General features: G+C 41.7%; 4 protein-coding genes and 2 long non-coding RNA genes across 23 annotated transcripts; 3 read left to right on the top strand and 3 right to left on the bottom strand.

Moving 5' to 3' along the window:
• The first annotated feature begins 994 nt into the window (after positions 1-994).
• GNPTAB (N-acetylglucosamine-1-phosphate transferase subunits alpha and beta) lies at positions 995-44,634 on the top strand. 2 transcript variants are annotated; one of them, XM_079992158.1, is made up of 21 exons: positions 995-1,287; positions 3,419-3,504; positions 12,341-12,460; positions 13,774-13,815; positions 15,173-15,378; positions 16,846-16,910; positions 17,508-17,642; positions 24,404-24,565; positions 25,285-25,464; positions 25,691-25,861; positions 28,321-28,444; positions 29,226-29,429; positions 30,430-31,559; positions 32,994-33,193; positions 34,301-34,520; positions 36,432-36,545; positions 38,822-38,907; positions 40,071-40,169; positions 40,708-40,875; positions 41,604-41,694; positions 42,592-44,634. In XM_079992158.1, exons 1-21 carry the CDS (start codon positions 1,171-1,173, stop codon positions 42,667-42,669), a joined length of 3,798 nt encoding a protein of 1,265 aa, XP_079848284.1. In that variant the 5' UTR covers positions 995-1,170; the 3' UTR covers positions 42,670-44,634. The 2 variants fall into 2 exon arrangements, with proteins under 2 accessions (XP_079848284.1, XP_079848285.1); XM_079992159.1 differs by lacking the exon at positions 995-1,287 and adding an exon at positions 1,522-1,637.
• A 1,566-nt stretch (positions 44,635-46,200) lies between these two features.
• SYCP3 (synaptonemal complex protein 3) lies at positions 46,201-59,178 on the top strand (the record flags this gene model as incomplete). Of its 3 annotated transcripts, none has more annotated exons than XM_079993056.1 (9): positions 46,201-46,355; positions 49,900-50,043; positions 51,676-51,754; positions 53,012-53,046; positions 54,714-54,831; positions 55,665-55,764; positions 56,730-56,828; positions 58,305-58,409; positions 58,563-59,178. In XM_079993056.1, 8 exons carry the CDS (start codon positions 49,911-49,913, stop codon positions 58,614-58,616), a joined length of 723 nt encoding a protein of 240 aa, XP_079849182.1. In that variant the 3' UTR covers positions 58,617-59,178. The 3 variants fall into 3 exon arrangements, with proteins under 3 accessions (XP_079849182.1, XP_079849181.1, XP_079849183.1); XM_079993055.1 differs by lacking the exon at positions 46,201-46,355 and adding an exon at positions 46,794-46,938; XM_079993057.1 differs by lacking the exon at positions 46,201-46,355 and adding an exon at positions 47,128-47,231.
• On the bottom strand, positions 58,411-78,196 carry CHPT1 (choline phosphotransferase 1). 2 transcript variants are annotated; one of them, XM_079992918.1, is made up of 10 exons: positions 77,424-78,196; positions 70,639-70,786; positions 69,244-69,385; positions 68,627-68,711; positions 66,027-66,158; positions 64,633-64,791; positions 63,657-63,782; positions 62,169-62,279; positions 61,795-61,873; positions 58,411-58,642 (listed from the first exon to the last, which is right to left on the bottom strand). In XM_079992918.1, exons 1-9 carry the CDS (start codon positions 77,667-77,669, stop codon positions 61,832-61,834), a joined length of 1,191 nt encoding a protein of 396 aa, XP_079849044.1. In that variant the 5' UTR covers positions 77,670-78,196; the 3' UTR covers positions 58,411-58,642; positions 61,795-61,831. The 2 variants fall into 2 exon arrangements, with proteins under 2 accessions (XP_079849044.1, XP_079849043.1); XM_079992917.1 differs by lacking the exon at positions 61,795-61,873 and having other exon boundaries at positions 77,424-78,194.
• A 362-nt stretch (positions 78,197-78,558) lies between these two features.
• LOC307225374 lies at positions 78,559-81,443 on the top strand. Its single transcript, XR_013842947.1, has 2 exons — positions 78,559-78,875; positions 80,131-81,443. It is a non-coding gene; the product is annotated as an uncharacterized lncRNA (long non-coding RNA).
• On the bottom strand, positions 81,047-180,914 carry MYBPC1 (myosin binding protein C1). 11 transcript variants are annotated; one of them, XM_079992225.1, is made up of 34 exons: positions 180,757-180,914; positions 161,653-161,685; positions 159,216-159,257; positions 151,973-152,008; positions 151,566-151,589; positions 150,582-150,617; positions 149,168-149,272; positions 147,501-147,649; positions 142,711-142,828; positions 138,923-138,971; positions 135,633-135,689; positions 129,396-129,565; positions 128,172-128,304; positions 126,580-126,704; positions 125,111-125,216; positions 122,740-122,906; positions 122,410-122,572; positions 121,320-121,426; positions 119,438-119,571; positions 117,070-117,229; positions 115,862-115,966; positions 113,691-113,879; positions 113,249-113,383; positions 108,849-108,965; positions 104,522-104,689; positions 103,169-103,257; positions 97,120-97,315; positions 94,366-94,505; positions 91,882-92,041; positions 90,191-90,327; positions 88,823-89,009; positions 86,070-86,128; positions 84,804-84,843; positions 81,047-81,770 (listed from the first exon to the last, which is right to left on the bottom strand). In XM_079992225.1, the coding sequence occupies exons 1-33, from the start codon at positions 180,779-180,781 to the stop codon at positions 84,823-84,825; spliced, it is 3,642 nt and encodes a 1,213-aa protein (XP_079848351.1). In that variant the 5' UTR covers positions 180,782-180,914; the 3' UTR covers positions 81,047-81,770; positions 84,804-84,822. The 11 variants fall into 11 exon arrangements, with proteins under 11 accessions (XP_079848351.1, XP_079848356.1, XP_079848349.1 ...); XM_079992230.1 differs by lacking the exon at positions 86,070-86,128; XM_079992223.1 differs by lacking the exon at positions 108,849-108,965.
• A 1,823-nt stretch (positions 180,915-182,737) lies between these two features.
• On the bottom strand, positions 182,738-203,454 carry LOC307225325. Of its 4 annotated transcripts, none has more exons than XR_013842884.1 (4): positions 202,233-203,454; positions 199,652-199,731; positions 187,056-187,169; positions 182,738-182,926 (listed from the first exon to the last, which is right to left on the bottom strand). It is a non-coding gene; the product is annotated as an uncharacterized lncRNA (long non-coding RNA). The 4 variants fall into 4 exon arrangements; XR_013842885.1 differs by lacking the exon at positions 202,233-203,454 and adding an exon at positions 202,042-202,220; XR_013842886.1 differs by lacking the exon at positions 202,233-203,454 and adding an exon at positions 201,566-202,017.
• Between the last annotated feature and the right edge of the window lie 2,920 nt (positions 203,455-206,374).

The raw sequence follows: 206,374 nt of genomic DNA, 5'->3' as shown, positions 1-206,374 counted from the left end.
GGGGCAAGGCAAGTAATTTGCGCCCCCTAACCCGTGGATTTGCGCCCTCTAACCCGTGGATTTGCGCCCCCTAACCCTAACACCCAGATGTTGCGCCTGGTGCGGCCGGCCCCCCTGCACCTCCCACGCTACGCCACTGCCTGTTGCTGCCTCAGAAATGTGAACCATCATTCTAGACCTGACTGTGAAAAGCTCATAAGAACATAAGCAGAGCTTGCTGGAGCAAATAGCCCACAAGTCTAGCATCCTGTTCTCACAGTGGCCAACCAGATGCCTATAGGAAACCCCCAAACAGTACCTGACTAGTCTCGCTACTGTGGCTTCCAGCAAGTGGTATTCTGAGGGGATGGAGAACACAGCCACCGTGTTTAGAAGTACAGTAGTAGCAATAATAATAATACTACTTTTATTATTTATACCACGCCCATCTCGCTGGGTTGCCCCAGCCAGCCCTTTCCTACATCTATCTGTGTAATCTTTGACACCTATCCAAGTTGGTGACAATTGCCTAACCCTGTGGGAGCAGTTTCCCGTTCGACCACGCGCCGTGTCAATTTGTCCCCCCGCCCCTTTTTGCCTGTACTGACTCGCCCCACTTTCCAGCTTCCTTCGGTGCCCCAAGAACCCTAGCAGCGCTACGAGGCAGAAACAGGGGACACGGGTGTGTGGAGAGAACGGGCAGGGGGACAGACTCGTGTCTGCCCTCCCCTCCCTTTTAACCTTTCCTTGTTTTCAAAACGCTTGCATTTGGCTGGGCAGGCCTGCACGCGGCGTTTGCGGTTTAGACTGATTTGTTTAATTCAAAGACTGCGAGGAAGAAGGCCTTTCTTTAGCCAGCGGTCACGAGACCGTGCAAAAAGGGCCGACGAGCACATGACTTTTTCCCCGGGCAGAAAAGGGCACTCTCCACGCTGCTGCTCGGAGCAACGCGCAGCAAGAGTAGGAGACGGCGGCGCCCGCACGCTGCAGCAGCTGCAGGCCCGAAGGTGGCGCCGTGGCTCCGTAGATGGCGCCGTCGAGCCCGATCCCGGAAGCGGCGGCCTTTGGGATGCACCCGGCAGCGGGGTTGGGCGACGGCTGCTGCTGCTGCTGCTCGGATTGGCCGCCGGCCGCAGGAGAGGAAGGTGGGCACCGGCGGCGGGCTTGTAGGGTGATGGTGGCCGTCGGGTCATGCTGCTGAAGCTCCTGCAGAGACAGACCTATACCTGCCTCTCCCACAGGTATGGGCCTTGCCTTTGCCTCGGAGGCATCGTCCTCATGATCGTCTCTGCCCTGCAGTTCGGAGAGGTGAGTGGAGACCTGCGGGGCCCGCTCCGGAGCAGCCGCCAGCCGGGAGCCGGGGGGTTGTTTTGTTTGCAGCCCTCCCAAGTATCCCCTCCCTCAGCCGCACTTCCAGGATCCTTCTCCCGACTGCACTTCCCTTAAAATCCTGCTAAGGGTTCCCTCCCTCCTTCCCACCTTGCATGTGACAGACAGTCCCGGTTTTCCTCTTCCCGTCTCCGCTCCAGTCCCCCCGCCCCCCGCCATCTTTCCTTTCCCCTGCATTTAAGCAGCTGCGTTACAGGCACAATTATTTTCTCCTTCATTGCATCTCCTGTGTCGGGAAGATCGCAGCCTGTTGGATTTCGGCCTGGTAGGTATGTTACTCCTAAAGACTCGTAGATTTTAGCAGAAACTTTATTTACAGCACGTGCTGCACCCTTCTCATCTTCCTGAAGCTCCCACCCGTTGTTCTATACGCACATCGTTTCCCTTGCCACTCTTTAATTGCCATTTTTTCTCATTTATATTGCGCCCACCCCCCTACATTCCTCCTGCCTTTCTCTGGATTTCTCCTTGCATTTGTTATACTTCCTTTCTTTATTCATAGCCCACATTATCTACTGCACAGTTTCCTATAGTCTCCCAGCGTTCTTCTTCCGCCATATTCTATTCCTCCAGAGGTTTTGGGCTACAACTTCCATCACCCCTCCCAGCAGGCATAGTTGTGCTGACTGGAGCAGATGGGAATTGTAGTTCGAAACATCTGGAGGGCACCAGGTTGGCCAAGGCACTAGTAGGGATCATTCCCAGTACTTTATGATGTTACCCAGGCAGCTTTGCTGTGTGGGCGGTTGGGAGTGGAGCAAAGAGGTGGAGAACGCCAAGGAGAACCATGAAGGGTGACTGCAGCTGGAGGAAGAACAAGCAAAATGTATAATAATAATAATAATAATTTATTATTTATACCCTGCCCATCTGGCTGAGTTTCCCCAGCCACTCTGGGCGGCTTCCAATCGAGTGTTAAAAACAATCCAGCATTAAATATGTGTGTGTACTTGTCCCTTTTCTTGGTGAGTGGTGGCAACTAAAACTTGCTGTCAGCAGAGACTGTGGTTAATAGATAGGCCCGAGATAGTGCTAGCCACTCCACCAAAATATACATGTGATACTTGCAGAGGAACTACTCCGTATCTTGACAGTTTCTGATGCCTGTGTTCATGCAGATCTTGTGATCTGATGTGTCCCTGCTCTGTTCTTTGTCAGTTTTATCTCATTGTCTATTTCCAGTGTTGGGCCTCAGTGGGGAACAATGTGCTTAATAACATAGGTTCTTAGCTTAAACAAGCTAAGAACACAGCAACAAACTTTTGTTTCCTAGTTCTCAACATAAAGTCTTAATGTTGAAATAGTTTGTGGGATTGAGGCATCTGATTTATCTTGCTGACAGGGGAGGGGAGGGAAAGTGAGATAAAATGTGAACATCGAGTCCTTGAGTCTGACAAGTTGTGCAGATTTTGTAAATTTCTGGATGTAAAAAAAGAATTTAGTCATCTAAAAACAATTTCAACATAGCTTGGATGGTCTGGAACGGCTCTTGAGGTTTGCATGTCTATGTGAGTAAAATGGAGAATTTCAGGAAAAACCAGATTAAGCTTTGCTCTTCTTACAGTGTAATCCTAAACGTGTCTACTGAGATGGAAGTCCTGTTGAATTCAGTGGGGCTTACTCCCAGTGAGTGGGGTTAGGATTGTAGCCTTGGAAGAAATCTTTTCAGTAGGAGGGAACTCAAACATTGTATTATTCCTTGCTAAAGTGTAAGTGGTCCTGCTCTTCTTTCTACATTGGTCTCTCCAGATGACCTATTTATTGCACATTCATTCTGATTTGTTTGCATCCCGTTAGCAATTCTTTCTTCTCACACTTTAAAATGCATTTTCTTGTCACTTTCCAAACAGCAGTGAGGTGGAAGGATGTTTTAATCTTCTTTAAATGTGCAAACCTAAAGTTCTGGTATATGATCGAGTCACTGCTGTAAAATAATGACAGCCTGGGAGTGCCCTGTACTACCACCTGAAGATCAGTGCCACTGATTTTAAATGTCAACCTAATGCATCACCATTTTAGGGTATGATATAAGATACTCCTTCTTTTGTAGGTTGTTCTAGAGTGGAGTCGGGACCAGTATCATGTTTTGTTTGACTCTTATAGAGACAACGTTGCTGGGAAATCATTTCAGAACAGGTAAGTCTTGGATCCAGAATGGCAGTCCCCGCCCCCCTTCCTTGTATTTGTGAAAGCATTGGTGAACAGTAGCACAGTTTAACCTTTGCACAACCTGTTCTTTCCCCACCTTCAAGCTGTCATTGCTGAAACAGTTTTCGATGGTGGGGGAAAGCGCCCACAACTTTGCCTGCATGTTGCTTTGTTTCAGTCCTTCCTACAGTCTATATATGAATCAGATTTCTGATGATGTGGAGAATGCAGAAGAAAAAGTATGGTTGCAGAAAATGGCAATAAAACTTTTCCAAATGCTTGGCTGCCACTTTGATCCTCTGTTCATCTTTTCCATTGAACCTGTATATAGGTGTGCAGTCTTTGTATCTATTGCCCCTTCTGCACTGTACATTTAAGACTGTATTATGCCATCTTGAACAGTTATGGCTTTCCCTAAAGAATCTTGGGAACAGTAGTTTGTGAAAGGTATTGAAAGTTGTTAGGACACCGTGTATTCCTCCCACAGAACTACAATTTCCAAAGTTCCGGGTGAAGAAGAGAGATTGATTGTTAAATCCATCTGAGAAATGTATCTTGTCCGTTTTGGCTTGCTCCTCAACTCAAACTCCTTGGTGTGATGCAGCTTCACTTAAACACACCTTTCCTCAAATCTTCTGTGAGCCTCAGGCAGATGGAAGCAGTGCAAGAGACTCACGCTGCTCCTTCCTAATGCTTCAGGGGAGTCCCTGCACCCCAAAGTCCTCCTCATGTGGCGGAGGATTCTTGTGTTCCACTGAAGCTTTGGAGCAGGTGGAAACTTTTGCTTGTTTTTAAGCTCAGCACATTGTGTGAGACTTCCCTCTGAGTTCTCCACAGTTTTTGGAGGTGACGTGGGGTGCAGAGGATCTATGAGTCATCCTATTCAGAGAATAGTATGTTGTCCCTAAGAGCCAATGATAAACGAGGGGCCGCTTTTAAAAGAGGGAGTGTCTGTAGTTGCAGCTGGTCTGATTGCAAGGCCCTCATCTCAGCAGTTAAAGGTTCAGGCCACCTGATAGCAAAGTATTTGATAAAATGGATACACCATTACCTCTGGGTAGTCAGTTGTGCATATGCTACATCTGATTTTCAATATCATATTGTATTATTGGGGGGGGGCTCAGCCCTCCTATTTGCTTCTCTCAACCCCCCCCCCCCCCCCCGATAACCCCCTAGACCAGGGTGGCTGCAAAAGTACTTCAGCATAGAACCTGCAGGCTGCATGCTACTGTGTCCTGCAGAGAGAGAACCCTTCTAATGCCTTACCAAAGCCGGATAACTGAGGTGCCAGACTTTGGGAAGGAGGTGTGAAGCTCTGGAAGGGGCCTAGAATCCTCCCTCTTCCTTTTCAAAGCTGAGAAAGCACTATAACTAGGCTTTCGGAAGGAGGCTGGATGACTGTAGGATCGTGTCAGGAGAGCCTTCACACCTCCTTCCCAAAGCTGAGCGCTGAGATGGGGGAGGGCGTCAAATGTAGCTGAGGGCCACCCAAGAAGGCATTGAGGACCACATGCAGCCCTCGGGCCATGCATGGCCCTGCTCTAGACCTTCCTCAACACACTCTGCAACTACAAAGCTCCCTGAGAGCCGGTGTGATGTAGTGGTTAAGAGCAGTAAACTCGTAATCTGGTGAACCGGGTTCATGTCTCCGCTCCTCCACATGCAGCTGCTGGGTGACCTTGGGCTAGTCACACTTCTCTGAAGTCTCTCAGCCCCACTCACCTCACAGAGTGTTTGTTGTGGGGGAGGAAGGGAAAGGAGAATGTTAGCCGCTTTGAGACTCCTTTGGGTAGCGATAAAGTGGGATATCAAATCCAAACTCCTCTTCTTCTTCTTCTTCTTCTTCTTCTTCTTCTTCTTCTTCTTCTTCTTCTTCTTCCCTTTTCACATTCCTAAACTCTTTTCTGAAACAATTTCTCTTTTCTGCAGCTCCACTTTCCACCCACCTTTTCTCTTTCACCCATATGGCCATACCTCTCCTACTGTATTTTTGCAACTCCACCCCCCTTATTGTTTAATTACTTTGTTAGAAACCTATTGGAATAGAAGAATGTAAATGGGAACAGTAAAATGTGTTATAGCTCACTAATTTGGTTTTGACTGTGGTGGAGAAGTCATAGTCATGCCTTTTGAATCATAAAGATTACTCACTTGTTTCTGTCTTCTGACTTCAATTCCAAACAACCATTAATACATCTCTCCCTCCCCCCCCCAAACCACAGGACGTAACTGTGAATTTTTTAATTAGCTTTTAAAATGTATAATATTGTGATCCTCAAGCTTCTTTTTCTTTCTGAAGTAATTAGTCAAAATAAATTTGGGGGCGGTTGCATCGGCTTTTACCTAAACTTTTACCTAAAGTTCAGTAAAGCAGGAAAATTGTCTAGAGTAGTCTTTGAGGTCATGTTGCTACGAAACATTTGTGGCAATTCTTCTCCACAGAAAATATAATCACTATTAGACATTTTAAGTCCTCAGATATACATTGCACTCACTGGTATAGTATACCTCCTGTCTACCAAGTAAAGTATTTATTTTCATTGTTGAAGAACAATGAATGGGTTTTTTTCCCTTTGCAAACCGCAGCCGAATGAGGATGTGGCTGATGTTATCAGTCTTAATATTTCAGTTGGCTGCAGTGACCTATCTCTTCCTGGTTGCATGACCTGTAAGATAACAGTATCTTTATATATCTGAAAATACAGTGCAGAACGTAACATCACCTTGGGTATTAGCATCTTCATTATGTTTTTAATATTGGGAATATTTGTCATGGCTGAGAGATGGAGGAAGAGCTGAGAACTGGGAGCACAACCTGTACCTTTCTTTCTCCTCTTCCAGTACTTTAGACAAGTGGCAGCTGCAGAGACTGGTTTCCTGGTTTGTTTTTTAGAACATCATAAGAGTCCTGCTAGACCAGACCAAAGATCTGTCTAGTGCAGCCTCCTGTTCACACAGTGACCAACTAGATCAGGTGTCAGCAACTTTTTTCAGCCGGTCCACCATCCCTCAGACCATGTGGTGGGCCGGACTATATTTTGAAAAAAATAATGAATAAATTCCTTTGCCCCACAAATAACCCAGGGGTGCGTTTTAAATAAAAGCACACATTCTACTCATGTAAAAACACCAGGCAGGCCCCACAAATAACCCAGAGATGCATTTTAAATAAAAGCACACATTCTACTCATGTAAAAACACGCTGATTCCTTGACCGTCCGTGAGACAGATTGAGAAGGCGATTGGGCCAGATCCGGCCTCTGGGCCTTAGGTTGCCTACCCCTGAACTAGATGCTTGTGGGAAGCTCATAAGCAGGGACTGAACACATCAGTCCTCTCCCTGCTTGTGGCTGCAGCTGGCGTTCAGAGGCTGCCTTTGACATTGGAAGCTAGTTGCATTTGATTAAAAGCTCTGCTTAAAAGTCTCCCAAGGAAGGAAAGTCCCACCACCTCTTGTTGGAAGTCTTTTCCATTGCTGAACAGCTCTTACTGTCAGCAAGTTCTTGTGATAGTGATTTTTATGTCTGAACTGAGCAATTAAATTTGCTCAGTGTGGGATTAAGTGGAATTTACATGTGGCTAGGTTTGCAGCCTTGGTTATCTTGCCTGGCCCCTTGGGAGATGCATTGATGGAGAATGTAGATGCCTTTTGAAACACAGAGGCTTTCAGCAGCATAAATTTCAAAACACTGACAATTTGGGAGCATTCACAGCTCATTATGCTTGGGTGAAAGCAGTGCTGGCCCAAGTGAAAAGGGGAAACTTGGAGAAGGGCTCACAGGCCTCCTTTAATCTGAGATTGTCCTGGTCCGTTCTGTAGCCAAGAGAGGATGGAATAAGGTTTTCTGTGCAAATACATCAGGCTGACAAAGCAGCACAGTAAACATAAAATAGGGAAAGGCTGTATTTAAATAAAATAGACACTGGCATTGATAACTCAGAATCTGCTATGGAACAGATCTTTTATTATAAACCATAATCTCCACCCAAGGGTTGTTCGCAGTTTATGTTTGGATTATCATATCACAGGTATACAGGTTTTTCTCATGCTTCCTTTGACTGTGTACTCCTGTTTCCTGGAGGGAACAGGTGCTCGCATCCAAACTGAGCAGAATTTAACTTTCCAATTGTCAGTTATCAAACCGAGGTTAAATCCTGCTGGGAACAGCACTGAATTGAACCCTCCTACCCCTCAGCTTGACATCACAAGTGATGTCCACAGATTGACAGGTGGATGTGGGTTCAGGGTAGTGGACCTCATGGGCTAAATGACTGATGGGGCAAGATTAGAAACCGCTGGGGGCCATCCCTGGTTTAGAGCAACTGTGTCTCCCAGCCCTACCTAGAGATGCTGGGGTTTATACCTGGGACCTTTCTGAAGGCAAAGCAGGTTCTGTCCCACTAAGCTATGGCTCTTCCCTGAAGAGCTATGTGCTCTTCTCCTAACCTTCTGGAAGAGGAAATAATGGAGCCCTTCAAGAGCTGTCTTTTGTTCCATATCTGTCAGCACCGCCTTCTGATCAGAAACAGTATTTAAATCTGCTGCCACCATCCAGACTGAAAGGAATTTCCATTTGTTTCTGTCTCATGCCTTCCTTTGTGTTCTAAGTGTCTCCCAGTCTCTTTGAATGAGCCAGATGATTAAAAATAAATTGTTTTTGGATAATTGGTGGTCTAGGATGGCTTGCCAGCATTTCAAGGATTGGGCAGACACAATAAATGTTTTAATTTTCCTTAACTAAAATTAAACTCTCTAGGGATGCCCGATTTAATTTGAGACACTTGTCCATCTGGATCAGCTCTCAAAAAAAACTGTTGTTATTTGGCCAATGCAAACCTTCCATTTATACAGCTGTGTGGGTCATGTTCCAGCTACTGAACAAAATCTGTTATTTATCATTAAGAGGCACGGCTAATTTGGGGTGTAGCAGGGTATTAAGAATATCCCAGTAGACTATATTTTTGTAAGATAAAATAAGGTGTTGCAGAACCATTGCACACATGTTACAGGACTTTAATAATGGTGCAATAGCAAGCTTGTAAGGAAAAGATTCACCTGTAAGCCAATTCATGCAGGGTTCTGAGTGCATATATTCTCCATCTAGCTAGCAGGTCTTGAAAGGAATCCACATGCAATGATAGGAGCTGGAGAATTTTCCTTTTCTAAGACTGCAGAAGTAGATGCAAACAAATGGATATAAAGCCAATCAAACTAGGCAGTTTTGAAGCTAGAATTAACTTTACAACTTTAGGCATTGTAATTAACTTTTTTTTTAAAGGCAGCTACCCCTATGAAGTATACTTATTAAATATCTACTAAACTCTAACAAACTATATATTGGTAAACAGGAAAACAAAGTACATGTAATCCAATGCGGTAAACTGGATCTCAGATAATTTAGGACAGGCTTCCTCAACCTCGGCCCTCCAGATGTTTTGAGACTACAGTTCCCATCATCCCTGACCACTGGTCCTGCTAGTTAGGGATGATGGGAGTTGTAGGCCAAAAACTTCTGGAGGGCTGAGGTTGAGGAAGTCTGATTTAGGACAATGGGAATTTGGGGGGGGGGTCCCACAGAATGCCCCTCATTGCCCTCATAGCCCCCTTTCCTTGCTTTGTAGATTATTTAGTATGAACAGAGCTGTACCTGCATACATTCAGGGGCCAGTGAATACCATTTGTGTGCTCTTTTTGCTCCAAACAAATGATGGACAGATTGTAAGGGGGTCCAGGGGCAGCAGCATGCTGTGGTTTGTACAAAACATGTAGATGAAAGGAATCACTTTCTTGCACTGCAAAGTAGTTAAACGATGGAACTTGCTGCAATGGTAGTGATCACCACCAACTTGGGTGACTTTAGAAGGGGATTTGACAAATTCATGGAAGATAAGGCTGTCAGCGGCCACTCGTCACGATGGCCATATAGGTTTGGTCTGGTGTTCCTGGGAATATTTGGGATCACAAGCGGAAGTGATCTGTTGTGCTCGTGGGCTTCCTTGATTGGCTGTTGTGGGAACAGAATGCTGGGCTTGATAGACCTTTGTTTTGAACCGGTAGGGCTACTCCTAACATCCTTTGCATATCTGTGGGTGGAGGAATGAGGCCTCCCTAAGTCCCTTCCTGGACATTTGCTGATCATAGGCACCAGGAGGCACTGCATGTGAACTGGTACTATGTGTGTTAGAACAGGGTGTGCAGGGGGTCTGGCTGTGGCAAAGTCAGGAAAAACAGACAGTCAGCATGTATCTTTGGCCAATTTAATACAAACAATGACATAGCTGGAATAAATCATGAATGACTGGTTGTGACACATGGTTTTCCTCCGCATAAGTATTTTTAGAACGGTTTCAACAGAAGCCATAGGTGGAAAATGTTACATTAAGTTTGAAAATCCATACTGGTTTTGAACTTGGGCAGGATGTGTCAGCAGAAAATGTGATTTGTCCCTCCTACTTTTCATAAGAGTTTTCCAGAGTTATAAATTAGGATCTGAACTCCTGAATCAAGGGTGAGTTTTGGAATTAAGGCTGTGGTTGTCAAACCCTGGGGAAGACCATGGAACACCTAGAAGAGGGAAACAAATCTTTTGGGTTCCTGAGTCAGCTGGGACCCTTTCTCTCCGCACCAGCCATAGATTAAATGCCTTGCAGCAGAGGAGCCTAACAGATTCATCCTGAATTTGTTGAGGTGACCTGCTTCCCCACTTGCCACATTATAATCCCATTCTTGTTTATGAAAGCACCATTGCTTCGTTCTAATGGCGTGCCTGTATGGTTTCTTGATGGATCAGAGATGGCTTGCTCTATTACTTTTCTTAATGTGGGAGATGAGTGGCCTCTTCCATGGATCTTTGTACACAGCGATGGGTTGTATGCACATACGACCCTGTGCAAGGAGCTCTGCACAATCGGCTATGAAAGGGGTTTTTTTTGGGGGGGGGGTAGTATGGTAGATGTAAGTTTTATTTATGTATTAAGACATTTATATATCTCCTGGTCTAAAAGCACTATACATTTAAGAATGGGGATCCAAACTCAAAAATAAGTGTTTGAGAAATACTGCATGAAGGGTCATTGGAAGGAAAGAACATAAAAAGTTACAAGTTTTAAGAATCTTACTTTTGTTGTTGTTTAGTCGTGTCCGACTCTTCGTGACCCCATGGACAAGAGCACGCCAGGCACTCCTGTCTTCCACTGCCTCCCACAGTTTGGTCAAACTCATGTTAGTAGCTTGGAGAACACTGTCCAACCATCTCGTCCTCTGTTGTCCCCTTCTCCTTGTGCCCTCCATCTTTCCCAGCATCAGGGTCTTTTCCAGAGAGTCTTCTCTTCTCATGAGGTGGCCACAGTAGTGGAGCTTCAACTTCAGGATCTGTCCTTCCAGTGAGCACTCAGGGCTGATTTCCTTAAGAATGGATAGGTTTGATCTTCTTGCAGTCCGTGGGACTCTCAAGATTCTCCTCCAGCAGCATAATTCAAAAGCATCAATTCTCTGGCGATCAGCCTTCTTTGGGGTCCAGCTCTCACTTACCGTATTTTTTGCACCACTCACTTTTTTCCTCCTAGAAAGTAAAGGGAAATGTCTGTGCGTGTTATGGAGGGAATGCCTATGGGTGGTGGTGGTGGGGGGGGGATCTGCTGCAGTCGTGAGCAGAGGATCCATGGTTCCCCTTCCTTCCCTCCTCCGTGGCTCGCTTTGAAACAGCAAAGTGGGAGAAGAGCCACTGAGTGGGGAGGAGAGAGGGACAGAGAGCCTGCTTCTTTAAAGGAGCAAAGTGGGAGAGGAGAGGAGCCGCTTACACTCCTGTCCGGTTGGCTCCTTTAAAGCAAGCAGGCTCTCTGTCCCTCTCTCCTCCCCACTCAGCTCGCTACATAGCAGCAAAGTTTTTCAGCTCACTAAGCCGGGGATGAGCGGGAGGGAGGGAGAAAAGCAGAGCCTGCTTGTTTTAAAGGAGCAAAGCGGGAGAGGAGAGGAGCCTTCTCCTCTTATACCCCTCTCCTGCATTATTAGCAGCATCCTTCTCCACATACCCCACACGTGCTCCTTGTCCCTTGAGTGCTTTTCCATACCTCCCCACTTAAAACGTGGTTACAAAGCACGGATCCACATGGATCCTCAGGATTTTTGCACTGGGTCACCCCAAATTCACCATCAGATCACATAGCATGTCCATGGCTACATCTTGCACCAAAAAAATCACACACCCACTGTTGCCTGGGGCCGCAGTGGTGCAAAAACATGGTTACAAAGCATGGATCCACATGGATCCTCAGGATTTTTGCATTGGGCTACTCCAAACTCACTGTCAGATCACATGTCTGTGGCCACAGCATGAACCACAAAAATCATACATCCACTGTTTTTTTTCTTGTTTTCCTCCTCTAAAAACTATGTGCGTGTTATGGTCAGGTGCGTGTTATAGAGCGAAAAATACGGTACATACATCACTACTGGGAAAACCATAGCTTTAACTATACAGACCTTTGTCAGCAAGGTGATGTCTCTGCTTTATAAAATGCTGTCTAGGTTTGTCATCTCTAGATGCAGGCAAAAAGGCAGCAAGATTATGACCAGAGTAGGTTATTTTTATGTGTGGTGATGCAGAAGCACATTGATTAAAAATGAGAAACTGATGAAGAAACAAAGCTTAATTGAATGTTTTGATTATGCCAGACATAATGGAACAAGTTTATCATTTGAAACTCATGAGTTTCAACTGACTGGTTGCAGGCGACCGTAATCTGTGTTGCTGTGAATTGCTTTTCAATTTAAGCCTGGACAGGTTGAGCTGGTTTCTCTCTCTTAATGGGATTTCTCTTATAGGCTTTGCTTGCCAATGCCTATTGATGTGGTGTACACCTGGGTGAATGGCACAGATGTTGAGCTGATCAGGGAACTGCAGCAAGTGAGGAAACAGATGGAGCAAGAACAGAGATTGATGAGGTAAGAACATTTCTCTGCATGCACAGTGAGCTGAGCTGCCCTGGCTGGAGGTAAGAAAACTAAAACAATTGAGTTGTGTCCAGTTTTAGTCCTACTCAGAGTAGGTCCATTGAAACTAATAAACACGACTAACTTGGTTGGCATCCATCTGCCTTGGGAGACCATAGAGGAGCACGCCTTTGGGGGTGAAATCAAATTCTTGGAAGGTTACAGCATGTGCTGCAGCTGTAGAGACTTGCTAACTTAGGCCCATTAATTTTAATGGGTTTACTGTGAGTAGGACTTGGTTGGATACCGCCCAAGGTTTTGCCAGAAGGAAGTGAACCTCCCTAAGATGTCATAGGCTTTTGCAGGTGAATAAATTCATAAGATTGGCTTTTGCCATTGGTCTGTCCTTGTTCTTACCTGTTTCTATTCTTGCCCATCCAGTGTCAATTGGAAGGAAACATCTAGATACTTCATGTTAGAGAATTTTGCATGTTACCTGTTTTGTGCTTCTGGTGTAACATTTGAAAAAGGACTTGCATGTGGGAGATTAGCAAGTTGATTCATACCTGCAGCTTGTACATCTCCCACATATATGACTCTTTTTTGAGAGAGTATTGTATCATGGGCATGGCATTTTGCTTTCTCGGGTGCTAATAATTCTTGTCTCCTCACTTGCAAGCAGGTAACACGAAAACAATGTTTTGTAGTTTCACCTGGCCCTGATCACTTGGCTTGAGTGCGACTGTGAAAGTCGTCTTGTTCTCACCAAAGAGGAGGCTCCCTGATTCTTGCCTTAGTTCAGAGTGCTCCAAACAGTGAACTATATAGAGGCTATAGCTACATTTGGATTCATAGAATGACCAAGGATGCTATGAACATCTGGAAGGCAATGTTATGGTGTCATGTGAATGCTGCTGGGAAACTCTTCAATGCGTTTGTGGATCTTTGCAAGGATCACAAAGTTTGTAATCAATTTGCTTCATGGATTGTCCAGTTCGATTGAGAATCTCAGCAACAATAGCCAACGTAAACCTTTATGCCCTGCCACAGTCCAATTAATCCTTGAGGTTAGCTGCTTGCAGGCCTTATGCTCTCTGTGGGAAGCTGCCATACTGAAGTGTGTTTCAGCAGCCTTCATTTGTGGGGATGTGATTAAATTGGCCATTCATATTCTGCTACTTCTGGGTTTTGTGTGAAAAAACTCACGTTATTGAGATTCTGTTACTGTCTACAGGGCGATGAGAGTAACTAGAGCCTGTGTGCATTTTGTGTGTATATGTTAATTCAGGGGGAATTTAATAGTTATGCATTTACTTGTATTTTAGGGAAATTCTTGGAAAGAATACAACTGAACCAACTAAGAAAAGGTAAGAAATAATGTAGGTGTTTCATGTTTTTTTGTTTAAAAGGTTTTCAACTATCAATATATTAATTACTGTTACAGATAGGTAGCCGTGTTGGTCTGCCATAGTCAAAACAAAATAAAAAAATTCCTTCCAGTAGCACCTTAAAGACCAACTAGGTTAGTACTTGGTATGAGGTATCTGAAGAAGTGTGCATGCACACGAAAGCTCATACCAAGTACTAACCTAGTTGGTCTTTAAGGTGCTACTGGAAGGAATTTTTTTATTTTGTATTAATTACTGTGTGAACCTTAACTGACACTGTAATTTCAAGTGAGTGAAGTAACATTTAAAATAGCCATGATCAAGGGGTAGGACAAAACTGGTACACTTTTCCTCATGTCCTAAAGTAAATAATTCATTTTTAAATTATTATTATTGTTGTTGTTTTGTTTTATTTCTTGTACCCTGCCCATCTGACTAGGTACGCCCATCTGGGTGGCTTTCAACAAAATATAAAGGAATACAACAAAACTTCAAGCATTAAAAGTTTCCCGAAACAGCGCTGTCTTTAAATGTCTACAGAAAGTCATATAATGGTTTATCTCTTTGACATCTGACAGGAGAGTGTTCCACAGGGTGGGCACAACTACCAAGAAGGCCTTCTGCCTCATTCCCTGTCTGCTCACTCAAAAATCAGGCTTTTGTAGTTATTCCCAATGATCCACACACGCCTAAAGCAATATGGGTGATGTCCACCGTACAGACACAACCTCAAAATGTGAAGATGTGTTTCATTGCTACTTAATTTATTTCTGGCTTCTGTATTTTATCAGGCTGGGCACCCTAGAAAGGCCGTATGCAATACAGCAGCGGTCCTCCCACCCCGGACAACTTGAAAATGGCTGAGGTTCTTGGCAGACCACTTAATAACTTTTTTTGCCTGTTGTGGTAATTTCAGTGCCCTGTGCTGGGTGCTGTATGGTGGAAATAAAATTGTCATACCAATAAAATACATAAGAAATTAAAGAAGCAATAAAAGACAGTTTAAAAAATCAATATGAATATTTAATATGCGGGACCTGCTATCTCCTATCTACAGCCACCAATCTGCAGAAACGTCATGGACAGCCTGAATGAAGCTCATGGACCGCAGGGAACCCCTGTAGTATACTGTGACACATGACAAATATTTAAAGAAATGATTACTTTAAGTATAGATTTGACCTGGGATATATTTCTGCAAAATATGAATAAACAGAGAGCAGGCAACGCCATTGGGGTGTGTGTGTGCTTCTTTATCGAAAGCTAGTCAAAGCTGAATAGCCATGTGCAGCTTTGAACCTGAGAGTATGCCTGACTTTTGCTGCCTTGATCCTAGCGAGAAGCAACTGGAGTGTTTACTGACACACTGCATAAAAGTGCCAATGCTCGTCTTGGATCCAGCTTTGCAAAGCAACATCACTCTTAAGGACCTGCCCTCTGTCTATCCCCTGCTGAGATCTGCCAACAATATATTCCTGGTTGCGAAGCCAAAGGACCCTTCCACCAACGTTACTGTAGTTGTTTTTGACAGTTCTAAAGAAGGTAAGGATCTATTTTAAGTCTTCTCCCACTAATTGGCAACATATGGTTTTAGTTTCCCGTAGGATTACTGCTGTTTCAGGGGACTCTTCTCTAGGGGATTTCCTTCTCCTCCTCCTCCTGTTGTTGCAATGATTAAAGGATGTCAGTAGATAAACTTAGTAGGCAGAGGAGAATGTGTCCTAAAAATAAGCCCCCCCCCTTAAATGTTCCTGAAACTTGATCTAAGTATATGTAGAGAAATATGTACACGTAGTGATTTGGTGTCCCCCAGTTTATACGCAAAAATATTGTTGTGGTTTGTGCCTCCTTAATAAAAATAACGTGACATTACCACTTACTTTATTTGGAAAATAATTTGTTAGTATCTTAATTTTTCAACAACAGCAGCAGAGAAGTTTTGCCTTGGGCAAAATGTGGACCATGTTGTAATTGTTCTCTCAGTGCTCTGCATTTTGCTTTCATGATGAGGTGAGGCGTTGCATAGCCTGTTGTTCAGATTCCCTTTCTAGTCCCTTGAGACATGCTGCTCACAGAGACACGGGTGCATCTTCTTTGTCTGTACACAAGGAGACAGTACTGTTGTTGTATTTATTTTTATTTTGTTTATGAAGCGCTTCCCGTAAAACACCCTAGAGCAATTTTAACATTAAAAGCAATTCCGTGTCCAGCAGAGGCATTGGGATAAAACAAATCTCTACTTAAAAGGCTTGTTGGAAATGAAAGGTCTTCAATAGGCACCCAAAAGATAATATGCGAGAGTGAGTTCCAAAGCATAGGTGCTGCCACGTTAAAGGCCAAATTCCTAGGTCCTATGGAACAGATTGCCTGGTATCTGTAGGAGGTCATTGTCTGCAGAGCACAGTAATCAGATGACTATATAAGGGTTGAGACAGTCTTTTAGGTTTCCTCATCCCAAGTAGCATAGGACTTTGTACCAGCACCTTGAACTTAGCCCAGTAGCTAATCAACGCAAAATAGCCCAGTGAGGACTTTCTTTGAGGAGAGAGTGTTGGAAAATGGAGGGAGGGACATTAAATGGAGCTGCTGGAATCCTTCATACTGCAACATTTTGTTAAAGGTCCCACCCTCCAGATAAAACGCATTTCCTTACTTCTTATTCTGTTGGCAATAGCTGCTGGAGGGAAAACCCCTCATCATGGGACTGTGGCATTGTGATTTGTTTCTTCCATTGGCTAACAAATATTGCATTTGGCTTTGAAATTAAATAACCAACTCTGATGGTTCGGGGGCAAGTTATCCCCATTCTGCAGTGGTGTTTAAAAAATACTTATTTCATAAAATTTATATAATTTATATACCACTGGTTTATAAGAGAAAATTTCAAAGTGTCCCATAGCAAGTATATGTGAGATCTTAAAAGAGTTTTTATTTACAAATTATGCAGTGTATTGCTGCAAAAATTCTGTAAAAGTTTTGACCTGTGATTTGAATTATTGAACATTCCAGCCGAAGATGTCCATTCTCAGATGTTAAAGGAAAGCAGCAAGCAAGCAGTGTGGAGAGGCTATTTGGTATGTTCCTTTAAAATGATGTTGGTATATATACTAGAAAGAGAGGTGGCTGGCACTGTGGTCTAAACCACAGAGCCTAGGGCTTGCCGATCAGAAGGTCGGTGGTTCGAATCCCCGCGACGGGGTGAGCTCCTGTTGTTTGGTCTCAGCTGCTGCCCACCTTGCAGTACGAAAGCACGTCAATTGCAATTAGATAAATAGGTACTGCTCCGGCGGGAAGGTAAACGGTGTTTCCGTGCGCTCCTCTGGTTCGCCAGAAGCAGCTTAGTCATGCTGGCCACATGACCTGGAAGCTGTGTGCGGACAAACGCCGGCTCCCTTGGCCTATAGAGCGAGATGAACGCGCAACCCCAGAGTCGTCTGTGACTGGACCTAATGGTCAGGGGTACCTTTACCTTTATATATACTAGAAAGTTTGGATCCTTGCTTGGATGCAAGGTCCTGTTTCTAAAAATTCTTTGTTTTGCTGTAATATTTCCATAACTGCTGTAATTCGCATGCTAAAAGCGTGAGTTCTCCCCTGGGGGGCACAATGGGGAAAAAGTATTAGTCCTTTAAAAAGAGAATTAAGTAAATAATAAATTCCCTTACTTGCAGACTACAGACAAAGAAGTTCCTGGTTTAGTAATAATGCAAGACTTAGTTTTCCTCAAAGGATTTCCACTTACATTCAAAGAGACAAATCAACTAAGAGCAAAACTGCCTGAAAACCTTGCTTCCAAGATAAAGCAGGTAAGTGTCAACAAGGATAAGAGCAAAATCTAGCAGATGATTGTGAATAATGGAGTAAACCTTCTGCTAAAAATCATTTTCTCCTTGCACACAAATCAAAATGATTTTCTCCTATGCTGTTACAGTATTCATTTACCATTGTAGTTAGTCTTATAGGTTATACAAAAGATGCCAAATCCTGATTTGAAAACTTCGGCTGCAAACTAAAAATTCTGTTGGAGATGGCCTGCTTGAGGCAGGAAATCCAGGAGGCGGGTCTAGTTCAGGGGTTGGCAAGGTTTACTTCGCCCGGGCCTGTTCACTCCAGCAGAGATCCCTCTGTGGGCTGGATCTTGCGCACGCCTGCTATTTCCTGCATCTGCGCAGACGCAATTTCCAGTGCCACAGAAGCGAGTTCCTGCGCTGCGCTGTGCCGGTTTAGCGCAGCGTGCAGGGACTCGCCGAGCAGGTAGCTTATGGGCCGGTTAAACGACCCCCGTAGGCTGTTTGTGGCCCATGGGCCTTAGGTTGCCGACCCCTGGTCTAGTTCTGCATATGCCCCAAAAATTGAAAGCACCATCCCCACTCCAAATCCTGGGAGCTGTAGCTTACCTCTCACAGAACTGCATTTCCCAGCACCCATAACACACTTCAGTTCCCATGATCCTTTGGGTGGTCGTTTTAAGCGTATGGTGTGTACACAGCCCCAGGGTCCTACAAGACCTTCCCAAACTCCACAATTTTATGAGCTCTGGCACCCTGAATTAAAAGCCACTGGAAATGTAAATTATGTACCTGCATATGCCCAATTTTGCATTAGCCCAATAAATATCCTTGACGTGCTTTGCAGAACAGTTTGCTGCATTATTCTAAACTGAATTTGCAAAAAATTCTGCCTAACAGTTTGGTCAACACACAGCTGGTTGGACCGAATTCAAAGTTGTATGCATGCCCTATGTGCTCTATGTATAGAACCATATGCTTGCACATCGTATATAACTTATAGGATCTGTGCAGCTACTCCCATCATTTTTTGTGAGTTAATGACTTAAAGAGCTTGGGCAATCCCAGTGGGTTTTTGGTCCTCCCCATCCTCCTCACTCTTTGAACAGCAGAGCCATCTTACAAGCATCTTTTGGTTTCAAAAGTGGTATGCAGCCTGGATAGGCTGATGTTTGAGAAACTCAGCCCCAAAGTGCCCTTAGGCACCCAGACGTTAGTGTGTGTTTCTTTGGATCCCAGCCATTATCCTTGCTCAGATGTCTTTGTTAAATCCTTACTACAAGGAAGCTGTTCTATTAAATTGTTCCCTAGTACCATAGTTAACTTGCCAATCAGAAGGTCGGCGGTTCGAATCCCCGCGACGGGGTGAGCTCCCATTGCTCAGTCCCTGCTCCTGCCAACCTAGCAGTTTGAAAGCACGTCAAAGTGCAAGTAGAGAAATAGGTAAACGGCGTTTCCGTGCGCTGCTCTGGTTCACCAGAAGTGGCTTAGTCATGCTGGCCACATGACCCGGAAGCTGTACGCCAGCTCCCTTGGCCAGTAAAGCGAGATGAGCGCCGCAATCCCAGAGTCGGCCACGACTGGACCTAATGGTCAGGGGTCCCTTTACCTTTTTACCATAGTTAAACCCCACGTAATGTTGTGTTTCTGCTCTCAAAACTGGATACAATCTGATTATTTTAGTGCCTATTTAGCTGTTATATTGTTGCAACCTCTGATCCTTGCCTCAAGCTGGTCTTCTGCCTGATTTAAAGAAGTCTTTAACGGTATGGATTGATGGAATGAATGTCTTGCAATCAATTTAAATTTTGCATTGAGAAGAACAATGAAATTCTGTAAGAAAAGAAATCCAATCCAGTTCCAATCCAAGGCACTGGCAGTTAGAAGAAAAAGTTGGTACCATTGAAACAAATAATTTGTTTCATTTAATGCCATAGTCCGAAATTGCAACACCGCGTAGAAATCGGCAATTGGCCACTAGGTGTCACCCTCCTCTTTTCAAATCTTCGTGAATGTTTGGCCCAAGGTTTTGCAAAGGTGACCTAAAAATAAATATACCAAGCTTATGCCCTTCTTGAACCAGAGAGTTCAGTGCCATTAAACCTGTATTTCAGTGCCAATGTAGCTATTTACCTAGCACAGACCAGAATGAAGGAGTGATTCATTTCTACTTTTTTTGTTACAAAGTCTGAAACCCAGCGTTTGTCCAAACATTCTCACTGTAGCTGTTACTCAAAACTTTCATATCTGTCTTGCAATTTTTGCATGCTACAAATTTGGGGTGCTGTGTGTGGGAAGGACTTTCCATGATACTCATTCTTTTAAACATCACAGTTCCTTCAATATTTGATTCTGGTGGCTGAATTTTGGCTGCAAGGTGCTCACAGACTAAATATATGACAATAGATTGATGCCAAGCAATACACTTTGTTCCACGACTATATTTAAACTTGATTCTAGTAACTTCTGATACCTCTTCCTGAAAGTGCTAGAGCTGAAGCCTGTGGCAATAATGTTATTTATAGACAACTTTAGGGATTAATCATGCTTATAATATTGTAGTATGTTGTACAGGCTGCGTTAGAAACTGGAGGCTATATTCTGGATTTTAACTGCAGTCTATATCAGGGGCGGGAAAACCTTTTCATCCCAAGGGCCACATTCTCTTCTGGCAAATCTTTCAAAGTTGTGCAGGGCCAAAAGTGACATCTAATTGATTGATTCCACTTGGTTGAATAAACTTCTTAATATTAGAAGAAAAGAAGAAGAAGAAGAAATACTTTTTCTCCACCTGCACCATTCATAATTCGATAATCAGTTTTTCACCACTTGGTAGCTCTCCTTGTTAAACTGTAGTCATTTACTTAATTTGGGATCCATTTGAGGAATATGCTTTTATCAGTATGGGTGTTTTGTTTGTTGGTACTTGGAACCACTGAGAAAACCCAGGAAAAGATCGAGCTTTGTTTTATTCAGGGTAACTTTATGCATGCTTCCATAGCGTTGAGGATGAAGAGACAGGGAAATCCTGTGTCCTTAATACAGCCTTCCTGTGTGCAGTGGAAACTTCTGCGAAACATTGCATAAATATATTTTTGATGATGCACAGTGGAGGGGACAGCATGACATTGTTGTTCTCCTAAATAAATGCGAGGCTGCTTGATGGCAGCTTTGCAATCCGTAGCATTTCCACAGCATTATTTTTGGAGAGTGCTTGCTGGTATCCATAACTCTACCTCCGTCTCAACAACTAGCGAGGCCACCCTTTCATCAGTTTGTCCAGATGATGCTCTGGAAGGGCTGAGATTTATCGGATTTTCCCCATGACAGACCTCATGAGTCAGATTTAGAGCTATCGGGTGGCGCATGAATTCAAACCATCAACGGCCTTAAAATGTCACAAGCGTGACAGCTGGGCCTATGTTTGCTGTGAGAATGGGATGGGTAAAGGGGACAAATGTCTGAAAGGAAAGAGGAAAGGTCAGTTTAAAAAAGAAAAAGAAATGATTTTGGGGTTGGGGTTCATTTATGTAAACGTAATATAAATGCAGTTGAATAGCATTTGTAAAAAAAATAAATCTTGCAATATACTGCTATAAAGCATTAAATGTGGGGTGTGGAACTTTTTCCCAGCCCGAGGGCCTCTATCTACTTTCCTCATGCCATGTGTGATTTTATAAACTTCCGTCAACTCATCTCTTGCCTTTTATCTAAGCTGAAAAGTTCCAAATGCTGCAACCTTTCCAAATAGAGAATTGTTTTCCTCATAAGGAGCTGCTGTTATATGAGAAAGTCAGATGGACAGGGGAAGGGGGAGATTGCATTTAAGCTGGGCAAAAATTAATTTATTGCATGGATATATTTCAAATATTAAAAATGCACTTGGGTTGGTTGCCCCCCCGCCGCCCCCCCGGCCACTGCTGCCCAATGGAATTTCACAGCCTCTGATAGTGATGTATTTTGGTGCACACACAAAATGGGTGCATATGATCAACTAAGCAAAGTATATAAATGAATATTCTTCTATGCAATTACCCTTTAAATCCCAGAGGCTGCATGTATCTTTTGTTTTCTAACATTGGTTCAATTCTGGTCGTATGAGCTGCTATTAACACAACTTTTGCAAATATATAGTGAGCAGTTGCTCACCTTCCTCCTCTCAGTGCTGCTGTGGTTCTTGATTCTCTCCTTGGCTCACATTATAGGTATGCCTTTGGCCATGGCTCTGCTTCTGCGTATTGCAGCTTTAAAGGGCTACTACTTATAGCCCATTAAGACTGACAGATAAGGTGAGGGAATTTGAACCCCATTTACATCCACCTCAGTGCAGTCCAGTAGGTCAATGGAATCCAGCTGCTCTGTGGTAGGTAGAGTGTAAGTGTTTCTTTCACATGGTGCCCAGGTTAGCCACCTAGGAGTTTGCCTGGGGTTAACTTTACTTTCCTGAAGTGAGGAGCAAGTTGCATTGCTGCCTTTAACACGCCTACACATGGCTAAACTTTCAGATCTCACCTTGCGACCAGTGTAACCTTTTTTTACTTTTTTTCTGTTCACCACTTGCCTCAGTAAATACATCTGAAGATTGCTTTCTTTGAATAAGAAAAGCAGCCATTGCCCTTTGTGAGCCACATTTGCTGTTTGACGTTGTGCCTAGTGCACCAACCTTTTGCCTCCCCCTGATCTAGCCCATTATGAAAGCTGATATCTAGACTTAACTGGTGGCAAGTGTTAAAAATAGCAAGCAGATCAAACAGTTCCCCAGTAATAAATGACCTTAGCGGTGGATTGGAAATCTTGGCTGAGGATTCGGAGAAGAACCACAAATGGATTAGTTCTGGAGCCTTTTTGAATCTCAGATTTCTAGTTCCTTTAAGCCATTTCAGAAATGTGTATTGGCGAAGACATAGATAAATAAACAACTGATGGACAGCTTCATTTCAGGATATGGTATAGTATCTTAAAAATGAAATTCGTTGCAAATGGTATTTTCAGTTTAAGGAGACTGGATGTTACAGGATCTTGAAGTTGGTTTATTTTTATTTATTTATTTTTTAAAAAAACAATAAGTCCTAGATTCACTGTCCAAGGATTGTAGTGCAAATAATTTCTAGGACTCTAGCTACATTCAGATACAATTACTGGGGTTCAGTTGCAAAACAAGACCTGTGCTTATGCACTTTTTCCTACCCCTCACTTTCTTCTCTTCTTGTGCTTGGCTTACTTGACCATTTCCTGCTTTGATCAAACCATAGTTTATCATTTTATCTGGACCAGCAAACAGTGGTTTGAGCAAGCCTTCCAAACCACAAACCAGCATCAAACTGTGACTTGCAATCCTGATTTGGAGTCTTAACTTCAACTGTCATGATTTGGATGTAATAGCAAACTACAGTTTAAGCAAATCAGGAATTTATGAAGCCACGTGCGCCAGGGATTACTATAGCACAGGAGTTGTTATCATTGCTTGGATGATAGAAGTTACGTCTGAATACAGTTTCTCTTTCTAGCCAAAACTTAAAGGATGAGTGTTGAAATTAACTTTTGTTGGTTTTCATCTGTTTTATCTACCTAACTTTTAGTGTGTTATGGGGGAACAGGTACTGTCTTTTCCTGAGAAAGGTAGAAGCTGCCATATGCTGAAGAGAGCTAGCGTGGAAAAATAGATCAAGTGTTAGACTGAGAAGACCTGGGTTAAATCATGAAACTTCTGGATTTACAAGAGGCTCTCTCTTAGCCTAACCTTCCTTACGGGATAAATTTGAAGATTATAATGGGATAGCTTGCATATACTACCCAGGGCTTCTTGAAGAAAAGGCAGTTTACAGATGTGGTGATAATAATCTGGGTCCATAATAATGTGGAACCATCTGGATGATGCACACATGATTCCACAACAAAAAGGCTTATTTGTTTATGGCCTCATAACATAAGGTTATCGGAGCCATTTACAGTATATCAGTATGAAAACAGTAATGGGACTGCACTGGTTATTTAAAAGGCTTAGGTGACCTAGTGCTGGAAAGAAGACAAGGATGGCGCCAGGTGACCTTCTCTGTGAAGGCCGTTCCATAACTAGGGTGCCTCCACCAAAAAGGCCCTCTCCCTGGTGGTGACCCACTTCGCTTTATTCGGTGGGGGCACTTGGATTGGGGCCTCCAAAGAACATCTTAAGATTCAGGTAGGTATGTATGGAAGACGATGGCTTTAAATTTAAATCAGCAATTTAAACCAGCACTTTAAATTGGGCCCAGAAACAGACTGGAAGCCATCGTGATCCGCCTCAGGTTCCTCCATTGCACCGCCACCCTAGCCTTCTGTTCCTTATGTTGACATTATGTGTCAACCGAGCATGCTCAGTCCACAGGGTTCCCCCTGCCCTGTAAAGATTTTTGCACTTCCACAAACCTTGAGGTCCCACTGAGCGTGGGAATACCTCCCTGTTGTGCATGGATATTACAAGTTTATCTATATAAGTATCGGCACAGGGAGAACTCAGATCGCTCTACTGTATAATGTTCAATTGTTAGTCTTTCTCTGAGAAATGTTCCCTTTTGATTCCCAGGTGCAGTTCCCTTATGAGTGATACCTTTTAAGAATGATACCTTTTTATGTTTCATTTGGGTTACAGTTTTGTATTGAATTTTCTGCTCTCCCACCTACCTCTTCTAACCTACGGCAAGAATATTGTGCTGTCAGTGAGTCATGCAAAAAAAAAACACCCCAACACATTTCATTTGTGGGTACGTGTCAGGATTGGAATATTGGTTTCTCCTTTGTAGTTGCAGCTTTATTCAGAAGCTGGCGTAGCTCTCTTGCAACTGAATAACCCTAAGGATTTCCAAGAGCTGATCAACCAAGCTAAGAAGAACATGACTATAGAAGGGAAAGAACTGACACTTAATCCTGCTTATTTATTATGGGATCTCAGTGCCATCAGCCAGGTAGGAGTCGTTCTCTGGTGTATGCTATTATGGCAAAGCTTCATGAGATTTAGGTAACGGATGACAATGAAAATACGTTATAGTGTGACATAGAGAATTGGCAGCAATTTGAAAACTGTATTCCACACAGCAGGAGTAGTCAATGTGATGCCCTCCTGTCATCCCACACTAGTTAGGGCTGGCCTTCTTTTGCAGGCTTCTGGCCTATGCTAGCTGAGGGAAGTGACATGGAATTGTTGTTGAATAGAGTTACACAGACCTTAATGATGGCAGTAGCAGCAATGAAAGACAGCTAACAAGATGTGACACTTTAAATCCTTTACTGCAGATATCTTAAAACTTACTGTAGATGTGAGAGCCTGGAATGGAAAATGGTGGAGGACACCCCCACAAACACACCCCCACACAACCTTTTAATTTCCTCAACCCTTCATGTATTTAGCTGTGAAAGGGGCACATGTAGTTATCTCTGATGAGTTTTGCCCCAAGCCTGCCAGCTCTTTTCCTGGCTTGACAGAAATTATTTTCCAGTTTTATACTTCAAAAACCATTAGCTGACAAGCCTGCACACATGTCCCCTCTACCCTGAAATTATCTCTATTTAGGCAAAGTACCACGTGAATTCGTCTTTGGTGTTTTAAAATGAATAATGGCAGCTTTTAGACGCAAATGTCGCTCTCATTCTGTCGGTATAGTTGTGTGTCACTGTCTTTTAATAGTCTAAACAGGATGAAGATGTTTCAGCCAGCCGTTTTGAAGACAATGAAGAGCTGCGGTATTCACTGCGGTCAATAGAGAGGCATGCTCCCTGGGTACGACACATCTTCATAGCCACCAACGGGCAGATTCCTTCCTGGCTTAATTTGGATAACCCCCGGATATCCATAGTAACTCATCAGGTAAAAAGTGTCTGACTCTGTTATCTGGGAACTCTTGCCCTAAATTGCATCAATAAGGAGTGTGTGATATACAGGCATATTTGTGTGAAGTTTTCTTCGCTGCAATTGCACCGTACACGTGAAACGCTGACTTAAAATGTTGCATCCAAATGACATTTGGAAAGCGTTTTGAAACCTCTCATAAGATTCTCCCCCCCCCCAATAATATTTTCTTTTATTATTCTAGGAGATATTTCAGAATTTGAGTCACCTACCCACTTTTAGTTCTCCTGCCATTGAAAGCCACATTCATCGCATTTCAGGTCTGTCCCAGAAGTTCATTTATTTAAATGATGATGTGATGTTTGGAAAGGATGTGTGGCCTGATGATTTCTTTAGTCACTCCAAGGGTCAAAAGGTAAGCCATCACAAAATAATTTTATTTATTCAGTTTGAGAGATCAGACACCTTTCTGTTGGAAACACGCCCGGGAAGGCCGCCAACTCCCCAAGTCTCTGGGGCGTCTCTCTGATGGTCCTCCCTGGCTGTAAATCTCCCTCAGTCCGGAGAGACCGGTGATAAGCGACCCCTCTCTCCTGAGAAGAGCACACTCTGGCATATCATTGCAGAAGAAAGACTCAATCAGTAGCTCTAAAACTACTTTATTTACAGTCTATATACAAAGACTTCATCAGCACGTCTGTACTCTTTGAGCACCAGTACAGAAAGAGCAGCACATTCAGAAGTGAAACCAACTTCCAACAGTACCGATACTTCCTTTCTCACGCTCTCTCAGACACTCACATGATATACACAAAACATAGTGCTACTACTGGAGCAGCACGGATGCATAGAAATCCTAACACTTTCGTCATTTGGGAGATGCCTAGTTTGATTTTGCTTTCACCAAGTTTGACAATAACAGAGGTGACTAATATGAGAACAAAACTTATAAATGGCAAGGTTGATAAGCCAGAATTTGCACAAGCCATGTGCACTTGCAAGCAGCCCTTTCACTGCTTTTTCTGTGTGAGCAGCAATACAAAGCAGGAAGCCAATTAACCATAGCTTCCCATTACATTTATGAAGGGTTTGCAAGTCTGGCTTGTTTAGAAACCATTAACTATATTACCTAGTTTGTGTGTATTGGCAGGTGTGCTTCATTTTGACTTCCCGGTGTGTTTCGTATGATGGAGCTCATGCATGTTGTGGTTTATTAAGCCAAGTTTTGATGGTGCAAATGCAATCAGTTTGGTTTTCCAGTGAACTGACCTCTAAAAACCAGAATATTTAAAGCAACATTTTGGATTGTGGAGATGGGGGTAAAAGGTGCATTTTGCAATGAGTAATCTCTACTGAATATATTAAATCGCAAAGCTCTTGGTGCAAAGAATTATGTAAGAATTATTTACTATTATTTACTATTCGTTACTTGGATTCTGTTTCCCTAGTCGAAAATATCCATTTATTTGCAACTAGGGTGCCAAGTATTTCTGTATCGCTGCTGGCGAGTATTTTGAAGGGTGACCCTGTGAATAATACATGGTTTATGCACCCTTTATAAGTGATGCAGTATGCATGTGCTTTGTAGTTGGGTGCTGGAGCCAGAATTCAGAATGCATTGTGAGAAGTTTCCCTCAGGATCAGTTTGATGCTTCTTGGCCACATCCTGGAAAGCATCTGCTTCCTCTTGTGCTTCAAGACTTGGGCGGTGATAGCCATTTGTGGGAGCTCGCTCACACAACAACCATTCCACCAGCACAGGGATGCGGAAACTAGGCCAAATTTGACCCAGCAGGTTTGCCCTGTGAGTCTGTTGCTCTCAAAACTTCACACACCTGCCCCACACCTGACAGCTGAACTTTTGTTATTGGAGCAAGGTACAACCGCTCATCAGCTGGTGACAATGGGAGTGCATTTTGCTCCAGGAACATGAAGTTGTTTGCATTGAAAGCAAAGGGGGAAAGCTCCATTCTAGCAGCCGTTTCAGTGCAAGCTTTGACAGGTGCAAGCTTTGACAGCCTGCCTGTCAATCATCTGACATCACAATGACACCAGGTGATCGACTGCCCCAGCTACCTTTGAAAGTTGGCCCAAAGATCTGCCCCCCATGAGCCAGAAAGCTTCCTCATCCCTCGCACTACCAAGACTCTTGTTCTTAGTGTAGTGCAACAAATGAGTGTCTTGCCTTGGGAAAGACGCTGTGCCACTCCTGCTATAATTATACTTCATGACAGTTGTACATTACTGTTTTCACTAACGCTAGCACAACAACATCAACTCTCTAATTTCTGGTGCTAATGTTACATTGGATCTCACTCTTAATAAGTATCCGTCTCCTTGTCTGAGTGCTATTGAAAAGGACGTGTCGCCATGCAAAAATAGCGACACATCAAATAATGTGATTTAATGTCCCTTTCCCTTTTGTATGCCTTCACAGATTTATGTCACTCGAGCAGTATGGCTAAAAAGAAAGAAAAGCTGGAGAGTTTATATCTCTAAAGAAGGGATATTGTATAGATTGAAAACATTCTGAAAATAGAAAGAAGAGGATGGAGAATCAATATTATTATTTTTTTGTAAAAATATAGCAGGTTGACATCCTTGGAAAGGCAGATAGTCAGATAAAAGTAAAGCAGGTTAGTTTAGCTTTAAACTAGCTGTATTCATTCATCTAATTACTGGTACTGTTGGGCAACAATTAAGGCTGAATGTCAGATAACTTCAAATCAAGTAAAGGTCAGTGTTTCGGTCCCCAAGAAATTTCCTGTTCACCTTTAGAGTACAAACATAGGAATTGCAAATCAGTTTGCTGTGTAGAAGTGAATTTAAATACTAGGAGCTGTGAGAATAAAGTGGTTTTGTCTCCATTATCAGGTTTACTTGACTTGGCCTGTTCCAAACTGTGCTGAAGGATGCCCTGGTTCATGGATCAAAGATGGCTACTGTGATAAAGCCTGTAACAATTCAGCTTGTGATTGGGATGGTGGTGACTGCATTGGTAAGGAAGGCATAAGTACTGAAACCTGGCTTTTTGCATTTCAGAAGTCCGGAGACACTGTTATATTATTTTGCAAATGTGAAGAGATGATCTCTTCGGAGCGTATTCTTGCAGACTCTTGGGTAGCTCTAGATGTAAGCTCACATTTGAAAAAGCCCAGTTGCTTTCACAGTGCACTCTTGTCTCAGCACTAAATCGCAATAGTGAGCAGCATTGACTCTGGGTGTCTTCTGTGTAAAGGAAAAGGGGGCACTGGATATAATCACACTTTTCCTGGAGAGAGTAATCCATGCAGGAAAAAAAGAGTATGCCACCATGTGAAAAACGTTCTTCTTTTTTTTTGCAAGTCAGGTAGCTGATGCTTTTCTAGTTGGGATGTAGCATTCCTAACCTTAGGGCAGATTGTTGTCTTTTGACAACAGAGATTCAGTGGTGGTTAGCGAAATAATTTTGCTCCAGATTTTGTCTTTTTTATCTGTACTGGGTTTTTTAAGGATAATTTGTTGGCTAGGCTTGAGCTTCCCTGTTTTCCAGACAGTGGACATAAGAGATGCATACCTCCCCGCCCTCATGCTTGCAAAATTGATAACCTTAGGGATGTATTGGTTTCCTGTATAAAGTATCCTTTCATTTCAAGCATACAGAATTGGATCATGAGTTAAGAACCATGCTGGGGTCTGTTTTCAGAAATGCTTAACCAACTCTTAACTTGTACATTGAGGCTTTTTTAAACTCAGCAGTGAGCAGTTTTCTACACTGTGTTTCCCTTTTTCTTTTATAGGTAGTAGTATCGGTAACCGTTATGGTGCAGGTGGTGGAGCTGGTGTCGGTGTTGGGAATGTTGCTCCCTGGCAGTTTGGGGCAGGAATAAGTGGAGTTTCTTACTGCAACCAAGGCTGTGCAAACTCATGGCTGGCTGATAAATTCTGCGACCAGGCATGCAACGTCCTTTCTTGTGGATTTGATGCTGGTGACTGTGGACAAGGTATGTTAAAACAAATGGAGTCCCTGCAGCCTTTTGGCTCTTCCATACTGTTTAATGTATGTCTGGTGCGGTCATTCGGTCTACATTGATGGAAGGGAGTTGCTAGATTTAACTGTACTTTGACTACATTTGAGAGGGAGGGGGGAAAGAGAGAGAGAGTCCATCCAATGTCCATCCAGTGATGAACTCATAATATCACGTCCAAATTAGTCCAGTGTAAGAGAGAAAGAAGGGGGAAAGAGATGCCCAATATTAATATGTATGGACTAGCTCCTCTGAATCTTTCCTTCCTACTTAAATGTTTAGCTCTGCCTTGGCTGTAAAGAGTTATTGAAGGCAGACCTAATGCTTGAAAGACACACTTAGACTTTATTTTTTAAAATATATTTATTTGTTCATTTATGCCGTTTATCTATTTGCACAGACTAAGTGGAGCTGTACCTTTATGAATATTTTGAATTAAGGTTTAATTCTTTCTATTCCTTCAATACATCTCAAACCATTATTTATTTTAAGATGTTACACTATATTTTGGTTTTGTTTCATTTTCTTATGTGTATCATTATTTAGTATATATTATTTGTAGTTTGGTTAGTTTGTTGTAGTCTTCTATAATTTTCAGTGTTACATTGGCTTGACACCAAATGAGTTACAGTACTGTGTACATTAGCATTATGGTAATTCCAATTCTGGTGTTTTACAACTCTTTATTTTGGAAAAGCGATGTTTGTTGTTCTTAATGTTAAAAAATCAATAACAATTATTCTAATAATAATAATAAATAACTGCAAGCATTGCAGGGTCACCTTGGAGGAAGGGCAGCATGAAAATGCAGATGATACAAATAATTCTCTGGAGATTATGTGATGTTTTATGTAGTTTTAAATTGTATTTTTATTGTGTGTTTGATATGTGACTTGTAAACCACTTTAGGGAGAAATTTTCTTTAAAAGCAATATGCAAATAAGCCATATAAGTAAACACATTTATGTTTTTCCAGATCACTTTGACGAGCTGTACAAAGTGACTCTTCAAAAGAACCAGACTCATTACGTCATTCCAAAAGGCGAATATTTGCCCTTTTTCAGTTTTGCTGGAATAGCTAAGAAAGGGCTTGATGGCGCCTATAGTGATAACCCAATAATCCGCCATGCTTCCATCGCCAACAAATGGAAGACCATCCACCTGATAATGCACAGTGGAATGAATGCAACTGTGATCCACTTCAATCTTACATTTCAAGGTAAAGAGGATGAAGAGTTCAAGATGCAGATCACCCTGGAAGTTGATACAAGAGAAGAGCCAAAAGTAAACACAACGTCTACCCAGAAACCTGAAGGTGATGCAAAAGCTGCAACTTTGGTGCCAGAAGCTGAAATGATATTTGAGGATATCCCTGAAGAAGAACGTTTCCCAAGAATCAGAAGCCACCCAAATGGCACAACAGAGAATCTGGACGGGGACATAGTAATTCAACTGCTTAACATTTCTGCCCTTCCGGAAGATGTGAGGCTGGCCCTACAGAACCTAGATTTGCAGCTAGCTATTGGTGACATCACACAGAAAGGGTACAATCTGTCTAAGGCGGCTCTCCTGAAATCCTTAGGGATGGTACCAGCAACAACGAGGGCTGCATTAAACAATTCCCAGAAGATAAGGGGAAAGGAAGTAGTTGACGGCTTGGAAAATGGGAAGAATCACACGATTTGGCAGAAACCTGACCAAGATGCCAGGGATGGCAGAAGAGATGTAGAAAGAAGAATGCATGATACTTTCCCACTGGAGTTCAAACCAGCAAATACTACTCCAATGGCTATGAAGGTGAACAGCCATTTCCCACTAAGACACGGCTCTGCAGTAAAATCTAAATCTGTACCTTTAACCCAGAATACGGGTGAGCGGCTTGAATCTCCAGAGAAAATCCTAAATGTCCTTGTACAGAAAGAAGCTCAGAAGACAAAAGAAATGAGGGAAGGAAAAACTGCAGGGAGAAAAAAGGAAGAGGCGGATGCCGTGGAGGACGTAGCCGAAAGTCAAGGCTTACCACGAAGGAAATTGCAGCATTACACTGGAAATTACCGAGGCTTTTTGCCGTGGGAGAAACAGAAATACTTCCAAGACCTTCTTGATGTGAGTATATCAGATGGGTAGGATAGTGTCAAGCAAGGAGGATTAAAATAAAATAAAAATGTTTATTTAAAATGCTAGCATAGCACAGTGGCTCAGAAAATGAGCTGATTATGCAGAAGTCAACTGAAACATGCTTTGCCATAAACTCATTTTGTGATCTTTTGGACAAGTTATGCTTTCTGAGCCTCAACTCCCTACCAACCCCTCCCACTGCAGATATAGTGAATGAAGTCGTCAATATTCCTATTGATTTCATATGCTATTTTGTGTTTGTGACTTACTTTCTTCTATATTGAAGAAGCTTGTATCTTGCTTTCTGTCAACCAGTTGGAGACAAGGAAACTGGCAATGTGAGCATCTTAACCACATCAACAGTGTACAAATTCTTTCTCTCTCTCTCTCTCTCTCTCTCTCTCTCTCTCTCTCTCACACACACACACACACACACACACACACACATTAGACAACCAGTACTGTACTGCTGTAAGAAAACCTTATAAGGGAACAGCATTAAATACTCATCAAACTTAAAGCTGAAAGCCTTCTTTAAAAATAATGGTTTAGTCAGATGCCTGAAGGAATAATGTCTTGAAGTGTGAGGGCTCTCACTTTGAAAGTTGTTTGCATTCTATCTAGGTATAATGTTAGGCCTTCAGTATCTTTGAAGAACTAATTATTATTTGATCAATGAATGCTTTTAAAACCACTTTTACACAGCTGGTACTATTACTACTACTACTACTACTACTACTACTACTACTATTTATTATACCCTGCCTAAAAAACCAAACAGTTATAGAATTAAAACTGTATATAAATATAAAAGCACTGTTAAAAACATACAGGTAGTTACAATAAAAACAGCATGCCAGTGGGCCCTTTGATTAAAAAGCAGTCAGTTCCCAAAACCCTGTTGGAACAAGAAGGCCTTCCCCTGCCAGCAGGAAGACAACAAAGGGGTGGCTAGTCCGACTTCTCTAGGGAGGGAGCTGGGAGCAGCCAGCAAGAAGGCCCTCTCTCATATCCCCACCAAGCATGTTTGTGAGGTTGGCAGGACCTAGAGAAGGGCCTCCCCCGAAAATCTCTGAACACAGGCAGGTGTATATGGGGAGATACGGTCTTTCAGTAAGCTTAGACCTAAACCATATAGGGAATTAAAGGCCATAACCAGCGCTTTGAATTGTGCCGAGAAACGGACTGGTAGCTGGTGGAGCTCTCCTTGCAAGGGAAACATATGCTCCCTATAACCAGCCCCGGTCAACAGTATGATGCCTCTTTACCCAGGTATTTGATGGCTGTAAGACCTACCTCTGGCCACCCTGATTTTTTTTAGTTTTGAGAGTAGGAGATTGCTTTTAGATGTTTTAATTGTATTGTTTTCATATTGGCATGTTTGCGACTAATGTACGCACGATTTGCATTCTTGTTTTCCAGGAAGAAGAAGCGTTAAGGAGGGAAATGGCTTATTTCACAGATAGTAAACTGGTTGGAAGGCAGCTGAAAGACACATTTGCTGATTCTCTCAGATACGTAAACAAGCTTTTAAACAGCAAATTCGGATTCACGTCTCGCAAAGTCCCTGCTCATATGCCTCACATGATTGACAGAAAAGTCATGCAAGAATTGCAGGATCTGTAAGTCTGACATAGAGGAAAATAGTAACCCTTGCATTTGAAATATAGATATCCCAAGTTGGATCTGCCAAAATAGGTTTTCTTATTAAGTGAAATAAGGGAGAAATATGAGCTACTTCTTCTCACAAGCAGTAAGTGAAGAGGCTAACCTGTTTCTGGGCTGCAGCACTTGAGATTGTAGGTGAGGGCCCCCACAGTGAAACACTCCTCCATACTAGCAACACACAAACACACACAATCACTGGACACACACACACACACACAATCACTAGGCCCAGACTTCTTCCTGTTTTCTATATAGAAAATATTGAAGTCGGGGGAGGTTATATTGTGAAGATTTCCATCCTATGAGCTCCGCATCCTCTGTCTCCAGTGGTGCAGCCCTGAAATAGGTTCACTTCAACTGCCATTGTTTTGAGAGATTTTTTGTCCTTTTTATTTTTTTTGCCTTATCATTGCATGCAGGGGTTGCACACACAGAGAGAGAGAGAGACAGACAGACCCTTTCTTGCCTTTGTTGGCTTATCTTTCGTGTTGAAAGGATCAGGTTTCTCACCTGGGGATGCTTCTGAAGCCATCTTTGTCACTAGAAGCCTCTTTGCAGCTCCAACTTACTTGCCAACTATGGTCTTCCCTAGACAGGGGTAGGATGGCTACAGCTACGATAACTTCCAGATTGGACTTATGATGTGTTTTACATGCAGCTGCCCTTGAAAACAGTCCAGAGGTTGCAACTGGCGGGAAATGCAGCGACCAGGGTGTTAGTGAGTGCTGCTGGTTGTCCACTTGCAACCCCTCTTCTGAAACATTTCTATAGGTTGGCAGTTGTCTTCCAGGTCCAATTGAAGCTGCTTATGATAACATTTAAAGCTCTAAATGACATTGGCCTATCTGAAAGAGTGTCTCCTCCCATACTAACTGGATAACGCCCAGATCCCCAGATCTGCTGGGGAATGCCTCTTGGTAGTCCTAGTCCCTAATGAATGTTTTTAGGAGGCTTATGGGGTGAGGAACCTTGGGAGGGCTTTCTGTGGCTGACTTATATGGACAGGTTATTCAGATTTTCTGTATAGCCAATTCAGTTGATTTTTCGATGTTTCTGGACAGGTTTCCTGCGGAATTTGACAAGACCTCCTTCCACAAAGTACGGCACTCTGAAGATATGCAGTTTGCCTTTTCATATTTCTACTATCTCATGAGTGCAGTTCAGCCACTGAACATTTCCCAGGTTTTTGATGAAGTTGATACGGATCGGTCTGGGATTTTATCTGACCGGGAGATTCGTACATTGGCCACAAGAATTCATGAACTCCCTCTAAGCTTGCAGGTAATATTTTTTTTAAATACCCCAATGAAATTCTGTACAGAGGAGGGAAAGTTATTGAAAAGTAGACGTTACAGATGTTGTTTGTTCAGTGGCATCTTAACACTTCTGTGTTTGTATTTGGTTAAATACTGCTTATTCAGATTTTGTCAAAAAGCAATTGATTAAATTAAGGAAATGCATTAGAATATAAAGGGAAAGTGTAGTGTTCTTATTACTGGAACATGATTATAGGGACATTTTGATGCATTGGTGAAGATACGGAATCTCACCAAACTTGGAAGCAAACTTCCTGTCTTCCTCCTGTTCTGATGAATTACACTTACATTTTTTAGAAAATACAGGTCGGAGCAGCAACAAATTGTTGCATTGTGGAATACAGTGGTGCCTCGCAAGACAGCGTCTTGCTGTTTTTTCGTCTTGCGAAGCACGGCTATTAGCGGCTTAGCGGCTATTAATGGCTTAGCGGCTTAGCAGCTATTAACGGCTTAGCGGCTTTAAGAAAAAAGAAACAAACTCGCAAGAACTCGCAAGACTTGCGAAGCAAGCCCATAGGGAAATTCGTCTTGCAGAACGACTCAAAAAACGGAAAAGTCTTTCGTCTTGCACGTTTTTCGTCTTGCGAGGTACCACTGTATTTCCAGTCGGCGTACCAACCAGCTGCGGCCTTTTCCAGGATCCTAAAAATTGTGAATTTGTGTGCCACTTTTCTATCGTATACCAAGGTCAAAGCTGCTTATAACATCCAAAATACTTAGAATTGCAGAGTTGGCAGGGACCTGAGGGTCATCTAGCCCAACCCCCTGCAATACAGGAATCTCAGCTAAAGCATCCATGACAGATGGCCATCCAACATATACTTAAAAACCTCTAAGGAAGGAGAATCCACCACCTTCCGAGGGAGACAGTTCCACTGTTGGAACAGCTCTAAACCATCAAAAAGTCCTTCCTGATGTTTAAGTTGGGACCTCCTTTCTTGTAACTTTGAGTCCTAGCCTCAAAGAAAACAATCTGGCTCCATCTTCATTATAATCTCTTCTCTCTGCCCTCCCTCTGGTGAAATAAGAACATAAGAGCCCTGCTGGATCAGCCCAAAGGCCTATCTAGTTCAGTTCTGCACAGAGGTGCTTATGGTAAGCCCACAAACAGGGCTTACCTGCTCTCACCTGCTCTTTAGCAGCTGGTATTCACTGGCGTAAGGGACGCGCGTGACGCTGTGGGTTAAACCACAGAGCCTAGGACTTGCCAATCAGAAGGTCGGCGGTTCGAATCCCCGCAATGGGGTGAGCTCCCGTTGCTCGGTCCCTGCTCCTACCAACCTAGCAGTTCAAAAGCACGTCAAAGAGCAAGTAGATAAATAGGTACTGCTCCGGCGGGAAGCTAAACGGCGTTTCCGTGCGCTGCTCTGGTTCGCCAGAAGCGGCTTAGTCATGCTGGCCACATGACCCGGAAGCTGTACGCCAGCTCCCTCGGCCAGTAAAGCGAGATGAGTGCCACAACCCCAGAGTCGGCCACGATTGGACCTAATGGTCAGGGGTCCCTTTACCTTTATTCACTGGCGTGGTGCCTCTAATCCTCAAGGTGGTATATCGTCATCATGACAAGTAGCTATAGATAGCTGTATCCTCCGTGAACTTGTCTAATCCTCTTTAAAAACCACCTAGCTGTCGGGGAGAAAGTTTGTACCCTAGCCTTCTCCCGGATATCTCATTCCTGTACGAGTGACTTTTAAAATCATTGTTTGAGGGAATGTATGAACTCCCACCTGCAGTCTGAAGAAGAGCCCAGGCTCACTGATGTAGTGAAATAGACTTTCATAAGCAAAAGTCATGGTTGTGTGTAAGTGTGCAGTAAAGCTCATCCATGCGGAGAAAGAAAATGCATACCCTTCTTTTCTTTTTTCCCCCTTGCTAGGATTTGACAGGTCTGGAGCAAATGCTAATAAATTGTTCTAAATCCCTTCCATTCAATATCACTCGGATTCACAACATACCACCAACTCAGGAGGCATATTATGACCCCAATCTGGTAAGGAACTGTTGCAAACATACTTTCATCTCCCTCTCCAGTTGGTGCAGGCTGGCATTTCAAAAAACAGCTTTCAAAATATGTGGTATAATTTCAGATGGTCAAAAAACCACTGTTTAAATCCCTGAATTCAGTAATCTGAGATGTCTTGCTCCCCGTTAATTTCTTTTGTGAGCAAATCTTCCTGCTTCAGACATACGCACAACTTGAGCTTGTCCATTGATTTTGTGATTTAAGAGCAAACCTCCCTCCCTCCGCAATAGAGTGCCAAGAGCTGCCGCTGAATGCCCCCTAAATTTGAAAAACTCCTAGTCCTATAACACAGAACAGCTGTAATTCAAGGATAAAAGAAACACTAAACCACCTGGAGAAATTATTTGGGAGCCAGGTACCTAAAGAAGCACCTCTCCCAGTATCACTCATCACAGGTCCTACGATCAGAAGGGAAGGCCTTGTCGGTGGTGCTGCCTCTAGTTGCTTCCCAGATAGCCTTGATCCATGACAGGGCCTTCTCAGTGGTGGTTCCCCATTTATAGAATGCCCTCCCTCGTGATGTGCGTCCACCTCCCTCATCATTGACTTTCAGGAGAAATTTAAAAAGACTCCTGTTTACCCAAAAATTTGATGGCTAATGGAAACTGGCCATGGCAACTGTGAAATTAATTATTATCTTTTTACATGTTTAGTTGTTCTAAATGCTTACGGTTTTGAATTATTGGAATCATAGAATATTGGAGTTGGAAGGGACCCTGAGGATCATCTAGCCCAACCCCCTGCAATGCAGGAATCTCAGCTAAAGCATCCATGACAGATGGCCATCCAACCTCTGTTTAACAACCTCCAAGGAAGGAGAGTCCACAACCTCTCGTGGGAGTCTGTTCCATTGCTGAACAGCTCTTACTGTCAGAAAGTTTTTCCAAATGTTTAGTTGGAATCTCCTTTCTTGCAACTTGAAGCCATTGGTTCGAGTCCTACCCTCCAGAGCAGGAGAAAACGAAGCATGCTCCCTCCTCCATGTGACAGCTCTTAAGATATTTGAAGATGGCTATCATATCTCCTCTCAGTAATGCCCCCCCTCCATTTAGCATTGCATCCTTTAGGAGGCTAACAGTACAGTCCTATGCATGTCTACTCAAAAATAAGCCCCATATTGTTCAGGCAGTAGCAGATGGTATTGTGGTGGGACTGTAGTGCTCACCTGACCTCTGGTTGTCCAACAGGAAGGGTAAGGCAGCAGTGAGGTTGGTGCAATGCAAATATGCCAGCAGGATTGGCTCCACCAATGCATTTGCACCATGCCAACCTTGCTGCTGCCACCTCCTTCTCTTAGTCACTATATGCAGCAGTGACCCAGCCAGAAAGACGTCAGGTGAGCCTTGCAGTCCAGCACACCATCTGCTACAGCCCCTGGGTGAGTCTGCATAGGACTGCAGCCTAATTTGCTCAGAATTTTCCATCATGATTATTGTTTTTGTTGCTGTTCCTGCATAGCAGTTTACAAAACACAGGAGGGCAGGTCCCTGCCCCAAGGAGTTCACAGTATAAAATTTGACATGAGAGATGCAACAGAGGAGGGGATGGGAATGGAGGGACAAACTAAGCATGAAGTTTATTTTAACTAGATAACAGCTTGGTTATGATAAAGAACCTTTATTATTAAATAAGCTCAATTCTGTTACATTTTTTCTGTATCCCCCCTTCTTACTGTGTCTTAATGCCCTTGATAAACGCTTCTCACAATCTGCCATTTTATCTCCTTAAATAAATATCTACTAAATATAGCATCATAATTAATATCTTTTGTTTCTAACATCATGACTGAAGTTATTTTTGAAATGTTTCAGTTGTTGGATTTCCAAGAACAAGGCTAAACCTTTAAAAGGCTTCCCTTGAGAATAGGAGAGTTGTTTCTCAGAATTGCTTGTGACTGGATTAGGAATCATAAGACTAATATATACCAGCTGTTCAGATCTCACTTGGAGTAGTTTCCTGGTTGACATTGATTGGCTTGCACCATAGCATTTTTCTGCCTCCCTGCAGAATACTGGATTAAATGCCTTGTTACTTATGAAAGACAAAAAGTTATTTGTTTTCCATATCATCAGTTTTAATCCTAAGAAGTTTTGCTGCTCAGCAGCAAAAAAATTACAATTTTTTAAAATAAGGAAAACAAACAACTAGCTGGGAGTTTGCTACATCATGATTCCATGTAAAATACAGAAAAACAATATGCATAAATAACAAACCAATTAATTGATTGTTTGCCCCGTTTTCAGCCCCCAGTGACAAAAAATCTGCTAACCAACTGCAAGCTTGTGACTGACAGAATTCATAAAACATATAAGGACAAAAACAAATACAGGTATCCAGTATTATTTTACTTCAGTTGTGACACACATATAGAAACACCTAAGGGTGGAGAACCCGTGACCCTCCAGATATTGTTGGACTCCAACTCCCATAAGTGTCAGCCAGCAATGGCCAATAGGGATGATGGGAATTGTAGTCCAACCTTGTCTGCAGAGCCAGAGGTTCCTGACCTATAGAATGAATTGTATGTGTTTATTTAAAGGCTCCTTGGTAAGTGCAGCATAACATGATAGAAGTAAAAGTGCTTTCTGTTTAAAATGTGATTAATTATAAATGATTATTTATCCATGGTTGATCTTGAAAGTCATGCTGAATTATCCTCAAGGAAGCCACTGTACACACCTGGTGGCATCTCTTACCTGTTGGGTTGAGTCATGCAGTAAGCCCAAGAGAAGAGGGAATTGCATGCTTAATAGAGCTAACAGGAAATGGGAGGGAGGTTGCACCTGTAATAGGAAAAAGTGCTCAAGGCAAGGCCAATAAAGTGCAATTAAATTTTAATAGGTAGTTTCTCAACATGTATTGGCTGACTTCAGCGGCTAGGCAGACACAAATTACATCATTTTCTAATATGCTTTATGCTGTGTCTTCAGGTATGATTGTGATCCCTTTGGGGCACTTTTAGGCTTGTGTCCCTGCACAAGGGGAACAATCCTTCCAAGCAGTGTTGCACTGCCGATACAAGGATGTATCCCCATTGTGCTCTCCTGTTTTGTCTTCTCCTTCCGCACATGTGCAGTGCTCCAAGGCATTCTGGGGGATTTGTAAGTCTGTGCCTCTGCCTCCTTGGTCTGGGGCTGGGTGGGGACACAGACCTCCCCATCTTGTAATGCCCTCCATGCCAGCATGGATCCCAGATGGACACTAGGGGTGGTGTTTAGAAAGGACTACTCACATTAGAAAGCATCATCCCCAAACCATAAATGAGAATTAATAGTGTTGGTTTTTTTAAATGCGGAACATATGTTTTTACAGGAGTGCTATAGTCATCAGGCTCTGTTTTATTGTATGAGTAAATATAGAAAAATGATAAAAACCAATATGGGCATGGGGCTACCCATTTATACAATAAAAATTCCTTTTAACACAAGTGACACCATTTTTGTAAATCCTTCGTTCGCACTTAACTGCTATGTTTTCCTATATAACGCTAAGGTTTGAAATCATGGGAGAGGAGGAAGTTGCCTTCAAAATGATCCGCACCAATGTTTCTCATGTAGTCGGACAGCTTGACGACATACGAAAAAATCCCAGGTATGCAGTTCTCATTCAGATTTGAGGTAAAATGTTTACTAATTGTGGTTTGCTTGAACAAAGCAAACAACAGTCAGTGGTTTGGGCATAATGCTAAAGCTAGAGACTATGGTTTGTTTCTCCCAGCAAGAGTGGGAAGAAGCAAAGTAGGCATGATCGACTCTGTTTTGGTAAACTATTAACTACTTTTAATGTGATGCCTAGGAATCCCTAGAAACCTAATACAATGAAACAATTTTTCTTATAATATTAGGCCCTCAAACACCTTGAATTGATCTTGCAACTATGAACTATATAGAAGGATTGCTTTTGCAGGAATCATATATTTCTACACAAAACTGCTGCTATTTTATGATCCATTATTATGTACAATAAATACTCTGAAACTTTCTTATTTTGTTTGCAAGAGAGACCCAGGCTACTGAAGGTTTTTAGAAAACAAATTGAGATATGGGAGTGTGTCGTTTGCAGATAACAGCTTACTACTTGTCCCAACCAATAAGGACGTTGGTTTTCTTGATTTTTTTCCCCCTCTCAGAAAATTTGTTTGCCTCAACGACAACATTGATCACAATCATAAGGATGCTCAGACAGTAAAGGCAGTGCTTAGGGATTTCTATGAATCAATGTTTCCCATACCATCCCAATTTGAGCTGCCCAGAGAGTATCGGAATCGTTTTCTTCACACCCAGGAGCTTCAGGAATGGTAAGTGTTTCAGAACCCTTGAAATGAGCATACTGGGGGTGCAATCTTCAGGATATTGTTCGGCCGGTTCAAAATGTGGCCACCGGATTCCTGATCGGTGTTTGGCAATCTGCTTTAACAACACCTACATTATATCAGTGTGTTTCTGGCTCCCAGTGAGTTTCTGGTCTCAATTTAAAGTGCTGGTCTAAACCTTAAAAGCCTTAAATGGTTTAGGCCTGAGCTATCTGATGGACCTCCTGCACTTATATTATCCTGTCCACACACTGATATCTCAGTTGGAGGCTACTTCCTAGGTCTATGAAATAGAGAACCATAAAAGAAAGAGAAAGAGAGGTGGCCTTTTCTGTGGTGGCTCCACACTTTTGGAACTCTCTCACAGTAGAATTGTGACAAGCAGCTACATTTCAGGCTTTCCATCAGGCCTTAGACTCTCTTGTTTTCATTTACCTTCCCTGAGCAATATTTTGTTCTGGTCACCAGAGAAAGCTGGATTTTTATTATGCTACTGGAGTTCTGAATTTGTTTTTAACTTTTTGAGCCTGATTGATTCTTGGTTTTGGTAATAATTGATTTTTTTTGTTCTTGTAGTTTTTGTTGCTTCTAAAATGCTTTGAATTGGCTTTTCCTGGAAAAGTGGCATATAAATATTTTAAAATAAATGATGTGTTTCTAGGAATATATAGATATTTAATACTATTTTGTTCTTTTAAAAATGCTGTGTTTAGGAGGGCCTACAGAGACAAGCTGAAGTTCTGGACGCATTGTGTGTTGGTGACATTGATTGTGTTCACTGTCACCTCGTTTTTTGCTGAGCAGGTAAAAGATACAATTTTATGCAAATATTAAACTTTCTTAGGATATCACTCTTGCTAAACCATATCACGAAAAGTCCCAGTAAAGGGTTTTGTAAAATATATTAACCCAGGGTTATTGTTTTAGCCTGTTTGCACCAGCTGCTGGACGTCACATAAAATGAGTTCAGCAAAGGTTGTGGAGAAGCAATGGTGGAAAAGGTAGCAGTGGAGAGAGCAGAGAGTTGACTGGATGGCTTAAAACGCTCCCTGCAACACTGATTCAGTGAGAGACACTGAGACTACACTCATAAGAACAAAAGCATTCAGTAGATGTTAGTCCTGTTGGCATTCCTTACTTCTGTATAGCTGGAGTCAGTTTCTGTTGCTTCAGTTCAATTAAGATCAGATCTTCTTTGCATGGGTGGGCATTTAAGGAACAGTGCGCATAAACAGGTGTGGGAGTTAATCTGGCTAAAAAGCTGGGTCCAGGAATAAACACATCACATTCTCAATAATACCAAATATCTATTCTGGAGGGAGGGTGTATGAGGAGGACTGAATCCAGTCTTCTGTTCCTCAAATCTTCCCCTTCTCCAGATAAGTGCTGTTGCCAGCAAATTGGTGTGAGATGCACATAAACTCCTGGATCAAGTGAGGAAATGTATACAGGAGCCACTCTTGAACATGCATGTTACTGAGGCATTTATGTGTAAACATATGCTCCCCAGTTTGCCCCCACAAGATGCATTATGTTATGAAGTCTGTTCTGATCTCCAGAGGTGAAATAGTCTGCCATGGAAATAGCGGGTCAGGCAGAGGCTTCCTGGGAAGGAGGGGAATGGACAAGAACAATGTGATTGTTTGATTTTGCCAAGTATTAATTTGCGCGCACACACAAAAGTGTTCTTTAATTTTTCAGTTAATAGCCTTCAAACGAAAGTTCTTTCCAAGGAGAAGGATTCAAAAAGAAGTTTGCCCTGAAAGAATGAAGGTCTAGAAGACTTCTGTTGTAAATCAGTCTACCTCAACATGTGATGAGCATGTACAATGTTTCGTCTCTCAGAAGTGTCTTGATAGTTGTGTGCCGGGCATGAACAGAAGTGTCACCATCCATTACAGCTTTTGTGGCTCTGTGTATGACACCTATGCTACTGAACAGCGAGAGAATTGTGCCCCTAGGAGGATCGGTGAGGTTCTGGATCCAGAAGACCCAAAGCCACCAGTGCCCAACCCTATTTTGTGACATTAGCACTTGCTACTGCCAGTGCGGGGAAGCTGCTGGTAGTAGCTTTCCATATAGTTGTCTGAAGCTGGGACCAGTGCAGGCTTGGCAGACAGGCAAATATTCACCATCCTAACCATTGCCCAGCTATCAGCATAAGAGGGGATGTTTTAGGAATGTGCTCTTACAGTGTGAGGAAGGGTTGTGTTGCCAGCTCTCAGACGGTTGCAATTCACAAACATAATTTCCAGAGTGCATTATCCTTTTTTATAAAAAGGGTTACTGAAAGAAACATAGCTGCATTTGTTGCAGTAGCCTTTGCCAACTAAATAATAATGTTGGATATAGAATCTTCTGTTAGATGTGTCCCTGAGCTTGCATCCCAAGGCATTTGATGTGCCATTGACCGTTCAGTCAGTTAACCTTTCCCTCTATGTTTTGAACCGTAAAGCACAGCTGTAAACTTGCCTCTTGAGTACATGGAGGGCGGGATATGAACTGACTCCCACAACACTCCATTGTAACTGCCACATACACAATTTCTCAGGCCTTGTTATGTTATATATTCCCCATGGTAGCCAGTCCATTGACTATAGGGCTTACCGTGTTTGTTGTTCCTCAGGCTCCTGACCTATAGGCTACTTTGAAAGAGCAGGATGAGAGCTCCACATGGAAAGCATAAGAGAAAATGAGCTTCTGGGGGTTTCTAGGAAAGTCCAGGTATCCCTGTTAACACAAATCCCTGACTGGAATAGCAGCAGCTTGATGTGAGGGTAGTCCTAACGCAGATCTTTTGAGCAGCTGTGCATCCACCTCTTCATGTGCAAAGGAACAGGATAGTAGCCTCCGCGTCTGTCCCCACCCCTCTTCATTCTGTAAAGTATCTCTAGTTTAAATATAAGGCGGATTCATCTATAGAATGAAGGATTAGAATGGTGAAGTCCTATTTGCTAGATTGTTCTGCTGCTAGACTATGAAAAAATGGTATTTTAATACATTTGATTCTTTTCTTTGTATAATGCCTTTATTGATCAAAATGTAAACTGCAGCTCAATCTACTCCATTCAGTTTCTAGAAACACTAGTAAGAATTGTACGCCTAATTAAAAAAATTAGGGCTATAAACAAAAGGGGCTTGGCTGCATTATGTGTACAAGCAGTGTATATTTAGCAGCAAAAGTGCCTCTCCATATAAGTTTTCAATACTTTGTATTGTTTTAACGGTATAACTAAGAGCATGACACTCAGCCATTTTTTCATATCAAGCATTCATTTTCAAAAATTCGGACATCCAGTAGTCTGGTGATCTGCCCTATTATGTCAAAACAAATCTCAGTCCAGGAGAAGAAAAGGGATTTTTGTCCCAAACAGATTATTTTAAAAGAAATGTCTTTAATCATGATATTAACAACTTTTCAGGACTATAATCACCTTAGTAATTATTTTATCATGAAGATGGGGAATTTTCAATGTACATGTGCTGTAAAATATGTGCTTTCTTTTAACAGATGTTTTTGATTTAAAAATGTTATATTGTGTGTGTGTCAAGAAAAATGATCAAGTATTTAATGCTCTGAAAAGTGGTTAAGTATTTTTAAATCAAAAAGGCACCTTATTCTTTATCAAGTGCATACACCTAATTTTTAAAGAAATAAATCTAGTTCAACTTCTTTAAAATGCTACTTGTTTTGCCTGTCTTAAAAAGCAAAGCTTCATTTCACAATAAACTTTAAAGCAGCAATTGCATTATGGCTCTACTCACAACACTGAACTATGTTGTTTTGTGTCCACTGGAGTTCTACTGTGGACAATATTGTCCACCCGCACCCTGGTTTGTGTCTACTATAGTGTGTAGTGACTTCCAAATTAGGAAGATCATGATTAATGCTAACTAGTTTGTGTCCAAATCGAAATCAAACTTGACTTTGGTAAATACAGTTACTCTGTCAAGCAGCTCATTGGTCCAATATTTAGGGTTGGCAAGTAAGAAATTCTAGACTGGGTTCAAGTTCAACTGTACATAGAGAGCTAAACTAAATGTTACACACAGATGCACACCTGACTGTTTTAAAAGAAGAAGAAAAAGTTTGAGGACAGCATCAGTGGGGGACCAGGAATGGGAAAGTAGCAAGGCTAGAGGAGAGTACAGGTATGGAAAGTACAATTTTATTCTATAAACTGGAGCAATCTTCCAATGGATTTATGGTGGTCTTGTCCCATTTTCTGTCCATTTTCTCCCACTTTTCACCTTGTGTTGGCTCAGGCAGTTGTACTCGTAGTGTGAAGTCCCTTTCACAACTCTCCTGAGTATATGCAATGACCATTTGGAAGGAGCACAGGATTCTACCCACAGATCCTGACTTGCGCATTCAGCAAAATATGTGAAAGAGTATTTATGCTCAGGAACAGGATTAGCAGGTGCAATCCAGTCCACATGTTTGGTAAAGAATTGGAGAATTGGAGATGTGAGAAAAGGATCATCGTTTACACAATGAGAGTTAAGTAATAGGATGGATTGTACCATTGTGCAGATGGGGGTTTAAGAAGCAGACTGCTGGAAGCTTTCTCCTGATTGAATAGTATTTTTACTTTCAGTGAGGGTTGTTGTTTTTTCTTAATCATAAAAAAAATGGCAGTCTGTAGTGCTACAAGGCGGCTCCTTTTGTTGTTGGCACCCAACTTTCTCGAAAGACAATGTGCATCTCCGGGGGCGAAGTCAAACTGCTGCATTGGCAGCACCAAAGGTGCAGGTGTGTTGGTCCCCACCCTGCACTCATCTCGGGGGCCCTCCAGGCTGATCCAGTATTATGCACATGTTTTTGGCACAATAAAAGTGCATTGCTGGGTTTCTTCTGCTTTAGTCCCCTCCCCCCTTGCTACTTCCCCAATGCTACCACCTCATTGATATCTGAATGGACTAACGCACAACAAAAGTAGAAAAAAAAATTAAGTCAGAACATTTGGGTCCCTTCAAATGTCTTTTTTCATGTCACATTCATGTTGATTGGTGCTCAGGATACTTTTGACAGTCACATTTTGCCTTCTCAATACTGTTAGCACCTGCAACTATTGTGGGGTGATTACACTGCTTCATTTCCAATCAGTATCTCTGGTAGCTTCCTGTTTAAAACCCATATTTTTTAATATATGGGCATAGCCAGAATTTATTGGGGGGAGGAGGCTTTATGTTAGGAGGGCAGAACCGAGTTTTCTGTGATGCAGTTGGTCAGTTAAGTATTTTTCTTTATTTTCTTGATGGGGGGGCAAGCTGCTACGCCCATGTTTTTTATACCACAAATGTTTCTAGTGGACTGACCATGGGATTGGAAAAAGGGAAAGAGAATCGAGACTCTCCTAAAAATAAAATTGCGAGTTTCACTCTGAGAAAATTTAAGTGAGAAATGCGCAGGCCAGGACTGCCCCTCCCATTAGGCTGAGTGAGGCGGCTGCTACCTGAGGCAGGTAATTGTGTGGGTCATGATATGGCAGGAAATCGTTATTTAATTGTTACCAATGGGGAGAAGTGAGAGACGGACTTGCGGTATTTTGTTTAGAGGGGAAAAAATCGAGTGCAACCTTTAAAAAATATTTATTTATTTATTTATTTATTTATTTTGCCTCAGACGGTGTGCAGCACTACCATAGGCTCTTCTTTTTTTTTAAAAAAAAAAAAAAAGTCGGATACAGCTTCCTGAGGCGGCAGGTGCAGCCGATCCGCTGGAAGAGAAAGAATGGACTGCACCACTTCAGACTGCACGGGGGGGGGCAGGATCTTTTGGCAGTTCCCCCCTTCATATAAAACTTCCCTGCAAATAGAAAACCGGCCTGGGGGGTTTAGAACGTTTCTGCTTCTGTGCTGGTTTATTATTATTATTATTACTATTACTAGGGAAATGTGGCATGTTTTGTTTGAAAGCGTGTACTGTGATACTCCCCCAACCCCTTTCCCGCCGCCTGAAGTTTAATCCGCTTGGGGGGGTTTTGTTTGCGTTTGCGCGTGCAGACGCGAGGCAGGGAGCGAAGGCGGCGGGTGCCTTTTCTTTAGGTCTGACGCAGGTTCCACAGGACGCGATGTTTATTAACTGCATAGAACTTTCTTTGGGCCCGTCCCGTTCCTGTCGTGTTTCTCGCCGCCGCCTCACCTTTCTCCCTCTCTCCCTCTTTCAGGGAGTGAGGAGAAAGAAAGCGGGGGGGGGGGAGCGGCGGTTTGGGAAAGTAGGAAATGCTGCTGGGTGGTTGTAAGAGAGAAATTGGCGGAAGGGGGAACAGCTTGAGGTTGGGCTAAAGGGGACCCGGGTGGGGAAGGACAACGGCAGAACCAAAAGGAGGGAACCTGAGGTAATTTAGGCGGGAAACGGGGCGGCCTTGAGGGAAGGCGATCAAGTCACGTGGCTGGTTGGGGGTGAGGAGAGGCCGCGGTTCGAAATACCGCCCCCAACCACGAAACTGACGGGGGGGGCCTGTGATTTTGAGCCACTCCCCCCCTCCACCTCATAGGACTCTCCCCAGGGATGTTCACCTGGCACCTTCATTGTACACCTTTAGGCGCCAGGCAAAAAACGTTCCTTTTTAACCAAGCTTTTGGTTGATCTTAATGACATCCTATGCCCTTTTAAAATGGTTTTTGTTTTTTGTGGGTGGGGGTGGTACTGGGTTGCAGTTTTTATTTTTATTAGGTATTTTGTGGTTTTATATATTGATTTTATTCTGTGAACCACCCTGAGACCCCTGGGTATAGGATAGTATATAAATTAATAATAATAAGAGGACTGGTTGGTTGGTTTTTCTTTATTGAAAGATTTCAGTGGATAACAAAGGTGTATGTAAAACGTCTCTGCTTTCAGTTCATGGAGACTTATCTGCAGGTCAGTTACATTTGGTGTTTTCAGTTCATAGAGTCAGTTACATTTTGTGTGAGACATGGCTATCATAGGCATTGTGAGTTTGAGGGGTAGATTTCCTTCTTTTGTACAGTGGGGTTTTTTTGTGTCGGCGTCACGTGGACAGATTCTCCACCTATCCATTTATTAGTTTGTTGGTGGTGAGAGAGATTGGGGAGCCTAGGGCATGGTTTTATTCATTCATTTGGTTGGTTGGTTGGTTGGTTGGTTGGTTTATATACTGCCCTATACCCGGAGGTCTCAGGGCGGTTCACAGAACAAAATCAAAATATAAAACCACAGAATATATAATCAAAATAAAAGCAATAACCCTGAAGGTTGGTTGCCTTCGGTTGATTGCAGTGAGGTTGGTTGGGGGGGAGGTTTGCAGGGCTGTTGTGACTGGGGGGGGAGAGAATGGGAGGAGAACCCAATGTGCCATGCATGCACTTTGCCTTGGGCTTGAAAGGAAGGTAGAGCAGAAAAGTTTGGTAAGTGAAGAAAAGCGGAAAGAGGTTGTTGGTTGTGCTCTTGTGGCTGAGTGAAGCAGCCTTTGAGGCTGCAATTCTAAAACACCCGGGTGTGTAAGCTTCATTGTACAAAGCGGATTGTACTATTGGGAGCTAGAACAAGGTGCTCCAAAATGGGAGGGGAGGAAAGGGGGATGAACAGTATGCTGTCAAACAACAGTAGTATTTTTAGATTATTGAATCCCTAATTTGTTTATCTTTGATTGGGGTTTTCTTTCTCCAGTAGCCCAACCACACCTTGAACTTGGTACAAGTAATAATTGGTTAGAAACCATGTACAAAATCTTAGAACTTAACAAATACATAATAGATCTAACAGTGTGTACCAGCAGTCACACCTCAAATGATGTTGAAACATGGAGAAAGGCTCCCTATAGAGCTTGGGGGGGGGGGGGGCTGACATTTTCAGGCTGAAGGGCCACATTTGCCCTTGGCCAACCCCCTGGGAGATGCATGTCAGCAATATGTGTGGCCGTCTTGCACTTTCACATGCTCACACATACAGGGAGACAATGAACAAGCTGTCTCCCCTCCCCAGCTGGTCTGTGCAGGTCAACTGAGAGGGAGGGGGTCACATCTGCATTCATCAAATGATCAGGGAGAAGATGATTTACGTCCCCATCGAGGCGTTCAGTTCCATCCACCCCAGCACTGTCTGCTTTAGTTTCCTTTCTCCTGCCTCTGCCAAAACTAGTGGGAGCTTGGGGTTGGGGTTCAGAATAACTTGTTTGGGGGGACTGGATCAGACCCATGCTGTAAAGATTGAAATATGCAGTCATCTTCATGTAAGAGATGACCACTTAGATATCCTGATTCTACAACATATCATGTGATTTAAATGTAAAAACAAGTTATTTGAATTGGGCCTGGAAACAAATTGGGAGCCAAAGAACTTCATGTAGCACAGCTGGTCTAGCAGAATTATTTAAACTTTAATAGCTCATTCAAAAATTGTTCTTGGAGACATTTTACAATAATTATTCACTGTAGCTTACGTAGTCAAATGAGGTTTAACTTCAAAATGTGTGAAAGCTTTGTAAAAATATTCTGCAGACATGTATTTAATTCTGACTGAATTCGCAATAGCAGATACAAGATAAAATAGTACCGTAGATTCCAGCGTATTAGGTGACTGGACGTATTAGACGACCCCCCCCAAATTGGCAGCTGCAATTTGGGGGTTTGTCTTATAAGCCCAGTCGCCTGATACGCTGGGCAGCTCCGCGCCGGGAGAAAGCTGCCTGGCGCGGAGCCCACTGCTGCTTCTGAAGCAGGGCGGGCTCTGCTCCGGGTGGCTTTCTCCTGGCGCAGAGCCGAGCCGGCCGCCATCTGCTTCTGAAGCAGCTGGGGGGTGGGCTCCACACCAGGAGAAAGCCGCCCAGAGCAGAGCCCGCCGCTGCAGCGAAGGGCAGGCTCCGCTCCGCGCCACCCATACCCGGCGTATAAGATGACCCCCGATTTTTTAACCTCTTTTCTGGGGTTAAAAAGTCGTCTTATACGCCGGAATCTGGTATTTTAGTATCTTATTTTCCCTATCTTAAATTCATACTGTGTGTTATGTGGTGAATTAAACAAAAAAAATATATTTTATGGCAGTTACTCTGATTATGGCACCATCAGGAAGAAAATCTGCAGCAAAAACTGCTAAATTGGCACAGGAAGATCCAATTGTTCATGCCTACGACTTTGAAGAACATACAAAAAAACATCTGAGTGGCTCTGAAGAGGATGTTAGAGAAGGTGTAGTAATCAGTACAAAATGATAAACACATTTTGTTTTGTTGCACTCCTAATACAAATAGGATAAGTCATCCTTTTTCTCACACCCCAAATTCTATCAAATAGGACTGCTGGATAACCTGACTTTTGGCATTTGCCTAAGGCTGTCTTCGCAACAGCAAATTTCTTTGTGAAATGGAAGAAGTTTACTCATTAGATGACCATGCAATTGGCAGAGAAGGATTCAAACCTGCTGCTTCATTCAGCAGGTGAAGTTATTTCTTGAAAGTGGATTCCACTTGAGGGATTGGGAGGAGATAGTCTGGCATTCTCAGCAGTCATAGAGAATGGAACATAATGTAGCTTCTCAGCTCTTCGTTGGAGCCAGGTATTCAGAGCATATTACACTTTTGTACCAGTTGCTCTGATTTCCAGTGCAATCCTAGGGCCAATTTAAAGTGCTGGTGTTGAGCTTTAAAAGCTCTGAATGGCTTAGGCAGGGTTGCCTAAAACTAGGATGGGGAAAAGGTAGATCAGGATCTACTGGCAGATCTCGATAATTGATAAGAATTTCAGATTCCCAATTATTAAATGGTTAGCATACTGAATTAGGACCTCAGAGACAAGGATTCAGCCACCAACCTCACTTGGGAGGCCTTGGGCAAGTCACCGTCTTTCAGCCTAACAGAGTTGTTGTAAAGGTAAAATGGTAATTGGGAAAATGATTTGAGGTCACTGGAGAAAAGCTAGGTATAAATGTAATAATAAAATAAACAACAACAAACTGAGAAACGCCCCCCTCCAATATACTGTTGAAATGAAGAAAGTGTGTGTAGGCAGGGGTTAACAAGGAGGGTATTCTTTGTGGGGAAGGACCATGAATTTGGTTAATTTCTGGTACTCAAATTCCTGGATGCAGAAGAACGTAAGAGTAGCCTGCCAGATCAGGTCAATGGCCCATTTAGTCCAGCACTGTATTCTCTCGGTGGCCAACTTAGATGCCTGTGGGTAACCTGCAAGCAGGACTTGAGCTCAAGAGCACTCTCCGTTCCTGTGATTTCCAGCAACTGGTATTCAGAAACATTGCTGTCTCCTTTTTCAATATATGTCTTTGCACCAAGTTCTGGTTGGTGGATCTTGGAATACTAGTTTTTAAAAGCCTGAGATCTGCTTGGATCCATAGCAACTTGCTTGTACCTTAAGGATCCGCCTTTGAAGCTCTACTTAGGTGCCTATTTAGAATGGAAATAAGACTGGTAAGCTGACAGACAAGGGTATTCTTGCTCATGGCCCCCCAGATGTGGAAGGTGATTTCATGGGACATTACACAGAGCCCATCCCTTCCAGGTTTTAAACAGGCTATTTTTACTGTGGCCTTTATCAGTTAATTTGAGCTGAGTGCAAAACTAATATTTTCACCTAATTTTGATAATTTTATATTATGCTGGGGTAGTGATGGTCCTCTTGATTTTTAGTTCTCACATATTGTTTTGAGATTTTTGTGGTGTTTTATATGGTTTTATATGATATTTTATGTAACTTGTAAATTGCTTTTTGAAGAATTTTCATTTAAAAGTGGTATATGGGATTTAAAACATTTTAATGTGATACAAGTAATTGGTAAACTGCACCTTCTATTTCCCTTCCATAAAGGTGAAACTCCAATAATTGATAAACATGGGAAAAAAAGACCTTCACTGACTTCTCGTCCTGTAGTTGAAGATGAAGTTGGGTAAATAGTTTAATATATTTTTTTTGCCATGTAATGTTAAATTATTTTTTACAGTTAAAAAGTATCAGTTATGTTTCCAGTGCCTCTTTGTTACGATTATTGTAGCCAGAAATATATATTACTTTTACGTTGTTAAGTCTGGCTACAATCTAGATCTGTTTTTAAAAAACACAACACCTTTACATAGGAACGTAACTAAAAATTTGTTGGCTGTAGATCAGAGCTGGATAACCTGTGGCCCTTTAGATGTTGTTGGACCAGGTCCCACCAGCCTCAGCCAGCATGGCAAATAGTCAGGGATAATGGGAATTGTACGCCTACAACATCTGAAGTGGTTAGATACTGGTGTGGATCCAAAGCTTCTCTTCTTCCAAAAGTATGGTAAGTAGCTTACTCTGATATAAGGTGCTTACCCTTTTGAAGGAAACCTCTTCCATTGGAGTAAGAGAACCTTTGAATCTAGCCCACTTTAATTAATTAAGGATAATTCAGTTGCTCTCTTCTCAAAAATTATTACAGAATAGAGAGGCAAGGGAGTTCTGAAGTTAACAGAGACTACTAGGGAGCAAGTCCCAATGAACGTTGTGGAATTTCTGAGTAGACATGGAAAGGATTGCACTGTTCTTCATACATTAAGTTACATCCAAACCACCATCAAATCCCCAATAGATCAACTCATAATGCAATAGAAGCCCATGTAAACCATGTTATAAATGTAAACCAATTTTACAGCATAATTCTAAACATACTTACTCAGAAATTGGGTGCACTGAATTCTATGAGAATTATTCCACAATAAATGTGTTTAGGATTGCAGTCTTAAATATGTTTCAACTGCCATGGCTTCCAAGAATCCTAGGAACGTTAGCATCTCTGACAGAATTTTCAGCAGACTCATTAAGCTTATAATTACAAATGACAGCTTTCAACATAAGATGTTTTAAACTACTGAGTCATAAACAGAAGGTTATGCCCTTTGTTGATTATATATTTCTTGATGGGCAAAATCTTGGCAATATAATTTAATTTAGTGTCTCCATCCTGTTGTGGTTTACATTCCCCCCCATAGATTCCCCAAAGATTACACCCCTTCACAGTGCTGATTTTCCCCCCTCCCTTTGTCACAAGGCTTTTAGTAGTGTTAATTATTGTTGGTCTCTGTTGCAGCTTGCTACCACTTACAAATAATATCTGAAAAATATAAACTAGTTCTTTTAATGCAAAAAAGTCATTTTAAAAATATGAATATTTTTATAGGGGAGAAGTACAGAATATGCTGGAAAGATTCGGAGGTATGTTTTAGAAAATACTTACATACTGTCAGTTAATAAAATAGTTATATGGGAGAAGGGTCCTGCCCTTTTGTTTAAAAATACAGGATTGTTTCCAAGTAAGTTCTGCTCAGAGTAGACCAGTGAAATAAATGGATATGGCTAGCTTTAATTTTAATAGCTCTAACCTGGAAACAACTTAGTTGGATATAAACCAGTTTTTAAAATAATTTTTCTCTTTTTAGTCATATGAACAAATTAACAATTTACATTCCAAACATTATTTCCTGTAGTATGATGGCAGGAGTGCAGTTTTGTCATCTGTAGTACTTAAATAGATTGATCAATTGATTACATCAGAGTTGCAATAACTTTGCCAAAGCAGATGTGCCAGTGCAAACTTCAAGATTAGGGTGCAGGTTATCCATGCCTGCTCAGAAAAAAAATACTTAGAAATTTCTATGTCTTTGCTCTGGATTTCACTCTCATGTGAAGCAAATTCTACTAAAATAGACTGGCGAGGGCAAAATGTGATGGAACATGGCCTTCATTAATCAGACATTACTGGCAAGATTCCATCTTGTCTGTGTCCATATCAGTCGCCTCCATAGCAAGAACTTAGCTCTTCTCCACTTTCTGTAATGAAGGGTGGTAGTTAACAAAGGATGATGCAAAAAGACTTCTTAGTTTGTCCCAATGACAAGGACTGCAATGCTGCTTTGATCTAATCAACTGACTTTAAAAGTATCCCAATTAACTGAGGAGCAGTTTTTAAAAATAAAAATATATATTTTAATACAAGTGCTTATAAAAGCTACTGTATGGCAAGAAACAGCTTAAAACATAATCTCCCTTTGGCATGCTTATTTCTTCTGAAATGATGCTAGCTACAACACATGCACATAATCTAAAAACAAATGTGTTTCTTCCTTCAGCTGTGTTTTTACCCATATGCAGATTTGATTAATCTAGTGATTAAAGTGCATATAACTGATCAACTAATCTTTCTCTCATGAGGTTTCAGTCCTTTTAAGGATACACAGCATGGCTACAGCTTATGCAATTTGAGCATGGGCCACAAGCTTTCTCAAAGCCATCTTGAACTTCATGAAGTTTTGGAATATGTCTGCAAATCATGGAGCATGAGTAATACTATGAAGAAAGGCAACTGCTTAACCAATGCTGTATTTTGCTCCTTTGATATTCTACTGTCTCTTATTAAAGTTCTCTCTAAAGTTTTAGCCTCAAAAGGTACCATGTTTTACAAAAGCACCTGCCTAGATTGTTTGGTTATGGGCTTGCTTGAAAAGGGCTTCATGTAAGAAGAATCCAAATCTTTGGGCAGACTGGATTGTGTCAGCCAGCTTCCGCTTAGTTTCTGTGTTTATTGTGGGGTGTTAAAAGTGACCTTATTGTTGATGGCAAAATACTTTACTGATAGCTCAACACACTATAAAAGCTGCCATATAAACACTGTAATTTTAATACAGCTTATACTAGATTCAAAATCAGTTTGAGAAGAGGTCCCTGAATTCATGCATTAATTACTGTAGCCACTACTGTAGCCTAACGCTGCAACAGCCCTCCAGGTGTAGTGTGTGAGACATTCTAGCCTTTCTTTGCAAATCTTATAAATCTTTACATATCTTTTAAGACACAATGCCTAATGATTCTTTGTCTTTCTGCAGCGGACATTAACAAAGCTCTTCTGGCTAAAAGGAAAAGATTAGAAATTTACACGAAAGCTTCTCTCAAAACAAGCAACCAGAAAATAGAACACGTTTGGAAAACACAACAAGAGCAAAGGTGGGGGTTATAATTAACACTAACATACATTGCACATTTGTGGCAGAGATTCAACCTGTGGCCCTCAGTCTGATTCCATGTAGGTAGGGAGAGCCAACAGGCAGAAAAGCCAAAATGGATGAAAGCAATCATATATGCAAATGATCAGACCAGACCTGGGAAGAGCAATCTATCTTTCCCTCTCTTAGCAGCATGTTAAACAGGAGAAGAGAGAAATGGGGGTGTCAGAGAGGGTGGCCCTGCTCACTATTGGCTGTGTTCCTGCCCGTGAGCAGCATGTGGCCCCCCAACAAGTTGTACCCCTCCCCTGGAAATGTGACACTAGATCAAAAAAGGATTTCCATCCTGGACTTAGTGTCTGAGTTTTGATTGTCTGTCTGGATATGATTTCCTGGTAATTTACTATAGTAAAGGAGTTGGTTCCTAATCAGAATATTTCATTTTAGAAAGCAAATTCTTTAAAATAACATTTAAGTTACATTCTTAAAGGTAAAGGGACCCCTGACCTCTTACATTATTTATTTGGAAGTTCACCTCACTGAACATAATTGGGCTTACTTGAAGTAAACATGCATATGATTGCATTGTAAACCTACTTTAGAACAATACTCTTCAATGTTCTGTGGTGTTTTTTTCCAAATTAGAAGATGGCCACCTTTCACCTTAGCTTTGTTCTCTCAAATCTACCAGCTCTTCCTTTTTTAAAGTTGTGTGACTAACTGAATGTTTTAGGTCTCCATCTTTCACCGATGCCTTTACAGTTTATAAATCAATGGTATTTCATGTTAACATTCAAAAATGCATTATTTCAGCTTGCAAAATATATATTTTAGGCAGAAGGTCCAACACGAATATTCTCAGCAGTTCCTGCATGTATTTCAACAGTGGGATGCTGATATAAAGAAATCTGAGGAACAGGAAGAAAAATTAACGGTTTGTTTTTCTTAACTTTTTGAATAATAAATGTAAGTGCCTGAGGCTGATATTTCATTCTCCTTATACTGCAGTGTGGAATGTTACCATTCACAAACAGACAGGTAATGTTCAGGGTTGTGTGAAGCCCTAGCTTTAGGAAAACAATATGCTCACGTAGGGTGAAGGAGATCTAAGTAAATTAGCAGAGTCCAAGTGCTGATCAGTAATAACATCTCAGATATTAGGTCAAAAGATAATGTTACGCCATAGTTAGTAGAGCCAATGTTTCTGCACTGTGATCAATTTGTTCCTTAAATAAATATACACTGGATAAGCTTGCAGTGGTAAGCAACAACAGTAGGTTCAGTGGAAGATAAGCATTCAGTTACTACTATAAGTTGCCCATTGTTTATGGCGGCATATAAATGTAAATAAATAGCAAGTGAAAGCAAGAAAACCTTGCCATTGGAAACAATTTGACATGTAAAAACTATACACCATTTTCTTAGAATTTCTTTCTTTCTTTGTTCATTCACTGACTTGCATGCCTCTGAAAACCCTATATGAATTTACAGCAAAGGCTTAGAAATTAATTTAAGAATATATATATACACACATACACTTACGGTAATAACTGATGGCTGGTGCCTACTGGGAGTAGCTGAGTGGAAATAAAGGAAACCAACAGTAGGTGGACCTAGAGCAAACTAATTCTAGTTTTGTCCCTAACCTTTTCCTTTCTAAATCCTACACAGGCCAGGGTGCAGCAGCAGCAGTCACTGGCAGTGTTACCCATGGACTGGATGTAGGCAAGGCAGATGGGGCAAACTGAAGTTGGTGAGGCAGTGCCCCATTTGTCCTAGCATACCAGCTTCCACTGCATTTGGCTATGCTTACAGTTTACAATTAGTAACAATGTGATAGAGCTTTATTATATGCATATTTATTCCTACATTTATTATAGCCTCTTTTTCCTTCCTTAGAACCTGTTTCGGCAACAACAAAAAACTTTCCAACAAGCAAGAATAGTTCAGAGTCAAAGACTGAAAACAATTAAGCAGCTGTATGAGCAATTTTTGAAGGTATATTTAAAAACACACCATTTGATCAAGTTTGTTATTAAAAGTGCATTGTTATTTTAGTTTACAGTATATTAAAACAAAGGTTGTGTGGGAAGGCAGCTTCCACCACTGGTTTTCTCTTCCCCTCCTTCTACCTACATCTCCCGAAACCTCTTTCCAGAGGGTCTAGATGCCCTTCTGCACAGTGGGGTCTGTCTCATACAGGCCTGTGATGGGCCAGGAGGACTTGCCTGGAATTTCACCAGCTTTCTTAGAGGGTTTTTGGAGGGTACAGAAGGAAGGCAAGAAAAAGAAAACCTGTTGCATGAGCTGCTTTCTGCTCATAGAACTGCTGGATACAGACAGACATCCTGTGCTGTCCCTGCTGCTAATATGGCAAGATCTGCAGTGGCATACTATCTATACATTTATGCTTAAAAATAATTGCAACTACTACTTAAACTTTAACTTCATGTTGCATCCATTCTGCTCTGTTTCCACTTGAGTATTTGACACCTAATATGCTTTGCATGAAGAGTAGCATGAGCATCAACTGAATATTGCCCCAGCAGTACTTTTGATCTCCTCTGTGGTGAGACAGCATGGCTACATAGTTGGACAAAACACGCATATACAGTGGTACCTCGGGTTAAGAACTTAATTCGTTCCAGAGGTCCGTTCTTAACCTGAGGCGTGCTTTGGCTAATGAGGGCCTGCTGTGCCGCTGGCACGCGATTTCCTTCCTTATCCTGGGACAAAGTTCTTAACCTGGAGCAACCACTTCCTGGTTAGCAGAGTTTGTAACCCAAAGCGTCTGTAACCCGAGGTACTACTGTAATGCTAACCTTGTCAAGCATTTACATTTACATTTGTAGCTGTTATATGGGTTAGCAATATCACTGCTTTGTAGACTCCTTTGTCATCTTGCTGGCAATTCCTGTAGGGCGGTTGAACAATATATTGTTTGGATAAGCAGCGCAAAGAATAGAACACTATTCCAGATGAAGTCTTACCAGTTAGCATAATTACTTCTCAAAATTTTGATGTGTTTAGGCTACTACCTTTGCCATTGCTAGCCACTCTGGTAATTCATGGCCATTCCTTGACTTCTAAAATGTAACTAAATTTCTGGGTGTAAACCAGTACAGTGGTGCCTCGCAAGACGAAAAGAATCCGTTCCGCGATTCTCTTCGTCTAGTGGTTTTTTTGTCTTGCGAAGCAAGCCCATTGACGGCTTAGCGGATTAGCGCTATTAGCGGTTTAGCGGCTTATCAGCTTAGTGGATAAGCGGATAAGCGGCCTAGCGGCTTAGAAAAAGGGGGGGGAGGGGGAAAAAGTCGGAAAAACTCGCAAGACATTTCATCTTGCGAAGCAAGCCCATAGGGAAATTCGTTTTGCGAAGCGCCTCCAAAACGGAAAACCCTTTCGTCTAGCGGGTTTTTCGTCTTGCGAGGCACCACTGTAACAGATTTTCATGAAACTGCTATCTGATTTTAGAGTATGGAAGACATGGAGAAGACTCATGAAAGTCTTTTAGTAGGTGCACAAAATGAGCTTCGGAAAGAAATGGCTATGTTGCAAAAGAAGATCATGATGGACACTGTAAGTGTTAATACTGATTTATGGAAAATTTCAGTGACATTTTAAAACAACATTTAAATAGAAAAATTAAACATTTACCATTTATATTCAGCAAGTCAGAACACTATGATACAAAATGTTACATTTGATCAGCATTTTTTTCTCTCTTAACAGCAACAGCAAGAGATGGCAACTGTTCGCAAATCTCTTCAGTCCATGTTATTCTGATGGCTCAGTGGAGAAACAACTTGTACCTAAGTAACATGATACAATTATATACATTAGCCATATGGGGAGGAAGAGCCAGTATTTTAAACGCCATATTAAAAATTGCTATATTTGAATACCTTACATTCAGCTCTGATATCAAAGAAACCGACAGCTCATTGCTGCTTAGCAACAGGATATGCTAATTTTATTTTTTTCCTGTGTCTCTCAAAGTATTCCTAATGGTTTTTAATTTGCATCAATCTTTTTTCACCTCTTAAATTCAGAATCTAGATCCCAGGGTTAAGGTACCTTTTTGAAAGTTCAAGATACTTAATGTTATTTAACTGTCTGACTGTTATTATCAGAGTGTTTGGTACAAAAACAAATTGCATGTACTATGGGATTCAAGGCCTTATTAAAAATTGTGTACTTGCAGCAGAACTATATAAAATGTTTCAGGTTGCTACCAAAAAAAGTTTCATTCTTATATACCAACCAGAGTAGTATGTCTTAATCTGAAAGTTGAAGGAGATGCATAAGAACTTCCTTATGATTATAAAATAAAATATACATGTTGCTAGTTTGGGATTTCCTTTATTATAAGGCACTCTTAGTAATTTTCCAGTTTCATGGTCTCACCGTAAATAAAATGTTCTACTTTTTTGAGGGAAGATAGTCTACTATTATCTAATAGTCTAATATTATCAGTAAATTCTGAATAACTAAACAAAGATAGAGGCTTACACTCTACACTTCAGGAAACCTAATTAAAAGCAAAATTTAAAAGTATATCAAGCAAGTACCTATCTCCAAAAACTCTAAATGAAAAGTTTCTTTCCCCTCCCAAACAGCAAAAACTTCTGTCATTGAGCTTTGTTTTTTTTTAGAAAAATAAAAGCATAATCATATTTTCATACTGTAAAAACACACTGGTAATTCAAGCATTACAAATGAAACAAAATTTTCATTACAGCAACTTAGAATCACAGTTTTAACTGTTTGAAATGTAGCAATAATTTATTTGGTCTTAAACTCTGACATCACTTTAAAGGAATCCAGAACAATTACTACATGCTAATAATGGCAGCAAACCATTCACCTAGTTTTTGGATAAATGCATGGTTTTATTTAAATGCCAAGGTTTGCCAGCATTAATTATCCTAATGCCACTTTAGATTCTTTAGTGCCCATTAGTCAGCATTTAATTTTGAATTTGGTGCCATGCTGAAGATCCCTCAGTTTTTTAAGCAGACTATCAAATTCTGAAGTCTTGTCATTTGTGGGTATTTACTGTTTAGATCTTTTCAGCTAGAAAATAACATGATTAGTTGTTTTGCTGTTAAAGAGATCGTCATCACTTGTTTAAAACTGACCCAGGAGGGTAACAGTTTTCTTTCTAGCTAACTGTTCAGTACTTTCCTTTTTAATGGGGAAGACGGGACAACTTTCTTACAGTGAGCTTCTAAGGCACACGTGGGCAACCTGTGGCCCATATGCAGCCATTACAAATGCCCAAACTGCTTCTGAATTTTGCTGGGGGGAGGAAGCACGTGTAAATCACATTCTTTGCAGATGATGCACTGAGAGGAACAGAGCTGCAATGGGGAAGAAGGCACATGGGGAGAGGTAGCCCAATGCACTTTCCTTCCCAGCTTACTGGTAGACCTCTTTCTGGATAAAGTTGCCAGGATTCCCCCACCCCCCATTGCTGTTAAACACATAGCCAAGAATCACTTGGGATTGCTTGGATAAAGGAACTGTGTTGTATGAACTAGCTCTAAACGCCAAGAAAAAGACAACCCTGAATTTCTTGGAAATAGTCAACCCAGCTTCTCTGATGGTAGTACCTACAACTGGTTTTATTGTTACAGAGCATCAAAGCTAAGTTGGGGTTCAGATTGTTTTACGTTCTTCTGAAATACATATATTTATAATTGAATTCAAACTCAAATCTATTGCCAGTAGAAAGAGATCAGCTCAGTCATTAGATCTATCCACTCCTGTCACTTAGGTGTTTAAAACTTTCTGAGGCGGCTTTGCATTAAGTGAAAATATATGAAACTACACATTTGTCCATAGCTGAGGTTGGCATATTTCTTTCCTCTTAGCTACACAAAAAGACTTGACTGGGCGTTATGGTTCTATTTTTCTGGTCTCACTAAAGCATATGACATCTAGAAGAAAGTGATGGAAGACACACAGTAATCCCCCAGAGACCATCGCTGTACAAACTGCTTCCTAAACAAAACAGTTTCTAGACAGGATGATTTAATCCCATATAAAAACAGTACAGCTATATAATACTAGACATCACTGATAAATTTTACTAAATGAAAATGCAAATTTCTTTGTTGCCTGAAATGTCGAAGACCTTATTCTACTACATTTTTAAATGACTTCACATTCTGGTGTATTAAAGAGGTTTTTGTACCTATGAGAGGAATTTATTTTGGGTTGGGGAGAGAAATAACACTGCCAATGGGCACGAGGTGTTAAAAAGCCCTTTCCTCATTCCTGCTCAAACTGCATTTTGTAAAGAAAGAGGAAATGTATGCTGTATGTGTTTTGGTCTTAGCAGACTGTTTTATCCAGCTTAACATCCCTTGCTCACTCATTTCTTTAAAAATACAAGGTGGAATTCAACATAGCGCTCAGTGGGGTATGTGCATGGGGAACGAGGTCCCATCACACAACAGGATTTACAGTGCAATGAGGGCAGTGAGGATGTCCTGGTATGCAAGCAGACCTCATTCTGCGCTCAGTAACAATGTTGAATCCTGCCCACAGGCCAAATTCTTAATAGCAATTCACAAATATTTATACTGTAAGCAAAAGAAGTAAGTGTAAATATGATTCTCCCTGCTCATGCAAAGAATTTAAACGCTTAAGAATTTAAACACTACTGCAAGATAAATTATGCCATAGTTTTAACCTTGACAGTTAATTTATGGTTAAATTCCTTATTTTTTTTTCCTTTAACCAATATCAGATACTCTTAAACATAGTTAATATGAAAGACACACGCCTAAGACTTTGATACAAGATGACAACTCAGTAGTTTTAGCCCTTAAATATATAAAAACAATATTCAACTAAGACTCTAGTTTTCTCCAAAAGCAGTGAAATGTAGAATGGATAACTTTTGCAGTATTTTATACAGTTACTGTCCCTATATAATGAACCAACATCACACTACCTTCTAAGAAATCCATATTTGGCTGTTTCTTATGAGTTCAGTTAGCTGCCAAGTACATTAGGTTTTCAAGCATTTCTGTCTGCAAAGAGCAAAACAAATTTCTAAATAATTTGCTACTTTGTAGCAAAAACTTCCTTAGACCCTCTACTCCTATGATTTCAAAGTAACAATTACAGTAATTCCCAACAGAGCCTGTAGGAACTTGGTATTATATAATTAATGTCATTTAGCCACTCATGCACTTAAGTTCTCTTTGAAAATTTCCACAACTGCATTGCTGTAAAGGGTATTTTCCACCATTCAACACTTTCCCCACCCCCAACCAACTCCTCCTCTTCGCTTTCAGCTATAAGTCACTCATTATGGTTTTGAACCTGTTCAGGAGCTTGATGAGTTGAGATTTTGAAGACGTGTATGTGAAGGTGAGCTGCAATCTGTTTGCATAACCCAGTGGAGTATCTCAGTAAATCAATCAAGGATGTGAACTAAAGAGGGAGAAAAAAGTTCAGAGCTTAAGATCAAAACGTGTTGCACAAATGAATTATTCTGTGCTTAAATTCTCTCTCGCTCTTCAAGGCACACAGATAAAGTTATAACAGAAGCATACACCTTAATTCTACAATTGTTAAAACGTTCTAGTTAGATCTGTAGTTCAGAGATTACATGCATGCACAACGAAAGACAGAAATTTAAATTAAATTTAAATTAACTGCTGAAGATGAAGCCACTCATCCCAGTGCATTCACAGACTTATCAACATCAACATCATCCCTACTATAATACACACCCAGGATTCTTGGCCTGAATACAGTGGGCCAAAGGAGAGTGGACAAAAGGAGAAGAAAATAGGTCAGAAAAGTCATTGGTGCCTCTCTTCCTAATTTAATACTGAATTAAGAAATAAAGGGGATATCTGGTTTGTAGTCCGGTAATCATATCTAATCAATAAAACATGTATTTTTGTTTCTTCCCTATGATGCAGCTTTCTTTAGCAGCCTGAATTTAAGACTCAATTTCATTCAAACCCACAAATGTAAAAGGAGTAGATTTGTGCATGCAATAAATTGGTAACCAGCTCTTTAGGTTTTAAAAATTTTATGACTTTTTTTTGTTTTGTTTTTTTTGCAATTCTTACAAACATGCTGTAAGATAAGTGTCAGGGAACTGCCATCAGGGCCGGAGGGAGAGAGCGGGCTCCGGAGGGGTCCCAGAGAGCGTCCTAGGATGGGGAGAGGCAGCCCATCTTCTGGGGAAGAGAATCAGCGTAGCACCAATGGAGAAGGGGGGCAGATGGGGGAATCGGCGAGGCGGTCCCATGAACTCCTTGCCAGGGACCAGCGGGGAGAGTAAGGGTCCTCCGCTGCCTACACCCTCCTTGCGCAGAAGGCTTCCACGCAGGGAGAGTAGGAGGAGACTAGGCGTCAAAGAGCTTCTTTGCTGGAAGAAGTTCAAGAAACGCCCACTGACGGATTCTGCCAGCGATTGAGACAGCCACGGGTGAGTGGCTGTCCTGACAGAAAAGGTTCACTCAGGCAACCCAGCCAGGTGTGGCACCGGTTTACGCACGAGCAACCCCTAGAACCATTACAATAAGCAATTGGAATCTCATTGCAAAGAGGGAGCTGAGACAAAAGACTTTTCTAAGGTCACCTAGTGACAAAAGCAAGATTTGAATGAGGGACTTCCCAATTGAAACGTGGTCTCAACTTCTACTTTACTACCAGAACATGGTCCAACACAAATAAAAGCAGGTATACCTCTCAGCCTTCATCTGTTTGGAATACAAGGAGAGTCTGACTCAAACACCTAGAAAGGAGAAAATACTTTCCATAATTTAGTTAAGCATATGGAAAACTGCTTACCAGTGCTATCCACAGAATGATATATTCATCAATAAAACTGTTGAAGTACTGGTCTAGAAACAAGAGGCCAGGCCCAATAAATGCAGTATCTTGTAGGAAGATTTCACTTTTGGTCATGTGTGCAATCTATGAACAAAGATTAGATTTAATTACTAAACTAAGATGTTTAGATCCTATTTTAACACAATACAATTTGTTCATCTCTTAAGTCAGTACCTGAACCCATCTGAATATTCAAGGATTCAAAGAAATTTATAAGCAACATAATGATTAAGGAGATGTTTTGTTTCCAGACATGTGGTTTCTTCTTAATTACAAACATTTAAGAGAACTATAAAGGCTTAGACATAAGGAATGCTCAGGGCGGAATATTAGCTGCAATGGGTAACTGGTAATCTTGATTGGTGTCTGTCATTAATTGAAACATACTTGTATGAATGGAATGGACCTTTTCCTTCCACGTGTCCTCAAATATGCTCCAGAGGATTGGGGGTACCCGCCACAGTGGATTTAGAGGCCACGGGATGAGAGAGCAAGGGGACATCCTGCTGCACAAGCAAATTTTCATCTATGTGATGTTGGCTATCATCCAATACGTTTTGCAAAAGAACTTGCAGCACAATTCTGTCCATGTTTATTTTGAAGTTAATCTGTCCAATGAGTCTCCTTATTAGTACAGGACAGCAGCCTTAAAGTCAGAGCTGAAGCTCCATGTCAGCAATTGCCTATATTGAAAATGGCATCAGCAAAGAAATACTGTGTAATGATTACCTGATCTTGCAACAAATGTTGAATCATATTAAAATTAAGATACCATTTTGTCATTTCTGTGCTCTTTAGACTTAATAAGCTGTGCGGTGCTCAGTTTCATTTTTTATTAATAGATATTAGCTTAGCAGTAGAACATTCACAGTGCTTCACATGCATTAATACATCATCATAATAAATGCACAAAACATTGTTAGAAACTCCTTACCACCAACTTTTGTGTGATTTTGGCACTCACAAATCCAAATGTTAAGACATAGAGGCAAGGATGCTTTTCAAATAGTTGCGTTGTAGATTTTTTATAGATCATTATTGCCAAAGTAATAATCAACCCTATATGAAGGCCTGGTGACAGAACACTTGTTCCCTGAAAGGCACAAATAATTAAATTATATCAATTTTATAACTTGTATCCCACTCTCACATGCCAAACACACCATGAATTCAAGTCGGCTCACACCGACAGAACAAAAATCCAGTGTAAAAAGCCCAAACATACATCTGAAACCAACATACAACAATGAAACATTCATGGAGCCAATCACACTAAAATAACAAAATCTAAGGAAAATTAACTAAAGCTGCCTGAACAGCCATGTTTTTGCCAAACAGCTAGGAATAAAGTGTGAGAGACTGATGAACCTCCTTCAGCAGGGCATTCCACAGAGTAGATGCCCTGGAGGAAAACTTCAGATGATGAAAGCAGCAGGTGGGAAGGGGATATATAAGGAGGTGGTCCTGAATGTACTTATGTCTCAAGCAATTTAGGGCTACTACTAGGTAAGCGGGTGGCGCTGTGGTTTAAACCACTGTGCCACTTGGACTTGCCGATTGGAAGGTTGGCGATTCGAGGCCCCGCAATGGGGTGAGCTCCCGTTGTTCGGTTCCAGCTCCTGCCAACCTAGCAGTATGAAAGCATGCAGTGCAAGCTGGTAAATAGGTACCACTCTGGTGGGAAGGTAAACAGTGTTTCCATGCGCCAGAAGCGGCTTAGTCATGCTGGCTACATCACCAGGAAAAACTGTCTGGTCCCTCGGCCTGTCAGGGATACCTTTACCTTTACCTTTACTACATCTACTTAGAATCTCACCTGCCCTTTACATCCCAGAGCAGGTTACAACAGTAAATATACAACGTTGTTGTTGTTTAGTCGTTTAGTCGTGTCCGACTCTTTGTGACCCCATGGACCATAGCACACCAGGCACTCCTGTCTTCCACTGCTTCTCGCAGTTTGGTTAAACTCATACAACATTAACATAAGTTAAAAATAATCTGCAATCAAAAGTATAGGGTGAGTCCTAAAGACATTCTCTCAGGAGTCAAAAGGCTTAGGTTTGTTCCAGAAACAAACAAGTAGCCAGTTCAAACTGAACAAGAGGGGAATGGTATGTTCTGAATGCCTAACCCCAGTAAACAACCTGTTTAAATTCCCAAATAGTAATATTTATATTATTACAATGGATGTTTAATCCTAAATATAGAATAAAACTTGCTAAATTTAGCACACAGCAAACCTGTTTATATAAAACATCACAGTAAAGTAAAGCAACTTCATGCATCAAACATTTGGGTTTTTTTGTTTGTTTGTTAAAGAACACTTACTGCTATTGTAGAGCCATTCTTCCCCACGCCTCCTCCAAATATTACTCTGAAATAATTGTAACTGGAAAATATTGCTCCACCCACTATTCCAGCAACAGGAATCATCTTCAGTCTTAGATCCAGCACAGGAAGCTTGCAGGGGAAATGTAGAAGATTTTAAGATAGATTAATGTCTTTCTGCCATTATTGAAACATTTTAGCAATTTTTTGAACTATCCATTTTCTTCATTTTTTAAAAAGAAATCAAATGAAGAGCATAGTCATGCTAGTAAAATAAAATGTAGAGCACAGTTTAATTTTGCTAGGAACCCAAAGGTTACATAATTGTTTTAAATTCAGACAGGCATGTTGCTACTAACATCTATAAACAACATGTATCGGCTTTCTAGCTTTTATATTTCTGAAAAATGGATAGTTCTTCCCAGTTCACTGATCAAAACAGCAGTAGCACCACAGGAAATGCAAACACCATCTGCCTGTTTTGTTATATCTTGCTATGAAATTGCATTACCAATACTCTTCAGCTAATAGACCTTTAGAATAAGTATTTACCTTTCTTATTCAATTGTAGTTTCAAGGAAACTTCCAAGATGCAGCAAAGGGTTAAAAAGAAGAGTAAAAAAAATGAATTTCCTGTAACCCACCAGGTTACACTAAGGATGTGTTATTGAGACTTCTCAATCAATTCAACAGTTTATGTAAAACAAAATAATGAATGGACTTTCACAATGTAGAGTTGTTTTTTAAAAGAATTCCACATTTTGACTGCTTACAGTCATTTGAGAAGAGAGCATGCATTTCAAAATAAAAATAAATTTTAGTAGATATATTATAGCGACATGCCAGAATATTGATTCACTTCCAAGAGTGGACTCAAGACAGCTGGGAGCTCTGCTGTAGCTGTTTAAAAGCTTGCAGTGTGGTGCCCAGTGCCGATTTTCAACAATCTCTTACCATGCAATTCACACCTAGCTTTACTATTCATCCAATTTCTTGGATTTCCAAGCAGCTAAAGAATTGTGGCCACATTAAGCTTAACTACATGGATCAAGGCAACAGAAAACCAACCCCAATGTTCGTCGTTACAGGGGTTATGTTTCTTCAGATGCTACTGCATGCATTCGGATTGTCTCAAGCTGGTTGTCTGCAATTCTGTGTTCTACAATACAGGCATAAACAATGCATTCTTGAAAGCAGAGGCAGTATAAATTTGCTCTGACGTTTTGCTAAAGTACAAAACATGCATTCTGCTGCCTTATGACAAATTCAGCAGAACCTTGCCATTCTTGATGGCAGTGGCAGTTGCGGCCTGGTGTCGCCATGGCCAAACTGGGGGACAGACAAAAGCCTCCCATGTGGCCGGACAGTGTCATCAACCCCAGTAAGCTACAGGAAGTGACAGGACTCCCCTACCTCTTTGTAATTTGTATTGTTTTTAACACTGATTGGGAGCCGCCCAGAGTGGCTGGGGAGACTCAGCCAGATGGGCGGGGTATAAATAATAAATTATTATTATTATTATTATTATAATTTAAATTGGCCAGTTGGAGGCCATACTATGGGGTGGGGAATTGGAGATGGAACTGCATAAGCCTGTTTCTACTCGGGTCTGTCTCCAAATCATGAAAGCTGACTGCACCACTTTCCAGCAGTGCAGTCAGCACTGAACATCCCACCCTCCCACCCTGGATAAATTTGGCCCTGCCTGAAGGTGGTGTGTGTGTGTGTGTGTGTGTGTGTGTCAGCTTGCTGAGGAGTCTCTTGGTCGCCATATTTGGCCCCTGGGAGGAATTTCCCTGCAGGCCAATTGGACCAGTCTAGGGGTTTCAATTACCTCCCAGCAATTGTCACAGATTGCTGGCAAAAAAAAGGTTGGATCCTTAGTCTAATCTCCTCCAGATAGGAGGAGGGTGCCCTGGTAAAGGGGTCCCAAAGGGAAGTCCATATGCCCAGATGGGGGCTAATGGGTCACAGAACTCCCTGACTGGCAGCCTGGAGGGGTTGCCTATATCTGATATCGGCTGATCCAGGATACATACCCAATGCCTAAGCCAAAGTCTTACATCTGTAATCAACAAAGCTGTGGCCATTTAGATCCCCAAAGGCTGTTATTTATTGCTTCCTACGCCTCTACCCCAACGACCTCAGGCTTACTGCAACTCAGCCCACAATTACAAAAGTGTTAAGTGACAGAATTTTGCCAGTTGGGTCAACTTTTATAGAAGGGAATACAGCACTGAGAATAATATGAAATTCAACTCTCTGTGCAGAGCATTTATGTATTTAAATGATCTGAGTGATTTAACACAAATATCACATATGGCAGATGGGGTCTTTTTCCTCTGTAGTTCTAAACTCATGCATAGGACAGCACATCACGACAGTAAGATAACCGAGCACTGGAACTACATTGGGAAAAGGCATCCTAGGTAAACATATAACCAAGCCAGGGCTTTTTTTTTTTTTAAGCAAAATAAAATCAATGTTTAACAAAATGTGGCATGGGAGAAATACAAAGGATTAGAGGAAGCTGCTAAACAGGAACCACACAGGACTGTGTAATTTACAAACTTTCAAGCCTGATAGTTATATACAGTTACCTTAGTGTCCCACACTGTTGTTCCACCAAATGCAGATATCAAAAAGAGTATAATTACTGCTATCTGTACTTCAGTTACATCGACTCTGTAATAAAAGAGAAATAAAGTTGATCCACACCAATGACTACTTGATAGGGAATAGCTTACTAAATACTAAGATTCATCAAAGTGGTTGCGTGCCCAAGACAAAGGTTAACAACTTCAGGTGATTCAATTATTTGCTGGATATAAAAGTCAAATTTCTGGGAGTTTTTATCAGAAAGTTTTGGTAATTAAATTTCAATATACAAAGTATATGCTTTGCTAGTCAATACAACAGAAAGTAACTAAGCAGCATTTTTTTCACCAAACTCTGAATTTCTCTGTCATGCAATAGGTTTAGTCTTTTCAGAATTTTAAATGTACAAGGAAACCCCTTATGGAAAAGCTAATTAATATACTAAATCTCAAGCTGGTGGATTCCCCTACCCTGCAAAAAGAAATACGCAACGATAAGAGCTGCGGGGGGCGGGAAATCCTGTTGGATCTAGGTTAAATTCTACCACCCCAATTGAAACATCGGGGCAAATGTATTTCAAATGTCAGTCACAGAGCAGATTATCCAAATAGCCACTTACTTGCCAAACTTTAGCATGCCACAAACATAGGTTTGCCAGTGAGCACAATAAAACAGGAACATTCCAATAAAGCAACAGAAGAACAGCCAGTCTGGGTTTGTTCCTAGCCGAACTGCTAAGCAGGCTCCAATACCAATGAAAACTGAAAAGTCCAATTAGCTTCCGTTAGTTATCACAGTTATTTGAAGAATGGCATCTAAATAGTTTTGAGCATTTGCATGTAACACAGTTTGTGGTGGTGCAGTAAAATGGGTGGAGATGCAAGCTATACTTGTGGTGAAATAGGCATAGGCCCAGAGACATTTGCAAGGTTCTTGCTTCATAGATTGCCCATCAGGTAGAGGAAGTCAGGGGGTGGCATCCTTAACCCGTGGCACTCCATGTACTGTTTGACTCCAGCTCCCACCATCCCTGCCAGCATGGCCAATAGTAAGGGATGATGGAAACTCCCATCCAACATCTGGAAGACCACAGGTTAGCTACTGTGGTCTAGGTCAACATCACATTCCTGACACAAAATCTCTTGTATGGAGCCATAACATGCAAATCGTTTGTTGTTTTTTTAAATTCCCTATTCTTATGGTCTGTGCTGTATTTCTTGAGACATGGTTGTAAGAAAAATGCCAAACGGGACACTTGGAAGAAACAACACTATTAGCTCTTAAAATCATAGAATTGGAAGAGTTGGAAAGGACTGCTGAGGGTCATCTAGTCCAACCCCCTGCAGTGCAGGAATCCTGTCCACAGCCGTCCCTGGATGGGTTCAAATCACCAACCTTCTGGTTAACTGCAGGACACACTGACCCATTGCACCACCTATCTATTCAAGAATATATTGTTTTACTGGATGTGGAGCTTCTTTGAAGCTAAGTTGTACAGAAGTAAAGGTAAAGGGACCCCTGACCATTAGGTCCAGTCGTGACCGATTCTGGGGTTGCGGCGCTCATCTCACTATACTGGCCAAGGGAGCCAGCGTACAGCTTCCGGGTCATGTGGCCAGCATGACTAAGGCACTTCTGGCGAACCAGAGCAGTGCACGGAAATGCTGTTTACCTTCCTGCCGGAGCGGTACCTATTTATCTACTTGCACTTTGACACGCTTTCGAACTGCTAGGTTGGCAGGAGCAGGGACATAGCAACGGGAGCTCACCATGTCGCGGAGATTCGAACCGCTGACCTTCCGATTGGCAAGCCCTAGGCTCTGTGGTTTAGACCACAGCGCCACCCGCACACCAAAAGCATCATTATTTAAACCCAAGAAATACACAAACATTCTTGAAATCATTCTGATATGCAGCAATATATGCAAACTATCTATTATTGTCATATTCTGCCTGTCAGTCCTGTGAGTCTTAACACAAATAAAGTTTTTTAAAAAGAATAATAATGAATTACCTGTAGAAATAGAGTCACAGCCATGGTCAAAGAGTTCTCCCAAAGGAGAGCTGCTGTTGGTTCTTCTGGCTTGCTTCCCATCAATAGCATCCAGGGACTGGTAAGCAAATAGTCCTAATGCACATGAGAGGAATACCCAGGGAGGAGCCTGAAACGAACACACAGGAGGATTCCATGCTATTAGGCAACTGCTGCAACATATGGAGTATATTAACAGTTGTGTAAGAGTCTATTACTTTCCTTATCTGTTTGTCACACATTGTACAGTTCCATTTAAAAAGTCCACACAATATAATTTCTTCGAAGGTTACCCAACCCACCCACACTTTCCTACCCTACTGGACTTTGCACAACACATGGGTCAAGCAGACCTGGAAGGCTGCCTTTGAAATGTCATTTATTGCACAATTGAACCATCCAGCAGAGTACATAATGTGTACTTGGCTTGCTGAACCCTATTGACTTACCCGTCTTGATTAAGAAACATTTGTCTGTTTTATAAACTTTAATCCAGAGCGTACATTTAGAAATCACCCTTTGTTTTTCACTCAGAGCTCTATCCCACGGTGGCCTTGGCTTAGCAGAAGTGCAAATTGGGGCTCCTGGTTTTAATTGATCCCCATTATCTACTAAACCCCATTCTTTTCCAAAGGGTCCCCCAACTCTCAGTAACAGCATGTGACAGAGCTTGCCACAAAGGCAAACCCACTACTGAATACCACCCTCACAATTTATTTATTTATTTACATAAAATGAAACAAAAAACCTCCTCAGTCTGAGTCATTTCCAAAAGAACATTCTTATACTCTAACCCGGTGCCCTGCAGATGTTTTGGGACTACATCTCCCATCATCCCCGACTACTGCCCATCATGGCTGAGGCTGATGGGAACTGAAGGAGGAAACCAGACTGGGGAAGGCTGCTCTGCTATTCAAGGTTCAAGTATAGAACTGGATACAAAACTGCAAGTCTCAGAAAAGACAGGTGTGAATACGCATGCGAAACTTTACAAAGATGTACTGGCATCTTCGACATAGGGGATGCTGAAATTACATCCTGTTTTTGTAAAAAAAATGGGATGGGGCTATTTCTATCCTCTCCTTATCGATTAAAGCATAACACTTACCCAGATGTGGGGTGGGGGATGGGAAGCCTGTACTACAACAATAGGCAATGTGCCCTGATGAATGGCAGACAGAACTAGAGACAGAGTGGGAAGCCTTTAATACTTAGATCACATCTCTGCTGTAATTAAAGAGGTGTGACCCCAAAGGTCACAACCAGCGACTGATTCATTACATGCTGATCTTAGGCATATTCTTAGTAAGTAATGAAACCACCCATTATAATTAAGTATAATTACTCCCAGAAGAGTTGGCAATTACGAACAATGGGGGCAAAATTTAAAGGGGCTAGATTTTCTAGAAAGTAAGTTTCATTATGCATTTAGGGAGAACACCGTTTCTCACATTTCACCCCCTCCCCTTTCTAAGCTATCAGTTACCCTGCATGCCCTTCCAGCAGCAAAAAAGGCTTTCTATATATAACCATCCTATTGCAATCCACTAATGTCTCTCTCTCAACTTTCATCCTAAAGTAACTGGACCTACAGGGGAAATGGGCTTGCAAATGCTTCAAAGCAAGCCCAGTGGGAATGTAAGCCGTCATGTTTGGAAACATTTTAGAAACACAAGAAGTTGCCATATACCGAGTCAGGCCATCAGTCCACCTAGTTCAATACTGACAACACTGGCCGGCAGCAGCTCTCCAAGGAGCCTTTCCCACCCCCATCCAGAAAATGAACCTGGGACTTTCTCCACATAATGCACCTGTGATACCACTGAAACAATACCTGGAGTATTCAAAGTCCAGCTACCAACAAGATGTGCACACTCAAACCCAGGAGTTTGTGTGCTCTTTTTCCTGCCTTGCATATGAGAAACACCAGTAAAATAATATTAAGGACAGAAGCAGAACAAATAGGGCAGGTTGCGGATAAAAACTACAGTGGTACCTCAGGTTAAGTACTTAATTCATTCTGGAGGTCCGTTCTTAACCTGAAACTGTTCTTAACCTGAAGCTCCACTTTAGCTAATGGGGCCTCCTGCGGCCACCACGCCGCCGGAGCACGATTTCTGTTCTCATCCTGAAGCAAAGTTCTTAACCCGAGGTACTATTTCTGGGTTAGCAGAGTCTGTAACCTGAAGCGTATATAACCTGAAGTGTATGTAACCCGAAGTACCACTGTACCAAGCTGCCTGTCTCCAGTTCAGGACCACTGGTTTAAACAAGCTCACAGCTAAAGACAAATAACTGTTACAGCTTCTCTTAGCCTAAGATTCTTAGTCCTCTGATCAGGCTACACCTCCAACAGCACACACCTTTTGCAAACATGGAAGCTGCTGCATGGGCACACCCACATGCTACTAACAAGTGCTACCTCTTCTGAGATGGAGGCCTCGTTCTGCCATCTGGCAGCTAGCACAAGTGGAAGGGCATATTAGCAGAATGTTCTCAAGTACCGATTCTGTTGCAATAATTTCCACTGTTACAGTCTCAGCATGGATGCCTATTGGCCTCCAAGATTCCCATTTTCTTGTTAGTTCTAACAAATCAAAGAAGCTGATGTCTAGAAACACATACAGAAACAAGTTTGGAGGTATGCAATGCATGGGGAACGTGTGGGATAGAAGGAAAGAATGGACTTTCTGCAAGCTCCAGAAATTTGGGGGAGGGAGTGGGTAAGATTGATATGATAGTGCTGAAACTAGGAAAAGAGCAAAATGCAAGCAACAGGGGAAAGAGGCCAGGGTTGCCCTGCTTTGCTATGCTTACAAATTACAGAACTAGCCAAAGCAGCACAAACAAGGCACAAACAAGTTCAGCCTTAGCTAACCCCAACGGTAAAGACTCCAGACTCACAACGGCAAATTTCACTCCCCGATACTGCTTGCAAGTTGCAAAACATGATTAATGCAGGAGACAGCGAAAGTGATGCAAAATTAAAAGTACACAGTGTAACTGTTAGGAGAATTCCCAGCACAGCATTTGCTAGCTTGGCAATTCCCCAATGTTTAGGGCTACAGTTGGCTGGCACTGAAGAGAACTGCAATCCAAAAATCTGGAATGCAGCAGGTTGGCGAACATTGCACTAGCAGCATGAACTTAAAACCTTAAAGGCACAATCCATATAAAAGTGCACACTTTTAATTAAGCACATGCCCAGTTCTCTCATATTGAAACCAACAGAACATGCAGCAGGCCTCAAGTTCTTAGGACATGGTCCCAACTAAAAGCTGTAACCCTACCCAGAATTTAGTAAGTCCCAATAAGTCTCTGAAGTATGGTTTACTTCACAGTAGACATAATTATGCTCCCATCCCACACTACGTGTAGGATTACTGCCTTAATATGCTTTAACTTCAGCTGTTTTGAGGGAGGAATCTCAGAATTTGAAGGAACCCCGAGGGTCATCTAATACAATCCCCTACAATTCAGGAATCTCAACACACGGCTCCCCATGTGATTTGAAACCATACAGGACCCTGCTTAGCTTTGCAAAGGTGCTAGCAGTTTTATTGGTGCACCAGGGAATGTATTCACATTTTGGTGGGAAGGTAGTATTTTTATCAACAGCTCAACATTTTATTGGCTTTTTCAACACTCTAGTCCTGTATCTGGATGGTGTTGTGTACATAAATTTCCTGACAGTGTAGTGACTTAAGGGAGAGGAAGGAAAAACAAGCTGCCAATTTCTGTAACACTTTTGTCAAACGCTTCTGTTTGGTGACCTCTTCTAAACTCAGGTCTGTGTATAATTCTGAGCATAGTTAAAGCTTGGTGTAAACAACAACAGAAGCTGCATAAATAGCAGGTTCTTTTAAAAACATTGGTTGAATCTTTATCTGTCTCTTCCCCAGTTCCCATTTGTTGAGGAAGTAAAATGTTTAGGCGATTATATCCATTTGTCACCCACTGAATGTGACTGTTCCAAGCTAATTCTGGCCTCAAGGGGTGTTTCTGCATGTTTTTAATCCTGTGTAGACCAGACCAGACCAAGCAGAATATCATGATGCAAATGTTTACTGACAGGCTGTCTAGTCCTCAGAGCACTTCAGCCAACTGAGCACTAGCGAATCCTCCTAAAGGCAGAAACTGAACTTCCCTTCTCTATTCACAAATAATAATATTCCCAATTCATATTTCTCCCACTCTTCTCACAGAACCATATCCAGCTAGTCCAACCCCCCTAGCTTGGTACAGGAAATATCTCCAGTAAGGAGGAGCCCCCCAGGGAACAGGGACAATTGTTGAACTGCTTTTAATGTAAAGAAGGTTCTCCTATCTACATTTGACTTCAACTAGAAATGGAAGGCACAACCATTTTATCTTTTTACACAGAAGCAATGCCAACTGATTATCAAGGTTGTAGCCTTCTCTTCCAGGAGGTGGCTGTGGTTGTTTATGCTGCAACAGACCCAAAAGTCTTATGGTGCCTTGAAGACTAGCAACCACGCTGAAAGGTTATACCACAATAAATCTGCTAGTCTTTATTGGTGCCATAAGACCCTTCTCATTTCAGCCACAATATTGTTCGTACTATATGCACAAAGTCTTTGATTGCGCCATTAGCAGTGCAATTCCTTACCCACCATCAGCTGAGTGTTGGGATTAGAGTTTCTCAGCAAGGAAAACAAGTTTGCTGCTGTTTGCAGCTTTTTATTTCTTTTTTGCACAACAGGGGGAATCAGCTTCCAGGAAGAAGCTGGGGGGGGGGGCGTGTCCCAGAAAGGAGTTCCAGAAAGTTGGGGGATGGGGAGCAAGAGAACAGGAGAAACTAACTGTTGGAAAAAGCACTGTGACAGCATATCCAGAAAGATTACTTTTAAATCAATAGATCAGGAAATACAAATTAAAAACTCACAAAATAGTACAGACATGAGGTGATCATTTGGCACTTGTGATGTTACAGGAACTCGCTGGCAAATATCAGTAGGAAGGGGCATCAGAAGTGTAGTTTCAGTAAACATTCTCCTCCACCCCATCAGTGATGTTAACAGAGAACCAGAGACACATCGTGGGAACTTTTGCAAATTGAGAGTCTACTTTCATCAGTGTGGTGCACTCTTCAGCAGGTACTCAAGATACTTGCACAGTGACATTCCACACAGTATGATAGGCATGAAGAGTCCCCGTGACGCCCAGGAAACAGGCACATTAGCTTTTGGCACAAGAGCTCACTCTCTACAACTCAAGTACACAAATCACATTATCTGGGCAATTGCAGGGGGGTGATGGAGGAGTGAATCTAGAGTTGAGCTGGATTTTATAGCATTTATAGCATTTTTTTTTTCTCCACCCACCTCCCTAGAAAAAGTTGGCTTCTGTACAGAACTTCCTCCGAATACCTTCCTTTATTTTGGGTGGCTACTGACATTTCCATTCCCCACCCTCAAACACCCCAGAGCGATGCTTGGTCTAGGGCACTGTGGAAGATGCAAAATTCCAGCACTGTTGGTGCTGCTGCCACCTGCAGAGACTGCAGCACCAAACAAGTGGTGCCATTAGGGAAAAGGAAAAAGCCATTCTCCTGATACTGCTAATTCTAGGCTCACCCCCAATTAACAGTTGGGATAATGACTCCTGCCACCTGAATAAATTTCGTGAAATAGTTCTTGTGCTCACAGATAGATAGGAGAATTTACAGAAGTCATTTACACATGGCTCCAGGTGTAAGGTCTCCAGAACAAGGACTGCCTTGAGGAAAGAGGTATGGCAACCACCTAACAAGCAAGCATCTGCATTGATCTCATACCTACAACTCATCACACACATAAGCTGTAAACTTTCCCCAACAAGTTTTGGACTATAACTCCAACCTGCCAAGGTCCAGAACTTCAGAAGAGCACCAAGTTGGTGAAGCCTACACTAAACCTAAATTCATTCGTCTTCAATTAGGATCCTGCTCCACATCTATCTCTGGGTGGTCTTTTTGTTAAAAAAGGCATCCCACAATCCTGTAAGCCCATCTCAGCTGTAGGCCTCTCTGACAGGGCTCCCTTACTAACTAACTAACTTACTTGGGGGAAAGCCCTCAATGTCTGGCCACAGCCAACAAGTTCTTGTCCTTTCTTTCAGAAAACTGAAAGCCCTTCTTGAAAGAGGAGCACCCTGCTGCTGAGCTCATCCCACTTTGGCCTCCTGTAAACAGATTCTGCAGGCTTGTGCATCACCAGCCCTGTCTGGCCAGATCTTGGCCGTCGTCTGTGTGCCCTAGCATCAAAGCCTCTCTCGAACCACTTCGAATTCCACTTTATTTTGCCTTGCAAGATAAGGAGGGGAAGGCGAACGTCGTGGCCCCTTGCAGACAGGCAGAAGTAGTTGTGCGCCATACACATCCATGGACGACACCTAGTCCTGAAATGGGCTTCACGGAAGAGCCCAACACACAACCAGGCGCCAGTCCTATCGACGCGGCAGGCTGCTTCCTCCTCCTCCGCCCGCCGCGCCGCGTTTCCTCACAACTCAACGTCCCGAAGACTGCTCGTTTTGTTTTCCATTGGCAGCCGCGGTTCCAGGCTGCTTCGTCTCTCGCCGAGTCCAGCCCCTCCCGGCTCCCCAGCCAGGCCAGGCCCGCCCCATCCCTCGACGGCCAGCCCGCCCCTCTCCTCGCTCTTCGTCTCCCCCCCGGTGGGGGGGGGAGGGACGCTGCCTCCCCGGCCACCGCTGAGGGGGCAGCCGAGGAGGCGAGTACCTGGCGCGGGCGCGCGGCGAGCTGCTCCTACCTCTTGGTGGGCGCTGGGGCAGTAGGCGATGAGCGCGAGCGTGGGGAGCAAGTTGAGGACGAGGCCGCCCAGGGTGATGGCGTTGGGAGCCAGCCAGGCCGGCGTGCGCTCCACCAGCCAGGCCCAATAGCGCTGCAGCGGCGGCTCCAGCAGCGAGCGCCCGGACGCGTTGTAGCGGTGCTGCTCCAGGCGCCGCAGCTGCGCCGCGCTCAGAGGCTCCGGCAGCAGCAGCAGCAGCAGCGCCATGGCGGCTCCCCAGCCGACGCCGCCCTGCTCTGGGACTCCCAGCGGCGACGGGGCAGGAGGAGCAGCCGGGCCGCCTCCCCTCGCCGGGGCGGGAACCGAAAGCGAGAGAGAGGGAAGGACTGTTTTCGCCCCTGCTCTGGCTGGAGGCGGGCAGGAAGTCGCAGGCAGCGAAGCTGAGGCCGCCTCGCGCAGCCCTTTCGCAAGCCAAGAAGGAAACACCTGCCTTGAGCCCGGCTATTTATTTAAGCCGCTGGCTTGTGAGGCGGCCGCGACCCGAGAGCTACCTTTCCGCACGTGACGCCGCCGCTCCAGGGCTCGCGCTTCCCCCGCGCGCCTCTCCCGCCAGCAAAGGAAGCGGAGGCGAACTTGGCAGGGGAAGCCTGTTGCAGAAAAACACCTCCGCCCACCCCAAGGCGTCTTGTGCTACCTTGTGGCGCCAATCTGTGCGTGGTGGTTGCCTCTTTAATCAACCAAAGGTTGCTGAGGCAGAAGCCCATGGAGTTCAGTGGGGCTTGCTCGGAGGGAAACCGGTATAGAAGTGCAGCCTTTGTCCTAGTTGGACTTATTCCCAGATAAGAGGGAATAACTGGCGGAGAGTATTAATTCCTGACTGTTGATGGGAGATGGAGACCCACAACATATGGAGGGGCCACACATGTTTTCTCACAGCACACTACCCACCCTGGGAGTAAGATCCATTGGGCACCCCTAACCTTAAGTCCAGTCGTGGACGACTCTGAGGTTGCGGCACTCATCTCACTTTACTGGCTGAGGGAGCCGGCGTACAGCTTCTGGGTCACGTGGCCAGCATGACTAAGCCACTTCTGGCGAACCAGAGCAGTGCATACCCGGAGCGGTACCTATTTATCTACTTGCGCTGTGTGCTTTCAAACTGCTAGGTGGGCAGGAGCTGGGACTGAGCAACAGGAGCTCACCCTGTCGTGGGGATTTGAACTGCCGACCTTCTGATCGGCAAGTCCTAGGCTCTGTGGTTTAACCCACAGCGCCACCCGCATCCTACAATAGGGTTTACTTCTGGCTAAAGCCATGTATAGGTTTGTGTCATTGGGCACCAGGCCTATTCCTTTTGGAGGAATTTTCATGGAGTGCAGTGGAAGTTGATGTAAATTGCATTGCAGGACATTTGTTTAATATGCCGTCCTTAATCCAAGTTGACAGTGGTTTACAGTATAAAAACATGAATATGTATAACATAACAAACAAACAACAATACTTCATTCAGTTTAAAAGGCTGTAGATTGTTTAACCATCCAGAGGCCTGGTTATAGAAGAACATTTTCACGTGGCACCTAAAGATACGTAATGAAGGTGCCAGGCGAGCCTTCCTGGGGAGAGCATTCCCTAAGTGGGGAGCCTCCACGGAAAAGGCCTGTTCTTGTGTTGTCACCCTCTGGCCAAGAAAGGCCCCAGGTGATGATCATGGGGTCCGGGTCAGTTCATATGGGGAGAGGTGGTCCTTGGAAGTATTATGGTCCTGAGCCATTTAAGGCTTTATAGTGCCAATTAAATGCTCGAACTGTCTTGCTCCACTGAGCAACCTGAACACTGAGTTCTGCACCACAAGTTTCCAAACCATCTTCAGAAGCAGCCCTGTGTATAATGTTTTTGCAGTAATCTAACTTAGAGCTTACCAGAGTATTTGATTTGGTAGAACTGGTAGAAGCTTTTATGATATAATACTTCTTGAAGTGTTGTCAGTTGATAGGATATATCCTGACCCTTCTGCTATTTCATGGCTGTATGCAAAAAAATTTAGTGTGTTATTTTCAGTTGATTATTTCAAGGCCTGTTAGGTGTCTTGGAAGTCATTTAAAACTTTAAAGGTAGAATGAATTTTTTTTTAAAAAAAAAAACACCATTTATTCTATTTCCTTATCTTAAATTATTCTGTTTCTCCCTTTAAATTTGCAAACAATAAATAAAAAATAAATTAAAGGTACAATTAAAACATTAATTTATTTACTAGTTTTTAATCCTGTCATTTGTCCACTGAACTCAGGGTTCTTCTTTTCCCATTGTGCCCTTTCCCATTGCATCACAATAACCCTGTGAGGTGGGTTGTACTGAGCAATACTGTTTTGCTCAGGACCACCTCAGTAAGTTTCATGACCATGGGCTTGGTCTCCAAATTCCACATTTTGTGTTGCCTTGTTCGGAATAAGCACATCACAGAGGCTCAGTGGTATCTTTGCATGCAGAAGCTCCCAGGGTTAAATCCCCAGCATAGCCAGGCAGGGCTGGTAAAGAACCTTGTCTGAATCCCTACAGAGCTGCTAGATATACCAGTGATCTGACTTAGTATAAGGCAGCTTCCTATGTTCCTGTCCCACCTCTTGTTAGACATTACCCTTGCATACTAAATGAACTTTTGCAAAATTAAAAAAAACCATTTTCAAAATTAAAGTTAATTGCTTGTTGTTCCCCAGCAACTGGTATTCAGTGGCATAATGCATCTTAAAATTGAACTTGCATATAGCCATAGCTATTAGTCACAGAGAGACCTATTTTCCAGATTGTGAAATGGCCTAATCCCCATTATAACCTTCTAAGCTATCGATCATCACAACATCTTGAAGAATGCATGTGGATTAAGTTATAAATTCATGGAGTCTATACGTGACTTGCATTGGAATGAGCTAACTGTACTGAAAGAAAATTTGCACAACATATTTTAAAGGTTTACTTGGGCGCATTGATGCAGGGAATATTTTCTGTGAACCATGTTCTCTGTGCACACAAATGCATTTCAGGTGGTGATTCTGAGTCATGCAACATTTGCCATAGAAATCCATATCTGAGGACACTGGGGAGCATTATCTGGAGACAAAGCTGACTGTGAACTAGCATTTGGGCATGCCAGGCTTTCCCAAATTCAGACCTAATTGATGGAACTGAGGTCTACTGAAGACACGTATGACAAGTTCATGATCCATTACAGGAGTCTCTGTAAAATTTCAGTTAACAAGCCAAGATTTAATGCATGGCTTTGGTTTCGCTGTGATGAAGGGCTGTGGTGCTTTGGGGCAGTGCACTGTTTTGTGAAGGCCAAATATAAAGTTATAATACAATACAAAATAAAAACCTTCTGCTGCATTCCCTAAACACACTTGTTAGTCCCAAGGTTTGTACTATTCATAGTGCAAGCAACTATTTTATTTCACAACTAACTGTTGGTGCCTGTGCTGTAATTTGCACACAGTGTTATTGTGCAACCACGTGCAAAACCTCTGAATGCAAGTTGATTCTTGGCATCCCCATTTATAATCTGGTATCTGTCAATGCAGTTCGAGTAACAAAAGGCAGAACAGTAAAGGTAGACCAGTTTGTAGCAAACACAAACATCACAGATACTGAGCTAGCTCTTAAACACTTCAGCTTTATTGTACATTACATGAAACTTTTAGTAGCCAAGAGATTCACAAAGGAGTGAGCTGAACAGAAACCCTTCTAACTGAAGATACATTCCGCTGAAATAACTGTTAAATGCTGCAAATCACATGTGCCAAACAGTCCATTTTTAGCAGCCTAGTAAAGTGTTAGATCCATTATTTATCAAAAGAGGTATGTGTTTCAAGGCCTGACTGCACTGCCACTGGGTCTAGCAGTACCTGCTTCTCACCAAAAAATAAAAATAAATAAAATAAATAAAAATCTATCTAGCCATATAAAGTACAAACTCAAATATTAGCTCCCATGCGTATTGGCATAGCTTTTTTTCCATTTCTTTGCTTTTCAGCATTAAAGAGAGAGAGAGAGAATAAAACAAACACAATGATGTGGATCATTGAAACATGTGGGTAAGCTTCAACTTCAACATTTCAACTTGAAAAAAAACAATCCATGCATGAATTTTCTTTCCAACAGCAGCAAGAGGGAAGGGGCAATGCAGTGGGCCATGCTGTGGGAGTGCCATGGTAGGAGTTAAACTGCTGCAGTGCTGGCTGCCAGTTTCCAGTGCAGTGGCGGAGAAACACTGTGGCCAGGCTCTTTACTTTTCCTCAGGGTTGCATGCTTTCATATAGGAGTCAATGATATGTGGGGGCACCCCTTGCAATAGTAGTCTGAAGAATGAGACCCCACCTACGGACAAGGAGGAAGACAATAGTTAAAGCAATCAAGTGAACAGGTGTTTGCAAAAACTGAATTCCAGCTGTAAGTGTCCTGATATCACACAGGCATTGTAGGATACAGGTGGGTGGGTGGAGTGCAATAAGCTGAATCTGCTTCCAAGTAAACAAATTTAGGATTTGCAGCCTTGATGTATCTCTGACTGCAGCATTATTTTTTTCTTCATGTAGGGTGAAATGGATCCCTTGGGAAGAGGGCCATCAAGGACTCACTGGTTCCATGATCCAGATCAATCGAGACTTAGAACCAAATCAGAACCAGGGCAGACATCGCGTTTGCCATGGGAATGCTGCCAACAATGGGCTTGCTAATGACAAGCCATTGTTGGCCCCGCTGTAAAGTCTGCAAGTACTCGTCAGGTGAGCTGGTGCCATCGTGCTACAAGTCTCCACACCCTCTCTCAAGAGAACGTGATGGCGAGTCACATGTATCGGTAATGGTGGCAAGAAGACTCAATGTGATGCAACTGATCCATGTGGCAAGTCCTTGTACCAGACCAGAGCACACATGATTCCCAGAGGGATGCAAAAGCAGATTCCCAGTGGCAATTCCTTCTCCTCTCAGTTCTTGTTGTAACCCACCTTGGGGTCCTTGAAGTGTGGAGCGTATTTATTTATTTATTTATTTATTAAATAAAATAAATAACCTATTGGTAGCATTATGGTTAGACATTAAATGTGTGGCGTCTTCCGTGTCTCTTCCTTGCATCTTCCAGCAGTTGTGACATGACATCATTGCATTGCGTCACCTGCCTTTTGTCATCTATTGAAGTGCTGAATGCTGTCATGTCTTATCAATTACTTCCTTTCAATTATGCCACACCATGAAACATGAATCAGCCAAGTATAAGGTAACATTTTGTTCAGCCCTGAGAGCTGAGCAAATGGGTGCTTATGGTGAGATAGGTGATTGTTGCACAGCTCTCAACCCAACACCTATTTACTGCAGTCTGACTCAAACCACTTCATTGGTTTTGCAGTGGCATGGGGAAAATGGGGGCAGTACCAAGTTGTGTGGAGGTGAAATAAGTTACAAAATGTAAAGCAGTTTCCCCAATCCACAGCACACTTGCTTATAAGTGACATTAAAGTCAGCAGATCTTATTTTTCAGAAAACAGTATTTGGTACTGGTGTGCTAATATCAATTATTACACCTAGTAACAGTAATAGCATTTCCTTTGATGCTTTTTCAAGGTTTTAGGAATGTTCCAACTGAACACTTAAATCATTCTTTGGGGGTTTTTTGGTGGTGCTAAATCTGTGACCACAAAGAAATTAGGAAGCTGAATGCAGATCACTTCTGTGCTCACAGTTACAAATTAGAGAATAATATCTTTGCCCATCCTTAGTGCTAGTCAAAATGAGAACATTGCCTTCTTAGAAAGGGCTACTGTAGCTAAGGAGCCTTTGTGCAGAAGATTCTTCCAATGATTTGTCATTAGACCAAGAGAAAATAGGACCTGTTTGTGGGGTAGCACAGTTGAAGCTTCCACATGGTTCCTCAACATGTTACTGCGGCAATGTCTGCATGCAGGAAAACATGTGGGAAGGGATAATGATGTGATTAATTCCTGTGTTAGCCCCAACTAACTGGAGTGATGCTATCCACCCATTTTATAGGCTCTGGTGTGAGATGGAGCAACAGGAACCAGGAAACCCACCACTCCAGTAAAAACAGGTCAACAACCCATTGGTGCATTACAACGCAATAAGCCACATGTCCTTTCCATTGAGTTAATTAGCAATGTTGTGGCCAATCTTCTTTTGGGTACCTTTTTGATTACCCACGGGGTCTTCTGGGTAATCTGAGGGTAAGGTATGCTGTGGATTCATGAAGTAAAAGAGTTTTGTGTGTACAGCCCCTTCATTACCCTAGTTGAAGTACAAACTCTCAATAGTAGTTCCCTTAGCGCAGTGATGGCCAAACTTGGCCCTCCAGCTGTTTTGGGACTACAACTCCCATCATCCCTAGCTAACAGGACCAGTGGTCAGGGATGATGGGAATTGTAGTCCCAAAACAGCTGGAGGGCCAAGTTTGGCCATCACTGCTTAGTGTCCTGAGGCTCATTAAGGAGAGGGGGAAAACCCGAGAACCCCTGCTATAAGTGTCCTAGAATTGCCACCAGTTCTGGCAGTATGCGAGGAGTAAGCATAGCCTCTAATAACCAAAACTTACCTTCTGATGCATTTCCGATTCATGCCATAAACCTAAAACACCAGGACTTTCCGAAGATGAACTTACCAATTGCTTCCAGTAAGTTTCAGCTCTACAGAGTCATGTTTTACCACTGACCCTTAGGGAGGAAGCTTTTTCCACATTCAACCAAATGAAATTGCAAGTTGCATTTCTGTGCAATCTCCCATATCCAGCTGAAACTGCATTATTTGGATTGTCTTGACTCAAAATAATTAAGGCATGCCACTGAAGGATTTTGGGGTTGTTGTTTTTTTAAAAAAATAGGCTATGCTTTCCTAATCTTCAGTGAATAGAGAAGACAAGACACACATTTTTTTAAAAAAAAACTGGCATGCTTTTAAAGCATTCTTTAAAGTCACTGTAGTGTAATTTTTTCAAGTAAAATTAGGTTTGGTATAAATAGCGTCATTTCTTTAGGCCGCTGAACCTTGAGGCCACTTACTAGCTTTAAGTGCTAGAGTGCTCGGATAAATGGCTTGCTTTTTATGTAAAGTAAGCTGTTAACATGGCTCAGGCTTTGTTGCGTCCTGCTGAAGTTTTTATATCTGCATATGCTGTTAGTAAGTGGTTGCGTCACTGCAGGGAGTTGCTATCACAAGCATTTATTGGACAGATCCAGCGAAAGTTGTTAAGAGCACAGTGATATAAAAGTCAGTCTATTACAATATTGATTCTACAACCCCATTTTCATTAAATGACATAATGAAAATTATGCCATACGGTGGAAGGCTTTGTATGACGTAACAACAGACATAAGCTTCATATGCAGGGACCATATGAAAGCTTACCTTAGATGACACTATACATTCAAAAATCCTTACTGTGTAACTAAGGGAGAGAGAGAGAGAGAAGTTGTAAGCACTTAACTTGCTAAACACAAAAGTACAAAACTTGTTGAGTGAAATTATGTTCGCAACTATGATAAGATGACGTTTTAATCCTTAGTCATGTAAAAGACGTAAGAGAAAGAGAGGAAAGCAAATGGAGTGTCAAAATAGGCAGGGATCTAGCACTACTTCAACATTAACTATTAATATGTGAAGGTTTATTAATTGTGCAAAAACATAAATGATTGGCAGCTAATATAGAAGACACAATGGAGCCAATCAGATTGTGACACTAAAACTAAACAAGGTCAAATAAAACTAAACTAGATCACAGACATATATATATCCAGGATGTTTATCAGTACAGGAAAAAACCACACATGTAGTATTGAACTATTGATATATATATGTATGTATGTATAAGCATAGGTTGAAACTCTTAACAGGCAAAATTATCAAGTTTTGTGTACATAAAAAGTTGCACAATTTATGATGCAATCTTATACACACTTACCTGGGAGTAAGTCCCAGTGAACAAAGTAGGATTTACTCCCGAGTAAACATGCACAGGATTGCACTGCATATCCTAGTTACCTTTGTAAGTAATGCATATATCTCTTAAGAAACAGTGTTTATTCTACATGTGTTTGGGGAATGGTAAGAAGGGAAATATCCAAACTAGGTAGAATGGTTAGTATACAGGTTGCTATTTGCTATATAAGATTAACAGAACAATCCTATGCATATTTTCTCAGAAGCAAGTTCCACTGTGCTCAGTGGACTTAATTTCCAGGTAAGTGTGCATAGGATTGCAGCCTTAGTTTTGGAACTAATTATGTACAGTCATTTCATAATGTTTTTCTGCTCATTAAAAAAATTATAGGATTATAGGTAGCTCTTCCAGGCTATCTGAATGTTAAAATTAACTGCATAAACACACTTCTTTGATGTATGCTAGCTGCTGATACATAAGCAAAAAAAGTTACTTTAAGACATGAGTACAGATGAAACAGAAGTTCTCCCCTAAGGTCTTCATAATCTGGATGTTAGTACCTAGAGTCTTGATGAATTTGGCCTTTTTTTGCTCATGCCATATCCAGTATGCCATGAACAACTATATAATCTAAGAGCAAAGATGAAATGCACACTTTTCATGCAAACACATTTTATATAGGAAGAAAGGAATGGAATGGAAGGTAATGCCCAGGGGAATATGATTTCAGAAACCTGTTTCTGCCCCGCCGAGAAGATTGGTTCTCCTGGGGTAATTACGCCATGATATATCACTGCAGAATTAGAATATTTGTACCAATATTTATTCTCATTTGAAATTATTTTGCATAAATGTTTAACAGTGTCAAGCTTGTTTTATTTTCAGTTGGTAAACACCAGTTGTAATTTTTCAGTAGTTTTTAATTGACAAAGGAAACAAAAACCTGGACACATATCATGATTAAAAAAAAAAAACAATTAAAGACTTGTCTGCACTAGTCTTTTTTCATAGAATTTAACCTCATCAGACAGGCATCATTAAGACCTAGCTCCCAGCAGCTTGCTCCCTTCTGCGCTTCAGATGGGGGCAGTGGGAACATCAGTGCCAATTCAGGGGAGACCACTGAGCAGAGGAAGCATTAAGCAGGAATGCTTCTTATGCTACGCCTATGGTAGCTGTATGGTAGTTTGCAAATAATCTTGAATTGCAGCTGGTGCAGATAAGCTTCAACAATAAACAACGTGCCCTTTCGGAATCATAAAAAATATATCCTGAGCAGCAGAAGAGGTGGTGACTTAGTAGTTCTTTCAGAATTGGGGGCAAGTAATTTTTTAAAAACACACCAAAATGGTAATGAGTAGTTGTCCTTTTTAAGGATGATGGATGATGATGGATTTTAGTTTTGTTGCAGCTCATTATTTTCAGACCCACTGAAGTCAATTACGTGGGTCTGAAAATCAATTACAATTATTGGCTTCAGTGGATATGAATTGAACTTTTTAGTTCTGAGTACCAAACTAGATATGACATAGGAAATCCAAAAGGAATGCTGTCCTTGGACACGTTCATAGTAACCTGGGAGCTGATTCAGACTGGGACTGTGGCATTGGGGAAGGAAGGGTTCCCTAATGCCATTCACCCAAACTAAAACTGATCCTTTCCAAATCTGCTGCATGCTGCGTGGAGCAAATGGGAGTTCAAATGAAGCTGCCCATCAGCAGAGTAAAAATGCTTCTCCAAAAAGTTTGAAGCAAAGTGGAAACAAATACAAAACTGGAATCTTCTTACAATACCGTAGAAGTCCAGCAAATAAATTAAAAGTTCTGCTTCAGTGCCTGCAATACTTGGTTACATTCTTGCAATTGCTAATCTCTATACACACAACTAAAAAGAGCAGCTAGAGCCTAATGCTAGAACCAAACCCTTCTTAACAGGGACCAGCACTATTCATTTCAACTGGTGAGTGCAGCAGATCCAATTATCCACTCAACTGAAATGCAAATTAATGGCTATGCATATATCCAACCCCCACTGAAATGAATGGGGCAGCTTGTATGGGGAGAAGACTACCTTGTACAAAAGCATTTGATTCCAGCATCAGTGTACTGCTTGAAACACCTAAATGTTCTTAGGATAAGTAACTAAATGGATGTAAACATTGTTGACCTTGTGACTTGGTTATGAGGAAAGTATGAGCTACAAGCTCAACCAGTTTAGCAGGAAGGAAGTCTGCTGAACTGTTCTAAGGATGGATTATCAATCAGCTGGTTAAGTGAGAGGGGTGTTTGACTTGAGTTAATAAAACAGTATCAGGTACCAAATTTTGTGGGTAGGGTGTAGGGAAAGGGAAATAAACACAAGTCTGGGATGGGATATTCGCAATAAAAGGGATTTCTTTTCCAGCTGTGAAGCAAAATGAAATGCATGCTTTCAGTGTGAAGATGTTTAGCTTTTCCATCTCTGGAAGTTAAAACAGAATTTTATGGCTTGGGATGTAGTAAAAAAACTGTTATACATGGAAGGACTCATGGATGGAAAAGCTGTGAATATGAACATTTTAGAGCCATTTTTACCACAATGTATGAGTCACTGGTGGCATAGAAATCGTTGTGGCTTAAAAAAAAACAAAACAGTGGCATTTTTATCCTGGATTGTGAGTAATGTAATTACAGATTGAGTTTCTGCAGCAGTGTGGGATTTATAACTGGAAAGCTTATGCTTTATAATGAAAGATTAGTCCAACCTGACCTTTTAGGCTTGAAAATAAACGAAATGGCTTTTCTATAGCTAATTGTTTCTCATGTGGTGAACAGTGAGCTCTGCCTGGGATGATGCCATTGCTTCTATGTGGACAACAGAGTAAAAAGGAGTCAAGAAATAGGACTATCCCAATGCTCAATTCTATATAAGCACGGACATTCTGTGGGACCTCTGTCCTGTTTTGAGTTGGGCAAGATAACTAATAAATTACACAAACAGTTAATCAAAGTCCAGAACAAACAGAAATGCAATATACCAATAAAACATTAAATAAATTGAAAGAGAAACATATGGAGATCCAATCACATATCATCCTTGTATACTCCCTATAACGTTCTTGAGATGTATTATTGACATTCAAAAATATTTCACCAACATCTTGGTATTGTTTTCTTTGTGTGTGTGTGCTTTAAGTGGTTTTACAACTTCTTTTCTACTTCAATTGTTGTTGTTTACTTATTTAATGTAGGCCACCCAGAGACCTTTCAGTTATGGGGTGGACTACAAATGACACAAGTAATTAAATAAATGGTCAATAAATCAACTGCTCTCTCATAATAGTCTACCACCATTTCACTCATTAATTTTACTCACCCAAACTTAAAAACAACAAATAGGAAAATGTAGCTCTCTGCTATGATCACAAACATTAAGAAACTAGGCCTTATGACCTGATCTATATTCTCTCCCCTCAGAAACAATTTTGGGCTCATTGAGACAACCTTACCTTTAACTTCCAATTTGCATTCAACTTCTGCCTCACCCAGACTGTTGACAGCCTTGCAAGTGTATGTGCCACCATCAAAGGGGCTGGGCTTGCGGATCTCCAAGGTGCAAACTCCCTGGTTACCAAACATTCTGTACCGGGGGTCATTCATGATAACTATTTTGTTCTTCATCCATGTTATCTTGGGCTGTAGTTAAAAAAACCCAGCAACACAGAGTAGTTCACAACAAAGCAAAAGTTAAATTTTCTTTTGTGGTTTTATATCAGTTACCGTAGGTTAGGTTTTATATTAGTTAGTTGCATTTGTGGAGTGGGACACCTGTTTGGATTGTTTTTACTGTTATTTCCTAAATTCTATAGTTAGGTGTGAGATTCTGAGGAAAGTCCAATGCAGGTTCCTTTACCTCTCAAAACCAACATCCCCAATAGACTTATTATCCAGATTATTATCCAATTTAAAGAAAACAGTGTCCATTAAGGTGATAATGTCTATAGAAAAAGAAAAAGGTGTATTTGAAGTTCCCAATATTTTGCTCACCGTGCTCTCCCTATTTCCCCAAATAAAAAGTAACAGAGAAATGAGACATCTGCTTAATTTCTGAGTCTCAAGCTGCCAGGAAAGCTCAAGTATGTAGTTAGGAAAGAATTAAGTAGTATGAGAGGGCCTTCTCGGTGGCTGCTCCCAAATTGTGGAAGTCCCTTCCAGGGGATGCTAGGCTGCTCCCCTCTTTGCTTTGATTTCACTGGCAGGCAAAGGCTTTTTTGTGCAGAAAGGTCCTTGGCCATTAACTGGCTGTTGTGGCAGGGTCTGCTGAGATTGGGTGTTGGGCTTGTGTATTGGTGCTTTTGAATGATTTTAAGTGTTTTTTTAGTACTGTTTTAATTGGGTTACTTATTGTTTTTCAATATTTATATTTATTGTGCATTTATAGCTGTACCTATTTTGATCTATGCTGAGAGAAGCCTTGGGTCATTCACTGGGAAAAAGGTGGGGTATAAATAAGATTAATGAACGAATAAGTACCGCAGTAGCTACACAGTAGAGATGAAAAAGCAAAGTAGGTTGTTTTTGGTCCTGGGATTACTTACCCATTTTGCTAAACAGCAGGAGTGTGGAAGAGGTGGGATCTTAGGAATCCAGTCTTTACTACAGCCTTTGCCAACCTGTTGCCCTCCAGATGTTTTGGACTACAATTCCCATCAGACCCAGCCAGGTGGGCACTAAGTTGGTGAAGCCTACTTTATTATATAATCTTTCCATTGCCTGCTAAGTTCTGACGTGCTTTGTGAACAGATTAAAGCACTGTCCCATCTGGAAATGTCTGTGTTGATGTACAGACTTTTATGTCATTCAGCATGATAGCTTACCTTGGGATTTCCTCTGACGCTGCAGTTCAAAGTTGCATTGTAACCAGACACAGCATATGTATTAACTAAAGGCTGGGTAAACATTGGTGGTTCATTGAAATTGAAGTCCTCATAAACTGGGTTTTTGTAGACTTTCCCTGTAAAACAAAAGTTCAGGAACTGCTAGAAAAATAGTATTTTGTATTGTTTTAGCCATACTGTGTGGCTGATATTTTTCCTTTTAACAGGTATGTAGAATTATAAGAGCAGGCCTAGCATGTGACACACATCAACACTAAATCAAAAGAGAATTAACACAGGCTGCTTTAGAGGAATACTGGATTGTGGAGAATCATTGCCATGAAATACTGTTTACATCTTAACAACCCTGTTCAGAACCTTCACTCTGCTTACCACAACCAACTATGATATTCTATCCTTTATATTATTAGAATCCCTCTTTTTTCATTTCTACACTGCCTCCATGTTTTCCTTCTTCCCTGTCCACAGGTGCTGAAGTTGAACTAAAGAGCAAGTATTTGGAAGAGGTGGCACCTTAGCAGCTCATTAATTACTACAGCTTTCACCATCCTGGTGCCACAACCTGAGGTTGAGCTCCAAGACTGAGTGAAAAGTATGGATTGCTAGATCAGACCAATGGTGTATCTAATCTAGCATTGTGTTCCACAGTGGCCAACCAGATAGATGCTTATGGAAAGCCCACAAGCTAATCAGGAGGCCTGGAGTGTACTCTTATTATTTCCGTTGTTTGCTACGCCTGATAGTGTAGCCATTCAGAATCCTCATTTTGCTCAAAGCAGAATACCTTTCATGTGCCAGTTCTGCAATAAAGCAAGAGCTGGCCAAATCTCCCTTGTAAAGCAGACACGGGTTAAGTCTTCCTTATGTTCTCAAAATAGGATAGTAAGTAGTTTATGGGCTTTGGGAACAATATGGCTTTGGCATAATATGCAGTGACAGGACACATTCGACTTTTCTGACCATCTTCCTCCTTCCTCAAAACTAGGTTGGTGTGTGGGTGTGTCTGTGTGTCTGTATGTACACACGTACACACACACACACACACACACACACACAAATGCACTTTAGAAGTATTCTGAATATTGCATTGTTTAGACAGGCCTTTGCAATATGTTTTTCTCTTTTTAAATAACTAGGACTTATTGATGTTCTATTGATGTTTATATGGATGCTTCTGCTGATTTTATTATAACTTTGTATGCTGTATACCACCTTGATATACCTTTAGGAAAGTGAGGTTTTTAAATACTTAAATAAACAAACAAATACATACATCTGCCTGAATGGAATGTGATTGCTGTGAGCCAATTATGTGAACTAGCTCTCAGCACAAACTCGACAGCATTCCTGCAATGAACTGAATGAGTAAATCCACACTATGAGCACTTGGTTGTGCACTGTGCAGAACGGCAAAATCAAACCACTACACATTCAGGCCAGCTGAAATTTTGTTTCAGCATTATATTGAAGGTAAAAACAAAATTCCTATTGATTCTGGTGAGTAAGTTCTACATCTTATGTGAATTTATCATCCAAGTAACTTGAACAAACAAGTGGCTTTTCCTCTCTCAAAGACAAATAGATTATGCCTCAACTCCAAGAAATGAGTGCTCTGTGCTCTGTGTTGTATTCTATTTCAGTGTCATAGTTTTAGAGTTAATCTAGCTAACCATCCTTGGCAATCACAGCGCTCTCCATTGTCCTTGTTGCATCCTCACTGAGGCCACACATATTTTCAGCAAAGATCCGGAAGAAATACTCATTCCCAATGATAAGTTCAGTAATGGTAGCGCTGGTCCGGTGGTAGTGTTCAATGACGGTGAACCATTCCTGCAAGATACAAGGCCAGATTAAATTGCTATGAACAACTCAATCCCGTGATTATCAATTCATAAGTAAGGCCCACTGAGTTCAGTGAGACTTACTTCCAGGGAAGCATGCATAGGACTTGCTTCCATTATTAAGCAAACTGACATTTCATAAATGGGTCCCCTGGGAAGACAACCAAGAGATCAAATGTTAAGGGAAGTAAGAAAGTTCACCAAAAAGCCCAAGCTCAAAATAGGTGAAACAGAAATAAAGATATCCATTTAGTTTTATAAGTAGCAGCTGCTTATGTAACAAAACCAGCAACCATATGCCATACATCATTTCATAGGTTTTCCAAAGTACCCAATTATGGCAAATGATAAGCTTTTTGAATAGATGTACTATTTTGATGAAGCTGTACTTCATGAAATGTGAAGTAAGAAATCCTTTACTTACTTACTTACTTACTTACTTACTTACTTACTTATACTTTGCAGTAAAATATGAATAGAAAGTGAATTCTAGTAATTGGCACATTCCCTTTAGTAGTCCAGATGATCATTCTAGGAAAAGCAATATGCTGAAATCTGAGTTTTCTGAACTTAGGGGGTGGGGAACAGGGCAAAGTTCACTTTGCCTGTTGATCGCTAAAGTGCACCACAGATAAGAAAGCCAGAGATTGGAGTGGGGGGCAGGGTGGAATGCAAAACCCTTCCCATTGCAAGGAGTTGTGTCCACATTACCTAGTTTGCTTGCTTTTTCTTATTTACACTTATAGATTTCCCTTTAAACCCTATGATCCCAGAGCAGTGAACACACATGATGAAACCATGGAAAAATTCATTTAAACATAGTCCAAACATTGCATTGCATTAAATCAACAAAACAGTTCAGCAGTAAACCTCAGAATCAGCATGGCCACTCGCAGACCTCTTCCAAATCATTATTTATTGTATTTGTTAGTAGGTCCCCCCCGCCCCCACTGAGAACTGACCCCAAAGATCTTAAAAGTATTACAAACATTAAAACTAAGTATACAAACCAAAATAAAATGAAAAGCTTAGAAGCACAGCCTATGTGTTATATATCTATATACAGTGGTACCTCTGGTTAAGAACTTAATTCGTTCTGGAGGTCTGTTCTTAACCTGGAACTGAGGTACCACCTTAGCTAATGGGGCCTCCCACTGCCACCGCACAATTTCTGTTCTCATCCTGAAGCAAAGTTCTTAACCCGAGGTAGTATTTCTGGGTTAGCAGAATCTGTAACCTGTAACCTAAAGCATCTGTAACCCGAGGTACCACTGTATAGACATATTCACATGTGCAGACCTAATTCAATCTGCAGTCTGAGGCTCCTTCGTCTTGCCTGTCTTTGCTCCACCCTCTTCATACCTCTTTGGGTTCTGGGAAACTAGGGGGGAGGAGCTTCTGCCTCTGATTCTAAACTGCTCCCTGCCACAGCCTTTCTTGCTCACGAAACCCTGTTATCTCTTCAGCTTCTGACAACTCCTCCTCCCAGTTTGCTCCCTATGACCACTCATCGTCATCCCACCACCAATGCCCGGGCTCTGAGCCTTCTTACTTTGGGGGTTCCCTTGGAAGTTTCCCAGCTGGTACCTCCCACCATTGCTTTGCATGCAGCCAGTCCATGACATCCAGGGAGGTCACCATTAAAAAGGCACACTCTTGTGTTGCCACTCATAGGGGGCACACAGAGAAGGTTGTCACATGATAACTGCAGGGTCTGGGTTGGTTTATGCCAGGGTGAATATATTATATAGTTGGCTTAGAATAGTTATCCACCTTAAAGCAGCAATGTTGTTAATGGAAGATTAAATCCATTCAAGAATACTTTATTGAGTACAGTGTGCAAAGCACACTTCAAAAGACTCTTGTTCAGCTTGGCAGAGAAGTAACAGCAATGCAAACAGTATAATGTTCACAAGAGTCACAGCAACTGGGACCAGGGCAGGAGAGGACTGGGCTTTGTTTCATTTATTTATTTAGTAAAAAAATGTATTAACTGCTTTATTTTTCAAGTCAACTGAAGAGATGGGGGGAAACCATCTAAACATTACCAACAAGTCCAGCACTGCTGATTTTGAAGTTAAGCAGAGAAAAATATCCAATGGTTTTATGAAGCAAGGGGTTTTCCTGGCCACAAATATCACAGATGCTGATCAAATTTGATGTAAAGTCCTTTGTAGCAGCAGCAGCTGAAAAGGCAGCTTGTATCTTGTATTACAAAAGCACACAACATCCACAAGAATTAGCAACCTTTCCAAACAACCTTGCACATAAAAGTCTCATCCTAAGATTTGCTGGGTCAAAAAGTCTACTTACCATGCTTTTTTTGTCAGCTTTTTGAATTGTGTACCCAGTTATGTTTGCATTGCCATCATCCTTGGGCGGCTGCCATTCCAAAGCAACATTCTCTCCCCAGACATCTGCAATTTTTACAATTTGTGGTGGGCCTGGACGATCTGTGGCAATAAAGTAGCACCATCAATATTTCACACTTTTCCACAGCAACAATATGCTCAATTTGCCTAAGTGTTAAACAAACCATGAGTTAATCACAAACTGATGAGCAGTGGCTAAATCTTCAGTTTGGTTTCACGCTGCTGTTTGCTGCTGGAAACAAGAGTTGCTTGGCCAACACAGAATTTAACCTTGCACTAGCACCCATTAGATGATGTCATGAATTATGTTGTCTGATGGTTGGGTACACATGGTTTGGGAGAAATGGCTTCGTGGGCCGATTTGGACCTCCGGCCAGATTGTCCCCAACTCTAATTTAAAAGATGTATTTCCTGTCTCCTCATCAAATGACCCTCCAAGTGGCTTACATATTATAACAATACAGAACCAAATAATTAACTTGTCTCCCTTGGTAGTGGGGTGACCAACAGAGAGCTGGGGGGACATTACATTCCTGTTGTCTTAAGGGGCCTACTGTGAGCTCAGACACCATAGGCTAATTCCCCTGCAGGAAGCCTGCTTCCAGGCAGAACTGGGTTGTAGTTGTGGGGATTATTGTGTGATCAGATAAAATGCAGCTTCTGACTTGCCTCTCAGTAGCGGAGAAGCCAAGAGAGATGCTGGGGTGGGTGACATTAACACTTATTTCCAGCTCTCTGGTGTTCCTGCTGCTGTCTTAGCAGGGCTTACAGTGAGCCCAGGGAAAATAGATCCTCTCTCCAGAAAGCATGTTTGAACTCAGTGGGCCTTAACTTCTGTGCAAATTTCCATAGGACCGGCTGTTATTCACTTGCAGAAACTGAGTTTCTAGTTTTACTGAATCAAATGGAACTACAGACTGATTCATATAACTGCTGGGCTGGTCCCTCACTCCAGCGATAACATCTGTATTCTAATGATCACATGCGTCAGGTGGATGATGCCAGCACTGAGGGAAGAGGTAGCACAATATCTACCCAAATTGTGTGGTTTGGGGTTTCAAGAGGTTACTTCTGCAGCATAGGTTCTGATCACCTGGAAATATCAACCACACTAATTTGATAATAATATATGTCCCATTACTCCCCCAGTTGCATACGTAGGTGATGAGTATAGGGAGAAATTGAGAAACTAGAGGGATGTATCATGCTTGGGGAGACCTGAGGCTTGTATAGGTACAAAATGTATTTAAAAACAACTCAAGGGCAAATAATAATAATAATAATAATAATAATAATAATAATAATAGCTCAGTGAAGAGTGAGCATGACCAGTAGCCACTGAACGTTAAGTATCAAAGGTGTGTAAGTAATAATGAAGCATTCTGGAGAATACTGTATCATGATTAGCTTGCTAAAACCCTGAACACTCTGATTAGAAGATGAGGATAAACTGTATCATTTTCTTGCAGGTTTTACTTGTATCAACTTAAATGTCAGTATTGCATTTAAAAACTTCAAATATAAGAGTTAAGATACTTCAGCAAAGAATGAATAGCTGACATTCTCTAAATATTTTTTGAAAAAGAGCAGATTTCAGAAACATCAGCATGTGTTTCCTCAAAGCATCTAACTTTCTCAAAGGCATATTTGTGAGAAACTATTTTTCATTGTGATAATAAGGAAAACCTTCCAGACTCACACAGAAACTAGGTCAGGTGCAATCACAGCAGGAAGATTAACAGTTACATTGCTCCCTTGAGCCAGTAGATTATCCTAGTTGGCTTCTACTGTATTGACTTAAAAACAATAACAACAACTAATACAATCCCTAAATTTAATTTCTAGCTTTGCTCATAAAAAGTCTGCCACGTTTCTTTCTGTGTTCCCTCTAACAAAGGAATCTGTGTGTTTCGCTTAAAGCTGGAGAGAGATCTGGGTAACTCTTGTATTTTATATTTGGATAGAACCTAATCCAACTGAGTTTGCAATTCATTCCCTCTTAAGACTGTGGCCAAATTCAGACGTGGTTACAACATCAAACCAGCTTTTTTCCTGTCCCATTTACCCCTGCCTTCTTAGACTTCTATCCTGAAGAACAATGCTAGAGAACTCGAAAGCATGATCATTCCTGTGACATTTTGGTTTGCTCTAACGAAAGGATTAATCTATTAAGGATTTGGAGCTTTAATGGAACAACACAGTTCCCTTTGCTTTTTATGGATAAATATAAAATGTAATCATTCGGCAAGGTTAAATAGCTGGAATGTATGTCCAGTTTGATTTCCTGCACTTTCCCCTTCCATTTATCCAATATACACTCTTGATCTGAAGTAGAGGATTAAAACAATATCAGAAAGAAGTGTGTCATATTCTGAAATTTATAGAACCATAGAATTGTAGAGTTGGAAAGGACCACAAGGGTCATCGAGTCCAACCCCCTGCAATTTTAATGCACATAGTAATAAAGGATTCAACTTTATTTTTAAAACTTATGATGTATCTATCTCAATATGTTGTCTTTTGTAGAAGGCAGTTCCAGACACTACAGAGGAACATACAAGAGATCATAGAACAGTGGGTACTAACTCCTAGCTTCTTGCAGTCGTTTTAGGAATGCCCCAAACATGCCAAAGGATTGCTAGTATATCCCAATTAACAGCCTATATTCTTATCGCTTCCAAATTTTTACACGTACCAACTATTTGAATCTCTATTGTGGCTCTATCCACCAAATTGTCTACTTTGACTTTCATGTCATATTTCCCAGAGTGGATCCTTTCTGCCTTTCGGATGAAGATGATTGTGTCATTTTCACTGTTGCGGATGTTAATTTGGTTCTTATCTACATGAGCTCCATTTTTCTTCCAAGAGACCTTAGGTCTTGGTCTTCCCTGTGGGGGGGAAACAAACAAACATGTCCACGGACCAAATTTTATATGACTGTAGTATTATTTTACGGTGATCTTTAAATAAGGTTAAACAGAGAACTGCATGTTTAAGTCAAGGAGCTGCTTACTGAACGATAACTGCAGGTTCATTCTGAACACATTGAGATATATTGCAGTTCTTTTGTCAATTTATTTTCAAGGCAGGGGCTGAGGCTTCAAAATAACTCCCTGTGACTTAAATGACAGTAAGAGAAAGCTGCATTTCTGATATTTTGTTTATTTGTATGATATCTTACCTGCCCTGTAGTGTAAGGTCCCAGGGTGGGTTACACCAATATAATATGCAACAGATTAAACTGCTACAATTAAAGACAAGCAAATGGTTCAGAATGAAGCAGAACAATATATGGTTTTTGTTGTTTTTTAAAATGTGGGCCCCACAAAGCAAAATACCTGAACTGTCAAATGCCAGGGTAAATAAGTGCATCTTCAGTAAATGGTGAAAGCTGTACAATGAATATGCTAGATTCACCTCTGTGGGGAGGGAGGTCTACAATTTAGGGGCTACCACAGAGAACTCTCAGGCCACCAATCTCCACATTTCTGGGAGTGACAGGGACTAGCAAGAGAGCCCCTTTTGCAGATCTTAACACCTGAGAAGGTTGAAAGGGTTGGAGATATTTGGGGCCTATGTCTTTAGGGCTTTAAACATTAATGAAAATCCTGTAACAGGCCTGGAAAAGAATTGACAATGCACATACATGTACTATTATGATAAGTACAGTATTACTATAGCTTTGGGCGTTCAGCATATACTCTTTAACCTTTTTGACATTACCAGCTAGTACATCTGAACAGATGCCATAATTTCCTCTTCTGGTCCTACATGTATTCAATGAGAGGCTGAAATACCTGTTTCTTCTAATGACTTCTTGGTAGTCCTGAGTAGTTCTGGGACTACTGGAAACTAATATGAACTTTTTTAAAAAGTAAACAACCTCCAGTGATAGGACCTGCATATTATTGAACACAGGCAGAAAATCCAGTAGCACATGCTGCTGTTTTGACAATACAGGCAGCCCCCCATTTATACGCGTTTGTCAGACTTACTGTCTTACTCTGATATGTATGTGACTATGTATAGAATCATAGAATCATAGAATCATAGTTAGAAGAGACCACAAGGGCCATCGAGTCCAACCCCCTGCCAAGCAGGAAACACCATCAGAGCACTCCTGACATATGGTTGTCAAGCCTCTACTTAAAGACCTCCAAAGAAGGAGATTCCACCACACTCCTTGGCAGCAAATTCCACTGTCGAACAGCTCTTACTGTCAGGAAGTTCTTCCTAATGTTTAGGTGGAATCTTCTTTATTGTAGTTTGGATCCATTGTTCCATGTCCGCTTCTCTGGAGCAGCAGAAAACAACCTTTCTCCCTCCTCTATGTGACATCCTTTTATATATTTGAACATGGCTATCATATCACCCCTTAACCTCCTCTTCTCCAGGCTAAACATGCCCAGCTCCCTTAGCCGTTCCTCATAAGGCATCGTTTCCAGGCCTTTGACCATTTTGGTTGCCCTCCTCTGGACACGTTTCAGTTTGTCCGTGTCCTTCTTGAACTGTGGCGCCCAGAACTGGACACAGTACTCCAGGTGAGGTCTGACCAGAGCAGAATACAGTGGCACTATTACTTCCCTTGATCTAGATGCTATACTCCTATTGATGCAGCCCAGAATTGCATTGGCTTTTTTAGCTGCTGCGTCACACTGTTGGCTCATGTCAAGTTTGTGGTCAACCAAGACTCCTAGATCCTTTTCACATGTACTGCTCTCAAGCCAGGTGTCACCCATCTTGTATTTGTGCCTCTCATTTTTTTTGCCCAAGTGCAATACTTTACATTTCTCCCTGTTAAAATTCATCTTGTTTGTTTTGGCCCAGTATTCTAATCTGTCAAGGTCGTTTTGAAGTGTGATCCTGTCCTCTGGGGTGTTAGCCACCCCTCCCAGTTTGGTGTCATCTGCAAATTGGATCAGGATGCCCTTGAGTCCATCATCCAAGTCGTTGATAAAGATGTTGAATAAGATCGGGCCCAAGACAGAACCCTGTGGCACCCCACTAGTCACTCTTCTCCAGGATGAAGAGGAACCACTGATGAGCACCCTTTGGGTTCGGTCAGTCAGCCAGTTACAAATCCACTGAGTGGTAGCATAGTCAAGACCACATTTTACCAGCTTCTTTACAAGAATATCATGAGGCACCTTGTCAAATGCCTTGCTGAAATCAAGGTAGGCTACATCCACTGCGTTCCCTTCATCTACCAGGCTTGTAATTCTGTCAAAAAACAAGATCAGGTTAGTCTGACATGACTTATTTTTCAGAAATCCATGCTGACTATTGGTGATCACAGCATTCCTTTCTAGGTGCTCACAGACTGTTTGCTTAATGATCTGCTCCAGAATCTTCCCTGGTATTGATGTCACACTGACTGGTCGGTAATTATTTGGGTCCTCTCTTTTCCCCTTTTTGAAAATAGGGACAACATTTGCCCTCCTTCAGTCTGCCGGGACTTCGCCTGTTCTCCAGGAATTCTCAAAGATGACTGCCAGTGGTTCTGAGTTCACATCTGCCAGTTCTTTTAATACTCTTGGATGCAGTTCATCTGGCCCTGGAGACTTGAATACATCTAAACTAGCCAAGAATTCTTGTACTATCTCCTTAGTTATTCTGGGCTGTGTTTCCTCTGCTGAATCATTTGCTCCAAATTCTTCAGGTCGGGCATTGTTTTCTTTATTGGAGAAGACTGAGGCAAAGAAGGCATTGAGGAGTTCAGCCCTTTCTGTGTCCCCTGTTTGCATTTCACCATCTTCTCCTCTGAGTGACCCCACTGTTTCTTTGTTCTTCCTTTTGCTACGAACATACCCATAAAAGCCTTTTTTGTTGCTTTTAACCTCTCTAGCAAGCCTGAGTTCATTCTGTGCTTTAGCTTTTCTGACTTGGTGTCTACACGTGCTGGCTATTTGTTTGAATTCCTCTTTGGTGGTTTCCCCCCTTTTCCATTTTTTGTACACATCCTTTTTTAATCTTAACTCAGTTAAAAGTTCTTTAGATAGCCACCCTGGCTTCTTTAGGCACCTTCCATGTTTCCGTCTCATTGGTATTGCCTGAAGTTGTGCTTTTACTATCTCCCTCTTAACAAACTCCCAGCCATCATGAACTCCCTTTCCTTTTAGTATTACTGTCCATGGGATCTCACTCAGCACTTCCCTAAGTTTTATGAAGTCGGCTTTCTTAAAGTCAAGAAATTGAGTCCTAGTATGCTTGGCTGCTCCTTTCCACTGTATAGTAAACTTCAGAAGAGCATGATCACTCGCGCCTAATGATCCTTCCACTTCTACCCCACTAACCAGGTCATCAACATTGGTTAGGACCAGATCTAAAATGGCTATTCCTCTTGTTGCTTCTCCCACTTTCTGGACAATGAAGTTGTCTGCAAGGCTGAGTCTGACATCCAGCAAATATCCGGGTAATTGAAGTCCCCATTACTACTATCTCCCTTCCTTTTGCATGCTTGGCCATCTGTTTCAGGAAGGCATCATCTATGTCCTCCGTTTGGCTTGGGGATCTATAGTAAACTCCCACAATGAGGTCACTGTTATTCTTCTCTCCCTTAATTTTGACCCAAATGCTCTCACTTTGGCTTTGAGGTTCTAAATCTTGGATCTCTTCACAGGTATACACATCCCTGGCATATAACGCCACTCCTCCTCCTTTCTTGTCTGGTCTGTTTCTCTGAAATAGATTGTATCCCTCCATTATTACATTCTAATCATGGGACTTATCCCACCAGGTTTCAGTGATGCCTATTATGTCATATTTAGTTTGCTGTACCAAGAGCTCAAACTCATCTTGTTTATTTCCCATGCTTTGCGCATTAATGTACAGACATTGAAGTCCATTAATCATTCCCCCGTGTCTCTTATTTAAGGATTTTTTCCTCCCACCACTAGGTCTGCGTGCTGTTTGCTCCATTTGGTCTATGACATTTGGATGATCATCTTCATCAATTGATAGACTCCTACCTTCAGGAGCACTGTCTCCCTCCCCCACATTAGTCAGTTTAAAGCCCTCCTGATGAGGTTTCTGAGATTTTTGGCAAAAACATTCCTCCCAACCGTTGTGAGGTGCAGCCCATCGCTTGCCTGAAGTCCATCTTCAAGAAACTGCAGTCCGTGATCTAAGAATCCAAACTGTTCCTGTTTACACCATTTGCAAAGCCAGCTGTTCACTTCCACTATTTTTCCCTCTTTCCCTGGGCCGCGTTGTTCAACTGGGAGGACAGATGAGATGACAATTTGTGCATTTAATTGCTTCAATTTCTTGCCCAGAGCCTCGTAGTCTCTTTTGATCTTCTGGAGGCTATTGCTTGCAGTGTCATTGGTTCCCACATGAACCAAGAGGAAGGGGTATTTGTCAGTGGGTTTTATGATTCCTTGCAGTCGTTCAGTTACATCTTGGATCTTAGCCCCGGGGAGACAGCACACTTCCCGAGACATCTTGTCAGGCCCACAGATCACTGCTTCTGTTCCCCTCAGTAGGGAATCCCCTATCACCACTACACGCCTCCTCTTAGGTCTGGTCGGGGTTCTTCTGTGAGCTGTCCATTCCAAGGTCGCCTGCATATTCCCTGAGGACTGACTTTGCTGCTCGTCTTCATATACCAGATCAACTGTAATGAGGGAGAGATCCTCAAATGGAGTCTGCTCTTCGTCTTCCATGCTAAGGGAGAGGACCTCAAAGCGATTGTGTATTTCTAAACAATCAGAGCGAACCCTGGGCCTCCTACTTCTTTGAGTCACGTTTCTCCATATATCTGGATCCTGTGTTGGTGAACTAGCCTCCTTCTCAGGGGAGTCCCCTGTCTCCTCCTTGGTGGAGACGGTGTGCTCTATTGCTTCCAAGAAGAGCTCCAGCTCTCTAATTCTTTGGAGCGTAGCTACACGTTCCTCCAGTTGCTGGACTTTGTCTTCTAAGAGGGCAATCAACATGCAATTGCTGCAGGTAAAGCTGCCTGCAACCTTCGGCAAGATGGCAAACATTGCGCAGGAACCGCAGGTGACTGCAGCTGTTCCCTCACCCTCCATCTTGAGAACGTGTCGTTGGGGGTGACTACAGCGGTCCTCCATCATAAAAAACGTGAAGACAGGACAAATAACTCCCCCAAAAAAAACCTAGGTCTCCCCCAACAAACGTTTGTGACTAGCTCCCCTAAATCTAAAAGATGGATCAAACTGCATGCGCCACTAGGCGCGCGCTGCTGCCCTGCAAGCTCTGATAAGCTCCTCCCACAGCTAATCACCTACCTCAACAGAAACCCTGCCCCCTCTGACCTTTGCACAGGGAGAGCAGCTAATCAGCCACAAGAAACACATACACAAGAAAACCCTTTTTGCTCCTTCTTCAGCTGCTGCCCTGCAAGCTCTGATAAGCTCCTCCCACAGCCAATCACCTACCTCAACAGAAACCCTGCCCCCTCTGACCTTTGCACAGGGAGAGCAGCTAATCAGCCACAAGAAACACACACACAAGAAAACCCTTTTTGCTCCTTCTTCAGCTGCTGCCCTGCATACATGCATCACGTCAAACCCAGAAATGTCATAAAGACATCACTGAAACGTCACTAAAAGGGCAGAATAGGGGCAGAGTGGGGTGTTTGAAGGCTGTTTCAATGGGTTTTAATTATACGTGATATCACTGATGTGTGTAGTGCCTTGGAATGCAACCCCTGCGTAAATGGGGGGCTGCCTGTGTCATGCAGACATTCACATAAAAAATTATATTTATTTGTTTCTTACCTGGAAGGGAATAACAAGATTCACAGCTTCTCCAACCCTTCGGACGTATGTTTGCTTTAAGTGTCTTGGCAGACGAATCTTCGGGGGTTCTTAATTTGAAAAAGAAGGAAGGGAAGTGCACTTGTTTAAAAACGTCTTTGATTAACTGGATCTGATCCTGGCTTCATATGCCAGTTAATACTGTAAACTGAGATTAAACTGAGATGAGCTGAAGTGCTGGATATGGAGCCTGCAAAACCAGAGCCAGTACTCTTGCTTTGTTAAAGGAAGTTGATTACTTTGGGCTATCAGCAGTGCTACAACCACAGGACTTGCTTCTTTGTTCCATCATGCCTTTTGGACTCTTTCTTGGTAAAAGGACAGGATAGACGTCATGGGAAACTGTGGTTTAAACAACCATTTTGGCTGTGAGTCCTGGAAGACCTGCTCCCTGCTTTGCAGGCCTTTTTCTGCCAGGCCTGGGAGGGTGGGGCCCTGACTGACTCCAGCTACAAAAGCTGAGGCTGCTGAACAGACTCTTGGGGTGGGGTATTGTTTAGGATTTTTGTTGTTGTGAGGCTGTTATTGATATTATTTTTGTATCTTTATTTTTATTTTGGTTGCATACTTTTTGATGTGTTTTATTTATTGTTTATGACTATTTTTGTTATATTTTTAATTGTGTAATTCTTCACGTTGAAGACCCCCTTGAGCATGGTTTAACTAAGGAAAGGTTGCACACAAATAAAATGATGTATGCATGCATGTATCTAAGTGCTGAAGCTGGACCACAAAGCAGCAAGCATGAGGGTGTGATGACCATGCAGGTCCAATACCCATTCTTGGTTCAATAAGACATGAGCTTAAGTCAAGATTGTTACATGTGAATTGGGCTTAACTGATTTCTAAAGTTTTCTCAAAGACAATATTTGGCAATGGTAAATCAGGAGGCAGGGGGACCCAATTAACACACACTTTCAAAACAGTATGAGAACTCAAACGCAACCATCATTCGAAATGCACACTTCTCCAGATTTTGTGATGCAGTTCTCCAACCAATGTTTACAAAAATGCACATATTAGGGGGAAATGTGCATACAATGCATATATTAGTGAAAACAACACACAAAATAGCATTGTATTAAAGGAAATGGCCTGCAAAAATATGTACATTAGTCAAAACTGCATACAAAATTTCTCCTAATTCACAGGGAGTATTCAAAATATTCAAATTTTCATTAGGACTTAAAAAAACACACGGATTGCTGCAGAAATGTGGAAAACTGATTTTTCAGTTTGTAAGAATGAGAAACTGAGGGAACCAACATGGACAGATCCCTCCACCCCTAGACATAAGTAAGCAGCCCATCTCACCTATCACTTCCTTGACTAAAATTGGCTGTGGATGCATCCGAGGCTCACTGGGACCAGCAGCATTCACAGCTTTTACTCGAACAAATATTTTTGATCCAGTTGGCAGGCCAGTGATGGTGAATTTTGTTTTGTCTGTGAGGTCTGGATTGGCCACAATCCATTCTTCCGCTGAAGTAGGATAAAAAGCAAAAGGAAGGAAAGGACAGAAATTGATAATTATATATATGAAATGTGCTTGTGAATCACTAATTCCTTTTTTAAAAAAATTAAGTGTAGCAAACTCAATATATTTTACTTCCTGGAAGTATTTTGCAGCCAAACCACCAGTTTCTAATTTAAGGAAGCATATGAAGACTGTAAGAAATAAATGTTATTTAACACTTTCCTCCATTTTAAAAACCGACTAATACATTTATAATTAAAATTATAATCCCGAAGGGCAGGCAATCAATATATTATTGTACTGCCTCCTTAAAGGAATGTTAACATGCAAGCAACATGATAATTATTAGTTGCAGTAACAGAATTTCACATGGAAGTTGATATCCAGAACACAGTTTCAGTCTAAATAATTTCCTATCTCTTTTAAATAAAGTTTTCTAGTTTTATTCTTGAAAAAATAATTAATGTGCAGGTATTATGCAGACACAGAATCATTATCCACACATGCAGCCGTACTGCTTCTATGTACCATGAATGCTTCTTTGTCCAACTCATATTGCCCTCAGTCATGTTTACACATACATCTCTGCTGTCTACTAAGTGATCCATGTTTTTCTATTGCTGCTACAACATTTCCCTTTAAACAATATTCAGAGTTCTGAAATGCTCTGAAAAACTCCAAGTAAACTGTAATCCTGGGATGGTGATGCAAACCCACACAGACCATAAATATGCATTCACATGTGTGTATGAAACTTGATTCAGAACTATGTGGTTGCTCCCGTGTGCACATGGAATACCCAGCAGGCAAATGTCAGCCACCCAAATCTCTGAAATAAAAAAATCCCAAGCTACTGAAAGCACACATTGCAAATTCAGAAGATAGCATGTTAGCAGAAACAATTTATTCACTGATGTTGCATAAGCTAGTCATTTACACAGCAGAGCACACACTTGAATTTTAGCTTAATTCTTTTGGGCACAGATTATGAAGGATAATAACATAAGACGAGCCTGCTGGATCAAACCAATGGCCCATCTAGTCCAGCATCCTCTTCTCACAGTGGCAACCAGGTGCCTGGGGGGGAACCTGAAAGCAGGATTCAAATACAATAGCACTCTCCCTCCCTGTGGTTTCCAGAAAGTGATACTCAGAAGCATTGCTGCCACCAGTCCTGCCCCGCCCCATGATTCCATATCACTAGCATTGAAGGAATATCACTAGCTTCTATAACCCATACAGTTCATTTAGTACCAGTAGTATACAATATTTGCTATTAACTTCCACTGCCAACTTCCACAACCCAGCTGTATAAGTGGTATGACAATGACCGCTCCCCACTTAAAACGGGGGGCGCCCTTTGCGGGGACGCGTGCAGCCCTGGATCTGGAGTGGCCCCATCAGCATAGGCTTTGCCTTCCCTCAGGTGGGATACCTGGAGGTCCCCGCCTACCCCAGTGAGTTGTCCAATCCCACCTGGGGGAAGCGTTGCCAGGGAAACCAGGCCAGGTAGGGGGAGGGATTACCTGCCCACACAATAGAGGGTGGATCTTAATTGTTAATCCAACCTGTCTCCACAGGTATGCGGGCGCTGCTACGATAAGGTCGCTGTTAAAGGGCCGGAAAGGAATTTCCCTGCATTGGCAGGTTTCGCCTTTCCCATAGCAAAACGTCACAACTTTGGCGGTAGCAGGCCTTGGGCGGAATCCTTTAGTCCATCTTCCTCTTTGCGGCGGCGATACCAGGGTTCCCCGTTAAAGGGGTTTTTGAAGGGAGGCTTTGGCCGTACGCCGAAAGGTCGTCATTGCTCTCCCCTGCGGCGGCGTAACGGGGGCGGCTATCTCTGCTTGAACATATGTTCTCCAGAGCCGGCCCATCCCCCCCCCACACACACTGGATAACCCTGATGCTCCCTAGGTCCCCGGCTGGGGACTAGGGAGGGAGAACGCCCAATGCCTGAGCCAAGGTCTACCCACATTTGAAATTTAATAAAGTTGTGGCCAATTTAATCCCATAGCGCGTTGTCTAGAGTCGTTATTCCACATGACGGGGGGGACCACTCGGGATCTGGGGACTCCGCCTGTCCACGCAATAACATGAAGTTATTTTTCTCTTGCTGGTCATATAAACATGACTTGGCCTTTTTCTCTTTAAGTACACTACAATTACAAATAAAGTATCATTAGTGGAGTGACACCAGGATCAGAGGTGGGTAGGGACATGTGGCTTGCCATGTTTATTTGCAAACAGTGAGTGAACTGCAGAGTGAGTTGTCTCAGGAGTAGTAACTTTCAAGAACACTCTGATGATTAAATGATATATAACTGAGTACTAGCAGGCTATGCTCACAAAAGGTACTAGTAAATGAATGGGACTCTTACCAGCACACAACTTTGGAAGATCACAGTCACATTGCATAGAAAACAACTAGACCACCAGGCAACTTTCAACAGTGGTTAGAGATAAATCACCTACTTCTAAGTTATAATGGGATTTATCTGCAGCCAACTTCATGAAGATGGGGCCATCAACTTAATCCCAGTCTAAATACTGTATGTATTTATGAATACATATGAAACCAGATTCAGAACTCTATGAATTATTCAATGCACACATGAAGCTCCAACCAAGCACATGCCTCCCCATTCACTTCCATGTCAAGGACTAGACTAGGCAAACAAATAGGGATATAGATTTAGGTAGGTAGCCATGTTGGTCTGATGCAGTCAAAATAAATTTAAAAATTTAAAAATTGTCCAGCAGCACCTTAGAAACCAACTAAGTTTGTTCTGGGTATAAGCTTTCATTTGCATGCACGATTCTTCTGTTTCAGTGTATCAGAAGAAGTGTGCATGCACAAAAAGCTTATACCCAGAACAAACATAGTTGGTCTCTAAGATGCTACTGGACAATTTTGGAATTTTTTTATTTAAATAGGGATATATGCATGGAACGGTCCCTGAAATTGCAATGAATGGGGAAAGACTTTGTATGTGAGAGCGTCATGTATGTATTAGAGCTCTACACATCTGGACTGGGACTGTGGCCTTTATATATATAACAGCTTAACTGATACTCAGAACTTTAGAGTGAAAGAAGTTAGCTATTATTTTTCTCTAACCAATACAGAATTCACAAATAGCTTCACACACCAGTAACTGTCTTTTACAGTCAGTTATTGAGTAGGCTTTCATAGAGAAAGAACAATGCATCATTCACACTTTGCTGAAGAAACTAACCACATTATATATATATATATTTAAAAAACTGGTTCTTCAGTATTATATGAGTGGAGACAGTATGCGTTTCAGTAGGTGGATCAATGGATTTGGGCATATACTACCTGGGTTCATTTCCTGCTTCAGCCATAAGCAAGCCACTCTTTCCTAGCTTTAGTTTCCCATTTGCGAAATAATAATAATGATCTATTACACAGGGCTATTATGAGGATAAGCAAAACAACCGAGTCACATACAGTCTGTGCTTTTTTGTGATAGTACCATGTACCATCACCTCTTTTTTTCCCTCTGCCCATGATGGCCATTTTGTGCAGGTACTTACAGCACTTTTATCAAGATATAAGTTCTGGCACCTTTTGTTTAATCAAAAGAGCACTCTGTATAGTATAATAATTGAGATTCCATGAACTTTTTCCCCAAGTCACTGTGGTATTTTTGAAGGAGTGTGTAGCAGATAGTGTTCCCTCAAAAACATCACTTTTATGCTGTTTGGGGGGGGGGAACCAATTTCAGTAAGAATGTTTAAATATCTTTATTGCATACTTTACCTTCCAGGTCATAAGTTGCCTCCAGAAATTCACCTTCATACAGTTCTGCCGATATACCTTATGAGAGTCCACCATTAAAGTTAATTCAGAGACACCCACTTTCACACAGGCAAAATATGAGTCAGTTGTTAGTAATCCCTGTTAGTAACTATACAGAGATATGTACTGCGCCTTGAAGAGGAGCTTTGGGATGATCAAGGAACTGGCTAGATAATGAAATAGAGCTGATTTCTTCTACACATGGCAAACCATCGTTTGCCTATTTCCTCCCTGGCCCCTTTGCTTCCAGCAGACTGAGGCTCCAACCACAGATCAAGGGGAAACAGCACAATCGGGGGGGGGGGGGAGGGGGGAGGATGATGCCGTTGAAAACTCACAGGGTTTTGGTGTCTTCTCTTCAGTCTTGATCAAGCCCCCGTCTGTCTCCTCACTATTATTTTGCTCTGTACCACCACCACTGTCTCCCTTGCCCTCTGTAGTGGGCTCCTGAGGACCTAAATAATTTGGAAAGCACATTTGGTACTTTACAGTCATAGGCAGAAGAGCCTTTGAGACTGGTATATCTGAGCATCCAGAGAGAAAGACGAGGTTTGAAAGAAGAGGAGATAGGCAGGAGAAATCCATTGAGTAAAAGAGAAGATTTAGCAGGAAGAGAAGATTAAAGTGTAGGCCAGAATAAGAAAGAGAAAGCTAAAAAGAAATAGAACAGTGGTGTGCAGAGGTATATGCTGGTATAAGGTGATCTGGAAGCGTGCTGGCATAATGTATAGTTGCAGTTGACTGAACTCAGTCTCTCTAAGTATTGCTTGTCAGAGTTTTCATTCATAGTTGTTATTTTGCTTTTCTGGCTCCAAACCCCATTGTGCATAGCATGTAGGGTTCACTGGATAACATTCAATGATTAAAATCTATTTAAGGATTGGTGTGCCTTGCAAGGTGGGCCTAATGACAAAAGTTTTGCAGATTTTATAACCTGTCTTGATACTGGACAATAAAACAGGCAGGAAGCAGAAAACTGGACCTGGAGAGTAATTGTGTTGTAGGGTCTGCTGATGACAGCACTGCTGCAGTGATCTCAACAGGTTTTATTCTTGTGTTGCTGGTGTTTCCATTAAGACCCTGATCCTGAGTTTCATGTGAATACATGTGTTCACATTCAGGACAAAACCTGGGGGAAATAAAGGTGTTGGAAGACAAGCTTTACTTGAGGTTGTTCACCTTGAGGTTGAGAAGGCACCTAACGTTGTTTCAAGGCTTGCTGATTTGAGACAACAGACTTGTTGGATCAAACTTAGGTTATTGTGTGCCACCATATTCAGCTGGTTATGTTTTTGTTATGTTGATTCCGAAGAAAAGGAAATACAAAACATGTAAGGGTATCTCTTTTCCCCCCAACATTTTATTTTAGCCAATGAAAACTTCAGTGTCATTTGCAAACTTACAGAAATATGTCTGTGGGGAATTTCCCTTACCCATTTTGCATTTACAATGACTGTTATTCTGAGAGAATAAAAGAGTTGGGAGCCTCTAATCATCTAGGTGCTTATTCCTTTATTTTCAGTTTCCAGTGCCTTCATATTCAATTTTTGATAGCATAGATGAATGACTGAATGAGTTATAATAATTTATTATTACGGTTGGAGACCAGCTTCTGTACTGAATGAGTTAAGAGGAGCATAATATCTGATCCTGTCACTAAGTCCATGAGCAATGTTTGATCCTTTAAACTTATGTGTGTATGTGTAATGTAATATTGGTTCCACTGAAAGCTGAGAATCCCCTTTATTAACTTTAAAGAAGCCACAATGTTTCTCACTTTTCCAATGTCACTGCACTATTACCATAGAAATTGTCTGTGCATTAAAGCAGCCCTAATAAAATTCCATTCAAGGGCAATAGACAAGAGAGAGAGAGTAAAGAGAGAAGGAAAAGAGAATAATTGATAGAATAAGTAAGAAGAAGAGAAGGACAGAACTGAAAAAAAGTGACAGCTGAAAGATTGACAGTCAAAGAAAGTATACCTGGAGATCCAGGTGAAATATTAAACGTTGTAGAAAAATTAGTTGAAGGAAAGGTACTGGAAAAAAGATGAAGAACAGAGATATTCAGGTACTGAAGAAAAAATGAAAGGAAACAAGGCAGAGCAAGAGATATAGAAGTAAACACCAAGTATTTTTTGTATTTTTCAAAACGTTTTGTTCCAAAGTGTTACAAAATACACATGAGTGGCATTAACTGTATATATATATATACACACACACATAAATATATAGGTGTATATCTAGAAATGCAAAGCATAAGTAGAATACACATCATGCACACAGTATTGTCTGTAAAATACATCACTACTGTATTTTATGTGAGGTGGGTAACACCAAAATGGCAGACGTGGCTGTCATTTTGAGGGATCTTCTTAATGCTTTTAAGCCTATCTGAAAGAAAAAAGTAAAAGTTTTGCTCTGTTCAACAGGTACACAAGGAATTTTGTTCTGCTGGACCCTGAAGTGTCCCCTGAAAGACATTTCTACCTATGATGGCTAGATTTATGATTTACTATGCATACCACATCCTCCTTACTTACAGAGAATTTGGGATAGTTGGCTAATTCATGTATTCTTGATTCTTTACTTCAGTATTCACCAACCTGATACCCTCCAGTTGTTTTGGACTAAAACTCACATCAACTCCAGTCAGCATGGAGCTGAGCTGAATATTTCCTAGGAAGATGAAGTATGGTATGAAACTTCCATAGGTGTCACAGAAAGCTGACTTATTCTTGTATTTTCCCCATGCAGTTCAGACACATTGCTCTTTATCAAGGATATTGCAAAGAGACTGGGCTCTAATGCACTGGGTAAACTTCAATAATAAATCAATTTTCTACAACACCTATGGTTGCTTTTTCCTGGGGGTTCCCTACCCCAACCTGTAAATTATGCTGCAGCTTTCTTGTTTCTGGAAGGCTCGACCAGACCTATAAAAGTTTTGTTTAATTTGTCTATTTAAAAAGAAAAGAAAATCTATTTTCCAGTTTTCTTAAATTTCCCACACTGAATGTATTTGGCAATGTGAGAAGGGGTTTAAGTCCCTGTTAGTTTAAACACTCTGCATTGCTATTTATCTGTAAATGAGGTTCTTAAAATAATAATAATAATAATAAGTCTAAACTTCTGCTATAGGGTCAAATAACACATGATATTAATCACACGAATGTCCTTGTGTGCAGGATTTTTTAAAGTGTAGGGACCTAAATCCAGATTAGGACCCTGATATGGGAGGAGGAATAGAAAAGCTTTAGCCATTTGAACCGCATGACACTCCTATCAGGAATGGGTTCCCCACAGGGGGCAGGGGTAATCTAAATCAGGACTGCATCAGGGAGTAAAGAGTCCCACACCAGGGTCCAAATCCAGACCGGAGGCAGGAAAGAAGGTACTGGCTATACATGAAAGGAAGAAAAATCCTGCACTCAAGGGCAAATCATGTGATTAATGCCATGTGTCGTTTGGCTCATAGTCGAAGAGTAAAATCTATTAAAACATCTTAATACTCTTTAAGGGCTTTGTTCATCAGGGAAATAGTGGCAAGCTTCTGCCAAGGCAAATGATAGCTAGCCATAGCTTACGGCGTGAAGCCACTCACTTGAACCTTTAATCTCAGAGGCGTGAAGGCTGCCTGTTCTTTGCTATTTCTGTTAGGGTGAGTGATGGAGGGCAAAGCAGAAACTGGAGACTGTCCGCTTTCCTTCCAACTGTTGTCTGCCCCTCCTCTGCCCACCACACAGTGCTCCACTCACTTCCTCTAGAAACAGATACTTCCCAAGCTGGTCATCCTGTACTGTAAAAGTTGTATAGACTGCCTATACCAATAACACAGCTACAGTTAAATTTAGGGCAGGAATATCCTCCTATTCTTGAACATTTCATAGAATAGCTATTATCCAGGCACTGCAAACTGGGGGTGGTGGAATGCTTTCCCACATGAACTGTGGAAGTTCTGGACTTCACACAGCGTCCCATTTCCTTACCTGTTCTAGGTCACATCCACATCCACTGTTCTTCACCTCAGATCAGTTGCCTTTTTAACTTATATCAAGGCTCTAGAGAGTGACACACCATGTACACAGGAACAACTGCAGTTTTAGAGATCTGATTGACACTGAAAATCTTCATCATATGATAGGGCTGGCTTCAACATGATAAATGCCCCAATTCGCATGCAGCCAGATATGGGTTGAAATAATTAACCCTGATTCAAGTGTGGCAAAGCAGGTGTGATGGCTCAGTCACCAGCTCAGCTTGCCTATCAGCACACAAAATCAAAGATTAGGGAAATATTCTGACACACTAAAATTTAGAAGGGCCAATCTAAGAGTTGCGTTGACCTGACCAAGGAAGAAATGACAATGGGAATAAGACTCAGGGAGGGGCAGCATTAATTCTTGCTTTTCCTTTGTCCTTCATTTTGTTTCTAAAGTAGCACCTAGCATTGCTGCTGAAAGTGGACATGGCATTTCCATATCAGTGTAAAACATATTTTACAAGGTTTCAGAATTTTGAGCTGCTGGTCTGGAATGCTAGTTAAAAAGGCAAGACCAATATTATTTTTAGCAACAGTTGGACCAACCATTTAGAAGCCGGATAGGACAGAACCACATACTTGACTTGGAGAATCCCCACTTACAATATAGTTGCCTCAATGTGAGTGAAAGCAGCTCTCAATTATAAAAAGTAAAACATCTCTCACCTAACTGATGAAAAATTCAGTTGTCACTTACTTCCTTCAAAGCAATACTCTATAATATAGCCATCTAAACCTGCAGCTCCAATTTGGTCTGGTGGCCGCCATTTCATGGTAACTGTAGTATCTGTTACAGAATCAACTGCCAGGCAGGTGGGTGGACTCGTGACAGCTGGAAGCAAAAAAAGAGAGTGTCTGAGTTTGCAGTACAATCTTTGCTGCATGTTTGCATCAATGTCTATCTGTTAAAGTCCTTTAACATTTTGTTTTGATCTCTTCCTCTTTTGTCCTGTTCCCACACCTTTCATTTGATTTGCACACTTTCTTCCCCTTGGGATTGTGTGCAGTTTTGTGGATCACATTAATTAAAAGTTGCTGCAACATTTAAAAGAAAATGGAGAAACTGACTTAAGACATATCTTTGGTATTCTGATAGTCTGATTATTTGACAACATGTACACTGTATATTATCTACCCACCCAAAGGCACAAAAGGCTTTGAGGGCTCGCTTGGTTTCGAAGTGCCTATGGCATTGACAGCAAACACCCGGACTTCATAGGCAACTCCTTCAATCATCTTTTTGGGCTCAAAAGTTGTTTCTTTAATAAGGTCAAAGTTCAGCCTCATCCACCTGGAACTTTGCTTCTTTTTCCTCTCAATGTAGTAACCTAAACAAATATAAGAAGAATTACAATTACTATTTTTACATGATTACATAAAAGAAAAATACAGACTCTTACAAATGTATACATTCTATTATTTCATTAGTTAAAGAGATGGAACTATCAGGAAGAATATTATTGTTATTTTTTCATTCCAAAAATGTATAAAGAAGGCTCTTCTTTCTATAAATGTACCTTCTTGGGGGTGTACGGTGTGTGTGTATAGTTAATTTAGTTAATAATGCAACATCTCTTTTTTTTTGTTTAACCATCATCCTATTGAGTTTTATTATTTTTTCAAATCTGGCCAATAGATAGTCTTGCGCAGATCAAAAAGCTTGTAACAAGGTGTATATTGGTTGTTCTTGCTTTTGCTCATATTGGAAAGTAGTCTTGGGGTTCCTTGTTATGTTATATACTGTAATTTCCTGTATGGTATCCATTACTACCTTCCAGAATTGCTTTATTTTTGCTCAAAATGCATGTATAAAGTACAAAAATACATGTATAAAATCTGCTTTTTTACGCATCCAGAAATTCATATTAATTTCATAAATTTGCTTAGTTTGGAGGGAGATAAGTGCCACTTGTAAGCAAGTTTGAAAAAAAAGTTATTTGTGGTTTACACTTATTAATAAACATGGTATCATTTTAAGCAGCCAGGTCCAATCATCTTGATCTATAAGGACGTTAGCTGATTAATAATAGTTGATTAATATAAGCATAAATGTAATATCATTGGCTAATGGCCCAGAACTTCTAAAATGAACAAACGTGAACATCACAGAAAGTATTTGTTTGACCTGGACAGCATAGTGGTATCTGAATAAGTCCCCACCCCACATTTCCTAGAGAAAGCAAAAACCACCAGTTAAAATGTTTCTGCTTATCCATGGAATGCCATGTAGCTGAAACACCAGTTTGATTTCTTGTGCAAACTGTCCACAAAGCATATTACATGGCCTAAAGCTATCTATATTTACACTATTCAAACATCTCAAGGCTGCTTTATACATGTTTCCTAGAAACAGGTAATAACTGTTTTTGAATCAAGTGTGGGAAGTACTAAATAATACAAGAAACATATGACTGTTGCTGAAAGTTGCCTCTCCATATCAATTCCTCCTCTCAAATCTTGGTGACAATATGTAGTATATCCTCAGGCTCACTACTCACACCTGCTCTTGAGCACTACCCCTTAATCTCCCCCCCCCCCCAAAAAAAAGTTTTTCAATCATTGCCAGGCACCTGGGACTCAGAACCACCATTTTAATTTCCCAGAATGCCACAGAGCATTGCAACATTGGGGGCATTGTGAGAAAATTAAATGATGGCTCCCAGTCACCTATTGCCAGTTGGATCACTGCTGGCAAAGGCTTGCTGTGAAGTTAGCAAAGTCCCTTGGGCTGTGGTTCCAAAGCACCCAACAACCAGATGGCTGTCAGGTATTTGGAAAGCGCTACGCAAGTGACTTTGTCATGGGGGCAGGACAACCCACCTGTCATAAGATTGACAGGTGGTTTGTCCTGCCCACCTGTCAAAGGTGGCCCAGGCGGGTGGAGACAAATATTGATCTGGCCTACCAGACTGAAAAGGTTTCCCACCTCTGATGTAGAGGAACTGAATGTGTGATGCAATGTTTATCACACTCCAAGTTTCTCTTCTTTCAAAAGTGATAGTCAATAAAGTGAAACTAGGGTGGGAAAGTTGGAGGCAATTACTGTTATGTCACATGCTCTGTTTTTGTTACATGTATCCAGACACACAGAGAGAAGGCTGTGAAAGTTTTTTGCCTGTATATAAAATGGTATCTATAAAGTCATATACACAAGATGAAAATCTCCTTTGTTAGTTCTCAGAAAATTCTATTTTAAGAGACAGCAGCTGGATGTCCACCATGTGGGCACCAACTCAGAGGTTCCCATTAAATTTGACAGTAAAAAGCTAGGAAATATCAAAATAGCTGTGCAGATGCTAGATCTACTTACCTAAGATAGGCGACCCACCATCATATGCTGGAGGTTCCCAGTTCATAATGCACCAATCTTCTCCTACATCAACCACATTGGGTGCCGCAGGAGGGTCAGGAATATCTGTTGCAAGCAAAAATATTTTTATTTCCTTGGATAGCCTCCCCTACTAAACGTGCTGATATTGCTGTACAGTGAACTGTTTATTGCTTATCACTAAAACTGGAGCAAAACTGGAGCAAAAAGTAGACCTTTAATAAACAAACTGCAAAAAAAATATTCTAGACAAGACCAAGGTGTAAATCAGCACTCAACTACAAAGAAGTTCATTGGCAGTCTTTGAAACAATAATTAGTCCACTTTGTACATCATATTAAACCATGCTGCACAAACACCCCCTCAGTGTTCTTCTTCCATTCATGCTGCTGCACCACAGACAAAACAAGTCTTTGAAGTGATAATTATGTCAGGGCAAGCATTTCAGCTTACCAGGCAAAATTATCCCCCTCTCTTCCCCTCGCATGTTGTTCCAGGGGTTCTCCCAACCTTCCCAGAGTCAATTTTGAGGAGGAGACATGCAGGGGGAGGAGAGTGGAAAAAGCCCAATTCCTCAAACAGATGTCCTTGTTCAGAGCTTATTAGTTGAATCCTACCTGGAGTCTGGCTTGTCATATCATCCAAACCTTCACAGAACAGAAGCAGTAAGTGAAGAACAAACCTTGGTTACCACTCATGGTTTGTTTGAAGAGAAAAAACCATGAGGTAAGATTTGGGTGACATATCAAGACATGGTCTGGGTTGTTTTGAGCAATGTGTACAAGCTTTAATGTGACAAGCAGACCAGGCCATTATCTCTTACCTCAGCTCATTTAAAATTTAGTTTTGTATACCACTCAAACACTTTTTCTGAACATTGAACAGCATAGTTTAAAAGCTATTACTTTTTCAAGAAAACAAGCAAAAATCAAATGCAATCATATTAAAAAATAAAAAGCGGGGGGGGGGGCATAAAATCAGTGAGGCTAAAAACTATGGGTTGTATTCCATTTCTACTCAAGAGTAAATCTATTAATGGACAGGATTAACTTAGATTCATTAATTTCAGTGGGTCTGCTCTGAGTAAAAAATACTTGGCTACAGCCCTATGAAGTACTTTGTATATTGAAAAGACCCATAGAAATAATAAATAACAACGCAGAACTAAGTATTGAACTGGAAAGACTCACCAACCACTTTGATGTTGATGTGGGCTGTGTCTTCTCCTGCCTCATTCTTTAGCATTATTCTGTAGACACCTGAGTCATCTCTCTCAGCTGAATCAATCACCAAACAACTGCTGTCTGGGTAATTATCTGCCCGTATTCTGGCTGCAGGATCCATGAGCCACTATCAATTATGCAGGGGAGGGGAGGAGGAGAGAGAGTTTACACCATGGGATTGAAACCACCAGGAGATTGGCAAATAGGAATCAAAGCATGGTATCAAAATAGAAATCTGCAAAGCTAGCCACAAGATATATACAAAAATCTAACAGTAATTTGAATAAGAGATGACAAAGTGCCCAACAGACAGGGCTGGCCAAAAACATTTTGGCACCTGAGGCAAACTACAAAATGGTGCCTCCCCACCACCATGAAGTGAGTGAAGATCTACATTGGGGACATGGGTGGGAGGAGAACAGCAGTGCCTCCTATTTGCCAAGAGGCCACTGAGATGTGGCGGGGGGAGGGGGCTGCCAAGGAGGTGGCAGATCCGACCTCCAAGGAGCACACCACAGCTGTCACTGCTACCGCAGCAGCAGCAGCAGTGGGCAATGCATTCATTGGAGGCTAGATCTGTTGCCCCTGTGGATCATTCCACCTGTGGCTGTTGCTTCACCTTGTCTCATGGATGGGCCAGTCCTGCCAACAGGAATAAACACATGTTTAATGTAGAGCATGTCAATGGATCACACACTCTACAGTACAGTCATACCTCATGTTACGTTTGCTTCATGTTACGTTCTTTCAGGTTACGTCCCCCAGTGACCTGGAAGTACCGGAAAGGGTTACTTCCGGGTTTCACCACTCGCGCATGTGCAGAAGTGCCAAATCGCGCCACACACCTGCGTTCTTTTCATGTTGTGAATGGGCGTCTGGAACGAATCACGTTCACAACCAGAAGTACCACTGTAATGTCCAAACTGGTATCACAACTTCTTTTCAGGGAAAAACTTCAGGGAAGTTTTTAATGTGTGATATTTTAGTGTATTTTTGGTCTCTGTGGAAGCCGCCCAGAGTGGCTGGGGAAACCCAGCCAGATGGGCGGGGTACAAATAATAAATTATTATTAAATTATTATTATTATTTTGGTATTACCACTAGAAGCAGCACTGCAGACCATAGTCCCTTACAAAAGCAGGTAGGAGGTGCTGGGATGGAGTGCAACTGAGAATGAATCAGCCACCACATAGCAAGCTATAATCTGTGCAGTGAAATGAGCATCTACACAGGATGTTTTTAGAACATTATTAACTCTCCACCCAACTCTCTTGCCACACTTCCTCCCATTACACCACCCTTTCTTTGACACACACCCTCTCTCTGCCTTCTGTACAGGTGAAATACATTGTGGGTAGTCCCTACAAATCTGCCTAGTTATTTAGTAGTTAGACTGAGATGCAATGGGCATGAGTGAACTGCAGCTCAGAAGTAGACCACATGACTTGAATGCAGAAGTTCCTGAGTTCAGTCCCTAGCATCTCAGGTAATGAATCTCATGTAACAGTGTGAAACAGAGCACCTTTGGGCAGCAACTGCTGTCAGAGTAAAAATACTGGGCTGAATGGATAAACAGTCCAACCATGCAAAAGGCAGCTTCCTGTGTTCCTATCACAAGCAGCATCACACAGAACATAACACTAGTTGACACACATCTGCGTAACTGCAGTAGGGACAAGACATAAGATATGAGGGACATAAATCCCTCCATCTTCGAAACCTATTGTGAGCTGAGTCACCCAGCACATCACTAGGAGGAATGATGAGATGGTAGGATGACTATTGATTAAATGGTACTCACACTTCCGCTTGAATCCATTGCTTATTCTTTACCCTCTTCTCCCCCCTGCACTACTTCATACAAAATGATAAGTGGCTTTTACATTTTATTGTGAAAATAACCGCAGCAATTATGGAGCTTTTCATAGATTAGGCATCCTCCTGTTTTAAGGACAGGATGTTTAGTCAAGGATGGCTCACTCTTCTGCTTCGGAAGGTTCTGGCCATGCATCTTCTGCTTTTTATCAAAAAGGTCCCAGATTCAGTTCCCAACATCTGACAGTAGGGTTGGGAATGTCGCCTGTCTAGCAAGCTACTGCCAGTCAGTCTTGACATTACAGAGCAAGAGAGACCAAGGATCTGATCCAGTATAATGTGCTTCCTGTGTGCTATATGCTAGGAGCAATCATTTATCACCCAAAACTTAGCTCAAAGTTATGCCACTGTTGATACAGGTTACTCTGCTACCCATATTTTATTATAAAGCACAACAAAATTGATAATTTTTAAAGACTTGACATCAGATTGCAGATATATGTCTATGTTATAGTTGTACCTTGTCTCCTCTGCTCCACATAATCTTTGGAGCAGGCTCTCCAGAGACAGGAATTTCAAGACGTAACTTGGTTCCTGCTACAACTGTCACTGTATTGCCATCACCAAGCCCGTCAAGGTGGATTTTAGGAGGATCTGCAAAATTGAGACACTGAGGAATTTGCACAATGAGAAGAACATTTCATTATGTACAAAGCTTAACAGTACAGAAAGCAGCAGATGAAAACTTTCTAAACTTGTCCATTTCTTTTATGTCTGAATCCTGGAATTGACAAATCATCCCGTCCTATGTGCTCTCCCAAACATTGTTAGCAAGCCATTCATACAATTGGCTCCCTCATCTGGTGCATTCAGAAATGTTACACATTTTTGGTTCTTTCATATGTTATAATCGGGAATATTACAGATTTTCCCCAGCTTCAGTACACCTTAAGCATATGTCTCTTATGGCATACTTATCTTCATAAGACTGTCCTCTGAAATACTGAAGAAGATATCTCCCTTTTAGCAGGTATGGGGAGCCTTTTGCCCTCGAGGTGTGGTTGAACTACAGCACCAACCCAGCCAGCATGGCCACAGGACAGGAATGATGGGAGTTGTAGTTCAGCAACACCTGAAGGGCCAAAGGTTCCCCACACCTGTTCTTAGAAAAGATGGTCCAAACAAAGCCAACCTAAAACCAAAGGATGTCACAGAACATCTCACCAGCCAGGGAAGCAGTGATGCTGCTCTCCAGACCAGAGCCGTAGCTAGGTGTACTTGCACCCCTGGCATAACCATCCAGATAGCGCCTCCTAGCCACAGACAACTTAGCTCTTCTTTTCGCCTCTCCTCCAACCCCCCCTCCCATTCAATTCACCCTCTATTAAAAACTATTTCTTATGAGGCAATAATACATATTTATATTTATGGACATATTTTTAGCCAATTTTGCACACACATACCCCATCGCCTGCGCCCCTGGCGAGGGCCCACCTCGCCACCCCCTAGCTACGGCTCTACTCCAGACTAATGGCCAAACCAGGCAATGATGCTGCATTAGCTCTAAACCTGGACATTATACCAGCTTCCTATTCCACAGATTGTTGGAACCCACCTGAACCAGGAGGAAACCCCAGGTTCTAAGGGAGATATGAGAGTAACAGGTCAAAGCAATTGAAAAAGATGAGAAAACATCCTGCAAGTCATCCCACTGTTCAGAAGTTTGTTCAACTGCAATATTGGCTTGTGGCAGACCTTTCACCTGACCTTGAACAAAAGCAACCATAGGCTGTGCTGTGGTTTTAAAAAGCAGTCAGCCAACAGCATCTGCAGAGTCATATCCTTAACCTAGTCCAACCTTTTCAATGCAGGATCTAAATATAGCCTTCCATATACCTTTTACAATAAATGTTCTGCTCTCTCTTCTGTCTCCTTGTGTTCCAGATGAGTAGCAGTGTTGCAGAAAGAACAACAAGGAATCCAGTGGGATCTTTAAAACTATCAATTCTACTGTGAAAAAAACAAACTTGTTCTCTCTCTCTCTCTCTCTCTCTCTCTCTGTGTGTGTGTGTGTGTGTGTGTGTGTGATATCTTTTTTGTTAGTCAACAAGGTACCACAAGACTCTCTGCTGTTCTTGCTACAACAGATACACATGGTTGACCCTTGAATGTATCTCACTATGCAAGCCCCAGTGAACTGCAGGCATAGCTTCCAGCTCTACCAATTTCCCAGTATGACACAAATGCTCAAATGCAGGAAACAAAAGCAACCACTAGCAAATCATCTAGCTGATCCAATCTCTGCTTTAAGGCCAACAGTACATTATCCCTGTGATCCACGCAGGCCTGCCTCTGAACATGAAACACTTTAAAAAAGGAACAAACAGGAACTCAAAAGTTACCTATAATATGCACTTTGCAGGGGATGTTGACATTATAGGCATCTGGAACAAACATGTACTCTCCATCATCCTCAATGAGTGATTTATCAACAATTAGCCGATGGATTCTGTGGAAAATCAAGAAGGAAAATTTAAAGGAAAAAAATATGCAAGAACTTAAAGTATGAGACCATAAACTATACACTGCATTATATGACAATACAATTCTAATGTCGTATGAATTAGACCCAAATTGTTTCATATTTCTGAATGCAAAGATGAGTTTACACCTACATTTTTACAGACATTTCATACCATCAAGTTTGTAAGAGGAAGAACTGGTGGATGCCACTAAAATGTATGGGTTCCTCCTCCTGTGTGTGCAGCTATAAATGATTTCTGCCCTTTGATTTTCAAATTATGATACCGATACCATTTTTACTATTTTAGCAGCTGGGTGCTCATCTACTCTCCTGAGAATAGAAGAAGCACTCATGTAGCAGCACTGATCTGATTGCTGCTCCCCCCCCCCAACCTAGTTATTAATTTAAAATGCATCAGGAAATGTTAATTATGAGTCTTCCTTTACTCATCTAGTTACAGGTAGGTAGCCGTGTTGGTCTGCCATAGTCAAAACAAAATAAAAGAAAAAAAATTCCTTCCAGTAGCACCTTAAAGACCAACTAAGTTAGTTCTAGGTATGAGCTTTCGTGTGCATGCACACGAAGAAGAAGTGTGCATGCACACGAAAGCTCATACCTAGAACTAACTTAGTTGGTCTTTAAGGTGCTACTGGAAGGAATTTTTTTTCTTTTATTTTGTTTTTACTCATCTAGTTTGCCCCCTTTTTTGGTTATAAATATATGGGTCTTACTTGTTCTTCATAACCAGAATGTCCCAAGATGGCTGTCATTTGAAATCAGCAACCTTTATCCTTGTTGTTGAGCTTTTTTTTTAGTTTTCCCAGACATTTCAGCAATCCGCCCCCCATGCTGCTTACGAGGGCTGAATACCTGCTGGACGTATGGCAACCCTATCTACCTGTAGTAAAGGAATGGCTCCAGGCATTTTTTAACCCTGATATTCAAGGATTACTGTTTTGCATGCCTACCTTCCTTTGTGATATATCTTAATGCGGTCACTGGGTTGGAGAAGCTGCCCATTTTTGTACCACTTCCCTTCTACATTCTCAGAGATCTCACATTTCAAGGAGAGCTCTTTGCCAAGCCTCACAGTCTGGTCTTCCAATGGATGTAGTATCTTAAGTGGCCTCACTTTGAAATAGAGAAATGAGAAAAATTATTGCAGCAGTTCATCATGATCTGTTTATGTCAGCGGTGCTGAACTGGAGCATATCTGGACCACAGGAACCTACTGTGTACATTCACAATGTACAATTTCCAGCACAACTAGAACACCATACCCTACCCCCCACACTTACAGTCAACTTTTAGTTTACAAGATGATTGTCCTCCCGTTGTCATCACTGAATAAGTTGCATTGTCAGCTTTGGTTCCTTCCTCGATGATTAGAGTGTGTTTTTTACCCTCAACCTTCACTTTGTATCGAGATTTACTATCAAGAGGCAGCTCCACACCATTTTTAAACCTGTTCAGGGACAACAACCAAAACAAAAAGGTGACTGTCTGCTGATAAGAACTCACAATCTTTTCTGCTTGGAAATACGCCCTGGAAAAACTTTCTGGTAGATTTGAAAGACATTCTTCTGAGACAAAGGACAAGGCGCACCCCTACCTGTGTGGTTCCACTTGCCAGAAGCCCATCGGACTGGCAGTGGCATCTTACTTCAATAATGGAAACAGGACAGCACACCTGAGAGCAGGAGGCTCACTCAGGGGATGCAGGGCAGGCCGTGTGCAACACAGAACTCTGTCCTCCAGCACCTTGCTTCTGCTGCTACTGTTCCCTGTTCCCACTCCACCCACCAACTCAGCCTGCTGCCTGAAGCACCCACCCGCCTCTATCTAATGGTAGGGTTGTTAAGACAAAAGCAAATATTTCCATAAAGAGGTTCCCCATTAGAAATATAAGCTGACGCTTTCACAATATTCATATTCTCTCTCTCTCTCTCTCTCTCTCTCTCACACACACACACACACACACACACACACACACAGAGAGATTTTATTTTTATATTTATGAGATGTTCGGTTTTTATTTTTTATTGCAATTAGCTTTTCATTGACCACAAATAATGTTTATCTCTGTGGCAGAATCCCTCCCCCCAATGAATAGCTTTTCATGTGATAATCATCATGTGAAAGGGTTGTCTCATTACACTAAAGGTAAAGGTACCCCTGCCCGTACGGGCCAGTCTTGACAGACTCTGGGGTTGTGCGCCCATCTCACTTAAGAGGCCAGGGGCCAGCGCTGTCCGGAGACACTTCCGGGTCACGTGGCCAGCGTGACATCGCTGCTCTGGCCAGAGCCAGAGCCAGAGCCGCACACGGAAACGCCGTTTACCTTCCCGCTGGTAAGCGGTCCCTATTTATCTACTTGCACCCGGAGGTGCTTTCGAACTGCTAGGTTGGCAGGCGCTGGGACCGAGCAGCGGGAGCGCACCCCGCCGCAGGGATAGTCTCATTACACTAGTACTAGTTTATTATTAAAGACATCTCTGTCCTACAAGCTCTGGATTAAAAGTAAATTGAACATAGTTGCAACTTTGTTCCTAAATGATCAGGGTGAGTTTTTTTATCTCCAATCTTCCTTTTTTAAAATAGAGATTTATCATCAAGGGGCAGCTCCATGCCATTTTTAAATCTGATCAAGCTGAACAAGCCATGAGTGGCAATCTAAAAGTTGACAGATATGGCTGTGGTCACTCAGCAAAGATATAGAGCAATCATGAACACCCACACTTTCGTCCTCTTACCATGTTGTTGATGCATATGGCATAACTGGCACTTGGTAGCTTTTTTGTTATATTTTGCACAACTGAATTCAGCAATATGATTTGTCCAAATCCATTTCTCTTAGGGTTTAGGTGTACCTGGACACAATCTTCACTGAAATTGAAGCTGAGCTGAACAAGGAAAGCCTTATTTTTTCAGTGCCAGGGGATGCTCCTTGCATAAACCTTTGCTTGTACAAAACTCCACGTGCACATGCTGACATTTGCACATGATCCAAAGCTGCTAAACTGCCATGTCTGCTCTTTGGAACACCTAAAATTAGTAAATTCCATGGCAGCTTACATCTCCCCTCATGGGCCGCTGTTCCTCTGTGAAAAATTCACAACCTTATGAAATATTCATATGTGGCTCTAGTGAATTACCTCTAACTATTGCAGGGGTAGCTAACGAGCCCACTGGATGTTGTTGGGTCAACTCCCATTGGCCCTCATCATCATGGCCAATGGTTGGGGATGTTGGGGGTTGTAGACCCAACATCTGGAGGGTGCTGCACTGGCTACCCCTGAATTGCTTCTTAAAGCAGCCAACCTTCCCCAACATGGTGCCTTCCACATACTCTGGACTACAACTCCCATGAGCCCCAGCCCCAACTGGGGGGCACCACATTGGGGAAGTCTGATTTAAAGGTATGTTTGCAGCCACCTAGGCAAAAATGCAGCAGGATAAATTGTACAATACACCCTTATACTGACAGGCACTTCATTTCAGGCTAACAAAAGTCCAATCTAGCTAAAATCCATTATGGCCATGCCCAGTTAAAAGCAATGGAACTTAAACTGGGTATGACTAACTTGTTACATTAACCACAACTAATCTCAGCAGGATTGCCCCCCCCCCACAAAAAATATTAATTAAAGAAGGATGTAAGTGGCTTACCATTTCACATTTGCATCATCTTCAGACACTTCAACTGATAATTCTATTTTGTCACCAATATAAGCACTGGTATCGTCTAAGCCTTTGGTCACAATCACTGGGGGCTCTGAGGGGAGAGGAACAAAGAACACTCTGTTTTAAAATCATGACATTAGATGGTTTTGTACATTGCAGCCTCCTTTGAATCAGCAAGATCAAGTTTCCACATCTTACACCAGCTGCAGCTGGAGCATTCTGGGAGCCCTAAGTCTTATGATCCATTGCATGAGCAAAGAAGAACATAAGAGTGGTGAAAAACTGATGGACTTAGACTGGAAAACATGGCATTGTGCAGTCACTATCAGCTGACCTAGGATATTGCACCAGTACATCAAAACAGTGCAGATAGGGAAAAAGTTGCCTTCTCTTCCCCCCACCCCCATTTTCTTTCTTTCAGACTACATGCACTTATTTGTCCGTAGCATTTATTTTTCTTCCAGCTCCCTGATTCTACAACCTGTTATAATAATAATTTTAAAAAGTGAGCCTCTATGAGACATAGAGAGAAGAGGGAAGAACTCTTACGGAAATAATTTTGCCTAACAGAATTTTAGCAAGTAAAAATTCATTTAGATAAGACGAACTGGATATGTTTATCCTGTTTTAACTTCATCACTTTTGAATTATGGTGTTGGAGTAGACTCTTGAGAGTCCCATGGACTGCAAGAAGATCAAACCTCTCCATTCTTAAGGAAATCAGCCCTGAGTGCTCACTGGAAGGACAGATCCTGAAGCTGAGACTGCAATACTTTGGCCACCTCATGAGAAGAGAAGACTCCCTGGAAAAGACCCTGATGCTGGGAAAGATGGAGGGCACAAGGAGAAGGGGACAACAGAGGACGAGATGGTTGGATAGTGTTCTTGAAGTTTGACCAAACTGCGGGAGGCAGTGGAAGACAGGAGTGCCTGGCGTGCTCTGGTCCATGGAGTCACGAGGAGTCGGACATGACTAAACAACAAAAACTTCATCACCCTTTAGCTCTTTTGGGATTGTTATGTGTGTAAACTATTCAGATGTTAACCCCCCCCCAAAAAAAATATTTTTAAAGCCATATGGTCTCTTTATCTGCAGTTTTATACCCCTGACCTTTCAGAGACAAACCCCACAATGCCTGCTGGAGACCCAAGTGAGCTTAAGCTGTTTGGTGATGGGAACCAGGGGAAAACAAAGACTTCCACCTGGTGGCAGTGGAAAGGTCATGGGAATGGAAGAGCAAATGAGAAGGGGAAACTCTGTTTGGCCTTGGTCTTCCTTTCTCACATGCTCCAGGGTGTAGCTGGGCACCCATGACTGTAGTTAAGCCATAGCAAGTACAGGTGGCTCATTTCATCTGTTTGAATTGTCATCCCCATGCAGAACAAATAAACCACAAAACTGTGCTATTTCATATTAGCAGAGAAACTGACAGAAACTTTGTAATCTTGCTTACCTCTTACAAAGAGTTCTGTAGAGCATTTCTCATCACCAGCAGTCACATGATAGCGGGCGTCATCTGTGAGCATGCAGTTGTTGACAAATAAGATTCTCTCATTACCTTTGTGTTCAAATATGTATCTGTTGGAAAATGGCAAAATAGCAAACGTGGAATTATGGCCAGGTTTCTAGGAATTGTACAGTGTTCTGTTGATCTAATAGAAGGTTGGTGTAGAGGAAGAACCTATGCAACAGGATGTCTTAAAAAGGTGCCATGTATTTCTCTTACCTGTTTATACTTTCTGCCATGGAATTTTTAAATTGATTTTTTATAATGAAATTTGCATGCTGCTTTTATTGTTCTATAATGATGGTGATGACGATAATAAATAATAATTATTTATCCCCCCCCCCCAATCTGGCTGAGTTTCCCCAGCCACTCTGGGCAGCTCCCAATCGAGTGTTAAAAACAATACAGCATTAAATATTGCATTATTATTGCATTTTTAATGGATTTTTATCTGTAAGCCATCCAGAAAAAAAACTGTTATTGGGAGGCATAGAGGTGGTGTTAATTTAAAAAAAAAGCAATTAGCCTAAGTTTATGGTAGGGTTGTAACCATTGCTGCTAGTGGTGGTGTGGAATTTAACTATTTCCTTTTCTGCTACAGATTAGAGGAAAGCCCTCCACAAGTGTCAACAGTGAATTGACACACCCCAAAGCAAAAAGTTTCAGAAGAGAGATTTTCCCCAAGACCTATTGCAATTATTAATAGTTATCAGTCGTCATCCCTCCACCCCATGGCTTATTTCTTTTGCATTTTAACACCTGTATGTTAATGTATGTGGCCCTAAAACTATCAGAATACATTATTTCTAGGAAGCTGGGGAAGGATTATTGCAAACTACAAAGTTAAAGAGGCCCAAACAGAGCAGTCTCTGAAACCCTAGATTAGTGAAGATGGAAATAACCTGTAACAGGAGCCCAGGTTTCATTCCAGCACTCTTGTCATTTTTTCAGAAAGTACAATAATAGCTGGGGCAAAGGAGCCAACATTACTGGTAGGCCAGATGGCTCAAGGGATAGGTAATGGGATATGGAGCCTTTCACCTTGAGGTCATGGGTTCACATTGGTTTCAGGTCAGTAATGACCAAAGCTCATTAGCATCTAACAGCTGCTTGGTGGCCCGAAAAACACAAAGTAGTATCTTCAGTTGATCTGGCTTCTTGAGAGAATGTACAGGCCTTGGGGAAGCAGGCAACGATTATGAACACAGACTCTACTCCAGTGACCCAAACTCTTCCTCACGACTTTTCTTCCTTTCTGTCCTAGGGGGCTCATTGTTCAGAGTGGCTGGCAATGGCAGAGGTAGAGAGAGTTCCTGGACACATCCAGTCCTCAGAAGCATCTCATCCTCCTGCCACAGGCTCTGCTTGTCAATATATAACAGACATGGATATACAAGTTTGCAATTTATATACTTGACAGTATATGTCAACAACATACTGCAGAATACACCTGCAATAAAACACCCAATTCTCTTAATTAAGGATATAAGAACTGAATATGAAACATTGTTTAAAGCTGCGTTTATGGGAATACTTACTTTCCACTTGGACGTATTTCTTGCCCATTTCTATACCACTTGAGTTCCACCGTTGGGTCAGCCAGCTCCACTGAAAATCTTACTCTACCTCCTTTATCCACTTGATATGCAGGATCCAGAATCTTAGCAAAAGCTGTTGGGTGATAAAAATGTTGAAGTGGAGACACACAGAAAGAAAATATGTGGAATCCCATACCCTGTCATGAAACTTTACAACGTCAAAAGGTGCCTTCATACTGTTGTTCAATGTGGATTGTAAGATTCCCATACCTCCATTGTCCAGACGACATTCTCCTTCATATCACAGACTTCCCACATTTTCATCTCCCTCAATCCAGATTTCCTCACACTCCATTTTGGAGCATCCCTGGCATGAGACAATCCAGACTGAGGTCAGAGAAAGTGTGGGAAGGCAGTGATTTGGAAGAGATTGTCATATGGACAATAGTGAATTAATGGAGATACCCATTAGGATAAGCCCTGAAAAATATGGAATAATCAGCCATTCTGCTTAAGGTGTTTCAAATGGTAAATTGCTGTTTTTAAAATGTGTTATCTTGCTCTCAAATCCTAGAGTTAAAATAAACACAAATTCTGAGTTGTCTGACCCCCCAAAACTGTACTGTAGCTTTGCAGGTCATGAAGCCTAGTTACCATAACAGGCAACAGGGAGATAATTTAACAAGCCTGATTTCCCCAGTGAGAATTAAGCCATACTTGGCGAAACTCTTCATATGCCTCAACTGTTAAAAATATGACAAATTCCTTTGAAACTCCTGGTTCCTTGCTGTCATGGAGCTCCCTTTGTGCCCACGACAGGGTGAGGAGCAGGGAGAAGAAGGATTGAAAGCATCATTTGGCCAGTTGGGGTCAGCTTGTATCATGGCGGCACTAGCCAATCTACACTCACGGCCAATCAGAAAGCAGCACGTGGGAATGGGGAGGTGTGTCATTAGATCAGAGTGAACCAGAGGTTCTCCTTCCTGGTCTGCTCATTAAATGGTTGGGTCCTCCATGGACCCAGCCAATGCAAAGCTTGTGTGTGTGTGTGAATTCTTCACATGGCTCAATTGTTAAAAAGAGAATGGCTCTCTTTAGGAAAGAATTAGAGACCTTGTTATGAGGGCTGCAAGACTAATTCCTGTCTGCGAGAACCTTTTAGGAGGAAAAGTGTCACTTGTATTCCTTGGCAGATGTGAAACAGCTTTTACTTGCTTCCCCTACCTGCACTTTTCTTTTCTTCCCTGCGGGTGCGCTTCAGACGTTTCAGCATGCCCCTCAGGTCAGTGATTCCATACTGAAAGGCAATTTTCTCATAGTCATTGGGGCTCGCACTCTTCAGGATCTCCCACACATCTACATCAGGCTCCTCAGGCTCCTGCTGCTTAACCTCCCTGATCAGAATAAGAGATGGGGGAGGAAAGGAGAGAAAAAAGAAAAGATGTGCCAGAAGTTGGCGTCATGAAGAAGACACATGTGAATTCAACTCCCAGTGGGATATGTTGTTTTTGTTGTTTTAGATAAGGCTAGTGATTTAAGTCAAAGGCTTAAGGGCGTGCCTGAGCTAACAAGGTTGGTTGTACAATCAAACGTCCTTATTCAACAAGGGGAGAGAAGTAGCAGGATGTATACTTACCCCTGTCTTCAGAGGGTAACATTTTACAGATCTTGAGTTAGACTTTTGAATTCAAACTGTGAGATTTCACCTGAAAGAAACTGGACTTCTGCACCAATCTATTGTTTTTCCATGTGTGGGCTTCAACTGATGGAAAGAAAACTGTGAGATGGATTTTGAAAAATATAATTTTTTAAAGGCCTGGGATTAACAGGAAGTAGCCTATTGGGTCAGGCCATAAACAAAGGAGGCATGTTGAGAATTTTACTATTAAAGTTTGTCTGATTATTAAGAAATATTGGCATGTCAGGGTAGCAGCTTACTGTGAACAGGCTGATTGCTCCTGCTTTTCTCCTCCCCACTAGTGAGTGGAAACAGGAAATAGTGTCCCCGAGTTAGTGTTAAATCCAAACCAGGGAGAGTGGTAATCCAAGCACAAACATTACCTTCAGTTCATGATCCCCAGTTCATATGTAACATTAATCTACTGATTGTGGTTTGTTGCTCCCACTTGTGGAGAGAAGCAAATTGAGAGTGATCTGCATGTTGACTGGAACTATTAACCATGGTTTGCCATGATGTGTGAACATACCCATTGTCTCAAAAAGGAAATTTGTAAAAATTATCTGGTAGCTTAGGGCAACAAGTTGCAAAGGCACCAATGTTTCTTTCCTTAAACAATAACTGGTCTTTCCCCCACCCCATCAAAAATAACTTTTGCAATAGCAATGGGGAAATCTACAAGGAGAGTAGTTTTAATATGAGCCTTGCCTGCCACTTGGTCAGATTTTTAAGTGCTCCCAGAAATTTGTGAATGAAGATCAGTGTGTCCTAATACTTCAAGGTTACACCCCACCACACAAACCATGTAATTTCACTACAGAAGGCTTGAAAAATCCTCTTGGCATAAAGAGAAGTGGTCAGATGAAATCTCCTGAGGTTACTACAGCTCCCATGCTGTCTGGAAGTTGCACGCCAAAACATCTGGAGGATACCAGGTTGGCGAACGATAATTTTCTCACTGTGAAAAGGTTGCCATGATTGGTAATGTCACCTGTCATTTTCACCTGAACTGGCTGCTCACACAGAGCACCATTCTCAAATGAATTATTTATCTCCGATCCAATACAAAAGCAATGTTAATAATGTGAAAATGAATGATAACCTTATGGTGAGACTACCACATGGAATATATTGAGCCTGTGTCTTAAATAGACTGATTTTAATTTGGTAGCAGTAAACATTAACGATAATAAAATTATGATGATGATGGTGTAGGCAGTGTCTTTTTCATTTTAAAAAATGGAACCACTAAATTATTGGGGTGAGGAGGAATACTTTGCCTTACAGTAACATTTTATAAAGATCCTTGGCCATTTTTTGTAGATCCTAGCAAAATGTTCATATAATGTACTGATATGAATCAACTGTTGTGAATGGGTTTTATGGCATTAACAATATTATTTTAAGTGTCTGTAAGAGAATACACACTGTTAACATATTACGGGTGTGGCTTTATGATATAGCCTCTTATTTCACTTTTTTCATGCTTACAGTTTATAAAGGTCAGCTAAAAGGTAAAGGTAAAGGTACCCCTGCCCGTATGGGTTGTGCGCTCATCTCACTCTACAGCGCTGTCCGCAGACACTTCTGGGTCATGTGGCCAGCATGACAAGCTGCATCTGGCGAGTCAGTGCAGCACACGGAAACGCCGTTTACCTTCCCGCTAGTAAGCGGTCCCTATTTATCTACTTGCACTTTAATGTGCTTTCGAACTGCTAGGTTGGCAGGCGCTGGGACCGAGCAACGGGAACGCACCCCGCCGCGGGGATTCGAACCGCCAACCTGACAATCGGCAAGTCCTAGGCGCTGAGGTTTTACCCACAGCGCCACCTACTGCAAAATACTTCTGTGTCAATGAGATTCTACCTTTCCAAAGGTCATGGAAAAATGCAAACATATCCAAAAGCTGACATGCATTAAGGGGATGAATTCTCATTTTAATAGGCTGGTCATCCTAGCTGTGGCAACTCCTCTCAGTTGCACATGCATCAACAGGAATCAAGATGAGAATGTTCCCCTTTAACATTCATTAGGCAGTTGTTGAGAATGAGGATTGGTGCGTCCTGATTTTCAACCCATTATAAGAAATACTCATCCACCTTCTTCATTTACCTTGTTCAACTGAAGAACAAATCCTTGAGCAAACAAACTTTGTCCTGAGGATGAAATAGCTGAGTGGATAATGGGCATGAGACATGTTGTTGTTGTTAGTCACTTTTCTCAAAGAGTGACCCTAAGTGACTTACATTCAAACCAATTAAGAACATCCAATAAAAATATAAAAACACAGCTTAACAGCTACAAGGCAAGACTTACAGAACCTGCAGAAACAGGCCGCAATGCCACCTTTCATCAATATGGATCTTTTGTTGCATCTTTTATTCTATCTATCCTATTGTCTGTGGATCTTTTATCCCATCTTAGTGAATGTATTGTTAAATATATATATTTTTTAAGGTCAGTTAAATACTTCAGTTTTCTTCTTTCTTGGAATTTCACTTTGTTTTTGCAGAAATGAACGTTCATTACATCCAAGCAGTTAAATCAAGCCACTTTCTGAAACTTATTGTTTTAGGGAATGACAGGCCCAAGTCCAGCTGTCACTGCGATTCAATGGATTAGCGTACCATTGACAGTTTAGATGCATTGCACCTGGTCATTAGATGTAAGACAAACTCTCAGCCTTCAGGAATGCAGTCATGTGTTCTAACTATTTGGCTGCTAGATGCTAACATAAGCTGCAATGTAAATCTGACATCCTTCCATGTAAATTGATTTGAGCTGAAGTCAATGTCATTCAAGAGGCTTAAGCAGTTTATATATTCCAGTGTATTTCAACCTAAAATCTGCAGAGTCAGCATGTATAATACGAGCATTCAGATTTTTCCTAAAGGGTTTACTGATGAAGAATTAAGTGCCTTCAGTACAGCCAGTGAAATAAAGTTTAGCATGACAAGAAGCAAATAAATGAGGAGTTGTTTAAGTAGCACTTATGGGAATTGTTCCATCAGTCTAAGCTTTATACCTTGCCAGACAGAATGATCCTTACTCCCCTTCCTTCCATGTGCTCTTCTGGGAGTTCTCCTGAAAGTCAATTTTTTGGGTGGTGGGGCATGGAAGAAAGCCATGTTGCACTAGTGGCTTTCACTAGTTGGGACTCATTAGCTGAATCCTTCCCACAGTTATGTTTTCTTAAAGCAGTTAGGTGTAACTTAACTATGCTGTATATAAAGCAGGACATGAAAACCTATTCTAATAAACATGATTCTAAGTGATGAAATGAAACATGATTTCTTAGCAATGAAATAAAGTAATCAGATTGTACTGAAAGTCTGATTTGCCCATTATCCACTCAAGAGTTACATTTCTATACATCTATATGCATACACACATATATATCCATATACAACACAACAAAATTATTGTAGCAATAATACTGATAATTCCACACTATTGCCAAATTCACTAAAACTTTTCCACACACCAGCTGTATATTAGTAGGAAACATCAATGGGAAATCAAACCAAGCCAATGCATTTCCATATGTAGATATAGATATATCTACTAGTATTAATATAAATATTACAATGAATGCATGCCAAACTGAGGATCCTAGTTAGGGAAGAGAAAATAGAGATCTGGCAAGCATGAAATAGATTTTTTTAAAAGTGTTGTTGTTGTTGTTGTTGTTCAAATAACATCTAAGCATTTACTTGGATCAACTTTTGAACCATAGTCAGTTCATGTTTTGAAAACCCATCTTCCAGAAGCCAAACTAAAATTGCATTTAAACACAGTGTGCAACTATATATCTTGTTTTTTCTTAAACTAAATACAGGCATGGGTGAGCCTGATCTTCACTGCAAAGGCAGTTACTGGAAAGGAGAGCCTTGACTCTAGTCAGTGATGCCTGCATGATAGACCTGGGAACTCACTCTATGATTCCTTGAATTCCATGGAAGAAACATGAGAAATAAATGTAAGAAATAACCTTGCAGCATCCTTTGCAATTAAATAATTGGTTAAATCATTTCAAAATTAATTTTGATTCCACCCTATGTAAATGATATATTAATGGACTATTTGGTGAATTTTATCCATCTAAAAAAAGCTGCCTGCTTTTTCCCTGCTCTTGCTCAATAAACAAAGTTATTCTGGTTCAATCTTGTGACAATTTGATTCCCCCCCCCACTCAATAAGCTCAATAGTTATTTCATTAAGCATATCCTTTTCCCTAGAGAAACTGCCAGAGCCACGTGAGATTTCTCCCAGGCCACCTTGGCTATAGCAGGACCCTAGATTGCCTAGTGAATTCACACTAGGGCTCTTTGAAAATAGAAGAATATGATAATTTTAGTAATTCTGACAAGTGACAATAGGGTGACCTCCTAAGCCCTGGTGACCCAGCAAGAAGAATGACGTCCCTGTTACCTATTTATGAGCTTAGTATGTCATAGTGGTTGGGAGTGTTGGACAAAGACTGTGGAGATCCAGGTTCAAATCTCTCCTCAGCCACGAAGTTTATTGGGTGACCTTGGAACAGTCACTCTCATCCTAACCTATCCCACAGGGCTGTTATGAGGATGAAGTGGGGAGTTGGGAGGGTCATGTGTGCTGTTCTCAGCTCCTTAAGGGAAAGGTGGATGAAAATATAAATATAGAAACTTTTACCAAGAAGCTATCTCAAAAAGGTGGTAGGGCAAATTTCATGCATCTGCAAAACATGGTCCTATGTGGAGTGCCTGGATCGTGTGTGTTGTGCTGTTTTTGGGAGGGTTATGTGTGCCTGCTTCTTGCAACACAAATATAGCTCTGCTTGATAGGTCTGAACAGGGCCTCAGTCTAGTAACCTAAAATGGGCAGAATTGTCCTTGAAGCCTCATGACTAGAACAGGGGACTGAAAACTGAAACCACATATAAAGGACAAGCAAATGTCTGAACACTTGCTCATATTGTTATTCATATCTGGGGATTTAAAGCGCAGCTAGCAGCTTCTTGGATTATTTTGAATTTCAAAAAATGCTTACATGTGCCCTCTGAAATGTTTCCAGTTTTATAATACACTATCAGATTCCACCCAGCAAGTTGCTTCCTAGCCCTACTAGACTTCCCATTTTAAGAGCCCACAGCATATGTGTTTTTCAGACACATAAGAATGCATGCATTATCGGAGCTCAGTAAATCATTTCACATCATTCCTTAGCAGAAGGAGGGTGAGTTCAAGAGCCAAAAAAGCTGCATTACATCTGTGGTCTGCATGCTTTGAAAACAAGTGTTCCAGAGTTCAGTTTTGTTATGGTTTTCTTTTCTTTCTCTTTCTCTCTCTCTTTCTTTCTTTCTGTGGGGGATGGGTGTAGCACAAAGATCAATTGTTTGAATTTCTCATCCCTAGATAGGACATGAGCGGGGAAAACATGCAGGCACAAAACAAACACCAATATACAGTACTGACACCTGCCAGTATGCCCTCATCCCATGTTATAATTTAGTGACACAGGAATGCTTCTCTGAGACACTCCTATGTCATTAAGTCACAATACGGGGCAGCAGCCTTAGAAAGTGTACAATATCCTAAGACTTTTGTGGTTTCTTGTCAACGTGCTAACAGAGTTGGCTTAACTCTCAGCAAAAAAATTACCTTAAGAATTAAAAGTTTATAAACATCAATCAAAAGGAAAGGATGGTAACATTTGGGGGGGCGGGATTACACCTGACGCTTTCTGTTGTGCAAGCCTAACCCATTTCCAATCCACACCTTCTCACTTCATTGCTTGGTTCTCACCTACGTTTCAGGAGACCACTAAAGTCAAGTTCTCCTGCATCCTCTTGTCCTTCACCGCTGTTATTAATAAAAAAAATCAAAATCAAACCTTTGTTTAATACCCAGAGAGTTGGACAACACACATTGCATACACTCTAGATGCCCTACGAACGCAATCAATATAGAGACACGCAAGTAAGAAGATTACATCAACACAAACTTGTATTCTTTTTCACAGGATTTACAACTCCCATTAACAAGCACTTGTGAAAAATGAACACAAAGGTTTGCATTGCACTTGTGACACTTGTTCAGGCAAATTCTTGTAAATCTGCAGATTTGCCTAAATTTGTGTTCCTGTAACACAAATGTGTTTCAAACAGAGTCGGCACAAAGAGCTTTGTTTTTTTACTTCTACCAAGTGCCTACTGAAACAAAACAAAGGGCTTGTGCTGAACTCAGTTGCATATGTAAAACAATAATGTGCATTGTTGTTTATGCTGCATAGAACAATGCACAACCATGTAAAAATATCCAGTAGTGAAGTTTCATTTAAACTTGTCAGCAAGGGGGAAATTTGGAGAACCTATCCATTGAGTGCACACAGTGTGTTGTATGATGTTAAAGATGAGATGGGGTGGATTTAAAAATGTGGATTTCTTTCTAGAATGTTGAGCAATAACAATATAATTGCAATACTTATAGACAGGAGTTAATATACTTTGCAGAGACTTAAGAGTTCCCTGGGCATTGGCATCCTGATAATCTAATCTTTGGGGAGAAGAGAGCAGGTTAAGTAGAAGATTCCTAGCCTCATTTTTGTCTGGTAGCATAATAAGTGGGAAAATGTAGGTAGTAGCCTGATTTGCACATGGTTCTACATCATGCTTTGTTCAGCCAAGGTGTAGTTTGTTCGAACCCAGCTCAGCACCCTAGTTGAGATGACAACAAACCACAATGTGAAGACATGGTTCGTTGTTGGCTTACAAACAATTGCTTGTTTTAACCTTAGTTTGACATTGTGTCTGAATATGACAGCCTGCTTAACCATAGTTTGTTTGACCACTCCATCCCAGATGCTCTTCAAAACTACAAAGGCACAAATCTAGAGCAGCTGGAAAACAAACCAAGCTTTGGTGAAACAAGCTATGACTGGCTTGCTCATCGGTGAGAGGATGCATCACTCATTGAACAAACCATGTCTTAGCATTATGTAGGAACAGGGCCACTGACTAATGAAGAAAGAAAACAAGAGCTGGGAAGGGTTTTCAGTCAGGGAATGGGGCAACAGTGGCCTGCACAATACTCTTTTCGTGTCCCATAGCTATACTTGTCTTTCCCCTGAACACTATTGCCTGTCTAAACCCCTTCTCTATTCTGTTCCTTCCCTCCATTCCCATTTGTCACTCCTTCCTTTGCTAAAACAAAACAAGCACCAAATTCTCTAAAATTAATCTTGGAAGGAGAGCAAATGAGTTAAGTTGCTTGATTTGTCTCATTTATTCTGAAATCAGGATTTGGGATATCCTGGAACAGAACCCAATTTGAGAGGGGGAGGATGGATGTTAGCTGAACTGGGTGGATAGTGGTCGATACTGACTCCCAATAAGTTCAGGTGCTCAACTAGCTTTCTGCAATTACCTAGGGTCTGATGCCGTAATATTGATTTATTAGTGCAGTGGAAAGCATTAACATATAGGAGAAATAATATTTAACCAGAAACTTTTAAAATAACTAGGGCATCAATACATTTAGAGTGACATATGCTTAGATCTTGTCTGTAATTTGCCAGGCTCCCGGTCTTCTTATCTTTCAGCAGATGGAAAAGACTTTAAAATATAAATAAAATAATATAATAAGGAATGACCTACTATTTTATGATGTCTCTACTGATGTTTTATGATTGCTTTGCACCTGACTTCTATCTGGCTGAGTCACTGCAGCATACTGGGGTGGGGGGGCCACAGTGAGTTTGCCCCAAGGCAAACACACCAGATGAACGGCTGGCTGTGTTTGGACATAAACACCAAACCACAGAGCAGTACTACAGGAACAAGCCTAGCTGATCTAGGCTTGTGCACTCCCTCCCTCTCCTCTCGTGCTGCAAAATCAGAAGCTTTCACTTTTGTATTCAAATTACAGCAAATCAGTTTGCTTTGTCCAAACTGTGGACAGGATTACGGTAATTGATTATGGTTTAATATAAGGAGTCGGCACTATAAATCCTGGGTTGAAGTTGGTTTGTCTCCCTAAATTATAGTTAACACTAACCACAGTTTGTCTGGGTTTAGGTATAAATATTGCTAGTTGAAAATGGAAGTGAAACCTTCCCATTTCCTCCTGGCTAGGAGGCGGAACGCGGGAGCAGGTATAGCAAGCCCTAGTTTAGTGTTACATGGGGGACCAGGCCACTGTCTCTGCTTTAATTACTGTTGATTCTCGTTCGTAGTGCAATTTCATATTGTGATTTTGTTTTACTTTATGGCTTTGATTTCTTTTTGAAATGGCAACCCACCTTGGTTCTTATTTTTATTAGAAAAGTAGGACATAAGCAATAAAGAAAACTAAAGATTTTCCACATTCCTCCCTTTCAACCATTCTGTCTCCTTCCTTCCCTCTGTTGTTTCTAATGTAAGGTACTTTAGAGGAGGGTCCTATCCATTTAGCCTATGTCAATCCATAAGGCACAGTATAAATAATAAACAACAGCATTTCATTGAATATAAACGTGCACTAGTCCTATCCGAGTTTTCAGATATTCATCAATTTTTTTTCTGGCATTGTCAACATTCACAGAATTTCACTGCTCACAGTAACATACATATTATGACTACTACATGGTGAGTGTTTTACATTGTGGAAGCTGTTATCTCATGGTGAGACATCTGTGGGCAGCAACTGATAAGATGCATGGGTTTTTTGTGACATCTGTAGTGGAATGATGAAAACTTCTGCTTTGTTAACATATATGAACAGTTTCCCTTGTGGAAACATGGAGCAAGTAAGAACAACCTCCACATAACAACAATAATGTGTAAACCAATTATAGGTTACAGAAAATGGAGTAGCCATTTTAATTTCTTGGCAGTGGGCAGGAGAGAGTATCTCAAAAGCACAGACATTCTCCTTTATGACATATACTCTGCTTTCAATTTAGTGTGCCATTTCTAAAGCTTGTTATTTCGGCTTTTATTTCAGTTCATTCTGGCTGTGTTTTTCCAACCAGCTTGATTTCCAGAGGTATTTCAGGGCATGTGCTGCTTTCACCACCTATAATTGAATAACTTTCCAAGATATCTACTTGAAGTTACCTTCTTTTGAATGCAGATCGGATATCGATTGATGGTGCAGATGAAGTTTCTATATATATAAAAAAGAAAATGAGAAAAGTGGTTTCTGTAATTTATGAAGGATATTGAATGGATACAACTAAGGCAAGAACAAAACTATGTTCCATTTTGTGGATTAATTTAAAGAACTTTTATACTGTACTGGAATAGGAGCAATCCTAATATGTGCCCACAGATATTATCACCACAGTGTTAAATGTCTGGTTTATAAAATACAATCTCAACAAGTCTTTTAGATGTTCTGTTTTAATGTAGGGAGGTATGATTTTATGTATATATTGCATTTTCTACATATTTCTTAAAACTTTCAAATAAAGATCCTTTACTCTGGTATTTAATACAGTATTTCTATTTCTGATCTCGTTAGCCTTTTTTAACGCATATGTGCGTGGATTTTAGGGTGGTGATAATGCACTACAACTTGATGCTTTAGAGCAAAGGAATACACAAGAAGAGGAAATCCCAAATGAACACTAGATGTAATTTGATTTCACCTGGAAGGAGCTTCTTTTTATTAAAGCTAAAAATAGCAGTGGAACAAGGAAGAAACAATAGCATGGCATGATTAGAAAAACCAAGTAAATAACTTCTAAGCGTTAAGCTCTGGGCATCACTTAAAATTTCCTTCATCCCCAAAGAAAATACAACTTCTGATTCAATTCAGTAAGAGATCTGAATATGGTCAATAACATGGAGTTGAATTTCACCCAGTGTAAATTAGACATGTAATCAGATAAAACAATTCACTTCTATAGAAAGTTTATGCACGCAGACAGGCTGGCTCCTTGCCTACAAGCTACTGAATGCACACAGACTTTGAGGCTTGTCTGGTTAATTGGCAGTCAGCTGCTGGACATTCCATTAATTGTGTCCTGCCTCCCTGTCTGATTAATGAGCACTCTGACCTTGGTAATTTGGTAGGCTTGTTTTCCTAGGATGAACATCTATTGGGTTAGCTGCCAGATTGCTGCAAGGCTGGGATATTTGGAAAGCTTGCCTAGATGTGTCTGGCAGCTGAAGCCACAGGGCCAGGTGACCAGGCTTTAGGACCCAACAGTAATATTTTGAGGGACAGAGAAGGTCCTTTGCACTTGGATAGGCTTTGTTTTTGTCTTAGTACACAAATAAAGGAAATGTTAATGCCAGTCCCATGGAATCAATGAGACTGCACACATTTGCAAATGTAAAGATGCTTGACATATATTAAGCCTTGCACTTACAATTACAACGGCTGCTTTATTTCCCAGACTTAGAAGCCTAGTCCTTCAAAAGCTTCTCAGAGGGTGAAAGTCATCACCACAGCTTTAAAATCCCACCAGATGGAGATATGGAATCCACTGTGATGCTGATGCTGCTGTTTCTCAGGTTCCGACAGCTGACCTATCTGGGGCCAAGTCATTCTGGAATAAATTCATTAACTATGAACCCTGAAATTAGGAATCCCCTGCAAACTGGTGCCAAGGTTTTGCAGTTATTCTGCAGTGCAAACTGCGTTTTACAGCAGCACCCCCAAACTGAGTAATTGATAAACAGCTCAGTGGGTAGAGCATGAGCCCCTTAATCTCAGGGTTGTTGGGCAAAATATTCTTGCGTTGCAGGAAGTTGGGCTAGATGACCCTCATGGTCCCTTCCAACTCTACAGTTCTATGAAACCAGGGGGAATAGCTATCACCCCATCATTGCCTGAGTCTCTCTAAACCTCTGCCAAAAAATTTCAATAATTTTAGACCTCCCTTTACTTTGGTGGTTCTATGGTACTAAATGTCCATCCTGCAAAAAGGAGGGTCATTATACTTCACTATGCAAGCTCTTTCCATTTGTAAACAAATGTTCATCTACAGCAGATACTTCAACTGTGTGTATAGATCTTACATGCAGGAGGGCATAACTTAATATTGACCAATGCCCCACTCACATGGCCATGTCTGTGTAGGCACTGCTGCTTATGTGGTCAGGGGAGATTTCATGAGTCCTGTGCTCATATCCACATATCTATACATCAAATATACACATGGGGATTAAATAGACCACAGTCTATAGTTAATCTAACTTTGAGTGGCAGTGGCCGACAGTTATTGTGGATCTTTGAAAGAACAGATTGAGCCGTTAGTTGTAGGAACAGTCTAGAATAGATAATAAGTGAAGTCTATCCAGCTTTGCTCTCCGCTTGTTTCAAACCCATTAGAAAGAGCTGTCCATTTTCTTGGCCTGTTCACATGAATAAACTGTGCAACTGTGCACAGTTTCGTCAACTCCTCCTCTGTCAAAGTGAAAAGGACAGAGTTGAAGAGTGTTTAGGACTTTTGTGGCTCTATATACTCATCCTGCAAAAAAAACGATCATTATACCTCATGATGAAAGCCCTTCCTGCCTGTAACCAAATACACGCCCCCCCCCCCATATGCACACTGTGGTACCATAAGATCTGCCAGCCTTGCATTTCATTCTCTTCTCTGCAAAGATTTATAAAGTTGCTTTCCAACTGAGTGTGGGACAGTGATATTCCAGGAACTTAATATTCTCTCTTTCTCTCTCTCTCTGAGCCTCATGATGGGTTTGTAGCAGGCAAATCCCTTGCTAAGCCTGAGGTGATGTGAAGGGGAGTCCTTTCTTTGACCTACGTCATGGACAAATTTGTAGAGTCTTGAGCTGTCATCACTGCCATATAAATTTTATTCCAAATATAAACTGCAAGCTTCAGCAAGCTTCTCAAATAATTGCTTCGAGAACTTAATGTGATTTCACTGACTCAAAGCATCTTCTGAGTCATTTGTAGCCTGCTGGAGCTCTGTGAAAGTGCCAAGTTGCTTTAAAGCAGAGATTACATAAATTCACAGAGAATAAGTATTTCCGGGGGGGCGGGGCGGTATTAGCCATAATGGCTATATGAAACCTCTATATTCATAGGCAGTACTGTATATAGCAGCAACCTCTGGGGTGGGGGTGGCTACTGCCTTGTGGACTTCCTAGAGGCATCTGGTAGGTCACTGTGGGAAACAGTGGATGATATCCAATGATGCACCAATTGGGTCCTGCTGGTACAATGAGACTTCCTCTATTCCACTCCCCCCAAATCTGCTCTGGCAGGTTCCCCAGTTTTGAGGGTGCATGGAGGAGACAGGAGAGAAACATGAAGTTCCGTTGCACTCATTGAAGTCCCTTGCTGCAGTGTGGGATAGAACCCAGTGGGCTTTGATCAAATTCAGCAGGGTTCATATTCTTATGGTGAGAATTCTCTATCAGTGGTCCTTTGAACCCCTTCCTTCTCAAAGCTACACATCCCAGGACTCCCTAGTGAACAGAAACAGCAGAATATATCTTCACCTCAATTTTTGTCCTAGCATGCCTCAACTTAATGTCCTCCAGATGCTCTCATTTCTAGGTAGACATAAACCCAGGCTCATCTCAATTGCGCGAAGTCCAAGAGAAGCTCATAATGGATAGAGCCCAGAGCACATCAGCAGAACTCTCTTCTCACTGACACATTTCAGCCTCCACAAGTCTTTCTTCCAAGACAGTCCCAAGATTATATCACTAACTGCTCATGTTTGCATCAAAATAATTAACACAACTCTAAATGAGCTGACGTTGAGATAAAAATAAGAAAAAGGAGCCTGAAACCTATAGACACCTTTCAGTGGGCCTCTGAAGCATGCTTAGATATAGGCATGAGGAGTTCAGATAAACATGACCTCAAATTATGTTATAAATTTTGTGTTAAAGGAAGAAAACATAAAAGGGATCCTTACCATGGACTTCCAGATCAAAAGAGCAACTATCAACCTTATCCTTATACGTTACTTCACACCTATAATTTCCTGCATAGTTTTCCTTAGCTTTAATGATTTGCATCTCAAATGTGTACATCTGAAATCCAAACATACAGTGCAATTGTTAAATTAAATTCAGGGAAATTCTCAGCAGCTGAAAACACATCCATACACATATATCTACAAACATTATATCCTACATTAATTTCCTAGGATTAAAGATGAGTGGATGTTACTACTGTCTTTACTTTTGCACAACTTTTAGCCATAATTCTATTCTGCTCCCACATTCTGCTCTGTGGTTTTTAAAGCTGTTGAGTCATCTGTTGTAATTTTTGTCACAGCAATAAGCCCACAACAAAAATTCTAATTTAAAAAAAATCCTATTGGAATACAAATTTCAAAAACCTATTTAAATGTGTATTTTCTTTCAAAATATATATTTAAATGCAAATATTGATATGCTTAAGCTGTTGAGAACTGTGCTTCAGTATTTGCAGAAAAGGAAAAACAGTGGTAACCTAAGTTTGAACCTACACATTAGTCCAAGAATAATAATAATAATAATAATAATAATTTATTATTTGTACCCCGCCCATCTGGCTGGGTTTCCCCAGCCACTCTGGGCGGCTTCCAACAGAGATGAAAAATACACTAAAATATCACATATTAAAAACTTCCCTGAACAGGGCTGCCTTCAGATGTTTTCTGAATGTCAGGTAGTTGTCCATTGCCTTGACATCCGATGGGAGGGCATTCCACAGGGCGGGCGCCACCACCGAGAAGGCCCTCTGCCTGGTTCCCTGCAACTTGGCCTCTCGCAGTGAGGGAACCGCCAGAAGGCCCTCGGAGCTGGACCTCAGTGTCCGGGCAGACCGATGGGGGAGGAGACGCTCCTTCAGATATACTGGACCGAGGCCATTTAGGGCTTTAAAGGTCAGCACCAACACTTTGAATTGTGCTCGGAAACGTACTGGGAGCCAATGTAGGTCTTTCAAGACCGGTGTTATATGGTCTCGGCGGCCGCTCCCAGTCACCAGTCTAGCTGCCGCATTCTGGATTAGTTGTAGTTTCCGGGTCACCTTCAAAGGTAGCCCCACGTAGAGCGCATTGCAGTAGTCCAAGCGGGAGATAACCAGAGCATGTACCACTCTGGCGAGACAGTCTGCAGGCAGATAGGGTCTCAGCCTACGTACCAGATGGAGCTGGTAAACAGCTGCCCTGGATACAGATTTGACCTGTGCCTCCATGGACAGCTGTGAGTCCAAAATGACTCCCAGGCTGCGCACCTGGTCCTTCAGGGGCACAGTTACCCCATTCAGGACCAGGGAATCCTCCACACCTGCCCGCCTCCTGTCCCCCAAAAACAGTACTTCTGTCTTGTCAGGATTCAACCTCAATCTGTTAGCCGCCATCCATCCTCCAACCGCCTCCAGGCACTCACACAGGACCTTCACCGCCTTCACTGGTTCTGATTTAAAAGAGAGGTAGAGCTGGGTATCATCTGCATACTGATGAACACCCAGCCCAAACCTCCTGATGATCCCTCCCAGCGGCTGCATGTAGATGTTGAAAAGCATGGGGGAGAGGACAGAACCCTGAGGCACCCCACAAGTGAGAGCCCAGGGGTCTGAACACTCATCCCCCACCACCACTTTCTGAACACGGCCCAGGAGGAAGGAGCGGAACCACTGTATGACAGTGCCCCCAGCTCCCAGCCCCTCAAGACGGTCCAGAAGGATGTCATGGTCGATGGTATCAAACGCCGCTGAGAGATCCAGCAGAACTAGGAAACAGCTCTCACCTTTGTCCCTAGCCCGCCGGAGATCATCAACCAGTGCGACCAAGGCAGTTTCAGTCCCATGATGAGGCCTGAATCCCGACTGGAAGGGATCCAAATGGTCCGCTTCTTCCAGGCGTGCCTGGAGTTGTTCAGCAACCACTCGCTCAATCACCTTGCCCAAGAATGGAAGGTTTGAGACTGGGCGATAATTGGCCATCGTGGCCGCATCTAGAGATGGTTTTTTAAGAAGCGGTTTAATAACCGCCTCTTTCAGCGGGTCTGGGAAGGCTCCCTCACGGAGGGAAGCATTCACCACCCCACGAAGCCCATCGCCCAGTCCTTCCCGGCTAGCTTTTATAAGCCAGGATGGGCAAGGATCCAGGAGACAGGTGGTTGGCTTCACTCGTCCGAGCAGCCTGTCCACATCCTCGGAGGTAACAGATTGGAATTGATCCCACACAACTTGACCAGACAGGACTCTAGCACTCTCCAGCCCCGGCCCTGCTACCACGGTGGAGTCTACTTCTTCCCGAATCTGAGCGATTTTATCTGCAAAAAAATTTGCAAAATCATTGCAGGAGAACATGTGGCCCGTACTGGGCCCCGATGTTACAGGTGGTTCCGCTAAATTGTGAACCACCTGAAAGAGTCTCCTGCTGCTGTTTTCTGCAGATGCAATAGAGGCGGTGAAGAAAGTCTTCTTCGCCGTCGCTATCGCCACTTGGTAGGCTCGACGTTGAGCTCTAACCTGTGTCCGGTCAGATTCAGAATGGGTTATCCGCCACCGGCGCTCTAGCCGTCTCAACGATTGTTTCATTGCCCTCAGATCCGTGGAAAACCACGGGGCTCTCCGGGCTCCATGCAATCGGAGAGGGCGCTTCGGAGCCAAACAGTCAATAGCCCTGGTTAACTCCGCATTCCAGCGGGCCACCAGGGAATCGGCTGAAAGGCCATCAACATGGGATAAAGCATCCCCTACCACTCTCTGGAAACCATTTGGATCCATTAAGTGGCGGGGGCGGACCATCCGAATCGGTCCCACCTCCCTGCAGAGGGGATGGGTCGCAGAGAAGTCCAGTTGCACCAGGAAGTGATCTGACCATGGCACTTCTTTCGTTTCACTTTTACTTAGTGTCAGATCACCAACATCCGTAGAGGTAAACACCAGGTCCAAGGCATGTCCGCGGCTATGGGTTGGGCCAGACTTATTCAGGGACAGCCCCATGGAGGCCATGCTTTCCACGAAGTCCCGAGCGGCCCCTTGTAAGGTCGTGTCGGCATGGATGTTAAAATCCCCTAGGACGACCAAGCTAGGTGTCTCCAGGAGAACATCCGCCACGACCTGAAGCAGCTCGGGCAGGGAATCCTTGGTGCAGCGGGGAGGTCGGTACACCAAAAGGAATCCTGTACTGCCCCTATTGCCCAACTTCCAGAACATGCACTCAGAAAACTGGGTCTTCCCAATAGGACGCCTGGTGCAAACTAATGACTTCCTAAAAATCACTGCAACCCCCCCTCCCCGCCCACATGACCTGGGTTGCTGTGCGTAAGAGAAACCTGGTGGACAAGCAGCGGCAAGGACAGGCCCATCTGCTTCATCCAACCAAGTCTCTGTTACACATGCCAGGTCAAGTCCTCCATCCATGATCAAGTCATGGATGGCAGTGGTCTTATGAATCATTGACCTGGCATTGCACAGCAACACTTTCAGGTCATGTGGGTATCCCTTGCTGATTCTAGTATTCATCCGGTCAGGACCAGACCCGGAGGCAGGGATAGTCCTCAGACAACGACTAAACCTGCCTCCTCTGTAATGACATGGTCTGGTCTTAGCGTAACTCCTCCTCCTACCCGTGATCACTGAGATCGGTTGTCCCAGTGCAGGATGGGTTGTTGCTGCAAACCACAGGAGGGCAGAACGCTTCTGTGCTGGGGTCTTGCTTTTGGGTTTCCCACAGACATCTGGTTGATCACTCAAAGAACAGGATGCTGGACTAGGCAGGCCATTGGTCAGATTCAGCAAGCTCATCTTATATTCTTATGGTTTCGATAATTTCATACAAGAATCCACAGAGGTCAAATTCCTCAGGTATTTCTATTTAGGGAAGGACACTTAGCCATGCTGAAAGGTAATCAGGGGCTTGAATTGGGATGTTCCTGCTTCTTTGTACATTTACAAGGCAATTCTGCACATGCCTATTCAGAATTAAGCCTTTTTTCAATAGGATTTGAGATTGCAGTGTTAATGATGTCAGAGGCTGAACTCTTTTTACCTTTAATTTTTATTCAGTATCAAACAATCCCTGCACAACATTGGCAGGGAGGAAGAAGTGGAGCAGGACCACAGGATTTGGGGGAGCTGAGCCCGCTCCTTGAAAAATGGAAGTCTGAAGTCCCTCAGCCCCCACCACATGAAATGCCTGCTAGACAACAAACTGTTCAACCACCAAATTTCATAGCAGGAGAAAATACAAGCCCTAGGTGGAATCCAATTGTGGGCTAACACAATTGTTCCATCATCACAAACATTTCTGCTTGCCAGGTGGAATGATCTCTCCTCTACTGCTGTTCTAAGGGGTTCTCCTGACTCCCTACAGCAGGGAAAGGCATGGGGAGCACACAAGGGGAGAAGAGGGCACAAGTCCCATTGCACCAGTGAGAGTCCTTGATCTGGCATGTCTGGGTCAGACCCTGATAAATGGGTACATGAGATTCTGCTCAAATGCCAGATTTACTCCTGGTGTAAATGCACTGGTAGGAGCACCAGATTGGTTCTGCTGGTGTGTTTGCACTGTGCCAACCTCTCCACAACCTGGTCCATCTTGATAAACACACACTGAGCTACTTCTGGAGATAACCTGTTTTAATGTTACCTCTCTCATGAAATGTCCAGTTCAGTCAGGGCTTCACCCCCTGAGCTTATGTCCTTACTACCAAGTCTGGATTTTAGAAACAGGTAAAATTGAGTACTGCTATCCCTCCATACCTTGGTTTGGCGCTCAAATGTCTCCTTTAGCTGAAGGTGCTTCCCTACTTTGCTTGCCAGGTCCATCCATTTCCCTTTGAACCACTTAACAGTTGGCTTTCGGAGAAGATCCTGGGCTTCAACTTTTGCTATAAATGTAATATTTTGTCCTTGGGGAAACAAAAGAAAACATTAGTCACATTAGAAACATTACTACTCATATGATAGACACCTGGCAATATGTTTGTGGAACTTTTTAAATCCTCATGAAGATTTATTAGAATTTTAGTGTATATTTCTCTTCGTATAGACATTTTGCCTAGTACACACATTTTTTTGTAAAAATACATGTGGTTTTGTACATGTCACATGGGTGAAAAACTGCATTATAAAATTTGGAGAAAGATTAATTTTGGAGGATGGTAATTTGTGTACTGTTTAGGAAGTGTGATTTGGGTAGGTTTGCCTTTAAATGCAAACAAAATTTAATTTCTCCCCCATATGCAAACTATATACAGTTTCAAAAAATATACATACATCAGGTGCCATCAAAGAACCCCTTAGTTGTAAGAGCATCTGTTATATTTGAGCTATCAGTGACCAAAATCCCATACATTCCAAAACTACATAAACCCATAATTAGTTGAGCAAGCATTTTTTATCTTGGTCTCAGCAGGGTCTCTAGAAACAGGCATGTAACCCATATGTTGCAACTAGATAATAATAATTTTATTTATACCCCCGCCCATCTGGCTGGGTTTCCCCAGCCACTCTGGGCGGCTTCCAACTGAATATTTTAAACAATACAGTGTCAGACATTAAAAATTTCCCTAAACAGGGCTGCCTTCAGTTGTCTTTTAAAAGATGCTGTGTGTGTGGTTTTCCTGCTGAACCCACAAAAGCTGAGGCTGTGCACATAGATTCCCCTATTTAAAAACTAACATTCCAGCAATTGGCTGTCCAGAAAAAGGAGGAGAGCCTGAATCCAGCCCCCCCCCCCGGATTGTTCCTGTTTTCCTCTAAATAGCTAGATCAGGGGTAGGCAACCTAAGGGCCAGGGGCTGGAGGTGGCCCAATTGCCTTCTCAATCCGGCCCGCAGATGGTCCGGGTATCAGCATGTTTTTACATGAGTAGAATGTGTTCTTTTATTTAAAATGCATCTCTGGGTTATTTTTAGGGCATTTATTTCCCCACCCAAAATATAGTCCAGCCCACTGTCTGAGGGACGGTGGACCAGCCCACAGCTGGAAAAGGTTGCTGACCTCTGAGCTAGATGATTGAATTTTAACTTAACTTCTAGAAAGGGCTCTGCTGCTTCATATGTGCTCCTGGATTAATCAGCCATTAAAATTTATTTCCATATGAAATTTGAAAGTGTAATCTCGGTATGTTAAAATCTTTTGAGCTTCATAAGGTATAAGTGTATAGCTGAATCCTGTGCATGTTTACTCAGAAGTAAGCGCCACTTTGTTTAGTGAGGCTTATTCCAGGCAAATATGCATAAGATTTCAGTCTTAAACATTTTTGGGAAGAGGGGCAATGGAGGACTAATTGATCATTTGAGAATACCAGAAACTACAGCATTTGCTGAAGCTAAGTAGGTATAGCCCTATTCAGAATCCCATGTATGTGTAATAGACAAATTAATATATACATATATATTTTAAAAAGTTGTTACAGCACTTACCGACACTAATTGTTCCACCCTTTGGTTTTTCAACAAATAAAAGGGATTTCTGTGAATTGTCTTGCTTATCTCCTTCTTCCTGAGGGCCATCTCCCATAGACCATACTAATATGGAGAAAGAGGGGAGAAATTAACTTATTGCAATAAACCTTGCAATCTAATTTCTTTATCTTAGCTCTAACATGCCCTTCCTTTAAACTACAACTTCAAAGGGTACTTACGTTCTCCGTCACATTTTTTCAGCCTGACATGATGTTATTGGAAGCAAAAGGATAGAAAATTCTTATTGAGCACAACTTTCTGAATGGAATTGCCCTGTCTGTGGTGATGGAAAATTATAATATTGTGCTGGTCTGTGTCATTGCTTTCACAGCAAATAAATACAGAAATAGTTGTATATTAATAGATATATACTGTATAGATGATATATTAAAACACCCTGTAAAAGCTTAATGTCAGTGTTAATTGGGGAACAGCTGAATAGTTTTTCTTGCAAGTGTTGGTAATTAAGATCTTAATCTGCAATAACCAATAAAGATTGTGTAAGCTCATCTGTGGAGAAACAGTAGCTGTACAGAGGCATGCCTTAAACATTACGGCACTGGGGTCTTCTTCAACCCTATGATTCTATAATTCCATCATTCCCAGTTTGATTCTGGTTGTGTGTGGAAATAACACAATTTCACATAACAATAACTTTCATGCAAAGTAAATTCCATGAAAATATCAACATTGTTCTAGTTTCTAAGGAACAGCATGCTTTGTCAAACAAGGTACGTAAGACATATGTGCCCAAGGATCAAATGTTTAACATGAGTCTTGGGTTGTTGTGTTGGTTTTTTTACATCCCCACTGTAAAAATTAGTTGCAATCTGTTAAAAAAGAAGAAAAAGAAGAAGGAGAGGTCTGTGCCTAGGTCTTCCAGATTTATTTTCTGGAATGATCTATGTTGGCCTCATGTAACCTGCTGCCCTCAGTGGTTTTGTTTTGGATTACAATTCCCATCAGCCCCAGACAACATGGCAAATGTCCAGGGATAATTGGAGTTGTAGTCCAAAACATCTGGTGGGCGCCAGGAAGACGCCAGGCTGACTTTTGTGCTCCAGAGCTCCATGTGAGCAGGTGCATCTCTTTTCACTCCAGTGAAGTGCATGGAGAAGTCTTTGCTCACATGGAGTTCTGCTTGCACACTGGAACCTCATGAAGCTTTGGAGCAGGATCTTTTTTCTAGATCTGAAACAAATATAAAACAAAAACCAAAGGTTAGCACGAAGGGTACAAAAGTCGGCAACCGCATCTGTCGAAAAGTAAGCTACAATAAATTGTTCATTAATAGTTATTGCATTAGGAGAAAATTGGAATGTTTGGGGGTCTTTGTTCTTCCTCCTTTCCTTTCTGTTTTAGAAAATCTCACCTGAGTCCTTTCTCTCTCCTGACCGATTAGTCCCACCTGAAAGGTAAGAGTAAACCGGATGATGTCAAATCAAAAGCTATACCTTGGTTACTATACTGGCTGTGTAGGATTGGGAGCTATTGTCATATGCTGAAAGGGTGGGGGGGGAGGGAGGGTTGTAGAACTAATGGGGTTGTCTAATCAGTGGAAAGAGAGTGGGAAACTTCCTAGGGGCTAATAAGAAGACATAAGATCCAGCAACTTTGCTGCAGCTAAGCACACCAGGGTGAGGTTGGTGCATGATAAGATAAATAAAAGGGCATTATCATGGCACATACATCTATCTGTGGCTAATAGCCATGATGTGTAGATGGGAAACTTCATATTCTGAGGCCATATACTCAGCAGCATCTAGCTGGCCACTATGCAATGTAGGATACCAGGCAAGATGGAACAATGGCCTGATCCATCAAAGCTCTTCCTAGGGGCACTGCCCAATGTTAGTCATATGCAGAGAGTAGACCTACTGAAATTAATGGACATGCCTAACTTAGGTTTGCTCATTTCAGTTGGTCTACTCTAGCTGGATTCAGCCCTAGGGGACAACTTGGGGACTGAGTTCCAGCAAGATAGAAAGACTGGATATAAATCCACTATCTTCTTTCAGAGTGACAAGTTGTGCTTCCCTTGAAGTTCCATTGTATGCAACAGAACTTGCACACCACTCGTCAGAAACAAAAGCACCTTGTGCTTTCAGTGTTCCTAAATGCTTAGCTTTGGAGCATATAGTGGCTAAGAAACTCCCTTTGCATGTTGCATGCTTATTGGGTGACTCTGGGACATTGGAGAGAGGGACAATGCAGGGATCCTATTGCAGAAATAGAAACAGGCCTTCAACCCCCTGGTTAGATGGACTCATGTCTGGCTGACAACAGAAGAACCAGTTCTCGTTAGTTCTCCTCATCATAGCAGACAAACACTGTAAAATGGAATAGACCTCCTAACCTGCAGTTGAAGTGTCATCTTCATCTGTAAAAAGAAATACATAACAAGTAAAACAAAGCAAGCAAGGAAAAGGAAGAAAGAGTTATCTTTTTTTTTTTTTTTTTTTTTTAGTACATATGAATGATAATGAGGAACCTGCAAGAGAAGGAAGGGAAACCATGATAGCTGGAAACACTGGTAATGAAAACTGCAAACTGATGGATAAAGCTTTATGGGATCGAGCAGCTGGAATGGGCAACTTCAATGCTTCACGCAAGTACAAAAAATGGGATGTAATGTGTGATCTATTATTAAAACATGGGTATGAATGAGAGTTTTCAGAGTGGTTGTGTATGTTAGAAATATTGAGGGGGGGAATGGAGTACAAAAAAGCCACAATGAAAATCAAGGTCAACCATAGATCTGACCTTCTGAAGAGGATGTCATTTCACTGACGTTCCCGTCTGCAAGTAAAATGTGTACATAAAGGGTTTTTTATATAAATATATATATATACACAAAAATAACACTATAATTAGGAAAAAAAGACTCCATCACTTGGCAGAAGGTGGCTCCAAATTAATGAGATTCAACCATTACCTTTTCTTCTTTCAAATTCTGACAAACTGCCTAGATAAAAACTATATCACTTGTATGATCAATAAGGATCTCGCTCGGTCCTGTCAAAATCAAGACTCTTATGTCCCATTTCATTCAGTGGAAGAGTTAGGCACGTATTTAGCTCTTTCCCATCCTAAGTCAACAGGGCTTAAGAGTCCACCTATTTGTTATTGCAAATAGTAAATGTCAGAGCTGCCTCCAGGTCCCAGCTCACAGAGGACCAACGCTAGGCTGTAGTTATGTACAAAAGTCTTTATTGAGATTCAGTCTCCATTTCAAAGCCACAGCGTGCAGCTCTACGTCCCGAGCTTAGACCGGCGAAGTCCTGTCTGAGTCTCCTCCCCCTCCACACCAGTTTAAGACTCTCGCTTTGCTCCACCTCTTCCTAAATTCCTTTCTCCTCTGGGCCCTCCTGCCCGCTAGGGTCTCATCCTTCCTCGACTCCTCTGACGCTGACCCTGACGATTCTTCCCCCTCCTTCCGGCGGGCTTTAGGACCTGGTTCCCTATCCGGGCTACCTTCTGTGCCGCTCGCCTGTACCTTTGAACTTGGCGCGCGCGCCCAGCCTGCAACTTTCCTCTTAACCGTTAACTCGCTCTCCGATGGAGGCGTGGTCCACCCTGACTCATCTTCTCTCGCTGGTGGTGCATATGTGGGCTCTGACACCTGGGACTCCTCCCCCCCACTACGCTCTGGTGGGGAAGCTGGTCCTGATTTGCAACTGGTGCTCTGGGAGTCCCCGCTGGCCCCTTTGCTTCTGGGGTGTCCCCCTTGGGTCGCCCCTTGCCCTGCCCATCGGTGCCCCCTTCTGTGAATCTTCCGATTCGCTGGAGAGGCTCATGGAATCTATCGGGCTGCTGTCATATTCTCCTATGCTGCCCTCGGATTGCTCCCCCTCGCTTTCCATCTCCTCTCCTCCCTGCGCTCCCGCTGAGTCCCTGACAGTAAAGCAATAAGAATTCTGTTTAGAATTGACATATTTCCCGTAATTTAGAGATTAGAAGAGCACATATATACTTCAATGTGATAATTAGCAGTGGTCTAGATTTAAGATGTTAATATCTTGAGCTACAACCAATAAATATGCATGTTAGGTCATCCTAATTCCCCAACAAAATACACATCCCCCAATACTCCACCAATACAATTATATAACGACTTAGTTTAAGTTTAAGATGGGCAAATGAAAGGAAAAAGGCTGAAAGGTCACTGGCAATATTTATATTGTACACTATTTATACTGTAAATAAATATTACTGGAATAACTTATGTTTTACCTCTGTGGAAGGCCACACAACAAATATGAGTGACGAAGACATTTCCCACATGGTTGAAGTAGACTTTCAAATACATTGCATGAAAACCACTTCCATCGCATTTTAGGATGTCTGTCTGACACTCTGTCTTTTTGTTTTTAAAGTGATCTTAATATAATTATGGAAATTTGCTGTCCATAAGTTACACTTAAATGATTTAAAGAAGTTCCTGATGAGAAGAAGAATCAAGCCATTTTAACAAAAGGCACACTGTATGAAGAACAAAATAATTCAGAATTTCAGAACATTATATCCACTTACCCATGTAAGAAAAGCATTTTCAAGTGAAATCATCCAGAAAAGGTGAATTCTGGCTCCATAATAATCAGTGACTTTACTTGGAGCCAGGATGTCACATTTTCAATCACATGAGTAGTCAAGCTCTTACTTATGTGATTAGTCCCAATCCTGCAAACATGGAAGTATGCATGGTGTCCCTGAATCAGAGTATGCTTCTAATCAAAAATTTGAAGATTATGTTACTCATATGAGTAAATGCTTTTGAAATGAAGGCAGTTCTATATACAGAGCAAGTACATTTTCAAGCAGCCCATTAACACAAGTTTTTAAAAGGCAGGAATCAGACTTGATTTTGGCTTCAAAATTATTGTGATTTTCTTAGGATAAACTACACATTACACTGTAAATCTGTTATTAGTTTCCTGACTTTTATTTTATAATGAAATGTAGCTATACAGGCAGCTGTAAATTTGCTAACAGCAGCAGTGGAGAAAGTTATATTAACCTTCTTTCCATGCTCTGTTCACATTCAAAACTTCCTCCTCAGCGATTTTTGGCCCACATGGGAAAACACCACCATATTTCCCACCACAATAGGGCAAACAGCAGCTGGGAAAATGGAACAGGGAAAGAGTTAAACATACACTGCCCATGAACCATTAAGATGAGCAAACTGCATTTTTTAAAAATGTTTTCAACAGTACTGAGACATTGCTTTTGAGGCCAACTATTAGCATGTTGACCCTTTCAAAGAAAGTCAAAGCACTGACTCACACTAAAGGTACACAGAAGGAATTGTTTGATCTCAGGAAAATGATGTATAATAATTATTATTATTATTTCTGTTGGGTACATTTAGGTTTGGAACACCTGCAAATTCCATGAGCTGCAAGATGGCATGAAGATGCTAATCTTCAGAGTTATGATCATGATAAATGATAGCCTCATGATAAATGAGTGAACAATATGAATATTGTGCTAACTGATCAGAATGTAACAACTGGCTCCAAGACTGGCAGTTAATCAAAGGAACATAAATTCACACTCATCTGTCTTCTTCACAATAGTGTTCTTGTTGTGGTCAATGTAAACATGAAGGAAATATGTAATTTGCTCAGTTCAGTCAGCACAATATATGTGATGTCATGCTTGTTATCCAAGTGGAAGATGATCATCACACAAAAAAGTCGTCTAATTTGTTATTATATTGTTGAATGATGTGAGAAACTGGAAGAACAAAAAGCAGCTGGTTGGTGTGTAAGGTGACAACTGCAGATTCACCAGTCAGTGCCATTTATATTTTCTAAGCAGAAAAAAGTTAATACCAACCAGTCTGTATAGCCCCAGGACATTAAAATGTGTTGTGAACCTTCTATGGATATCAAGGTAACATACGACAGCAGAACTGCTTTGACAGATGGGATGGAGAAAAAACCTGTAGCAATCCATCTTTCCTAATTCTTTAGTTGCTAGAACTGGATGAAGTGTTTGTTTAATCAAAATGGAAGAATGATTCAAGAGCGATCAGTTTAAAAATGAGAAAGTGATGATCTAATCTATGTTAGCAACATCATCTGTTCAAAAGATAACAAATACCCAAAGAATATCAGACCTGATGGTAGAATTACGATCATTATTTCACTCTCCTTTTCTTCTGCAAGTAAAATTTTAATGGAATATAAATATATTTAATAATGGAACTTGTGAAAAGAGCTAAACAAGAGGAAGGCATTCTGGTGCAAACAGATTTCTTTACCACAAAAAGACGTACTGTATACCAGTTGGGTAGATCAGGTGATTCACTAAAGCAACAGTTTCACTTGGCTGAAGAAAGTTGACCTAACTTTAACCACCTTTGCCAATCTATTTCCACTCTGTCAGCACTGGTGGAGGAAGAGGAGTGCGGGGGGAGTGCACCGCCCCTGGCAGCGCGATCCCCAGGGTGCCATCATGGTTTCCCCCCTCGCCCGTTCTGGGTGTTTCGCCTCCGGGACGCGCGCCAGCCCTGCCCCCTCCTGCTCTCCACCCCCCAGTGCCGGAGCATGAAGCACTGCCACTGTCTGTCAGCCCACCTATAAAGGGAGCTTCTATCTAAAAGTACAAGTGTAGTTCTACACATGCAGTATTATCACAACTGAAGTTGACCTCTCATCTAGCAAAGCCCATCTTATCCCTCACCAGTCCAGATCTACCTAAGAGATCTACCTTGACTTATGTTTGCTTCATGATGGGAATTTGCTAATACTCAGCAGATGCAAAGCATCATACTTAGACTTTAAGTAGTTACAATATATGGTCAGCAGTACTGCAATGTAATCTATATGTCATTTCCTGTTCATCCTGAGATGTATATGTTGAGTAATGCTGGAATTTGCCAAGGACACTTCTGAAAAATTAGGGAGGTGGCATTGCAATGATGGTCTAAGATGGCTGAAGGGGCCTACAGTCCACTTGATTGTAGTTTTCATGGAGGTGACCTGATAGAATGGCTCAGATTCACTATTGGCCCATTTCAACAGCAATCTTGCTTGCAAAAAAATATGCTCTTATTCCCTTACTCCCTTACACGAAGGCATTCACTGTGGATGCCAATACAATCACATCTGCATTATCATAACAACAGGGCAACCAAAATGATCAAGGGGTAGGAGGAAAGGCTTCACAATAATAAAAAAAAAATTATAGAAAAAAATAAGCATGGGGAAACATAATATACAAAATTATGCATGATAGGAAGAACGTAGGTAAGGAGAAAAACCCAGGGTCACCCATTGAAGCTGAATGGTATGCGATTTGGGAATGACAAAATGAACTACTTCTTTGCACAGTTAAAATGGCAGCACTTTGCTAGCAGAAGACGTAGTGATGGTCACCAAACTGATGACTTGAAAGGAGGAATTAGACAATATTGGATAAAAATATTAGTATCTCCAGTGTCAGAGGCAGCAGGAGAGGGCTAATGAGCAATTTAACAAACAAACAAACAAATAAATTGAGCAGAATCAATGAGATAACAACACTTCCCCAGAAGTCTATGGAATGGTCTACCTTCCTCTTTACTATACATCAAATGGTTTTTAAAAGTATGTCAGGCATGGAGTACCTCTAGCTCCCATCATCTCTGGCCATTGGTCATGGTTGCTGGGGTAGATGAGAGTTGCAGTTTAGCAACATCTGAGGAGCCAAAGGGTCCCCATCCCTGCAGTATGTCATCAATGTAGCAGGAGGGTGTGCTGTTTCATATTTGCAAGTTGCTGATGGGGAGGCTCCAGTAGTACTAATGAAATTTTATCTATGTCCACTTGCCAGATCTGCTACGGTTGCTCATTAGCTTTAAATATAGACATCTATGTATGTCTATAAAAGACAGCTGAGATTTTATACAGAGTTTTGATGGAAACTTCAATCAAAATCACAGGGGAAACAATCAGATGTTTGAGTAGATCACAGAACCTAGACAGATGAAAATGAAACATGCAGGTAATTTATTAGATGGGTGGATACCTGGATGGAACCTAAAGAAAGAAATGAGCACATTAATTTTATGTTGTTATTTCAGGAAATGAGCGCAGTTCTGGTAGCTATGTCTTCAGCACAAAAATGAAGATGAATGAAAGCACATTGTGGAATGTAATATGTGAGAGTACGTTGGTAGTTACGTAGACACACATGATGATGCTGGACAAACAGAAATGTAGAACGGAGGATAACATAGTGAGTTTGGTGATGCTGCTGTACATTCAATTCTTCTGTAAATAAAATACATATTGGATAGATGACAGAGATCTAGCATTCCATAAATGCAAATTAATACCTTGCTTCAAAACACAAAATTTAGAACTATGTAGTATGGATTGCACTGAAGATTGCATCCCCATCATTACTTGGAAACAAATAGTTACCCTGGACATACCCCAAGGCAGCCTTGCCCAACTTGGTAACATCCCGATGTTTTGGACTGCAATTCCCATCAATCCTAGTCGGCATGTGCTCACCAGGTTGGACAAGGCTCCCCTAAGAGTTGTGGAAGGCTGGGGGGGGGGGGCGTGGTTTGCTTGCAGGGCATTATGGAGGACTATAGGACAGAAAGTCTTAAGGATTCCACCTGACATGCAGAATTAGTCATACAGGACTTTTGATTCTGGCCAAAGTGATTGGCAGGGCAATTCAGAGCAGCATCTCGTATTTTGAATGGTAGACAAAGGCTTTTTTTCAGATACTGAAGCCCTTTAAAGCTCTTATGACAAGAGCTAGTACCTTAAACTAATAGGTAAAAGTGTTATAGTGGTTAAGAGTAGTTAATATTATGTTTGTCATTTATGGTTGCTTTTGATGGTTTCTATGCCATTTTTGTGCAATACCTCAATCTTGGGAGCCGTTACAATAAAGGGCAGGCTGGAGCCAGTGTTGTATAGTGGTTAGAGTGTCAGACTAGGACTTGGGAGACCAGGGTTCAAATCCCCACTCGGCCATGAAGATCACTTTGTGACCTTGGGCCCGTCACTGCCTGTCAGCCTAGGCTACCTCATATTAATTGGGTGATCTTGGACCAGCCTTTCTCTCTCTCTTCTCAGCCTAACCTACCTCAAAGGGGTGTCATGAAGATTAATTAAGGGAGTGGTAGAAACATGCATGCTGCCTTGAACTCTGTGGAGGAAAAGCAGACTATAAATGCAATAAAAGGTAAAGGTAAAGGACCCCTGAAGTTAAGTCCAGTCGCAGACGGCTCTGGGGTTGCGGAGCTCATCTCGCTTTACAGGCTGAGGGAGCTGGCATTTGTCCGCAGACAGTTTTTCCGGGTCATGTGGCCAGCATGACCAAGCCGCTTCTGACGAAACCAGAGCAGTGCACAGAAATGCCGTTTACCTTCCCGTCAGAGCAGTACCTATTTATCTACTTGCACTTTTTGCAATAAAGGAAGTAATAAACTGGACCAGGAAACAAAGAGCAAGAGCTGGTGTGACTCATTTTTGCTGCTCTTCTCTACAGCTTGGCAGCAGCATTGCACATCAATAAAAGTTACTGGACACTTTTCAAGGGCGGGCAATATTCCTGTGTCAAAGTTACTAAAGCAGAGATTAGGCCAACATGGTGTCCTCTGAATGGCACCAGACTCTAGTTTCTATTATCCCTGCCCATTGGCCATGCTGGCTGAGACTGATGGGAGTTGGAGTCCAACAACACCTGCACATTGTTAATACATCCTATCCCCTGCACTAAATCATAAATGGCTGTGGCTAGGCCTGCCCTCTCCAAGGAAGAGTTGAATGGGCATACCAGCTGAAGCAAGTAAATGGGGAAATGAAGGGGGGGAAGCATTGGCGGTGGGGGAAATCCAGGAAGCCATATGAAATCATATCAATGAAATGAAATGAAATTCAGGACTGTATGGGGAACTGGAAGAAAGAAGAGAAAACATACATATGACCTATACTGCTGTAGCATCTACTTATATGTTGCCTCCTTCTAGCTTTTGGAGAACAACTGCACTCACCTTGGTTAGGTGCATTTCCATCTTCCTCAGGTTTATTTTGTTCTGTGTAGGAAGTAGAAGCAACATCGTTTTGAGAGAAAACACCCAGATCATCAACATTTGTGCTGGCGTACCCGCCTGCAATGCTGGCACAACATGTTTAGATGTTGCGCACGCACAGCAGCCACTACGCCCCGGAGAATTAATTGCCAGAGGCTGAAAGAGTTAGACCGTTAATATAAATGGAAATTAACTGGATCCTATTAGCATGTCAATGCTTGTTGGTTGAAACAATGAGTTAGGAAAGGGACCATATCTCAGTGGGAGGACACATGCATGCTTTGGATACAGAAAGTCTCAAATTCAGGTCATGGAAAAGGAAACTGAACAGGTGATGGATAGGCAGCCTCTGTCTGACAGCCAGTAGAGCTGCTGCCATTCAAAGTAGATAATACTTGGCTTTAGAGGTGTGGGTGGGCAAGGTTTACAGCAACAAACAAACAAAAATTCTGCCAGGAGTGGGTGGGACCCCAAGATGGCCCAATGAGAACTGAGCATGCTCAGTGACCACAGAATGCTAATTGATGCTGGAATGGGGAAGGGGGGTGGAATGCAGTATCTTGAAAAAGGGCATGGCTGGCTGAAACCCTGAGCAGAAGCCCTCAAGAGCGTAACATTATTATTATTTTTTGCAGGTCCCACTCATTTTACATATATGCAAACAATCTGGATGGCTCAGTAGAGCATAAGACTCTCAGGGTTGTGGGTTCGAGCTCCACGTTGGGCAAAAGATTCCTGTATTCCATGGGGTTGGACTAGATGACCCCTCATAGTCCTTTCGAACTCTACAAATCTGTGATCTATGAACCTGGAGTAGCAGTGCAATCTTATGTATATTTGTTCAGTGGGGCTCATTCGGAAAACATGCATAGGATTGCAACCTGAAAATAACTCCGAACTACCCTGCACCAACATTTCCCCTGTTTAGTGTATGTACACGGGAATGAATCCAGAATTATAATAATCGAGTCTTAGAAGAGCAGTAGCAAATTTTCTTTCTACCCCCTTCCCCCTCTGCATATTTGGTCACATACTTTATACTTTTAATGCAGCAAGCTTCTAGATGTGGCAGCCACAATCTGGGCTTAACACCATTTGTGTGCTCACATTTTTGCATGTGTGTGCATATGCATGTACACAGGAAGCTCAAAATATCCAGAAAGATATGCCAAGGGCAGGAGGATCAACAGGCTCTCTCTACACCTTCCCAAATACCAGGTGGGACATAGTCAGCATCTTTAGAAGAGCTGTGCAAGCTTCAGGGCTTCTGCTGAATCTGCCAGGTCAAAGGATATCCTCCCAAACATCAACTGATAAACATCAAGTGTGCTTGCTCCAGAACTATTGGTGGAGCAGGTTCCAGGATCAAAGTTCTTTGTTAAATCAAAACCACTGGAATGCAGTGACCACTTACACAATCTGCCACATTTGTAACTTAGTGTTACAAATGTTTCTTTCCAGGGAGAAAAGAGAAGGACTTCCAACTCCATTCTTTCACAGTTTTGTTATTTAATTCAAAAGATCTGTAAGGATTTCTAATGCAACAGATCACATGGTTTACTATGTGAAATGTGCTTTGAAATGTTATGCATGCATTGAAGGGATAAGCCAACAGCAGTTAGTATTAGTTGCACAAGGTGTTTTTTTTTAATATTAAAACAAAAATGTAGGGTTGGAGCAGAAATGCTCAAATATTTGAAATCTGGTGAATTTTCAATTATTAATAAGTATTTACCCCAAATCTATGTTTGCTTGTTGTTTGTACTAGATTCCATATTCATCAGCTACCACATGGGCTAAAATATGAAATAACGCACTTTCTTTAGGCCTTCTTTTTTAACATGAGGCCTTCTTCCTCTCCCTTTCCCTCCCCTCCATACATAACAAAGCGAAGAGGCAAAATATTTCTATTTTTCTTATTTCCATTCACTGGATCAATTCCTTGCTCCCAAATCTCCCTAAATACATCTATGTGCAATTTCTGTCAAAATAAAATCCTAGAAAAGAACTAGCATCTTCAGAATACCCACAATTTCCAGGGCTTGGGGTGGGGGGAGCAGGGGAGCCAAGGGAATTAAGCCTGCAATCCTATACCCAATTATCTCGGAATAAGTCCCAATGAACTAAATGGGACTTGCCGCTGAGTAGACATATATAGGATTCCTAGCATCCTCACTGTAAATTACCATTGTAAATGGCACCCTAAGACGAGTTTAAGCTCTCATTTACCTGGGAATAAGCCCCTTGATCTCAGTGGGACTTACTTCTGAGAAGAGACGCACTGTTAATCTTGTAGAAGTGCAGTTATTAATCCAATAAACAGTCACCTCTTTGTGTATTGTATGAAGCCTATACAATATATCTATATCAACAAAAACCACAAATTCTAGTGACTAACCTGGAGGTGGTGCAGTCTCTGCTTCTGTTTCATCTGAAAAGGATAGAAGAAGCACTTTTAGAAACATAAATGTATACGAATAGATACATATGTTCTAGTACAGTACTGAATACAGCTTGAAGAGCTAGACAAATTCTGAATTTCATGCTATACATGAAAGCCTTCCCATTATGGATTTGTAGATGTTTATTGTGGTCTTGTGTATAACCCACTAATTTATTAGGTTTTATTCAAATTGTTTTATTGTTGTACAGATGAAAGCAGCGAACTATCTCACTAAATAGTTGGTTCACATTGCTTTTATTTTCCTGTAACAAACACCAAATTGATTTGCCATTTCCTTGCATTATCATTATTTTACAAATAATATTTTTGCAAATAATATTTCATCAACATACGGTACATAAGAACATTTGTTAAGCTGGCGAGGAAATTAATGAATTCAAATAATCATGTCCAATTATTTCAGTGGTTCTACTTTGGGTGTGTGGGATGTTAGGGGAGGGATAATACCTCTGGTGGGGGACGTGCTCTTTCTGGGGTAGTTTGTCCACCTTTGATCCCCACCCTGCACTCAATTCTCACTTGTGTCTCCTAGAAGCTGTCAGCATGCGACAGCAGCCACACCCTGGGAAACAGCTTTGACTGATCGGCTAAACTTGGTGAGGGCAAGTTGATGGGTCTCAATCTCTCAGTGAGTTAGGTACTTCCCCTGCATGTGAAAACTGGCTCCAGCATATTGAGCGGACAAGACTAATAGTGGGTCCAATGGTCAAGATGGGAGTTTCTGCACATGTTCTAGAGGGAAATGAGGAGCAGAGGGGGCTCGTCAACCTGAGATGCTAGCCTATCTAGGAGAAGGAAAACTCTGATCCTAAGCCTTCACTGCCTTGCAACTATATTCATGTGAGAAAGGCTTCAGGAGGAAAAACCCATACCCACTGCCTTGCACGACATCTCCGGGAGGAGAAAAGGCTAAGGAGTAAGCCCTACAGAAATCTGGAGTGGAATCCCTAAGACAAGGCCATGTATGCCACCTTCCAGCAACACCTGCAGCCAAACTAGTGTCAAATGTATTGCTCTGCTTTCCTTTGGAACACATCAATGAGGTTGAGAGGGGGGTCTTGTCGTCTGGGCAGTTCAGGACCACCATACACATTGGCCAGCTTGCACATGTCTCTATGTGGTGAGGCTCCCTGACTGATACATGACTCTTACTTCCAAAATGCCCCTTTGCAGAATCTATTTTATTACAATTGCTGCAAAAGTGTACTGAACTTTCTGCTTATTCCAACTGCAATAATACGCTTCACATAGTTGGTGTTCTTCAGTTCTTTACTGTTTGCCTTGTCTTTATGTTGTTGTCTTGAAAATTCAATAAACACTTCTTTTTAAGAGCTACTATTTGCTCTACAGCTTTAGATCAAGCAGGTTTATAGGGCTGCTGAAGCTTCTGTGTGCCCTGTTCAGACAAACTCATGTTCCCCCAGGCAAAAAGCCTATTTGAAGTGGTGTTCCATATTTATCCAATTAGCTTGCAATGTTGAGTGGTTTGAGCAGAGCTGCACGTAAAGGTACCCTTAAACTTTACACACGGAAAATCAATCCACACCAGCTTCTACCATGTGACCAAAGATATTATAAAACCAGTGAACCCCTTGAGCAAATAATAGAAATAACATTTCAGTTTTGGCCACTCACAGTGCGACTCTACAGACTAAATATATTCTCAAGCATGCTAGTGATGTTGGTTCTCTGTTCCAGTAAGAATCCTGGTAAGCCTTCTCCTCTGGCGGCAGGCTTAAGTGTAAAATGCATTCTTGGTACATCTTGACTCTCCCTCTCCGTGTGTGTGTGTGTGTGGGTGGGTGTGGGTGTTTTATGAAGAAGAAACACTATGGGTTGGAGGGGAATTCAGTACAATGTGTGAAATAATTTAAGAACGCAGTAAAATCCTGTGGGATCAAACAAAAGGCCTATGTAGGCAACACCCTGAGTGATATTTAACCAAGTTTTACTCAAAGGAGACCCACTGAAATTAATGACCCTAACTTAGTCATATTCCTTAATATCAATGGGTCTACTTTGAAGAAAACTTTGTTTCCAACTGTGGCCAACTAGATGCATGGCATGAAGGCAGCAGACCTCCTCTGCTGTTGCCTCTGCTTTCTCCATAACAGTTACAGTATTCAGAGGTATATTGCCCTGAACATGGATGTTCTGTTTAGTTATCATGCAAACGTAGTCACTGATCAGCAAGTTTGTCCAATCCCCTTTTCAAGTTAGCTTGGCAGGGCCATAACATTTTGGGGCAGTGAATTCCATAAATTAAGTTTATGCTGTGCGGAAAAGTAAAGAATGTGCGTGTCTTCAGTCTACTGCCAGTTTCACTGGAGTAGTTTATCCTATCCACTTTTTTTTGCCACACTATGCATAACTTTATAATCCTGTCATATACTGTCATTTTATTGTAAGAAAGGAGCTCTACCCCTGGATAATTTAGGCTGCCCTTTTCTGCACCTTCTCCAGCACTCCGATAGCCTTTTCCAGGATGGAGTGGAGGGAGAACAGGTCGAATACTTCCCCGCCCCCCCCCCCAGAGCAGGAGTGATGACATCATTTTCTGAAATGCCGGGTTAACTGATGGACCCTCCTTGCTCTGGCAAGGTGATAATGAGGCTTTGAAAGTTATTTCAACAAATTAGCACAGAGGAATGTGAAAAATTATCAAGCTTACGCTGGACAATTCTTTCCTTTTCTTTGAAGGAGCTCCTACTTCATACTAACAAATTAAATGGTAACACTGCTTTGTAAGATAAAATTGCATTTCTAATACAAAGCTAAAAGTTGCATTTCAGTTGGCTGAAGTTCTTTCTCAGCATGTTTTAAGTTGAACCTATGCTATCAGAAGCAAGCACCTCTATGCTCAATGGAACCTACTCCCAAGAACCTAGGCACGGAATTGCCAATCCTAATAAATTAGGCATTATATGTGCTGCTGTGTGTATTGTATCTGGGGGTGTATAAGCCTGCATTTTTTGACTTTCACTAGGCAATGGCTATGGAATTCTCTTTAGGGATGGTGTGATCCTTTTAAAATGGTCATTTAACATCACCCATATTAAGTCAGTATTCAAGAAAAATGTAAACAATGCACTGTCACTAAAATGTGGCTATACCCCATTTTGTCCATTGCAAGAGTCCAAGTGGGTCAGTCATTAGAAATTAATTGCCCTAGTCGAGGAGAACAAGTAAAATGGCCATCCCTAGGGCAAATCATTCATTTTTAATCTTGGTTTCACAAAATACCTCAATTTAAATGACAAAATCTATAGACTTCACCATCAGTTGTAAATAGCACATGTGTGGTTTAAATGGCCAGATTTTCCAACAGTAAACTTGGTAGTAGTGATTGGGAAAGAATAAAGAGACCCCATTTTCCAATTATGATTTATATTTAATTATTTTATGCTGCTGTTCCAAGCTGGAATCAGGCTTGATGGGACTCAGAGCAAAATGCTATGTCGAGGGCCCTGGCACATGGATCAAAGCAGGGCTCCTGGACTTATTGGTTGCTACCTGCATTCTTTTATCAGTGAGACTCACCACAATAAAAGTGAAAATAAGAACATATTAGACCAAGCACTATCAAATCAAGCAAGCAGACAAGTGGCTAATGCCCATTGCTGCTACACCTGCTTGCTCACCTGAGTCAGTGAGGAAAGAAACAAGCAGAAAGAGAAGGAGGTCAAGGGTAAACAGGGTGCTGGGTCCCAACAGCTGCCCAAAGATACTAATGGTTCATGCCAGCACTGGTATGTGTGACAGCTTTTCCTCTATAAAAAGTTTGATTCCGCAGAACTCTTTTAACACCAAGGTTAATTTACCTGCTTTTCAGCCAAAGTTGCAGGGAAAATACAATATAACCCAACAATAAAAAATAGAAAACAAACAAACCTCTAACAATATTAAAAGCCTTAGAACCAAAAGGAAAAATAAAAGAGGCACAACCCACGCATCCAGTTCCAAAAAAAGCATCTTCAGCAATGGCAATCTAAAAATAAAGGCATTTATTTTTTAAAAAATTGAGGGAAGCTAGTCAGACACACCTCCTTCAGAACAGAGTTGCATATCCTTCAACACTTCTCAAACAAAAATAGGAATACTCTTTTAATAGTGGTAGCCACTAACTTGGAAAGCTTTTAAAAAGGACTGGACAAATTCATGAAAGATAAGGCTGTTAATAACTACTAACCCTGCTGACCATGTTCAAGCTTTACTGTCAGAGGAAGTATGCTTCTGAGTACCAGTCGTTGGGAGTCACAGATTGGGTGCAGGTCTGTCTATTGCTGTGTCTGGAGAAAGCCAGAGTGTGCCTGCAGTGTGGAGCAGCTATCAGTACAGTGGTACCTCGGGTTACATACACTTCAGGTTACATACGCTTCAGGTTACAGACTCTGCTAACCAAGAAAAACTACCTCGGGTTAAGAACTTTGCTTCAGGATGAGAACAGAAATCGTGCTCCAGCGGCGTGGCAGCAGCAGGAGGCCCCATTAGCTAAAGTGGTGCTTCAAGTTAAGAACAGTTTCAGGTTAAGAACAGACCTCTGGAACGAATTAAGTTCTTAACCCGACGTACCACAGTAGTTGCTACAGAAAAATACTAATGCTGCTTTGCCACAGCAGCAAAAACTGTTTAAAAGGTTTAAAGTGTAATCATTTGCTGTTAAAACTTTTATTACTGCTGAACAGTATTAGTCACTGCAGAAAGTGGCAGCAGCATTCCTGGGTTCTCCAGACCCTGGTCGCCCAATTCTTCACTCTGACAAAGGACGCCATTTGTGGGCATTACATGGAAGGGTTTGTGTATTTCAGTTCTCTCAGCTTCTCATTTTTCCAATCTTAAATTCGTTTATACACATTTGCGAATTTTCTTTTTAAAAAGTCCCTGTGAAAAGTCACCAGCATTTTATGTGAATATCTCCTGATAAACACATTTTTGTATGCAGTTTTGATTAATGCACCCATTTTTGAAAGTTATATCTCCTGATACAATGCATTTTTGTATGTTATTTTTACCAATATATTCATTTTTATCCACACTTTCCCTTAATATACACATTTTTGTAAACATTGTTTGGCTGGAAAACTGCACAGGACATTTCAGATTAGAGCCAGTTTTGAAGGGTGGTTGTTTTCGGCTCTCATCTTGTTTCAGAAATTTGATTAATTCAGCTGAATTTATCCCTCATCCCTGGCATGGATATGCATGCAGTGACACCTCTGAAACCTGAAGATCGACAACAGTAACATCTCATGCTAAGAAATGTTAACTATTCATCCAACAAAGGCAAAAACAAAACAGTGGTCATTTTACTAGGAAGAGACACCAGAAAATAGGGACTGCTCCTTGGTAAAAGGGGATGGTTGGAACATGAGGAAAAAGACATGCTGCCAGTATCCACCCCATTGCCAAATTTAAGAAGGCAGGAACAGATCTCCAATGAATTCCCTCTTTCAAGTTGCCCTTGATCCACCAACAACAAGACATCTTTGGCTGTCAGCTTCACTTCTGAGGAAGTCCAGTAAGAAAACACCTAACAGCCCACAGTCTCCAAGGCTAATAAATCTCTCAAGATGGACTTTTCTGCCAAGAATAAAAAGACAAGTGGACATCAAACTGTGGCGGCTGCTCTGTTCTTTCCTGATCCAGCATGCTCTATGGAGTTCCCAGATGCCATTCTCTGCCATCCAATTGCCTTATAAGGCTCCCTGGCTAGGTGTTGTGAGGAACTATACTATGGCTCAAATCTTTGAGCTGAATGCCTGACAAAGCATTCCATCGCCACGGGAGAGAAGTTTTCCTCATTGAATCATGATGAACCTCTTCAGCTGCCAAGGTTGGTGAAATGTCAATACAGATCAAGCCAGGAAAGGTTCTTCAGTGTAAAAATAGAAAATGACTAAAACAATTATAAATATATAAGAAGAATTGTAGGGGTCCTTGTGCGGCAGAAGGAAAGCCTGCCTCCTAGCACCTGCCAAAGGGCAATAAGGAAAAGAACAGTTTCTTTTTCAGATATGGGAGCCATGCACGCAAGGACATATAATGCAGCTTTCCTCCAGCTATTTCTCTCCTGTTTTGCCGTTTGTGTTAACTAGACTTTTGTAACCTTTGCAGTGGTAGCTCCCCCAGGCAATGTCTGAGAAAAGTATATTTGCAGTGTGCTCCTACGTATTTTTCCTTTGAAGGAAGTAGTGCTGGTAATAATGCAACCTACTACCAGGTATATGTTTGCAACCTAAATCTGTATCCCTCATGTTACGAAGCTTCAAAGACAACTGTGCTGAAGACAACCATCTCTGCAACAAGGCTGGAAATTTACCCATTGCTGCATTAAAACTAGCAGAAGTATCATCAAACTGAGACAGTGAAAGCACAGCTGTTACATAGATGTATACACAGAAATGCTTTCATGTGTTAGCGCTGCCAAGGAGCGGATTATGGATCCAGATTTACCCAAAGTGCCAGGTTACCCAAGGGGCCTTGTTCCCAGAATTCATTATGTGTTGATTTATATGTATGCAGTAAGCCACAACTCATCTGCTTGCATTTCTATTAGAAATATTAGCAAGCTGTTAATTATATATCCCTATCTGTTCAAAATATGAAATAGCTTTCCACTTCATTTCAATTGATTTTTGCGGTTGTCATGCCTTTACAATTAAATAGAATTACACCACTAAGCTAGGGAAAAATACTTTCAGGTTAGATGTGTGGATTTCAGGCTAGATGTTGGGTGAAGCTTGCTCACACTCTACCATCTTTGCAAAGATCCATTCAGTATACATTTTCATAAGCAGGGCTTTTTTTCCAGCTGGAACTCGGTTCTGGCACCTCTCAGGTGGAAGCAATTGCCATTATAAGAGAACAAAGGAAATGTTCATGGTGAGTTCCAGCACCTTTTTCTAGAAAATGACACTACTCATAACCCAATCCCACCTGTGTTTATTGAGATCTCCACTGCACTCAGTTATACTTCCAGGTCAACAGGCACAGAACTGCAGCCTAAATTTCCCATTTTAGGCTACAATCCTAACCCCTACAATCCTAAACCCCACTGAGTTCAACAGGACATATTTCTGACTAGGCGTGCACTATTAGTCATGTGAATTTGCCAAAAGAACAGGTTCATTTGAAAGGATCCAGTGCATGACTGATTGGACAAAACATAGTTCTCCCAACAACCAGGACTCATTAAGAAAAATCAGATTCATTCATTTGTCAATGCACAGAAACTGCAAAAGTCAACGTGAATGCAATTTTAGAGCCACTTGCCAGGGAGAAAGCCCCACTGAAGTTAATGATATGTTTGATATGTTTTCCAGTTTGCACTGAAGTTAATGACAACCTCTCACACATTGCAATCCTATACAGTTCTACTCGGAAGTGAGAGGTGAAAAGACCAATTTTAATAAATAAATAAATAAATAAATAGATAGATAGATAGATATTGTTGCATGCCACCTAAGTCTCTGAGTAGTGCAAGTTTTCCAGGGCTCCAGGGGGCTTACCCAGGGTCTCTTTTTGGGAATGAGGCACAGTGGAGACTGTGGTGTCTTTATCATATATAGTTTATTTACAACCTGAACCTACGATGGAGGGGTTCACAGCATAATCACCCCTAGAGGGATTTGTGGTTTTGCTACTTTGGATTCAAACTGAAAGCAAACATCATGCTCTGCCTCAGCCTTTTTCACCTTGTTACTACTTTTTGTAAAAGAGGTTGTCACAACAAGAAAACAGCCACAAATTTTATCAGGCATGTAGCCACACTGTAAAAAGAGCTGGCTTCCTGGGGAATATTCCAGGTGACTTCTAGAATTTTAAACCATCGTTAAATCATGTAAGACGTCTTTAGCATTTTCTTCATTTTGAGATTTAAGGGGAAATGGGCAGGTGTCATTCTACTCAACTGCTGAATCGCTAAAGCGCTACTCACTCATTCATTTCTCAAGCACTTAAACTTTATTGAGAAGGAGAGCAGGGCTAAGCCTGGTTGTGCTGTTGCCAAGACCTGCCATACCACAAGGCAAAGTGAGGTGACCACCTCATGTGGGGGGAGGGGGAGCCACCTCCAGCTCTTCCTCTTGAGTCCCTGGTCCCAGCAATCTAGTGGCAAGAACTGGTGCTTAAGCACACATATTAACTTAGGCTAGCCTACCTCACAGGTTGCAAAGATAAAAATGTGAGGATGGAAGGATAATGTGCGCAACCTTGAACTCCTGAGAAGAAACGCAAGATCATGTAAAGAAAAATAGATAATATATAGACAAATTAAAATGCACAAAGTCAGAAAAGCAGCCCCCTTGCTTGAACAACATCTCACAATCCTGTTATTTACAGCAAAATACCAAAGCAAAACAAAATTCACCAACCCTGATAAATTACAGTACACCAATACTCTTAAATATGTGCAGTTTCATAAGTTTGGTATCTGAACTACTAACTCTCATCCTAGCCTACCTCACAGGGCTATTGTGAAGCTAAAAGGTGAGAGGGGAGGACAAATGTATGCCATCTTGAGCTCCTGGGAAGAAAAGCAAAATACAAATATACAACAAGCGGCAAATACTCTGAACATGTGCCATTTCACAAAAAACATTTTGCCAACCCTGATGAACCAAAAAATTATCCTTGTGTTAAAGTACAGTCTGTAGGAATTTTAATGCTACAGTATTTAAGGTGTTTGAAATTTGCAGATTCATTTTACTGTATATTTTTTATGTATTTATATTAATGAATACAGTAGTAATAAGGTAAAAGTGACAAGCAGACCAGTAATGGCTGTGAGGGGAACATGGAAAACTAGGGAAGAGGCAACACACTTGGCAAAATAATGAAATAATGTGGACAAAGAGGAAAGTACTTCAGCTAACAAACATACCCCAGTAGACAGGTGGTCTTTTCTCCTAAGTCCTGCTTCAGGCTACCAGCAACAATGAGCTTTGCTTGGTTTTTTTAGCTGCTCAGGGAGGCCCCCGCTCTCCCATGTCCCAGGTGAGGGTGGTCAGCATTCCTTCCTCCAGTGCTTTGCAACATTGATTAAATGATTATCCTTAGCAACAGGAGTTTCTCTATATTTGCCTGAGAACATTGCCTCCATGTTTTGTTCCCTAACTTTTTTTTATAGATGTCCAGTTGGTTTACTTCTTTTTAAAAAACAAAAATCAGGAAGCCTGGCACCCTCTTGGCTTGGGGCCTGGTACATGTGTACCCTGCATGTAGTTCTATGATATTATTGTTTCTATGTACTGTTGCTATATAATTCATGTCACAGTACTATTGGCCAGCAGTTGACACAAAAGTGAAAAACTCACTGCTTGCTTTTACCTTCACTGCTTGAGTTTTTGGCCCAGGATATTCTGAAAGTTGCAGAAAACTGTTTTGTTATTGCAAACTTTTTCTTATTAGAAAGAGTCAGGACTCAGTATAATGGTAACCTAGGTATACTTTTAAAAAAGTAAAAATAGAAGACTATAGCCAGCAGGAAGATTTATTGGAGGCTTGCTTTGGAATGGCAGGTGTGTGGAAGTCCCAAACTAGGGAGACTGTCAGGAAGTTGGTGGACCTATCTTACAAATATCAAGGTTACTGACTTTGATCTAATGATCTTTCCTTGCTTTATCAAACAGTCCTTCAGATTCCCTAGGCCATTTAGAGCACATCATATCAGTGCTCTAAATTGTGCCCTGACTGCAAGAACAACCTGGAAGCCATGAAAACATCTTAATATAAATGAGATATGTTAATCACGTTGGACCCTGGTTAATAATAACATGATTGCTGGGCTCTGAACCTGTTGAGGTTCCTGTATGCTTTTCACAGGCAGCTCCGTATGTAACACAGGGCAGTGTTGATGTTAAGACATAAAAACTGTGGCAGGATTATGGTTATCCAGGAAATGGATAACTGGTATACCAACTTGCCAAAAGTGCTCTGTGGTACTGATTCTAAGTAAGTGTTCATAAGCAAAGCTAGATCTAACAGCAACCCCTATCCGTGAATGCATTCCTTAAGAGGTACATAGTAGGTTAATGGAAAGAAGCCTTATACAGGCAACCTCCCATTTATGTGGCGGTTACGTTCTGAGGCACCACACGTTTCAGTGAAATCCTGTATATTTGAAACACCATTGGAAAAGCCTGCAAACACCCTGTCTGCCCCCGCCCCGCTTTGTGATGTTCTTTGGTCACTTTTTGGGTCACATATTGAACGTGCGCAAATGGGGAGTTGCCTGTTCTCAGTCAGACCATTGGTCCATCTAGGTCATTTTTGTCTATGCTGACTAGCAGCAGCTCTCAACCATTTCAGGCAGGGTTCTCTCTCAGCCCTGGAGAAGATGAGAATTGAACCGGGGACCTACAGCACACAAAGCAGATACCCCACCACTGAAGAAGAGAGATGTGGTGCAGAATATTTTTTTAAACACACCCACAAGACCTTGTTTAAGCATTATATTTAAGCATTATGAAGGTGAAGGGAATTAACTGACTAGTTATCTGCCCAACAGCTGCATCCAAAGGAAGCATAAAAGCAGCTTTTGTGAGCTGTCCTGTTCATAAAGAGCACCCTCTAGTGTTCTGAAAATGAAGCTATCTGTCACATGTTCGTTTTCTTTTCTTTTCTTTTTGTTTCAGATGGGATTTTAATGGGCTTCGTAAAGCCAAAAACTCAGTACAGGAACTTCCTTATCCACTTCAAATACAATGCCAATTGAATTATGCACGTTTCTTCCAGTAAAAAAAGGACAATATAAACAAATATTTTCAAGAACCTCTCAAAGCATTCAGTTTTGATTTCTGGATTTACTTTTTACAGTAAAATAGCTTTTTACTAAACCAGCGTGAATCATTTAATTCTTTTACTAATACCAATTTTACTAATACCAATTCTTTTACTAATACCAGCATTTGTTGCTGCCCTCCCTTACTATGCTAAGAGTTGAACTCAAGCGCATTGCACTATGGTGTATCCTCCATACTGCTTTTTGTGAAAGGCAATCTCTGCCTAAAACAGAGGCAGCCCAAGACGTTTTGGTGCCTAAGGCAAAAGACAAGATGGAGCTTCTCCCTCCACCCCTGCTGTCCATGCACAGAAGCTCACCAGACAGGCAGCTGAATCTTATTCTAACACTGGTGGTGGCACAAGGTCCTCAAACACAGCAGGCTAACTTAAGGGGCACAAAGCAGGCTGTCTGGCACACAAGTCTGTCCTCCGACATGTCACTGCCACTCTCTAAACACACCTGCACCTGCTGCTTGAGGAAGCTACTTCCCCCTGCGTGGTGGAAGGGCCAGCCTTGCCTAAAAGTAGGAATAATTTCACTCCAAAAAGACATTGCTTTCTTTCTCAGGCTTCATGTCTGGGTGCATCTGCTGTCCATTCAAACGTTAATATCTGGTTTTCCTTCTAAAAGGAAGAGAAAATGACTATCAACTTAAAAAAAGAAAAGTAGCAGCAGCTTGCTTAGAATTGTCAACAAAGTTACTCAAGAGGAACACAGGAAGCTGCTTTATATTGTGTCAAACTATTGTCTATCTAGCTGAGTATTGTCTAAACCAGTGTTTCCCAAACTTGGGTCTCCAGCTGTTTTGGGACTACAATATCCATCATTCCTGATCACTTGTCCTGCTAGCTAGGGTTGATGGGAGTTGTAGTCCAGAAAAGATGGAGACCCAAGTTTGGGAAACATTGGTCTACACTCACTGACAGCAGCTCTCTAGGGTTTCAGATGGGGCTTTCCCAGCCCTACCTAGAGATGTCAGGGATTGAATGCATGCAAGACAGTTGCTCTACCACTGAGCTACAACCCTTCCCTGGGGGGAAATGGATAAAGGATTATGACTTCACACCACAGACTAAACAGCCATACTCTACATACCCAGCTGAGCCTTCCAGTTGTGTTTGTCAAGTGGCAGGCATATACACACACCCCCACACAGGAAAATACTGTTGAAACCAAATGATGACAATGATATGAAAGAAAAATAGGAAGTGTTCCATTTAGCAAACCCTTAGAAGTGTGTGACATAGCTCTGGATAGTGGAATAAATGACAATGTCTTGCTTGCTCACTAAATTTGTAAAAATAGGCAAGACGTTAACTTAAGGTGGCTATTGTTCACTGGGATTCATTTCCAAGCAGAAAAAGGAGAACACATGAGAAGCAAAAAAGCAAAGAGTGGGAGGTTGAAGGTCAGCATTAACCTGATATCACGGGAGGAAGTGCGGGAGGTGGTGAAAATGAAAATAATATTTGAATGTGGCAGAGAGTGCCTGTGTGTTGTGGCAGAATGCAGGCCCTCTGTCTGCAATTAGATCTACTATGGAGGCAAATTGCCAAAAAGAATTTAACACAGATTCTTTTCAAAACAACAACACAACACTGTTCAGTGGGGGGTTAAAGATATGAACAGTAGTATCGTTATCTGGAGAGCTGAAAGCAATACTATCTGGGAAACTCTATAGTACTTTTAATCTTTTCTTTAGGGCTATTTCTTCTTTTTTCATGTTAAAACTAGACAGCCAACACCAAAGATCTATGATCTGCATAGACAAGGTTGTGTGGTAAGAGGCCCACTTTGACAAAAGATAAGCTAGACTGGAAACACTCATAAATCTCATTCAATGGAACACAAAAAGAGGCCCTATTCCAGGTCAAACTGTTTTTGTCTAGCCTATTATTATGTACTCTAATCGGCAGCAGAGAAGTGTCTTCTTCTATGACCTGCTTCCTGCTCCTTTTTTTTTTTTTTAAGCTAGCGCCACCAGGGTTCAAATCTGAAATCAACTGCATCCAAAGCTATGTAGGAGAAATTTCTGGGGCACTGTGCCACTTCCTTCTTTTGTAGGAAATGTATACTTTTTGTGCATTTAGCAATTTCCATTTGGTGCTGGGGTTCTTGTGCCAGTGGGTGCTTGTATATGTGTGTGTGAGAGAGAAATAAAATAGATGGATGATGCATAAAGGTGAGAGAGAACAAAGGGAAGAGAAAGAGAAGGGGTATCCCTTCCCTTTTGCTTGGCCCTGCCTGCTGACCTCACTGTGTAGCCTGACCATTCCTCCTCCCAGGAATATAACATTCACCCTGGAAAAAGTTAATGCCTGTGCTCTAATGCAACATTAAGTAGCCATCTTGGGACCCTAACAATCTCAAATGACATGATCTCTTTTTTAACTGGGAAGGGCTTTTATGACACTTTTTAAGGCTATAATTAAAAAGCCTAATAATAATCCCTCAACAATGGCAAACGAACGCTCAGAAAATAAAAGAGATATTTTGGGTGGGGTGTCCAAGAGCCAGAAACAGAAACATTTTGATCCGATTATATATTTATCTGAGCTAGATGTACCCAATGGTGAGGCTCTCATAAAGCAGAAAGGCTTATGTTCTGATGATATTTTAATAGGGAAGCATTAAAACATCATAGGAACATAAGCCTTCCTGCCTTACTGAGGTAGCATTCTCTTCTGCAATCAACTTTACACACAGCTTTAATCAACTCTGCAAGTTAAACAACCCACAAGTCAGCCAAAATATATCTTTGCCTACGTGCTGCAAAATAGATTTTTATAAAATAACATTTTACCAAGTCAGGTTCAAGGTGCTGGATATTAAAAAGAACACCTACTCCCACATAGACTTGTCCAGGTGTTGAAATCTTTGTGGTGGCTGTCCTGGCCATGTCTCAGCTGGACAAAGCTTTCTATATGGCAATGAGGTTGAAGGCCTTCTTGGTGGAGATATGCAAACCTCTCCTTTGAGATTTGGTTGGACCCAACTGCTATGAATGTTTTGTACCAGCTCAAAACTCAAGTTTATGAGATATTAGTGTTGAGGTCATTTGTTATTGTCGCTTTGTGTTTGGTGATTAATTGTTGCTTGTTTTTTCCTGCCTCTTTTTTTAAAAAATAAAACATTGGTTTTAAATATGGCATATTGGAGTGGGAACATGCCTGTTTAGCTCAAGGGCCATCTTTCAGTGGAAAAACCTTTTCCATGAAAAATGACCGCCATACCAGTAATGGTGGGAAGGGGACTGATACAAAAGTAAGCAGAGCAATGGGTGTGAATCTTCTCTTTGTAGAGTAGGTTACATTTCAACCATGCAAATGCCAGAGGTTTCTATGCACACACAAGCACACATCTCTCCATCATCCTTCCAGGCAAGCAAGAGACATTATCACAGTTCAAGGACACAAACAAAAGCACTCAATGTTTATGTGTACATGACCTGGGGAGAATTACAGGGGCCAAACAGAGAGGCCTGGAGGGCAACATTTAGCCCCCTGACCTTAGATCCCCTATCCCTGTCTTCTATGCTTCAGTTTTAATCACAACTTGCTCTGAGATTGGTTTGCAATGAAGAGTAATGTTTTAAACTAATAAATAAAAGTCAGTACTATCTCTAGTGTCATACCATCTCTAACAGAATTGATGTTAAGATATATGTCAGCTGTCTGTACAGCAAATAGGATACTTTACAAGGCAGGCTGGCGGTAGTTTGGGTGCAGATTTAGGTTCTCTCACATTCATGTGCACATTTGGTACAGCTATTTTGGGTAGGATACTTCATACGTTATTGTCCTCCAGTGCTAAGCAGCAGTGCCAGGATGCAAACTGATCCTTGCAGCCTTGTCAACACTAGTTGCCTAGGGCTCAGTCCTATAAGGTGCAGGATCCCACTTGAGGTGCTAAAACCCTTATATCCTACAGAAAGCTCCTTAACCTCTTCTCTCTCTCCCGAGAACAGAAAACTTAATAACTAAATAGCCCAGCAGCCACATCGCTTGGAACAAATTCTCCATCAAATCACATACACACAAATGAAGAATATTCAACGGAGCAGCAAAGAAGCAACTTGCTAATTCCTCACAAACTCTGCAATGTTTCCATGACACCGTCAAGTTGCAAAGGCCTAAATGGTCATCCTGAACAACTTTCTTCCCAATATCGATACTACTATGTCTCCCCAAACTCTGCCAATTAGGACATCCTGTCTTGAAGTTAAGTAGCGATTTAATGAGAACAAAAAACTATCTGTTAAAACTAAACCTGAAAGCTGATGAACATTTCTCATGAGCTGCAGATTGCTTGTCATACATTAGAGTGAAGTTCTGTCCCTTAAGGAGGTTTAACCTCAAAGTTTCAGAATTTTGGAAGTACAGTACCAAGTTTTCTTAAGTCATTGTAGCTGGATTGCCCTAAAATGTCACCAAAGTTTGAACATAGGCTTCAATTCAGAAATTTAAAGTCAGTTAGCAGATTTGGGATGCTCCTATTGCACAAGTAAGTATTGGTCTTAAAAATTATTTTAAAATCCCTTTAATATATATTTCTTTTGTACTGCTTCTGACTGCATCAAAAATACATCCTAATTTTGAAACTCCTAATCCACACAACTAAGGAACACTAATAAGCTCTAAACCTTGTAAATTAATGTGAAGGGTATGGTACTATCAGCTGTAAATGCTTTACTTGGTGCAGAAGATTGGAATTCTGTATGAATCAGGGGTGCAGAACCTGAACATTGGCTATACTTGCTGGACTCAGCAACATCTGAAGGACCACAGGTTGCCCAGCCCTAGTCTAAACAATCTTAGAAAACCTCAAGAAAACACTTAGCCAGAACTGAGTATAAAACTAAAACAAAAGGAAGGGAAGAAAATGATGCATTTTTTATTTTTTATTTATTCATTGCATTTCTATCCCACCCCTCCCTCTAAGGAGCTCAAAGTAGCTACATGGTTCATCTCCTCATTTAAACCCCACAACAACCCCATAGGGTAGGTTAGGCTGAGAGTGAGTGACTGGTCCAAGGTCACCAAGTGAGCTTAATAGCCAACTGGGGATAGCAATATGCTGATGACACACAGGTCTACCTCTCCTTACATCTGCAGGTGTGGCAGTGGATGTGCTGGACCGTTGTCTTGCTTCGGTAATGGACTGGCTGAGAGCCAATCCATCTGAAGCTCAATCCAGATAAGACCGAGGCACTGTTTGTGGGTGGTTCCCCAGACTAGATGGATTGGAGGACGCCTGCCCTTGATGGGGTTACACACTCTCTGAAGGAGCAGGTACACAGCTTGGGGGTACTCGTGGATCCATTGCTGTCCCTTGAAGCTCAGGTGGCCCTGGTGACATGCGAGTGCCTTCCATCAGCTTCGACTGGTAGCTCAAGTGTGCCCCTGTGTGGACAGGGATAGCCTAACCTCTGTTGTCTATGCTCTGGTAACCTCTAGGTAAGATTACTGCAATGTGTTGGGACTGCCTTTGAAGACAGTTCAGAAACTTCAGCTGGTGCAGAATTCAGGGGCCAGGTTGTTACTGGGACAAGACCACTTGAACATATAGCACCAGTCCTGGCCCAACTGTGCTGGCTGTCAGTTAGTTTCTGGGCTCAATTCAGAGTGCTGGTTTTGACATAGGCATAGGCAAACTCCGGCCCTCCAGATGTTTGGGACTACAATTTCCATCATCCCTAGCTAACAGGACCAGTGGTCAGGGATGATGGAAATTTTGCTCCCAAACATCTGGAGGGCCAGAGTGTGCCCATGCCTGTATAAAGCCTTTAAAAGCTCAGAACCACAGTATCTCAAAGACCACCTCTCCCCATATGCAACGACCAGGACCCTGTGATCATCATCTAAGGCTCTTCTTCGTGTGCCTCCTCCATGAGATGTCCGGAGGGCAGCAACACGAGAACAGGCCTTTTCTGTGGTGACTTCCCACTTGTGGAATGCTCTCCCCATGAACGCCCACCTGGCACCTTCGTTAAATATCTTTAGGCACAACACAAAAACATTCCTCTTCTCCCAGAACTTGGACTAATTACGGTAAACAATCTATGGCCTTTTAAACTGTATGAGGAGGGTTATTGTTTTGTTTGTTTTTGTTTGATATGTTTCATATTTTTGTGTTTTTATATTGTAAACCATCCTATGATTTTTGGATGTATTGAAACAAACAAACAAACAAACAAATAATTTAAACCCTGATCTCTCAGGTCCTAGTCCGAGACTCTAACCACAACACCACACTGGCTGCACGCTTTTGCAGTATATCTCTGGCCATGTAAGTAATACATATGATAAAAAGGCACTTTCAATCCATTCCCCCCCAAAATTGTTGGAAACATTTTGAGACAACAGGGACCCAAAGCTGACTGTTCTTACTGAAGTGGTACCACTGCTATCAAAAAAAGCATGATAGATTCTAGGCCTGTAATTATTCTGAGAATTAACTGATCCAATCCTCTGTGCCATGCAAAGGCTTATATAAACAATATATCCCTAATACTGTACAGTAGGTTTGTTCACCTTATCCAGAAAATATGAGAAGGGACAAGCAAAATCCACCATGTCAAAGGCAAAGGTTGAACCAGTAATTGATTTACCTTGTAAAACACTCAAGACATCCATGCCACACGCTAACAGACAAGGTGAAAACCCCACAGAGCCACCATCCAATATGCCCTGAGGATATATCCTTGATCCTAAATATGGAAGTGAGTTATGCTCTGAGTATGAAGCAAACATAGCACACAGAGAAAATTGTTGTTAGCTCCTTAGCATACTAGTATCCTTTTTCAACATTCCAAAGGAATGAAGGGGAAAAGTTTTGTTAATATCACCTCCATGCAGAAAAGTTAAGGAGGGATTTTACAAGTTTGGTTTTTTCTTTGTGAATTTCCCTGGGTTACAGCGTATACACACAGCATATATGGTTTTCCCCCCACCATAAAATCCATATAGGAAAAGCTATATTGCATATAGTGACCTTATGAAGATTGCAACTGAGATCTTATAGGGAGTGGACTATACAAGAGGGTGAGGGAACTGGGCAGATTTCGCTTTGAGGAAAAAGATGAAATCTAGCATCCTAGGCCCACTGAGTAGGCTCCATTGAATGCAATAGGGCTTACTTCCAAGTAAGCATGCACAGGATCAAACTGAAACTTAAGCATTCATGCACACGATTGATGATATGTGTAGGAAAAGAAGCATTAATATAGGAAGGCAGACTTAGGCTTCTACACTATACATTTACAGCACATTAAATGCATGTAGCTTCCCCCATAGAATCTAAGGAACTGTAGTTTACCTCTTAAAAGCTGCGATTCCCAGAATCCTTGACAAAATACAGTTCCCAGGGAAAGCTGTGTACTTTAAATGTATGGTGTGCATGTGATCTTAAGTTGCAATCTTATACATGCTTACCTGGAAGTAAGTCCCACTGAACTCAGTGGAGTTTACTTCTGAGTAGACTGTTTAAGGATTGTGCTATTAATATAATAAGTGAATACTTGAGTTACTGGTAAACTGCGCCTGTTAAAGTTGAGGATTCTTCTTCCCAATACTTTTTTTTAAAAAGCGGACTATTTAAAGGAAATATTTCTGTCTAGATAATATTCCCATTATGCAGCGCTGGATTCTAAATATGTTACAACTTTGTGAAATCTTTGCTTGGGAAGGGCAGTAGTCCTCCACAGTTTGGATTCATAATGACAGCATCTCTGTTTTGCCAGCCACAAAAATAATCTCATAATTTGATACAAAGTGAATAAGGTAAAGAGGATGCTATTATCATAAATACCCAAATATCCAAGGTAAATTGTAAGACTGAATTATAAACCTACTCTTCCTGTTAACATACAAATGAGATTCATTTACAATAGTAAAGCTTTATGCACTTTTTGAAAACACAAAAAACTACCCCTATAAACATTCTGACACATGGTAATTAAAAAGGAGCTTTCAGAAAAGTAAATTGTACCAACAACAATAACAATAATCTAGCACAGCACAACCATAACTAAAATGTTCCAGTTCAGCTGAGCTTTCTAACCTTCGTCACTAAGTTGTTCAACTGTTTTCAGTGATAGTGGACTCTATTCACGGATCTCAAATTTGGTGAATCAAGAAAGGATAACAGCTTCCAAGGTTTGCCTTCTCTGATCTCTCTGCTCAGTCACAAGCTGGTTTCAAAACACGTGTTTTGCTTTTTGTTAAGACAAGTAAGGGAGATACAATGACACTTACCGGCTTTTTTGGTGGGTTCCGGCATTGTTTTTGTTCCTCTTTATTCCCAATTATGTGTCAGATGCAACAGCAAGGAGCCACAAGTCCAGTGGAGAGCATGCAGGCCAGTGTGACAAGCAGAGGGGGAGAAGAATTCCTCGGCTTTATATACAGCAGCGAAATATCAATCAAAATAGCACCTCCTCTCCTCTCAATGCATACCCTCCGAAAACTGACAGTTATGGGAGCTCTGCTTACATCTGTTGTTCACAGCCGCTGCCCTCTTGGCTTTAGGAAGGAATCTCTGCTGCATTTCATGGGGCTGAGGAGAATGGCTATAACTTTCTAAATTCAGAAGTATCAGATTCTCTCTCTCTCTCTCGTGCGCACCCCCCCCCCCAAATCTGGGAAGTAAAATAGATTGTCAGACAATCAAAGGGCTTTCAGATATGCAGATTATATGTTCATTATATATGTTCTAAATGATACACTGCACCTGTGTGTCTTTTCCCCATGGTTGATAACTGAAACAGCTAACCTGATCTTGATCACACAGTACTGCTTGGCAGTTTTTAGGAATTTGTAAGCTAAATTAAGGCAAGGGAAATATCCATCCTTGTCAGAGTGGCTAGGGCAATTCAGCCAGATGGGTGAGGTATAAATAATAAAATTGTTGTTGTTATTGTCAGAGCATAGAATATGTCAGACCACAACTATATATTATACACGTGAAGGGCATTGTAATGAGTGATGTTTAGTTTCTCCTTCAGTTGGAGTCAGAGGGAATGCAGTCACATCAATACATTTTGTGTCAGGGAGAAGGTAAAGAGCTGCATTCAGAGCCACTACTGGAGTGGGAACAAAAAATGTGAGTGTCCTTCATTTGTAGGACACTAAGTACAGCAACAGAGTGTGTGCACCCTCTAGTGGATAGGAGGATGTATGATACCAGAAGGGCCATGTGACCACCAACTAATGGTGGGGAGAGGAACTACTTTAAGACAGTGGGGCAGATCAAATAGTGAGCAACTGTGTGGGTATTTGAAAAGTGGGCGGGTCCAGCCACCTGTCAATTACCTGGCATCATACCTGGCCAGAGTTGAGAGTTGCGTGTGCAAGCTAGAAGCTATAAACTGGCAGGCTGAGGGCTGGGCAGCTGGGAGACAGAACCATGCCTGATTTCTGCTGGAATCCAAGGCTGTGGCTATAGGAAAAGCAAAAGCCTCTTGGGGCGTTAATGCTGCGAACTCCTCCATTGTAGGCTCAGGTTGTATATAAGTGTAAATAAATCATATATCATAAAGACACCACAGTCTCTGCTGTCCTTCATTCCAAGAAAACCAAACCCTAGGTAAGTGCCTGGAACCCCAGGAATTTTGCAGCAGCCAGAGATTTGGATGACGTGCAACAATATGTTTTGGACTACAACTTCCATCAAGTGCCATCAACCCCAGCTAGCTGTGCTGATCAATAGCTAAAATTAGATGTAGAATGTTAACAGACTTGTCAATGGTTATAAACTATCTGACAATCTTCCATTTCTATTTCATTGCTGTGGAATGGTCATGATATTAGTCTGTACCACAGGGTTGTTGTGAGATTAATAGATCATGGAAATATTGTGTTATGGAACAGAGAGAGGTGCATGTATAAGTAAAAAGATCATGTCCAAACTCTATGTAAGAAATAGGCTAATCATCAAAGGAGGCCCAGTATATTTTGCTGCCCTCCTAGTCAAGTAACTCAGCACCCAGGGCAGAAAATTCTACAAACAACTCTCCCTCTCTAAGACAACTCTAATATATTAAATCACTATTCAAAACCTGCTACCTCACTTTACCTAATGGTAGGGTCTGTCAGTTTTATTCTGTGCAAATTCACATTACATTCTATGGGTATTCAACTATGTTTTACTCAGAATTGACTGAATGTATTTCCATTAATTTCTATGGGTCTACTCTAAGTAAAACTTAGTTGGGTACCACACTGTACTTTCAATGCTATTGGGGAGTTTTCTTTCCTGGATGAGTGACAATCATAGATTGTAAACAGAAGAGAGTTTTTCAGAGATCTGAAGACAATATTGCCACATGTTGCCTGCATTACCTTGGTTAGATTTCTCTCTCTCTTGCTATGCTGTTGATCAAACATGATTTGCATGTTTTGGTGAACTTCCAGACTGCCACTATCTCTGGGAGGGATTCAGTCACTTACCAGAAAACTCAGGCTACACAATTAAAACTGATTTAAAGCTCTGATAAAACAAACCTGCTTCCCCCAAACACTGGACTTTTTGCAGTAAGGAAAGTGATGAGAAAATGCACTGGAAAGGTGGGATAACACTTGTTTGCAGCAATGTTGCCTAATATCCCCATAAAAAATCAGGATGAATGCTCATTAAATAGCCAATGTTGTCAGATCTCTCTACAAACAAATTGGGATGAATGTTCAATGAACAGATTGTCAGGAAGTGACATTGGATAATGGGATAGTGCTTCAAAAACTGCTCACCATTATTAAAACAAGAAAAATCGTGTGTCCTATAGACACAATCTTCAATACATATAGAGACCCCATAATAAGTTGCATCATAATGGCTGTAGAGGTGGCTTGGATGTAATGTCTGTCACAGAGATTGCTATAATCAATGTGTCTTTCCCATCCCACCTCTGCATGTATCATCAATTAACTGAGTAAGTCAGTGCCATCAGGTAATACATTTTTCCTGGTAATGCCCACCCACCTACCCAACAAACAGTACTGACACAAACTGCAAGAGAACACATAGTGGAGATTCCAATCCCCATGGTGAATATATTGTAATGTCTAGATTGACAGATATTAAAAGTTGGAATCCTTTCTTTCCAGAAATATTGAATGGTGTAGAGAGGATTGAAAACACATGGGGGTGCAGATCTGGGACTTTTTAGAGCAAGAGAGATGAGGCCATCCATTAGAGCAGAAGGGTAATTGACACACTCATGGTCTGGCGCTATGGGTTAAATCACAGAGCCTAGGACTTGCCGATCAGAAGGTCAGCTGTTCGAATCCCCGCGACGGGGTGAGCTCCTGTTGCTTGGTCCCTACTCCTGCCAACCTAGCAGTTTGAAAGCACGTCAAAGCGCAAGTAGATAAATAGGTACCGCTCCGGCGGGAAGGTAAACGGTGTTTCCGTGCACTGCTCTGGTTTGCCAGAAGCGGCTTAGTCATGCTGGCCACATGACCCGGAAGCTATCTGCGGACAAACACCGGCTCCCTTGGCCTATAGAGCGAGATGAGCACGCAACCCCAGAGTCAGTCACGACTGGACCTAATGGTCAGGGGTCCCTTTACCTTTTTTTACTACTTATCTGGGATGACTCAATCAGTAGAACATATGACTCTTAACCTCAGAACTGTGAGTTCGAGCCCCATGTTGTGCAAAAGATTCCGGCATTGCATTGGGTTGGACTAGATGACCCACAGGATCCCTTCCAACTCTACAATTCTATGGTTCTATTTTGGTAAGCGAATGTGAATGAAGCTTTCAAGTTTCACTATTGTTTGTGGTAGACTAGGACAGAGGACGTAAAGTAAGGTTACCAGACGTCCCTGTTTCCCGGGGACAGTCCCCTGATTTACAAATCAGTCCCCTGACAAAATCCATTGAAGTTGAAAAGTGTCCCCGGATTCATTGAAAAAAATCTGGTAACCTTAACGTCGTAAAGCAAATGAGGGAAATAATCAAGCAGAGAAGAAAGATGCTTTTATTTATGCTAGTGGTTTAAATGGGAACACTTCTTTACACAATTGATTGGATTTCTAATTCAGAGCTAAAATTTGCATTCAGCTGGCTCAGTATTGTTAGTTAAAGTTCAGTGTGTTTTATAAGCTGAACACATGCAGTCAAAAGTAAGCACTACCAAGTTCAATGAAGCTTACTCCCAGGAAACTATGCATAGTGTTGCAGTCATACTGATCCTAATGAACTGAGCATTTTTTAAAAAACCACTGCTATTTGCTGTGTGTATGATGGATCAATTCTGCCGTCTGCATTTTTGGACCCTCCTCAGGGTAGTGGCTATGTGGACTGTGTCACAATGAGCTCCTGTACTTCAGAATGTATCACTGTATGTATCACTGGGAGGATTCTCATGCCCGAGTGTAAAGGTCACTGCTGAGAAACTTCTCTTTTGTCCTCTTGCAAGGGATATCTTGTTTGTGCAGCACTCCTTATCCCTGCTGTCCCAGGAAGCAAAAGGGTAGGAATGCAGATAGCATCCGGATAATTTCTAATAACAGTCCCTCAGTAATGCTAAGCACACTCACATAGCTTTGTTTATGTCACCTTTGCAATAAAACATGAGCTTTGCTGGCCTTCCTGCTTCACTGCAATACTCACCAACTTGGTGCCCTCCAGATGTTTTTGGACTGCAACTCCCATTAGCCCCTGACAGTCTGTGGGCTAAACCTGCTTGGTTACATAAAAAAAGTTAATGATCTGCTTAGTGGGCAGCCTTTTCATCAACACCTGGGGAAGAGGTTAACACTTTCCTTCCCTGCCACAGTCTGAACAAAAGCCCACACCTTGTGGTGGCTGCTATCCGTGTTGAAGAAGCTCCCAAGTTCCCACTGATGCTAATGGGAGGGTGCTCTTCAGAGCTAATAGTTGGAGAGACTGGAGCATCTGTTTATTTCAAATACTTCTAAGCTGCCTTTCCAGACTACAGCCTTCTCAATAAAGCTCGTATAGTAGCAAATATACCACTATGTCAATAACCAACAGTTCAAATTCCAATACAACCGTCATTTTTAAATAAGCCCAATCAGAAAAAACAAAAACCCGGACACTAACAAAAACCTTAGCAGCTGGCTATCCAACAAACCAGATGAGTTTATAAAACGTCCTTAAAATACTAAATAGATGGTGCCTGCTGGCTATGACTCAGAAAGGAATTCCATAGTATAGGTGCCACCACTGAGAGGACCGTATTTGTATACCAGGGCTGGGGACCTGGATTTGGCCAGTGGGCCAGATCCTTATCTCCCCACTGGGCCCAGTTTAACAGGTGGATGGGACTGCCCACCTGGCAATCACCTGGCATCCATCCCAGTGATATCAGGTGGTCCATTTTTGCACAGTGCTTTGCTAGCTCCAACAATCCTGATTGTCAGTGTTTGGCCAAATCAGCCTTGCATGCCAAATAGAGAGGCCTGTCATGGCTAATTAGGCCTGATTCCCACCAACACTCTATACTGTGTTGGCTCATGTTTATGGTACAGGCTGACACAGAACACAGCTGCCTTGGTGGATTCAGTGAAAGCAAACTGTGATGATTCTAAACATCTCTTATATTTATCCCCAGCACCTTGCAATTGGACATTTACTACCATTGATCTTAACCAACTTAAGTTAATGACCAGTGACTTCCCTGTGAATTTGCCCAGTTTGTTTTTTCAAGCCTTCCAAGCCACTGGCTATCCCTACATCTGATAGCAATAAATTCTGTAAGTGACATATGCATGGTGTGAAGAAATACTATGGATTCAGATGGGGAACCTGTGGCACTCCAGGTGCTGTTGGTCTATATCATCCCAGACCCTTGGCCCTGCTGGCTGGCACTAATGGGAGTTGGGTTTCAGCAAATCTGGAGGGCTACAGATTCCCCATCCCTGCTCTAGAGTGAAGTAGATAATTTTTGTAGTGGGCCCATGGTGGAAACACAGTCAGTGCTTCTTGTTCCAAAGGATGCTTTTCTTCCCTATTGAGTTTAGCCTTGGGCTGGGCACAACACAGATTGTTTGAAGACTGGTGGGCATAAATTGCTTGGAAACGCTAAGGGCAGTGTAAATGAAATGATGGGGTTCTAGCGATTAGGATAAGGAAGAGTATAAAGGGAAAGATAAAGGATGAAAACGAATATGAATGAGCTTGCTGAAAAAACTTTTAAAGTGGAATACAAGAAGGGAAGGCGGGAGGAAGCAAGGAAAATAAGGTTTTGAAGACTATTAGAATGAACTAGAGTTTTCTTTTAATTTTTCTTTTATTATTATGTTGAATCTTTTTTATGTCTTTTTTCTTATGATTTTTGATATTGTTTGTATTTCTGATGTTTGTTGTTTGTTGTTTCAAAGTTTGTTATATTCTGTGAAACTTAATAAATATCATTTAAAAAAAAAAATTGCTTGGAAACTTCTCCCTTGCTCCTCTAAACATTTTTTCAACATATTGAAAACTAGTTCTTCTTCATAAATGGGTGGGGCATGAATGCACATTTAATCAAATACATGTGCATACAGTGTTCAATTCCTCCTGCCCCCACAAAAGGCCAATAACCTACCTGGTGCATGGGGAAGGGGCAGGACAAATGGCCAATCACCATTCAGTTCATTGACCAGCAGGAATGTCTATCCATTTTGCTGTTGCGCTTGACTGGGGGCAGAGAGAAGCCAGGCTGAAGCAGAAAAACACAACAGCTCCTTGATTGATATGGATATCTGCAAGCAGATTATGCTTATAACCTGGATCAGGGTCAGCCCAATACATTTTTATGCCTGAGACAGCAGCAAAATGATGTCCCCACCCCACCCTTTGAAGTCAAGATCCACAGTGCCCCAAACCAGCCAAGTTATTTTGGCACCAAAGGCAGAAAATGCCACAAGTACCTCTCTCCATCCCTAGAAGTAAAAACAAACAATAATAAAAGCTTAATTTGCTGGTACCCTTATTTCAGCTGCCTGAGGGGCAGCTGCCTACTCTGCCTAATGACTGAACCAATCCTTTTGGGGTTTTTCCCATTGCAGCTCACTTGAATATCAGCTGGTATAGCATGGTGTTTAGGAGCATGAATGATGAACTGAAGAGCCCTGGTTCAAATCACAGCTGTGTCTGAATTTGTTAAGAATCTTTAGAGAATTCGCTGTGGCTCCCTCTGCACCATACATTTAAAACAGTAATATGCCAATTTAAACAGTCATGGCTTTCCCCAAAGAATCCTGAAATCTGTAGTTTGCTGAGAGTTGTTAAGAGACCCCTCTTCTCGAAAAGCTACAATTTATAGAGGGGTTTAACAGTTAATCCCTCTTCCCTGCAAAGTCTGGGGACTGTAACTTTGTGAGGGAACTAGTGGTCTTCCTAGAGCTCTCAGCACCCTTAACAAACTACAGTTCCCATGATTCTTTGGGTGAAATCAAGACTATTAGAAGTGTTGTAATATTACTTTAAACATTTAGCGCAGACAGGCCCATAACTCAGCTTCAATAATAATGCTAGCCTACTTTCCAGAGCACAAAGGCAGGCATTATATTCCCTTTCACATGAATCCAGTGCAGTGGAATTACACATAGAACAGAGTTCTTAGGGTGCATCTCTGTCCCTGAGGTTGTGTGGTTCACCCAAGGAGACTTCCCTCTGCTCTGGAATGACAATTGTGTAGGTCTTTGTGTATTGGCTTTTCCTTGCAGACATCCATACCTAACATGTGGGTGTCAGGCAAAACCAGTGGCTCCCTGTGGCCTTGGGAAAGAGCCAGAGGTAGGGCCCCCACAGCCTCATTCTATGTGCTATTGTTATTACTAATTGCATTTACACCCCACCTTTTTCTCCAGGAGCTCAAGGTTCTCCCTCTCCTCATTTAATCCCCAAAACAATCCTGTCAGGTAGATTAGGCTGAGAGGCAGTGACTGGCCAAAGCACACCCAGTGAGCTTCATGGCTGAGTAGGGAACTGAATTCTGGTCTCCCAGGTCCTAGTCTGACACTAACCACTACACCACAGCGGCTCAATGCATGTGCAAAGTGGGCTAATATTTTAAGTGTGGTGGAAGCAATTTAAGCATCCTTTCTAAGATGTGTCTTTTGAGGCAATAAAATGCATGCTCAAGCCATTTCCAGTCACATTGACCTTTAAAGCCCTAAACAGCCTTGGCCCAGTATACCTGAAGGCACATCTTCACCCACATCATTCAGCCTGGACAATGAGGTCCAGTGCCGAGGGCCTTCTGGCGGTTCCTTCACTGCAAGACGTGAGGTTACAGGGAACCAGGCAGAGGGTCTTCTCAGTAGTGGCACCCTCCCTGTCGAACGCCCTCCCATCAGATGTCAAAGAAATAAACATCTATCCGACTTTAAGAAGACATCTGAAGGCAGCCCTGTTTAGGGAAATTTTTAATATTTGAAGTTTTATTCTGTTGAAAGCTACCCAGAGTGGCTAGGGAAACCCAGCCAGATGGGCAGGGTATAAATAATCAATTATTACTATTATCACACACAACGCCTGCCTTCACCCACAATTAGTAAGTGTAATTAACATGCTTTAATTCCCCAAGTCTCTGGTTTTTATGTGCAGGCAAATCCATGCAACATGCTAGACATTCTGTGGATCAAAAGTATCCAACTTGATACGCTTCCTTCCCTAATTTAGCATGTGACCTTGCATTTTACCCTTGTAATATAAAGAGAACAGGTTCATAAGCAATCCTTCTTTATCCCCTTTAGGGTCTTCTATCCCATCATAAGATCCCTTCTCTGGCACCTCATTGACCGAACATTGGCTTTCCTAAGCTACCAGATATGGACTCTGCCCCAATTAATCTTTTGATATTTCTGGCCTCTGTGGATATTCTTTTGAAACTCTGCACAGTTCTTTTCAGCTATTGAGCATGCTTTTATTACAAAATGGCTGCTAACTAAGCTGTGAGCTAAGTTACTTATGGCCCAATCCTGTTAGGTTGGTTGCTAAATTTATAGCAAACCCTAAGCCGCACTTCATCCACCCCAATTAGTATGCTGGCCTGCGTAGCTTTCTTTTGAAACCATAGTACTTTAGCCTTTGAATATGTTCTTACAAAAAGGGGGGGGGGGGTACAAACATTGCAATCTTGTGCCCATTTACTTGGGAGTAAGCCCCACTGCTGTGTGACTTACCATGGAGTAAATATGCATAGGATTGCACTAGATGCACTTTTTTAAAAATAACACCTTGAAGAGAGTTAAAAACCACAAAATTAAAAAAACCCAAAAACCTACTGGTAGTTCTTTTTCATTAATTTTCTGGCTTGCAGTCCTGAAAGACTCTGAACTTTGTTCCCTTGGGGGCTTCCTTGGGGCCTGCTACCACTCCTCTGCATCCATCCAATCCATGACAATTGCAGGTGCAGGGGACAACACTCCTTGCTGTGCCCCCCAGTCCTCAAGAGCATATTCTGTGAAGGCACAGGAGGTACTAGCAAAATTCAGTGTCCTTGCTATGTGTGGATGGAAGTGCTTTCCACTTCTGCAACAGCCCTTTCAGATCTAAGCCAATGTTTACAACTAGGGATGGAGGAGGAATCCATTTTAAATGGATTTATACATTTTTACAACCCAATCAACCTTTGCCTGCACTGGATGACCTCCTGCATCGAGTATCTGCTTATGCTTGAGATGTTGTATATTTGTCATATCATATTATTTTTAAAGCCCACCTGATCATATACAAAATTATGTGAAAATGTATATTATAAAAGTCAGGCCTCATGTGGAATTGTATTTTTGCAGCATGATTTTGCAAGTATTAAGACATGAGTATTTTTATACAGTTACATGTATTGTTGTATCAATTTATGTGCTGGTTGCTTTAGGAATATTGGAGTGTATACACATATATAACATTGTACATATTATAATGTGCATAATGATGCATATAATGGTGCAAATAATAATTATTTCTATTTTCGGTGAAACCTGTAAAAAATAAATGATTTCTAACTGAGATCAAGGAGCAAGATGGACATGGCGGGGGGGGGGGATCCATGCAAAGTGAGCCTTTTGGAAAATTCCATCCCTATTTGCAACCATAGAAATAAGACATACTAAGGATACAAAATGTTATGGATGGGAAAAAACTACAACCTTGATCTTTGTTTTCTTTCAGTACAAATAAGCTTGACATCATCTCACTTAATGGATGGCATATGTTTGGCAGATAAACACCATTCAATGGTTATACTTCCTGCCTGACAGCCACCCAAACAGTGAACTTACTATACAAGTAGCACATGTCAGGAAGGAGTGTCTTGTAACAGTCCTAGGATTTCATTTCTCACAGTGGATCTTTGCACATGGGAGCACTTGCCATAGGGGCCGACAGCTGGTTTAGCTAGAAGGAGTGGCAGAGCATTGAGCAGAAATGAGAGATATCTGGTCACCCCTGTAACTTTAAATGTGGCAATGTTTTGACCATGCAGGGAAGACAGAGCTGTTCAAGTTGGGAAGAGCTGACAAAATTCCTTGACAGTTTATACAAGAACCCAATTCTTAAAAAAACACTTCTGTTGATCAGTTTTATTTGGACGCAATTTTTTTTAGTTACTGTTTTTAGCTCAGCTTTCACTGACCTGGTGCATTTCCAATATTTTTGACTACAAATCCTAACTGTCCTAGCAGGCTGGAGCTGACACAGGTCTTTTCCAGTCTTACCTGGAGATGTCAAGGACTGAACCTTCAGCAGGAAAAACAGGTGCCCTTCCACTGAGCTATGGCCCTTCTCATGGTCACCATGGGAATAATGAAAGCAGGAGGAAAAGGAAAGTGGGATGGTTATACCAAACTTAACCAGGTCTGCCTTCAATAGTTATAGGTTTGCCTGAAAAGAAGTGGGGTGACGTTCTACTTCATGGGGGTGAGAGAACAGTTAATTGGTCCATGCATCTAGGGCAGCAATTCTACAGGCATAGCAGAATGACATACGCAGCCGGAATTTTGTTAACAGTAGGGTGACCAGATGAAATGAGTTCAGAGCTGCTGCACCTTTAAGAGTTGTGTAGAAGAGGGAGGAAATTTCAGCTGGCATAGCTTGTCATGCAGGACATTCTCTCTTCAACACAATTATTAAAGATACAGGAGCCCTGTTCTCTCTCTCTCTTTTTTACCCTGGCCATCCTATCTCTGGGTGATGCTGCAATCTTTCTCACTGCTGACAAGTGATTTTACAATGTCTTCTTTCGTAAGTCATGGGAGTGACACTCTTTTAATTTTAGACTAAACAATTCAGTACAGTATATCTGCTTTTTTTTTTAAAGCACTTTTGTTGGAATTATAGGCACTCATCTATGGGAAAGATTCTTCTTCCCAAAATAAACCCATCCTGCTCAAGTTAGAGCCTGAGGCTTAAGGGTATTAGCAGTCTGGAACCATAACAATACAAGCCCACGATAAGCCCAAATGAGGTTGGGTGGCATTTGTGCATGGTGTGGTCATTGGTTTGTTATGATAAGCTCAACAATCCATTTGGAGTTGCTGCAGCAGTATTATTTTAAGAGTATCAGCTGGATAAACAGGGGAGACTGGGTGCCATCTGCAGGCAACTGCACAAAGTTTTTGGTAGCGCTTTCCAATTGGTATATCTGAACCAGCTGATCTGGAGTTGTATCCCTGAACATCTGGCACATGAACTCAAAAAAGAGGGTGAAGAAGTTCCCTGTTCCCAGTTGTTGTTCCCAGTTGTTCCCTTTTCCCAGTTGCACAGGACCAGGAATCCTAAGAAACAGTGATCTTACAAAAATTTCCCAGAAGGGGAGAGGGATTCACTCCCCAGTTTTACCAATGTTGTTCTGCTATCACTTGAGCCTGTATTTCATTCCCTGAAATCTGAAGAAACATCTCTGCCACTGGACTCTCATGACTAGACTATAAACCCTTAGGCAGCTCAGGAAATACCTGTGGAACCTTTCCTGCAAAAGCCCCTGCAGCTTGAAAACCCATTGCCTAAAAGAAGCCAACAGCTACAAAAAAGGCACCAGCCAGGAGCAACTGGCCAGGAGCAGTACAGTATTTGGGAGGCAGGGCTTTCATCCTGACTACTTATCAGCTGCAGAACTGCTAACCATGGTCCTGAACCAGCACCTTGGTCCTTATCCAAGGTCCTGACCTTGTCTTGCCTAAGCTTCCTACCCATTCCAATATCCAGGCTCTACTGGTCTCCATCTTCCTTGGGCCATCACCATCCCTTGCAATGGATCAGGAAGTCATTTAATTAAGAACATATTACCAGTGGTGCCATCAGGGCAGGACTTGGCAATTTGGTATGGATATATCTGCCCTGGGAAAGCCTGTATGTCAATAGATTAGATAGATGATAGATAGATAGATAGATAGATAGATAGATAGATAGAGGCTATTTGTAGCCCACCCTATATACTTGGATCACTGGATGGGCCATAATAAAATTAATTTAAAAAAACCACGATATCTCAGTTTAAAGAGAAAACACAGTTTTAAAAACACATACCAAAAATATAAACTAACAGGCCGAAAACCAGAATAAATGGTTAGATTTCTACCTGGTGTCTGAATGCCACTAGTGTGGATATCAAGTGAATTTCTGTGAGAGAGGGTATCCCAGAATTAGGGTGAGTGAGGGTATCCCAGAATTAGGGTGGCACTACAGAAGATATCCACTTATACATCACCACCAAACATAGAGTTCTCTGGCAGCAGGATGGTAAGGAATACTTTCTTGGAATATCTCAAGGGCCAGTGTCACATGCAGGAATATTTTCTTTTCGAATTGGCATCAACATCAAGCATCTCTTGGTGACCACCAAGCACTTTTGGGGCAATTTTGAGGTGGGAGATGCCCCTTTTGGTGTTGCTGTTTTTAGATTTCTTGTACTTCTCTAAATCTTGGGATTTCCCTAAGTATGCTGATACTTCCCACTTGCTTGCCGGGGGGGGGGGTCGTCATTTGGGTTCCATTTCTGCCAGAATGGTGGTGCTGTGCTTACTATTAGAAAGATTATGCTTTTTCATGTCTTTTGTATTGTGAATGAAATTGTTTTAATATATTTATTGCAATGCAACATAACTCTGTATGTGTGTGTGTTTATAGTTACATTGCATAGCAATAAATATAGTAAAACAATTTCAATCACATAACAAAACTCATTTTTTAAAAAGAAGCATAATCTGTCCCTTTCATCATGAACTCAGTGTTGTTAGAAATTGAATCAGAATCAAAGTCCCTGAGAAACAACAGGAAAATATAGAAATTTTACATCTATTTGATGCATGCCCTGGTTTCTGGAAAGTCACACATGTACTTGGTGGATCCAGAGCTTAATTCATTGGGAAGGACCATTGCTCAGTAGGTAGAGCATCTGCCTTACATGCAGAAGGTCGCAGGTTCAATTCCTGGCATTTCCAGATAGGGCTGGTAGAGACTCCTGTCTGAAGTCCCGGAGAGTCACTGCCAGTCAATGTAGACAATATTGTGCTAGATGACCTAATGGTCTGACTCAGTATAAAGCAAGTTCCTATGAAATTCTGCTGCTCAAGATCCAGTTGAAATGAATGAGAGAACTTCTCAGTGGATTGTGGCCCTGATGAAATCAGTGGATCTTTTACTAAAGAAAACCAAGATCCCAACCCCACCCCCCAGCTAGGAATATCATGTTTGTTCTTTCATTCTAAATCAAAAAACCTACTCTGTCCTGATTTCTTAAAACTTTGGGCATCAGTAGTCAATTACTGTCCACCATTTCTGAAAACCTCATTGTAGATCCTGCCAAGTTAGAGAGAGATAGAATAGCATAATCCTGGGCTCGTGGGTCAAGGGATGTTCCTCTAAATTATGTGACATTTGCTAAAATTATCCTTTATTCCTAATGTTTAATGCCAAGCCAGCCATGGGAAAGATGATATTGGCACACATAACTTAGCTAAGTGCTTTGCCTGACATTGTGGAAAACTGATAGGCTTTTAAAAACATCTCTCTATTTATGTTGAACTCTGCAGTGATATTCTTGGCCAAAAGCACATGCCCCCCACCATACTCCTAGGGTGCTAACAAAAGAAATCGCAGATTGAGTGAAAGAATACGGTTTGTGGCCAGAAAATTCTATTAAATATTTGCTTTTCCAATTCCTCCCCAATGACTGTTACCAGAATGAGAAATTAGAATAATAATGTCCATCTTTTATTAAAAAGAAAAGGTATTGAGCTTGCCTTCAGAGCAGGACTGGGAAATCTGTGGCACTCAAATGTTGTTGGACTCCAACTCCCATTAGGCCCAGACAAGATTCTGGGGCGGTGGGGGAAACAATAGCTGCTTAAAGTGATATGCTTCTGCTTTCAATGTATAGTGCAGATGGAGTAATGGATTCAGTATAGAATTGCATGCATATAGGCCTATTTCTAATACAGGCCCATTGATATTAGATTTAGGGTGTAGAGGATGTGCATTTTGTATTGTATATGCCTGTGTACAAATAATGAAAACCATACTAACAGGGAAAATACTGTAAAGGGCTGTAGTTCAGTGATAGAGCATCTGCTTCAAATGCAGAAGGTCTCAGGTTTATTCCATTTCCCCAGGTAGGACTGGGAAATTATTCTGCTGAAACTCTGGACAGTCACTGTTCGTCAGTGTGGACAGTACTAAGCTAGATGGACCAGTGGTCTGACTTCTCAGTCTCATTTATGTAAGAGGAACCAAAAACCTTTAAATCACCATTCTGCAAGTTAGCAGATGAGTGCTGAAAGTGCTCCCCAAAGTACTGCTGACTCAGAGCACATAACTAATGTGTGGCAGATATGTGAGAAGCTGATTTGCATCACATGCCAGCTGCTAAAATATACTAATAGTCAATATTGCCATAGCAGATGTGAGAACATGGCAGAATTCTAATCTCAGCACCCACAAAAAGTGTGCCAAAGGAGCAGAGTGTGCTTGGCTGAGATGTATGGAGGGTATGGACTGTCCCGACCCCAAGCTTTAAGTTGTAAATTAATATGTCTCCCTATGTTTGACCAAAGATATATGATTTCATGACAGCTACATCATCTCTGGTTACTCTGAAGCAATACAGGCTGTTGTCAGCGTTTGATATATGAACTGTAGTGGGCTTATACTTATTTGGTATAAGTAGTTGGTGCAACACATTAATCAGCTATAGCTTAGCAATGCGTGTGGACCAACCAACAGGAATTGTGGTTGGGGTTTTCCCCTAAAAGTATGGGTTTTCTCTGAGACTCAATTAAAAACAAGGTAGTTCACACCCATTTTTTGCACCTAACTTAATACGCTTGCCTACAGAATTTCAGAGGATTCTAATTTTTAATTCGAGTTGTTTTAGTTGGGGTGATCGGTTAACTATTGGGTGCCATGGAAGTTTATGTCACGGCTAAAATGGCCGCTGTTTCTTTAATGCGAATAAAGCTGGGTCAGCATGACTCAGCGGCCTGCAGCAGGTTGTATATATAAAGTGAGAAATGTTAGTTTGTGCTGAGGCTGGTGTTTGGGTTGGTTGGTTGGTTAGTGCTGGTGTGTATAGTTATTCAGTCGTGTTTTGCGCAAAGACTTTTAAGAATAAAACTCTGCAAGGATATTCTCGTGGACTCTTTTATGCAGAAAAGGGTCAGAGGACCAGGCTGAAGAGACAAAGGGAGGTCAGAACCCTTTCCTTCTTTTTTTTTTTTTTTTTTTTTTGCTTTTTACAAACACTGACAGTTTAGGCCAGGGTATAAAAGATTTTAAATAAATAAATGACTTAATTAGCAGCTTTGAATATGCTCAGGATACATTAACACAGCATATAAAGAGAGCCAGTGTGGTGTAGTGGTTAAGAGTGGTAGTCTCGTAATCTGGGGGACCGGGTTCGCGTCTCCACTCCTCCACATGCAGCTGCTGGGTGACCTTGGGCTAGTCACACTTTGAAGTCTCTCAGCCCCACTCACCTCACAGAGTGTTTGTTGTGGGGGAGGAAGGGAAAGGAGAATGGTAGCCGCTTTGAGACTCCTGAAGGGGAGTGAAAGGTGGGATATCAAATCCAAACTCTTCTTCTCTTCTTCTTCTTCTTCTTCTTCTTCTTCTTCTTCTTCTTCTTCTAAATGAGTTGAGTCAGTCACATAGGATGTGGCTCTATAGTCTTGTGGCCTGTTAACCTTTGATTCTTGATTGTGCTATCTCAATGTAGGGGTCCCCAGTTTTTTGGGCCCCACGGGCACTTTTAGAAATTTAAACGACTTATAAGGCAACTTTAAGGCAAATATAAGGCAAATTTAAACGACTTATAAGGCAACACAAAACATCCATTGCATAGAATAAAAATTGGCAAGGCTCAGAACTCCTCTTAAACAGCAGGCAAAACATTTAGGCTATGAACTAATTTGCAGCTTAAAATGCAGCAAGGGTATTCCATCCCCTGCCCCTGCTGTGTTTCAGGTTGCGTTTTGCATGTTGTTGCACACAACAGAGAGGGGATGGAGATGGTATTCATCTTTTGCACATTACCAGTTAAGGTTTTCAGCAGAGTATATTCCTACGCACACACACATACATGCACAAACTTTGTGACATGCGTAGTCAGCAAGGTGGCGTCTATGTTGTGTCACAAAAAAGAGTACTAAAAGGAAACCAGCTGTTCCCCTTCCTGCTGATTTTAAGGAAATTGTGACAGCAAACTCCTCACTCCAGCTTCAGGGTCACAAGATACAGAGTGAAACGAACTCACTGTCTAAGAATCCCAAGTGACTGCATCCCCCAAAATAGCAACCTCTCGTTGGACTGTACCTAAATAAAGGTGGGCTCATCATTTTCCCTAGAGGTACTCTTAAGTGAATGTCTGCAAAATGCAGTATACTAAGGGAACTTGGAAGATTTCTGCCTGCTGCCTCCTTAATTATGTGCTTTAGGATGATTCAGTAAAGAAAAGTGCTAAGTTCTGACAAATGTAAGATTCCTTATAAAATCTTTCAGAAAGGTTAAACTGAGCAAAGGGCAATTCCAAGAGTAGTGAGGGGCAGTAGGTATAGAATACATGACCATCCTAGACATGACCTAAGCAAAGGGGTGGTGAACCTTCACCCTCCAGATGTTGTTGGACTACAACTCCCATCATTCTTGACTGTTGGTCATGATGGGGATTGGAATTGAATAACCACCCCATATGAACCTACTCAAATCTTATGGTCACCACAGAAGCCCTTCTCTGTTGACTCCTATGCATTTCACTATAGCTTCCATTAATGCATCGGTTATATAGCATCTGCTCGCAGTCCATCCTGTAGATTTTCTTTTACAGCACTGAATAGTAAAATTAAGCAATAATAATGGAAGCAGTTCAATGGGAACACATCTTTACAGGATAGATTGCATTTCGAATTCAAAGCCAAAAATTCTAGGAGCCCCAAAATGTGTCTCCTATCTGGCTATGTGTGCAGAGTTAGGTCAGAATCTCTTAGAATCTAGGGACTGGATTATGATTTTCAAATACCCATAATTTTACATGGGTTTCTGATTTTATCCTGAAACTCAGGCAAATAGGGATTCTATCCGATGAATCACATATATTCTCTCTCATCAAGCAGAGACTGCAGCTAGACTATGAAATCCAAAAACTCTACCCCTTCCAGCCTTTTGTAAGTTCATCTGCTTACTTAGCATCGCAGCCCCACCATGGAATAATGCTTAATGACTTTTATAATTTAGATACCCTATCACATCACAGAGCTTTTATACTAGCTCATCTAAATGCATTTCCCTCATCTGTTTTGTTCGGAAGGTTTTTTTTAAAAAAAACCTTCCAGAACAGATTCTGTTCCTGTAGTAAGAAAACACCAGATACAACACCAGATATGTCTTCACCCCCATCGTTCTACTCGGACACTAAGGGCCTTCTGGCGCTGAGGGCCTTCTGGCGGTTCCCTCACTGCGAGAAGCCAAGTTACAGGGAATCAGGCAGAGGGCCTTCTTGGTAGTGGCACCTGCCCTGTGGAATGCCCTCCCACCAGATGTCAAAGAGAATAACTACCAGACTTTTAGAAGACATCTGAAGGCAGCCCTATTTAGGGAAGCTTTTAATGTTTGATGCATTACTGTATTTTAATATTTTGTTTGAAGCCACTCAGAGTGGCTGGGGAAGCCCAGCCAGATGGGCGGGATATAAATAAATTATTATTATTATTATTATTATTAATAATAATAATAATAATAATAATAATTATCACATAATTTTGGGTTGCGCTCTTCTCAACACCCTTCACAGAGATCTCCTAGTGACTCCCTCACAGCTTAAAATATTGATTTACAAAGAGTCTGTAATCCAGTATTTGTTGCGGGATGATACTCCCGAAACTACCAATATTGTTTCAGGGTATTTTGCCCAGATTTTTGAAGCTAAATCTAAAGTTGCCTAATTTACTCAGTGGTGGCTATCTAGTCTTTTATATATTGTATGTGTTTGGATTTATTAATGCATTTGGATGGCTTGGTATGATTTTATTGTTTAAACTTATGCCAATAAAGGCCATTAACAACAAATACCCACTATCAAACCATATGCCAGTGGGAAATAGTCACAGTTCCTCCATACAAAACTATTGTGCAAATGGCTATGCCTAAAATAGCTTAAAATACTGCTGCTGGGATTGTCAAGGTCCTGCATGTAATGGCAAACCTTTCAGAAGATCCCGCAGGAGTAGAGGAAGCCATAGTTAGCATAGGATTCCCATAACTTGTTATCTGATAGGCCTCAGAGGTTTCCTGTTTGACATGTGTCACAGAACTGGGTCTTTCAAATGGAGTTTCTATTTAGTTACTGCTACTATTTAACATTTAATTAGCAGCAGCACCAACAATGTGTGGGATACTGTACATAGTAGAACTGTGTAAAAACACACACACAAAAACCAGAATCAGGCTCTTAAGATGAAACAAATTCTGCATGAAGAGGACTGTGTAACTGGTACACAGTATTATTCATGCTATGGCGAGAGCAGAGGAAGAGAAAATTTTCTCACTCCAATAAGTCAGATTTGTGGGCAATTCAGAGGTGACAAAAACAAGCGAGGCACACAGCGCATATTCAAACAGCGGAGTTAACTTCCACAAAATTTTGTTGGAGGTGAGACCTTGTCAGCATATAACACCTGAGTTCAACTTGGGATCAGTTTGCCTTACCCCATAACTGTTTTCTCAACTGTTTTGATTGCAGTAACTGGCAGCAGTGTTACAGGTGCCACATAATACCCGTTTTGCATCTGTAAGAAATTGACATGCATAAGACTGCAGTTTTAATCTCTCATTTGCTTCTCCTCTGCCCCCCCCCCAAATAAACTGGTCTGGGAGAGCTCTCAAACCTTTACTTCTGCTTTCAAAGGTTGATGGAACTGGCTGCAGGGGCCGAGACCGGGGAGGGGAGACGGTGGAAGAAAATTGGGAATTTGAAGTGTATATATGGAGACTTTAAAAAAAAAGGGAAGGGGAAAAAAGGGAAAGAGAAGAGAGGAAAAAAAGAAAAAAAAATTAATGAGAGATGGAAAAATCGTGGAATGAAATGTTTATGACCCTAGGGGAAATGCCTTAAGAGATCAAGTTCAAATATATTAGTTTTAATGAGAAATAAGATTAAATAAAGTAAAAATGGATGGTTAATTGGTGAAAGAAGAGAATGTAAAATTACAGTATATTAAGATAAATGTGAAAGACGTGAATAACAGTATATTAAGATAAATTATTAGGATAAAAACAAAGTTGGAAGGATTTGCTGAAACATCTAATTGAACTAGAATACAAAAAAGGGAGGTGGGAGGAGGTCAAGGAAATAAGCAGATGAAAATAAGTTACGGGAAGGTTTGGTTTGTTTTCTGTTTGTATTTTTCTGTGCTGGTTTTTTTTCTATTTCTTTTTTGTTTGTTTGTATTTAGTGTGAATTCAGTGTTTTCTTTTTGTAACCTTTAAAATTGGAATAAACATTATTTCAAAAACAAACAAACAAACAAACAATGCATCTTAGTTTTTTATGGGTTTTTAAGGTTGTTTTTTTTACAAGACTGTCTTATTTTTTTAAAAAAATCCAAACAAATGCTTTCCTAATAGTTTAGGTTTAAAACTATTAGGAACAGGGTTGCAGGGAACAGTGGTCCATGACACAGTATTTTTTAACATGTCTGCTTCGGTCAATGCTTTTTTCTTCAGTGGTATTTAGCTTTACATCTTTGGAAGAAAATTAGTTGCTCCTGGCATGAGCCACATATTCTGTAAAGAGTGGCAGCCATTCTGAATTTCCCAAACTCAAAAACACCTCAGAACTGGGCTTTCTGAAGAGAACAAAATGGCAGTTACTGCCGTTCTCCTCCCCAAAGGTTTACCTCAGCTTTGAAATAAATAAGTCTGACACCAAAGTGGGTGGAACTACTAAGAAAACGTCCCGGTCAATACATTCCAACTGTTCTCCTCATGCTACATACCCATTGAATTTCTGGCCACCAAGCAAATTACTCAGTTAACTATTCAAGCCTTTTTCATGAAAGAGAGCGGCAGTCTTCTGATAAAGTGACTTTCTCCATTTTCTCAGTGATTATGGACAATATGAGGATTCTAAGGTATGTTTTGTCATACAAAATGAAGTAAAAGTAAATTTCAGTTGGGTTGGGCTTGCCACCTGAAGAGCTCAAAAATAAGGAAAGCATTTTGAGAGTATAATAAAACATTGACTCTTTTAACACATTTAGGGGCACATTTAGGATTTTGATAAACTGCCACTGGCCCCAGTCACAAAAGGACTGCAGTGGATAATGTGACATACAGTAGCACAAAATGGCAGGCCCTTCAAGTGTCCCTATTTTCCAGAGATGTCCCTAACTTAGAGAAGCCATCCCGGTTTATGATTTGATCCCAGAACGTCCCACTTTTCCTTAGGATGTCCCTATTTTCATTGGAGAGTATGAAATGGCTGTCATGGTTGGTGTGGCAAAACACAAAATGGCTGCCACATCGAAACAGCAAAAAGAGAGAGAGGAGCACAAATGGTGCAGACATGCCCCCATCAAGGAGAAAAAGTTAAATTACTCAGCTACTACTGTGCTCACTCACAGAGAGACACTCTGTCCCTCTCTCCTGTTCAGAACAGAAGGTAGGGTCCAATCCTGGCACCCAAGGAAATGTGGGCATGTTTAAGGGTGTGTTCAATGTCGGAGACTGAACCATTGCAAACAGGAACTGAGCAGGAACTGCTAACAGTCTTTCATGCTTTGTGCATAATTAAGGGAATATTTGCTGACAAAGGAAAAAACTGTGAACACACTATACAACTTTAAAGACCATTTGAAGCTTATTTCCCCCCAGCAAAGAGTTCTGGGCAGTGTAGTTTATTAAGGGTGTCTGGGAATGTAAAACTCTGAAGGGTAAACAAAAGTGCCCAGAATTGTTTGGGGGAGGAAACATATACTTCAAAAGTCTAGTGCAGCAGGGATAAGAAATATTTTCTGGCTAAAGGGAGACAACTTTTATCTCCCCCACTCCTGGCAGGCTAAATCTGACAAGTAAGTGGGCAACCACCTGCCAATCACCTCATAGTGACATATTATAGTGTGTATGCAGCCTTGAGCTGACCTGGGTCTATACGCCATGCTCTAAGCATACATCCTATGCCCAGCAGTTTATTGGACAGACAAGATTGTCTTAGGGCCAGGGAAAGGAAACATGTATGCTTCTCTGTTGCCAACTCCAAAAAGGTCTCTCAAGGGCCCTGACACTTAACTGCTGCCAGGGTCTCCTGGCTCGGTCACAGAAACCTTAGACACTGGTCCGTAGGCTTCAAACATTGGCTCAGATTTATAGGCTTCTGCCAATCTGTCAGCAAACCTTAAGCAGAATGGCCTTGTTCACTGTAAGAAGTACAAGGCAGAACAACAACATGTTTCATGGAAAAAAGCTATGTAAACCAGGGGGTGGGTGGGGTGCGGGTGGGGGGGAGAGACAAATAGCAAAGTTTCACCTAATCACTGACTTTACAACATGGGGATATTACAATAGATATGGAGCTGTCACAATTCCGTGGCTGCATACACTTCATACATTTAAAGCACATTTACCCCAAAGAAACCCGAGAGCTGCAGTTTGCTCCTTGCAAAGCTACAGTTCACAGCACCCTTAACAAACTACAGTTCTCAGGATTGTTTTTTGAGGTGATGTGCTGTAAATGAGCTTTAAATATATGGTGTGTATGCAGCCATGGTATTGTTCCCCTTGCCCCTTCTAACTTCTAGGTAAATGCAGTGAATGCCATGGTGTCATCGCACTGGGCATCATCCTGCCTGCACCTCACATATCATGTGCTGTTAGCTTCTGAGGGTGGGGCAATGAGGAGCACAGTGACATCATGGCAGATGGTGTATTTCCCTAGTCCTAGTTGCTAGAAGGAAGAGAAGGGAGCATGATTCTTCAGCTCTGTGTCTTTCATAAAATCTAGTTTAGCTGCAAGACATATGCTGTTAAGAATTGCATGGAAAAAGAAAATTCTACCACGTGCCCCCCTTCCCCATTTTTTCATGGGGAAAAAACTTTTAGTGACATTTTCTGCTGTCCACTAACCAATATGATCACCATGTCATGGTTTTGGACCTAGCTACTGAACAAAGTCAGTCTTATCCTTTGGTAGTTGAAGGTGGAATTTTGTAATGAGGAAAGTGAGAGGAATCAAAATGAAGTCTTCAACAGACAGTAATCTGAAGCCTTTAAACTGGGGGGGGAAACAAACAACCTGTCATTATGAAAAGAAATATACCATTCTCTTCATTTAGGTAACTTGCCTGTAGGAACTGTTAGAAATGGGAAGATGAAATGGAAAATTGGTGAATTCTCCCTGGCATATAGATTATTTTTTGAGCTGGATATTAGAAGAGAATAATAGAAAGGGGGTTGGAATAGGCATGGGTGCAGCCTAACACATTTTGTTGCCTGGAGTGAGGGAAAAGATGGAGAACCACCAACTCTTTCCATGTATAGAAGTCAAACAGACTGGCAATTAAATCTCACTTCAAACACTGATGATGGGGGCAGCATCCTCCATCACATCTGAGGTCATCAGGCTAGCTTAGGAGAAAGAAGTCAGGCCATGTGGCGCATACAGCTTTTTCCTTGAACACTTCCCTGCCACTCCTTACTCAAGAGGGCAGGGGCAGTATGTTCTGCCTGAGGCAGCTTCTCCACTTTACCTAATGGGGGGGGGGCTGATCCTGAATAGTGTTCAGGAGTACAATGTTTCAGAAGCTCTATGGAAATATTTATGTGGCAACATAAAAAAGTCTTTCTTATCACTGAACAAAAAGCCTATCTCAAAGCAGTTTAAAGATGGCATGTGATGGAGCAAGCTTGTTTTCTCCAGCTCCGGAGGTTAGGACTCAAACCAATGGATTTAAGTTACAGATAGGTAGCCGTAAAAAAATTCCTTCCAGTAGCACCTTAAAGACCAACTAAGTTAGTTCTTGGTATGAGCTTTCGTGTGCATGCACACTTCTTCAGATACAATGGATTTACGGTAAGTTACAAGAAAGGAGATTCTGACGAAACATAAGGAAGACCTTTCTGATGGTAAGAGCTGTTTGACAGTGGAATGGGCTTCCTTAGGAGGCTGTGGAGTCTCCTTCATTGGAGGTTTTTAAGCAGAGATTCAATGGCCATTTGCCAAGGATGCTTTAGTTGAGATTCCTGCATTGCAGGGGATTTGAATAGTTGACCCTCAGGGTCCCTTCTAACTCTAAGATTCTTTGATTCTATGAAACTGAGCTCTCCCCTCCTGTTATGCCCAATAAGCCGCACCATATGAGATGTTCCAATCATATCTTTCTGCTCAGAACTGACCAGAACAAAGACAAAGAGTATTAGGCTAGATTACAAAGTGATGCTCAGGTAGATCAGCTTTAGAGCCAGCAGTCTATCCCTTGATGGGAATATAGCTGGCAGATTAAAAACAAAAAAGCTTCAAAGGGCTTTCGTGCACAATGTTTTAAGGAGACCCAGCCAATATGTAATCTGACATCTTGTGGGTGGTTGTGTTCCTTCTCCAGCATGTGGGCAGTTTGGATCATAAAAGCATTGCATTTGACACGCACAAACATACTCTTGGCTATGGAGAAGGAACAGCTAAAATAATTGCTAGCGCAGGGTGGTGAAGGTGACATTGTGGCAAATACCTGTCTAAGGAAGAACAGAAAGAGCAGATTACTGTATATTTGAAGAATATAGGCTCTGGTGTCCCCAGTAAAAATCTTAACACAGCTCCTCTTTTTAAATACACAACATGGCTATATGGAATTTTCAGTTCAGAGGCAATATATATCCATGGATCCAATCCATAGTCTCTTTAACACCCCCAAATAAGCAACTGGGAAAAAAAACGCAAGCATAAATTGAACACGGAGAGCTGGAACATACAGTGCAGGACTCTTTGATTATTTGACGAGGCAAGCAATTGCACAAATTGTTTCTGTTTTATGTAATTACACTGATGGGGGTGGGGTGGGCAACAGGGAGACCAGCCTGGCCTATTCCTGTCCCTTGGAACATGAGTAGAGCTCTGATGGATCAGACCAAAGGCCCATCTAATCTAGCATCCTATGCCCACTGTAGCCAACCAAATGCCTCTGGGAAGACAAAAAAGCAGAATTTGCAGCTATCAGCACTCTTCCATCTTCCAAGTTGCGCTCTTCTTTAACAGAGAATGGAGAAATTAGCAGGTAATGTTTTCCACAACATGGAGCTAAACCTGGTCAAATTGCTGCAGATCAAATTGCTATTGAAGAGACTACTAGGGGAGATAGTTCAAAAAAGAAGCCCCAAAAGCCTAATCTAGCTAGTGAATATATGTAAAGGATTTTAATATCAATGATAGCGTAAGATGAAAAGGGCTTAAAGAGAGCAAGACTGTTAAGGGCATTTAAATAAAATGATTGTCTGGAGATGCTGGATCTGCATGCAGGTGTATTGATTCACTAAGCAGCCTTCTCGATGAATAACTCCCTGACTCTGAACTGACTCAGCCCATCCAGGCCTTGCACAGGGCACCAGAATAAGAAAGATCACCAAAGTCCACCCCTGTGGGAACTACAGCATGCTGAGAATTGTTAGGAGGCCCCTGAGTGATTTAACAATCAATCCATCTTCTCAGGGATTCTGGGAATTGTAGTTCTGTAAATTGAGGTCTCCTAACTCTCAGTACCCTATCCTGATAAATGTATCCAAGGTAGTACAGCAGGGAAAGAGAAAGCTTTGAGAGGCTCCTGCCACTCAGAGACCCCCTATTCCCCTCACAGAAAAAATAATTCTCAAAAGTGGTCAAAAAAATCAATCCCTCTTCCCAGGGAACTCTGGGAATTGTAGTTCTGTGAGGGGAATTGGGGTCTTCTCACAACTCTCAGCATCCTTAACATAGTTCCCAGGATTCTTTGGGAGAAGCCACAACTGTTAAAGTGGTATAATAATGCTTTAAATGTATGGTGTGGATAAGGCCTATGTTTTGCATTGTGATTTTTTAAAAAACAAAAAACAAGCCTTCACTGTCAGCATTTGCTGAAGGTTCCAAACACATGTACACAGTATGAGAGAAAGGGTGGGGGCTAGGATAGCGAGAGGAAGAACATGATAGTCACTGTGTGAGTTTTGAAATGTGAGGAACTTTCCTAAGTTATCATCACTCATGTGGGTCCACAAGTGGCTGGACAAATGGGGGGCAGCTTTGCCTTCAGAAAGTATTGCTGGTCTCACGTTCCACTGCTCAAAGAACTTGGTTCTTATAGCTTGATTTACAGCCCATTTAAAAATACTCATTCATGATGTACTACCCTAAAGAAATTTCACTCAGGTTTGATGAATTGTGGAAAGTTATTTAACAGAGCAATCCTA

Source organism: Podarcis cretensis (assembly GCF_951804945.1).
Source record: "Podarcis cretensis genome assembly, chromosome: 10".
In the NCBI taxonomy this organism is placed as follows: Eukaryota; Metazoa; Chordata; class Lepidosauria; order Squamata; family Lacertidae; genus Podarcis; species Podarcis cretensis.
This window is presented reverse-complemented; position numbering and strand designations above follow the sequence as displayed.

Coding starts and splice junctions, on each gene's coding strand:
- CHPT1 (XM_079992917.1), bottom strand. CDS start 77,669: ATGGCGCTGCTGCTGCTGCTGCTGCCGGAGCCTCTGAGCGCGGCGCAG. Junction 68,712..69,243: donor GGCATGCTAAAGTTTGGCAA/GTAAGTGGCTAT, acceptor CTTTTATTACAG/AGTCGATGTAACTGAAGTAC. Junction 66,159..68,626: donor CAACAGTGTGGGACACTAAG/GTAACTGTATAT, acceptor TTCCCCTGCAAG/CTTCCTGTGCTGGATCTAAG.
- GNPTAB (XM_079992158.1), top strand. CDS start 1,171: ATGCTGCTGAAGCTCCTGCAGAGACAGACCTATACCTGCCTCTCCCAC. Junction 16,911..17,507: donor CAGTGTGGAGAGGCTATTTG/GTATGTTCCTTT, acceptor CCTTACTTGCAG/ACTACAGACAAAGAAGTTCC. Junction 40,170..40,707: donor GACATACGAAAAAATCCCAG/GTATGCAGTTCT, acceptor TCCCCCTCTCAG/AAAATTTGTTTGCCTCAACG.
- MYBPC1 (XM_079992222.1), bottom strand. CDS start 180,781: ATGCCGGAACCCACCAAAAAAGCCG. Junction 151,590..151,972: donor AATGACATCCTCTTCAGAAG/GTCAGATCTATG, acceptor TTCTTTTTACAG/ATGAAGATGACACTTCAACT. Junction 113,880..115,861: donor TGGTGGGTCGCCTATCTTAG/GTAAGTAGATCT, acceptor ATATTTGTTTAG/GTTACTACATTGAGAGGAAA.